Source organism: Polypterus senegalus, chromosome 1 (assembly GCF_016835505.1).
Source record: "Polypterus senegalus isolate Bchr_013 chromosome 1, ASM1683550v1, whole genome shotgun sequence".
NCBI classification, from domain to species: domain Eukaryota; kingdom Metazoa; phylum Chordata; class Cladistia; order Polypteriformes; family Polypteridae; genus Polypterus; species Polypterus senegalus.
The window spans coordinates 38,022,739-38,247,571 of NC_053154.1; the positions used below are offsets into that span (position 1 = coordinate 38,022,739).

At 37.8% G+C, this 224,833-nt stretch overlaps 2 protein-coding genes and 1 pseudogene across 20 annotated transcripts; 2 read left to right on the plus strand and 1 right to left on the minus strand.

Annotated features, from left to right (window-relative positions):
• Positions 1 to 227: 227 nt before the first annotated feature.
• On the plus strand, positions 228 to 111,522 carry LOC120524878 (erythroid membrane-associated protein-like). 19 transcript variants are annotated; one of them, XM_039746716.1, is made up of 22 exons: positions 2,338 to 4,403; positions 25,633 to 25,734; positions 30,102 to 30,197; positions 39,933 to 39,950; positions 40,047 to 40,082; positions 40,346 to 40,372; positions 48,633 to 48,674; positions 48,787 to 48,822; positions 49,796 to 49,822; positions 55,721 to 55,747; positions 55,830 to 55,856; positions 68,442 to 68,513; positions 75,450 to 75,497; positions 77,670 to 77,717; positions 80,591 to 80,632; positions 89,509 to 89,547; positions 90,988 to 91,038; positions 102,835 to 102,909; positions 104,976 to 105,008; positions 106,751 to 106,778; positions 110,410 to 110,445; positions 110,593 to 111,521. In XM_039746716.1, exons 2-22 carry the CDS (start codon positions 25,665 to 25,667, stop codon positions 110,609 to 110,611), a joined length of 897 nt encoding a protein of 298 aa, XP_039602650.1. In that variant the 5' UTR covers positions 2,338 to 4,403; positions 25,633 to 25,664; the 3' UTR covers positions 110,612 to 111,521. The 19 variants fall into 19 exon arrangements, with proteins under 19 accessions (XP_039602641.1, XP_039602650.1, XP_039602658.1 ...); XM_039746724.1 differs by having other exon boundaries at positions 89,512 to 89,547; XM_039746751.1 differs by lacking the exon at positions 55,721 to 55,747 and having other exon boundaries at positions 110,593 to 111,522.
• LOC120520143 lies at positions 33,759 to 34,266 on the minus strand (annotated as a pseudogene).
• Positions 111,523 to 112,274: 752 nt separating the features above from the next.
• Positions 112,275 to 127,203, plus strand: LOC120524955 (E3 ubiquitin-protein ligase TRIM39-like). The gene is made up of 8 exons (XM_039746863.1): positions 112,275 to 112,315; positions 112,801 to 112,836; positions 113,839 to 113,865; positions 119,490 to 119,525; positions 121,471 to 121,497; positions 126,004 to 126,030; positions 126,112 to 126,138; positions 126,244 to 127,203. Exons 7-8 carry the CDS (start codon positions 126,132 to 126,134, stop codon positions 126,759 to 126,761), a joined length of 525 nt encoding a protein of 174 aa, XP_039602797.1. The 5' UTR covers positions 112,275 to 112,315; positions 112,801 to 112,836; positions 113,839 to 113,865; positions 119,490 to 119,525; positions 121,471 to 121,497; positions 126,004 to 126,030; positions 126,112 to 126,131; the 3' UTR covers positions 126,762 to 127,203.
• Positions 127,204 to 224,833: the final 97,630 nt, after the last annotated feature.

Here is a 224,833-nt window from a genome sequence, read left to right on the forward strand (position 1 = left end):
GGGCGTGTTAGAGCCCACCCTCTCAACTTTGACGAGTGAAAGTGACAGTTTTATTTCATGCCGTATTTCATGACGGTTTGCAGGAATGTTACGGACAAAATGAAATAAATAAATAAGCAACGAAAAACATATTTCGTGACACATTTATTTATTTATGCTCTCATTTCATGACATATTTATTTATTAAGGCTCTCATTTCATGACACATTTATTTATTTATGCTCACATTTCACAGTACTTTTATTTATTTACGCATTTATTTATTTATTTCATTTTGTCCGAAATATTCCTCCATACGCATGTGCATTAGACGCAGCTGAAATCTGATTGTCACCGGGATCTGAATTTATCGCTGCAGCTGTTCTGCCTACTCCATTACACAAGTTACGTGTTTATATTGTAACGAGTTCAGGGTACAAACTTGACAAGGACACGCTCCAAATGGCGCGGAAATAACCGGAGAAGCCGGCTATACAGCAGCAGGTAAGGTGTGCCAGATGCAGCACTTAAAAACATAATAGCACTTCGTTGGGATGTGTCGCCTGGCTGCTGATGCTAAACCACCAGCGATCCTCGGATTGGACGATGGGCTTGGCTTAAATCGCAGACAGCTTGGGGAACAGAAAGGGACAAGGCTGAACATCCAGGAGATGTGCGGAAGCAGCACGCTGAAAAATCCAAACGGTCCTTTTTTAGGGCCATTCACCAGTAATCAGGGAAAAATGTTATTCCATTCTTCCACATACCAACCCCGGGGTTGTTACAATATCTATATACAGTATATTCGTTACTGTTTATTTCTGGTTGTCAATTCTCCAATTATGGTGTGCGCCTTTCCACCATGTCTTTTTTACAATATCCCCTCCGGAGGCTCCGGTTACAACAGCAGCAAATGCTTCCCTTCGAATCATATGGCATAGTTACGGAAGCGTATTAGGGCCACGGAGAAGACAAAAAAAATACGGACACCAGTGAAGAAAAAAAAAGTATATTTCGAAAATACAAAGTAAAGTCGACATGTTGACTTTGTTCTCGACATTTCCACGTTATTATCATAGTTTAATTTGTCATAGTAGAATGTCGTAAACTAAACTTCGTGTTAAAATGAATGTTTAATTTACTAGATTTTCTCAAACCCCGTCATAATTTAATGTCCATCCATCCATCCATCTTCTAACCCGCTGAATCCGAATACAGGGTCACGGGGGTCTGCCGGAGCCAATCCCAGCCAACACAGGGCACAAGGCAGGAACCAATCCTGGGCAGGGTGCCAACCCACCGCAGATAATTTAATGTTGCACATTAAATTCTTTGTGTTAAGCGTCCCCGACCCAGTTGTTAATCGCTAAGCGCTTCTTAAACTGACTGCCTCTTGCACTGAGGAGGCGCAGGCAGCTGTATAAAATACATTCCCTTTATGATATTCCTGCTCTCTGAACATTTAGAACGCTAAGATAAATACTGGATATCATTTAAATGAATTGCATTAATGCAGGTATTAAACATGGTTGGCGGGGACACGGTGGCGTGGCGGTAGTGCTTCTTATCTCTTAGTAACGGGTCCCCAAGTGTTCCTTTAGTGTAGAGAACTTTATGTCAGGTGTGACGAAGCTCCAAAAAACTGGATATATGAATGGGTATTGCACAGGTTTAACTTAAACATTGTGTAAATGTTGAGGTCGTGATCTGGTGGTCTTTATTGCATGCGTGCTGTCTCTATCTGACGTACCAAAACCCCAGTTCCTATCCTTCCTTTTTCTTTATGTACATAACCACTAACCACACGAAAAGCGTCTTTGTGAAATGAAAACTAGTTATAAACACAGACCACCGAGTGTACAGAACTTAAATAAATCTTTACACATTTTTAATTATGCCATCCATTAAGGATTGCGCCCATCCCAACAAGCATCGTGTGCGAGGCAGGAGTAAATCTTGAACGGGGCGCCATCACATAGCAGGGTGAATACGAGCACACACATACACTAGGGTCAATATAGCATAACAAAACCCCACAACCTACATGACTTTGAAAGGAAACTGAAGCAAATCCACCAGAAAAACATGCAAACTCAAGGTATTTATTTATTTTTTATTTACCTTTATTTAACCAGGCAAAACAGATTAAGAACATGTTTCTTATTTACAACTGTGGCCTGGAAAGGGCAAAACCTTAAGAGGGAAATGGGGGGGGGGGGCAGAAAAAAAATAAAAAATAAAACATATTAAGAAAGATACACATATACAATATAAACGAAATTACGAAAAAAAAAGTAATGATAAATAAAGAAAGAAATGAAGCAAGAAACAGTAAATAGATTACATATTTACCAAAAAAAAAAAAAAATGTCATAAAAATATTATATAAAGAATAAGAACATTGGAGCAACAATGAGTAGAGCAGCAGTGAATTGGAGCAGCTAGCCTAAGTAACAGCGACACACATCTTTATAATAAGCTGAAATCCGTGATTGGAAAACTGATTTAGGAATGAAATTATTCAGTTTTAACATTTTCTTCAGGTCATTCCAGTCTCTAGCAGCAGCGTTCTGAAAAGACGACAGACCAAGTACAGAAGTAGCCTTAGGAACTGTCAGCAGAATCAGATTAGCAGAACGAGTATTATACACAGAAAAAGAAAAGTGTAACAATTCCTGTAGGGGAAAAACCAAGGAGAGTTTTGTAAATAATCATAAGCCAATGGACTTTACGGCGGGTGTACAATGAAGACCAGTTGAGAGAATAATACAGGGTACAATGATGGGTTTTGAAAGGAGCATTTGTTATAAACCGGATGGCAGAGTGATAAAGAACGTCGAGCTTCTGAAGCAAGCCTTTGGATGCTGATCTGTAAATAACAGCACCCGGGACCCCCTTGCTGCGAGGCAGCAGTGCATCCTCCACGCCACCGTGCCCCCAAGTGTTTAATACATGCTTCAGTGCATTTAATCACGATATCAGGTATTCATCTTAGCATTCTAAATATTCAGAGAGCAGGAATCTCATGAAATGAATATATTCTTTGGCGATCGCTGCCTGCGCCGCCTCTCAATGCAGGAGGAAATCAGATAAAGAAGCACGTACAGATTGTCATGGGTCGGGGAACACTTAACACAAAGCATTTAATGTGCTACATTAATTTATGACGGGATTTGATAAAATCTAGTAAAGTAAACACTCGTTTTAAGATTAAGTTTAGTTTACGACGTTCTACTTTAATGATAAACTGCGAGAATAAAATCAACATTTCAACTTTGATCTTAACATAAACGGCGAGAACAAAGTAGAAATTCCGAGAATAAAGTCAGCATGTCGACTTTATTGCACTCGTCATAAGCGTCGAAATTAAAGTTGAATTATTTTTTTCTTCACTAAGTCCGTAGGCTATTTTTTTTCCGTGGCCCTAATAGGCTTCCGTACATATACTTATATAACACTGAATTGAAATGTAGAATTAGAAAACAAAATCAAAAACACATGCTTATTTTTCATAGAACCTATGCATATTTATTTACTTATTTTTCAAAATAACGAAATATATTAACGATAACTCCACTCTTTTGAAGCTACAGATTAGTAGGGAAAAAGAGTGTTGCGTGATATTAGAAATGTTTTAGGCTTACATGTAGAAAATGGATGGGTGGATGGATGTTCTCTCTAATAAGGGTGTGTACAACAGCTATTTAATGTCAGCTTACTATAAATGCATTCACTTAGTCTGCTTCTGTTACGCAAGTTAGGTATCACACAGCAAAAATTAAAACTGTTCGATTATTGAAGAATGTGTTCAGTATATATAGAGAAACATATTTTAACACTGTAAATTAATTTACCACTGTTTAGTTTGCTTTCCATATACTTTGAACAGATTGAAGCTTAATTCATTTTTCTGTCTATCTTCACTGCCAGTAGCCTGCTGCTTTGTGTAACTCGCTTTGTGCGCATATCTGATCCTTGTGATTTGTGAGGTAGAATAAGGTGGAGTTTATTCATACGTCTTTTTCATTTAACTCTATATTTGTTTTGCCTTTGTGCGTCTCTCTAAAGTTATATACATTTTTCAGCAATAAGCCAACAAGCATTTTAGGGTTAACGCATACTAATGAAATTGGCGTTATTTTGAGTTTCACGTACCCGCCCGCTTACTGATTGACTTTCATGCTGTGCTGACGCTAACTGAGCTTTCAGCCGGCTGTCTGCCACACGGCGCTAGCTGCACTGTTTATCTGACATGGCTGAAGGTTAAATTACCTATGGCCATTTTTATTTTCATGTATATTACGAGTGTACACCAAACAAACTGACTAACAGACTCAGCAGAAAGCATGAAAGGGATTACAATATTTAACGGAAACTCGGCAGAATCAAACTGAGGTCGCTTCTTTTATTGTTTACAGATGCAGGTGAGTTTTGCTTAAACCATAGCAAGTAAACAAGTGACAGACACAGCACGCTCCTATTTCTGCTGCACTTCATTTACAGACATTTTTCTAAGTCAGAAAGTTCATTGGTTAAATTGAAAGCACCGGGTTCGAATCTGTGTAGTGCATGTATGGCGTTTACATGTTTTTTGTGTGTGTGTGTTTCCTTTTGTCTCTGGTTACTGATAGGATATTGGTGACCGTAAACTGAACGGTGCGCACGAGTGTTTCCGATGAGAAGACTTGCATGTGTCCAGTGCTGCCATAAACTGGGGGAAAAAAGCAGGTATTTAGAATGAATTGTAATTAAACATGTTTGAACTGTACTGTTTTCCCCCTAAATGTTTCTGAATCCCAAACTGGAATTATTGCATCAAATTATTAAAGTGTATGTTGGATTTCACAAACTACATTTCAGTTTATGAAGGAGTTTATCTAAAATTAAATGCACAAGCAGACACTGTGGGTTAGTACCTTACGGTATTGAACTTTAAAAGATAAAATTGCTCATCAATCCGTGCCAGTTACTGGCTGTGTTTCTTGCTCATCATTTAATCCTCCTTCATTCTAATTATAATAAAATGAATAATCTCACAAATATACACTTAAAATGCATATTAAAATGTTCTTTACTAAGGAAAGTTACTTGTTTACTTTGTGGTTAATGTTAAAAGTAGTAAGTTTATCAGTTCATGATTTGAAAGTTATTTTAAGACTTTAAAGTTTTAGACTGTTACTTATAGAGAGAAATAATATAATGGGTCATCTGTTTTATTTTCACATTTTTTCCAGTGGTTGCTTCTTTATCACTGTGCATTGTTAATGCTCCATTCAGCTTTTTGTCCACTTTATATTTGAAAAGTTTTCTTTTACTTTTTCTTATTGCAAAGTCTTTGATCAGATCCTCAAAACTGATCTTGCATAATACATCTGCTTCTATACTTAGTACAGATAAGGCATCCAGACTTCCTTTATTATTACTATTGTATTACCTTGATATTCGCCTCTTCTTCCCCTTACTTTCTCCAGGGATAAGTGAACTTACAAGGTTCATTACTGGTTTACCTAATCGCAGATATTAAGATTAACACACATATACAGTACATGGATATACACATACACACCAACCTTAACCACAAAAATGCCATATGAATGACATACGGTATTCACAGCCTGTTATTCCCTAGAGTTTTAACCACAAGTGACATAAGAATAACACACACACAGTCCTTCATTCCCTAGTACTTCAAGAGACTTACTTATCATAGGCACAAACAACATACAATGTCTTAGATAAACCTCAGGAAGAGGAGATGCTTTGATGTTAATTACCTGCTTAAGAGTTAAATTCAGTCTGTCCATCTTGAGCAAAATACTTGTTTTAAGGTGATACAATTCAGAAAGAGAAGGCACTTTGATATTAACTGTCCTTGTAAGATTAAGTTAATTTTTGTTTGTGGGGGCAAAAAATAAAATTTTAAAATTCATGACACAACTATTTTGTTATTGTTCTATATATATATACAGTATATATGTTTGTAATTTTTTTTTCAATAAATGTGGGAGCCCCTTTTTGTGCGACCAGGGTCAGCTGCAGATTTTGCAGTTTTGCACCATATGGTCCATAATAAATCCAGCAATGGAGCATTTCTGTGATACATTCCCTCCAACCCCCCCTTTCCCTTGATGTCCTAAGCACATGCTTAGTTTGCTTAATGGTTAATCCGGTCCTGTCCATACATATTTGGACAACGCCACAATTTTCATAATTTTGGCTCTATATGCAACCATAATGAATTTGAGAGACACAATCAAGATGTGACTGAAGTGGAAACCTTTGGCTTTAATTTAAGGGTTTTAACAAAAATTGTATGAGCCCTTTAGTAAAGATAGCCATTTTCATACATTGTCCCCCCTTTGTCAGGGGCTCTGAAGTGTTTGGACTGACTAGTATAATTACAAATGTAATGATTATATTGTCAATACTTGGTTGAAAATCCTTTACAGTCAAGGACTGTCTGAAGTTTGGAGGCTATGGCCATCACCAAATTTTGGGTCCTCAACCTAGTGATGCTTTGCCTGGTTTTTATTGCAGCTGTTTTCAGTTGCTACTTGTTCGCTGGTCTTTCTGCCTTCAGTTTTGTCTTGTGCAAGTGAAATGCATGTTTAATTGGGTTGAGGTCAGTAGATTGATGTTGCCTTTGATGAATATTTAACTTCTTTGCCTTAAAAAGCACTTGGTTTGCTTTCACACTATGTTTTGGCTTATTGTCCATCTCTACTTTGAAGTGTTATCCTACCATTTCTGTAGCATTTGGCTGAAACTGGGCAGATATGATTGCTCTGTATACTTTAGAATTCATCCTGCTATTTTAGTCAGCAGTCATAACGCTTGTGGTTATATATATCTATACTAATAAAAGGCAAAGCCCTCACTGACTGACTGACTCACTCACTCACTGATTCATCACTTATTCTCCAACTTCCCGTGTAGGTGGAAGGCTGAAATTTGGCAGGCTCATTCCTTATAGCTTACTTACAAAAGTTAGTCAGGTTTAATTTTGAAATTCTATGCGTAACGGTTATAACTTGAACCTACTTTCGTCCATATATATGGCCATAGCCTGCAACTCAGTCGCCGTGTGAGGCGGAGTTGCATCCCGCATCATCATGCCTCCCACATAATTGAGTGCCTGCCCATATAAGGTAAATATTCGCGGGTGAAGGACTGTGCTTATGCAAACGAATAGGAGAGCAGTGTGTAAAGCTTAACTTTAAATTAGGTTCATAGACACGCTGCTGCGGGCGTTTGTCATGCCTAAGACGAATAAACGAAGATGAGATGGTCAGGGAGACACGTGCCGCTAAATATTCACGGGTGAAGAACTGTGCTTAGCATATTCATAAGTGCAGCTACTGCGGAAACCCTCTGACACTGAACAAGCCTTTGTACACATATCAATAGGAAAGCAAGGTGTAAAGCTTAAGTTTAAATTACGTTCATAGACACGCTGCCACTAAATATTCGCGCAAATCCACAACTTAATACCGGGAATGCATGTTAAAAATCTTAGATTCATGAGTACCGATTTGGGTAGTGATCACTTCGATGAATGAAACCTGTTCAAAAATGCATTACACAATTGAGAAGGCAGCAAAAGAATATGAAGCGAGTGACGCATACTAGCATATTCATAAGTGCAGCTACTGCGAGAACAAAGCACAGTGTAAACCTAAAGTTTAAATTAAGTTCATAGACAGGCTGCAGCTTGGGTTTTGTCGTGCCTACGACGAATACGATATTCGTGAGATACAAGTTTAATGAGAAGACGCAGGGTATAAATGAGACTTTTGATCACTTTGTAACAGAGTTAAAATTTCTGTAACAGAGTTAAAATTGCTGGTGAAGGACTGTGCTTATGCAAACGAATAGGAGAGCAGGGTGTAAAGCTTAACTTTAAATTAGGTTCATAGACACGCTGCCGCTGGCATTTGTCATGCCTAAGATGAATACGATATTCACGAGATACAAGTTTAATGAGGGAATGCAGGGTATAAACGAGACTTTTCATCACTTTGTAACAGAGTTAAAATTGCTGGTGAAGGACTATGCTTATGCAAATGAAGAAGAGATGGTCAGGGATAGAATAGTGTTTGGCACAAACTCAGCAAAAGTGCGAGAGAAACTTTTAAATGTCGGGTCTAGGCTAACATTAAATAAAGCCGTGGGCATCGCGAGATCGCACGAGATAGCACAAACACAACTGAGAAGCTTCGATGCTTGTACTCTGAGGGGCTCACGTGAACTGACTTTGCAGGACTGGGAAAGTTATCTTTACAATGGTTGACAAACACGTAATATAACTTGAACACAACACATTCTTCAAATATGAATCTGATTGAAAGAAATAATGATAATCAAATCCTTGATGACAGCAACACTCATAACAGTGACAAAACAATTACATTGACAATCATGTTATGTTATTTTTAAAATGTTTCCTTTTCTTTTTCATAACTTCTTTAATACACTACTTCTGCGCTGCGAAGCGCGGGTATTTTGTTAGTGTATATACTGTATATATATATACACTAGCTGTGTAAGCCCGTGCTGTAAAAAGTCTGGGCATCGAAACTATTGAAATCATCAGAAAAAAATTGAAATGCAGAGTCGACGGTTTCCTTTTACAGACATGTCTATCAGCGTGTGAGTAAGTTTGTCTCCGACTCATTAACTTGATGCCGGCTTATCAGCTCTTTAAGCTTCATGCTGTAGCTTCACACTTATTTCTTCTTCCAACTCATTAACTTGGGACTGAAATTCTGGCTCTTTGAGCTACACTGCTGTAGACTCCCACTTCTGAGGCCGCTTTACACTTCCGAGCCGGACAGACACACACACTTCCACATGTAGACATTTATATATAAGATACATGGGGCATAACCAATCAAGTGAAAAGTAAATTTTTTTATTAGTACGTCACATTCTGATATTGCTAGAAAGCATATCTATTTTTTTATGAAAATGTCAAGAACTCTTAAAGGAATACTTCACCCAAACTTTTTTTTTATTGTTGACTTTAATTAGAAGAAGATTTCATACCATAAATGCAAGTCAAACTTAACAAAGCAAACCATCCTTTTCTTTGAAATGGAAGATTATTCTAAAAAGTTATTGATTGGATCCGGTGAACATTTATTTATTTCCAATTTCAAGTAGTATAGAAAATCATTTACCAACTGACTTACAAGTTGAGTAGGACTCTTCAAATGGAGCAAGATAAGTCTATGTGCTAGTAGTGTAATGAAAACAATTACAGTTTGTTCTTCTTCATTTTAACCCTGTCTAGAAGTATACCAAACACAGCTGTTAATGGGTTTGGAGTGATTTTGTGACACCAAGGCTTTAAGCATACAGATTTTTGTCCAAAATGTTGTTAATTTGGTACACACCCAAATTAGCCCAAGTGAGGCTGGAGATTGGTTGCAACATTCACAGGCTGAATCTTGCCCTGGAATCATTTTGGACACTTTTAAATGAGATAAATTTGCTTGATAATAGATTTTAATTTGAATGATTGAATGCATTACACATATGAAGCTAGGGTGTATTCTGTGTATAGCTGCCTTTCACTTCTTTTCTGAAATATTAAGTGACAGATCCTTTCCCCAATGTATCTCTGGGGTCTTTGAAAGGAAGGGACTTTAAAATATTTTTTATAAATTGTAGAGATGCTACCTGAGTCTTCAAGACTGATCAATATTCCTTCTGGAATAGAACAAGGTGAAAGGTGAGAAAAACTGGGCCTGTTTAGTAAAGTTCATTTTCCAGATATTAAATACTGTATATGTTTGAAAAGGTGGGAAACGGTAGTTGTCATGTACAGGTGCAACAAGATAAAAGCTTCTCTGTCTTAAAGTGCTTCCTGAATTGGTTCCATATTCTGAGAGAATGAATGGTAATTGGATTATTAGTGCTGAAACCTCTGAGGAAAAATTTGTCTCAAGAAAATAATCAATTTGCTTGGATATGGATTCTGTACAGTTCTCAAAAGCTAATGACATGGGGTTAAGATGCCAGCTACGAGATATGTGTGTAGGATGCAGGAATTTAAGCTCCATGATCAGAGGGGCGTGGACAGAGATAACAAAAGCATCATACTTGCAAGATTTAATAATGGGCAAAAAATGATTGTCTGTAAGGAAATAATCAATATGGGTAAGAAAAAGCAGTATGCGCTTAGGTTAGGATTTAAAAACCTCTATGGGTCTGATAAATTATGATCCATTACAGAGATAATCACACAGTTTGCAGTGTCAGATGTTATTATTATTGTAGCTGAGGATATATCCAGGTCTAAAATTAAAACACAATTAAAATATCTGTCCATTGTAATTTTTGAGTGTTCACATTAGAGATAGATGCAAATACATTTTGGAAGAAAGCTATATCATCCACTTTATGTGCATAGATATTAATCAGAATCATTTTAGTATTATATAAATTGCCTGTCACCATTACAGATAGCCCATCAGAATCAGATATTGTATGTGAAACTATATTTGGAATAGTTCTTTGTATAAGGATTCAGAATCCCCTAGTTGTTTTTTTTTGTTTGTTTGTTTTTTTGTATAGCTGGAGTGGAAAAGTTTGCCAGACTACTCTCTTTGCAACCGAAATAGGTCCTTTCTTAATAAACTAGCAAAATACCCGCGCTTCGCAGCGCAGAAGTAGTGTGTTAAAGAAGTTATGAAAAAGAAAAGGAAACATTTTGAAAATAACATAACATGATTGTCAATGTAATTGTTTTGTCACTGTTGTGAGTGATGAGTGTTGCTGTCATATATATACAGGTATATATATATATATATATATGTATGTATATATACACACACACATATAAACATATATATATATATACATATCCATACATATATACATATAAACATATACACATATATATACACACACACACACACATATATACATACATATATATATATATATATATATATATATATATATATATATATATATATATATATACATACATATATACACATACAAAGTACATCCACATATATATACACACAAATACATATATATATACACACACACATATACACATATATACAGTCTTTGGGGTGCGAGCAACTGTTGCTGGGGGTGACAGAATCCATGAAGGAAGAAAAATGAAAAACATTATTTGAACAAAATCTTAATTTATTTATCCATTCGTAAATAATTAAATGGGCAGGCTATTACGTATCAGTGCAATACGCTGCTTGTTAAAACGGATGACTCCCGTTCTTACGTGCAAGTCTGCTTGGATATTATGAACTATCGTTTCTGTTCAAGTTCTATTTAAATTTTAAATAGAAGGAATTTTTATTTAGTCGACAGAATATTATTCCGGAATAAATCAACTCAAACCTTAAATAACTTATAATATTTTGCTCTCCATAAAAATATATCCTGTCTAAATTATACAAGTTAGAAATAAAGTAAACGTTAAAAGAACAAACATTCAAATTTCTTTACTCTTATGTAATTTTATATAAAAAATAAACTTAAATTTTAAATATCCCAAAAGATTTTGCTCTCCATAAAAATATATCCTGTCAAAATTATAGAAATTCAAATATGAACATGGTGCATAACAAAACCTGGAAATATAAATAAAATGTGTTCTTTTCAGCAATAACAAATCAAATCATTCAGTTGTCTTTGCTCTTATGTCATTTTATCAGAGCTGGACGCCTGGCATCTTTTTTTGGCAACAAGTTCGTTTATGTTTGGTGTGAGGTTCTGTGTTGTGGAGATTCTCAGGATGGACTGCAGGTGCTCATCAGTGAGGCGACTCCTGTGTGCTGTTTTGTTAGTCTTCATCACTGAGAAGAGCTTCTCACACAGATATGTGGTACCAAACATGCACAAGGTTCGAGCCGCATGTAGACGGAGCTGGAGCATTTTTGCAGGAATAGAGTCAATAAACTGTGCAGGCCGTGCAGTATCGTACTTTGCCTTCAGTGTGCCATTACACTGCTGCTCAATCACCTCCATCTGAATCTGCACAGGTGCAGTTTCCACATCGACGGCAAATGGGTTGCAAAATAACTCAAAATTCTTTTTTTGCTCTTCAAAGTCACCAAAACGCCATGCGAACTCAGTGCGCAGTGCGCTCAGTTTATCAGCAAAGTGCGTATTTGGGAACACCGTTGTGCCGACTTGGTTCAACATTACTTGGCAACAGGGAAAGTGGGGCAAGTTGCACTGGTGCATTTGTGTCTCCCATAAAAGTAGCTTCACTTGAAATCACTTTGTGATTTTGCACGGGTAAAAACGTCTGCTGAAGTGTCAGATTCTTCTTTAACTCTTCTGCTTTCTGTATCTTGTGCATTGCATTCAGGTCATTCAGGTTATTTTGATGGTTTGTCTCATAGTGCCATCTTAGATTAAATTCTGTAATTACAGCCACATTAGCTCCACAAATGAGACTCATAGGTTTGAGTTGATTTATTCCGGAATAATATTCTGTCGACTAAATAAAAATTCCTTCTATTTAAAATTTAAATAGAACTTGAACAGAAACGATAGTTCATAATATCCAAGCAGACTTGCACGTAAGAACGGGAGTCATCCGTTTTAACAAGCAGCGTATTGCACTGATACGTAATAGCCTGCCCATTTAATTATTTACGAATGGATAAATAAATTAAGATTTTACCTCCCCCTTCTGAACCCATGCTGACTGTTCAGAATAACTCCTGTCCTTGTCATGTGTTGCTCAATCTTATCCTTAATAATTCCTTCCATTAATTTTCCTGTGATGCTTGTTAAGCTTACTGGCCTATAGTTGCTTGGATCTGCCCTGTCACCCTTTTTATATAATGGGATGATATTTGCCATTTTCCAGTCCTTTGGAATCTCTCCAGTGCACAGTGACTTCCTAAAAATATGTGTCAAGGGTTTATATATGTACTCACTAGCCTCCTTAAGAACACGAGGATAAATATTATCTGGGCCTGGTGATTTGTTTGATTTCATCTTATTTAATCTGAGCAGCACTTCTCCCTCTACAATTTCCAAATCCCTCAGTACCTCCTTAGTAGTTGTGTTTACCTCTGGCAGGTTATCCACTTGCTCACTTGTAAACACCTCAGAAAAATGTAAGTTTAGGGCATCTGCTATTTCATTGTCTGTATCTTTTAATTCCCTTTACTATTCCTGATGAACTTGACCTCCTCCTTAACTGTTCTTTTACTACTAAAATACTGAAAGAATCTCTTGGGGTCTTCTTTCGCCTTATCTGCTATATTCCTCTCCAACTGTCTTTTAGCCTCTCTGATATCCTTCTTAATGGTTGCCCTCATGTTCTCATACGCGCTACGGTTCTCTTTGCAGTCATAGTGGACTCCAAGCTATCAACTTCCAAACAGTGTTCAGAAGCCATTAAGAAGGCTAACAGAATGTTAGGTTATATAGCACGATCTGTGGAGTACAAGTCCAAGGAGGTTATGCTCAACCTTTATAATGCACTGGTGAGGCCTCATCTTGAGTACTGTGTGCAGTTTTGGTCTCCAGGCTACAAAAGGACATAGCAGCACTAGAAAAGGTCCAGAGAAGAGCGACTAGGCTGATTCCAGGTCTACAGGGGTTGAATTATGAGGAAAGATTAAAAGAGCTGGGCCTTTACAGTTTAAGCAAAAGAAGATTAAGAGGTGACATGATTGAAGTGTTTAAAATTATGAAGGGAATTAGTACAGTGGATCGAGACTTGTATTTTAAAATGAGCTCATCAAGAACACGGGGACACAGTTGGAAACTTGTTAAGGGTAAATTTCGCACAAACATTAGGAAGTTTTTCTTTACACAAAGAACGATAGACACTTGGAATAAGTTACCAAGTAGTGTGGTAGACAGTAAGACGTTAGGGACTTTCAAAACTCGACTTGATGTTTTCTTGGAGGAAGCAAGTGGATAGGACTGGCGAGCTTTGTTGGGCTGAATGGCCTGTTCTCGTCTAGATTGTTCTAATTGTTCTAATTGTTCTAATAACAATCACACATAATTTTTTAATGAGACACACGGGTTTACCGGCAATTTCAGTAAACATATACTCAGCCTCCCATCGGTTTTTAAAGGCTGTATGTTGAGAATCACCTTTTCTCTTTGGCATCGTGTGAGCTAGCTTCGCAATAACTTGCAGCATCATAAGCTAGACTTGATTAACGCGGTAAGTGTTCGGCAAGGCAGCTGAAGCGATGCATTATGGGATCTGTAGTTTATTGTGTTACCAGCGCTTCATATCCCCGGGCCATTAATAACAAAATAAAATGATCTCGCGGGCTGGATATAATTACACGCAGGGCCGGATGTGACCTGTGGCCCTTGAGTTTGACACATATGGACTAAATAGAACTTGAAAAGAAATATTTTTTCGAATGTGATCGCACAATTCAGATCGAGTTGACGCGCACTACAGTACATCGAGCCCGCATGCTATTGTGGTTTTGCCTGTGTGCCTCAATAAGTTACCCTCCCCTCGCTCTTACTTTTTTACCATTCATCTAATGAATACACTGATTATGGCTTTACCAAAACAATCATTGATCACGAATAAAGTATCCATTATTCATGAAGCTTCAATTGGTGATCTGTCTTTCTGCGTTAACCGCATATTTTTTCATACGTCTCAAACCAAGGGGATGCGAGGCTAAAATGAATCGAGAAGCGCACGTATATACTTAGTCCATCCCCTCTCAGGGATCGAACCTCAGACACTAGAGGCGAAGGCTCTACCATTGTGCCACGGCATGTGGTTAATCTATTTTAGCGTAGCAGTGTAATTCAGTTTTTGGTCAGCACTCTTTGGAACTGTTGCTTTTTGTCTGCACATTGGGTCAGTTCACGTGAGCCGCTGAATATGGTTTTATATGTCACTCGCTCGCTTGTAATTGTTTCTCTGCCTTCTTAATTATATAATGCATGTTTTCTTCAGCGCTTTATGTAGCTCTTCCTGGTTTTCTACGTAATGCGTGATTACGTGGGAGGCGTGATGATGTCACACGAAACTCCGCCCCCCATGGCTTTCGAGCTCAACTCCATTACAGTAAATGGATAAAAATAGCTTCTAGTTATGACGATTATGCGTAGAATTTCGAAATGAAACCTGCCCAACTTTTGTAAGGAAGCTGTAAGGAATGAGCCTGCCAAATTTCAGCCTTCTACCTACACGGGAAGTTGGAGAATTAGTGATGAGTCAGTGAGTCAGTCAGTCAGTGAGTCAGTGAGTCAGTCAGTCAGTGAGGGCTTTGCCTTTTATTAGTATAGATAAGTCTCCTGTAAAAGTACTGTCTTGGAATTTAGACTTGTTAAGTATGAGAGTACTTTCTTTCTGTTTAATTCATGATTAAGACCCTTGACATTCCAGCTTAATTAGTTCACTATTTGGACATAGAAATGTTGATTCTGACATTTTGTTCACATTTTTTTTAGTCTTTGGTTAAGATAGTACATTGTTAAATATGATAGCTTGGACACAGATTTCATATTATTGCCAAGTGATATACAGTGGCTATGGAGCATATTGTTATGTTGCTCCTAACGGTTATTGGGGTATAAGGCATAAAACAGAAATAGCACTAAAATATCTTGTGAAGTGTGATGGATGGCCGGCAGCTCATCACAGCCGACACATCCAGGACACTAGTTGGCGTCTTCTCTGCAGCATAGAGGTGCCCCATATTCCTGCAGGGCATTATGGGAAATGGAGTTTGGCTTCACAACCCTGCTGGGTACCGTGGTGGGCACCGTGTGACGTTGCAGGGAGACGCAGGGATTTTTATTTTCCCAGTAGCCCCAAGCCCCAAGTCACGGGGAAGGAAGAACAGAAGTACTTCCAGGCTGAAAAAAAATACAAGTCTTCATTCCGGGTCAAGGACTATTTAAAGGACTGGTTGAGACCCAGCAAGGAGAGGTGCAGTTGGGAGGGAGTGTGACAGAGCTGCTGGGAGAAGAGGAGGATATTTATTGTGATTATTGATTATGAATTTGTTTATTGTGGTGCTTTGTGGCACAATATTTAGGAAAAGAAGAAATTAAAATATTTCCTGGTGCTTTTACCTGGTATGATATTAAAAAAACACTGCTGAACAATTGTAAAAATATGGTTACTTAGTTAAAGTTAAACAAGAAAAAGTCAATAGCTGGTTACTTTGTGGTAGTCACATTGTGCATATAATTAATGGAAGAAATTTCAGCGTAATAACTAAAACTTAAACATAACTGTCAATAGCTGCTCACGTTTTGGTAACTAATAACCTAAGATGTACCCATAAGCCACCAAAATGTGCATATAATTAATGAAAGAAATATCAATCTATACTAATAAAAGGCAAAGCCCTCACTCACTCACTCATCACTAATTCTCCAACTTCCTGTGTAGGTAGAAGGCTGAAATTTGGCAGGCTTATTCCTTACAGCTTACTTACAAAAGTTAAGCAGGTTTCATTTCGAAATTCTACACGTAACGGTCATAATGGTCGATAATGGTCGGCAACGTCTGCCATGTTTAACTTTCTTATTTATGGCCCCATCTTCACGAAATTTGGTAAGCGGCTTCCCTGCGCTAACTGAAACCGATGTACATACTTATTTCGATGGTATGAGGCCACTGTCGGCTGCCATATTGAACTTTCCAACGTCACTAATTCTCCAACTTCCCGTGTAGGTAGAAGGCTGACCCCATCTTCACGAAATTTGGTAGGCGACATCCCTACGCTAACCGAAACCGATGTACATACTTATTTCGGTGGTATCACTGTCAGCCGCCATATTGAACTTTCCAACGTCACTAATTCTCCAACGTCCCGTGTAGGTAGAAGGCTGAAATTTGGCAGGCTCATTCCTTATTGCTTACTTACAAAAGTTAAGCAGGTTTCATTTTGAAATTCTACGCGTAACGGTCATAACGGTCAACAACGTCCGCCATGTTGAACTTTCTTATTTATGGCCCCATCTTCACGAAATTTGGTAGGCGGCTTCCCTGCGCTAACCGAAATCAATGTACGTACTTATTTCGGTGGTATGATGCCACTATTGAACTTTTCAGCGGTCTTTGTTACTTATGGGCCCATCTTCAAGAAATTTGGTACGCGGGTTCCCAACGCTAACTGAATCCTACTTACATACTATATAATGCCGTCGGTCGCTCCAGTCTCTGCATTCCCTTCCTAGCTTCGCCACAGGATTCACATCTCCCTGCTGATAACTACAGCCTTTTTATTTAATCCACGGCTTCTCTGCTGTTTTACTGTTCATTTATTACGATTATAGTTATTGTGTAGGTATTTTAGACTTACTTTACATTGTTCAGATAAACATTTCCTTTATCATTCCAACCGTACCCCCATTAACATGTCTGTCGAGGTGATCACCATCGATCAAAGAACTGTCACTTACCGAGTGGTTTCCATGCCCGGAGATGGCACCTGCCTTTTCCATTCTCTTTGTTACATATTGCATGGCCATATCAGGTTCACTCTTGATATCCGGAGGAACATTGTGTCTTATTTATTGAAGGACTGAGACAGGTTCAAGGTGTGGACTGATGACGGTACAGGAGATAATTATACTACACAGGAGCACTATAAGAATGAAATGCTTAAGCCCTTCACCTATGGATCTGCATGTGAGTTGGCTGCCGCTGAATTGTTCGGTTGTCGCTTTCAAGTGTACCGAAATGGCCAAATATCTTACACCTTCCAACAACCGCCAGTGCCTCTTAAATATCTTAGATTCACAGGTGACGATTTCAGTAGTGGACACTTTGATGTTTATGAATGTTTAAACTCTCAAGTGCTGGATGTGAAGTTATCGATGAAACCGGTTGTATACTTAAAATGCTTGACAGATGCCGTCTCTTCAACACAAGTCCTACAAATACTGTCGTAATTGAAACAAACCATGAAACTCAAATCGATTATGACAGCAGCAATCCAAGCTGTGAGATTTGAAACAAGATTACTGTTCACATGGCCAACTGTACGTTGCATGCTCAAGAGTAAGCTCAGCGCACAACTTGGTCATATTACAATTGGAGGGCCGAACTCACAATGTGGTATACAAATAGATCCTTAACAAATAATTATTGGTACAGTATATTTTTCCTCAGTTTAAAAAGGTTTAATTTTCTTCTTAATAAAAATATGAAGGCAGTACTTCGCCGCTGCGAAGCGCGGGTATTTTGCTAGTATTATAATAATTGCAGCTTAAAAAAAAGGAAAGGGATTGCCGAAAGAAAATAAAATATAAAATAAAGTAAAAAAATATATAGTAGCTGCAAATGTTGCATTCCAAACGATTCAGAATGTAAGCTTTAGGAGTAGAATCTTATTTGCCTTGCCAGAACATGGTGTGACTCATAATCATGTATTTAAAAAAAATGTTGTGATCAGTCTTCTTAGCTCTTTATCTTAGCTTGGTGGCATTCGATCCCTGTATACTGTAGGCTACAGAGATCTCGATGTATGATTTAAAGTCCTTTCCAGTTATTTTAGAGAATAGTTCAGCTTTGAATTTCACTGGGTTTGGACTTGAAGACCTCCAGGTTTTACGATATTCCTTCTACAGTATATCTATCTAGCCAGTTTGTCAGAGAGCACTTTGCATTCTGATTTTGCAGCCATTGCTTTTTTATCGGCGTCAGAAGCCAATTGTTCAACTATTTCAATATGGGTCATAAACGTTTGTTTAATATCTTTAAGCTAAGCAGCAAGTACTCCTTTTTTTACTCTTTAACTTACTCGTATTTTCTTGTATTTTTTCATCAATTTTTCGTGACATTTCTATAAAGGTTATTGTAAACTTAGTACTTATACGTATCTCCAGACCTTTTATATCCTGAAGCTGTTTCCTATTTTTCTCATTTAGGGCCCTTATTTCTTTCTTTATTTCCCTATTGTCCTTATTTATATCTATCTGTATACCATTTATATCTCCCCCACGAGCAAGGCGATCATTACCTTCAGCTCGTAGAGTGCATTTTGAACCCCCCGATGTTTTTTTCAAAAATGTTTAATATTAAATAGTTACTTCCAGAATATTTAGTGTACATCATAAACAGTAAAATAAAACCTTGTGGGAGTCACTTTTTAGAATTGAAGACCGGCCTCTCCCCCTTATTTGTTGGTCAAGAATCCTATCCTCAATTAAATAAATAATAAGGCTTTAGTTTACTGTTTATGATGTATTTTTTACAAACAAACAGTGTTTTAGTAAAAGGCTGGCATTTTGCACATATTTGGTCATAAAACTGAATGTGGATTATGCAACCCAAGTAAAGTGAGATTATTTTTTCTATCATTTTCTATTACACATCATTTACCATTGTACAGCATTGGTCACAATTGGCTTCTATCATATCATAAAACGTTTTCTTTCCATTCTGCATGAGAACATGATGTATGAAAGGTCCAGCATTAAGTTAGAAATGCTCAGGTCTTTAAATGAGCCACACAATTAGTTTTGTTAAAAATCAACATATGTATAATATTAACCACAACTCTGCAAGGTATAAATTTAGAAAGGAATACAAATGACTTTGTTATCTAACAGAAAACAGTGTGTTCAAAAATAACTAAATAAATGTTTTCTATGCAATTTTATCAATAACATTTGTGCAACAGAATTAATATACCTCTAACATAACAGTGAGTTCAGAACATCCTTGGCAAATCAATAATAAGGGATATTAGTGAAACCACCAAAGGAAAAATGTGGTAAACACCAGGTAATTTAAAAAACAAATACTCCAATTAATAACAGAAGACCTCAAATGTTGGCATTGAGGTTTTATTAAAATCATCCCAAAGACATGCACATTAAGGTGATTGTTACTCTGAACTGACCCAGTGTGAATGAGCGTGTGAAAGCATGTGTAACTGCATGCTATATTGGCCTGGCACTCCATTCAGGATTGATTCCAGCAAACTTGATAAAATGTCTGGGATGAGCCCAAATTCTTGAAAAATGTATATAAGATTGTTGGTTAAAAAGGTGTCAATTTGCAAAGAGTGGCCAGTTATTACCAGAAATTCCTGCATCTCTTTTACGTTTGCCATTAACCCATATAATGAGAAATGGATAAGGGTGTTCAGTTGATTAATGGAGGAATAGGTAGGAGGTTTTAATGTGTCATTAAATGCTGTCTGTCTTGGAAATGCTGGAGTGCTAAGTAAATAGTAATTATTGTTACTCTTTAAAACTGCATCAAACACTGTTTTTACTGAAAGAGCCATTAATCCAAATTGAGCAAATTTCAAGTCGAACAGAAAAAATAAGTTCCACAAACACTGTACCTTTTTAGCATCTTACACTCATTTAGACTCATCAGACCATAACACATTTTCCATCATGGTTTTATTTGGTGGTTAAAGAGGTATTAATATGCAGGGAGAGAGAAGTTATTCCCAGAAATTCCTGCATCTCCATTAAATTTTCCATTAGCCCATTAAACATCCAGATAAATTTTATGTTTGCCTGATTATCAACAGGAAGAGCAGATTTTATTTGCTGCAGAGCTAATCAGAATCATTTCAGCTAATGTTAGTTGAAGGCATATTAATTTGGTACTTGTACATGGCTTAGGCTTAGAATGTGATTAGTTAAATTATTACTAAATAAGTTAGAGCATGCACAGTTATGTGGTGTTCCAAAGAAAACACCACATCTGAAACTGGCAAACAAAAATAAAAGGATAAAATAGGGAAAAGTTTGGAATTACCCAGTACTTCACCATCCAGTACCTGTGCTCTTTTGCAAATTTCAACATTTTTTTACACAGTTGAAGACGACATGGAAGCCACTAACTGAGGACCTGTAAGGCATCTGATTCTCAAATTAGACTAAAAACTGTACTTATTAACCCTCTTGTGCAGTTGTGAATCTGGACCTTCTATTTCTTTTTAAGTCCTGGGTAAATCCAATTTTGCAGTCTTCTCTAAAGATTATAGTGGACACCCATCTTAAGAATCTTCAGATTCTTGGCAGTCATTCACATGGAATAACCTTCATTTTGCAAGACAACAATAGACTGACATGTTTCTTAAGAAAACTGTTTTATTTTGTCCTTTTTAGAACCCAGAACTGAACACTATGCCAGTAGTTTGCAGCCAACGGAAAGACTATTTAATTGTGTTATTAAACAGAATAACAGATTTCATCTGTGCTTACGAAATTACAGATACAGTGGAACCTCAGGCCACGAACGTCTCTGAACACGTACAAATCTGGTTACGACCAAAAAGTTCACCAAACTTTTGCATCTGTTCACGACCACACACTCGGGTGACAAACAAGCCAGTTTCCCTTCCGGTTCGTATGCACTGATGGTTTCCGCGCGTGTTCAGTCTCTCCCGGTGCATTTGCTGTGAACTCTTTGTGCTCTATTTTGTTTCCCTTCTGATTCGTACGTGCCGGTGATTTACACACGTGTTCAGTCTCTCCTTATACAGTACATTATTCTTGGTCAGACTTGCATCGCGCAGAGGGACTTTACCTCAAAACTGTAATCTCCTCTCCACCCAGTTACTCCTCACTTCCTTCATGCCACAACTCGACTCCTGCAATGTTACTTTTCTTGGTTGTTTATGGTTAGTTTTTTTATAAATTATGGATTTTTCAAATATTCATTTTTTTCCCTGTGCTTAAAATTCATTAAAATAAGTGTTTACAGCGATCGGTTTGTAAGGCTATGCTTCAACTCCTGCAAGGTTAGTTTTCTTGGTTGTTTATGGTTAGTTTTTGTATAAATTATGGATTTTTCAAATGTCCATTTTTTTCTCTGTGCTTAAAACTCATTAAAAAAAAGTGTTTACAGCAATCGGTTTGTAAGGCTATAGTGTGAATTCTTGCAATGTTAGTTTTCTCTGTTCAGGGTTTTCTCAGTGTTATTCAATGTTTTTACATTTAGTTTACTATTACACTTTGCATTCTATGGTATAATTCAGGGGTTCTCAGCGTCGGTCCTGGGGGCCCACTGTGACTGCAGGTTTTTGCTCCAACCAGCTTCAGTTTTTAACTGGACTCCTGGGCTAATTAAGTGAACTGTTATTTGCCAGATTCCGTGTTGTGGGAAGAATGTACAAATTAGAAAACTAAGTTTGGTAAAAAAAAATATATTAAAATGTACCAAGCAGTTGTATTGGAGTAATGTATTTTTTTTTCTTATTAACAATATTTTCATCTTGATTTCCATTCTATTTTTTGCTGGGTGTTCTAATTGTTTGATTAATTAATTATTTTCTAATTAGTGGGTCTAATGCTGAAGTAGTTGCAGCCGTTCATGATTCAGTGTTGTTTGTCTGGCTGTCTGCTCTGCTGGTTGTCATTATTAACATACAATAAAGGGATCAAACTGCACAGAGAAAGGGCAAAATATAATGAAATCAACAAAATGAAATTAAGCATTTAAATCTATAGCAAAAATGGAAAAATATTGTTAAATGTCTTATAAATTTAAAACATGCTGCAGTGATTTCTTAATGTAGAGAAGAGAAAAATAATTCCAGCTAATTGAGACCAGTGTTGTCAGGTGTTGTCACTTATTATGAATCTGGTTGGAACAAAAACCTGAAACTGCAGTGGGCCCCCAGAACCAACGTTGAGAACCCCTGGTATAATTAACTATTTTTGTGCTTAAAATCTTAAAAAAAATATATCTACATACAGCTTGTACGGTCCAGAATGGATTGATTGTATTTACATACAATACTATGGGGGAAATTACTTCAGGTCACGAGCAATTCTGGCTGCAACCAGAGTTTTGGAACGAATTATGGTCATGACCCAATGTTCCACTGTATTTGTCTAATAATCAATTAGCATTTTAACATGATTACCAGTAACTGAGAATGAGCTAAGAGAGTTTACCATAAGTACACTGCAGTAATGGCTGATGAAGAGAGGGCTTTGCAGTCATAAGTGAATAATTAAAAAATATCAGTGACTATCAAAAACATGAACATTTCTGGGTGATGACAAATGTATTATCATTAATATATGTAGCAATTAAATTAAATAATTAATATTTTCTTTTAGTCTTTCTTATTTTGTTAAATTTTTTCTAAAGTATGTAATAAAGACATTCTGTGATTCAGGGAGATTTATTTCACTTTAATATATTCTGTCTCCCCATTAATGAATCTGTTTAAACCATTTCAAGGTTGCAGGGAACAAGGCAGGAGACATTGTTGGACGCAATCAGGCACACAGCAACACAAACCCCTACACTTGATCTCAAGCCAAGTTCAGAGCTGCCAGTTTTCATGCACATACAAACAGTGCCATCATTCAAAACCAGGACTCTGGAGCTGTGTGATGGCAGTGTTAACCACATTAATGAACTGTTTATTTTCAGGGACAAATTATTTTCTACTAGGTCAGGTCAGGTCAGCTTGGGGAGCATGCATTGGTACAGTACATTGTCACATCCACCACATGCTGAAACAGCTTGGGATCCCTACCCTCCAGAAATGACCCTCTATCTGCTGCAGCCAGGTGTTATGTGGGTGTCCCCTTGGCCTGGGCCAGCGACTTAGGGCCTCAAAAATGAGGATCCTGCGATTACCCTCAGGGAATATTGCCCCATGGCGGTAGTGCTGAACTGACGCTCCCTCACATTGCATGTAATGTGCCTCATTCAGGACTCCCTGAGCAACCACTCATTCGACACAAAGTCAAATCAGCCGTACCCAAGGATTCTCCAAAAGAGACACAGTACCAAAGGAGTCCAGTCTTTGTCTCAGATCACTGGATAGCGTCCATGTCTCGCAACCATATAGCAAGACAGGAAGCACCGGGACTCTGAAGACTTGGATCTTCATCATTTTGCATAGATATCGGGAGTGCCACAGACCCCTTTCCAGTGACTTCATGACACCCCCATTCTCTCCTAATCCGTTTAAAGACATCATAGGAATAGTCACCAGAGACATGAATGTTGCTGCTGATGTAAGTAAACCTCTCGACGTGGTGGACACTCTCTCCGCAGACAGAAACACTGATGATGGCTGTGCCTAAGAGGTCATTAAAGGCCTGGATCTTGGTTTTTATTAGGACATTTGCAAGCCCAAACACTCAGACTCCTTGCTCGGTGTCTCGAGCACCCCGCTTACAGCCTCCATTGAGTCAATGGACGATTTTCACCTAGTTAATCATTAAAACAAAAAAAGTAATAGACACGTCCCGAAATAATACTAATAATTAGACAGAACTAAAACTGTAATTTAGAAAATTATTCTGCAAACAGTTAAGCAGAACATTAGAATATTGCATGCAACTTTTCACTTCACAACAATTCACTTTGATCCTTGGACTTGTGGAGCTTATTCTGACACCTAAAATTTTGAATCGGATAATATCATTCAATATATTTGTAATTGCCAGATACCTTTAGCGTTTCTAAGATTTACATTTTACCTTTTTTAAGGCCAACTCTATTCATCACTACATAAAGTGAATAACAGACCACATTCATTTTTCCTCCTGTAGTCAATTTAATGAAAAAGATACATTTACAATACTGAGTCTGTAAAATCAGCTTCTTGAAAACTTCTGCAATGGTTAGTCTTTGGTTGAAGACAAAAACAAAATTATTTTTATGGTATTTATAATAGAATATTCAAATGCTGCTTAATCCAACTGAGTGTCACAGTAGGCTGGAGTCCTGAAACCTACAGAGAAAGATAGGAAATAGCCCTGAACAAGGTAATCCGATATTACCATTTCCACTTAAAGTTTTCAGATAGACTGTCAAATGATGCCAGCCTGTTTATCACATTTTCAGCAGAAGGGCCTATGAAAGACTTGGACTTGTCTAAGGGGTAAATAAAGTCTAGTAGCTAGTGGATGTAAATGGAATTCAACTTCATACTGCTTGGAACAAGGAGCTAGATCTATCAGTTTGTTGTATTCATAAAGGAAAATTTAACCTCTTGAAATATAATCTTAAAATTGGCAGTATATGCTATATGTTATAAATTCATCATATGCAATGCTGTTTGAGATGTATTTTGTTAGCACCAGTTGAGCAATGTGAGAGACATTACAGTGTAGAATCATTGTCCTGCTTTGGAGCCATATTTTGGTGTGCTACAATTAACGCCAGTTTCTGGCTGTTTGAATAACCACCTACAATGACCGAAACCTGCAGTATGTGATGGATTGAAAGTGTCCTAAACCAGTGCTAAATGATAAGGTAAAAGATGCACAATTCAGGTATACAGGCAACTGAACAAACACCAAAGTTTTATTCTGTTGAAATAATGACCCAAGAGAAACAGTAGATATTGCATTTGTTTTTCTTTTTATTTTCTGTGATGTGTATTAATACTACTATCAGTGATGCCTACAAAATTAAGTGTTAATTATATCATTGATATAGGGAACCACAAGTGCCAAGGCACAAACAAACAAACAAATAAATAAATAGAGCAAACAAATGTAGTCAATTAGCCAAAGGCCGTAAAACCCTTACAAGCTTTCAATCACACATTTCTTCTGTAGTACAGGGGAAGAGTACACCATACCTCATAAATAAACCAATGTGTGTTATAGTTACAACAAATGTGTATGAGGGTCTGAAAACCATCTATGTTCAAGAAAGATAATGTTTTTCAAATAAAAATAAGAGGTAATATTATCTTGCAGATTATAAAGCTCATCTTCCCCTGACGGTGAGAATGGCAGCGTGGTTAGATGTTGTTTGCATTATTTCAGTGGGAGCCCTGGTGATCTTCAGTAACAAGAAAGGTATGCACTTTAAAGAACTGCTTGACTGCTAATCTTTTTTTTACTGCTTTACGTAGACATTTCTTCATCAGGAGGATAATGCTGGTCGTTTTTCCACACTAAGATCTGAAAAAGACTTTTGGTATTTACGTATTTAATGTTAAAACCTTTGCTTCAGTTTTGTACTCTATTTCAGTTTTAATAAACCTTTTCCAAATGAAACCAGTTCATTTGTTTTTGTAAACTGTAGGCAATATACAGCCTCCTAATATTTACAGGTCACAGTCATAAATACAATAAGTTTTTTGCAGAAATTAATTGTGATACATTTGCAGTCATATTTAGACACCTTTTGTTCACTTGGGGTTTGGGCTACTACCTATCCTTTGATAATTATTGAATTTGTGACAAGGAAGAAAGTGAAAACTGTGCTAGGTGCTCATATTTTTAATAGTCTTGATCTAAAGCACAGGAGCATCAGACTCTAAAATGAGGGTGGCTCCGCAACTCATGAAGAGAAAACATTTGATTTTCTTTTTATCACGCTTTTATTAACTTCCAAGCAGAGTCAATGTCCCTTTAAAAAGTATGCCTTCTTGCTAATTTGAAAATCCTGTTTCTCGAAAGAACCAAACTTGTCTCTACAACCCCAACATATGCAAGATGCAGACATGGTGACAAGAATGGGTTTTATTCAAGGTATACATTTATTAGCTCTACATTAATCATGTGCAAGGCTTTTAGTCTTTGCATAAAAATCTTAGGTTTCCCAACATAGTATTAATTATATTAATTGTTCACTTTGTCTTTGAACTGCTAATATGGAGATTTTCTTTTTAGGGAATTCCAATACATACAGTATGGCAGAAAATTGTTTTATGCTATTTCTAAATATAGTGCATCAGGGTAGTGGAGTGTTTAGCACCCTTCCTCATGGATTCAGCATCTTTGGTTTGAATTTAATACCCATTTATTGTCTGAGTGGAGTTTAGACATTTTCCCTTTGACTGCATGGGTGTTTCTCTGGGTACTCTGGTTTTACTCACACAACCTGAAAATATACACATATTAGTCTATTCTAATTTACTACTACGCAAGTGGGCCTTGAAGTGGGCTGGTGCCTCATCTAGGGTTTTATCCTGTTCCCAACAAAGACATGTGATGTCATCGTACAGTCCCTAAGTAAGATGGTGGTGCAGCTATGCTCAAATCCAAATAGTAGATCTCTTTCCTGAATACTTCAAACTTTTCTTTTAGCAGAATATTTTCTGCGTGGCTCCAGCTACATTTTTGGTTACCACCTCTGTTTTTTTTTAATTTGGCTCATGCTTGATTTCCTGGTTTCTGATTCCTTCCTGTTGCCTCTCTCAGACTCCTTAAGGCAATTTCCAGGGCAAGTGTGTTCTTGCTTCTGCAATGCCTAGATAGAACTTTAGAACTTTATTTGTCTCTGGAAAATGCTGGCTTTTTATAGCAGCTCTTTAAGTAAATTAATACATAATTAGATAGATAAACACATAATTATACATGCACACTATGGTCTGAACACACACTAGAATGACTTAAAACCAAGAAAATTCAAAGGAAAGAAACTTTCTGACTTGTCAGTCCCAGTCACAGTGAGGCATTATGCAGGTGTATTGCTGTTGGTATAAAGCAGCACCCATAGCATTTCTGCTGAATAATTCAGTGGCTGAAAGTCCTCAGTGTTAGTGTGTTAGAGAGAAGGATGTACAGCATTGTTCATAATGGCACTCAGTTTTGTTTTGTCTCCTTTCTGTGACCTCAAGGGGGTCCACAATACAGCCCCTAACTAGTGCAATCCATCTCCCTCCAAACTACATAAAGGGCACTGTGATGTTATGGGTGTGATATATGAATATGTGTGCCCCTAACATGTAGTTATGGACAAGCAAGTAGCAGAAATAAAAGTAAACCAAAACAAAGATTAGAGAGCAAAACAAAATGCTAAAAGTGACATTAAAACATGTCCTATTTCCCTAACATACTGAGGCATAAATCTTTCCTTTTAGAAGTCTACAGACTATTTTTGATTAAGCAATCATTTATTACTGAGAAAATAATGTGTAAAGAACTACAAAATTGTCAACAGCATTAACCAGAGAAGTATGCTACAATAAGAAAAGAGAACAGCACAAATAGACAACGTGAGGCACTATTTTTTATTTTGCACCTTCAAATTTTTGTACCGTAGTAGAAATGGATGTTTATTGACCTCTTTGGTCCCAGTTCAAAGCTTTCCATAATTTCCAGCAGTCATTGTTAGCTTTGTGTCATCTCATTTAATAATAATGTCAGCTTGTAAAAAAATAAATAAAAAAACTGCACACCGTAGGTTCATTATCATTTTCAAAGCCACTTAATCCAATTTATGTTTATGGGGCTAAAGTGTATCTTCACAACATTAGGCATAAGACAGTAAAGTGCCAAAGACAAGGCACCAGTCGATCTCAAGGCCCATTTACACATCTGTGACTCATGGTGGGGTCAGCCCAACCTGCGTATTTTTGGGGATATGAAAAGAAAACTGGAGTATGATGAGGAGAACCAACCTGGATAGAAAAAGAATATGGAAACTCATCAGGGACAACATCTAGGCATGGTATTCAAATCCAGCAAGCAGCAGTGCTAATTTTATGTTCACACAAATAAGAAAATATAAAGCAACATTTTTACATTTTAAAGAAAATAACTAATATAACATTAAACTGTAAAACAAAAGTAAAAAAAACAAAAAAAAACTTTTACGCTACTGTAGGTCTCAGTGTTCTTATTATCCTTTAAACATAAACATATTACAGGTGGAGACGTTTATTTTATACAGCACAGGGTGCTATTAGATGGAAACAAGACCTTACATTGTCCTGAGAGTAGAAGAGCAGGTTCTAATGGTAGGAAGGATCACAATTATGCCAGATTGAATATTAGACTCCTTACAGGATAAGGTGGTAGAATCCCAGAAGCACTTGGCATGGCATATACTTGCATGGAGGTGAATAGAGAACCACCTTAGAAGTACCCTATTTCATTTGAAGGCAGCACAGCAGGCAGAGATCGTATGTATGGCTTCCTACTGCCTAGTGAAGGAGGAAGACTACCTTGCAGTTGTCAACCCATTTAAATTTTAGGAATTGGAAATGTAGAAGCACCCAGGGACATCACTTGGAGCTCCATATTTATAGCCACAAGGCCTCTGCACTGCACACATAACCCCAGAAAAGGTTCAAGGGTTTGCAGCACAAGAGGTTCCATGATGGTTGAATAAAGCTTCCCCACTGGTAGTGTCAGTCTGAGCTTGAACTTGAGAATGTAGTATTTAACAAGGGCTCATGGGAGATTAGGGAGAGAAAGAGAGAGATAGTGTATTTTGGGGAATAATTCTTTTGTCATTTGGTAGAGTAGATGAACAGTAACTCCAAAGACAAAAATAATAGTCAATACCTGTTTAGGCAGGCCTACAGTTTTCAAGTTATTATTTTTTCTTTTTACAAAACAGATTTCGTTCTGCTCCTTTTGTTCATTCCTCCCTCACTTTTATGTCAATATACTTGTTAAATATTATATACTGTATATATTATTTTTCAGGTGTTCTGGATTGTTTGGATGTTTTTGGGGTTTGGGGATGGTTTGAGAGTTGCTCACCCGCACCATCCACTCAAACCCCCAACCTCAGTCCTCACCTTTGATACTTCATTAAACCTTATCTGTGAAAATAAGACAGAAATTCTCAGCTTGTAACCCACTGACATTATGTGTAACAGTACATTTAGCCCCAGCGTGGCACAGTGACAAACTGGTCAGCACCTCTGCCTCTTTGCTTGAAAGTATTAAGGTTAAGACCTAGCAAAGTGCTTTCTCTGTGATATTTGCATGTTCTCCCTGTGTTTATGTGGATTATCTCTGCATTAGTTATGGTGTGTGAGCGAATGTGCCTAATTATAGACTGATGCTACATGCTATGCGTGTTCTTCTGCACTTGATCCCCTTCCCCCAAAAACTGTGCTGAAATAGGTGGGTTCACAAAATGGATCGATACATTTGTGTTACTCTTTCCAAGAGCCATCCCAGCAGCATCTCATAGATGATTGAAGTCAACCCTGTTTATCAAGAGTTAGCCTACAATAGGAAATCCTAAATCCAACAGTGAACCTAACATGTCTCTGAGATGCTGGTTATATCAATTGTTAAACACTACTACCTTAAAGTAAATACTTATTTTTTGAACAATTTTCACATTGACTTTTTATAAGGCACTTACTTAATGTACAAATATAGTACAATGCATTTGTGTTCAGTTTCTGCAATGTCTAATTCTGGAAAGTTTAAAGTAGATTTATAACTGGTGTGTTCTCTTTTTTTTCTTCTAGGCATATTTAACATTAAAGGACTGAGCAACAATGGTTTAGTAATTACTCGGATTTTATCTACACTTCCTTTGACTGTCCTCCTGTATTGCCTAAGAGGTACACATTTTTTATAAATCCTAACTGTAAATTCTCACTGCTCAGATTTCCACACTTGTACATGGCACAAAATAATACATTTCAATGATAGCCATTAGTGTTGTGATGAATTTTGCAAAGAAAAATATTTCAGTACTCAGTTCTAACAATATTTTTTTCTCTCTATATTTATCACAAACTACTCAGCCAGGGCTGTCTAATATAATCACAGGTGTCATTACACCCTAAAGATTTTAGTCTGCAATTTAAGCAAACTAGACAATTGACATCTAACCTGTAATGTCAAATGGACCTAGGTGTACAGTTTCCTACTTTGAGTAGGTCACTTTCAACAACCTTTGAAATATATTCTTTTGTCAGTGCCATATATTCTACTGAATTTTTCATTTTCATTTTTCATTCCATTTTTCCTGAGGAGGAATGCAGTAATAACCAACTAAGCTAGACTGACTAGGCCTCCCCAACTAATTTCTGTAGCTCTTCTCGGGAAATACCCAGATGCATCCAGGACAGTCAAAAGATATAATCCCTCCAGTGTGTCCTCGGTCTGCTCCTAGGTCTTTTCATGGTGAGTGTGCCTTGGGTGTGTAATAACTCCTGAGGGAATAATTGAGAAGTCATCCAACCTACAAGCCCAAATTGCCTAGCTCCTATAACTTTGTCGAAGCAGTGGTTTAACTCCAAAGTCATGCTCTATTGTTAAGCTCTCCATTTTGTCCTATGGAGCACTGTTCATTCCTGGGAGGTCCCCCAGTGGTTTAATGTTTTAATTCAAACCAGTTTAATAAGCAGGGGGTCATTTGTACCTTTTACTGGATCTCATAGTTTCATTTCTTTTTATTTCATCTCTTATAAACCTAACATTTTGCTAAATATTTATGAGAAATTAAGAATTACCTGTTTTTTTTTCACTATAAATTCATTTTCTTTTTAATTAACTTTTCTGTGGTGTTTACTGTCCTAATTGTATCCAGATGCTAATAATCAATGACAAACATATCAGACACTAACGTAAGCTACACTGAAGGATAATGGGCAGATGTTTTAGTATTACTCACTTTGTGTGCTTATTGTTAAATGTCATAAATAACCAAAAAATAAAAAGTTCAAAACACTAAAAAGCAAAAAGTAAGTTTTATGCACCCTAATTTCTGCTTATTAAAAAAAACAAAATAGGCTTTGCTTTATGAAATTTCCTATTTCAAATTCAAAGAAAAAAATGGTGGATGAAAGCCTGCTGTCACGATTCCGGGGGTATCTGTAGCTGCGAAACACTGATGCAGAGTTGTAGAGTGAGCTCAGTAATCTAGCACAGCTGCTTCTAATAATTATCTTATATATAAATCACTGCACAGAGCCTGTGACCATATTGGAAGATAGGAATGTAGTCTCTCCTGCAGAAATTTCTGCTTTGTCCATTAACTTAGTTCCTGCTAAATCAACATGCACAGATGTAACAATAATTTAACACTACTGCTGCTACACTGATTGTAGGTCAGTCTCACAGTCAGCTACCTCTACATTCACTTTTAAATAAGACTTGAACTTCCCAACTTGGGGGATCTGTTAACTCATTATCAGCTGAGAACAAGCCTCTCAGGAGACAACCATGACCGCAAATTTGGAAATGCTAATTCTTTTCCAAGCTGCATTTCATCAGCTCCAATCTGTCCCAGTAGGCCCCGGAGACCAGTCTAATAAAGCCAAGAGGAAAACAAGAGAGATATAACCCTTAGGTTCTCAATCTGGAACCCCTCCACACCTCAGCTGCACTCTTTCTTATCCAATACATAAAATTCATGAACAGGTAAGGCAGAGCTCAACACTTATACTAAACAGTCTCAACATAATACCACATTTATAAGCACAACTTTCACAACCCTCAGGTATCTATATAAGAACAAAGAGTTAGTGCACTATTTCATGGCCAGGACATAATTTCAACATTGCTTCCTTTTCAGCTATTGGATGGAGTCTTCTATCTATTAGCCCATCATAGGCTTCCCCAGGAATTGTGAGGAGTGTTATTTCTGAGGCTATTGGAAGACACTAGTGTTCACTAGTATTTTAGAAAATTGTAAAAAGTACAACATAAAAATAACTACTGATGCTACTGAGAGAGTGAAATATAAGAGCTTTAGGCCTCACTCAGGATGGTGAAGAAATCGGGAAAGGAATATTGTATTCACCTCAGACAAACAGTTTTAGGGCAAAAATCAATCTGAGTATTTGTTCCACCATAAAAGGGTACTTTTCAATGTAATCCCCTGAAGCACAAATAATTTTATTGGCATATAGCTCAAGGAAAATTAGACTATAAAACCAGGATTTCCAGAAAGATTGAGAGAGGGAGCTGGGAGCCCACCAGTGAAAATCCAAAGTATGTTTAGCCACAATAGTACCTAAAGGTAAAATTCTCTTCTAGAGAGATATACAAAAAATACAGGAGAAATTTACTAGAGCAAAAATGTTTGGCAAAAGAAGGATGTTAGTGGCCAGAAATTAAGAAATATTTGTCAATACGAGTCCAATATCAAAAGACCAGGGGCAGTCATAGAACACATAGAGAAAGGTGCCATAAGCATTGTAAGATCAACACTGACGGAGAGATCTTGGAGAAAGATCCATTACAAAACGTCCACATAGAGTAGTTTATACATGTAAAATCTGCAATTAAGTATGCTGAGGGTGGGAATTTTTTCATCAGGATGTCATGTTTCTAAAATTGGTGTTCCATGCGAGTGTAGACATTTTTTTTCTGCTTATGAGTTTGAACAGATATTAAGTTTCAACTCACCCAGTTTAACTATAGCCTCACGTCAACAATGGAATTGAAGCATGGACCATTCATCTGCATCCAAATTATTGCTTTTGGTCTAAAATATTAATTTTATCTTTGATATAAATCAGTTATAATTTACTTAAATAACTGAGTTAGCTTGACTTCGTATCATTTGTAAAGCCCAGGTTTATATACACCTTGAAACTACTGTAATATGAAATAGTCACTTTTACCAGTAAACCTAGAGTTTAATGCTTTTAAACTAGCATATGCTCTATAATAAAATTTCAGGGGCCTAGTAGCTATCTTAGCGTGTGTTACATAAATAAGTTTTCATATGTAACCTGAGTTAGTTTGTGTTTCAGAATATAATCTCAGAGGCTAGTTAAAGTAATGTGTGTTAAAAGTAATTCAAAGTCTTTGACTATTAAAGCATACTTATCAAATGTGAATATTAAGAATTCTAGCATCGGTCCACAGTAAAAAGGGCCATACCTTTTCAGAATTAATTAACAGGCAGATAATCAATAATTGACAATTTAATAATAACAAATTAAAATTTATATAAAGACAAAATAAGGGATACTAGAAATGCTTTTTTCAATCATACGTATCTATTATAATAATAATCAAAACAAATGCAGAGCTGAAAACACAATAATTCAAATTTCAACACTAATGAATAGTTAGAAGGGGGCACACGGTGATCCCACGTCCTCAGATGCAGTACATGTGAACTCTCCATCCATATAAAGATCACCTACCAAACACGAAGTGGTCTACTGGTTGGCGGCTTAACAAGGATCTGTACAATCACTGTACACCTCTACAAGCTTCAAGAGATAAGTTATGGAATTCTCCTAAGCACATGCTACAGGAGATAATCCCCATTTTTCTTGAGCATTCCGTTTTGACATCACAGAACTTCTTGTTGTTACAGAAGAGGTATGTAAACTGGGTGTCCAGATTGCCGGTCATCTTGTTTTTCGGTGATGGTTTCTGTCTCGATTTCCTGCAGGCTATTGTAGGGAATCAAAACTTCAGACACATACAGTATAGACAGCGCTCTGGAATTTAAAAATAATTAACTTCTCTTTGGCATTTGAAAGCTTCTCCTTATATATCATGAAAAGCTCATGTTAGTCAGTGATCAAGGTCATCCAATGGGTCAATGTGTGGCCATAAAATCTTCAAAGTTCCATTTGCTGCCAAATGATACAAACAAAATGATGAAGAGGCAGACCCTTTAGATGCCATGAAACCCACAGTTTCACCTTGGGAGACCATACCTAGGACATCCTTCATTAATTTGCATAATTATGTAAAGATTTTGCAGAAACATAATAACAGAAATATACCCTTCCAGAAATATACCCTTCTGGAAATAGCCCTGAAAATTTCACCATAACATTAGCATTAACTGAAGGCTAAACATGGCTATAAAGATATTACACATCATATACAGTACATTCTTAAATTAACTCCAATGAACTGTTAATGTCTATTTAATGAAGTGATGGAAGACATTTAACAGCTGTGCTTTTGGGAAAAGCCCATCCTTTCCTGAAGTTGAACATTTTTCACAGGAACCCTTTCTCTACTGTAGACATACAGCAGTTTGTTGACGCAGATGTCATTTTTTTGCCTAATTACAACCATTACCTGCACAATATGTGGAAGGTCATGGAGCCATCTAGAACGTACAAGAATTTATTTGTATGAGCCTTTGCATGAAAAATTGTAAAGGGTTGATACAACATTTCTCTCTATTATAAAAAAAATCTTGGGAGGGAGGCTAGGGAGATAAGACGTGATCTTCTTGGAAGACAATTTGACGTCCCGCGAGAGACACTTTAACGTCATGCGAGACAAGGCAGTGAGACAACATTTAAAACAAGATCACAGGCATCTAACCAAGCATTTATTGGAATGCATTTGGCAGACACACTTCATGTGCTCCCAGCTCTTAAAACAATGACAAGCAACAAGCAGAACATGCAGCTTGCCATCAGCAGTAAACCAGCAGATGATCTGATCGCTATTCCTTGCCGTGCATTTAGCAGTGCCCGCCCCCCATTACAATGCAAGTGGCAGAGACATGAAGTGGCAAAAGGACAGCTGCTGTACAGGATTTTAAATGATCGACGTGCAGCGCGACAAACAGAAGACACAGCAAGCCAGCAGCAGCGGCAACAAGCCAGAAGATGATCTCTTTAATGTGCGTTCAGCTGCCCGCCTCTTCACAATGCGAGCAGCGTTATACGTTCTGCAAGAAAAAGATTTAACCACGCCCGGGGCTGGAAATAAAGGATAAGTATTATTTTTACTTTTTAGGGAGTGGAACATCATAAAATCTTGAAACAAGTCCCCAGGGAGGCAATACCCACGTTTACCCACTTTGAAAAAGAGACGGATTGAATGCAAAAAAAGAAGAGAATGGCTGAAAAAACAAATTGGCATGTAGGACAGCTATTATGGACATATATTATACTTAAGGCTGCTGTTTGTTTTATTGTATTTCCTTCAAGCATATTAATATTTTTCTCTAAAGCAGAAGTAACTTGGTGATTAATTTCTACTTCAAAAACAATTTTAATAATCACCTGCCTATGCATATTATATAACAGAAACACCCTCCCCCTTACCCTGCACTGGTAGCTGTATTATCTGGGAAAAATAATATGTATGGTCTGAACTTCTATATTGCATGATAACATACCAAAAGCATTAACAATTATAAACTCATATAAATATTAAAAAACAGAAATATAAAAATGATGGTTCAGCTTTTGTGCACAATCAGCACTATTATAGCTCATGTTATGCTTAACTGCATGGTACACACTAGTCAACTTTGCAGGTGTTACCTGGAGAGAAGGAGTCATTCGATTAAAAATGTGTGTAGATTAAGCTTTTAAATAGCAAAGGACAGACTGAAAAATAAAATCTAAATATGTACAGTATTTATAATGTTATTTATTTAGGTGTGTTAAATTTCACATTGTCAGGGAATTATCATTTATGATTTATGATGTATAACTTCCTGAAAATCAGACCTTATCTAACTGAGTATGTAGCACAACTTCTGGTCCAGGCTTTTCATGGATTACTGCAATTCACTACTTGCAGGAGATCCCACATGTGCCATCAAGCCACTCCACATGGTTCAAAATCCAGCAGCCCATCTTTTATTCATCCAGCCAGGATGGGCACATGTCACCTCTCTCTTCAGGTTGCTACATTAGCTCCCAGTAGCAGCATGCATTATGTCCATATCTTTGATGCTTGCCTACTGTGTAGTCAAAAGGTCAGCATCTGTGTACTCATATATGTAGACACTCGTGAGAGGCTGTTTCTTCTTGTCCACTCAAATCTGCCAGGGAACAGCGATGCCACCTCTGTGTGGTATCAAATCTCTATCCAGACTTTTCTCATATACAGCTCCTAGTTGGTGAAACGAGTTGTCCATCTCAATCTAATAGTGCTGGCCCTCTCTGTGTGTTTAAGAAGTGACTGAAAACTCTGCACTTCTGAGAATATCTGTGAGACTGTTGATGAATGTTTTTTTCTCTGTGGATATGTTTCATATTATTAATTGATAATTTTCTGTTATGCTAGCTTTATAGCTCTTCACTTGTGGTGATCAACTTTTATAACCTGTCTTACTATTCTTATTCAAAATAGTCCCCTTATTGATGTTACTCAATTACGTTTACCTTCTTTGTAAGTTGATTTGGATAAATGAATCTGTTAAGCAAATAAATATAAATATAAAATAATTCTATCTATCCTAATCCTTAGCTCAACTAGGTTGAAATATATAACATGATCAATTTGCACTGATTATTGTCTTATTTTATTGCTTACAGTGTAATATATGTTAATATGGGCTAGAATGTAGGCTGTAGTAGGTAACAGACAATTAATTGAAGAATAAAATACCATGTCTGACTCAGAGGAAGTGTTAGTGAGGTATAAGGAACCATGCAGTTCCAGTTTGTGTCATTTGCTGTTTAGCTGCATTGACAAGGGTAGCACCTGCACCGTGCCGTTTCAGGTCCGATATTCCTCCATGGGTGACCAAAAAAGCTCCACAGCAAGCGTATTTATCTCCAGGGACAGGACCGAGCCACTGACATTGTCTACCACTGAGACCTTTATCTCAATAACCTCCTACATTTCACATGCAGACTTGCATTAACAGACATCACTGCGTGTTGTGTCTTATTCTGAATGTTCCACTATTTTTTAAATATTGGCCTACATAATCACAAGGATGCAATGCACTGGTATAACTGGTTTGATTTTAAATTTTCTCATGTTATTCTGTACACTGAAAAAAAGTGTATGAAAATACTGGACAAATCATGTGCCTTATTAATTCAATATGGTACACAGCATTTTATATTCCTATATGGGGAAATCCCATATTATAAGTGATGAATGGTGTGAATGATGTTCATTAACAAGAAACAATACAGGTAATGATCAAGAGACAATGCCCTTCTACGTCTACTGTATTAACAGACTTGGATTCATTTTCCACTGCTGGTTATGTGTGAGGCAATGTGAAATTGACTGGTTTAAATTAACACATTTATAGGTTGCATTAAAAATTTTAGTAGCAGAATTTTTTTAACATATTATAATTAAGAGCTCTAATCATAGTCAGTTTCTTTGTAACATTTTTTGGCATGTTTGTGGGCAATTTTTTTTTTATCAGATTGGAGTTGTAAATATTGGACAACCCAGTGATAATGTTAAATTTCAGTTGTTCTTATTTTTTCACATCTAACAGTTTTGCAGTTTTGTGGTGTTTTTTTTCATGGTTGTAGTGTAGTGTTGTTATGTTGCTATGCACTTTTGACTGCACACATATTGTAATAAGGGCATCATCACAGAATGAATTTGCTTTTGCAAACAGAAACCACTTTCATTTAGTTATTATGCAACTAATGCATGCTGGTCAAATGTGTTCATTGCTCCAAGGTGGCTTGGCTCAACCCACAATTCCTTTTTTTATTTAATCAAATAGTGTGGGAAGTAGACCTCAGACCTTCTGTGTGTGATGATTGGCCACTTAGTATGTAAGCCTAACTGATAGGATTGCAGTTAAGTTTAGTACATTAAAAGCAACTTGGAGAATCTTTGTTTCAGGTGATAGTGTGTACATTGCAAAATATGAGATAAAATGAAAGGCACTCCTGCACACAATCGGTGATAGAATTGATATATATTGTAACTTGCTTTGTAGGTTGCCCTAGATAAAGGTGTCTGCTAAATAAATAAATAAATAATAGCAATAACAATGATGATAAAAGAGATTTTCAGGCTTGTATCCACCTTAATAAAAGGATAAATGTCTGTGTCTGTCTCTGTGTCCTTCTGTTTGCTATGTCTCAGTCATTCTAAAACATTATGTTTCACAAATGTTTTTAGTAATAAAATGCATTGCATCTTCACTCCAATAGATGGCACATCACAAACATTAACACCGCTTTTACAAATCCCATAGCAAATGGTGTATAACAGAAACATATGTATTGCATGCTGCATTATGCGGTCTATGTTGATTACTTAGATTTCAAGCCATCTTAGAAGGTAGCATAGCTAGTATACCAAGATATGAAAGACAGTTAACAAGTAGTAAATCATCCTATATAGACTGCAGAAAATTACTAGGAAAGATAGAAGCTTAACGTACACAATTTATCATATGAAGCTACACCATCTTTTAAGTGAAGCTAAAGTAAACCCTTTTGTTCTGTAATAGCAATATACATGAGTATAGATATGCATAAAAATGGTCATATAAGGTATAGAAAAAATAAATTTAAAAAAATTACTTCATCACAAACTCAAACCCGATGCCATGATATACCAAGTCACAGTCGAAGGAGGTGCTACTGAATTTCTATCTCCTGGATTTTGTTTTCTCAGATAGCTATTGCTTGCCCATGGAAAGTTTTTTCCAAGTTGTGTTAGGTTACATGGATATATATAATGGAGAACCAATGAACTTTTCCCTTTTTCAGTTTATTAGCAGGTTCCTTGAATTCCAAGTATCAGCTATAGCAGATACTTAGCTGAGCCATATACACCTTTGAGCAGCAAGCCCATATAAATGCACAGAACTCGCAAATATATTCAGGAATTCCTCATCCCTAGTCATTTTTAATATCGTTTGTCCAAGTGTGCCATTGTTCTTGGTTCTTCTAGGTATATCTAGGTTACAGTGTAAAGGGGAAATGAACTTGTTTGAAACTCCACTTGTCAAATATGACCTTCTTTCCATGGAATGAGATAATCCACTGAAGTTTCAATTGTGAGGTAGTAATCTTACCCTTATGATGACTTGCTCCATTGTACTCATGCAAGGTATTCATAATAAATTTTGGCTACAATACAGTTTATTTTAAAGATATTATCTCAAAATCTGATTTTCAAAATGTTGTGTAGTATATATACAAAATATTAATTATTATATTGCATATATAGGACTGTGCTTTTAGGCTACTGTTATCATCTTATAATTATCAACATTTGTTACTGAGAGATTTATTTGAATTTGGTATGTCTCCTAAATGCTTTGGTAACACTTTATAATAACTCTAACTTTCAATGTTAAACCATTACAATGACTAAATAGTTTAGTTTTATAGTAGATACTGCAATAAGATCTACAACTAATGAATAAATGTTCAGCAAAGAGGCATTATATGTTTTTAGTCACTTATTAATAAAATATTTCTAAAGTGTTACCAATAAAATTATTTACAATAAATGTACATTAACTAATAATCTGTTAGGTCTTTAACAAACATTATATAATTTCTACTAATGAAAGTTACTCTTAAGGAGAAACATTTACTTAATGTTAATAAATGTGAAATATAAAATTTGTGAACTGAGGATAACCATTTGTTTTTATGCTGCATTTTTACCACTTGAAGAACACAAGAAAGAACATGGTAAGCATTTCGGTTTCATTTTCTATTCACTCGTTAAGTGTATAGAAGATAATTCTCACTATAATGGCCACAAAAAATAAATATTCTTTATTGTAGAGAAATCAAAGGAAAAAAATACTAACCTGAAAAGAGGTAAGCATGTATATCTCAGTTTCGCATGTCTTGCTTTATAGCTCATTCATGTCATGTTGCTGGCAGTGATACAATAAAATTTTACCTTAAATTATTAGGCACAGTGTTACCTGGTTTTTGTGGCAAAAATCAAAGGCCGTGTATACAACAAATTGTAAAATAAAAGCGTTCTTCTAGAGATTAACCTTCCCTTGTAAGATACTTGACATCAAAGCACTTTGACATCTGTAAGACTAACTGATATGTGTGTGCTACATTTGCAGAATGTGATGAACAAAGAAGTCAGAATGGTAAGCATTCAGCTTAAATTTTTATTTTGTGTTTGACTTCTGTTATTATTGTAGAGTACTGCACATTTTGACAATGAAAACTGTTTATTGTCACGTCTCAGATGAGAATCCTGCTTGCTTATACAGTACTTACATGGGTCATAATTTCCTTAGGAAAGCAGAAAAATAGCAGCTAATAAAGGTCACAGATATGCCCATTAGGGTATACTATTCATTAATAGCAGCATCTGTCAAAGAAAAAGGAAGGCAGAAGTAAACGAATGGAAAAGTTAAGCAGGAGTCAAAGAAGTGGGATTATGATGTGGAAAGCTTTTCTCTAATAAATACATTCAACTTAGGATCCAAACAATTTTTATTAGCAAAGGTGGAGAGATCTTATAAAACAGAGAGTACTAGTATGCCTGTTACTTTTCAAAGGTGTGCACTTTCTTCACATCTCTCTCCCTGGCTCCACACTTAATGTCTGAATATATATCATGTGTTTTTATATCACATAACTAGTTTAGTAGTTTTTTGAATAGTTTGTTTTTTTTTCTAATATGTCTGTTATCAGTTTGTTGTTTTGTTTAGAAACATTTAAAAAACCTTTTGATCATGGTCATAAAGATCTTCCTTCTTGCATTCCTCCATTTTCCTCTATTGTAGAGTTCAAATAACCTGTTTCTTTCTTACTCTATATGTTTATATTTGAGCTATCCCAAACTCTTATTAAAGCATAATAAGATATATATGTTTTATTAAGTTTATCAAGAATAGTAGTGGTGAAAGCACTTAACCATAAACCAGATCCCAGAAGAAAGGCTTGAAAGGCTTGATTTCAGACTCATCTGCATGTCTAGTTCAGGACTGTAGTGGTCATCAGTGAGCAGGCACGCTCTGAGCTATTGGTGTGTTTGAAAAATGTCCATGAAAACATCAATACATATAAAACAAACACCCATCACACCAAGGTTATTATAGTTTTGCCTTTTTGTATTAGTTTTTATTTCTATATTTTTCTGACCTTACTTGGAAATTCAGTTTAGTTTTAGTTTTCCTTCATTGTGTATTTTTAGTTTTAATTTAGTTTTTATTTCACAAAGACATTTACATTTTATTTTTATATCTATTAGTTTCAGTTTTCGTTTTAGTAATTATGGTATGGTTAAAGAGCTACTATGGAGTTTAGTTTTGTGTCACAATCAGACAGAACTATGGACTTGATGGATCTGGATATGTTAGTGGAAGCTTACTGCATTACAGTATATGGTTTACTATCTGGTTTTGTTTTTGCCTGATTAAAAAAAAGCAGAATCAAAACCAGGTACAGAATATCAACAATTTTATACAATTTTATAATTTTTAAAATATTTTCTATGTCATTTATGATGAACAAATGTGCTCTGATTGTTGGCAATTTTTATATTTTCCTTTTATTGCCCAGAACAGGCCAATTTGTAATGATATTTAGGTGAATTTTAAGATTTGAGGGTTTTATTGACTGTAAATGTCTATACCACACAACATATCTCGCTCAAAGACAATGTGCTTATATATAGACTGCCTTCAATATTGCTTTCAAAAAACTCCCATACTGCACTTTTTATTTTCTACCAGCCATATGATCTCTGATTCCATCTCAGGCACATACAATTTATAGACAGAATTTTGCCACCTGCCACAGGGCCGTCTTAACAGCATTATAGGACCCCGGGCAAAGCAGTGCACTGGGGGCCCTACTTACACAACCACTCACAGGAATAAAAATGTAGATGGTCGATAAATTTAATTATATATTTATTTTATTGATACTTCCACCAAAATCAGTGTTTAAATATTAAAAATTCTGTACAGCAAATATTAATCAACACAAATGTTTAAACAATATAACACAGTATGAAATTACTATTAATTATTTATTATTAATCATGTATTCAACACAAACATTTGCGAAATTCCTTTGCAGAGAATTGAGCTGAAGTGACATTAACATATACACTTATACGTTATGCAGTGTGTGAGATCCGTACACATATATTCATGTGAGGTTGCAGAGGTGACCATGATACTAAATCTGAGGTGAATGCCAATATCCACTTGTAATACAATAACAAATATTTATAATAAATATTTATAGCTTAGTATAGTATAGTATTCATTTATTAACAGAAAGTCACAACATACAAAGATTAGCATGGGGCCGCTAAGCTTGTGGGGACCCCAGACAACTGCCTAGCATGCCCATGTGTTAAGACAGCCCTAACCTGCAGACCTGAAAAGATATCAAAGATCAGAAAATAGATTCTACTGTGTTCTGCTAGGTGTGATCATGAAAATCATGGGGGCTTAGGAACAACAGGACTCTTAGGCTTGGAATCAGTTTGCAGATTCCACCTGGCTCTACTGAGGGAAACCAAGAAAAACAAGCATTTAGTGTCAAGGTTAGGGGCAGTAAGACTTGAACAGCCCATGCATAAGAACAGTAAACCCTTAAAAAGCAGAGCAAGAGTAGGTAATAGTTGTATGGACAGGCACAAAACAACAGAAACAGCATCTGAGGTTAGGAACAATATATACATTATCTAAACCTATCTATCTAGAGCAAGATGGTGGGACACCTGGAGCCTACCCCAGCAGGTTTGGATTCAAGGCAGGAAAAAATCCCTGGTATGCAATATGTATGATATGGCTAATGTTAAAAACAAAAAGAATATTATATTTCAACTATCTATTTTGAGAGAGAGAGAGAAATTGAAAAAAGGGGAACAAATATGTTAAAACATAATTCTGCTACTGGATTATTTTCACAAAATCATGTATTTTGAGCTATGAATATAAACTAAAAAAGATAAATTAATAAATATAGAATAATTACAAAAAGGTTTGCATTGCTACATTGTTAAACAACTTTTTTAAAGCAAAAGTGATTGGTTCGCAGCAATATGCTGATCTTGTATGATGGCCGTCAGTCTCTTGATCAGTGCTGTTTTATTTTCATAAAGGATTTCTCCTTTGTGAAGTGGCAGGTGAATTATTGTCAGCAAAAAGCAGGCACCTGAAAAATACGTTTTTCTGTCCATATGTTAAAAGTTTTGCTGATCAGCACATTCTGATTTCAGACATTTGAATTACATCAAGTGCAAAGAAAGGCAGCACAGCAAATCGCTTTCTATTTCACATGATTTACGGGCCCGTATTCAGCTTGCTCTGTCACCGCAAATGCTTAGTGAACACCCGCAAGAATCTTAACCAAAAAAAAAAAATTTAGACACATTTCTTCAATGCTTGCATCATTCCCTTAGATGCTTGTGTATTTTAATAGGAACCTTTAAATACACTTAGATATTTGTAAGGCTCTGTACAAACATGAACATTCTTAAGATTCTGAAATGTCTGTGCTGACACATCACCAGCTGGAGTTCCTGTTTTCCCTTTCCTGTATAGCCATGTGACCACAGCATCTGAAATTAAGCCAAATATTTTCTTTTTTCTATAACTTTTTCTATAGCTATTAGAAGCTTAAAAATTGCCTGCAATCAAAAGTAACTTACTTAATGCTTAATTCCATTAGGGACTCTTGTATTTTTTATTTTTATGATTTTTCTTTTTATTCTTTGCAACACTTTAAGATACACTTTTTGTATGAAAATGTGCTATATAAATACATTTTGTTGATGAACAGCATTGTCGCAAAGCTGAGACTCAGAGAAAGATCACCAGTCAAGCTGCTCTTCAGCATCCAGAAAGGATATCTCTTGCAAATCAGCAGTGCTAGAAGATATGCTGTGAGTCTTCCGACAAATGAGATAAAGCAAGACTTGCAACGCAAAAGATATTCCCACAGACTTATTACAGGCTGGCAGTGAGGGACCTGCTAGAATACTGAATACAGGCCAACACAAAAAACAAATTATTTTTGGGAGGTTATCCATTTCCTCATATTTGAAGACTTCAGAAAAATTCAAGTTTAGAGTATTTGCGATTTCACTGCCAATTCCCCTTTACTATTCCTGATACACTTCACCTCAACTTTGACTGTTCTTTTAATACTAAAATACTTAAAGTCATCTTTTGCCTTATCTGCTATATTCCTCTCTAATGGCCTTTTATCTTCCCTAAGACCCTTCTTAATGGTTGCCCTCATGCTCTCATATGCCCTACAGTTAGCATTAGAGTTATTAATCTTATACAGCTATTTTTTTATTTTGCATTTTTTCAACTCATCATTAGCCCACTGTGGAGTTTTCTTTAGTTTCTTACTATTTTCAAATTTAGGTTTGTACCGGATGTGCATTATTTGTAAAACATTTTAATCCTGTTCCACTGTTCCTTGACTGTCTCCACACTTTAAAGCTTATTCCAGTTTATTTCTTGTAGACATTGCTGCATCTGTTCAAAATTAGTTTTACCAAAGTTAAACTTAACACTTTTGGTCTTTGCATCCACACTCTGCCAAACACTGAGAACTGTATTATATTATGGTCACTTGATCCTAATGGTACAATCTCCTCTACACCCTCAATTCTGCCCTGGTTATTGCAAAATGCTAAATCTAGACAGGCTCCTGCTCTTGTACTCCACTGTCTGCAAGGTTAGCCCACTTAATACTTGGATAGTTAAAGTTCCATATGACAATAATATCACCCTGTAAACTTGCCATTTTAATATTACCAAAAAAGTGTACATTGAAATTACTGTCTGCAATGAGGAGTCTATAGCACACTCCTAAAATATGGCATCTATCTTTTCAGGTGAATCCAGGTAACCTCACAAAGTTGTTACTCTTCATCCAGCTGTAGAAGACATGCATTTAAATTCTGAAAAAATGCATACCCCTCTATGTTATATTCATTTCCATCTTTTTTTTAGCCAGGTTTCTTTTATTAAGCGCTTTGAATAGTAAGAAAAGTGCTATATAAATGTAAAGAATAATTATTATTATTATTGCTATAACATCATAATTATGCTCAGATACATACAAGTCCAACTGACTTGTTTTATTCTTGATACTTCTAGCATTAATGCAATTTATTTTTAACGTGTTGCTTCTTTTACTTTTGCTGTTAAATTCTGGGATAGAATTTGTTACTATGCATATCTGTTTTTACACACTTACTATCCTTTCATGGCCTGTCCTAAACTCCATTTATAACATTTATTTAAAACATTCATATGATTAAAAACCATCAGGCAAAACCTCCATTTACTTCTCTTTTTTGCGTAACTGTGTTGTCCCAAAAACAGCAATCATCCCTGGAGTCTTTAACCTGATCCTCCAGTCATCAGAGATTCCTGAAGACCCACTCTAATATTCCACTAAAAAATTGTACTCCTCTCCAGGATAAAACTGCAACATAAAATTAAGGAAACGTCTAAACGACTAAATCAAAGCTGACAGTTCTCGATCAAATGAGGTGCCATTTTTGCCACTGTCCATGAATTTAATTTCCATGAATTTGACACTGTCCAGAATTTAATAATACTTTACTTTTAGACTGGTGGCTTCATGCTCCCACAAAGGAAACCACAAAAGTTTCAGTTCACAAACCACTTGGTATCAACCCTCTGTTATAGCCACTTCCACATCCTCTACAAAGTCCTGCAACCATTTCTCTCTCTCTTTTTTTTACATCTAATCTTTTCCTTTCATTTCCTCTCATTGAACCAAGTCTGGCAAACTTCCATCTTCTGCCCCAAAGAATCCCTCCTTTTTTGCATCCACTTCAGTCCTGTCCCCACCCAATTAAATATAATTAAAAGTCATGTAAAAAACACCCAATCAATTGAACAGTGCATAATGAGTGAAATCAATTAAATAAGTGCTTAATCAAAGAAAACAATAAAGCACACCACAAAGTGCAATTCTACCTAATCAAACAATTAAATATACTTTAAAATTAAAAAAGAATCATATGTGCATTATAATACTTTGACACTTGTACTTAATGACCCTAAATTAGGTTAAGTGGTTTGAAGAAAATATATAGAACCCTGTTGAAGATGCTTTCAAGTCATCCGTAAATCCAAAGATGGTCAAAGAAACCCAGAAGATGAAAAATGATTACAACAACAACATTTATTTATATAGCACATTTTCATACAAACAGTAGCTCAAAGTGCTTTACATATTAAAGAATAGAAAAATGAAAGACACAATTATAAAACAAAATAAATCAACATTAATTAACATCGAATAAGAGTAAGGTTCAATGGCCAGGGGGGACAGAAAAAACAAAAAAACTCCAGACGGCTGGAGAAAAAATAAAATCTGTAGGGATTAGTTTCATTGTACTGTGCAAAAATAAAGCAAATAAGTAAAAGGAAAACAAATAACCTACACCTCAACTGGCCTTTATAAACTGTATGGCCAGATATAGATCCAATAAGCTATAAAGATGAGTTCGCCAATCGAAAAGAGATTAGACTCCTTTCAGAGTGGAACCAGGACAATAAACTCTTTCTGAATGTCAGGAACACTAAGGGGATGATAACTGGTTTCAGGAAACTGCAGGTAAATCACACCCCCATTTACTTTGGGAGCAAGGCTGTGGAAAGAGTCAATAGTTTTAAACTCCTGGGGGTTACCATCATCAATGATCTTAGGTGGACAGAACACTGCACAGCAGTCATCAAAAAGGCTCATCAGTGACTTTACTTTCTCACATGTTTGAGGAAGACCTGAATGTCTCCAGCAGCCTTCATCAAATTTTATAAAGATACTCTAGAGCCCATTCTGACAAGTTGCATCAATCAATCAATCAATCAACATTTATTTATATAGCACATTTTCATACAAAAAAATGTAGCTCAAAGTGCTTTACAAAATGAATAGAAAAATAAAAGACACAATAAAAAATAAACATAAGTCAACATTAATTAACATAGAATAAGAGTAAGGTCCGATGGCCAGGGTGGACAGAAAAACAAAAAAACTCCAAAGGCTGGAGAAAAAAATAAAATCTGTAGGGGTTCCAGACCAAGAGACCGCCCAGTCCCCTCTGGGCAATCTACCTAACATAAGTCAAACAGTCCTCTTTGTATTTAGGGTTTTCATGGAAGGACCTGATGATGATGGTCACATAGACTTCTGGCTTTCAGTCCATCAATGTTGGTGCATCATGATGCTTTGAGTAGGTGGTGGTGGCACAGGCCGCCACCACAACGAAACCAGAAAAAGAAACAGAAGAGAGAGTAGGGGTCAGTATGGATTTTGGAGGCACTGTGAATAATTATTATGAAGAATTGAACATACAGAGTATCAGTATTAAGTTAAAGTGAAGTTATAAAAAGGCCATGTTAAAGTAATGTGCTGGTATGGCAGCATTTCAGCTAAGGATCACAAGGCATTGCAGAGGGTGGTATAAACGGGGCAGATTATCACTGGTACACAGATACCATTTCTGCAGGACTTATTTGGTAAGTGCTGTCTGGGAAACGCGAAACAAACAATAATGGATCCCTGTCACCCTGCACCATACTAGAACATTTTCTCCTCCTTCAATCAGGCAAGTATTTTAAAACTATTAACACCAACCAGAACATTGAGTTTTAAGAACAGTTTCTACCCACAGATAATAAGGCTGCTCAATTGTGACACACAATAAAACTTTAATCAACTGATCACATCAAGTGCCACATCTTCTGTGATTCTAGAGTACATAATGTTGTGTTTAGTGTTACTCACTGTGATTATTATTACAATTAAATTTAAGTTTAAGCTTTTCTATTCTGATGCTTTATGTTGATTATTGTGTCTGCAAGGGATATTATGCTTGTATGTGGCAAGAATGTTGCTGTGCATTGTACATGGGGCAATAAAAAGACCTTGAATTTGACCTGAAGGATAACCTATCAGCTCTGCTCTGTTCTTTGCATATCTAAAGCTTATTCGGACCCTGTCAACCCTTAATTAACGGTCATTTTATTATATTTCCAGTTCATCATTCAGTCCATATGGTGCACTCTCTGTTACTTGTTAACTTTGCACTTTCATGTCAGCTACTGGAATGTATTGTTTTCACATCAAGTAAATGAGCGTAGTAAAGAAAGAATAACAATATTAGTCATACAGGACTAGCTACAAAGTATAGGTGGTCTTCCACTTTTTGTTTAAGAAATGTGTATACTTCTGTATATACCTTTGGTATATGTCATGTTTTTCTAAAAATTATGGAACAGAATTATCATAATGCAAAGCATTTCATTTTTTATTCAATTCATTGTGTACATTCTCAGTAGGTATTATAGAAATAATCACTTTTAATGTAATATCTATTTTTAGAGAATTTAATTAAAGAAATTGTCAAGATAAATGCACAAAATGGTAAGTTTACACATTTCAGTTTTATATTCTATTCATTGTTTACATTTGCAGTATGTAATTATCACACATATACATACTATACATATTGTTTTGTATCTTTATGTATTTTTAGATAAATTACATGAAGAAAAGACTACCTTAAAAAGAGGTAACTATACCTAGATAAAATTATGTGCCAAAGTATAGTAAATTCAGTTTTAAAATTAAATTTTTCGAAAGCTAGTACCACAAAACATACTAATCAAAATACACATAATGATTTTGCAGCTACTAATAACATGCAACTGGTCTTCCAAAAAATTATATATAATATCACACACTTGGAAAGAAATAATGCTGCTGATTTGCTTATGTGCTGTTTGTGTATAGTCTACTAAAATAGTAGAACAGTAAGGAAAAAGTTGTATCTTCCAAAGTGTTTTTTACCATTTACCAAACAATAGATTGGCATGCTGCTCAGGGGTGAATTAAAGAACTGGGTAGCACAGGCTGTCCCTAAGGCGCAGTGGTTGACTAGAGTATTGTTTTAAGCTAAGCAGAGAATTGTTTTGCTCCCATTGGTCCATAAAAAGAGGAAATAACTTGTGGATTGATGCACACCTGACTCACTTTCTTAGCTACAATAGTCCTTGTACAGCAGGAATCAGTATGTTTTCATTTTCCTCATGAATTATTTTAATTTTTAAAAATTAAGTCATTGTGTGTTGTGTAATTTTTTTTTAATGTACATTGGGTATTTTCCAATATGGGTGAGTAATTAGTTAAGCAGACTTATTTTTCCATCAGGTTATTTTGTCTGTCTGGTATTTTAACACAACAATGTGCTTTGTTTTCCTGTCGTCTACAAGCATGAAACAAGGAGGCCAAAGAAGATGCTCGGTGAAACAGACCGGATGTTCCATAGTTTTTTTTTGTTTTTTTTACTTTAACATTTCTGAACTTTTTAAACCTGTAATATCAAAGATTAGGTGTACATATCTTTACAGATCTGACCAACAGTTATAAAACATTTTGTGTGTAGTCAGAAGCAACAAAGAGAAGAATGAATTATTGTGTCAAAAGAGTGAATATACCCTTTGAAGTGAATAATAACTGTAGCTAAACTTCTGTTTCATTTTCAGAACTAAATGAACTGGAACAGGAATTTGGTAAGGATTGAAGATTTTTAATACATCAACTGTTCTTGTACTTTAATAGCTCTTTAGTTACATGCTGTAAGGGTAGATAGGCTGACCTAGCCATCACTATACCCCAAAAGTCAAAGTCCAGACTACTCATTCAGTAATTTAAAATATTTTCAAATGACATAATATGAATTTATTAAAAAATAAACATAACATAAAATTCTCAGATCAGGTCCAGAACCAGTCTTGGCAGCATTAGGCACAAGGCAGAAACAAGCCCTGGGTAGGGTGCCAGCATATTGCAGTTACAGTATTCTTAATATTGCTAGAGATTTACAATGTGAAAAAGAAATGATGAGGTATAGTAAGATGTGAGAATATAAATTTACATGTTGTTATTGCACAATTTGAATCAGGCAATCGTAAATGAGACTTGTACATTTAAGTAACTGAAATTTTGTACAATAAAATGTGCTCACTTGTGTTTGATCTCATATCATGCAAATCCTGATTCAAGCTGCTGTGCCATGTTAATGCCACATTAATACCAGATATACTATTATCACTTTTAACACAACTCAGATATACAAGCCTCAGCATAGTAAAGAAATGTAGGCAAACCAGCTAAATGATGCCTCACACACACAATAATTCATATCACTAAGATGTTATTATAATGTGCATTGATGGGACAAACATATTAAACCTCAAAAGTAATGAATGTGATGTATAAAGTCTATTTTAGTTGCCTTTGTAGAGGACAACACTGTGAATGTACACTGAAGATCTGCCTACAAAACCTGGGGATCTTCCTGTGTCCCTAAACTGTAATTTAACAACACATATAGGAATCAACATATTTTCACAATTGAGAGTGCTTAATGACTCATTTCTAACGTCTACCTATTATGTTATGCACACTCAGTCTATTTACAAATGGAGAGAACATGCAAACTCCATACAGACACTGACCAAGTTAGCAATTAAACCTGAACTAATGGGACTTAGCAATAATAATAATAATGATAATATTTTTTTGTGGCATGTTTCAAATGCTCAAAGCGCTTCACAAATAGTCAAAGGAATGCAAAAGAAATAAAAGCAAACATGACATTAATAATGCAGGATAGAATCTAATATCAAATATTAAGAAATATTTGAAAATCAGAGTTTTGAATTAGATTAAAAAACAAGCAGTAAAAAAAAGAAGAAACCTTTGAACAAATAACACAATTTTTGTATGCTTGCATGTGGGAATATAAATATAGTTGTTATAATCACTCATGGCAATGTTAGATAAAGAAAATTTGTTGCAAGCATGTCCGTCTCCAACGTTTATTCTAACATAGAGTAGATCTGGCACATTACTCTTGTTAAAATAAACCAAGCATAATGACATACTTCAAAATTAAGAGTACTGATGAGCTCCCAAGTACAGCGTGTCACAATCCCTTGTTAAAAAATGTTATAATACTGAAACATTCTAGATATATTTTGATTATTGCAGTCCATTCTTTTGCTATCGATGAAATATTTAACATAGAGAAGTTCATCATGATAGTGTGACAGGAATGCACCTTACAACACTACACTATGCATGTTAGAACATCAGTACTAAAAACTAATGATTAAAACTAAATGCATACGTATGTGTAGCGTTAACTAGTGTTGAGATTGCATGCCGTGCATTAATCTGTCACTGCAAAGATACCATCAATAAACAAGCAATACTTGTGGGAAGTAAAATTAAATGGCTAAACTTTCTACCTTCTTTGGTGGAAAAATGTAGCCTGAAGGGGGCCATGCTTAAATTGAGAAGCCAGGCTTCTGTGTATGAGTTTCACCAAAGAAAATAAGGGCAAATCAAACTTGGTGACCAAGACAATTAAGTGTCACGTCTTGAGCCTGTCATTGTGCACTAGAGCTTTTAAACAAATAGCGTAAATAAGCATTAGAAAGGAAGCCTCTTGTCATTTTTGATGTCATGACAGTATTTGTATGTATATTGTAAAATAATAAAGAGTAATATATTAATAGATTTAATTGCATACCTTGATAATTAAATGCATTCTACCCTTTTATTTTATAATAGTCTATATTGTATTTTTTCCTACTAATAAAATATTAAAAATATGAAATGTTCTTTAATTGAGGTTATGCCACTAAGACAGAAACACACATTGTGAAATTTGTCAAGTCTTGTGTGGTAATCATCCTGATGATTTTCCTACAGATGTTTTGTGGTTAGATTCAATGCCTAAAAAGTCAGTTTATTTTCAGCAGCCCTTTGTGATTATCCATGGCATGTCTATTCCTTGAAAATCAGATGAATGAGGAACTCAGATTGTCTGTAACAAATAGTAAAGTACAGCACAGACCCTTTGCATTTCCTGATGACTAAAGAACAGAAAAAAACTGCTCTACAGTATATACCATTAGTTTATTAGCCAAAGTCAGCTTGATGCAACAAATGCCTGACCTGTAGGCAAGCTGTTTGCATCAATTTTACCATTTGTTGGTGAGCCTATGGAAAATGCTTTTATCCAAAGTCATATCTGTGACACGAGATAATGTTATTTAAGCTTCCCAAATGTCACCAGCATAATAGATTTCATTTGTGTGCGAATAACAACACTGCCAAGCTAATTATAGGCTGAATATGTAAGTGATAATTATAGTAACAATGCACAGATCAGGCATTTGTTATGACACTGACTTGAATGTCCAATCGTATTGACAATACTGACATTCTGATGAGGGCAAACTAATCAGTAGGAGTGACTTTGGGGCATCACACAAGTCAGCTGCAGTTTTCTTTGATTGCCAAATGAGCAACATATGTTTGTGTTACAGGCCTCAGGCCTAGGGGAACCTGGGCCAGGTACAAGCCACTGTTGCTACAGTGTGTAGCCACATTGATATGGTGAAAAAGCATAAAAGAAGCAGGCACCAGTCTCAAGTCTCAGACCATACTTCTCTGTTCTACTTTGTTCTCATTTACCCAAACATATATGTGCTTCAATCTCTGCATAGATCAACATGATGATCAGTTAAACAATGATGCATACCAATTTCCACTGCAGAACAATAATATAAACACATTTACATTGGTTCAACAGTAGTATTGTCAACTATCAAGAATTACCTGATTAGAAACCAATGTCCAGAGAACTCATTAATTTTCAAAGGAAGCAGGCAGTTCTGTATCACCACATTATGTGTGGATGGGATACTAATCAAAGCAGTCTGATTATTCAAAGCAGGTGACTCTTTTGCACGACAGGTAAATATGTACAGTATGTCCTGTACTGCAGCAGAATTTTCCAGGAATTTTGCCTTTTCTTAAAAACACTGGTTTATAGCCCATTACACTAAGCAACGCACAGAAATGTCATTTTCTTTAAAACACTGAATTCTAGTCCATTACATTTGCATATACATATATATTCTGGGATTCTAAAGTACAGTATGTCATTGTATATAATTTTCAACTACTACCAAATGTACTTCATACTGCTACAAAATACTTGTTTTAAGTGTTTCAAGTATGACGTTCACAAGCTAATACATTTACATTTTTAGTGTGAATAATGCTATTATTGTTTAATTATGCAATGCATAAATTCAGAACAGTAATATATTTGGGCATTGGTTTTGAGATTGATACTAAATTAGGTTAGGTTAAGTGGGATGTGAAAAATATATAGAATCTTGTTGGAGATGTGGCGGCACGGTGGCGCAGTGGTAGTGCTGCCTTGCAGTTAGGAGAGCCAGGTTTGCTTCCTGCGTGGAGTTTGCATGTTCTCCCCGTGTCTGGGTGCTCCGGTTTCCTCCCACAGTCCAAAGACATGCAGGTTAGGTGGATTGGCGATCCTAAATTGTCCCTAGTGTGTGCTTGGTGTGTGGGTGTGTGCCCTGCAGTGGGCTGGCACCCTGCCCGGGGTTTGTTTCCTGCCTTTCACCCTGTGTTGGCTGGGATTGGCTCCAGCAGACCTCCGTGACCCTGTAGTTAGGATATGGCGGGTTGGTTAATGGATGGAGGTTGGAGATGCTCTCAAGTCATCCCTAAACCCAAAAATAGACAATGCAAACCTAAAGGTGAAAAATGACTGATTTCATTGTCCTGTACAAAATAAACCAAACAAGTTAAGTTAAAGCAAATACCCAAACCCTAACTGGCCTTTCTAAACAGGTTAATAACCACTTGACTAGTGAGTGTATACCACATACACATATGTTTCTCCAAACTGTGAGGAGGATGTTAACATTTGGAAATTTGTATTTTATCAAATACTTGTACCGCAGCACAGTGGTGCAAAGGTAGTGCTGCTGCCTTGTAGTAAGGAGACCAGAGTTTGTGTCACAGGTCCTCCTTGCATGGAGTTTGTATGTTATCCCCATGTCTGTGTGGGGTTCCTCCGGGTGCTCCAGTTTCTTCATACAGTCTAAGGACATGCAGGTTAGATGGATTGGCGACACTAAAGTGGCCCTAGTGAGTGCTGTGTGAGTGAGTTCCATTGTGATTTACTGGCTCCCCGTCTAGGATGTTGTTCCTTCCTTTTGTCTTATCTTAGCTGAGATTGGCTTCAACCCCTCCTCAACCCTGTTCATGATTAAGCAGTTTAGAAAATGATATGAGATTTGTTTGTAAGTTTAACTTCAATATTTTTTTTTTCTAAGGGATGACTTTTCGTGGTTTTATTTGCATTGGCAACAACATTTTGTGTTTCTGGTTTTTATGACACTGTCAATTAGTTTGTGTGGTCACTCTCATGCTATATCAAGCATGTGCCAAGTGACTCATTGTCCACCTTGTTACATAAGATTGCTGCTCATAATCTAGTGTCTGAAGGTAGACTCAAAAAAATAAAGAACAATTTTGTTTTTTGTGCATGTTTTGATTTGTATTTTCCGGTTTTGAAATTAGTTTTGTTTATAATTTCAAATTTAGCAATCACCTTTTACTATACACATTTTTTTAAATTTAATTATTACTGGCTTTGCCTTTACACTAGTTTCCTACTGTAATATCCCTAAAGTCTATAAAAGTCAGTTAACATAATTTTGTTCATCTGGACTTTCATGTTAGCTCCTAATATCCATGACACTAACACCTCCTGTACTTCTCTCATAACCATTAATCTTTCTTCATCACACAAATGAGCTCTTGCCAATCTTTGTTATTTCAACTCCAAGCTCAACAACCATATGAATGGAAGGTACATTTAAGACACAGGAATTAACTACTTCTAGGGTCTAAACGCTTAGAGCTCCATCCAGCTCTAAGGTGCTCCAGTATTTCTGTTCCATTACCACAAAGATAAAATAGCCTCTGGCTTGCTATCCTTTCTGTATGCTTGAGAAACCTATCAACTCTGAATATGGATCCTACAGTACCCTCAAGTGACCAGGGAGACTGTCACAATACTTCGGAGTGTTCTTGGTTGTTTTAACTTAGTTAGGGTGTTTTCTTTCCCCAGTGCTTGTCTGGTAGAACCCTTTATTACTCCCAAATAGTGTCAATACCCAAATCTACTTACAATATAAAAAAAAAAAAAAACAAAGGAGTTGCTGTGGTGATTTGAGCTTCTAATAAGGATGCCACTTACAGTGGATACCTCTGCTGTGGGACAGAGACTCAATACAAAATTTATTTAGATAAACTGACTTTAGTTTGGCAACATAATTGTTAGTCTTGAAATGTTACATGAAAACTTTATTTAAACGCCTCAACTATGGTATGTAATTAATTAGCTCTGTTTTTTTCCATCTTCCCAATCTATATACATTTTAAAAAATACAAAATATACAATTTTTCACACCAACAATTACCACTTACCTTACTGCCAGGGAAATTTTAATTCATGCATGAAAATAAATGCCTTTGTTATGCTGCTTTTTTTTTTTTCATTCGTTCCATAGATTTGCTCGGAGTTGTTCCTGAAAAAGGTATGTAACAGCAATTTCATTATAGTCACACACAAACTTTACCAAGCATTTTAAAATCATATTCTCTCTTTCTGTTTGCCAGTATGGAAAACAATACGTCAAATAGAAGGTAAATCTGAATAAATTAATAAGTTTAATCTTTGATAAAATGTGTAGTGTTTGCCTGTAAGCTTTGATTTTCATTTCATGTATGTTGCTGTATAAACCCCTTATAATAACTAATACATTCATTTCATTGATCTTCACAACTGTATTTGCAGTTGGCTTTGTTCTCAACATTAATTCAAGACACCCTGAAGTTCTTGTGGATTCTGCTGCATCTCAAGTGAGATTTGTGGGAAACACACAGGGGCCAGACAGATGGTACTGTGTTACAGGAAGTCAGGAGCTAAGCAGGAATCACTACTGGGAGGTGGAGGTTGGTGAAAAGAGCAGCTGGGCAATTGGAGTGGTAACCAAAGAAATCAAAGAGAAGAACATCATTTCTGAAAGCACAGATGATGAATTCTGGATCATCCGTCTATGTAGAGGGAAGAAGTTAGAAGCGGTTCAATCCAGTACTGTCACTGAGTTACAAAAAAGTCCAAAGAAGGTTGGGGTGTACCTGAAAGGAAATCTGTTGTCCTTTTATGATGTGGAGACCAGACAACGCATCCACAACTTTCACATAGAATGCTCTGGACCACTGTTTGCTGTCTTCAGTCCAGGTTCTCGTGACAAAGGACCCCTGATATTAAAAGCAAAAGGCTTTTGACTGAAGGAATGATTAAAGTATTTTTGCCCCTTAAAAGATGCTAATCTTTATTCAGCAACCAATGGATTTCTGAAGTACAATCTGGCAGCAAATTAAATGATAACTAGCCAACCCGCAGCGTACCATACGCCGCATAATCAGTCCGGATGCACCTGTGACTCACGTAGACTTTCCGTGTTCCTGCAGGAGCATCCAAGAAGACGCACGTTTGACGCGGATGAGAATTGCTGTATGTAGCGTGTAAAACAGTTTGCTATGGTGCACGCGGTCTTGCGTCGTAACCGAAAACTCGGTTTTTAAAGACTGCTTACTTCATTGTGTTTCAACCTCAGTTGTAAAGGATTGTTTTAAGGATCCCATGAGATACCCCTCGCAAACCGTTTTACACGCTGCATATGGCGATTCACCTCCGCGAGAAACATGCCTCTATGAACAGTCAACGTGGCTCCTTCCTGCGTGCGCCATAGGTGTCTTACTTGTCCAATTGTATCTGGCTGCTCAGTGAATCCACGCCCCTTCCGGCGTGCTTTCCATGGTTGTCTTGCCTTAGTGAATTATATATATAGATGTGATAATCCTCTGTTTCCAGTAAGATGACAGATTTTCAGTTATTTATTCTGTTTAAAATACAATTAACTGTAGTTTATTATAGCTGCTAATTTATTGATAAAATTTCTACAACAATAATTTGAACTTTCATCTCTACCACAGACATTATTGCTAAACGTTCTAACATATACAAAAGAACTTTTCAAGCTGTATCAGACCTTATGAAATAGCTTTTGCTAGGCTTTCATGAAGAACAAATATAAAAATACAGTAACATTCAACATGGACAGTAGGTATGCTGTGAAGACTAAACCTTTCTTCAACCTGTATAAGACATGAATCAATAAAGTTTAAAGTTGTGTATTCTGTTCATCTCTTCAAGTTTTAATATCTATGCAAGCTACCTTGGCCACAGGTTTTGGCTTTGGAGACATCTCAAAATATATTGGACTTCTGTTTAAAATTTATTTTCATGTGAGGTGTTAAATGCACTGGAAAATAAAAAAGAAAATTATCCTGACTGTGGTGCTGACTTTGTTTACACTAAGTGTGTGTAGGCTCTGTGGAGCATGTAGAACATAGCATACTCCACACCAGTGTGTCTTATAGGCAACTGCAGAGGATCAAGATGTTCTGAAAACAGTCAGTCCGTAAATACATGGGGAGAACATGCCAACTGCATGTAGAATCTGGGACTGTGTGACAGGACCTACAACTCTGCGTTACCACTCTACTTCTGCTAAAACATCCGTACAGAGTTTATTAGACTTCAACCTCATTAAATTTAGGTGGACAGGCACTGCTAAAGTGGCCCCAGTGTGTGTGTTCAAATTGTGAACAACCTGCCCTAGTGTTGTTCCAACCTTGCATCTGAAACTTTCTGGGATAGACTCTAGCTACCCCGGATAACCAGGCTAGCAAGATAGATGGATGGATACTTCTAACATCTATTCAGTTTTTGTCACTTGACTGCATGTTACAAGTGTGCTCAATATTCTGTCTAACTGAACAAATGTATATGCTTTATCAATTTACCAGCAGCAGGATTTTTTTTTGCAGAATAAAGAAATAACCTTCCATATAGTTAAAGAGTATAAGTGATCATAAGTGTGCCTTTTTCAGTTATTATTGTCTAGCTGTCTACAGAACACAATCAGCAATTCACTTCTAAGAATCAACATTCAATCTCAATAACAACACTTGGCGATGACTTTCCAAAATGAACCTATGCCCCTGGAGCTAAAAGGGAGACAAATGGGGTAGTTGGTAGCGTACAGCTAATCTCCTTTTAAAATGGATAGATCAGACAATAATGGTTTGCATTTGGTTATTATCTTCTTAAAACATCTTGTGTACGCTGTTTTGAAATACAGTTATGTGTGTAACCTCAAGATGCGGTTTAATACTCAATAATGTTTCTGGATTAAAAAATGGACATATTAATAAGTTTTATACCACACTTATTATTTACGATACCGTTACCCTGAGTCATAGCATTTTATATTGCTAGTTTATTGTACATTCCATTATACCAGGGTAATATTTCACTGTTTAGTCAAACTATCTCTTTGATTATCACTTAGATTTTGCACATTTGAGTTTAGTCCACTTAAAAGAAGCAACAGATTGGGATGAAAATCAGCAGCCATAGGAGACCTCAGAACTAAACTTGGAAATTAATGGATTAGAACACTGTAAAGTTGGCTGTTTTACAATATCTGATAAACACAGAATACAAAAGTCCCTTATATGTAAAATATGAAATCTAGTCCAATATTAATTAACATTAAGGTACAAATACCTCCCATGCAGGACTCCAACTGAAGAATATTATCGACATATATTTAGTGTAGTGCTGCAATATGCATTTAACGTTTCAAACATAAAGTACATGTGAACTTGGTGAATAGCTTGAGATGCAGGACAAAATAAATCTAGATTTTCTTTTAAAATTGCAGTTATAAGCAGAAAGAAAGAAGAGTTTGAGCTACGCTGAACTTGTTGGATGAACAGAATAAAAAAGAATTTACTGTACAGCTATATAAACTTTAATTGTTTAAGAAGACCTTAAATATAAACATATATACAGAGTTAGGAATACAGTATATATAAACTTTCTCGACAGCTTATAATAAAAGGTAGTAAAACGAAATGAAATCATACGTAGATGTGAAAATACATAAGGAATTAAGCACTATATGCTGCATCGATGGTATGGGGTGTCCTTTCATTTAAAGAATACATATTAAAACCGGAGTTGCGAATGACTGATGAAAAGGTATATTAATTCAACGCCGCGTGAAACGAACATGAGAGACGAAACGTTGGCACTGAATCAGTTAGACGTGTTTGTGTTTATTATCAGATGGTAGTAAGGAATAAGAAGCTTCACGTCATTGAAATAAAAGTCAATGATGTGAGCGTTTTATTTGTTTGTTTTTTTTCTTTTTCCCTATTGCTCACTGGTAACATTTTGCTTGAGGTCTGCGGTTTAAATATAATTCGGTTCAAAAACTACAGAACCAGAGGAACTAAAAAAAGCGCCACGTTTCAGATCAAAAGTGAAAGTACTAACAGGCTTTCAGATTTAATTGGCCGATGTTGACCACAGACGCTAAGGTAATGTTGTTATTTATATATATATAATGTGTTTGTTAAGTACGAGTATACCTATTTCAATGCCATGGTATTTTCGTCAGGTCATCTTCAAAGTTCGGTTGTCATAAGTAATGGACAGACGCTGACAGTGGGTGGTTTGTGGGCTTTCTGGAGCGCCGCACGTCAGCTCGGGCTGTGAAGCTGGGGATCGTCAAGTCACGTCATGTGTCTTAAACATGCAGGGAGCAGTGTGCTTTAGATAACACTTACTGTTTTTAGCGTTTACTGGGATTTATTCTGTAGTTTTAAACCTATTTAGCACATGAGAAGAAAGTTAAATTATTTTGTATACGTGTTTTATTTTAGGATTGAATACTACCAGAAAACTTCAAGCAGAAAAAAGTGCACACGTGAATGCTTTTAGCTCTATAGATAAACTAAAAACTAAGCCAATAATGTATCACGAGTGTTTTAAAAGTCCCAAAATTACAAGGAATAAAGGTCTAGAATTTCAAACAAGTTGGAAAACTTACATTTGGTGTAACATTCAGGTGCAGACTGTTTTGAAAGTTTATTTAGTCACTTCTAAGAGATGTTATCACATTTTTATTTATTATTTTTTTTCTGCAACAATGAGTTAGATTACTGATAGTAGAACAAGTACAAAACAGTAGTGTGAATTCTGTCGTCACAACAATCTTAGATTGAGATTAATGGATGCTGGCGGGGTTAGGGTTACCTCTGACCCCAGGTGAGGCGGATCCAGGCGGCTTATTCAGCGCAGAGACAAATCAAATTAGAGTGCTTGTTGCAGCTGAACATCCGATCGGTAGACGGAGACAGCACTGCAGAAGCCAAAGGTCTTTTTAACGACTACGCATCCTCAATCGATGTTAAGAGACTAATTCCATTCTTCCGTCTTCGGCACCCGGGAATGTTATAATATAAATAGCAGAAAAGCAAACATCAATTGTTTCGAAGTAAAGTGGAAAAGAAATGAGTCACACAGCATGAGACAAAAAAACACTTTTCTAAGGAAGAACTTCTTTTAGATGACAACACACAGTTGACACGCAGAACCCTACGGAAGCGTATTAGGGCCACGGGTGAAAAAAAATACGGACACAGTGAAGAAAAAAAAAATCTAAATGTCGAGATTAAAGTCGACATGTTGACTTTACTCTCGACATTTCCACTTTATTCTCGCCATTTATGTCGAGATTAAAGTCGACATTTCCACTTTATTCTATTTATGTCGAGTTTATTTTGTCAGTAGAATGTCGCAAACTAAACTTCTATCTTGTCGCAAATGAATGTTCAATTTACTAGATTTTCTCAAACCCCTTCATTAATTAATGTAGCACATTAAATGCTTTATATTAAGTGTTCCCCGACCCAGTTTTTAATCTCTATGCGCTTCTTCAACTGACTTCCTCTTGCACTGAGAGGCGCAGACAGCGATCGCCGCACATTGACTTCATGATGTTCCTGCTCTAAGAACATTCAGAATACTAAGAGAAATACTTGATATCTTCTTCACGATGAAATGCATTAAAGCGTGTATTAAACATGGGTGGCGGGGGGCACGGTGGCGTGGCTATAGAGCTGCTCCCTTGCATTAAGGGGTCCCCAGTTGTATGTTCAATGTAGTACAAAGTCCCACAAACTGAATATATGAATGGGTGTCGCACAGGTTTAACTTAAATATTGTGTAAATATTGGGCTTGGTGGGTCGGAGACACGAACACAGGATTAAATGGATGTTCTTCTGAGCGGGCTTTCTTTATTGCATGCGTGCTGTCTCTATCTGACGTACTAAACCTCCAGTTTCTATCCTTGCTTTTTCTTTCTGCACATAACTAATCACCACAAGATAAACGCCTTTGTAAAATTGAAACAAGTTATAAACTTAGACCTCGGAGTTTTCAGAACTTTAAATTATTAAAGCATGTGGGGGCACGGTGCTTGCTGGGATGGAGTTTTCAGAAATTAAAAAAATCTTCATTATACATGTTTAATTATGCCATCCATTCAGGGTTGCGCCCATCCCAGCAAGCATCTTGTGCGAGGCAGGAGTAAATCCTGAATGAGACGCCAACACATCGCAGGGTGAATACGTGCAACATATAAAGTAGCAGGGTCAATAATACATAACAAAACCCCACATCCTACATGTCTTTGAAAGAAAACTGAAACACGCCGAGTAGACCCACCAGAAAAACATGCAAACTCAAGGCAGGGAACACCCGGGACCCCCTTGCTGCGAAGCAGCAGTGCAACCACCACGCCACCGTGCCCCCATATGCTTTAATACATTTTAAGTTTTGAAAACTCTGGGGTCTAGGTTTATAACTTGTTTTAATTTCACAAAGACGTTTATCGTGTGGTGATTGGTTATGTGCAGAAAGAAAAAACAAGGATTGGAACTGGAAGTTTAGTACGTTAGATAGAGACAGCGCGCATGTAATAAAGAAAGCCTGCTCAGAAGAACATCCATTGAATTCTGCGTTCGTGTCTCCGACCACCACATCACGAACCCAACATTTACACGATATTCCAGTTAAACCTGTGCGATACCCATTTATATATCCAGTTTTGGAGCCTCGTCACACTTGCCATAAAGTTCACTACACAGAACATACAACTGGGAACCCCTTAATGCAAGGGAGCAGCTCTATAGCCACGCCACCGTGCCCCCCGCCACTCATGTTTAATACATGCTTTATTGCATTTCATCGTGAAGAAGATATCAAGTATTTCTCTTAGTATTCTGAATGTTCTTAGAGCAGGAACATCATGAAGTCAATGTGCGGCGATCGCTGTCTGCGCCTCTCAGTGCAAGAGGAAGTCAGTTGAAGAAGCGCATAGAGATTAAAAACTGGGTCGGGGAACACTTAATATAAAGCATTTAATGCGCTACATTAATTAATGAAGGGGTTTGAGAAAATCTAGTAAATTGAACAGTCATTTAAAGATGAAGTTTAGTTTGCGACATTCTACTGACAAAATAAACTATTAGAATAAAGTGTAAATGTCGACTTTAATCTCGACATAAATGTCGAGAATAAAGTGGAAATGTCGAGAATAAAGTCAACATGTCGTCTTTAATCTCGACATTTAGATTTTTTTTTTTCTTCACTGTGTCCGTATTTTTTTTTCACCCGTGGCCCTAATACGTTTCCGTACAGAACGCATTTCAAGACGTTGGAAAAAATAAAAGTGGAACGAGACAGCCTGTGCATCAAGATCTAACTCTACGCTCTGTCAGACACATAGACAACACCTGAACAGCATAGCGGCAATCTGCAATTTCTTTGTGTATATGTTTGATTTGTAGTATCTGGAATTTTATTCCCAACTCTTAAACAAACTAAAAAAGGTGCATTTTGTATTCAAAATTCCAACATTTTGTTCCAGCAAAGGGGATACCCACTATCACCCAGTAGTCACCCACCAAAAACTGTTGCAATGCCAAATTGACCCACTGATGCAGACATTGTGGATTTACCCAGGCTGCCTTCCCACAATACCTGCTTCGCGATTGCAAATCACCTGCTCATGGAACCTTTACAGTATAGGCTTCAAGAAGTTCAAAGTGTGTCTGACTATCAGCTATACCCCCAAGTATTTAACTTACATAATGTGTGAATGTTGGGTTATTAAGGTGGTTGTTAGAGACAAAGTCACAGTATTTAATTGATATTGTAACAGTCCTGGGGTGCAAGGGATAGGGAATAGACTTAGTATTCTAACAACATTGTAGGTAGCTGGCCCTTAAAAGCCCCATTGCTGCCTTTGCGATTGAACCTCCTGTCCTCATCTTTGGCCACTCTGCAGTGTCGGATGTTCTGTATCTCCGCCGGTAGGCTTACACTGGGTCCTTTAACTTTGTCTCACATCTTGAAACCTTCTCCAGCTGTCTCTGCTGATTCAAAGCCAGCATTCTGCAGTGACTCAATGGTGGCTACACACCCAGGCCAAAGCTCTTTAGCAGCTGATGTACATCTTCTGTAATTCTTTAAGTGCTCAATCTGCAGATCCAATTGTTTCTTTAGAATCCTGTCATGTTTACTTGACAAGAAAATTGACTCCACTAAAGTACCACCGTCTGCTGCATTAGCCTCATAGGTACACACAGCCACCTATGTTCACACTGCTGCTAAAAGTGAATCAATTCTTATTTTTATTTTATATCCAATTTTTTTGTTTGATTATTCAAATTAATTCAGTGAGCGATCTAAACTTGACATTATTATAGAGAAATATCCTTAATGTGCCTCACATGCACAAAATGAACTGAAATGCATTTGTAAGTCAGGTATGATGAAGATTACATAAACAATGAAGTAACATGAATCAGAGTGTGTACAGTACATTTCCAAACAATTCCAATTCTAGCATTCAAACATAGATCACATTGAAGACACACGACTCTGTGACTGTCTGATTTAGTATCACACATGACAGTGGTCTAAAACCTATTTGAAAAGCTGGTATTCTATGTGTTTTTTTTTTTTGCTGTTCACACCTTTTTAAAAGATCATATCTCTGCCACGCATGCCTGTAACTACGACCTCACAATAACTTTAGTAACAGCAACAAAGAACTGCAGCGTTGGATCGGTGTGATCACACAAACTTTGTGTGTGTTGCTTCCTTCATGCTGTTCTATCCTAAGATGCTTCTGCCTAATTCTGTCGACAAATACTTGGTCAGACATTGAAAATGTTAAACACACAGAACAAAGGACATGTGTTTAATCAAAGCAAGGCAACAATTTTCATTTCAGAATCCTGACGGCTCATACTTGCAACATTCTTGGCTGGCTAGTGCTGTCCTTCTCATACATTTAGGCTTCCACTCAATCTCATCAGCACTAGCCAATTATAAACAGACAAAGATGTTAGAGAGTACATTTTGAGGCATCTAACTACTTGGTCTATTATTTTCTTGCACAAACATTTCTTTTTTCTAACCCATAGATCTCTGTCCTACAAAGTTGTGTGGTTGTTACCTTTAAAAGCACATGTATTTAAATTTTAATACATACTGTATATTTATATATTTTTATTAAATTAAAGATACACTGAGGACCAAAAGAATTAGTCCTTTCCTGATGGCCAGTCAGTATCACAATACCTGAACACCTTACACTCATTTGAGTGATACAGCCTGCATTTGGCTTGTTACAGTGTGATCCTGCTGTGTGGCATTGTGATGGATGAAGTTCTGTTTGTTGTTTCTGGTCTTTTCTCTCCTGGGAACAAGGCACGGCTCATGGAGTAGAGTTAAAATATTTACTATGGGCTGCATTTTCGAATGTGTTGTTGACAATGTAGAAAGGCATAAACATGGGACAATAGTAAGAAGATTCAGTCTCCTACTCTCAGAAGCAATCCAGCCACTTTGTAGTCTAGCTTCCTTTTTTCTTTCTGTCATTTGGTGCAGTTAAAATGCAAACCATGAACATGTTTCAGAAATGGGCATTATTCTTTTTGCTGCTAAGAACAGAACAGTCTCCCATTGCAACCACCATATCGATGGCACTGGTAAAGGTTGGCTGATGTTGCAGAGAATTATTATGGAGAGATGCCTGTGGTCTCATAGATACATTTTCCCCTACAGAGTCCCTGACCTCTTTGTCTAGTGCAGGGGTGCCCACACTTTTTCAGCTTGCGAACTACTTTTAAAATGACCAGGTCGAAATGATCTACCTACATTAAAAATATATATATGTATATATATATATATATATATATATATATATATATATATATATATATATATATATATATATATATATATATGGAGTATACTTTATACATAAAATATATGTTGTTGTACCTTGCAGAACTGAATAACCTTTATGGCACAATAACAATTCAATACATTTATGGTCACTACAGTACAGTACAGTACAGTTTGGATTTAATAATCTTCATGTGGGAAAAGGCTGACTCGCATAAATAAGTAGAGCCGAATAATGCAGTCAAGGAGCTTTTGAATTCAGCCGAGTGAAAAATGACGGCTGTCCGATTAACTGCGATTTTAGTTCCGTCACTTTTCTCTTTGTCAGATCGCTTTTCAGAAGGAAGTCAGGTTCGTAGTTTTTATAAACAGTTCAAAAGTGCCTTTCCACATCGTCCTTCTTTGGAATTGCAATGATAGATTGACAGATCAGACAAACGCACTTCAATTGTGACATTGTGAGAAAAAAATCCTCTTCCAATTCCACATCCAGCCCATACCCTCCCCAAACATTTTTTTTTAAATCCCTTCTTTAGTCAGTATAAATTGGAAGGCTAACTAGATCACAGCCGGAGTTTTGCAGTAGCTCGCGCGTTTGATCGTGAGGGCCGGATGACCAGTGTGTTAGAAGAAAGGAGATTTCAGACTGGCCGCCCTGTATGTCAATCAAGTGGCAAATTCCATAGGGAGGATATATGATAGACTAACATTTAAAAAAAAGTTTTTTAAATGCAACGCAATCTACCGGTCGATCGCGATCGACGTATTGGGCACCCCTGGTCTAGTGTCTCTACTGTTGTTTCCTGAGCTTGTGAGGAAAGCCCCATCCTTCTCTCCATTACTCACTCTGCAAATTTCTGACAGACCATGTGTGGACTCCCAATTACTTTTTAATGCAATTACACAATCACAAAATTAGTGCTAATATTCATTGTTTTAACAGGGGCTGGGAAAACGCAAGACCTCATTCAAACAAGAATCTATTATAAAATTGTATTCTCTGCCATGGGACTGGCAGACTGGGGTGCTGATCAACAGTTTTAAAAAGGGTAAAGTATGGCATGCTGGAATTACTGAAGGATTGTGTTACTCAGAGTCTGGAGAAAAACAATGCTGGAAAACAGACACAATCTGACTGGTGAAACTCAGATACAGGAGGATCAATGTGGTTTCTGTTGTGGATCTCGAACAGCAGACCAACTCTTTTTCCTTACACAGAAGGTATTATTGGTTTTATAAATGACTGGTTGTTCCCTGCGGCTCCTCCCACATAGAAGTGAAACAGGACAGCGAGGAGGGTCCTGCCTGGCTCCCTACTCTTGATAACACGCTTCCCCCTCTCCTCGGCCAGCAGCCTCTGTCTTGAATTAGAGCGAATGTATCTCTCCTGCAAGAGAAGTCTGATTCTCAGCGAGATGAGAGAAGTCACAAAATCAACTGGAATGTTGAAGCAAATTCTAGAAAATAGCCGATCCAAATCTGTTCTCACATTTGCTACCTAAGCGGATATAAGATACGTCCCGAGGCTGGCGCGTGTGTGAAGGGGGCCCGGCCCCCTCCCTCCTGGCCCGCTGTGTCTCTCTTAGATTCGCGCAAATAAATTGGTACCGCAACCAAACTATTATACTTAGCACGATGAGAGAGGTCACAAAATCAACCGGAATCCATCCATCCATCCATCCATTATCCAACCCGTTATATCCTAACTACAGGGTCACGGGGCTCTGCTGGAGCCAATCCCAGCCAACACAGGGTGCAAGGCAGGAAACAAACCCCGGGCAGCCCACCACAGTCAACCGGAATGTTAAAACAAAATTATAGAAAACAACCCAATCTAAATCCATTAAGTAGATCTCTTGTGAAAAGCAGACAGACAGACAGACATTGAATTTTATATATATAATAGAGATATTGAATCAGTGAATTACAAGTCATTCATACATGGTATACAAATCATATCTTGATAACATTACCCTACCCTTCTAGTAGAATAAATTAAAAAAAAATAAACTGCCATAATCACTAAACAATATTTTTAGCAGGGGTTTAACATTTTTAATTAATTAAGGACAATGATAAATATCTGTCAAATGCCATTCTGCACTGATAGCTCAGAGGTCAAAGGGGATCTTTATCGACTTGGAAAGGTTTTGTGAACTTTGTAATAGTTGCTGCTGTGTGTCGTTTGATCACTGAAATGAAATGTAATTTCTGAGTTTGCACACTTGCTATTGTATTAAGTTCATTAAATGTGAATATGGGACTCCAATAAAGAGAGATTTTTTCTTTTTTTTCCTGTTCCAGATTTATATGGCCAATACCTTATTGCTGTGATCACCAGCACACAATATGAAAATTCCCACTTGTGATGAATCCTTGGACCTAAGCTTTCAGCTGATCAATCTATGGCTTCATTCTGATCTCCTATAAAATTAAAAATAGATTAGATTAAAATAGCAAGTATAAACTGCTCAAATGAGGCGGTTGCCCAAAACTACTGAGTTTACTCTCTTTGATAGGATGAGGAGCTCAAAGTACAAACACTGCTTCTCTGTATGGAGAATGACCAGTTAAGGTGGTCTGGGTGTGTATTTCAAGTGCTCCCTGGTGTTATCCCTCAAAACGTATACGAGTTGTGGCCCACTGTGTGAAGTCCAAGAAACACCCTGGAGATGTTGTGTGTCTCCACTTAGCTGGGGGGAACAGAAAGTTCCACAGGAGCTGCTAGAGACTGTTGCTTAAAATAGGAAGGATTGTAGAATCCAGCTTGGCATGTTGCTTCTGTGATTGAGTGTGAATACATTTTAGCTGGATTTTTCTCCTGTAAAGTAATCCTGAAATTCTGTTTAAAATACTGTTTTCATGTAAATAGTCTTCTATTTGTTTAATAATTTGTTTGTTTAATAATTTATTTCTGAATATCTCAAAGCAAGGCATGATCTGTAAAATGACTAGTTAAATCTAATTGTATTTTATTGGATTTTCTGTGATTGATTGATCATGATGGTTGTCTAATAGTGAATTTTTAATATTTTTTATCATACAGCAACCATGTTGACATCTATAGAAAAGAAGTTCATCTTCATATTTCTTGTGCAGTTCATGGCTGACGGCACAGGTGAGAGTTCTTTATTCAGTCTACTTGTGTTCCTTCTTTTGTCTTTTGTATATCTAAGGACCTTTCACTAGTTTTTACTCTATGCTCACCATTCTGCTCAGACTCAGTCCTGGGGACTCCATGTGGCTGCAGGTTTTTTGCTCCCATTAACGTCTCTTTATAAGTGGACTCTCAGCCTACTTAGGCAAGCTGTTATTTCCCAGTCTTTGTGTTTTGGGGTCAATGTAGAAATTGCTAAATTAAGTAAATTTTCATTCTAATAATTTAGCGCCTTTCTTAACTTACTTTTTAATATCTATGGCATATTACAATTTTTACTCTCCTTTTCCAAGTGTTTGGTTGTTTTATTCCATCATTTACTAGTTAGTGGATGCTAAAGTAGATGTTGGCTTTCAGCTTTATTTCTCTTCTGTAAAGTATTTAAATTAGACAAAGACTTCATGTTGTCCTTTTATCACAGTATGATCCAGTCTGTTATCACTTTCAGTTTTATTGATGGTTTAGTGTTCTGAGAAACCAAAATTTTAAAAAAGCTCTAGCAGATTACTAAGCATGCAGGTAAAGTTATTGGGGCTGATGTAGATGATATGGCATGTGTGTGTCAGAGGACAGTACTAAAGAAACTGGAAATCATCTCAACTGATGACAGACATCCATTACATGTAGAACTTAACTTCGGTAAATCAGGAAAGATTATTGCTTTGAAAACCCACTCAAATCACACCATAAATTCCTTTCTTCCTAGTGCCATATGACTTTTTAATAAGGAACATTGGAGGAAATGATTAAAGTTTGATATGTATCCTGTAACCATTTTTCTGTAAATATACACTATGAAACTGCATTACCTAAACCTGTCTTGTCTCTGTTTATTTTCTTTTATTTCTTCCGATTTAATGGTTTCTTGTGTAAACATGACTAAATAAAGAAACTTTGAACCTTGAACCTTCAGTGTCCTTTGCCTTTTGTCTGCTCAACTCCTTGTTAACTATCATTATTAGGCTACAAATAAGGGAGAAAAGTATAAAGAAAAAAAGTCAAAGTAATAGGAAAACAACAAAAGAGAGTTAAGCATTTACAGCGATAATAAAAATACAAATAGTTCTAAATGTCTAATAAATGTAACAATCATACTGCTTTGAGCTAATTTAAATGAGATCAATTAGTCTTAAAATGGCACACTAATTATGAACCTGGTTGAGAACTAAACGTGCAGCCACTGGGAGTTCCCCAGGACTGAGTCTGAGCACCATGGTATGGGTGGTCCAAACATATGCAACCTAAAGCATAAAGCTTATTTTACTTTAACAGAATGATAAACAAACAAATTCTTTTTTATGTATTATTCTTTAAATTGTGTCTTCTTATCTGTGGTCTTTAATACAATGCATTTTAGAGTCTGAATTTCAGATGAGTTTGTTCCCCTTGTCCATTTTTTAATTACTGTCACAACTAAAACTCTGAAGATACAGGTCATTGTTCATCAAATAGATTTTAGCTGAGGCAAGATTAACAGAAGAAATAATGTTTGGGTCATTTCCTGTCATTAAGCACACACATACACCCACATCCTGACACTGACCACTCCAAGACATTCCCATGGACCTAGGAGAAGGAAGCTGGGCTCTCTGGGACCACACGCATGCCAAAGGATGGCGGCAGGGATACGAGCCAGTGTTCTCTCATAATGCTTTTAATGGACAGATGCTGACTGCATTTTGGCCTCTGGATTTTAACCTATTGATTCATTATTTATTGTTGATTTTAACCTCCACAAATGACACTGTTTTAACAAGAATTTATTTATTTGTTTACTTATTAAAAGTTTGCACTGCACTTTGTTTGAACACTGAGTGAATAATAAAAACACTTTGCGCTGATTTGCACCTTAAACTTGCTGTTATGTGTCCTCATTGCCCAGTCCATGTTCGTTTCATGACTATCAATGAGCTGGGTTCAGGAGGAGTATGCCAGCTGTGGGCAAAATGGCCATCATACACACTCCTTCATTAACTATCAGAGTCTTCCATCTAATACAAGTTTAATCCTGTCAAATTTATAACTGCTGCTGGATTATGTGAATTTCCCCTTGGGATTAATAAAGTATCTATCTATCTATCTATCTAATTATTTATATTTCAACTTTTTTGGATACTGTACTTCCCTATACTGTAGGTATAAATCCCTGGATATTTTTGTATTTGTGCGTTTGTTATCGACTTTATTGTGTGTTGCTTGTATCCAATTGTATTGTTTTATATTGCATATTCTATTTCAATTAAAAATATGATTTACAAAAACATTGTGCAACAGACACACTGGGAGAGACAAAACAAGTATATATATGCAGTGAAATTTGCTAGAATGGTAATGAAAAATGATTTGCTAAAAATAGCAATACGAATGATTTTAATGTTAGACAATATCTGCAAGGGTAGTAAGGAATTTATATTCTGGCGCAAAATCATTAATACACAAAAATTGCTTGACTTAATACTACAATTACTAGTAATAAAAAATGAATTTGAGCTATATATATCTGCACATACTGTAAATCTGAAGTGAAATCAGAAACCTAGCTGAATCCTGGAGGCAGTGATGAGTAAAATGTAAATGGATATGACAGGCAAAATCAAAAGGGTAGGATGGGTGGCTATTTAATGTATGTAATAGCTCATTTAAATATGAGGGTGTCTTAAATAAGAGTTGGGCTTTATCTCAGTGAGATCATTTGGGTTCAAATGTAGACAAAATATGTGCTTATCAAAGTAGTGCTCACTGGGTGGTGTAAACATTGTAATTTGCCATGTGGTGTTGTCCAATAAATAAATACAGCAAGCTTTCACCATACAAACAGGAACAGTCGTATGGCATTTCCACTTAGATAAGTAACTTTGTATGTTTTAGTCGTTTGCTTGTCTTTTTCCAGTTTGTGCTTTTTAAAGAAAATGAGTTTGCACATGACTGATTTTATCAGTGATGGATCTGGTTGTCAGCAGCATCCCTGAAGGCTGAACATGTAATGTGACTCTGGGCCTGTGCATAATAAATCAATATAAAGAGCAGTGTATACAAATGTGAAAGAAGGAGATTCGAAGTATAAAGGTCTTCTGGTAGCTGTTTGACAAACACTGATGACAACTGTACTTCAAGACGTGTGTTTGGTGAATCAAGGAGTAGTGCACACTTGCCAAAATGTTGACCATGCCTTCAAACAATTAGTGTTTTCTTCAAATACTTTGTTGCTAACCTTAGAGAAGAATTAAAGCTACTGCTCTCTAGGTGAGCTCATTCCAATTTTGGAACAGAACTGTAAAAATATTTATAATTTTATTCAGTCTCCAAACTTTACAATAATTTGAGTCAGTTGCCTCAGGCAAAACCTGCTCATTTTCCTAATTTTAAAAACCACCAAGAAAATTTTCTCACCCCGGTCTGTTTGATATACCTTTTCATTTTTTACTAGTCCAAATAATATAACAGTAATGTTTCATGTTGCCCTTGACAATCCCATACCTTCTACTGAAGAAAATATTACAGTTAATGTTGTTAGACTTAAATGTAGTTTTTGACATTATTGACAGATAGATAGATAGATAGATAGATAGATAGATAGATAGATATTAGATATTTTATTAATCCCCAATGGGAAATTCGTATACTCCAGCAGCAGCATACTGATAAAAACAATATTAATTAAAGAGCAATAAAAAAAGCAGTGCAAGTTAAAAAATGCCAGATGGAGAGTGCAAGGCAGGGGTAACAGTCTATAATCTTGTATAGTGTTAACGTTTACCCCCCCAGGTGGAACTGAAGAGTCGCATAGTGTGGGGGAGGAACAATCTCCTCAGTCTGCCAGTGGAGCAGGACAGTGACAGCAGTCTGTCGCTGAAGCTGCTCCTCTGTCTGGAGATGATATAGTTCAGTGGATGCAATGGATTCTCCATGATTGACAGGAGCCTGCTCAGTGCTCGTCGCTCTGCCATGGATGTTAAACTGTCCAGCTCCGTGCCTACAATAAAGCCTGCCTTCCTCACCAGTTTGTCCAGGTGTCTCTTCTTTATGCTGCCTCCCCAGTACACCACTACATAGAAGAGGGCGCTCACCACAACCGTCTGATAAAACATCTGCAGCATCTTATTGCAGATGTTGAAGGATGCCAGCCTTCTAAGGAAGTATAGTCAGCTCTGTCCTCTCTTATACAGAGCATCAGTGTTGGCAGTCCAGTCCAATTTATCATCCAGCTGCACTTCCAGGTATTTATAGGTCTAAACTCTCAGCACACAGTCACCTCTGATGATCACGGGGTTCATGAGGGGCTTGGACCTCCTAAAATCCACCACCAGCTCCTTTGTTTTGCTGGTATTCAGTTGTAGGTGGTTTGAGTCGCACCATTTAACAAAGTCCTTGATTAGGTTCCTATACTCCTCCTCCTTCCCACTCCTGATGCAGCCCATGATAGCAGTGTCGTTAGCGAACTTTTGCACTTGGCAGGACTCCGAGTTGTATTGAAAGTCCAATGTATATAGGCTGAACACGACCGGAGAAAGTACAGCCCCTTGCAGTGCTCCTGTGTTGTTGACCACAATGTCAGACCTGCAATTCCCGAGATGCACATACTGAGGTCTGTCTGTAAGATAGTCCACGATCCATGCCACCAAGTATGAATCTACTCCCATCTCTGTCAGCTTGTCCCTAAGGAGCAAAGGTTGGATGGTGTTGAAGGCGCAGAAACATAATTCTTACAACACCACTGCCTCTGCCCAAGTGGGAGAGGAATCGGTGTAGCATGTAGATGATGGCATCCTCTGCTCCCACCTTCTCCTGGTATGTGAACTGCATAGGGTCGAGGGCATGGCAGACCTGTGACCTCAGGTGGTGAACCAGCAGCTGCACCATGGTCTTCATCACATGTGATGTCAGTGCGACATGCCTGAAGTCATTCAGCTTACCAGGACGTGATACCTTTGGGACTGGGGTGAGGCAAGATGTTTTCCAAAGCCTCGGGACTCTCCCCTGTTCCAGGCTCAGGCTGAAGATGCACTGTAGAGGACTCCCCAGCTCCAATGCACAGGCCTTCAGCAGTCATGGCGATACTCCATCTGGACCCGCTGCTTTGCTGGCACGAAGTCTCTTCAGCTCTCTGCTTACCTGGGCTGCTGTAATTGTGGGTGGGGGGAAACTCTGTCCTATGCTGGTATCAGCAGAAGGATGGGTGGAGGATGCAGTACTCAGAGGTGAGAGTGGGTTAGGGTGGTCAAACCTGTTAAAGAAGTTGTTCATCAGGTTTGCTCTTTCCACGTCTCTCTCGATGGTGGTACCCTGCTTCGAGCTGCAGCCAGTGATGATCTTTATCCCATCCCACACTTCCTTCATGCTGTTATTCTGCAACTTCTGCTCCTGTACTGCTCCTTTGCCTCCCTGAGCTGGACTCAGAGTTCCTTCTGCATGTGCTTGAGCTCCTGCTGATCACTGCTTTTAAAAGCCCTTTTCTTCTGGTTCAAAAAGCCCTTAATGTCACTTGTAATCCATGGCTCGTTGTTAGCATAGCAGCATACTGTTCTTACTGGAACTACAATGTCCATATACAAGTTGATGTAGACAGTAGTGCAGTAGTGCAAACAACTCTGAGCTTGAAAATGATCACTGGCTATCTGTTGCTGTCTTTACCTAGTTTACTTCATGAAATCAACTTCAGGGTGTACAGAAATCTGATGATGGTAGTCCATTATTCCTTTTATGAAGTTTTAAATGACATCCCTTAGGGTTCAAAACAAAGACCATTTTAATTTTCAATTTACATGCTACTGATGGCAAATATACTTGGAAAATCTAATATTCTCTTTAACTTGTATACAGATGATACTCAGCTATATTTTTATATCAAATAAAATCATATTTTCCTTTTTTGTGCTTAATTAACTGCCATCAAGTTTAAAGATGGGATGAGCAATAACTATCCATCCATCCTGCATGTCTTTGGAATGTGGGAGGAAACCAGAGTACCCGGAGGAAACCCACGCAGACACAGGGAGAACATGCAAACTCCACGCAGGAAGGACCTGGGAAGAGAACCCGGGTCTCCTAATTGCGAGGCAGCAGTGCTACCCACTGCGCCACGGTGCCGCCCGAGCAATAACTACTTGTATTTAAATCCTAAAAAAACAGAGATTTAATTAATTGGTGGAGATGATGCAGACAGGAAGACTGAGATTACTGTATTTATTGATAAATGTTATCTGCTTTGAACTGCCCAGCACAGACTCCGATATAGTGTAGAATGTCCAGGATAGACTAGGCAGCCAGCTATCCAAGATCTCCTGGACTCTGACTGTGTCTGAGTTCACTTTCTGTTTTACAATTTTAATCTCCTTCATTGTCTAGTAGCCATAGTTCATCAATTAATTAAAGGACAGATATTGTTGGTTTTCATTTGTGTTAATCAGTTTCTACATTGTTTTCTGAGTGTTTTAACAAATCTATACATATACTAATTCTGTATTTAGTAATTGATATAATCTATACTTGAATTTTACCTGAGAATTTGTTTACAGGGCTTTATACCTGCACTCAGTGAAGAGCACTATACAAAAATAAGTTGAACTATATTGTTTTGTACTTTGTAAAAAAACATACTTTTCACAGGTCTTTGTAGTTTATGTGAAAAAAATAAAGATGCATTGTGAAGACTAAAAATCACTTTTTTTAAATTACAGGTTCACAGTGCATCTTTCTTGAGTTTGATTTCAGGTGCCCCATTATAAAAATTTACCTAAAATAATAAACCCCTGTCTTGTAGTCTTTATTACTGTTTTATGTTCAGACTTTTCCACCTGAGTTAATAACTAAATCAAACTGCCAGTGCATCAGTCACAGTGAGATATAGGTAAAACATTTTGTTGCCAATTTTTATTTGTTAATTATTTTTCCTTACAGTTGCAGCACCAATTCGCTTAACCATTTCCACTAAGCAGAATGATACAGGTAAGTCAACTGTAAATAGCACAAAAACACTTGATTTGCTTTAGGTTTCTTTATTTGCAGCTTTATAAGTCTAGTTTCCATTTAGTGCAATATTAAATGCTCTCTAACTGTGTGTGACATCTAGTGAAGAGTGAGCCCCATGCAGTTCACTTCACCATGAGCTCAGGAACTTTGCTGAACTCTGCAAAATGTACTGGCATTAATGGGGAAGAAGGAATTGAATGCGTTTGAATGGATTATAATGGTGCAATGGTCTTTAAAGTGTCCCTGATTGCAAGGGAAGTGTCTGCTGACTATGCTTGACTGATTATTGTGACTAAAAATGTGACCTGAGCTATGAGGCAGTGTGGTATAGCGGGTCTGCAGCTCTGATTGAATGGCCAGTTTTTAAATAAATAATAGCCACACTCACGGGTTACGGAGGGGGCGTAGTAGAGTGGCCGGAGTGGTTCCCGGATGAGATGTGGGCATGGGTGTTTCCACACTGAAGTGCACAGGTGTGGGATCGCCCATGTCTGTAATTGATGCCGGGAGCTGCTAATCACCACACTAGTGCCATGTCCACATAATAAATAGGAGGACCGTGAATGCTGGGGAGAGAAAAAGAAAAAATGAAAGCAAAGAGAGAGGTTAAGGCAAGCAGCTGGGAGGAGAGCCCCTGGAATGAGTGTTTGGCCGACACTTGGGGGCTGAAAGAAGCGGTCACTCCAGCTGAGCGCTTCAGAGGAGCAGGAGTAAAGACAGTTTGTTGTGGAAGGCAGTGGGAGTCAGGGAGGCTTGGGAGAATGAGCCCCTGGTTGCTGGGGAATCCGAGTCTCAGTCCAGTGAGACCTGTATGTAGCCAGGGGACGGAAGGCTACCGGAGCAGTAGAAGGGAGCTGCACCTGCTGATAGGGCGACTCCCCTGTTTCAGGGCCCAGATGGGAGAAGCAGGGGAGCTGCCAGTTACAATGGAGAAGGCACAGTTTTTTTTTTTAAAAAAGGACAACTTCCTTTAATGGGTTTATTTATTATGGATTTTAACCTCCACTTGTGGTTTTTATGGATTATTTATTTATGGAACTTTGAAGCACTGCACTATTTATCTGGACACTGTTTTGGATGTTTTTAATAAAAGCACTTGCACACTTTTACACCATCCCCTTGCTACAAATGTGCTTTGTACCCATCTGCCGGTTTATCCGGTTACATTATCAATGGTGGTGGGTTCGAGAGACTCCCAAATAGGAAGAGGGAGCATGGAGCAGGACCTGCACCTTCAAAGGCAGCAATACTAACAACTCCATCACCATGCTTTAAAAACCAAAAGATGCAGACAGAATGATAACCAAAAAACAAAATACAATTAATGGCCTCAAACTAGAAAAAAGAAATAGCATTGTGCTTATAGAGTTTCAATCTTGGGGGCACAGCATGAGAATGCATTGTTTGAAGTTGCGGGTCCATGCAGCTGGAACATCTTTTTTGTTTCCTATCTGTGTAGACAAGTCTCACTTTTCTCTTGCACCGAGAAGGTAGCAACACCATGTAAATAGTAATAAACCTTTCAGTATCACTATCTTTTCTGACATGAGGCCCCGTGAACTCTGTTTCTGAGTTAATTCGTGAAAGTTAGTATGCAAATACCTTTGGTGGGTATTAGATTTAGGATTATTGTTCTGGGCTTTACAACAGATCATTTTGATTTCCCAGTTACAGACTTTTCTTTTAATATAACATCTCCTTTTTTAATCCCCTTATTATTATTTATGATAAAAAATCAGTTGAACTATATAGTGTTGTACTTTGATATAGAATGACTCGATGGCCCTAGCTCTTGATTGTATGCAGAAATGCCACAGAATGTTTGTAAAAAAACATACTTTCCACAGGTCTTGATAGTTTATGTGAAAAAAATAAAAATGTATTGTGAAGACTAATTTAAAAATTACTTTTTTAAATTACAGGTTCACAGTGCAATTTTCTTGAGTATGATTTCAGGTGTTGCCCCATTATGAAAATGTACCTAATATACTAAACCTCTGTCTTGTAATGTCTATTACTCTTTTATGTTCAGACTTTTCTGCCTGAGTTAATAACTAAATCAAATTGCCAGTGCATCAGTCACAGTGAGATATATAAGTGAAACATTTTGTTGCCCATTTTTAATTGTTAGTTATTTTTTCCTTACAGTTGTAGCACTAATGCCTTTAACAATTTCCTCTAAGCAGAACAATACAGGTAAGTCAGTTGCAAATAGCACAAAAATACACGATTTGCTTTAGGTTTCTTTATTTGCAGCTTAGTATTTACATCAGATCATTTTGATTTCCCACTTAACAGACTTTTCTTTTAATATAACATCTCCTTTTTTGTCCCCTTTTTATTATCTATGTTAATAAAATCTCATTGGCAGAAAATAATCTCAGATTTCAAAAAAGGAGTAAGCCCAAGAGTAGACATTTGTACTATGATATTTGTGATCTGCTGGACAAGTTAAAGATTGACATAGGCAAGTGGCAGACATCATGATTTTTCTCCAGTAGACAGTGGGTGAAATTAAATACTATGAATCAAACGTTAGATGACTGCACCTAACCATAAGTTGGTTACTGGGTAAGTTATGTTAATGAACACTTTTATACACCATCTCTGGAGACCTGATGATTTTTGACATGCAACCTGGTACATATTCCACTGATCAAGTCTGTACAGTGTTCATAAATATTAAGTCATTGGAATGGGCCATCACTATCTATGACATAAACAAAGAGACTGCTTTTTTTCCATAGATTTATTTGTGAAGGGATTTTGGAAAATATTTGCTCTGCTTAAAAGTATTGGTTAATCACGCATATTCTGGAATATAAATGAGGCCCAACTCGATAAATTAATATATAGTAATCTTTCAAATGTTGCCTACTTTAATTTCAATGTTCAAACTTTTCCCCGGAGTTTAAAGATGAAATTGCAAGTCGTGAAGTGGGAGATGCTCTCAATGATGTTAACGAGCTGCCACCAAAAAAATGGCAGCAGAATCACAGAAGAAAAACACAAACACAAATGGGAGCAGGATTCTTTTATCATTTTTTTGATAGTAAAACAACATCTGAACTCACAGAATTGGGTAAAACCATGGCTAGCTTAAAAGAAAGACAATACCAAATCAAGGAGAAATTGTGTTCTTGTGAGTAGCCAGGACATATTGTATCAAGTTGCCTGAAACTTCAGTGAAACTTAAGTGCCCTTTTTATGTAAGGGTTTGTGGGGTTGGTCAAATACGCTGTAAAGATTTATTGTTTATACCAACAATAATTAATGGTCAAAATGTCTCTGTCTTGATATAGACTGGTGCTGCGAAAGACTTTATTAGCACTTCCTTACTAGAAAAATTGTGCATTCCTCATGTGACACTGAAATACAAACTAAGGATTCTCTCAAAAGGTGAAAATGCTACTGGTACAGGTCTTTTAGAATTCACAACTCACTCTATTAGGCTGTTTCATCAAGAATCTGTTACTTTTTCATCATTGATTCACCCATATCTCAGCTAATCCTTGCTCTATCACAGTTGCAAAAGCACAATCCAGTTATTAATTGGAAAATTATGGGTATTGTGCACTGGAATTAATTTTGCAAAAATCATTGTTTAGTATATATTACACACACTACTGTATAATATTCAATACCAGGAAACATCTGCAGTAAAAATTAGTATTATAATTACTTCCATGGTGGAAATATGACTACTATTGTGAGTTACTGCCAGATGCACCACAACCTAAGGAAAAGATACATGCTCTATGTAAACCTGAAAATTGCCAAGGAACAATATATCCAGGAAAATCTGTAATGATTTCATAAAACCTCATAGCAGGTTAGGTGTGGGCTTTTTCTTTATAGATGAAATAGATGGAGGATTACATGCATGTGCCAATCACTGAGAATTAAAACTAATCAGAATTAAAATATCTTCTGCTTATCTCCTAATCTACTGTTTTTACAAAATGATATTTATAATTGAGTTTTAATTAGTGAAGGAGATGAATGGGAGACAACCTTTAACAAATCAGATGGACATTATAAACACTGGATAATGCCCTATGGATTCGCAAATGCACCCACTGATTTTCATTCTTTTGCAAATTATATTTAAAGGAATTTGTTTTCTTGTATAATTTGATGATATCCTCATTTTTTGAAAGACCTCAAAACCCATATTTCACATTTTAAGAAATTCTTTCAATATCTGTGGGATAACAATTTATTTGTAAGGCTTGAAAAATGTAAATTCCACAGGGATGACGTTTTGTTTTGTGGGGTATGAAATAACTAGAGCAAGTATGTCTATGGATCATCAAAAAATGCAGCCATATAGAACTGGATTCTTCAAGAGAGCATGCAACAAGTGCAAAGGTTCATCCATTTTGCAAACTATTAGCAACACTTTATTAAGAAATTAATTCCAGCAGCTTCTCCTAGGTCTTCCTCTTCCAGAAAAAAATAACCTGAGGTTTGTCTGGACTTCTGACACATAAAAAGTATTTGGTTTGTATAGGAAGCATGTTGGGCCTGTATCCTATGGCTTGGTGTTGCCAGGAGATTTCAACATTATTTTTCATGTAATGTTTTTCGGCTATAACCCATAAAAGTACATATTATGTTAGTTTATGGATTTTGTGCTGTGGAGTTGGAAGTTCATTCTGTATTAGATTCTCATTGCTGTGGTTTGGTAGTTGAATATTTTATAAAAATTTATTGAGCTAATGCTCTCTATTATACACACAAGTGGATAACTAAGTAAAACTGACACATCTTGAAAAATCAACGTAAAATATTGTAGTAGTTTGCTAAATTGATTTTTGTTGATGTCAGTTGCATCACATTCCTGCTACTACTGGATTTACTCCCAAAGCTTATTTATCTCACAGAATAGACGTAGCAACATCATTTGCACAATATATGAAAGTTATGACCATGAAATCTGAAGTTGAACACTGCATGGAATGCAGTCAATCAGTGAAGTCTTTTTACAGGAGGTCATTTATTAATTCATCACAATAATTAAGGTATGTTGTTGCCGATTTATAATTGCTGATTACTTTTTCTTACAGTTGGCATGTTCAATGGGATGGACCATTTCTGTTATATAGTTGGTAAGTCATCAGCAAATTTCAAAAAACTCTGCTTTCTCTTCCTTTATTTGCTGTTCCTTATATTTACTTCAACCATAAATGTATGTTTGTGTCTACCTAATGTAAAGACTGTTAAAATACAAGGGATCAGTTGTGTGTACAATTTGATAGTTATATTTTATGTTTAATTTCCTCTTTAAGAAAATATTCTTACAGTGCAACATTAGGTTGTTCTTAGATGTGTGACAGATACTCTTAACTTTAAGTAAGCATAAGGCTGTAAATCTTCCTTTTTTACGAAGTATCGTTATCAGTGCAGCATCTGTTGTTCTCCATTACCTGATGTTATATGGGAGAATATACAGAATCTGATCATAACTGAGCTGCTGTATTCTCAGTTAACTTCGGTACTTGTAAACCTCCAAATTATAAGCTCAGAATTCGCTACATATAATACATTTAAAAAAATTTTAAAATCCCAAACAACATACAAATATATTTCAATTGTATATGAACATATGAATAATATTTTTAAACCCTCCAATATATAAATAAATGAAATAGTATTGCAACAGTATAGTAAGCAACAGCCAGAACATAAATGCAGAGAGGATATTAAAACCTAAGGTGTGATTTTTTTTTTTCTGTGCAAATTATTTGTTTTGGTTTAAAATTATCAAAATAAAAGCTGGCTAAAATTAAAAGAATGATTTAAGATGACAAAGTTATTTAATTAAATACCGCTTATTAGTATTTTAAATGTAGTGACTGAGAAGTTCTAAAGATTTTATTAATTGCATCATATATGGCGTTAACTAAATGTATAATGTTGTAGGTAGACAGGTTTCATGGCACTCTAATAACCCCATGATCTTTGAGCTTCTATTTAGGAGGTCTGAATTTACTACTCGTATTCTTCAGTGCACAATTTGTAACACAAGATATCTCAAATCAACTGTCAATTTTTAAATAAAAAAAAAATCTTGCTATGAGGAACTGGCATCTAAATAAAACATTTTCATCTAACATATATTAAAATTGTAAACATGAATTTATCAATTCATGTTCCTGTGTAATGGAAGAAAAATTATTAATAAAGTTTATATACCCATCTGAATTCATCTGCAGTAGGCAAAGCTATTTTAGTTTCAGGGGATGTTGCAAAGGACGACTGTATCTGTAATGAGTTCAGGACTTGTAGTGTTCATTCTAGAGTGTCGGCCAGGACACTGGAAATGAGGCAGAGTTCCACACAGCAGCTCAGAATGAAATTTAAACTGATTTATTTAAGAAAAATTAGAAACAAGGAAAAACAAACACGCATGAATCTTACGTGTACACTAACATCCCATAATGCATGCTCTCATTCACGCTGGGAGGTGCACCTTGAAATGAGAGCAGTGTCTCTTAATTATTGCTGTCTCTCTAACAGGGGAATTTAAATCTGAAGATACTAATAAGTAATTAAACTAGCACAGATAACATATGAACTCATTAGAACTTTTGTGGTTGAAGCAACAAATTTAATTTATCTTGTATCTGTATGTCTCTAAAAATTAAATCTCCCATTACTTTCTAAAAACAAACGATTATTGAATAAAAATCATCATTCTTTTTTTAGAGATGACTGTAATAACTTTTTATGCAAAAGAGAGTTATACCAAACCTACAGATTTCCCCATTCTGGTTTACAAGGCTCAAATTCCCAATTAAATTAAGCCTTTTTAATGGATAGATGTTAAAACCAGGCTGAATTTTAAAAGAGATGAAAAGATAGATACAGGTAACACATTTGGGTAATGCATTCTTTTCTTATAGACAATTACTTCACTTTTTTCTAACTAATATTTTCAGTTCAGTGTTCAGTGTTCAGTTCAGGGAGCCATGGCCTATTCCAGCATTATTTTTAGTTAAATGTACAGTACTGTAATTTCTGATTGAAAATAATATAAATTGAGACTCCAACTCAAACAGTTTAAAGAAAAAAACACTCAAGTTAATTGCCAAGTTGATGACCAATAACCAGCCATTTGTTGGAATAAAATTAATTAAAAGCAGTACAAAAGCAAAAGAGACAAGTAGTTTATGCAAAGCCCATAAGTAAATAATTAACATACTTTTTGCTGCTCTTTATTCATATAGAAAATGCGGGTTGTATCAAAAAGTGTTTTTGATTACCTTCTTCAATGCATATTCTGCTTCTCCTGATGGTGGCCCTGTAACTCAGACTAGACTGCCACCCAACTGCTCCTGCAAATTTCCCACACTGTAGTTGATGGCAGGATAAAAGGTGTCATTTTGTTTGACTTCTTGTTGCATCCATAATGGCTAACATGGTACAACACCCTTCTACTACTGGATGACAGAGAATTAGATAAATAAATTGGGACCTTTTCCAAGCTCTTAGATTCCACATCTCTGCCATCTTTACATATATAAAACTGCTTCAGTAATACACTGGTCAGTCTCACTGTTATATCAAAAATAATTGACTAATAACACACAGAGAATATCATCTGGTCACGGACCATACCTTCTGATTTCTAGGTCTTCCAGAGTATACAGTATGTCACTTACACCAAGAGAGGTGAAGTCACTATCATTGCAGATATGCCCACTTTAAGCAGATTCAAGTTACTCTCAAGTATGCAAAAACACCTGTTCCTCCAGAAGTACAAAGCCTGAAAGGAACACAGAAACATGGTCCTGAAATCCCATATTTTTATAGCACCTACAAAAAACAGCATGGTGTACATGGTGAGCTTAATATTGATAAGTTTGAAATGCCTCTTGTGGCATCCTTTCTTCTTCTACTTCTTCTTCTTCTTTCGGCTGCTCCCATTAGGGCTTACCACTGCAGATCATCTTTTTCCATATCTTTCTGTCCTCTGCATCTTGTTCTGTTACACCCATCACCTGCATGTCCTCTCTCACCACATCCATAAACCTTCTTTTAGGCCTTCCTCTTTTCCTTTTTCCTGGCAGCTCTATCCTTAACATCCTTCTCCCCATATACTCACCATCTCTCCTCTGCACATGTCCAAACCAACGCAATCTCGCCTCTCTGACTTTGTCTACAACCTGTCCAACCTGAGCTCTCCCTCTAATGTATTCATTTCTAATCCTATCCATCCTCGTCACACCCAGGGCATATCTTACCATCTGTATCTCTGTTACCTCCAGCTCTGTCTCCTGCTTTCTGGTCATTGCCACCATCTCCAACCCATATAACATAGCTGGTCTCACTACTGTTCTGTAGACCTTCCCTTTCACTCTTGCTGATACCCGTCTGTCACAAATTACTCTTGACACTCTTCGCCAACTCTACTCCTTGCATCCTCACCATTCCAGTGACCTCCCTCTCATTTACACACATGTTCTATCTTGCTCCTACTGACCTTCATTCCTCTCCTCTCCAGAGCATATCTCCACCTTTCCAGGGTCTCCTTAACCTTCTCCCTATTATCGCTACAGATCACAGTGTAATCAGCGAACATCATAGTCCATGTGGACTCCTGTCTAATCTCGTCTGTCAACCTGTCCATTACCATTGCAAATAAAAAAGGGCTCAGAGCCGATCCCGGATGTAATCCCATCTCCATCTTGAATGAATTCGTCACTCCTACCACAGATCTTACCACTATCACACTTCTCTCATACATATCCTGTACAACTCTTACGTACTTCTCTGCCACTCCTGACTTCCTCATACAATACCACAGCTCCTCTTGAGGCACCCTGTCATATGCTTTCTCCAAGTCCACAAAGATGCAGTGTAACTCTTTTTGGTCTTCTCTATACTTCTTCATCAGCATTCTCGGAGCAAACATCGCATCTGTGGTGCTCTTTCTTGGCATGAAACCATACAACTGCTCACTGATCATCACCTCACTTCTTAACCTAGCTTCAACTACTCTCTCCATAACTTCATGCTGTGGCTCATCAATTTTATCCCCCTGTAGTTACTACCATCCTGCACATCCCCCTTTTTCTTAAAAATCGGCACCAGTACACTTCTTCTCCACTCCTCAGGAATCATCTCACTTTTCAAGATTCCACTAAACAATCTGGTTAAAAACTCCACTGCAATGTCTCCTAAACACCTCCATGCTTCCATAGTTATGTCATCTGGACCAACGGCCTTTCCATTTTTCATCCTCTTCATAGCTGTCCTTACTTCCCCCTTGCTAATCTGTTGCACTTCCTGATTCACTATCTCCACATCATCCAACCTTATCTCTCTCTCTCATTCTCTTCACTCATTAGCCTCTCAAAGTACTGTTTCCATCTGCTCAACACAATCTCCTCGCTTGTGAGTACATTAACATCTTTATCCTTTATCACACTAACCTGCTGCACATCTTTCCCAGCTTGGTCCCTCTGTCTAGTCAATCGATACAGGTCCTTTTCTCCCTTCTTAGTGTCCAACCTCTCATACAACTCATTATACTCCTTTTCTTTAGCCTTCGCCACCTCTCGTTTCACCTTGCGCCTTATCTCCTTGTACTCTTGTCTACTTTCTGCATCTCTCCGACTATCACGCTTCTTCTTTGCTATCCTCTTCCTCTGTATACTCTCCTGTACTTCCCCATTCCACCACCAGGTTTCATTTTCCTCCTTCCTCTGTCCAGATGTCATGCCAAGCACCCTTCTTGTTGTCACCCTTGCTACATCTGCTGTAGTTGCCCACCTGTCTATTAACTCTTCTCTGCCACTCAGTGCCTGTCTCACCTCCTCCCTAAACTCAACCTTGCAGTCTTCCTTTTTCAACTTCCAGCATTTGATCCTTGGTTCTGCCCTCACTCTCTTCCTATGCTGCTTAACTACACTTTCCCCTGCCACCACTTTGCAGTCTTCAATCTCCTTCAGATTGACTCTTCTGCATAGGATGTAATCTACCTGTGTGCATCTTCCTCCACTCTTGAATGTAACCCTATGTTCCTCCCTCTTCTTACGTATTCACCTCCACCATGTCCATCCTTTTGTCAAAATCCACTTTCTTCTGACCTTCTTCATTCCTCTCCTTGACACCATACCTACCCATCACTTCCTCGTCTCTTCTGTTCCTTTCACCAACATGTCCAATAAAATCCGCTCAAATCAGTGTCCCTTGGGTACACTGTTCATCACTTCATCCAACTCACTCCAAAAATCTTCTTTCACATCCATTGCACACCCAACTTGCGGGGCATATGCACTAACAACATTCATAATCACACATACTGTTCCTTCAGAATAACCCCTACTCCATTTCTGCTCCTATCCACACCATGATAGAACAATTTGAATCCACCTCTGATCCACCTGGCCTTACTCCCCTTCCATTTAGTCTCTTGCACACACAATATATCAGCCTTCCTTCTCTCCATCATATCGGCTAACTCTCTCCCCTTACCAGTCATACTGCCCCCATTCAAAGTTCCTATCCTCAGTTCCACTCTCTTTACCTTCCTCCTCTCCTCCTTCCTCTGGACACGTCTCCCCTCTCTTCTTCTCCTTCTTCTTCTTCTTTCCAACAGTAGCCCAATTTCCGTCAGCACCCTGTTGGCTAACAGTACTGATGGTGGTTGTTGTTAACCCGGGGATCGACTGATCCAGAATGAAAATTTATATTGTTGTCTGCATATTGATTTGGCAAAATTTTACACCAGATGCCCTTCCAGACGTAACCCTTCCCATTTATCCAGGCTTGGGACCGGCATGAAAAAACACTGGTTTATTCATCCCCTGTGGCTGGGTTTACTCTAAAGATATCCTTTCAAAATCTGTAAATGTTAACATCTGTGTCTGTGACATCTCTATTCCTTAGCCTCAAGGCAAGAACCTTGGTGTTGTTTTTGACAGCTGTCTGTCTATTCAATCTCACATTAATGCTATATCACATACTGTGTTTTATCACCTTCATAACATTTCAACAGTTTGTCCCTCACTGCCCTACTATAGCAGTGCTGCTTAAGATTTACTGAAATTACCAACAAACCCATGAGTATTTTGCCATTGGGCAGCTTTGGCTTTTGCCTCAGGGTTTCTGGGAAAAACAAGAAGAAGCACTAGATTTAAAAGTGAGCCATAAGAAACTGGCAGGATTGCAATCGTCTTGTGTCTTTTGTGCTGTTACCACTGTCACCACTGTATCAATTCATTTGGATTAAGATACCGTATGAGGGGCCAAACAACCCATAAATCATCTATTTTTGTGCGTAAGCTATTGCTTTACATATGAACACTATTGGTTTATAAATATCTGATTGCATGCAAGTAAATACAGTTCATAGACAAATGAACATGCAAGCATAAACCAATGCAGTTCATTCACAAACCAATAACAAACATATTTGGACCAATGATATACACGTGCAAATCAACATAGTTCACATGCAAACCAATGGTATGCATATACAAACCGATAATATACGGACATTAACCACTACTTCATATGAATGAAACCAGTATTGTATACGCACACAAACCAGTAATATATATTCACTAGCTGATAGCTTACACACAAAAATATATGATTCACAATTCAATACATTCTTTTTTATTTTGATTGAACTGCCATTATGTATCTCTGTGTGTGAGTGTGCAGGCCAATTCAAGACTGAGTGCGTTCATGGGATCCCCAAAATAAAACACCATTATTAATCTCAGTGAGTCTGAGCGCCTCGCAGTTGCTTTACAACTCTGTAGCTTAGGTACTAATTCAGTGGTTCTCAAACTGTCGGGCGGGGCGGGGGGGATGCGAAGTAACAAAAAGGGGGGCGTGAAGATATGAAGAAAAGAAAACAAGAATCAAAAATTTGAAAAATACGTCTATTGAAACCAAAACAAATTAACTTAAAATACATTCTGATACTAGAAAAATAAATACAGAGTTAGATAAATGTCGATAAAAGTTAAGTAGGTATAATAAAATATGCATCTATGATATATCATTACTTAAAAAAGAACAAATTGGTATTAGTGGGCTCCTTTCAAAAAAACTTTAGGGGGGGTGCGATTAAAACTGTTATGAAAACTCGGGTCGCAAATACTTAAAGGTTGAGAAACGCTGGGCTAATTTATATATTGATCACATAAAGGACAAATTATTGTCTTGTATCCTGAATAAACTTGTAAACAGGCTGCAGTACAAAATTCTGTCGCACACTTGTTGAGTCAGACTAAGGCTCACAGTCACACCAAACCTCTTCTATTAAAAAATAAAAGGCTTCCATTCAAGTACTGTGTAGACTTTAAGTCTACAGCAAAGCACTCAATAATCTGCTCCCACTTCTTTAAAATACCTTTTTATAGATAATACACCAGTCTGCTTACTGTACTCTTCTACTTTTGGCGTTCTTGTTCTCCCTTCAGTTCTCCTGTCTTCAGTGGAAAGTCAGACAATTGTACTGCTCCTTGGCTCTGGAACTGCTCCCCTGGTGATATCCAGGCACCATTTCAGAACTGCCTCCTCAGTGCCATAGATTTTATCATTCTAAATTGTTCTGATTACTTATTGTTTTCATGTATTCTTTCATAGATGCTTTTATTTATTTATTTGAATGTATAGTTTTATGGCTTTATATTGTAATCTGTTTTTTTTTGTAATCTGAAGTTTGTTTTTTGTTTTTTTTTTCTGTCTTCCTGGCCGTCCAACTTTATATTTTTCTTTGTTACATAGTGTATAATATTATTGTCTAATCTTATTTGTTTGTTTTATATTAACTTCCTTTTTATTTAATCTTGTAAAGCACTTTGAGCTGCATTGTTTGTATGAAAATGTGCTATATAAATAAATGTTGTAGTTGTTGTTGAGACTCTAGAAAGTCACCATTATATAAAATTATTATTATTATTATTATTATTATTATTATGCTTTCTCCAAATCCACAAACACTTTCAGACAATAAACCCTCATAACCTCCTGAATATTTATTTAAAAACTAAAGTTGTTTCTTTGATTAAATGGCCAGGGCAGAATTCAAATTACTCCTCTTGATCTAAGTTTTAACTTTTGAATAGTGCATTCAATCCAGTACCCTGGTAGTGTTTCCCAGTTGCAGTGACCTCGGTCAGAGACATAATTTAAGTCCTATAAGATACTTCTAGCAGTACCTTCTCTGGAGATGGCATATGCCTCAGGATAGCAGTTTTATTTCCTTTCAGAAATGCAGGCTTTGAAAATGTCCAAGAAAAATGAGGTAGGACTGCCTTCAGCCTGTATATCCTGGATGAGGGTCAAAGCTCTTCAAAGTGGCATTGTGTTAGAATTTTGGAATTCACATCATTGTTAGAATATAAAATTTAGATTTTTTGATTTTGTGGATTGCCTTTTGTATTATGGACTGTCTTTAATTGATTTCAGTTACATTTTAGGCAAACCTTTTTTTTTCCTTGTTTTTGTTCATTTTTCATGCCATGGATGTTTTGCACTTCACCTCCTTTTTCTTTAGATTTATTAATATATATACACTTTCTGAAGCTCATTGAACTATTAAAGATGTAGCCAATTTTTGTCATTGCATACCAGAAGGCCTGCCTTTTAAGATTGAGTGCGGCCTGCCTGGGCATGAGTCCTATGAGAAAGACCAGAGAGAACCCAGAGGGTTTCTTGAAGCCTGTGCCACTTCCATTATTTTTCTTTCCCAACAGAGGTAAAGATTTAGGATATTCCAGAATTAATTATTTAATAATATTTTAGAAAAAATGCATGTGTTTTGCACATGAGATTAAAAAATTTTCTCACCCTCTCCCTCATCCATACAAAGAACATGAGGTAAGTTATATATTAAAAATATCTGTTTTGGGCGGAGCATTTCTTCAAAATTCTTTAGATCATTAAAATGCTGATCCCTAATATTCTGTGTATTTTCATTCATTTTTCTAATATCTGTTTATTTTTGTCTCCTTTCTAGTAGTAGTCTTACTGCTTATGTACTGCATCTGTGCTAAAAGTAAGTTCTTCAAAAAATTCAATATTTTTGTTTATTGAAAAAAGGGGCAATTTGAACGAAGTAAGTTGCACCAAGTGAATGCAGTACTATCTGGGAAAGACATAGTCATCAGATGTATGAGTATGATATTATTTAAGAAATACATATCAAAAGTGCTACAGTGTCTTTTAATAAAAAAGAAAAAAAAATGAAAACCAGACCAAATTTTAAACTAGACAAATTGAGAAAATACAGTATAGGATACTTTTATTTTGCTAATTTCCCACTCTTGGAATAATAGTTAATTAATCCTTGATATAGTGCTTTTCTCTCTACTCAAAGCACTCGCCACACTGGGAGGACCTGGATGGCAAACCCACAATCTCCTTACTGCACTACCTGCATGGTAATGATAAAATAAAGTCACTCTGAACTTCCCATTTGAGGAAAATTGAATTTCTTTTTCTTCACAAAAATAATCTCAGATCTTTGCCATTAATCAAGCAGTTAATATCTGCACCATTGAGCAAGGAAGAATTCTGTTTAGTATATATAAAATGTTTTTTCCTCCTTACATTTTTATCTCATCTGTAACCTAATAGCTGTGCAAACGAAGGGACTACACTTCCCATCAGGCAGCATAACTGTGCTGTGGCTGAAGGGAAGCCGCCAGATCAGCTAGCTTGTTGGATAAGCACACTACAATTGAGAGTCGGGTATCTATGCAACCCGGAGGCTCCACTTTCGAGCTCCAAGCTGGTTGAGCTGACTTAATGGACAGTTTCAAATATGCTGATGCCATGATATTTTTTTATGAAAGCAATGACATTTTTCAAAATCCAGGCTATTGTACATCTACATTGGAAATCTGCAATACCAATCAACACTCAGTGTTATGCTTTTTGCATGTTTACATACATTATAAGAAAATTGCTGAGGAAGCGGGAGGAGGGGCACAAAATATGTCATATAGCCAAGCCACTACAAAACAGAATGAAGTACAGTTTTTCCTCTAAGGTGTGGTAAGTCAGTTTTGTTTAGAAGATGACATAGGTAGAATGATTGTATATGCCAAATTTGAGTAAGTAAAAACAATCGATAACGTTCATTGTTTCTTGTTGGTAGACATTTATTCCAATCCACTTTATGATGAGGCAATCTTAATTTGTACTAATTTTATATCAATTTTAAATGAACTGCCTTTGAATCATCTTAATAAAATTGCCAAATACTGCTGTGTGTGATGATCTGCTATAATCTCTGTGACACTCCATCCCCAAGGTTGCCTCCTCTGTTAACACTTTCCACTGTCCATGAAGTGCACTAAGTACTGATTGATTTAATATCATTGTGTGCTAACAGATACATATTCAAATCATTTTCATTTCAATATTATTCTGAGTACTTTCTTGTAACACCTTACACCTTAATCTCAGTTTACATATGATTTCTTTCCAACAGAAATATTTAGATTATCGAAATTGTTTGCTCCCTGCAGAAATGCTAAAAGAGGTACGTATTTCATAAACAAATCTTATAAATGTGATTGAACAGATTTTATAATTTACTTTTTACTTTCACCTACTTCAGAATTGTAGAGATACTTTTAGTTTCTGGTAGATATGTTATGTTGTCCTTCCTGCCTGTGGCACAAACATAAATTTATAAGATTTTTCTATGGCTATTCACTTATGCTGGCTTGGATTATATTAATTCAGTTTCTAAATAATTTTGTTGTATGTGGGTGTGGTGTTCGAGAGAAATTATGGAGTTTGTGTGTCAGTGTTAAATAAGATAGCTGTTATGATTTCACACACATGGGTGGCCCTGACCCTAGCAAAAAACACCCTGGAGCCTATCCCAGCTATCATATGGCATAAGGCAGGAACAAACCCTGGACAGGGTGCCAGTCTATTGCAGGACGAACACACACACACCATCCACACACTAGGGACAATTTAGGATCTTTAGTTCACCTAATCTGCATGTCTTTGGACTGTGGAGGGAAAGCGGAGCATCTGGTGGAAACCCACACAGACATGGGGAGAATATGCAAACTCCATGCAGGGAGAATCCAGGACGTGAACCCTGTGATTTCAGTGATTTTAAAATGTCTCTAAACCCCCATTCCCACTCCCCATCACCATAAAGGAAACTAAACTAAAATGAAAATATGCATTTTTCCATGTTTAAATGCAAATATTAAATAGGTCAGTCTGAAAGAAGCAAATAATAAAACAATAGAAGTCAGCATTCTCTTCAGTACAGAAAAAAGTAAACTACCAAATTCTTGCAGTTCATACCTACTCATTGATAGTATTTTATACTTCTTTATCCTATAATTTGTCATGATTGAATGTTTTTGCTTTTTTATTTGTTTTATCTGACCCTTTTGATTGATGTTTCTATGAATTTGGGAATTTCTACAACTAAGAATTCATTTTTACATTATTTTATTTATACACCTCTCCATTTAAATATTGAATATTTTTCCCATTATTATTGTGTCGTTTTGGTGTGTTATTTGCTGCAATATTGAATTTAAAGAACCTTACATGCTTTTCATTTTATTTAGGTGTTTTTCTGGTTATTTAGACACTTTAATTTGTGGTTAGCAGCAAGGGTCCACAATTGACCTGTATTGTCTTTCTGTTTACAGCTTTGGCATGAACTTTTGACCAAGTCTCTTTTTCTCGGGCCTTACATAAAAGTTATGTTTTGTCTTAATTGAGATAGAACAGAATCAACCAATCAGTTAAAAACACATATGGTTTTTATTACTAACTAGCAAAACACCCGCGCTTCGCAGCGGAGAAGTCGTGCGTTAAAGAAGTTATGAAAAAGAAAAGGTAACATTTTAAAAATAACGTAACATGATTGTCAAAGTAATTGTTTTGTCACTGTTATGAGCGTTGCTGTCATCAAGGATTTGATTATCATTATTTCTTTCAATCAGGTTCGTATTTGGAGGACGTGTTGTGTTCAAGTTACATTCCGTGTTTGTCAACCGTTGTAAAGATAACAGGTTTCATTCATCGAAGTGTTCACTACCCAAATCGCTATGCGAGTATTTAGTGGCAGCGTCTCTATTAACTTGTGGATTTTTCTGCGATTATTTGGCGGCAGCGTCACAAAGTTGCTTTCATCTAGCTGCATCAGAAAATGTACCACGACGTCTGACACACCTCCTTTTTAGTGTTTTATCACAGCTTGGATTGCTGCAGTCATAATCGGTTTGAATCTACATATATATCTACATATATCTATACACATATCTACATATATCTATATACATACATATATACACATATACATATATATATATCTATCTACATATATATATATATATATATATATATATATATATATATATACACACACACACACATTATATTTATATATATATGTGGTGTGTATGTATGTATGTGTGTATATATAATGTAGATTGGTGTGTGTGTGTGTGTATATGTATATATAGCTGATTACCCATTGGCTTTGGTCACTGAGTGCAAGGGAAAAAAAATAAAATGTAGTCTATAAGTTATTAAACAGTAAAACATTAACGTTTTAAGAAGTAAAGATACATTGAGCACTACTGGAGTGGTTTCGGGTAAACTACATTTTAAAGACGGTATAACACAACAGGTAAGTAGTACTAACAGCAGCTAAAATGTATATGGATCATCTCTCGGTAGTAGATCCCTTTTGAAAGGCGCTACACGACGGCTGTGGTATAAAAATTACATTTTCTATGTGAACGTCCAAATTTCTGCCTCTGGCAATGTGCCTTACCAGCATTAGGAGCAATTAAAGAAAACTAGTTTTGTGTCCTCTGCCGTGTTAAGAGAAAAAGGCTTTGGTTTGGGATAAAAGGAAAAAAAGGTGTAAAGAAAGGAAACTTGCCTTTTTGTTCTATATAGTGTAGAGAGACGTCTTTGCTGACGATATGAGCCCCTTTTGGGAAGCATCACGGCGGGTCTCGTGTAGACTGGAGAGACGGCCCTGCCATTAACTGGCCGGGATGGCACTGTCGGTCCTCCACTCCTGTGCGTGTCTTCATAATCCGACCTGACGACCTCATAATCGTATACGTGCAAAAGAAAGTGCAAAGCGCCTTAATATTAGTTTGTCGCGGTCTAGAAAAGGGATCCCGTGTTTGCAGTTGTCTGGGCTATAGCTCAGGGGAAGGAGGAAAAAAATTAAAAGTGCTCACTTTGACTTAAGGCAGAAGCGCAGTCAGCGTCTCAAAAGCCGGCACAGCAATGTGGCCGGCTGCTCGACTTTTGCGGAGCAGGAGATGCAACTTTTTGCAGACACGTTCACATGATCAAAAGTCTCCGCCCTCTTTAGAGGTCTTGCTTGTTCTCTGCGTATTGCGTTCATAGTCAGTTCACGTGAGCCGCTCGGAGTACATGCATCAAAGCTTCTGAGCTGTGCCTGTGCTATATCGTGCGATCTCGCAATGTCCACGGCTTTATTTAATGTTAGCTAAGACCTGGCACTTAAAAGTTTCTCTCGCAGTTTCGCTGAGTTTGTGTCAAACACCACCCTGACCATCTCATCTTCGTCTGAATATTTAGTGGCAGAGTGTTTCTGTTTGATTGCCGCTGAGGGACGGCCTTATAGGGGCAGGCACTCAATTACGTGGGAGGCGTGATGATGCAAGACGCAACACGCAACTCCGCCTTACACGGCGACCGAGCTGCCCGCTATGGCCGTATACAGTATACGAAAGTAGGTTCCAGTTATGACCGTTACGCATAGAATTTCGAAATGAAACCTTCCTAACTTTTGGAAGTAAGCTGTAAGGAGTGAGCCTGCCAAATTTCAGCCTTCCACCTACACGGGAAGTTGGAGAATTAGTGATGAGTGAGTGAGTGAGTGAGTCAGTCAGTGAGGGCTTTGCCTTTTATTAGTATAGATATAAGTGTCTAATTTGTCTTTTTCAGTCTGCTAGAATGTTACAGATGTTGTTAGAAACACCTTATATGCCCTTTTCTATTAAAATTCTGTCTTTTTCTGCATTCATTTTTTAAATAATATGGTTCATTTTATAACAAGCTACAATATGCGTATTGTACATAAATAACAAAAAGTTATTTTTGCAGACAGCAAAGCACTAATTACTAGCAACAATGGAATATGCTCAATACATTATAATGTTCAAAACTTTTTGTTTATTGGAAACTTCATTTTACAAAAGCAACAGTTTCAATTAAATAAACCAAAGCATTCCAAATGTACATTTTGAAAGTGCTACAATTACTTTAAAAAAAAAATTACAAAATGAAAAGCAGACAAAACTGCATACTATAAAAACTGAGCAAATACTGTATAGAATGTCTTAATTTGTTAATTTTCTCATTCCTGTGCAGACACAGAGAAGAAAATACAGGGCTCTTTACTAGAAGTGCAGATGAAGGTTTAATTAACTAATTGAGGGCTGGCAGCCTCTTAAATTGCTCTTTAAAGGAACAATAAAAATAATAATAATGAATAGTCACGTTTAACACATTCTTCTTTAAAGGATATTATTTCTAATATACCCAGCCATAAATTCTATAATGACTGTGATGGGGAAAAAAATGTTAATTATAATACTGTAGTTGCAAAATTTGACTAATTTCTTTCTTTTTGCATAAGTGCTAAAACAGAGGCTTCATGTAAAACTCTTTTAGATTTGATTATGCAAAAATAACAGTTTAATTGAAATGGTTTTATGATTTACTTTATACTTCACCTAGCTCAGAACTGTAAAGACATCTTTGTGATGTTGCAGTGTAGTTTCTTCCTGTGGCATACAAATAAATGTATAAAAATTTTCTACGCCCATTTACTTACACTGTATTGAATTTATTTAATACAATTTCTAAAACACATTTAATTTTTTTGTGTTTGTGGTGTTAATGCCTCGGCAGCAAATGTTTAGAAATCTAGTAGAAGGTAATTTTAAAATAATATTTACATATAAAACTGCAAATTTTGTTTAGTTTCTAACAATAAAGAACAGGATATAATTTAATGTAGCAATGTGGAATAAACTTGGAATGCTATTTAATTTCTACTGGCAAATTCATATTGCAATAGTAGCACTGCTAGTTAAAGAAATTATCACTTGAAACAGAGGAGAAGTATTTAATACCCGCAGACTGTCCAGTATTATGTTAGGTAATTTGAGGCTGATGATGGCAGACATTCAGTGATATACACTTAGGCCAGAAGTCTGTGATCACTTGTCCAAAGATATCTCTTAACCCCACTGCGGCGTCCCCTGCTGCCTGGGAATGCTACCAATCATTATTACATTTATTTTAATACATAACATCCACTGGTTCACGTCTGGGTTCCTAGGCCCAGGTTGTTAGGAAATGGTAAACTGTCTTAGTTTTCCCATTAGAATTCCTGAATGTCCAGGTTTACATTGAAAGCTGACCTATTCAAAAATCAGATCTGGGGTTTACACAGTGAGATTATAGTTGCATGTGCTTTACATTGTATTTTTTTTAAAGTTTGCTTTCTAATGAACAGTCAGAAATGCTGTGAGGCTGTAGCTGAGTTAACATAATATGTGCATCGTTTCTCTTTTTTTACTTTATGCTTTCCTCAGAGGGACAGTATGTAGCATCTTAAATATGCTATACTAGAGCATGATATAGAGTCTGTTCTGCTCTCTACTGTGCATATGTAGAAGGTAGTGAGAGACCAGGGTGGTAGAATGACTTTTGCCAGTCTTTATAGATTGTTAAGACACTGTTGTGTAGTTTCAACATGTTGATGGGGGACCACTGAGAACTTAAAGCTACTAACTCTTTCCACAGCAACATGGATATCAATAGGTGCATGCTCCCCTGCAAGTATCCTGATGCCAACAATGCTAAACCTGAGGGACAGATCATTGCTATTGTACAATTCAGTGAAAAGTTAAACTTATAGGCTCTCTCATTTATACTGGTAATAAGAAAGTTCATATTTGTGCATTCAGAAAATGTCATGACAGAGTTTACATCATTACTGGCAAAACAATTGTGCATAAAATGGAAAAATAGTAATGGTCTGAGTACATAGCTGTTGGAGTTTTCTAGTGCTCAAAGTGAGACTATTGGATGTGTTCATTCTTAAGGTTCTAAGGCTCACTATTAATATAGGGTGATGACTTTGAATGATGAGCTAAAACCAAGAAACAACAAGATCACATGCTGTAAATGTCCCTGTTGTCAAGGTGGTTTGGTGCTGTATACTGTACATTGCTGTAGAAACTGTGTATTTCAATTTCCTGTTTCCACAGTACTTAATGATGATAAGTACAGACAAGTGGTCATTTTGTAAAGTACAGCCTTAAATACTTTAGACGTGCCAAAACTATATTAGACATGGGAATGCTTATGGAAATGCATGACGAGAGACACAGAAATTCCCAGAATCAGTTAATAGTACAAGAGGAAGGTGTAGTTACTAAATATGCCACCATGCGACTTCAGAGTTTTTTTTTTCCTCCAAGTTACATGGGCAGATTTTTAAGAGATAATGATGATCACATTTTTTGACATTAATGGACTTGTTCATAAAGAATTTCTTCTCTGTGAACAGACTGTTAATGAGTGACATTACATTGAACTGCTGAGGTGTCTACAGGAAAGCATGAGGGAAAAAACTGTCCAGAGCAGGGGTACACATAAAACTGCATTTCCCAGGAAAGTACGGGAAAAACTGCCAGAGATGTGGTAACAAAAGATGAACACAGGAAATGTTTTCAGGAATGGGAGAAGCACTGGGACAATTGTATTGCAGCTGAAGGCGAGTATTATGAAGGTGACTAAAACCAAATTACTGCATTACAGAATCATTCTTAAACAATTAATTTATTTGGCAATTCCCTGTACTTCTCAACTATTAGAAGCCCACTCTTTAGAAGGCCAACTTGTACTTGACAGCATTAAATTCAATTCAGTTTATTTTTTAATAGTACTCTTCACTGAGTGAAGATCCATAGTGTTTTGAAATGTTCTTAGTAAAAATGCAAATTCAACCTTTACAAATTACTAAATACCTAATGAAAACATAAAAACACTGATTTGGTAACCAGAGGGGAAAATAAAGTAGTCTGAAACTGATTAACATATATGAAGCCAAGCAATATCTATATATTAATTAATTATTGAACTGTGGGCAGCTGACAAAAGAAGAGTGGGAAATAACAACTCAGTCAGGAGGATCAGCCAACTGGATGCTCGCCGTTTCCATAGTCTGTGCTTGGCCCTTTAATTACAAAACAGAATCTTTCAATTCATTGATTCCAAGGCTCCCAGTACTTCTGAGGTGGAATATGAAAACACCTTTTAATTTTTCCACTCGAGTACAGTCATAATAATAACATAGTATAGGAGGACTCAATCAATTAATGATGAATTTTGCCTTAAGCAATGTTTTTAATTAAATACTTCGGTGAGGCTCCTACTTTATTACTTAACTTCCTCTGTTGTAGGAGGCAGGTCACCAGTTGTTAGACCTTGCATATCAAGGTAACTAAAGCATACTTGTTTTAAGTAACAGAATTATACAATTTATTAGTAAGCACAAAGATTATAGAAATATGATAACTGCATATATAGTAGAAAATCAGCCCCAACACAGACAGGCACAGTGACACAGGTCCTAAGCACACAGATATTTTTATTTTCTTTCCTGCACACACAGCACACAACACACAGCCCTTCCCAATATAAGGCTTTGTCCTTTCTTTTGTTTCTCTCTTTATTTCTCTGTCTTTCTTTTCATGTGCTGCCTCCACCCCTCTCCAGCAAGCTCTTTCCTCTACCTCCCAACTCTGGCTCCCTGAATGGAGTGAGGCAGCCTCATTTATATTGCACCCGGAAGTGCTCCAGGTGCTAATCTGTCCTGTTCTGGAAGCACTCTCGGGTGTGGCAGAAGTGCTGCAGCCCAGGGCTCTGGAATCATCCAAGCGCCCCCTGGAGCTGACCACGGGTCCCAATAGGGTTGAGCTTCCAAGCCCACGGTCCTGATGCAATCTAGGGGGGTTACAGTCTTGTGTTCCCGGGGAGAAATTGTTCCAAATAGGTCCTCTCACGCGGTCCTTTATTCACAGGGGTGTCCTGGTGATGACTGATGTTATGTGGAATTGCTGCTTTTCTGCTGCTTTGGGTTCAAGTGGAGGATTCTTCTTGCATTGCATTTTTCTCTTTGTTATATGATCCTTTGTTTGTGGTATTCTGTGATGCTGCTCTGTCAGTTTGCTTTCTGTTGTTTGGCCCTTTGCTGTGTTATCTACAATGTCTTGGGGAAAAGCATTACTCTTTCTAGCACAACGGTTTAGATGCTGTAATTGCCTTCTTGAATTAATGGTTACTTCTTAGGTTTTTCAGACTAATGAAATACAGCTTTGGCTTGGCAGACTAGATCTCAGTTTTCCAGGTCCGCAAAGCGAAAAAGATTATTGATTTCAGCTCACCAAAGAGAGAGAGTTGTTCATCTACTTTTCAGTTTCAGAGAGCAGTTTCAGAGATTTTAGTCATTTTGGAGAATGTACTCAGGAGTAACCGCGGTGCAGAGGAAATCCAGAGAATCGCCTGAGTTCCCTCAGATTTCCCCAGAGAATCTGATAGTGTGTATCCCAAGAATGGGTCAGCTAGTTTTTAAGAACGAATCGTAACCTTTTATGATTGGATTAAAGTCACTTCCAGTTACAAAATAAGAGTCTTCTCATACAGTAGAATTGTTATTCTGTCCATCCCTGTTGCCATTCCTTGAGTTATTGGTCTTTGTTCTTGGTTGAGCCCATTTTATACCTTCTGGCCCGAAAGAGTTTGCTGAGGGGCCTCTTGAAAAAATTCAGCTCAACTCTGATTTACACCTTTGTTATCAGATGAAATACAGGCAGATTCTGGTACAAGCTGTAGCTCAGACACTTAGTTTGGAATGCAAGTGAAGAAAGGTGCAACTGGATGTCTTCTAAATCTGCTGCCTTAACAGGCCTGGTGTGTCACTAAAGCCTAGCAGGATGGGCAATGGCCACTTTGTCCTACAGTAGACCAGTGGCAACAAGTGCCACAGCAGGATACCAAGAAGAGAAACAGAATAGAGAGGGGTTAGTAATAGTGCATAAAAATGTAATGCTTGTATTTTTATACGGATGATTAGCAAACAGATATGCATATGCACAGCTAATCAGCAGCTTGAATCAGGGTATGCAGTACCCAGTTTGGATTTAAAACTTGGGACCAAAAGGGCATCTCTTATACTGTATATGAAGGCAGATCACTCCTGTAAACTAAAACCTCAATATCCTACTCTTATTTTGCTAATCCTTGGAATTCTTAATAGATTCTCATCTTGAGATGTTAATACCTGCTGTGGTGTGTAGATAGTGACAAGTTCAGATAAGTAAACAGGGTGTTGGCCATTTAAGGCTTTGCAGTACAGTGGATCCTCGGTTCACGAATGTCTCGGTACACGTACAAATTGGTTTACGACCAAAAAGTTCGCCAAACTTTTGCCTCGGTTCACGACCACACACTCGGTATACAAACAAGCCAGTTTCCCTTTCGGTTTGTACATGTTCATTCTCTCCCTGTGCATTTCCTGTGCAGCGAGCGAGAGAGAGTGACACACACACACAGGCACGCGAGAGAGACACACACACAGGCGCGCACGAGAGAGAGGCGCACACACACACACAGGCGCGAGAGAGTGGCACACACAGCCGCGCACTAGAGAAAGGCACACCCCCACACAGGAGCGCGCTAGAGAGAGGCACACACACAGGAGTGCGCTAGAGAGAGGCACACACAGGTGCTCCAGGCTTGCGAAACTGTGATGCACACACAAAAGAGAGAGCGAGCGAGCGAAAAAGGGAGGGTTGGACGCATAAGGTAGAAAAGGCTTGTTTTTGTTTTCAGTTCTGTTTACAACGATTGCTTCATAGCGTGCATTGTGGCAATGTTACTTTTTTTGGTGGTTTATTAAATTACGGATTTTTCAAATGTTCGTTTTTTTCCCAGTGCTTAAAACTCATTAAAAAAAAGTGTTTTTAGCGAGCGGTTCCTAGCACTATAGCGCAAACTATTGCAGTGTTAGCTTTCTCTGTTGTTCAAGGTTTTCTCAGTGTTATTCAATGTTTTTAGTTTACTATTACGCTGTGCATTCTATGGTGTAATTAACTATATTTGTGCTTAAAAACTAAAAAAAAAATATTTACATACAGTTTATATGGTCCGGAGCGGTTTGGTTCACGAGTTTTGGAACGAATTATGGTCGTGAACCGAGGTTCCACTGTATATGTAAGGAGAATTTTTAAATCATCCCTTAACATAACTGGAAAGCAGTGTAAAGATTTCAGAACAGAAGTAATGTGATCGTACTGTCTGGTTTTTGTAAAACTGCACAAAAGGATGATTTGAACAGCCTGTGAATAACACATTGCTGTAGTGAATCCTACTACAAATAAATGCACAAATAAACTCTCAGTATGATCCATATACATGCACATATTTAAAAAGACAAGCTAGTGTCAAAGATAATGGCTATGTTAAATGCTGAGTTAAAAAGTGACAGAAAAGTGTTGTGGTCGGCATCACTCCTTCTCATCCATCCACTCTTTAAATTCATTGACATAATAAATTAAGGACACCATCGGAAAAATGTCATTTGGACTAAAAGGAAGGCATGGCTTGGAATCATCTACATGCAAGTAGAAATGAATTTTATGTTTCCTAATAATGTATATTTCTTAAAGGTAAAGGTTCAATTTCTTAGCCCTACAGGTCACCACATTTACCTTATGAGTATAATAAGGGAGTACTGTCAGTACATTTCTGTACATACTGAAATCGATTTGATAAATAAAAAGTAATCCAAGGAAGCACAATGCCTTTGAGATCAATTTAATTTATTAGCTTATGTTACAGAAAGGAGCAGTCAGTGGTGTCAAATTATACAGTTAAATCTGACAACATAATTACTGTGGAATTTCCTTCATCAGAGAATATTAGAATGTTGTTTACACCTTGGGTTAGTGTTGTTCTTGTACTATGTCAGATTTGGGAGCCAGACTGAAATTTTCCAATTAAATTTTGATGTGTAAGGTGAGAGAGAATTTGAGAGGCAACCGTTTCTTTTGAAGTTTTTTTTAAAAAAAGGGTACATTTGAAAAAGTCATGTAATTAAGTATATGCAGGTTTTTTCAAAGGGCGGCACGGTGGCGCAGTGGTAGCACTGCTGCCTCGCAGTTAGGAGACCCTGGTTCGCTTCCCGGGTCCTCCCTGTGTGGAGTTTGCATGTTCTCCCTGTGTCTGCGTGGGTTTCCTCCGGGCGCTCCGGTTTCCTCCCACAATCCAAAGACATGCAGGTTAGGTGGATTGGCGATTCTAAATTGGCCCTAGTGTGTGCTTGGTGTGTGGGTGTGTTTGTGTGTGTCCTGCGGTGGGTTGGCACCCTGCCCAGGATTGGTTCCTGCCTTGTGCCCTGTGTTGGCTGGGATTGGCTCCAGCAGACCCCCGTGACCCTGTATTCGGATTCAGCGGGTTAGAAGATGGATGGATGGAGGTTTTTTCAGTAACAGTCAGATAGCTGACAATGTTAGTGCATCAGGAACTGCACTCTTCAGCAATGAGCTATTGATAATGCTAAGAGTGGGTGCTGCCCACTGGATTTAAGGCAAAGGTATCAGGTTCCATCCATCCATTATCCAACCCGCTATATCCTAACTACAGGGTCATGGGGGTCTGCTGGAGCCAATTCCGGCCAACACAGGGCGCGCACACACACACCAAGCACACACTAGGGGCAATTTAGGATTGCCAATGCACCTCATCTGCATATCATTGGACTGTGGGAGGAACCCCACGCAGACACAAGGAGAACATGCAAACTCCACGTAGGTTGGTCTCCTGACTGTGAGGCAGCAGCGCTACCCACTACACCACCGTGCCGCCCGGTATCAGGTTCATTTTAGAAATTAAAGTTATGACTTCCTTTTCTGTTATCAAGATAAAACTACTAAAGAGGTGTTCCCAAGGAGAGACAGGGATTGCCAATGTAATATTTAGTTTGCAAGGTGACTCTGAAATCTGAGATCTTATATTGTCAATTTTATCATTAAATACATCTGTAAAGTGTGCTCTGCTAATGCTTGTAGGTATTTTGCAGTTCAGAATTCCTGTTTGTTAGATTAGCAGCTACAGTTAAAAGTGCACAATGATTGTTTCTGTTTTCGTCTAATAAGCTGGAATAGTAGCCAGAGTGCTACATAAAGAGAGCTTTTTTTATACTTTTTCACACTGTCTGTTCATGCAGTTCGGAAGATGCGCTGTCTGTGCTCCAGTTTTTGGAACTCAATTTTAAGAATGCAAGTATTCTCGTTAAACCAGGGTGAGTTTCTATCTGCTTTAGTCACTTTATTTTAAGGGGAGCTACTGTGTTCAAAGCCCCTTTCAGAGTCACATTATAATTAAATGTCTTCTGATCAAGATTGTTTTCCATAATTAAGTCTGTGTTTCTCAAAATATCTACAGATTGTTATGCCATTATAATTTAGACTGTTCTTGATGTAATCTTTGATTGTATTTGTAAGGGCAAGAAAAGTCAAACATAATGTAGAGCTTGGGGATAACTTAAATTAGTGGACCAATACTGTAAGTAATAATTAGATCTAATGTTCAGATCATATTTTGTATTTAATAAAATATCATTCACGAATGCAGCTTTATTTCCAAAACAGACAATATTTACCTAATGTCAACTTGAACTGCAAATATGTTTTTGAGCTGATGTTATACTTTTAATCTTACTCTGAGTTAGGTTTGTGTGTTTGTGTGTGTGTTTGTGTGTCTTGGGGGCGTGTTGGGTTACCTTGTGATTGCTATGATTGGCTCCAGCTGCCGTGTGGTCCAGCCCTGGATAAGGTAGTTAAGAAGATGGATGGATTGATGGATACATGCACCCTAATTCTAACCAAGTATCTGATTTTAACTCTTGGTCTAATTGTGCTCTTTATACACTGATTATTAATTAATTTAGATTTTGTTTCATAACTACATTTATAAAATGCCCTAAAACTGGGATTCTGGATGCAGCCACAGAACAATAACAGATGGAATACAGTAAATGTAAGGTATCACACAAAATATTAGGAGTAGTTACACCAAGGGGCATGGTGGCCTCAGGAAAGTACATTATATGAGAAAGTGAATCATGGTGAATTTGTTACCATCCATAAACAGTAAGTATATGTAAGTAATTGAGAAGGCTAATAGGATGTGGGGTTGTATAACAAGTCATTATGTACCGTTAGCTTAAACTGTATAATAATCTTGTGAAAATTCTGAATATATGGACTGTCAGGTGCAGTTTTGGTCTTCATAATACAAGGAAAAATATATGGACGCTAGAAAATAACCAGAAAAGGGGTTTGAGCTAATTGTAAATAGTCAAATGAAAGCTTTTCAGTTAAAGTAAAAGGAGATTAACAGGAGACATGACAAAACTATTTAAAATTGTGAAGTTGATTGTTAGAAGGACTACTTTTGTAAAACTATAATTGGGTTACTGATTTACATTTCTAAGAATTAATTACCAATTTAAAAAAAGTTGAACATTCAATAGTTTGTACAGCTTCTAAAAAATATTCTGCCATTTACTTCAGGTCAATTTTTACCCACCTTACGCATTTATTCTTCCTTTAGGGTATTATGTTTGTTCAGAACACCTAAATGTATTTTGTTCATCAGTAAAACCTAGGAGCATCAGATCTACGGTATAGTTTAGGATGGTCAACCAATTAAAACAGGTTTGTAATGAAAGGTCTGACATCCAGGACACCTTAAAGGGATGACAGAATCGGGTCACAAAAGACCCATAAGGCATATCGCTAGTTCAGCCCTTGAAGATTTTGAAAAGGTTAAAATGAGTTCTTCAGCGGGAACAAAGGGACATCACCGGTGTTTAAGGATAGATTATAGTAAAACAATGCAAAACTGTATTTTGAAAGAATTAGAAAGCTGAAATATCGGGATGTGTAAAATATAAGATGATTGCATTGATAAGCTGAATGAATGGCAAGGGCTAAATTGGTGGATTGATGGCTACTGTTTATATGGGCAGGTTTGATAGTGTATGAAAGCTACTACAAAATTAGTGCCAACTTAGAGAAGCATAACTAAGGTAAAATGCAAAAAATTAAGTAAGCAGATAGTTAAGAATTAATAGTATGTTTAATATTATGTTTAATCTTTCTCTCATCGTTTGGCGTAGGATGCACTGCAATTAGCAGTCAATAAAAAAGTTTTTTTTGTAAATATGCTAATATTGACATTTTCAGTTTTTACTGTCTGTTTTTAATATAATAGTTTTAATAGATGAAAATTAACTAATTCCTACATACTTTTTTTGTCTCCAACATTTTAAATTTAAAACTCCAACTGTTATCCTTCTATTAGAAAAGTTACCTGAAGAACAAGGCCTAATTGAACGTGAGTAATTCTAAAGATTAGTTTCAATGAAATGTTATGAACCTGAATTTCAAACTAAACTTTGTGGCATGGAAAGTTCTTTCACTTTGCTTGACAGGGCCATACATAGAGAATTAATCAAAACTATTTAATGATGTTAGATCTTTTACAAAACAGAAAACATACAAATAAAAGGCAAGCTCCAGCTCATGGCTGATTGTTCCTTTTTATTGTGTTGATGTGTATTTATCTTGTTAAAGAAAGATCACATGATATGACATAGTCACTATTTTGCATGTTTGACCACATTTAAAGTGTTGTTATTTTTCTCTATAACATCTTAACTAGAATGTGACTTGTTAAGGAAAGACAGAGGCAAGATCATGCAATAATTAGCACTACTGTGCCACAGGGACTTGGGCTCAAAATCAAACTCAATTACTGTGTAAAGTTTGCACAATTTCCTAATGTAAGTTTTTCTAGGTACTTCAGTTTACTCACACATCTTGATGATGAACATTATTGGTTGACTCGCAAATCTGTGATTGTGCTATTCTATAAACTGATGTCTCATGTGGGCTGGTTCATGTCTTGTGTCTTTTATTACTAGCTAATGCTCTAGTTCCTTACAACCCTGTTAAAAAACAAGTCAGATATATATTATATATTATATATATATATATATATATATATATATATACATATATTTATATTCCCAAGTAAATTGTTCCAGCTGTGTCAGGTTTGAAGGGTTCTTTCTCCAGACTGCATGTTTCAGTTCCTTACATAGTGTTCAATAAGATTCAGATCAGGGCTCATAGAAGGCTACTTAAGAACAGTCCAATGTTTTGTTCTTAGCCATTCTTGGGAGATTTTAGTTGTGTGCTTTGGGTTATTTTCCTGATTGAGGATTCATAACCTGTAGCTGAGACAGAGCTTTCTGACACCGGGCAGTACATTTCACTGCAGAAAGGCACCCCATGGCACATGCAGCAAAGCAGCCCCAAAACATAACTGAACTTCCTTCATGTTTCACAGTAGGTACAGTGTTCTTTTGTTTGAGTGCTTATTTTTCATCTGTGAATAACAGAGCTGATGTGACTTGCCAAAAAGCTCCAGTTTTCAGTCATCTGTCCAAAGGATATTCTCCTAGCAGCATTGTGTCTTGTCAATGTTTATTTTAACAATTTACATCCTGGCTTTTTTAAGCTTTTCATTCAACAGTGGAGTCCTCTTATGTCTTCTTCCATTGAGCCCACTGTCAGTCAAAAAACGATGATGGTGCAATCAGACACTGATGGTCCTTGGATTTGGATTTCAGCTTGTATCTCTTTGGAAATACAGGATACATGTCACTGGGTTAAAATGAGCAGATGAACTGAATATTATTTTTTTCATTTTTCAGTATTTTTTATCTAATATTACATCTTTAGTGAGATTTACTAATATTTATTATAAAAAATTGTGCAATAATACTGAAAAGTAAAGAATGAAAAAATACATTTTTTCACTGAACTCTGATATTGTTTACAGAATCTAAAACCAACACAGAAACCTTAAAACTTTGAAGTAAAACAAATAAAGTTTGAATGTCTTTAACATAATTTTGTTTTTGTAATTTCTGTGACAATGAAATGGGTAAAGTGGACTACACGTAAATGAATAGGCAGGACTGTTTGTATGTATATATTTAGCAAAAGATGAGTCAGATAATTGTAATAATTCAGATATATTACTAATTATTTTCTATCCTCTATTTCTAGAAAATGAAGAATTTAGAACAACATCTAAGTAAGGATTTCAGTTGCTTGTTTTGTTTAGTTCTCTACCAGAAGTGTGACCTTAGCATGTTTAAAGTGGGTTTATGTGCCTGAAGGATCATAGTTGGAGAAATGTGCTCCTGAAAGAGGTTGCCCTTGGAAAGTTGATGTATTTGGATTAGACAGACAAATAGTCATCTATTAAAGACCCTCATTAAAGGTCTAATAAAATCCAGGAGAACTTGATCCAGAACAACTACACCAAGATCAAGTCCTGAATCCAAGTTAGTGATTGGTGTTCAGCTGCAAAAACCTGTGACCTATGTAGCAGAGATGGGCTCAGCCTAAAAAGCTGTGTGCATCCACCATTTTGCTGAACACCTGTAAGGTGCATAGACAGACCTGAGGGCAGTGCCAGAAAAGAATGGGACAGAAGTAGGTATCCTAAAATATGGAAATGGAAATTGGGTCTTGGAACATTGTACAATTTACCACAATTGTTTCTTTCTTTCAGAAAGTAAGTGTAATTTCAGTGTAATTATACTAAAAGAAAATCAAGAAATAGGTGAATAATAAATGCTTATGTTTCATGTAAAAAAAAATCAATAAGCTTGGATTGCAAACTAAATTGGTTCAGTGGAAAGCTCCAGCATTTGGCATGTTAGTCTTAAAATTAGGAGAAGATTAATTTAAAAATTTTCTTTCTTTACAGGAATACTAAATTTAATGAAAAATACAAAGCCCAGTCTGAGAAGATCATAAAATTCCTTAAGCCATTGTGACAGATTAGGGGTGCTGTCGTCCCTTTGAACCCTCAGATCAGACACCAGACACCAGATAAAAGTCCAAATTATGAATTTATTTGAACTAAACAGTGCGCAAAGCAACCTCCTCTCCACAATACTCATATAACAATACAATACTAAATCAATAATCAATTCTCCACTCCCAAACGCCCTGCCACCCAGCTCAGCTCAACGACTGGGATCTCCCACAGTCCTTTTATATTCCCTGACCCTCAGTCCATGTGACTTCCTATCACTTCCGGGTCAGATCAAAAGTCCTCTTCTTCATCCTGGAAGTACGTCATTCCTCCTGTCGCTGTGACTAAGACGTACTTCCGGGTTATAGGGCACGTAAGAGTCTCTGGGCCTCCCTGCAGCATCCTCTGTTGGCCCCCAAGGTATCCAGCAGGGCTGTAAAGAAAAATTCCACTGTCCATGATTCCCTGCTGGCATTCGGGGCACCTCCATGCTACAGGGAGAGCTCCACCTGGTGGCCTGGGGGTATTGGCCTGGATGACTAGCTGGCCATATTCCACAGTACTCCCCCCCAGCGAAAAACCGTGGTTTGGAGCGTCCAGCCCCCCGAGGGCCGCCTTCCTCCAGGAGGGTCCATTGGTTGGGCCTTGGCAAGGTTGTTGACACTCGTGAGAACCTAGGAGGAACATTATAAAAATGAGTTCTTTGTCCCTCTGTTCTCCTAGGACAACGTTGCCATACATGGCCCGGCCTGCGGCATTCATAGCACAGCCACGGCCCCCATGTTTGTATCCCTTGACGAGACTGAAAGCACTGGGGAAAATTGATGCCTTTGGATGAGACAACAAATCATCCATAAAAGACCCTCATTAAAGGTCTAATAAAAAACTGGAGAACTTCGTTCAGAACAAATACACAATGACCAAATGCAGCCAAATCAGGGATTGGTATTCACAAGCAAAAACTTGTCACCCATGTAGCAGAGATCAGCACAGTCTTAAAAAGCTGTGTGTACCTCCATTTTGCTTACAACCTGTAGGTTGCAGACTGAGAGTTGAGGGCAATGCCAGCAAGTGCCCCAGAAGAATGGGATGGATTAAGTTATCCTAAACTTTGGGAATGGAAACTGGTTCTTGGGACATAAATCAGTTTAATAACAAAGACGTGGAGAAATTTGTTGGTATCCCTGCATGAAAAAGGATCTCTGAATTGTCTCTGAAATAACTTGAAACTGACAAAAGTAGCTGTCAGCCATAATTTTTTATTCTGAATTTAACAATAAGACTTTGCTTTAGAGGTTTGCATTTATGAAATATTTCAAATAATACAACAAATGGAAATGGTGTGTACAAAAATGATGAGACCCTTAACCTAATATTTTGTTGCACAACCTATAAAGGAGAATCAATGCAAATAAGCAATTCCTGTAGCTGTCAATGAGAAATCTGTACCTGTCTGTAGATTGTTTTGCCCACTCTTCCTCAGCAAACTGCTCCACCTGTGTCAGGTTTGAAGGGTCTCTTCTTCAGACTGCATGATTCAGTCTTTTCCGTAAATGTTTGATATGATTCAAATCATTCAAGGCCACTTCACAATAGTCCAATGTTTTGTTCTTAGCCATTCTCTGGTAAGTTTAGCTGTGTGTTTTGGGTCATTATCATGTAGGAGGATCCATGACTTGCTAGTATGACAGAGCTTTCTGACACTGGGCAGTATGTTTCACTCCAGAATGTATTGATAATCTTCAGATTGCATTTTTGCCAGCACAGACGGAAAATGTCCTGTGGCAAATGCAGCAAAGCACCCACAAAACATCACTGAGCCTCTTTCATGTTTCACAGTTGGAATGGTGCTCTTTTTTTAGAAAATTTCTTATTGATATGACTTGGCAAAAAGCTCCAGTTTTATGTCATTTGTCTAAAGGACGGTCTCCCAGAAGTATTATGGTTTGGCAATTTGCATTTTGGCATATTCCAGTCTGGCTTTTTATATTTTTGTTTCAACAGTAAGGTCCTCCTGGGTCTTCTTCCATTGAGCCCATGGTCAGGCAAAAAACAACGGATGGTGCAATCAGACACTGATGGACCTTGACCTTGGAGTTCGGCTAATATCTCTTTGGAAGTTATCCTTGTTTTTTTGTCTACCATTCTCCTCCAGCGACTCTCTCCTTTGCTTTCTCTGGTCCATGTTCAGTGTTAGTCACATGATGATTACAAACAGCAGAGTGACTAATTGTCTCCATTTAAATTGGAGATATGTGTGATACTAATAAATAAAAACATTTAGTTTGAAAAACAAAACACTCAGATCCAATTATTTGTTATCTTTTCTAGGAGTACCAACAATTGTGTTCTGGCCATTTTAAAATATATTTATAGAATGAGCAATACTTGCTTTCTTTAATTACTTTTCTGGAATAATATGTCATTTTTTCAATGAGCTGTACGGGCACTAACAAATTTGTCCACGTCTGTATTTCTATTAGCATATTTTTCTTGTCACTTTGTACTCAATTTTCAGTTTAAATAGCAGTGAACCCCACTTTAGCCTCTCCAGCTCAAACACTCAACATTGTTTCATTGAAGAAAAAAGCACAGCAAAATAGAAGAAAAAAGAATTAAAGAGGAAAAAAACAATAAAATGTAATTCCTGGCTGCTTCATGACTGCACAAAACAAAACATCTTGTAGCTTCTGCTAACAATTAAATTAAATTTGAAATGAATCAACTACAATCTTGAATATCAAAAAGGAGGACAGTAGACAGCACAAGCTTTGTATGCCAGAAAAATCAAGACCTAGAAATATGAAAACAATACATCTCTTTTTGTAATTATACCTTTAAAACAAATTATCTACAATACATGTTTCTGAAATACAAAAACTGTTTTTTTTCCTTTCAGACAGTCTAATTATAGAAAATCAAAATCTAAAAAAAGGTGAGTAATAAATGCTTATGTTTCATGTAAAAAACATTCAGTGGGTTTCGGTTGCAACTTAAAATTGTTAAGTGGATTTCTCCACCATTTGGCTTGATGGTCTTTAAATTAGAAGAAAAGTAATCCAAACAATGTCTTTCTTTACAGGATGACTAAATTTAATTAAACTTTTAAAGCCCAATGTAAGAAGACTATAACATTCTTAAACACATTGTGGCCACCAGAGGGCGCTCCAGATACCCAAACACCAACAAAGACAGACATCAGCACAAGTTTGCCACAAAGCACTCGTTAAGCGCTTTTTGCTTGCTCCCCACAACACAGCACAGTTCCCAAGAAGCAAAGTACAATAGAACACTGTCCTTTCTTTCCTTCCTCCTTCCCTGCCTTCCTTCCTTCCCTTTCTCTCTCCCTCTCCTTCATTCCACCTCCACTCCTCCTTTGGCAAGCTTCTTCCTCTTTCTCCAGACTCAGGCTCTCAGAGTAGCAGCAGCTGGCTTACTTTGTAATGCACCTGGTAGTGCTGCAGGCGTTTGATGACCTTCTTCCGGCAGCACTTCCAGGTGTGGCCAAAGGACCGAGCCTCCGCCGGGTTGAGCTTCCATACTTCAAACCCGTGGCACTGCTGCAAACCAGGGGAGCTGCCCTCTAGTGTTCCTGCGGAGGTAATGCTCTGGATAAGCTCCCTTCCCTAATCCTTCCAGAATAGAGGTATCCTGGCTGGGCAAGGGTCAAAGTGGTCTGCCTCACCATATAATTCACTTCAGGCTTCAGAGCCTATCCCAGCAGTACTGGCTACTAAACATGAACCAACCCTTGACAGGGTGACAATCTGTTACAGAACCCACATACTGGGGCCAAATTAGACTCAGCAATTAACTCAACATGCACGTTTGTTGAAATGGGAGGAAAACACGTGCAGACATGGGAGGAACGTGCAAACTCCATAAAATTAGTGCACAGGCTGGGATTTGAATGATGACATTAGAATTAACCATTAGAGGAGCTAAGCACTACACCACTGTGCTAACCATCCTGTCACCATCTTCTGGATGTTCTCCAGACTTCCAGCTATTTCTGACAGGGTATTCTCCAGCACTTGTGTTGTTGGATTAAATGGTTTGAATGGATGGATTGAATATGAAAATATATTTTTTTCTATTTCTCAGGTTTTCAAATACACATTACATTCAATTTAAAGTGATATTTAATAATATTTATTGTAAAAAATGGAAATATACATTTTTTCACTAAACATAGAAACCTTAAAACTCTTAAAACTTTGAAGTAAAACAAATGAAGTTTGAATATGTCACACAAAGCAGAGTTTTACATAATTTTGTTTTAGTAATGGGGTGGCACGGTGGTGCAGTAAGGAGACCCTGGTTTGCTTCCCGGGTCCTCCCTGTGTGGAGTTTGTATGTTCTCCCCATGTCTGCTTGGGTTTCCCCCGGGTACTCCGGTTTCCTCCACAGTCCAAAGACATGAGATTAGGTGCATTGGCGATTCTAAATTGTCCCTAGTGTGTGCTTGATGTGTGCATGTGTGTGTGCCCTGCGGTGGGCTCGTGCCCTGCCCAGGGTTTGTTTCCTGCCTTGCTCCTTGTGTTTGCCGGGATTGGCTCCAGCAGAGCCCCGTGACCCTGCAGTTAGGATATAGTGGGTTGGATGAATAGATGGATGTTTTAGTAATTTCTGTGACAATGAAATGGGTAAAGTGGACTACACCTAAATGAATAGGTAGGACTGTTTGTATGTATATATTTAGCAAAAGATGTGTCAGTTAGGTTATAATTATAATAATTCAGATAAATAACTAATTATTTTCTATCCTCTTTTTCTAGAATATGAAGATTTAAGACAACATTTAAGTAAGGATTTCAGTTGCTTGTTTTGTTTAGTTCTCTGTCAGAATTGTGACCTTAGCATGTTTAAAGTGGGTTTATGTGCCTGAAGGATTCTTATAGTTAGGGAAATGTGCTCCTGAAAGAGGTTGCCCTTGGAAAGTTGATGTATTTGGATTAGACAGACAAATAGTCATCCATTAAAGACCCTCATTAAAGGTCTAATAAAATCCAGGAGAACTTGATCCAGAACAGGTACACCAAGACCAAGTCCTGAATCCAAGTCAGTGATTGCTGTTCACCAGCAAAAACCTTTGACCCATGTAGCAGAGATGGGCTCAGCCTAAAAAGCTGTGTGCATCCACCATTTTGCTGAACACCTGTAAGGTGCATAGACAGACCCGACGGCAGTGCCAGAGAAGAATGGGACAGAAGCAGGTATCCTAAATGTGGAAATGGAAAATGGGTCTTGGAAAATTGTACAATTTACCACAATTGTTTCTTTCTTTCAGACAATGTAATTATAGAAAAACAAAATCAAGAAATAGGTGAGTAGTAAATGCTTATGTTTCATGTAAAAAACATTCAATAAGCTTGGATTGCAAACTAAATTTGTTGAGTGGAAAGCTCCAGCATTTGGCATGTTAGTCTTAAAATTAGGAGAAGAATAATTTTAACATTGCCTTTATTTACAGGGATACTAATTTAATGACAAATACAAAGCCCTGTCTAAGAAGATTATAAAATTCCTTAACCCGTATAATCAGATTCAGGCTTCAGAGTTTATTCCAACAGCACTGGCCACTAAGCTGGAACCAGTCCTCAAAAGGGTGCCAGTCTGTCACAGAACCCACACACACTGTGATCAAATTAGACTCTGCAATTAACGTAACCTGCATATTTGTTGAATATGGGATGAAAACAATGCACACCTGGGAAGAATGTGCATAATCCACACAGTCACTGCCCTGGCTGGGATATGAATGAGAATCGGTAGGTAGCACAGATAACCACTACACCACCATGCCAACCATTCTGGCACCATCTTCTGGATGGTTTCCAGCCTTCCAGCTTTTTTGCTAGGGTATTCTCAAGCATTCAAGTTTCTGGATTAAACAGTCTGAATGGATGGGCTGAATATGAAATATCTTTTTTTCTATTGCTCAGATTTTCTAATACACATTACATTCAATTTATAGTGATATTTAATAATATTTATTGCAAAAATTGTACTATAATATTGAAAAGCACAGAATAGGAAATACATATTTTCACTGAGCTCTGATATTGTTTACAGAATCTAAAACCAACACAGAAACATTAAAACTCTAAACTAAAACAAATTAAGTTTGAACATCTAACACAAAGCAAAATTTTATGTAAGTTTTATTTTAATTATTTCTGTGACAATTAGGTGGTTAAAATGTACTACACGTAAATGAATAGGAAGGACTGTTTTCATGTATATATTTAGTAAACAATGTTTCAGTTAGGTTGTAACTATAATAATTAAGATGTATGACTAATTATTTTCTCTCCTGTATTTCTAGAAAATAAAGATATACGACAAGAGCTTGGTAAGGATTTTAGTTATTTGCTTTGTTTAGCCCTCTGCTAGAATTGTGGCCTTGGCATGTTTGAAGTGGGTTTGTGTGTCTGAAGGATCCTCATATTTGGAGATATGTGTTCCTGAAAGGGGTTCTGTGACGATGCAGGTTCGGCTCCACGCTCCCATCTGCTATTTGGAAGCCCTTGAACTCAACACCGTCGATAGATATAACCAAGAGAGCTGATGCATTTGGAAGAGACAGACAAAGAACCATCCATTAAAGGTCTAATAAAATCCAGGAGAACTTGATCTAGAACAGGTGCACAAATGCTGAATCCAAGCATGGTATTGGTGTGCATCAGCAAAAGTCTGTGATCCATGTTTCAGAGATGAGCTCAGCCTAAAAATTCTGTGTGCATCCACCATTTTGCTAAACACCTGTAAAGTGAAGAGTAAGAGTTGAGGGCAATGCCAGCAGGCTCCATAGAAGAATGACACTGATCAAGGCAAATTAAACATTCGGAATGAAAATTGGGCCTTGGGACATTACAGTACAATTTACTAATGTAGACGTGGACAAATGTGTTGGTTCCTTTCCATGAAAAAAGGAGAACCCATAATTGTCTCTGAAATAACTTGAAATTGACAAAAGTAATTGTCACTCATCATTTTTTGCTCCATAATGAGCAAAAATCTACTTTTCTATACAGTTTTGACTCAACAGAATATTTCAAATGATAACAAAAATGAGAATGACGTGGACCCATAGCCTAATATTTTGTTGTACAACATTTATTAGCCCTCACTGCAAACAAGCGATACCCGTAGTTCTCAGTGAAACTTCTGCACCTGTCAACAGTTTCTTTGGCTCACTATTCCTGAGTAAACTGCTCCAGTTGTGTCAGGTTTGATGGGTTCATTCTCCAGACTGTATATTTCAGTTCGTTATGTAGATGTTCAATAAGATTCAGATCAGGGCTCACAGAAGGCTACTTAAGAATAGTCCGATGTTTTGTTCTTAGCCATTCTTGGGTGCTTTTAGCTGTGTGCTTTGGGTTATTATCCTGTTGTGGAATTCATAACCTGTGACTGAGAAAGAGATTTCTGACTCAGGGGCAATATGTTTAATTGCAGAAAGATACCCTGTGGCAGATGCAGCAAAACATAACTGAGCCTCCTTCTTTTTTCACATTAGGTATAGTGTTCTTTTCTTTGAATGCTTATATTTTTCATTTGTGGATAATATGGCTAATGTAACTTGCCAAAAAGCTCCAGTTTTCAGTCATCTGTCCAAAGGACATTTTCCCAGAAGCATTGTGGCTTTTCAATGTTCATTTTAGCAAATTCCATCCTGGCTTTTTAAAGTTTTTCTTTGAACAGTGGAGTACTTTTGGGTCTTCTTCGATTGAGTCCACTGTCAGTCAAAAATGACAGTTGGTGCAATCAGACACTGATGGACCTTGGCCTTGGAGTTCAGCTCATATCTCCTTAGGAGTTATCCTTGGTTTTTTGTCTACCATTTTCACTAGTCTTTTGCCCAATTTGGGGTTGATTTTCCTCTTGTAGCCATGTACAGAGATGCTAGATACAGTCCCATGGACCTTAAACTTCTTAGTAATATTTGAAACCTGTTGTCACTGGAACCTCAAGCTGCTTAAAGATGGTCTTCAAGCCTTTACCTTTAACAAGCTTGTCCATAGTTTTCTTTCTCATTTCCTCTGGCAAATCTCTCCTTTGTTTTCTCTGGTCCATGTTCTATGTGGGTTACATGATGATACCAAAGAGCAGAGTGACTACTTTTCTCCAATTAAATTGTGTGATACTAATTAAAGAAAACAGTTTAAACAAACACTCCAATTCAATTACTTATTATCTTTTCTAGGGATGCTAATAAATATGTCCAGGCCATTTGAAAATATCTTTGTAGAATAAGCCATACTTTCTTTTCCCACTTGCTTTGCTTTAATTGATGACATATGAAAGGCATGCAGGTACACACAGGACAATTGCTTTTCATTGAATTACTTTTCAGGAGGAATACTGCATTGTTTCAGTGCTGTAAGGGCACCAATAAATTTGTCCACATCTGTATCTCTGTTATATTTTTTTCTTATCAAGAGGTACTCACATTTTCAGTTTAAGTAGCTATGAAACCCACTTTAGCCTCTCAAACACAAACACTCAACATTGTTTTAGTGAAGAAAAAGCACAGCAAATACAAAAAAAAACTATTAAAGAGGGAAAAACAATAAATTGTAATTCCTGGCTGCTTCATGACTGCAAAAAACAAAACTTCTTGGAACATCTGATGATGATTAAATGAAATTTGAAATGAATCATGTACAATCTTGAGCATCAAACAGGAGGACAGGAGACAGCACAAGCTTTGTATGCCAGCAAAATCAAGACCTAGAAATATGAAAAGATACATGTCTTTAATTGGAGAATACTGAAACAGTACGGTATTCCAAAAAGTTTATAAACATGTTCCAAGCAATGTATGCAGACCCAAGTTTGCTGCATCAAAACCACAAAGGCTACACAGAATGTTTCAAAATATTGACTGGAGTCAAACTAGGTTGCACTCTTTCACCCATGTTGTTTAATACTGTTATGAATACTTCAGAATTGTGTATGCAGTGGGGTGAGCAAGATCGGGTGACGGACCTCGACTCAGACGATGACATAGCCCTTCTTGCTGAGGATGACCTGGTGTTGCAAACAATGACTAACAACCTTGTCAGCTAGGCTGCATCACTAGGTTTGGTTGTGAGTGGTGACAAAAACAAAGATAATGAGCCAACACAAGCACCAATCCAGTTACCGTGAAACAAACTCCTCTGGTGGATGTCGACAAAATTCACCTACCTGGAAAGCTGCATAGCACAAGGTGAGACTGTCAAAGATGGTGTGCGGTCATGACATAGTAAAGCAGCAGGCATTTTCTAGAAAATGCACTGCATTTGGAAATCACCCACACTAAACTTGAAGACTAACTTGAAGACAAGTCAACCGTTTTACTCACCACAATTTATGACAGTGAGACATAGTCCATGACAATGAAAATAGCTCATAAACTAGATGTATTCCAACAAAGATGCCTCTGGGGAATCCTTAAGGTCACATTGTTGGATCACATAACAAATAAGAAAATATTGAACTGAACAGAGCCAAAGTGTCTACAGGACCTCGTGGAAGAACGTAGACTGATGTTTGCAGGGCGCATCTTTTGGCTGACCAAAAACCATCCAGAAGTAACTCAGCTGGCCACTGACAGAGCCCGATGGTGATCTCTTACTGTTCATTGTCCCACAGGGGGCTGGAGAAACTAAGGCCTAATGACTCCAAATCCTAAGAGCAGGAACACAATTACACCATTGTGAGGTTTTTGAGCCATTTGGGACCATTTTCTTACTTGGAAACACTTGCCAAATATGGGTACAGATGTTGTGTAGCCTTATATCTGTCATTAAAATAAAATAGAAACATGGAAATCTATAATGGTGAAAATATATAATTTATATATACAGTGAACCCTCGTTTATCACGGTTAATCCGTTCCAGACTCTACCGTGATAAATGAATTTTCGCGAAGTAGGATTCTTTATTTATAAATCGAATATTTTCGCAGTTAGAGTATAGAAAACCTGTTTGCGACCTTCTAAATACGCTTTTTAACATTATTAGAGCCCTCTAGACATGAAATAACACCCTTTAGTCACCATTACACTCGTATTACCCAATATATTAGACAAAATAAGAGAAAATAAGACATATTAGACGTTATAAATATCATATTACTAGGCGACTCGCCTTTTAAGGCGACCGACTTTTATCCTCAATTTTTGTGCGCTCCATGTGTACATCAGGCATGTAAGTGTAGGGAATGAGAACATCAAAGTGCCCATTCATAACATGTCCCGAAAACCTAAGTTTTTTTTTATCCCCTGAAGTGCCTGTCCAAAGTCGTACAATGTCAGCCCGAATCTGTACCGCTAAAGACTGAGTTTCATGCACTAAATAAACTATAGATGAGAATAAGCAAGCACCATCTCCCCTGATATTTACTACGCGGTGAGGCATTTGTACTCCATCAACATTAATAGACATAAGAGACACAATTTTTGTCTATTTTTCCAGCGCATCGCGTACAATAGCAAGGGAACGATGCGAGCACCAGAACTCTGCTCACATCGCGTCGCTTTGTACCTCAAGCCGCAAGTAGTAAGTCTGTAATAAGCGGAATACAGCTACGCTTTGCACTCACAGGACGGAAGGACAATCCCGAACGCTTTTATATAGTAGATTGTTGTACTGTACATTTAATTGCACACAACCACTAACCTATGAAGGCACGACCTCAGTAGGAGAGTCTTCAGAGGTGGTGCAGTATTTTCAGCAGGTGCGTTGTTGTCTTCAGTGAAGAAGTACTAGGAGTAGGCAGTGGGTGTCTGGGTGCGCGGCTGAAGAACATCTTGATAGGCAGTTGCTGGAGCTGTCATTTCATATGCGTGAGGAGGCTTTTGTAGGGTATTGCCATCGTTAATCATATCCAAGAGTTTCACCTTCTCCAGGATAGTAAGCATCTTCCTCCGGCGCTTAGTTTTATTGTCAGAAGGCTTAGAAAAAGCAGCACGTTTAGGAGCCATCGTAGGGCTTAGATAAAAGTTCTCAGAAAGCACATGCGTAGTGACGTAAGCGTGTATGAGAAAAAAATCGCGATAGAGTGAAGCCGCGAAAGTCGAAGCGTGATATAGCGAGGTTTCACTGTAATATATAACATGTTGTTAATCATTATACTATACCATATGAACAAATGTTCCATAAAATAAGAGGAAAGTGACCTCAACTCCTGCTGTGAACAATATAGTGTCATGAAGATAATGGCTTTATCATGAAATAGTGAAGATACCAGATATCAATGAGTCGTGTAAAGCATTTAGGTTAGCAGAAGTGAGTCAGGAGACTGTAATAGAATAACTAAAATGTTCCTTGATTTATATAATGGATCATGTAAAAAAGCAATAAAAGCAAGTTTGTGGACAGATTATTTGAAATTAGTTTGTAGGTGCAGTAAATCCTGTAACAAGCATATATGAACAATTTAGATCCCCAATGGCAAATAAATAGCCTGATCTGTGCAGAATATTGATAATTGCCTGTTCTAATATATGTTTTTTTTTTTTATCAATGCAAGAAAGCATTATTATTAGGTTATGGTTTGTTTTTCCCATCTTTTTACATTGTTTATTCTCTGGCGACGGCCATGATAGGAATAGGCAGAGAAGAGCAGAGAAGTGTTCCCCCTCAGCACTCTCTAATAGTTCACAGTTGTCAGCCATGAAATATGACCATCCCTTATTGTCATAAAATATACAGTATATAGCAAGAAAAATATAAGATTATGAAAGCAAGTCGACATAAACTGCAGGGTTGGGGGTGGAGTTTGAAATTTATGGAGGACTTTGGGCTACTGTAGATACTGTTGACACAAATGGACAGGAGATTTTTATGCAGACTGGCTCTTGGGTACTTATATTTGTGGTAGGTATATACATTTCTACATTTATTTTTGAAAATTACCTTGAGATTATACAATTAAACAATAAAGAATGTTTCTGAAATACCAAAGCTATTTTTTTTTCCTTTTAGACAGTCTAAATATAGAATATCAAAATCTAAAAAAAGGTGAGTAATAAATGCTTATGTTTCATGTAAAAAAATTCAGTAGGTTTTGGTTGCAACTTAAAATTGTTAAGTGGATTTCTCCACCATTTAGCCTGATGGTCTTTAAATTAGAAGAAAAGTAATACAAAAACTGTCTTTCTTTACAGGAAGACTAAATTTAATTAAACTTTCAAAGCCCAATGTAAGAAGACCATAACATTCTTAAACCCATTGTGGCCACCATAGGGCGCTCCAGATACCCAAACACCAACAAAGACAGACGTCAACACAAGTTTGCCACAAAGCACACTTTGTTTATTCACGTGGGAAGCGCTTTTTGCTTGCTCCCCACAACACAGCACAGTTCCCAAGAAGCAAAGTACAATAGAACACTGTCCTTTCTTTCCTTCCTCCTTTCCTTCCTTCCTTCCTTCCCTTTCTCTCTCTCTCTCCTTCATTCCACCTCCACTCCTCCTTTGGCAAGCTTCTTCCTCTTCCTCCTGACTCAGGCTTTTAGAGTAGCGTTAGCTGGCTTCCTTTATAAGGCACCCGGTAGTGCTGCAGGCGTTTGATGACCTTCTTCCGGCAGCACTTCCAGGTGTGGCCAAAGGACCGAGCCTCCGCCGGGTTGAGCTTCCATGCTTCAAACCCGTGGCACTGCTGCAAGCCAGGGGAGCTGCCCTCTAGTGTTCCTGAGGAGGTAATGCTCTGGATAAGTTCCCTTCCCCAATACTTCCAGAATAGAGGTATCCTGGCTGGGCAAGGGCCCCAGTCGTCTGCCTCACCATATAATCCACTTCAGGCTTCAGAGCCTATCCCAGCAGTACTGGCTACTAAACATGAACCAACACTTGACAGGGTGACAATCTGTTACAGAACCCACATACTGGGGCCAAATTAGACTCAGCAATTAACTCAACATGCACGTTTGTTGAAATGGGAGGAAAACCCGTGCAGACATGGGAGGAACGTGCAAACTCCATAAAATTAGTGCACAGGCTGGGATTTGAATGATGACATTAGAATTAACACTTAGAGGAGCTAAGCACTACACCACTGTGCTAACCATCCTGTCACCATCTTCTGGATGTTCTCCAGACTTCCAGCTATTTCTGACAGGGTATTCTCCAGCACTTGTGTTGTTGGATTAAATGGTTTGAATGGATGGATTGAATATGAAAATATATTTTTTTCTATTTCTCAGGTTTTCAAATACACATTACATTCAATTTAAAGTGATATTTAATAATATTTATTGTAAAAAATGGAAATATACATTTTTTCACTAAACATAGAAACCTTAAAACTCTTAAAACTTTGAAGTAAAACAAATGAAGTTTGAATATGTCACACAAAGCAGAGTTTTACATAATTTTGTTTTAGTAATGGGGCGGCACGGTCGTGCAATATGGAGACCCTGGTTCGCTTCCCGGGTCCTCCCTGTGTGGAGTTTGTATGTTCTCCCCATGTCTGCTTGGGTTTCCCCCGGGTATTGCTAGGGTATCCTCAAGCATTCAAGTTTCTGGATTAAACAGTCTGAATGGATGGGCTGAATATGAAATATCTTTTTTTCTATTGCTCAGATTTTCTAATACACATTACATTCAATTTATAGTGATATTTAATAATATTTATTGCAAAAATTGTACTATAATATTGAAAAGCACAGAATAGGAAATGCATATTTTCACTGAGCTCTGATATTGTTTACAGAATCTAAAACCAACACAGAAACATTAAAACTCTAAACTAAAACAAATTAAGTTTGAACATCTAACACAAAGCAAAATTTTATGTAAGTTTTATTTTAATTATTTCTGTGACAATTAGGTGGTTAAAATGTACTACACGTAAATGAATAGGAAGGACTGTTTTCATGTATATATTTAGTAAACAATGTTTCAGTTAGGTTGTAACTATAATAATTAAGATGTATGACTAATTATTTTCTCTCCTGTATTTCTAGAAAATAAAGATTTACGACAAGAGCTTGGTAAGGATTTTAGTTATTTGCTTTGTTTAGCCCTCTGCTAGAATTGTGGCCTTGGCATGTTTGAAGTGGGTTTGTGTGTCTGAAGGATCCTCATATTTGGAGATATGTGTTCCTGAAAGGGGTTCTGTGACGATGCAGGTTCGGCTCCACGCTCCCATCTGCTATTTGGAAGCCCTTGAACTCAACACCGTCGACAGATATAACCGAGAGAGCTGATGCATTTGGAAGAGACAGACAAAGAACCATCCATTAAAGGTCTAATAAAATCCAGGAGAACTTGATCTAGAACAGGTGCACAAAAGACCAAATCCTGAATCCAAGCATGGTATTGGTGTGCATCAGCAAAAGTCTGTGATCCATGTTTCAGAGATGAGCTCAGCCTAAAAATTCTGTGTGCATCCACCATTTTGCTAAACACCTGTAAAGTGAAGAGTAAGAGTTGAGGGCAATGCCAGCAGGCTCCATAGAAGAATGACACTGATCAAGGCAAATTAAACATTCGGAATGAAAATTGGGCCTTGGGACATTACAGTACAATTTACTAATGTAGACGTGGACAAATGTGTTGGTTCCTTTCCATGAAAAAAGGAGAACCCATAATTGTCTCTGAAATAACTTGAAATTGACAAAAGTAATTGTCACTCATCATTTTTTGCTCCATAATGAGCAAAAATCTACTTTTCTATACAGTTTTGACTCAACAGAATATTTCAAATGATAACAAAAATGAGAATGACGTGGACCCATAGCCTAATATTTTGTTGTACAACATTTATTAGCCCTCACTGCAAACAAGCGATACCCGTAGTTCTCAGTGAAACTTCTGCACCTGTCAACAGTTTCTTTGGCTCACTATTCCTGAGTAAACTGCTCCAGTTGTGTCAGGTTTGATGGGTTCATTCTCCAGACTGTATATTTCAGTTCGTTATGTAGATGTTCAATAAGATTCAGATCAGGGCTCACAGAAGGCTACTTAAGAATAGTCCGATGTTTTGTTCTTAGCCATTCTTGGGTGCTTTTAGCTGTGTGCTTTGGGTTATTATCCTGTTGTGGAATTCATAACCTGTGACTGAGAAAGAGATTTCTGACTCAGGGGCAATATGTTTAATTGCAGAAAGATACCCTGTGGCAGATGCAGCAAAACATAACTGAGCCTCCTTCTTTTTTCACATTAGGTATAGTGTTCTTTTCTTTGAATGCTTATATTTTTCATTTGTGGATAATATGGCTAATGTAACTTGCCAAAAAGCTCCAGTTTTCAGTCATCTGTCCAAAGGACATTTTCCCAGAAGCATTGTGGCTTTTCAATGTTCATTTTAGCAAATTCCATCCTGGCTTTTTAAGTTTTTCTTTGAACAGTGGAGTACTTTTGGGTCTTCTTCGATTGAGTCCACTGTCAGTCAAAAATGACAGTTGGTGCAATCAGACACTGATGGACCTTGGCCTTGGAGTTCAGCTCATATCTCCTTAGGAGTTATCCTTGGTTTTTTGTCTACCATTTTCACTAGTCTTTTGCCCAATTTGGGGTTGATTTTCCTCTTGTAGCCATGTACAGAGATGCTAGATACAGTCCCATGGACCTTAAACTTCTTAGTAATATTTGAAACCTGTTGTCACTGGAACCTCAAGCTGCTTAGAGATGGTCTTCAAGCCTTTACCTTTAACAAGCTTGTCCATAGTTTTCTTTCTCATTTCCTCTGGCAAATCTCTCCTTTGTTTTCTCTGGTCCATGTTCTATGTGGGTTACATGATGATACCAAAGAGCAGAGTGACTACTTTTCTCCAATTAAATTGTGTGATACTAATTAAAGAAAACAGTTTAAACAAACACTCCAATTCAATTACTTATTATCTTTTCTAGGGATGCTAATAAATATGTCCAGGCCATTTGAAAATATCTTTGTAGAATAAGCCATACTTTCTTTTTCCACTTGCTTTGCTTTAATTGATGACATATGAAAGGCATGCAGGTACACACAGGACAATTGCTTTTCATTTAATTACTTTTCAGGAGGAATACTGCATTGTTTCAGTGCTGTAAGGGCACCAATAAATTTGTCCACATCTGTATCTCTGTTATATTTTTTCTTATCAAGATGTACTCACGTTTTAAGTTTAAGTAGCTATGAAACCCACTTTAGCCTCTCAAACACAAACACTCAACATTGTTTTAGTGAAGAAAAAGCACAGCAAATAGAAAAAAAAAACTATTAAAGAGAGAAAAACAATAAATTGTAATTCCTGGCTGCTTCATGACTGCAAAAAACAAAACTTCTTGGAACATCTGATGATGATTAAATGAAATTTGAAATGAATCATGTACAATCTTGAGCATCAAACAGGAGGACAGGAGACAGCACAAGCTTTGTATGCCAGCAAAATCAAGACCTAGAAATATGAAAAGATACATGTCTTTAATTGGAGAATACTGAAACAGTACGGTATTCCAAAAAGTTTATAAACATGTTCCAAGCAATGTATGCAGACCCAAGTTTGCTGCATCAAAACCACAAAGGCTACACAGAATGTTTCAAAATATTGACTGGAGTCAAACTAGGTTGCACCCTTTCACCCGTTTGTTTGATACTGTAATGAATACTTCAGAATTGTGTATGCAGTGGGGTGAGCAAGATCAGGTGACGGACCTCAACTCAGACGATGACATAGCCCTTCTTGCTGAGGATGACCTGGCGTTGCAAACAATGACTAACAACCTTGTCAACTAGGCTGCATCACTAGGTTTGGTTGTGAGTGGTGACAAAAACAAAGATAATGAGCCAACACAAGCACCCATCCAGTGACCATGAAACAAACTCCTCTGGGGGATGTCGACAAAATTCACCTACCTGGAAAGCTGCATAGCACAAGGTGAGACTGTCAAAGATTATGTGCAGTCATGACATATAAAGCAGCAGGCATTTTCTAGAAAATCCACAGCATTTGGAAATCACCCACACTAAACTTGAAGACTAACTTGAAGATAAGTCAACCGTTTTACTCACCACAATTTATGACAGTGAGACATAGTCCATGACAATGAAAATAGCTTATAAACTAGATGTATTCCAACAAAGATGCCTGTGGGGAATCCTTAAGGTCACATTGTTGGATCACATAACAAATAAGAAAATACTGAACCGAACAGAGCCAAAGTGTCTACAGGACCTCGTGGAAGAACGTAGACTGATGTTTGCAGGGCGCATCTTTTGGCTGACCAAAAACCATCCAGCCTGCGTTGTGATGTAGTGGAAGAGGAGATGTCCCAAGAAGACTTGGAAAGCAACATTACAAGGCTTCCGAGCTCAAGAAGCAACTCAGCTGGCCACTGACAGAGCCCGATGGTGATCTCTTACTGCTCATTGTCCCACAGGGGGCTGGAGAAACTAAGGCCTAAGGACTCCAACTCCTCAGAGCAGGAATACAATCGCACCATTGTGAGGTTTTTGAGCCATTTGGGACCATTTTCTTACTTGGAAACACTTGTCAAATATGGGTACAGATGTTGCGTAGCCTTATATCTGTCATTAAAATAAAACAGAAACATGGAAATCTATAATGGTGAAAATATATAATTTATATATAATATATAATATATAACATGTTGTTAATCATTATACTATACCATATGAACAAATGTTCCATAAAATAAGAGGAAAGTGACCTCAGCTCCTGCTGTGAACAATATAGTATCATGAAGATAATGGCTTTATCATGAAATAGTGAAGATACCAGATATCAATGAGTCATGTAAAGCATTTAGGTTAGCAGAAGTGAGTCAGGAGACTGTAATAGAATAACTAAAATGTTCCTTGATTTATATAATGGATCATGTAAAAAAGCAATAAAAGCAAGTTTGTGGACAGATTATTTGAAATTAGTTTGTAGGTGCAGTAAATCCTGTAGCAAGCATATATGAACAATTTAGACCCCCAATGGCAAAGAAATAGCCTGAACTGTGCAGAATATTGATAATTGCCTGTTCTAATATATGTTTTTTTTTTATCAATGCAAGAAAGCATTATTATTAGGTTATGGTTTGTTTTTCCCTTCTTTTACATTGTTTATTCTCTGGCTACGGCCATGATAGGAATAAGCAGAAAACAGCAGGGAAGTGTTCCCCCTCAGCACTCTCTAATAGTTCACAGTTGTCAGTCATGAAATATGACCATCCCTTATTGTCATAAAATGTATATAGCAAGAAAAATATAAGATTATGAAAGCAAGTCGACATAAACTGCAGGGTTGGGAGTGGAGTTTCAAATTTAAGGAGGACTTTGGGCTACTGTAGATACTGTTGACACAAATGGACAGCAGATTTTTATGCAGACTGGCTCTTGGGTACTTATATTTGTGGTAGGTATATACATTTCTACATTTATTTTTGAAAATTACCTTGAGATTATAAAATGAAAGAATAAAGAAAGTCAAAAAGAATCAACGAAGAAAACTAAAAACATATTCACCTAATCTAATGTTATATACATATATTTTTTCCTTCATCCATAGGAAAACGGGGGATCGTCCTTGAGGAAGGTAAGATATGTGATTTGCTGATGATTGTTTGTTGATTTTGAAAACTCTTCTCAAGTTTTACTTTCTCTTTATTTTTGCAAGCATGGAGGAAAATACAAGAAATGGAAAGTAAGTGTTAAAAATAGGATAATATATGTAAATATTAATCTTTGATATAATATAAAAGAATGATTCTAACATTTATCTTTTATGTTTGCCTGAATTTCCCTGAAGTCAATATTGTTCTGGACAGTGTCTCCGCACACCCTGATGTTTCGGTAGATGCTGATGCTTTACAAGTAAGATTTGTAGGAAATACACGAGGACCTGACAGGTGGTATTATGTTGCCATTGCTGAGGGGCTACCAACAAGAAATCACTACTGGGAGGTGGAGGTTGGTGAGAAAAGCAGCTGGGCAATTGGAGTAGTAACCACAGAAATTAAAAAGATGAAGACTATTCCTGAAACCCCTGGTGATGGATTCTGGCTCGTCCGTTTATGTAGGGGGAAGAAGTTTGAAGCTCTTTCCAACACTGTCACTGATCTTCAAGAAAAACCCAAAAAAGTGGGGGTATTCCTTGGAGAAAATTACTTGTCCTTTTATAATGCAGAGAATGCAAAACATATCTACACATTTCAGATGCAATACTTTGAGCATCTTTTTCCTGTTTTCAGTCCTGGTTCAAGTGACAGAGGACCTCTAATAATCAAGAAAAGCAAACTGTTAACTGATCTTTCTAATACTGCTTAAGATATTGCTTTGCCACTTCACATCGTCTTCTTTACCATTGCTTGTCCACTGAAGTTCTGAACTTACATTTGGACATGGAATGTGGCTGTACATAAACAGGTCATTGAATTTTATGTTCTGTTTCTTGTTGGAGACTCATCTCTTAAATACCTTTTTAATGACTATGTACACAAAAATCATATTGAAATAAAATGCCTTGTTAGAAATAGAAATAACACATTTATCCTCAGCACAATCCCATCCATATCTCAGTCCTTGTATTTTGTTGAAATTATAATAATCTTTCTGGTTTCAGTACCTGATTAATATGGCATCTTTTGTAACAGTTTCTTTTATTTAACCAGTGTACTTTTCTAAGGAATTGTTCTGTTGGAAAATCAATTGTATTTTTTTCAGTTTTTTTCTATTTTAAATTAAAGTTTACCTTGCTATTTGTAGCTGACATTTGCCTGTCTTCACTTTGATTTGCTAACATCTGGATGGTCTGTTTCAATGTGTGGAAGTCAGTAAGAAGGGTGTTTTTTAATTTTTTTAATGCTTATTCTTACATTGTGTCAAGCTTAATTCCTTTTTTTTTTTTTTCTAATTTTTGCATAAAGTTCTTTTATTAAGAGCAAGTTTCCACTGCTGCAGCTGGGCATCTACAAACGTTTTCATTCCAATTTCAGAATGTAGCAAATGAGAAAGACAATCATTGTAGAGGTATGGCAGAAGATATAGTGTTTGTTTGATAAAGGCATTAGATATATGGAACTACATGATCTAGAACTGTAATCTTGGTCTTAATTGAAAGTTTATGATGTGATACATGCTGGTGAAGCAAATAATGTGGCTGACAGTAACCCCGTACAGTTATCAGGATTTTGTGTCTTTCTGACAGCAAACTGATGAGGAAGATGACATGGCATAGAGAAAAAAGAGGAGCAGTGACATCTGCTGAGCGCGAAGCAAATTACAACTGCTTATGTGTTAGGAAGATGAAGAATGCCAGCTTTGTCACCCTGTAAGCATCAAGTGCATGCAGTGCTGCAACCTGCTGGTGCTCGCAAACTACCTGGATCCTGGCAGTGTATTTCTAGTATAGAATAACTGAGCTCCTTAGTTAAAAACAGTAAAATTGTTTGCCAAGTCCCCCTGGAGAGCACTTATGAAATCCCCGAGGGAGCAGATCAACTATCAAAACTGTATTATTAATTATCTTTGTGAGATCTTCTAGTGCTATTCTGCTCAAATGCAAAGACCGACTTTTACAGACATCACTTTCATCTTGCAGTTTGTCACTGCGGACTAAAGAAGGCCTGGTCTACAGATATTACCTGTCTATATTATCAAACAGGAGAATGCCAAGAGTAAAGTTTGCTGATGAATTAAATTTTTTAAGGTTTCCACCTAGTCAGTTTCTTGTAATGCTACCAAATACTTGTAAATTTGCATATGAGAAGAGTTCAGATTTGACATTTGCTAAAAGAGTAAAGTAATTTTCAGAACTGGACAATAGATGATTTTGATATGAGGGCAGAGGAGCTCAGCTGCTACCAGTATGCCTTCACGGTAATAATTCTCTTAATTAAAAGCTGCTTTGTCTTATTTATTGAATTCCAAGTTTAATTAGCATTTTATTTACTAGCTTCTGCACACCCCAGATCATCTGCACTCAGTCTCAGTTGTGGAAGGCCATAGTGGCTTTTAGTTAGAGACTAAATTCTATTTCAAGTTAAACTCTTTCCTTAATTTGATTCCTGGGTTTGTACTGTGTGTGGATGCAGAATCCTTTTAGGTACTGTAAAGGTAACATAATACAACTGGACATTAAATGGTGAGGAAAATGAATGACCTGCATGTAACTTGCTATTAAAAAATGTAATTTATTACAGCATGTGCATTCATAATGATTTTACCTTCTTGGAAGGACACATCTATTCAAGTATTATTCAAACCAATGAGCAATGTTTAATTCATGTGTGATTTAACAGTTCATAGCTCTGCAGCACTGTATCTAGCAGGTGCTCATAATAAATTAATGAAAATAGGTTACAACTACAGGACAATGATAACAGGTATGTTGTTTTATTGTTATTATTTTAGAGCAACAGAGGTTTCTAAATGCTGGATAAAATCATAGTCACCAATCAAAGGAAGACTTCATAACTGGAAAGCCATACAAATATGGAGAGACAGAACTTGGGGTAAGAGAAAGCATGGGTAGTAAACAGCTCTTCATGCAGCTCGCTGAATGAGTGTGCAGTCTACACAAACTAAATCCCATTGCCATTGAAGGAGTAACAGACATATTAAAATTATGCAAGGCATCGGACCCCTACCAGGGGTGCGGAAATCCAACGCCCGACTTGTCCGACACGGGTAAATTGACCGTCGGACAAGCGTGTTTTCTGGTTTCAGTTGTCCGGGGACAAGTGCAATTTTTATGGAGAAAAAAAGGATTACATGTGCAGTGCAGGGCACATTTTTACCACTACTTTCAAATAATAAACATTTGGGTACGTACTTCGTGCGGAAACAGTTTACTTAGGCATGTTCTTCATGTCTCAAATTGGTATTCAATATTGTTAACAAAATGATGGCTGATTTTTCAAAGGGGAAGCACTCTTGTAGTCTTACATAAGTATTTTACCCTACTATTTACACGCTTGAAGATGCGGTCATTTTTTTCATGCCGACATTACGATGTAATTTGATGATTTTTCATTATAATCGATAACTTTTATATTGTAACAACCCGGCAGCAAGCGCTGGCGGAGTGACGCCTCATGGGTAATTTATGTAAATAGTTTGTGGGGAATTTATGGGTAATTTATAAAAAGCTTATTGTATGTCGAAATTCACGTATTGTCAATTGTGTTGTAAATAATGGTGTGTCTGTATTTAATTGGTTGGGTGGGTTTGGGTCATCGCCGTCCGGGGTTATTTATTTGCAAAAGTACCAATTTATTGAAATGTGTCTTCGTGACCTTGGCAATGGCGAGCAATAATGTTGATCTTTTGTTTCTGACTATCTTCTGTAATAAAAAGATACAACAGGACAGAGCTGTTTTATTGCTAAGATTTAATCTAAGCAAACTACCGAGACACTCGAGTCGCGGTGTATGGGGCACGAGTGTTCTCTTTCTTAAAGAGCTGGGTGCAGTTGCGTGCATAACGCTGGCAATCCGCTAGCCGACAGCTTCGGAGAGGTGCACGGCAGAGTTCGCTCGAAATCTTTAAAGACTCCTCCACGGGTCGCTACATTGGTGTCAGAAGTGGGAGACCAGGCTGTTTAGAAGACGCCGTCATGGAACAGAGTCTTGAAGAAATAGAGCGTGCCATCTCGGAAAATAGCGTTATGTTGGAGCGCCTGATCAGCAGAACTGCACGGAGAAAAAGGACAAACTGGCCTGAGGGTGCCAGTATTCCCCGGACAGTGTTGCGATCTTCTAGGCACGGCGGAATGAACCTGTAGCTGCCGCGACACCCCAAATCACCAGTCGGCGGTCCTCCCCACACGGTCACCCGCTAAGCTGCCACGATACAGCGGGTTGACGCCCCTGGAGCCATACCTTGCACAAGTGGATCTGGCTGCTCTTCACAATGGTTGGAGCTGCGAGGAAGCTGCAACACACTTGGCCCTTGCCTTGGAGGGTCCCGCACTTCAGGTACTCATCGACCTGCCGCCTGAGGAGTGTCGTGATCTTCAGGCCCTCACCGATGCTCTCACCCGTCGCTTTGGACAGAGAACCTCAGCGGAACACAGCAGGGAGGAGCTGACAAACCGACGTCGCGCGAAGGTGAGAGTGTGGGAGCATTTGCAGCTGACATCAGGGTCTATGCGGAAAGGTTACCCTACTTTCTCGACAGCAGCAAGGGAAGAACTCAGTCTTCATGCTTTCCTGCGGGCCTTACACCAGAGTCTCCTCCAGCATGTCTGTCTGTTGTCGCCAGACATTTGAGTGAGGCACTACGGGAGGCTGAACGGGCTGAAGAGGTACTACAGTTTGGGTCTCCGCACGTCAATCATCACGCCCAAGCCGCTACGAGCAGTTGAGCGAGTGGTAGAAAGGGACCAGCCTGAGGGTGTGGAGGTCAGTCGCCCAGCCATCATCAATCCCCGACAGAGACAAAGATCGGACCGCTGTTTCCGATCGGGAGAACCAGGGCATTTTGCCAGGGACTGCCCTGCTCCAAGTCCCCTGCCTCGTACAACATCACCTTCGGAAACGACTCGGAGTGAGGCCGTGAGGGACCCTCGCTCCATTTTCAGCATCCCTCCGCAATGACTGCCCTAAAGTGGGGCTGTGGGTTTTCAGGTGGACTGTACCTAGACTGCATTATAGACGGACGGCCATGCAGTGCCTTAGTGGACACGGGGTCCACTATTTGTCTATTACAGAGAGGAGTGTTGCCGAAACAGCTGGTCCTCTTCCAAAAGACTGGACTCCTTCTAACATCGAACTGCGCGACGTTACGGGTGAGCGGACAAAAATGCCGGAAAGAAACTATTGACTGTAGTAGTAGGGACGAGCCAGACCAGCCACGAATTCTGGCTCATGGACATTAAAGACAAATGCATAATTGGGTTAGACTTGTTGGCCCACTGGGGAGCATGTGTTGATGTGTCCAGGGCCATCCTCTGCGTAGGTAATGAGACTGTGTCGCTCCAATCGGGCTGGAATCGTCCTGGAAGGGCTGTTAGCTTGGATTTGCCTGGACACCACGGCTCACCGGCTCCCGACCGTTGTTCGGAAGATGCAGGGACTGAAGAGGACCCCAGGAGAGTATTGCAGCTCAGACCAGTGCTCCCCAACGGTTTTCCTCACACGACCACCCATCCACTGAGACGGTTGCTGCTGTGGAGGAATTGGGCCATCGAAGTGGTGAACAGCTGAGCACGCCACAGCAGGAGCAACTCCAGAAAGTACTGAGCGACTTTGTGGACATTTTGCGGCTCGAGAAGAGGACTGCACCAGCACCTCGTTAGTCAAACACCACATTGACACTGGCCACGCCGCCCCCATTCGGTTGCGCCCCACAATTGCGCCTTGCAAAACGCCAAGCCGAAGAATTGATTCGCGAGATGGTAACCAACGACATCATTGAGCCTTCGGACAGTCCTGGGCCGCACCCATGGTCATGGTGCGAAGAAAACGGGGTTGGCGCCTTGTGTGGACTTTCGTAAATTAAATGCAGTCACTCGAAAAGACTCTTACCCATTGCCTCGCATCGATGATGCATTGGACTATGTGGCTGGATCCCGTTGGTTCAGCACTTTGGACTTGCGCAGTGGATATTGGCAGGTAGAACTGGCAGCAGAGGACCGACCCAAAACTGCATTCACCATCGGACAAGGGCTGTGGCAGTTTAAGGTAATGCCGTTTGGACTTTGTAATGCGCCGGCCACTTTTGAAAGACTAATGGAGCGGGTCCTAAAAGACATTCCCCGAACCCGTTGTGTGGTCTATTTAGATGACCTGCTGATTCATGCCAGAGACTTTGACCAGGCGGTGCACAATTTAAGGGAGGTCCTGACCGCCATTCGTAGCGCCGGGTTGCGGTTAAACCCTGAGAAATGCAATCTTCTCGCCCGACAGACCAGTTTCTAGGGCACGTAATCAGCGAGAGTGGGGTGGCTACAGACCCCGCGAAGGTGACTGCCGTGAGTAACTGGCCCCCACCAGCCAATATCACTGAGCTGCGGAGCTTTTGGGTTTAGCCTCCTACTACGAAGGTTCGTAAAAACTTTGCACCATTGCCAGCCCTTTGCACCGACTAACGTAAGGGCCAACAGTTTGGGTGGACGGAGGACTGCACAGCCGCCTTCCAACAGTTAAAGGCTGCCCTCGTCAGCGCGCCTGTCCTGGCGTACCCTGACCCCAACCAACCTTTTGTGGTGGACACTGACGCTAGCAATGTGGGGATTGGGGCCGTGCTCTCACAGAAGGGGGAGGCTGGAGAAAGAGTGATAGCTTATTACAGCTGCAGCCTCAGTCGACCGGAGAGGAATTACTGTGTTACTCGGCGGGAACTGTTGGCAGTGATCCTAGCGGTATGGCACTTTCGGCCCTACCTATTGGGCACTAGGTTCACGCTGCGGACTGACCATGCTAGCCTCACCTGGATGTTGAATTTCCGGCAACCAGAGGGCCAGGTGGCAAGGTGGATGGAGATTCTACAGAATATGACTTTGAGATACAGCACCGACCGGACGGCAGCATGCCAACGCTGATGCCCTCTCCAGGCGTCCATGCCTCAGCAATGAATGTCGATATTGCCGCCGACAGGAAGAAAGGGGGCTGGGGCCATCGTCAGCATCCGCAGGATAGATGACACTGTTGGAGTAGGGGAGCCGTACACTATTGACCAATTGAGGCAGTTACAGGCGAACGATCAAGCACTAGAAAAGGTAAAGGGCTGGTTGGAGACACAAGAACGTCCCGACTGGCAAACCGTGTCGTCACAGGGGCCTGAACTCAAAATACTCCACTCTCAGTTGGGCAACTTGGAGTTGCACGATGGCGTAATCTACAGGCGGTGGCACGCACCCGGGGGAGGAATTGACCGGCTACAACTACTGGTTCCCCAGGCTTTGCGCGCCGAGGTCCTCCGATGGGTCCACGGAGCGGCTGGATCCGGACACTACGGGAACGCTAAGACAGTGCGTCGACTACGGCAGCGGTTTTATTGGCCGGGTGTCGGCAAGGCGCAGAGCTACACGTCCACTGCTGTGACGTCTGCACTGCACAAAAAGGACCTGGTCAACGTTCTCACGCAACATTGCAACAATACCTGGTCGGGGCACCCATGGAGAGAATTGGTGGACATACTGGGTCCTTTTCCTGTAACGGAAGCGGAAATCGCTACGTTTTGGTAGCAATGGACTACTTTACCAAATGGCCAGAGGCGTATGCAGTTCGGATCAGAGTGCCCCACAGCTGCTCAAAACTCGTGGATGAAATGTTCACTCGATTTGGAGTTCGGACGAGCTCCACAGCGATCAGGGCGGAACTTTGAGAGCCGTTTGTTCAGGGAGGTGTGTCAGCGACTGGGGTGAAAAGACCGGACCACCCCTTCACCCACAAAGTGATGGATTGGTCGGCGATTTAATCGCACCCTGGCCACTCAACTGGCAATCTGACCAGTCAACACCAGCGGGACTGGGACCAACATTTGCCTTTGGTCCTATGGGCATATCGGACAGCAGTGCAGGAGTCGAGCCAATGCACGCCAGCGGGCTGATGTTTGGAAGGGAACTTCGCACGCTGGTGGAATTAGTGTTTGGCTCACCCCCTGAGCCTGAGATTATTGGTGGGCCCGAAATGGATTATTTTAGACGGCTAAAAGAGCGGCTGGACACCGTTCATCGACTGGCCAGGGAGGCCCTGGAGGGAGCTGGAGCGCCAAAAACGGGCTTACGACTCACGGGCTCATGGCCCGACGCTGAAGCCAGGGGACAAAGTGTGGGTATTTTGCCCGCAACGGAAACGGGGATTGTCCCCAAAACTAGCCCACCATTGGCAAGGACCGGGAGAAATATTGGACAAAATATCGGAGGTAGTTTTCCGAGTCGAATGCCTGGGCGAGGCAGGCGGGTGGTGCTGCACAAGGACCGTTTAGCACCATACCACCCACTGGTCCCAGAACAACAACAACTCGAAAATACAAGCGGTTCTCCAACCTCCACCCCCGGCACCGAGTCAGACATTGACAGGACTGAGCCCGACACAAGTGATGGCACCCCGGCAGGACAAAGCGTATCCGTCGGCGGCCAGGACATTTACGTGATTTTATCTGTGATGAGTAGGGTTGTGGGGACACTAACCCTCTTAGGAGGGCTGTGTAACAACCCGGCAGCAAGCGCTGGCGGAGGCGCTCATGGGTAATTTATGTAAATAGTTTGTGGGGAATTTATGGGTAATTTATAAAAAGCTTATTGAATGTCGAAATTCACGTATTGTCAATTGTGTTGTAAATAATGGTGTGTCTGTATTTAATTGGTTGGGTGGGTTTGGGTCATCGCCGTCCGGGGTTATTTATTTTGTAAAAAGTACCAATTTATTGAAATGTGTCTTCGTGTGTGACCTTGGCAATGGCCGAGCAATAATGTTGAGCTTTTGTTTCTGACTATCTTCTGTAATAAAAAGATACAACAGGACAGAGCTGTTTTATTGCTAAGATTTAATCTAAGCAAACTACCGAGACACTCGGAGTCGTGCGGTGTATGGGGCACGAGTGTTCTCTTTCTTAAAGAGCTGGGTGCAATTGCGTGCATAACGCTGGCAATCCGCTAGCCGACAGCTTCGGAGAGGTGCACGGCAGAGTTCGGCTCGAAATCTTTAAAGACTCCTCCACGGGTCGCTACAATATATTAAAATTTAATTTTTTCTATATAAAAATGCGGTCATTTCACCTACAATGCAATTGTTTTCGCCACATAAAGCTTGTTAGGCATTTGATCTTTTCTGAAATTTGCTATTTCGCGTAGGTTGTGATATATTGAGGAGGTAAGAAATTTATTGCGTGACATCAATTTTGATGAGCTGGCTATAGATTGCTTTTGATTAGATAATTTTTCATATAAAACAAGTTGGTTTCGCGCTGTCAGTTTTTTAAAAATAAAGAAAACATTCTAACGGTTTCCAAAAGTTATGAAATATCAATAAAAATCTTCACTTAGACGCGATTATTTTTTTTCCGGACAACATCGGTAATATATTTACTTCTTTGGAAATGTAACCTCTTGCTGAATTTCGAATACGTCATTAGGAATTACCTGGGTAACCCATAACGCACTGCGGTAAGCAAGTTGTTCTCACTGTATGCGTGTTGTTGAAACTGAAGTAAGTAGCATCGCGGATGAGAAATGGATCATTTCTTGATTAAAACTGGCACAACAGGCCTTGAAGAACCTAGGAAAGCGTAGTAAGGCCACTGTGAAAAAAATACGGACACAGTGAAGACAAAAAAATGTAAATGCCGAGATTAAAGTCGACATGTTGACTTTATTCTCGTAGTTTATTTTGTCAGTTGAATGTCGCAAACTAAATTTCATTTTAAAATGAATGTTTCATTTACTAGATTTTCTCAAACCCCGTCATAAATTAATGTAGCACATTAAATGCTTTATATTAAGTGTTCCACGACCCAGTTGTTAATCTCTGCGCGCTTCTTAAACTGACTGTCTCTTGCAGTGAGAGCGCCGGCAGCAATCGCCGCACATTGACTTCATGATATTCCTGCTCAATGAACATTGAATACTAAGATAAATACTTGATATCTTTTCACGATGAAATGCATTAAAGCATGTATTAGACGTGGGTGGCGGGGGGCACGGTGGCGTGGCTATAGTGCTGCTCCCTTGCATTATGGGGTTCTCAGGTCTACGTTCAGTGTAGAGAGGTTTATGGCAGGTGTGACAAGCCCCCCAAAAACTGAATACTGTATCTGAATGGGTATCGCACAGGTTTAACTGAAATATTGTGTAAATGTTGGGTTCGTCATCTGGAGGTCGGAGATACGAACGAAGAATTCCATGGATGTTTTTCTGAGCAGGCTTTCTTTATTGCCTGTTTGCTGTGTCTATCGTACGTACTAAACCCCCAGTTCGTAACCTTTGTCTTTCTCCATATAACCAATCACCACCACGATAAACGTCTTTGTGAAATTAAAACAAGTTATAAACCTAGACCCCAGTTTTCAGAACTTTAAAAACAATTTTCGTTATACATGTTTAATTATGCCATCCATTCAGAGGTCTAAGCTTATAACTAGTTTTAATTTCACAAATACGTTTATCGTGTGGTGATTGGTTATGTGCAGAAAGAAAAAGGATAGGAACTGGGGGTTTAGTACGTCAGATAGAGACATGAGTCTAAAAGTAAGAAAAAAGTTGGTTCAATTGAAAAAGCGTTTTCTAAAGCTGAACGCTCGGAGGTTGAGCGTTATGCTAGGCTGTTCAATACTGCTTCTTTAGAAGAGTTTGACCCATGACCAGCTGTGGAATTCTGGCTGTCACCTGGCAACAGGCACATCACTCATAAAAATCCTGAAAAGTCATAAGCATTCACTTCTGCAGGACCATCAGTCCAGGAACCATGCAGTTCAGCTCAAGCAGAAATGAACAGCTTTCAGCCCATGCTGTCTGAGATGGTAAAGATTCTTGGGGGAGAAGATGTTGCGAGACAAAAGCTGAAGAACATGGCAGAAAATGAATCAGGACAGTGTTCTGTTATGTAACTGTAATATATGAAAAAATAACTAGTGTAGCTATAATGAAGGCATTGTTTATTAGTCAGTTAAAATAAGGGAATCTTTTATATAATGTTCTAGAGCAAGGTGGCAAAATACTACTCCCTGAAAGAACTTTTTTCAGTTTTAAAATGAAAGGCAGTTTTGGTATCAATAAAAGTGATCAGAAAAAATAAACTTTTTCACTTATGTTATTTGTTAATGGGCAAGTGAATTTAACTGGCGGACAAGTGGATTTTCTAAGTTTACTTGTCCGTGGACAAGTAGAAACAAATTTGATTTCCACACCCCTGCCTACATGGGAAGGCCAGCAGAGTAGACAAAATGGACTGGAAATACTGCTGATTAGTGGGGGTCGACCAGATGTTCTGACAAGACAGAGAGGAGCAGCTGCTGGTGAGTTGTGTTCAGCAGCTGCTCAGAACTGAGAGGAGTAAGCAGTTTTGGCGCCTAGGCTGGAGACTGCAAACAAAACAGAAAATTAACAACCCAGGATAATTTTGGAGTAGACCAACTGTTAATTCATATGGGAAGGAATCATTGGCTGTTGTATGCGGATCTACTGGATATGTCTGTTTAGTAAAGACCATCTGGAACTACCCAGTGCGAGGAGGCTAAGGGCAGCCCCAGGGTTATGCGGAAAGGTTATATTTTTCAGTTATTCTAGGAATTCCTTGAAGACTCCTGTCACCAGGAACTTTGCTTACTTCTGCCTTTTCACAATAAAGAAATATCCTCTCAAATTCCAATACATTTTAAATGGTAACTCTTTTTTAGTTGTATTATCATTAGTTGGGTACTATTAAATGGTCCCAAATCCAACTATTAAAGTAGAAAAAATACAAAAAAGACAAAAGTATAATAAAAATAAATAATTTATTCAAAAAACTAATAGCACAAGGAAGGAAAATACACAAGTAACACAAAGTAATAAACAACAGTCACAGTTAATCAGCTCACTCCCCACTAGGAAAATGTAAACAGTAATTCATCTTCTGCCAGTCGGACTGAATGCCTAATGCTTTTACCTATCAAATGAAATTTTAATCTTCATTAATGTTCCCTCTAAGGACAGGCTGAGGGTGAGCAAAAAAGGTTCTTATTGAGCAAATTCTTTATGAGGGCTACTTACTATTATGCAAAACCATCATCTATTACATACAACATATTCATTCTTTCATTACACTGGAGAGATAGGTTGTATGCTGCCCAAGACTAGGGAGCCTTTTTTAAATAGTGCATCACATAAATTAAATAATTTTAAAAAATCATTGAAAGCAAAAGCTACAAATCACACAATGCTGTTAATATAATAGAATGTGAAAGAGTAAAGAAAAGGACAGTCTACTCCAAAAATGTCTCTAGGATGGCTTCACGGCTGTACCTGTAGTTACAGTGGAAAAAAATGTATAAAAACAGGAATTACATACAATAGAGGGGTTTATATTAAGTATTTTAAAGATACAGAAAAGTATGCTACAGTCTAGAACAGGGGTCCCCAACTCCAGTCCTGGTGGACCGCAGTGGCTATAGGTTTTCATTCTAAACCTTTTCTTAATTAGCGACCTGTTTCAGCTGCTAATTAACTTCTTGTGAATGAATTTTAATTAACTTGCTCTTGAACACTAAGACCCCTTAATAGTTTCTTTTTCCATAATTAGCTGCCAACAAATAATGAGATACAAAATAAGCCAAAACATGACCAGCAAACTGTGTCCATCATACAGTATCTGAAAATAAAGAAAGATGAAGGACTCGGGAATGTTGATCTGCTCAGGCCCCCAAAGCATTTGAGCAGTGCTCTTAGAAAATAGAAAAGCAACAATTCTGGAAATATCTGCTAATGCACAATGAAAGCAGCAACAAGCCATGGAATTAAAGAATGGGTTTAATTAACAACAAGAATCGGCACCTAATTAAGCAACTGGTTGGCGATTGAAGCCCTGTCTTAGTTGGTCTTCTGTTGGTTCATTCATTTCACGTTTCTTTTCTGTTTGGGTGCCATAAAAGGAAAGAAATTAAGCAATTCAGAGGAACGAAAGAAAGAAATTCAAGGGAACAAATCTTAAAAAAACAAGTCATTTTAAATTAATTCAAATTAAGTTAATTAGCAGCAAAAACAGGTCACTAATTATGAAAAGAGTTAGAATGAAAACTTGCATCTATTGTGGTCCACTGGAGTTGGAGACCCCTGTTCTAGAAGATAAAGTAAATTTTTAAGGAATAGTAATGAAGTTGGAATCATCATCCAGTAGGTGGCAGTAATGAATCATTTTCTTTGATCCCAGCCTGCAGAGTTTTTTTTTTTTCTTTTTTAATTCAACAAAGTAAGACTGACAGAGTTGAAAACTTGAAGGTCAAAGCCAAGAATATACTGTACTATATTTTCACAGTATCTGACTTTTTCTATGGAGGACTACTCTCATTTCGAGGAAGACAAGGAACTATCACTGTAGTGGACACAACTAGGAGTATATACCCCAGGGTAGGATCATGCTGTAGAGCATAATGTATGTTCTTTGGGATCCATATTTGAGTTAAGCTCAAGATTCTCTAAAAGTTACTAAATCCAGCAGGTATTCAGACAGTAATATATAGAAGGGAAATTAGGTTTTATTTATTTAATTACTTTTGTAAATATTTGCATTTTTTATTTTGTTGTTGTTTTTTGTATATAATTAATTAGATCAGCTGACTCCATGGATTCTTTTAAAAAACAACTCAAAACTCATCTGTTCAGGAAAGCTTTTAGCTCTACTTGACTTTATTACCCTTCTCTCAGTTTACCTCTCTGTCAAGATGGCCATGTAACCTGTGTGTGTGTGTGCTAGACCACCAGTTATGTTGTCTGTTAGGCTTTTCTCTGAACTTACTATCTTACTCTTCTTTATTTTTTTATTTAGTTTAGTACAATGCTACGTACTGTATACCCTACCATTCTTTCTTAATAAATATATAATCACACAATATACAGTACAGGCCAAACGTTTGGACACACCTTCTCATTCAATGTTTTTTCTTATTTTCATGACCATTTACATTGGTAGATTCTCACTGAAGGCATCAAAACTATGAATGAACACATGTGGAGTTATGAACTTAACAAAAAAAAAGGTGAAATAACTGAAAACATGTTTTATATTCTAGTTTCTTCAAAATAGCCACTTTTTGCTCTAATGACTTTTTTACTCTCTCTTGGCATTCTCTCAATGAGCTTCAACAGGTAGTCACCTGAATTGGTTTTCACTTCACAGGTGTTCGAGAGAATGCCAAGAGAGAGTAAAAAAGTCATCAGAGCAAAAAGTGGCTATTTTGAAGAAACTAGAATATAAAACATGTTTTCAGTTATTTCACCTTTTTTTTGTTAAGTACATAACATGTCGTGGGGCCCTTACAACACAGCACATCTGAATTTCATAGATCACCTTTTTGAGAATGTTGAGTGACAACAGCAAAATAAGTCTGGAAGGGCTGAGTTGTCACAATACATTGTGATTTGGGACAGTGTCAGTTTTCACTGCACTGCAGCCATAAATAACTGGTTCATTGATCATCTTTGGTTTTCCTGTTTTGTTCCTGTCAGCATATTCTCTATTTCTCAAACCCACAGAAGAATTAATCTCAGCATGGCAGTGGAAGGTTTGACTGGAATATTCTGAGGATCATGGAGGAAGCCTGTGTAGATATCACTTTAGAGTTTTCTTTTTGGACTGGAAGTCTGGGATTTGCACACTTGAGTGAGATGTTATGATATTGTGTTTATACTGTTGAGTGAATGAGGACACTGTCGGTGAAATGTGTTTAAGGACCTGATAAAAACTGTAATAATCTTGAACTTTTACAAAAGCAAAGTGGAACAGAAACTGATTTGAGTTTACTGCTGTATGTTATTTATTTACTGTCTGCTTGTCCCTATGTAATCCATGTTCATGCTGCACATTGGTGGTAGCTGAAATGATTCCCTTCTCTCTATATGAAGCAGAGTGTCTTAGAAGGGGAAAAAAACTATATAAATGGAATATCTTCTTTTTTTGCTGTGTCTACTTATCATCCTGTGCTGTAAATTTCTGACACCGGCACCTGCACGACAAATTTATTGTCTGCATGTAATTTTCCCAGAGATCTGGGAAAGGAGACCTGAGAGACAGACTCTGGCAACAGTTAATGTCCCATGGAGGGGACGCTTATTTGAGTTTTTGTGACAGGAACCTTAATTAACTCCAACAGTTGACCTTGGGAAACACTGTTCTCTTCATAAGCTACTGTAAAATCTTGCATATAGTGTAATTTGCAACTCATTTTAGTTCATTAAAAACGGGGGTGTGTATTATACACTAGACATAATTTTAAAGCAATAATTTCTCACAAAAATCAAGATAAAATGTCAATTGCTGCGTGCAGTGCGCTGTCATGTGTGTTAGCCGCCTCTGACCTACCTTTATCATAACAGTGAGCTTTTTCAACATTTACAGCTAATTATGGCCTTCACCCCTCCTGTCAACAAAAGTCGACATCCACCCTAAAATCTTGAAAAGTTAAAAGTGCATATTAAATGTGAATTTATTTTTTTACCTGAAATTTTTAGACCAAATCAGCATGCGTGTTATACTTGAGTGTGCATTATATGCTAGAGTTTACAGTAAATCTCAATGCGGGTCTTGGGAGACTCTGGATAAAACTTAAAGCTTCCTCAGGGTAATTGCTAGCTTCTTCTCTTTTTCCAATCCAAAATGCCTCCTTGCAGTTATGCTACTTCAGCATATATGGCTCCATCCCCCTGGAGACTGTCATCTACCTGTTTCCTCACACTGTGCACAAATAACATTCACAAAGAGTTTACATCATTCCCAAAAACAGCAATACACATGAATTCCTGATTCTCATTAACTCACCCATATTTCCCGACTGAGAAACACTTGTTAACTAACTGACTGAAAGCAAACTAGGCTTAATTTATTAGATCATGTTGTGAGGCAAACTAAGAGAAAACAAAATCCACATTGCCTAATTCAAATAATGAATGGGCTCTGCCCTCATAGCATTTACAAAATCTGCTTTCTTCTATTGTCACACCTGCAGAAAACACAAAGGCAACCTGACCACTTTGCACTGAGCTATAAATCCATCTCCATCCAGGCAAGTGTACAACTTTTAGACAGTAGAGCAAAACAATGCATTTTAATATTCTAACATCTTTGCCAGACATACAGTTTATTGTGACATTATTTTCCCAAAAGTGGCGCAATGGTAACACTGCTGCCTCGTAGTAAGGCGACTGGGGTTCACATCCTGGGTCCTCCCTATGTAAAGTTTGCATGTTCTCATGGGTTTCCAAAGGTGTCCTGGTTTCCTCCCACAGCCCAAAGACATGCACGTTAGTTGGACTGGCAATGCTAAATTGGCCCTATAGTGTGAGAGTGTGTCCCCCAGCAATAGACGGATGCCATGTCCAGGGTTATGTTTCTGCCTTGCACCCTATACTTCCTGGGACCAGCTCTGGTACCCCCACAAATCCTGCAACAGTGTTAATTCTCCTCAGTATTAAGCAGGTTTTGTGGAAGACGAATGTTCTCTTCGTTCCCTTGTACTAATTCATGTCTGAGAAGTAAGCTTTACGAAACCATACATTATGTAAAAGCATGCTTTGTTTTAGCAAACAGAAAAATATTTGTGCAAAGGACTCAAGGTCTAACCATTCCACACATGAGTCTGCCTTATCACGTTTTACCTTAGCTTACATCTGAACGCCATAACAAAAGAGGCCAAGAAATCGAGTTGCATAAGGCTCGTTGAAGGGGCTCAAGGATTGTGTATAATAAACGTATTGACTGTTACATTTTATAATGATATTAAATCACGCATTCTAGGGGTATAAAAGCTTGCCCCACCCAACAGACGGGGTTCAGAAGAGCCCTGACGCTGTCATGTATTTGATTGTCTGCTTTTCTGAAACTCTTCTCACTGTGACTCTGCAAAATAAAGCTGCTTTATAACCACACCTGCTGTCTAGTCTGAAGTCTTGATCCCACAGTTTTTGGCTAGCGTGGGGCAGGAGACGGGCAGACGGCTCCTCGAGCAGGATCGTCCAGAGGATCGTAGTGGAGCCAATTCCGGCCGGATCAGTTCCAGCTTCGGTAAAAGTTAGGATTGGCCTGCCATGGGCGTTTCCTGCGTGGGGAGTCCCTGACCTCCTCCTAGCCGATATGAGGCACGACTTGACGGGCATTTCCAGGCAGGTGAACGGAGTCACTGTGAGTAGATCGGGGGATTCCCGTTAGTTTGACTAGTGTGCCAGATGTAATACAAATATAGAAAGAAAAAGAATAGAAAGCATATGCAAAAATAAAGAATAAGAGAGCATACTGTATCAGACCCATAGGAGGGTTCTAGGGACTCACGGAAAGTGGCTTTGGGACCCTACGGAATACGGCACAGTGTGAATGTTAGCTAGTCACCCTTGTGAAGTGGAATAGAAAGGGGCGAGTGGCACGCTCCTATAATAATTAGAGGAATGGGGGTGAAAGGGCGTATTTAGAGAATGTGTGTCTAAATAAACGGGAGGTCGAGTTTTTCATCCGCTGTCTAGTTATACTCTTGTCTCAACTGGTTGCTAAGGTGACGGAGACTATACCCTGGCAGATTGACGCATACAAACCGTCTGATGAAGGGATCGGGGTAAAAACCTCCATATCCCGGACTCCACGGGGCGTATTGATGTAGGATTCTGCTGATGCGAATAAACGGACACAAAGTCACCTGAAGCTGTAATCCAGGGATAGGAGCGGACGGCGGGTGGAACGGGGTTTATCGAGGGCTGAGTCACTTTCTCTGATATCCTGCCGCTCACTATGGAAAAAACAATCAGCAAGCCAGTCAAACAGTCCCACAGAGTCCAAAAACCTTATGTTAGAAGGATTATTTTTGGGGGATCGCCAGGCTCCTAGTGCGCTGTCGGGATCAAAAGGCGGGTCCCCTAGAAAGCTCATTGAAAAGAAGACAGGATTAGATTTTAAAAAGGCATGTAGAAAGTGGAATAAGGACAGTGCCGATAGATGGCCAGTGGAAGGAACTGGAGATATTAGTGAGATACAGGAAATTAGAAAAATACTGTGCAGAAATACAGGGTTGTTGTAATGGAGGCCCTTATCGGATGGATATGTATGACAGATGAGAATTGGTTATTAAAGACCGTACGTTGGAAGCAGCACAGAAACGGAATGAGCTTTTAGCTGCTGAAGTTAAGACTAGAAAGGAAAAGGAAAAGCTGCTTATAGCTTTACAGAAAGTGCAGGCTGATTCGGGACCCCCGTCTGAAAGAAGGAGGAAAAGGAGTGATAAAAAAGACCCTTTATATCACGTGCTCTCTTCCCCAACACTTTACCCACAACCCCTTCCAACGCCACATTCACTCATTGCCTCAATGTCTCCTGTGGTTACCGATGCCCCAGCTACTGATGATATCTTTGATGAACAATATCAGTGCGACCCCTCCTCACTTACGGATCCGGATGATGAGACAGACGGCCACTTGTTAGAGGCTATGGGAGGCTCTTCTAACTCACACAAAAAGCCCTCCATTTCACAACGTACTAGAAGCAAGACCCTCCGAGATAAGTCCCCTGAAAACCTTACCCCATTTAAGTCCCCAAAACCTTTAGCATCCACATTTTCATGCCCTTTAATTGAGGTCCCTAACCCCCGACACGATCCCACACAACCCCCAGGAAATGATAACCCCACTACTGTAATGATACATCATAACTGGGATATTCAAGAGCTGAAAGACGTAGTGTCTGAATTGCCTGATCCTAAGGTAATCGGTGGGTTGAAGTTTGTGGAACAGGTGCAGCAACTAGACGACACGTGAAAACTGCAATAGCCGCAAAATATAAAAAGGGCACTAACTGGTCCCTTATTTCAGCTGCCAAACAAAAGAAAGATGAGACGGTAGATGAATGGGCATCAGGACTTGATGACAAACCATTCTGGCATTCTGACAGCCCAGATGACCGTGCCAAGGCAGCAGTTCCTCCTTTTGTGTCAGGACTCAGAAGTGATATCCAAAATAAGGTACGCACGTCCTGTATTAGATGGGAAAGTGCCACTTTTGATGAAGTTAAAAGACACGTGGAGCATGCTGAACGACAGACTAAGCAAAAAGAGTCAGATACTCAGACCAAGTTAATCGCGGCATAAATTAATTATTATGCAGGTGGAGCCGCCTCAGGCAGGGGTCGAGGACGTGGAGGACGTGGATTTTTCCGAGGACAGGGGCGAGGCCGGGGAGAGGTCGTGGATTTTTGCTTCCAAATTCTTCGTCTGCTCAGCCGCCTCTCCCCTCAGATCAAGCAACTACATCTTATGCCTGTTACGGGTGCGATGAGACAGGACACTTCCGCCGCAATTGCCCACATCAGCTTCCTCCCCCGCCTCCCTTACCTGAACCTGAGGATATTTCTTGGTCCTAGGAATTCCCAGGGACCCCCAGCCTCTCTCTTCAGTTGCCTTTGCTCACTCGCCATGTGGACACAGATCCTTTATTGACTTTGCTGGTGAATGGCACTGAAACTGCTTTTCTCGTTGACACTGGAGCTACTCGTTCCACTTTTTCACTTAAGGAGGTCCCTGCCTCGAAAGATACAGTGACTGCGCTTACTGCTTCTGGACAACCACATGTTTTGCTGGTGTCTAAACCTCTTTGGGTTCAGCTTCATTCCAGTGGTTCCACTTTGATGCACCGGTTTTTGTTAAATCAGCTCTGCCCTGTTAATCTGTTAGGAAGGGATCTGATGACAAAGCTGTCCCTCTCTATTTCTCTAACCGAACAAGGGTTTTACTGTTCTATTCCTAAACTCCTGTGCCAAACCTCCCCACACTAAGCCCTCTTTGCAGCCTGGACCCTGAACATCTCCTCACACACCATTCTCCTTAAAGCCCTACACTCTTTTCCTTCATGTCTTTTTCCCCACTTGCAAGTCCCCAACACCCTCCACTGCACTGCCCAGTACTTCCCTGCTGAAGTGGACACACCTTGGTTAGAATCTTTTCTCTCTTCAGGTACTAGCCCAGAGACCCTCCATATCCCTTGCATTTTTTCCTCATCCAACAAAGCTGCTGCTGTCAGTTCACCTCACATATTCACAAAGCGTTTTCTATTTAGGAGGTTCAGTTCCCCATGTTTCTTAGCCAAATCTAGCACCATTCACTGGGTCGAAATTGGGGAATGGGTGGAACAATGTCTCAATAGGACAGACTGGCTACACATTGCTCCGGGTATTTTCGATACTTCAGATCATTTGATAACTAAGGTTTTACTTCAAGATGACCTTCCAGTAATCCGTTCATTGTGCCATCCCACCCTTTCCACGTTTTCATTACGGACTTCATATCCCTCTTGGCTTTCCTCACTTCCCGATGCACTTTGGTCCCAGGGGAAAAATGATTACGGAAGGATAGCGCACTGTGAGCCACTGGTGATTCACCCAAAATCCTCCTTCTGCCCGCATCGCACCCAGTATCCTTTGTCTCCAGAAGCAGAGGCTGGCATCTCCGCCGTGCATTCCGATTTCGTGAAACGTGGAGCAATCATTTCAATTAAATACTCTCTAGTCAACTCCCCCATTTTACCTGTTTAAAAGGCTGACGGTTCGTGGCGTTTTCTTCAAGATCTTCGACAAGTTAATTCTGCAGTTTTCCCTAGGGCACCTATTGTTCCTAATCCTTCCACTATTCTTTCTACGATACCCCCATCCGCCCGTTATTTTTCTGTTATTGACCTTGCTAACGCTTACTTTTCTATTCCTGTGCACCCGACTCTCAATTCGGGTTTGCCTTTACTTTCCAAAACCGCCATTGGACATGGACCATTATGCCTCAGGGATATACTGAAGCCCCTTGTGTATATGGACAAGCTCTTGCTCAACATTTAGAAGGCTTTTGGCCAGATAAAGACAGTGTATTGATACAGTATGTAGATGATATAATGTTATGTAGTACTACAGAAGAAGATTGCGCACATGATACTCAGAAATTGTTATTATTTCCAGCAGAAAATTGCCATAAAGTTTCTAAAACAAAACTGCAGTTCATTCAAACAGCTGTGAAATATTTAGGTCATGACATTTCTTGCGAAACAAGAGCTCTCTCTAGCGACCGCATAAACACCATTTAAAATCTTCCTAGACCTGTTATAAAACAACAGGTTATGTCTGTATTAGGCATTCTAGGATACTTCCGGCAATGGATTTTAAACTTCACTGAAAGAGCACAGCCTTTGCAACCTTTAGCGATCACCCCTGATCTCCCACTTTCTGGTCAGGTGGCATGGAATGATCAAGCTGAGAAGGCTCTATGTGACTTAAAAAAAAAAAATGTGCACTACTGTTTGCGCCTGCGTTGGGACTGTTGTCTATTTTCTGTCCATTCACTCTGTTCATGGATGAAAAGAGGGGATATATGAATGCAGTTCTTATACAACTCCATGGAGAAAAAACAAAGGCCAATAGTCTATTTTTCAAAAAAATTGGATCCAGTGGCTGCGGGACTTCCAACCTGTCTCAGAGATGTAGCAGCCACAACAGAGGCCATGCTAGCCAGTACAGATATAGTGCTCATGAGCCCCCTAGTGGTAAAAGTGCCTCACTGCACACTCCATTTTAGTACAGGCTAAAACCTCACATCTCACTACTGCTAGGGCAATACACTATCAAAATGTACTCTGTACGTTGTCAAACGTTACCATAGAAAGATGCTCCACCTTAAATCCAGCTACTCTTCTTTCAAATGAAGAGGAAGGGGAGCCCCACAACTGTCATGATGAAATAACTAAGGTTATAAAACCTAGACCAGACCTACAGGAAACACCCTTAGGAACAGGAGAGATAATTTTTGTGGATGGATGTTCTTTACGATTGGAAAATGGAACACCTTCAACCAGCTATGCAGTGGTCAAAGGTGACCACCTGCTGGAAACAAACCGAATTTCTTCAAGTTTAAGCGTTCAGGCAGCTGAGTTGATAGCTCTCACCCAAGCTTGTCAGTTGTCAGAGGGAAAAATTGTAACTATCTATACTGATTCTAGATATGCTTTTGGAGTCTGCCATGATCATGGGGCAATATGGAAACTCGGGGGATTCAAGACCAGTACTGGCAAGCCCATTCAGCATCAAAAACTAATATAATACCCCTTAGAGGCCATTACTAAACCATTAAAGCTAGCGATCGTTAAATGTCAAGCTCACACAGGAAAACAGGATCCTGTCAGCGTATAATAATACACCAATCTCTTTATTCCAACAGAGAAATGACCAGGGGCCTCATGTATAAATGGTGCGTACGCACAGAAATGTTGCGTAAGAACTTTTCCATGTTCAAATTGCGATGTATAAAACCTACACTTGGCGTAAAGCCACGCACTTTTCCACGGTACCTCATACCTTGTCGTACGCAAGTTCTCCACTTTGTTTTGCAGACTGGCGGCACCCAGCGTCAAAGCAATGCTACTGTTCCTGTGTGGTTACACCTTATTTTCATGACACGGCTTTATAAATACACTGAAACTAACCGCATATTGTTTATTAGTGTAACGCATCTGATTGTAATTAACTTGTAACAATATAATAGTCCAGGGAATAGCCATAGTATTCCAAATACCATAACTGCTTTAGCGTTGTTACTCTAAATGCACCTTCTTCTTCTTCTTCTTCTTCTTCTTTCAGCTCCTCCCGTTAGGAGTTGCCACAGCGGATCATCTTTTTCCATATTACTCTCACTGCACCACTCGGAGTGTTTATATCACTGTGTCTGAGTGTGAATCACAGCAGCAGCTGATCGGAAAGAGAATTATCGGTATACAGCTTCAAGGACACGCTACCTCAGCCACGGCAAAACGTTTCAAAGCCTTACCTGACCTCGCTATTCAGAAACAGTTTCATCCCAAGAACTACAGTATAAACGCACTCAATCAATTGCACCTTGCAGAACTGTTTGTACTTATAAGTACAATCACCTCACTGTAAACTTGCACTACAGTTATAATATTACACAACCTGAGCCACTTTATAAAGCGCGTATTTACATATGATGACGATATCATTTTAAGGTGAAATGCAGCAAAATATGTTTATTATATTATACAGACTAGTAAAATACCAAGGCCAAGAGCGAGAAGTAGTGTGTTGAAGAAGCAATGAAAAAGAAAAGGAAACATTTTGAAAATAACGTAACATGATTGTCAATGTAATTGTTTTGTCACTGTTGTGAGTGATGAGTGTTGCTGTCATATATATATATATATATATATATATATTTACACACACACATAAACATATATATATACATATCTATACATATACACATATATACATACATATATATATATCTACATATATACACATACATATACATACACACATACATACATACACACACATATATATATATATACATACACACACACATATATAAACATATATATACATATACATACATATCTACATATATACACACACAGCTATTTCGTATCAGTGCAATACGCTGCTTGTTAAAACGGATAACTCCCGCTCTTACGTGCAAGTCTGCGTGGATATTATGAACTATCGTATTTGTTCAAGTTCTATTTAAATTTTAAATAGAAGGAATTTTTATTTAGTCGACAGAAATATCTTTGGTAGGAATGGTAAAACAGACAGGAATATTATTCGTGAATAAATCAACTCAAACCTTAAATAACTTAAAAGAACAAACATTCAAATTTCTTTACTCTTATGTAAATTTATATAAAAAATAAACTTAGATTTTAAATATCCCAAAAGATTTTGCTCTCCATAAAAATATATCCTTTCAAAATTATACAAATTCAAATATGAACATGCTGCATAACAAAACCTGGAAATATAAATAAAATGTGTTCCTTTCAGCAATAACAAATCAAATCATTCAGTTGTCTTTGCTCATATGTCATTTTAGAGCTGGACGCCTGGCATCTATTTTTGGCAACAGGTTCGTTTATGTTTGGTGTGAGGTTCTGTGTTGTGGAGATTCTCAGGATGGATTGCAGGTGCTCATCAGTGAGGCGACTCCTGTGTGCTGTTTTGTTATTCTTTATCACTGAGAAGAGCTTCTCACACAGATATGTGCTACCAAACATGCACAAGGTTCGAGCCGCATGTAGACGGACTTTTTGTTCTTCAAAGTCACCAAAGCCGTGCAAACTCAGTGCGCGCCGGTTTATCAGCAAAGTGCGATTTGGGAACACCGTAGTGACGACTTGGTTTAACATTACTTGGCAACAGGGAAAGTTGCACTGGTGCATTTGTGTCTCCCATAAAAGCAACTTCACTTGAAATCACTTTGTGATTGTGCACGGTAAAACGTCCGCTGAAGTGTCAGATTCTTATTTAATTCTTCTGCTTTCTGTATCTTCTGCATTGCATTCAGGTCTTTCAGCCTCACTGATGAGCACCTGCAATCCATCCTGAGAATCTCCACAACACAGAACTCCCTGATGTTTTGTCTCATAGTGCCGTCTTAGATTAAATTCTGTAATTACAGCCACATTAGCTCCACAAATGAGACACACGGGTTCAGTAAACATATACTCAGCCTCCCATCGGTTTTAAAGGCTCTATTTTCAGAATCAACTTTTCTCTTCAGCATCGTGTGAGCTAGCTTCGCAATAACTTGCAGCATCATAAGCTAGACTTGATTAACGCGTAAGTGTTGGCAAGGCAGCTGAAGCGCTGCATTATGGGATCTGTAGTTTATTGTGTTACCAGCGCTTCATATATCCAGGCCATTAATAACAATAATACAGTATATAAAATGATCTCGCGGGCTGGATATAATTACACGCCGGGCCGGATGTAAGTGAGTTTGACACATATGGACTAAATAGAACTTGAAAAGATATATTTTTCAAATGTGATCGCAATTCAGATAGAGTTGACGCGCACTACAGCCTGCATGCCTCAATAAGTCATCCTCCCTCGCTCTTACTTTTTACCGTTCATCTAATGAATACACTGAGTATGGCTTTACCAAAACAATCATTGATGGCGAATAAAGTATCCATTATTCGAGTATGTAGATCGGGATATATATATACATATATATATACCCGCGTATCGCAGGGAGTAGTGTGTTAAAAAAGCTAGAAAAAGAAAAGGGAACATTTTAAAAATAACGTAACATGACTGTCAATATACAGTATTTGTTTTGTGAGTGTTACTGAGTGTTGCTGTCATCAATGATTTGATTATCATTATTTCTTTCAATCAGGTTCGTATTTGTAGGATGTGTTGTGTTCAAGTTACATTCCGTGTTTGTCAATCGCTGTAAAGCTGACAGGTTTCATTCATCGATTCGTTTCTTACTGCATCAATAAACAGCTCGTCTTCTTCTTTATCCGAGACCTGACACACTGCATGCACGGGTTTTTTACACTGTCTTCCTTTAGCGGGACATTGACTTTTTCCACCGTGTGCTTTGTTTCCACAGTAGCTGCATTTATGAATATGCTTGTATGTATCAGACGCTTCATATTTTTGCTGCCTTTTCAATTGTGTAATTCGGTTTTGTTCAGCCTTTTGGAACTGTTGCTTTTATCTGTGCACTGCGCCAGTTCACGTGAGCCGCTCGGTGTACATGCATCGGTTCCCAGTTGTGCTGGTGCCATCTCGTGCTATGTCCATGGCTGTATTTAATGTTACCTTAGTCCTGGCACTTAAAACTTTCTCTCGCAGTTTCGCTGAGTTTGTGCCAAACACCACGCTGACCATCTCATCTTCCTCTGCATAAGCACAGTCCTTAACCCGTGAATATTTAGTGGGAGTTTGCTATTGGATTGCCGCTGACGGACGGCCTTATATGGGCAGGCACTAAATTACAAACGCCAGCGCAGCCTGTCTATGAACTTAATTTAAAGTGTAGGTTTACATCGTGCTTTGTTTCCGAAGTAGCAGAACTCATCAATATAGTTGTATATGTCACTCGCTCGCTTCTTATTGTTTCGCTGCCTTCTCAATTATATAATGCATGTTTTCTTCAGCGCTTTTTGGAGGTCTTCCTGATTTTCTATGTACTGCGTGATTACGTGGAGGCGTGATGATGTCACACGAAACTCCGCCCCCACGGCGTTCAAGCTCATCTCCATTACAGTAAATGGAGAAAAACAGCTTCCAGTTATGACCATTACGCGTAGAATTTCGAAATGAAACCTGCCCAACTTTTGTAAGGAAGCTGTAAGGAATGAACCTGCCAAATTTCAGCCTTCCACCCACACGGGAAGTTGGAGAATTAGTGATGAGTCAGTGAGTGAGTGAGTGAGTGAGTGAGTGAGTGAGTGAGTGAATGAGTGAGTGAGTGAGTTAGTGAGTGAGTGAGGGCTTTGCCTTTTATTAGTATAGATAAAACTTTAACTTCATTTAAATAATCTATATTCTTCACTGGGAGTGTCGTGAAGGATAGAATAATTAAACATGTACTACGAAGATATTTCAATGTTCCGAGGCGGCTATGCAGTGTCTGCAACGGACGTGGCCATCCACCGTGCATAAGCTACCTTACTGACATTGGCGGCTAAGGGGCCACCGATTCTTCCTCTGCCCAGTGCCACCACAAGCCTAGAGCCGCCCCTGAGTACTGCTGCAATAAATTATTTCATCGAAGGTCGCACACAATCACTGCGCCGTGAAACTCATGTTTAATAACGTGCTTTAACTCCTATCATCATAAAAATGATATCATGTATACATCTTAGTATTTTAGTTACTCAGAGAGCTGTAATATCACAAATGTAATGGATTCTGTGTCCAGTTGGAGGAAGAGAACCCGTTTAAGAAGCAAGTATTGATTCACACACATAGAGCACATAGAAGATCAAATACAAAACAAAGAATTTAACGTGCTACTTTAATTACGATGTGATTTGAGACTGGTTAATTAAACGATTTTCAGATGAAGTTTATGATGTTCTACTTTAATGACAAAATAAACTACGTGATTAAAGTGGAAATGTCAAGATTGAAGTTGACATTTCGTGCTTTTTCCCCACTGTGTGCCTTTTTTCTCTGTACCCTAATAAGCTTTCATATGACACTCAGACAGTGGGCTACAACTCGCCTTTTCACGCCGACTTTGATATGTGATTTCTTTTTTATTTCCAGCATTGTGCGATTTTGTGAATGTGAGCTTTCAAGTTTCTCCAACACGCTATGTCACTCGATCAACTTCCTTTTGTTGATTATACCACAGTTTATTTGAACAAATAGTATGTTTTTCCTTTACCTCCACTTGGTGTTCGCTGAAATTCTTATATTTTCCCCCGTGCTTTTCCCATTGTCTTTTCACAGAAGGCTGAGCTTAAGAGCGATTTATATTCATTTGCATATTAAAGTAAGCATAATTCTGGGAGGAGTTGGGGCGTTACATAAAGCGTGTGCACAAGCGTTGCTTTTCACGCTGATCGGGATTTATGTAGCGGAAGAACGTGGAAGTTGGAGTACGCACAGATTCCTGCATCTGATTTTTCTGTGCGTAAGCACATTTCGGCTTTTGTGCTTACGCCATGTTATAGTGCGAGTTCTACGCACGGCGTTATACATGAGGCCCCAGGACACTGATAATCAAATTATTTATTTACAGAGTGCAGCCATGGAAACAGAGAAGAGAAAATGGTCCAAAGAAGGGTCCCTCTCTCATGGAGTCTGGACCCATAAGCAAACTAACAAACCTTTCCTTCCTAAAGCTTCTTTTCCAGGTATGGCAAAAATTGCCCATGGCTTAGACCATGCTGGAAAAGACGCCATGGTTTAAGATGAAAAACATTGGGAAGCTGTAGGTTTCTCTACATATGCAGAGCAGTTCTGCAGGCGCTGTGCATTATGTCAAAAGTTTAATGTAGGAAAGGGCACCCAGGTAAGTCCAGCCATTACACCTAACCCAATGGGTTCATTCGAACACCTTCAAATGGACTTCATTGAATTAACACCATCAAAGGGGTACCAATACTGTTTAGTAATTGTTGATGTGTTCTCCCGATGGGTGGAAGCTTTCCCTTCCAAACATGCAGATGCCAAAACTGTGGCAAAAGCTTTGATAAAGGAAATCATTCCTAGATGGGGCATACCGCAGAAATTACAAACTGATAATGGCACACACTTTGTAAATTCCGTTATAAATGAATTAACCCCCTGGCTCCAGATAAATGTGCATCATTATTGCAAATACCACCCCCAGAGTGGAGGTATTGTGGAACGATGCAATGGTACCTTGCAATCTAAATTGGCTAAAATCTGTGAGCAAACAAATTTAACTTGGCCTGATGCTCTACCCCTGGCCTTGATGGGATTAAGGGGAAGAACACATCGGCAGTTAGGGCTGTTGCCATTCGAAATTCTGACTGGATGGCCCATGCCAGTCGGCATGGTCATAGGTAATGTTACACTGCATACTGTGGACAATGATCTTCTTTCCAGTCTTAGAGGTCTCCGAGCTTCTCTGAAGGAAGTCCACGAGCAGGTGAATTAGGCCTGGAGAACTAATCCTCCATCAAAGGACTCCCTGATTCCGTCAGGAACCTGGATTCTGGTTAGAGATACTCGAAGGAAACATTGGCATCACCCTCGGTGGAGAGGACCGTTCCGAGTTCTGCTGTCAACACCACACGCTGTTAAAGTTGAGGGACTGCCTGCTTGGATTCACGTCTCACATTGCAAAAGATGGCACCCTTGATTGTGGTATCCTTGTTTGCTGCCATATCCTGAAGATGTAAAACCTGGGTTAACTGGATAATTTACTTTTGCCTGGTATTTCTTATGGACATGTGAACGAGTGTGCCCTGTAATAGGATGGCATCCAGTTCTAGGGTTCCAGTGCCCACAACTTTGATAGGTGCCAGATGACCATGACCCTGAACTGAAGCGGGTTAGAAAATGGATGGACTGATAAATGTATGAAAGACGCTATATAAAGCACGGCTTGAAAGAAAGCTGGATTTTGTTCTTCCTACAGATTATTTTCTAGAACATAATAGTAAAAATTGTATGCACTTTCAGCTACAAGAACAGCAATATTTGGATATTTTAGGGTGATTTATTTTCAAGTCGCCGGGGACTTCTTGTGCTTTGTTCCTGTTTGCAGGTTTCTGGTGGCTCATTTAGCTGAGCTGTAGCCACTGTTGTGGGTCCTGAATCAGAACACACCTCCACTCAACCTGGTTAAATGGCTTAAGTCAGTTTTCATCTCTTACAGTTGCTTTTATCGTTCTCCTGCTTGTAGCTTGCTGTGTTGTTCCCTTGATAAGATACATTGTATCCAAGTATTTTACTGCCTCAATGGCAAAGGCTTACTTTTTACATGAAGAAAAAATGCTTCAGATCAGCACATCCACCCCACACTCCTCCGCCCACTCCACTCCATCCCCCTCTCCTACCCTTTCCTACTCAACTCTCCCCGATCAAATATTTTCTGTTTGCTAAAAAGGGGGGAATGTGGAAGATGAAAGTTCTCTTCGTTCCCTTGTACTAATTAATGGCTGAGAAGTAAGCTTTACGAAACCATACATTATGTAAAAGCATGCTTTGTTTTAGCAAACAGAAAAATATTTGTGCAAAGGACTCAAGGTCTAGGCATTCCACACATGAGTCTGCTTATCACGTTTTTCCCTTAGCTTACATCTGAACGTCATAACAAAAGGGGCCAAGAAATCGAGTTGCATAAGGGGCGTTGAAAGGGCTCAAGGATTGTGTATAATAAATGTGTTGGCTGTTACATTTTATAATGATATTAAATCACGCATTCTAGGGGTATAAAAACTTGCCCCACCCAAAAGACGAGGTTCAGAAGAGCCCTGACGCTGTCATGTATATTTGATTGTCTGCTTTTCTGAAACTCTTCTCACTGTGACTCTGCAAAATAAAGCTGCTTTATAACCACACCTGCTGTCTAGTCTGAAGTCTTCATCCACAGTTTAGAGCAGGCATGTCAAACTCACTACCATTGGTGGGCCGCTTCGACAGCCATACGTGCGTCAGTGGGCCACACTGTAACAAATACTATTATACTGTACAAAGTTACTGTAGCTTTCTTTCCAATACTGAAAACTTTAAAAAATTTAACACTTAAAGTTTAAAGAAAAGCAATTTATTTCCATACAATCTCCGTACAACAGCGTACAATTAGAGTCTTAGCCTCTTAGCTAAGTCCTTATATTATTATATTCATTATATTATATTCATTGCTTATATAGGAGCCTTACAGTGTGAGATTTATTTCTTTTGTCCCGACACTTGGCATCTCTTGTTAGTAACCAGTTCGTCAATATCAGGCTTGAAATCTTGTGCAGCTGCAACTTTTATAAGGGATGAAAGGCGCTCGACAGTAAGTCTTGAGCGATGTGGGGTTTTGGTAGCTTTCATTAATGAAAACAATTGCTCACAGAGATAAGTGCTTCCAAACATAGACAGTACTCTCGATGCCAACTTATGGATCTGCACATACGAGGGTGGCAGGTAAGCATACAAGCCTGGCACACCAACTTCGTTGTATTTTGCCATCAGAATAGAATCTGACTGCAGTTCAATCAATTCCATTTGGATATTCTCAGGCACATTCTCAACGTTGTAAGAGTATGGTAACAGCACAAAGTCCTGTTCGTGTAAACTGAAATCGCGGAAACACTCACTGAATTCATTGCTCAGTAATACATGTTGGAAAACAAATCCTCCAAACATCTAATTTTACTTTACTAAGTTTACTTCAAAGTTAATATTGTAAAATAAGCCGATATACAAAAAGCCCCCTGACCTATACTAATTTTACAAACTCAAAATCACAAAAATCTGTTAATAAACAACTCCCTAACTTCTCGCGTCACTTCAGATCTTTAGCTGTAGTCTGCACTAACTGTTCGTTACAATACTAGCACAAAATTACATAAAACTAAAAATGAAAATATGCGAGCTATTACTACTCGTGATGGTCAGTTCTGCCCAGTGGCCAGTCTCAGCAGCCCAGCCAGTAGTGTAGCCCAGTGGTCCGCAACCTTTTTGACACCAAGGACCGCTTTACTAGAAGCAAATTTTCCAGGGACGGTGGGTTGTTGGAGGTTGGAGTTTGTGGGGTGATTATGGGAGGGTTCGTAGGGCAGTTTTATACACAATTTACATTACATTTCTATTATTATTAAGTTATAATATAGTAATAGAAATTATACAGCTTACCATAATGCAGAATCAGTGAGAGCCCTGAGCTTGTTTTCCTGCAACCAGACGATCCCATCTGGGGAGGATGGAAAACAGTGACACGTGAAGTGTATTGCTTATGTTCAGTCTACTCCGTAATCTCGTTTTGGTTGCTGTCACTGCAGAAAACGTGCATCACAAATGTTGGAAATTGAAGCAGCTTCAATAGCTTTTTTCGCGTTAGTTTAATCTTCTCCTATCTACAAGTTATACTGACGAGAATTTTTCTCAGCATTTCCTTGCGATAATACACTTTCAGGGTGCGAATGATGCCCAAATCCAATGGCTGAAGCACTGCCGTGCAATTGGGTGGGAGGAATTCAATGTGAACATTATCTAAATGCGGAAGCATGTTGTGGTCAGCACAGTTATCCTTTTCTTCTCCTTCATATTGTGAGGTTTCTGAACTCTTTTGGGATCTGGGATCCCCCCCACCCAACGGGAACGACACGCTGAAGTGCGTCCCGAAGCGCTATTGCCACGTGTGAGATTGTTTGTCCGGGTCCCAAGAGAGTTTAAAAACCTCATATTTTCTTGAAAGAGTGCCGCATTAATTGGAATGTTTCTTGAACAAGCATCACTGCAACCACATAAAAACGGCTTTTTTGACGTCTTCAAATGCAGCAGTTCGCGTACGTTTGCAACCTGAGATTTTTCTTCTTTTTTGCATATAGCAAGTATGCCGTTTCTATAGAAGGGTGACAATGAGTTAAATTCCAATGGATGTTTTTCAAATGTTGACGAGCAATAAGGAAAAGGTATCACTTAAAACCACCCAAAACAAAAACAGCAAAAAAACAGTACGAGGAATGTTCGAAGGAAGAACATTTTTTTTCAATGTTTCTGTTTGGGGATTGTTGTGCAAATGTCCACAACTCAGCTGTGACCACAGAACTAACTGCTCTGTGGAAGATCCATTCAAGCATTTCACGGTCACTTCGTTGTAATGAAAGTATCTGCTGCTGAATGTACTTCGTAGTAACGAGATTTCTGTGGACTCGTGTCATATGGGGAAACTGTCAGAAACATAAAAATACTTTGTTGTAATACTCTCTCACCGCGGTTTCTCTCCTCTTTCTGCGCTGCTGCAAAGCCCCGCCCGCCTAGCGTTCTGAAAAGTGTCCTCAGTGAAGGGGGCAGCCTTTTTGCTGTAGCCCTTCACTGAGCGAGTCTCCGTTGCTGGCAGTTACCGGGCCGCGGACTTCAGCCTAGCACTTCAGTTGCGACTTCGCGGTTGCAACTATACTAGCAGATGACGTTTCTGGTACCGTAATGCCATGGGAAAACGTGCTTTTGTCAGAAGACAAAAAGTTAGAAAAGTCAATAAGTATATCCGAAGATGCAGAATGATTCAATCACAAATGATAGTAATCATTTTGTACAAGTTTAGTGCTAACTAGGATCTGTCATGCGGGCGCACAGATTTCTGTTATGGGCGTGTCGAGCAGCGTGTTTGACATGCCTGGTTTAGAGAATGGTATGGTATGGTATTATGTTCCCATTTTCAGTTTAAGCAAAAAATCAAGCAAATCTTAGGAAGCTGGTAAAACCATCCTGTATTGATTTGGGTTAGAGTTTATTTCCTGCTCTTTGTAAAATTGTTAAATACTCTTATTAACTGCATATTAAACATTCTTTCTAAAATATAGGTTTAGGTACATCAATTTCAGACCCTACAGGTCAAAGAAGAGAATTTAAGTCAGCTAATTAAATATGTTTTGCCTTTGACAATGCCAGCAATTAATCAAATGATTTGGCAAGGCTCCCACTTTATTTTCCTTATGTTCCTCAACAGGAGGGGTCTCTAGCTGATAGATGTATATTAAGGTAGGTGAAGCACATTCATTTTAATAAACAGAATCATATACCTTATTGATAAACACATGGATGACAGAACTACGATTACTGCATACATTGACATAGATGGCAGGACACAAGACAGATGAGACAGACAAATATATAAACACAGACGTGGCTGGCTGTTTACTGGTTATTTAGAGTTCTCATTTATCTTGGAACAGAAAAAAAGTTTTACAACAGCAAGTCTTTGAAGATGATGTTCAATGCTCAGGTCTTGAAAAGGAAGAGGACTGTCAGCTTTTAGCTCCACAAATAGTGGCTTATCAACTTTTTGGTTTTAGGAAGAGTAGATGGCTTCTCACCACCAAAGAGAGATGCTACAAAGAGATTTCAAAAGAGAGAAGAGATGAATGTAGCCTGGTTTAAAGGAAGATATAAGGGCAGAGTGGTGGCTTTCTGGCTAAAGGATCGTGGCTGGTAAATCAAAGGTTGCGGTTCAAATCCTGGCATTGACAGAAGGAGCATTGTACAAATAGCTTACACTGCTCTCTAACCAAAAACTCTCCGGAAAGTAAGTTGGGCTATGCGAAGAATAACAAATTCCTAATAGAAGAAATTGTAAATACTGAATAAAGGATTAAAAGTCACTAAAATGAAAATCTGGGGCCTCATGTATAATGACTGAAAAGAAAAAGGCAAATCACCTAAAGCAAACAAGGAAAAGCAAAAGGTGCTAAAAAATAATAAAGATAATGTGCACAACCGTAGAAGCAGAAATTAAAAAGGTGCTGAAAATTGTTAAGAAGTCAAACTATCTTGGAAATATACAGTTGACAATATTTTAACAAAAAAGTGTGTGTTTTGCACATTGATTATACAACTGGATAACTGACATGTGGATTATGCATCACGAATAACATGAGATTTTCTTTCATAGATGTTTTTCACATCATTTGCTGTTGTACAGCATCAGTCACTATTGGCTTCTGTTACATCATAAATAGTTTCTTCTCCATTCCACATGAAAACATGAGATTAAAAAAATTTCTCAGCCACCACTAAAAAGTACATAGAGTAAGTAACATATAAAAATTATATTGTTTTTTGGTTGGAGCATTCCTTTAATGAGATTAGAGAAGCCAGTAGTTTTACTGCTTTTATACTGTGAAAGATTGTCCTCCAAAATCACAGGTCACACACAATGTGTCATATGACAACGTGTTCACAATGTCATAATATGGTGGAAGTAAACCAGCAAAGACACTGGGAAAATGTGCACTCAACACAGAGAGCAACGAGGTCTGGGATTAGATGTAGTCTATGAAACAACAGAACTAACTACTGTAGAATACATAGAAGTTAAACCAGACATGGCTTCATTTGAGAATTAAAACATAGTTCTCCAATGTGGACAAGATTCATACCTTGTCCCTAATGCTGCTGGCATTGATGCTGGTTCCCAAAGGCCGTGATCTAATTAAGTTAATAAATGGATTCAGTGCATGTCGTGCAACTATTACATACTTTAGGTGCCTTTTGGTCATATTTTAAAACTCTAGTACATTGTTATATATCCTTTGCTTAATGAGCTTAAACTATCCCACTGCACACACACCTGACTCGCTCTCTACAAAACTACAATAGTCCTTGTACAGCAGGAATCAGTATGATTTTTTTCCTTATAAATTATTTTGATTGTTAAAAATTAAGTCATTGTGTGTTGTGTATTTTTTTTAAATGTACAATACATTGGGTATTTTCCAATATGGGTGAGTTATCTGTTAAGCAGACTTATTTTTAGGTCAGGTTATCAGCTTATCTCAATTGTCTATTTGGTATTTTAACTCCACAATGTGCTTTGTTTTCCTGTCATCCGCAAGCATGAAACAAGGAGGCCAAAGAAGATGAGCAGTGACACAGACAGGATGTTCTATAAGTCTCCTTTTACTTTTAAAATTGCTGAACGTTTTCATCCCGTAATATTAATGATAAGGAGTACAAATTTCTAAATATCTGACTAGCAGTTATAAAACATTCTGTGTGTAGTCAGAAGCAATAAAAAGAAGAATAAGTTATTGTATCAAAAAGTAAATATACCATTTAAATTGAATAATGACTAAACAAATTTCTGTTTCTTTATCAGAGCTAAATGAACTGGAACAGGAATTTGGTAAGGATTGAAGATTTTGAATACATCAACTGTTCTTGTACTTTAATAGCTCTTTAGTTACATGCTGTAAGAGTAGATAGGCTGACCTAGCCATCACTATGCCCCAAAGTCAAAGTTCAGACTACTCATTCAGTTATTTAAAACATTTCCAAATTACATAATATGAGTTTATTAAAATAAACATAACATAAAATTCTCAGATCAGCTAAATGCAGTTCAGACTCACTAAGGTCCAGAACCAGTCTTGGCAGCATTAGGCACAAGGGAGAAACCAGCCCTGGGTAGAGTGCCAGCATATTGCATTTATTCTTAATATTGCTACAGATTTACAATGTTATATCTTTTAAAGAAATGAAGAGGTATAGTAAGATGTGAGAATATAACTTTACATGTTGTTATCGCAAATTTGAATAAGGCAATCACAAATTAGATTTGTACATTTAAGTAAGTGATATTTTCTACAATAAAATTTGTTCACTTGTGTTTAATCTCATATCATGCAAATCCTGATTCAAGCTGCTGTTCCATATTAAATCTTTAATACCAGATATACCATATCACTTTTAACACAACTCAGATTAATTTGATCTTTTAAACAAAACATTTTGGTCTGAGTTGAGTTGTGTAAACAAAGTTTCAAGGTGAAGCACTTCTTCAGATGCTGATGTGGTTTTCATGGTGCCATAAGGAATGTTATATCTTCATTCTATACAAGCGAAGTCTGTGGGTTAGTTATAAAATTTGCATATGAACAAAATGAGGTCTGACATTTGCATATGCAACTTTCCATGAAAAGTTGGGATTTATAAAAGAAAACTTGACAGGAGACGTTGTGTATATGTACAGCAAATTTGACCCATCCATATGCAACAATTCAGAGAAAGAGGGAAATGATGACATCTTCAACATAGCAGGGAAATGCAGGCAAACCAACTAAATGATGACTCACGCACATAATAATTCATATCACCAAACTGTTATTATAATGTGCTTTGATGTGACAAACATATTAAACATCAAAAGTAATGAATATTATATATAAAGTCTATTTTAGTTGCCTTTGTAGAGGATAACACTCTGAATGTGCACTGAAGAACTTCCTTTGGTTTTTCTCAGCTTACATCGGCTCCCTGTTCTCACTTCTCTGGATAAGAAACCAATCATTCTTGTCAATTATTGCATTAAATAAAAACATGGATGTGGTTCACTCTCCGTCTACACAAAGCCATACAGTAAATATCATCTTCTAAAGCCTATTCAAAGCCCAATGGTTTGACACAACATGGTCTGTTTGGAGCTGCTTGAAGACTCTGCAAATTGTCAAATACAAAGGGAACAAGATTTTAGAGACTAACATGATTTTTTACCCATGATGAAGATTGACTTATGAGTCGATTTAGGCTTTCAAGAGCCATTCACTTGGAACTACAGTATGCACTGAGTGAGGCCTGGCATTAGAAAGACAGATAGTGCAAAGATAGGCTTTACCTGTTTATATACAGTTTTAACAATGGTTGTCTTTCTGGAAAAAGGCATCTACTAGACAGGAATTTCCCAGCCAAGCTTCAGCTTCATCATGCTTGCTGTGCCAGAAAATATTAATTAACAAGGAGCTACATTCAGTATCCATATGGTGTTGGTGCACATGTCAATATAAAAAGCAATTTACAGTCTAGTTTTCCTATTGTACCTGTGGCAGTAGAATGTACACATATTGCATTAAGAGCACCTAGAGAAAATGAAGCTACTTTTGTTAATCAAAGCAGTAACATTTATTAATTTAATTTTAAATAGTTGTACCTGATTTCTCTGGAGCTACTGCCAATGTTTCTCTAGTTTTAAGATATTTTTAGTTTTAGTTTTTATTTAGTTTATGTGTCTAATCTTCATTTCTTTCTTTTTAGTTAATTTAGTTTTAGTTTATTGCATTTATCTGATTTTAGTCACTATTTAGTTTTTCATGCTTTTTTTTTAAAGTTATTTTTAGTTTATCTCCATTGTCTAATTTTAGTTTTCATTCTTTTTGTTTTTATTTAGTATTGGTTTATTAGTTTTACATTGCTCATTAAAATGCTTACACAGACAGTTCTGCAAGTTTAAAACATAGTTTTCTTTATTGCTGTCAAATCATATATTATTCATGTTGTACTTATCAAGTTAATATATATATATATATATATATATATATATATATATATATATATATATATATATATATATAATTTAATGTCTGTTACAGAATTCAATTGCCAAAAAATGCAGACTCAGATAACAAGTGTGTCCTGGTGTCATTTGTTACTTTACTCTGCAACAAGTTTAACGGTTAATTTTGAAAAAACTTTTTTTATTTTTGAGATTCCAATTGCATGTGGTAAGATCACAGTACACATACACTCTCAGTTTATATTTATTTATCGATATTTCTTGACAGTGGATTATATGTCATCCACCCATTCTGAAACTTTGAAAATGTATTTTTTTACAGAATTCCTACTTCGCTTATTTTTTGAAATACTGCTGAAGTTACTACTTGAACTGTGTTGTTAACAATAATAGCAGAAAAAGAGATAAAATGTTTTTCCACAACTAAAGTGCATTTCTTTAAGCATACAATTTGCATTATATACTGAATGTCTGTTATAGTAACATCTCATTTCATTAATTTAATAAGCAACATACAAAACCTGAGGATCTCCCTGTGTGCCTAAACTGGGAGGATGTAACTTGACAACACATATATGAATCAACATATTTTCACAATTGAGAGTGCTTAATGACTCACTTCTAACATCTACCTATTAAACAGTATTTGATGTTAAGCACACTCAGTCCATTTACAAATGGAAAGAACATGCAAACTCCATACAGTCACTGACCAAGTTAGCAATCAAACCTGAACTAATGGCACTTAGTAATAATAATAATCTATATATATAATTCACTAAGGGCACACAAGACAGTGAGCGCAAGCAATACAGAGAGCCACGCCAGCCAACTCACAGAGCCCCGCCCACCAACTCTAAGACCATGGGATACACACCACCGAGCCCCGCCCGCCATCTCTAATCCTACATCCGCGTCCACTGTTGCTCTCGATCAAACAGCAATAATTAGCAAACAAACAAAGATAACTGGCAGTAACAGTGCAAAATTCACCTTTGGTATGCCAGTTTGAAAAGATAAGTTTTGAGGGTAGTTTTAAAATGTGTTATTGAATCGAGCTGATGTATATGAGAGAGAAGAGAATTCCCGAGTTGAGGAGCACCATGAGAGACGCTTGAGCTCCCATAGCGCAGAGTTTGATGTGTGGTACAGAAAGTACAGCTGCAGATGAGAATCAGACTGAGTGAGACGAGTGTCAATCTGTAGGAGATCAGTGAGGTTGTGGAGAGCTTTAAATGTTAAGAACAGTGTTTAGTATTGTATTCAATAGTGAACAGGGAGCCAGTGAAGTTGAGAGAGAATAGATGTAATATGTTCAGTGGATTTAGAACAGCAGGTTATTATCCTGGCAGCAGAATTTTGAATAAATTGTGATAGATACGTTTTTGTGGGATGACAGATAGAATAGCTTTACAGTAATCTACTGTATACGTGAGGTGACTCGGGCATTAACCGACACTTCAGTACTGTGTTGTGTTAGAAAAGGACAAAGTCTATAAATGTTTCGGAGATGGAAGAAAGCAGTCCTAGAAATGTAACTTATACGGAAGGAATTATTTAATTATTTATAATTATTATTATTTATAATTTAATAATTTCGTATTATTTATAATTATTTAATAATTGCCATTATTAGTGTATAAATGGATATAAATAATTGCATGTAAATGATTCGCCAAAATCTGTTGTATGTAAACGATACTGTTTAAAGCGTTATTGTTTTTTCATCAGAAAACCCGGTTTCCACGTCTACCTGTATTAGTTTAAATGGCACTTTTACCACTTGCAATAGGGCGGACGCGCTGACTTATCGTGTCGACTGGGCAACACAGTGAATGCGGCGTCTATCTATATATGTCTATCTTTTCCTGTACAGGAAGGTACTCTCTCGACCATTGGCATTGGTTTCGCTCCTTGCTATTTTCGTTATACTGCGACGGTGGTTTCCTAAGCCTTTGTTATACTGAATTCATTTCTCACCGTTTTCCGTTCCTATTCTTACACCGACATATGCTACGGCAGGCTTCGGATAGTAATAATAATAAAAACAACAATAATAACAATAATAATAATAATAATAGTATTTTATGTGGCATGTATTCTCAATGCACTTCACAAATATTCAAAGGAATGCAAAAGAAATAAAAGCAAACATGACATTAATAATGCAGGATAGAATCTATATCAAACATTAAGAATTATTTGAAAGTCAAAGTTTTAAAATGGATTAAGAAACAAGCAGTACAAAAAGAAGAAAGCCTTGAACAAATAACACAATATTTGTATGCTTACATTTGAGAATATAAATATAGTGGTTACAATCACCCATATCAAACATATCCGTCTCCAAAGTTTATTTTAATATAGCGTAGATCTGGTACATTACAGTACATTACTTATCTTGTTACGATAAACCAAACATGATGGCATACTTCAAAATTAAGAGTACTGATGAGCTCCCAAACACAGCACATCATGATCCCTTGTTAAAAAAGTTTACAATACTGAAACATTCTAAATATATTATGATTATCGAGGTCCATTCTTTTGCTATCAATTCAATATTTAACATAAAGAAGTTCATCATGACAGTGAGACAGGAATGCACTTTGCAGCACTACACTACGCACATTGAAACATCAGTACTAATAACTAATGATTAAAACTAAATGCATATGTGTAACATCAGCTAGTGTTGAGATTGCATGCAATGCATCTGCTTAATCTCTCACTGCAAAGCTACCATCAATAAACAAGCAATACTTGTGGGAAGTAAAATTAAATGGCTAAACTTTCTATCTTGTTTGGTGGAAAAATGTAGCCTGTAGGGGGCTTTGCTTAAATTGAGATGCTAGGCTTATCTGTGCCAGTATCACCAAAGAGAATGAGGGCAAATCAAACTTGGTGACCAAGGCAATTAAGAGCCTGTCATCGTGCACTAGAGCTTTTAAACCAATAGCGTAAATAAGTATTAGAAAGGAAGCCCTTTGTCATTTTTGACATAAGTGATGCCAGTATTTGTATGTACATTATAAAATAATAAAGAGTAACATATATTAATATATTTAATTGCATACCTTGATAATTAAAAGCATTCTACCTTTTTATTTTATAATAGTCTATATTGTATTTTTTCCTACTAGTAAAATATTAAAAATATGAAATGTTCTTTAATTGAGGATGTGCCAGTAAAACAGAAACACGCATTATGAAATTTGTACTCATCCTGATGATTTTCCTAGAGATGTTCTGTGGTTAGAGTCAATGCTTAAAAAGTCTGTTTATTTTCAACAACCCTCTTGGATCATCCATGGCGTGTCAATAACTTGAAAATCAGATGACTGAGGGAACTCAGATTGTCTGTAACAAATAGAATATTAAAGTCAGCCTATACCCTTAGCATTTCCTGATGACTAAAGACTTGCAAAAAACTGCTTCATATGCCATTAGTTGAAGCCAAAGTCAGCTTGACGCCAGCCTGACCAGTGTGCAAACTGTTTGCATCAATTTTACTTTTTTTTGGCGAGTTTATGGAAAATGAGTTCGTCCAAAGTCATAACTGTGACACAACATAATGTTATTTAAGCTTCCCAAATGTCACCAGCACAATAGATTACACTTCTATGTGAATAACGACACTGCCAAGCTAATTAGAGACTATATATAAGCTACAATCATAGAAACAATGCACAGGTCAGTCATTTGTTATGACATTGACTTGAATGTCCAATCGTATTGTCCATTCTGACATTCTGATGAGGGCAAACAAATCAGCAGGAGTGTCATTGGGGCATCACACCAGTCACAGAAGCTGCAGTTTTCTTGGATTGCCAAATGTGCAATATATTGTATGTTTGCATATAAGTGAATATTCTGAGATTCTAAAGTATATTATTGTATATAATTTTTAAACTGCTTCCAAATGCACTTCATAATGCTACTAAATACTTGTTTTAAGTATTTCAAGTATGACGTTCACAAGCTAATACATTAATATTTTTTTAGTGTGAATAATGCCATTATTATTTAATTATGCAATGCACAAATTCAGAACTATAATATATCTAGGCATTGGTCTGCTATTGCCTCGCAGTCTCTGTAGCTTTCTTTAGTAGATGTATTTTCTTTTTTGTGTTATTATTTATCAACTATTATTTCTTGATCAACTGCTGAAAAGACTGTTGCTGTCTATGTTGTTGTTTCTTCTGTTTTATGACAATTAAATAAAACTGTATATTTTCCAAGCTGTCCCATAATACAACATACATCACAACAATACCCAAGAATTCTCCAAAGAGACACAATACAGAAGGAGTCCAGTCCTCGTCTCAGGTCACTGGATAGTGTCCATGTTTTCCAACCATACAGTGTGGTCACTCTGTGGTTACCAAGTGACCCATGATGTCCACTTTGTTACATAAGATTGCTGCTCAAAATCTATTGTTTAAAGTTAGACCTAAACAAATGAAGGATAATTTTGGTTTTGTGCATGTTTTGATTTGTATTTTCAGATTCTCAGATTAGTTTTCTTTATAATTTCAAATTATCAATCTCCTTTTACTATATACATTTTTTTAAATTTAATTATTACTGACTTTGCCTTTACATGAGTTTCCTTCTGTAATATCACTAATGTCTATAAAACTCGATTGACAGAATCTTGTTCTTCTGGACTTTCCTGTTAGCTCCCAGTATCCATGACACCTCTTGTATATCATAACCATTAATCCTTCCTCATCACAAACATTAGCTCTTGCCAATCTTTGTCATTTCAACTCCAAGCTGAACAACCATATGAATGCACAGGAATGAACTACTTCTAGGGTCTACACACTTAGAGTTCCATCCAGCTCTAAGGTGCTCCAGCATTTCTGATCCATCATAACAAAGATAAAATAGTCTCTGGCTTGTTATCCTTTCTGTATGCTTGAGAAACCTATCAACTCTGAATATGGATACTACAGTACTCTCAAGTGACCTGGGAGACTGTCACAATACTTCGGAGTGGTCTTGGTTGTTTTAATTTAGTTAATCCAGGGTGTTTTCTTTTCTCTTTCCCCAGTGCTTGTCTGGTAGAACCCTTCATTAGTCCCAAGTAGTGTCACAACCCAAATCCACTTAAAATATAAAAAAATTCCTTCTTCGCCTATGATTTTATGATTAGGATAGTGACCAAAAGTTGTTCCTGAAAAAGGTATGAAATGGCAATTTAATTATAGTCACACAAAAACTTTACCAAGCATTTTAAATTTATTTTCTCTTTCTATTTGCCAGTATGGAATAAAACACGTCAAATGAAAGGTAAATAATCAGAATCAATTAATCAGTTTAATATTTGATAAAATGTGTAGTGTTTGTCTGTAAGCTTTGATTTTAATTTCATGTATGTGGCTGTATAAACCCCTTACAATAACTAATACATTCATTTTCATTGATCTTCACAACTGTCTTGCAGTTGGCTTTGTTCTCAAACTTAATTCAAGACACCCTGAAGTTCTTGTGGATTCTAAAGCATCTCAAGTGAGATTTGTGGGAAACACACAGGGGCCAGACAGATGGTACTGTGTTACAGGAAGTCAGGAGCTAAGCAGGAATCACTACTGGGAGGTGGAGGTTGGTGAAAAGAGCAGCTGGGCAATTGGAGTGGTAACCAAAGAAATCAAAGAGAAGAACATCATTTCTGAAAGCACAGATGATGAATTCTGGATCATCCATCTATGTAGAGGGAAGAAGTTAGAAGCGGTTCAATCCAGCACTGTCACTGAGATACAAAAAAGTCCAAAGAAAGTTGGGGTGTACCTTAAAGGAAATGTGTTGTCCTTTTATGATGTGGAGACCAGACAACGCATCCACAACTTTCACATAGAATGCTCTGGACCACTGTTTTCTGTCTTCAGTCCAGGTTCTCGTGACCCCTGATATTAAAAGCAAAATGCTTCTGACTGAAGGAATGATTACAGTAAAGCATTTTTCCCCTTTAAAACATGCTAGTCATTATTCAGCAACCAATGGATTTCTAAAGTGAAATCTGGCAGCAAATGAAATGATAATGTGATAATCCTCTGTTTCCAGTAAGATGACAGATTTTCAGTTATTTATTCTGTTTAAAATATAATTAATTTTAGTTTAGCTGCTAATTTATTGATCAAAATTATACAATATGTTGAACTTACATCTCATCAGAGACATTACTGCTGAACTATCTAACATATAAAGAGTAATTTTCAAGCTAAATCAGTCCTTATATAATAGCTTTTGCTAGGCTTTCATGAAGAAGAAATATAAAAAGGATCTTCCACACAGTAACATTCACAGATAGTGGGTATGCTGTGAAGACTAAACCTTTCTTCAACCTGTGTAAGACATGAATCAATAAAGTTTGAAATTGTGTATTCTGTTCATCTCTTCAAGTTTTAATATCTATGCAAGCTACCTTGGCCACAGGTTTTGGCTTTTGTGACATCTCAACATCTATTGGACTTCTGTTTAAAAATTATTTCCATGTGAGGTGTTAAATGCACTGGACAAATAAAAGAAAATTATCCTGACTGTGCTGCTGACTTTGTCCATGTGTGTGTAGGCTCTGTGGAGCTTGTAGAACATAGCATACTCCACACCAGTCTGTCTTATAGGCAAATGCAGAGGATCAAGATGTTCTGAAAACAGTCAGCCCATAAATAAATGGGGAGAACATGCCAACTACATGTAGAATCTGGCACTGTGTGACAGGACCTACAACTCTGCGTTACCACTCTACTTCTACTAAAACATCTGTATAGAGTTTATTAGACTTCAACCTAATTAAAGTTAGGTGGATGGGCACTGCTAAAGTGGCCCCAGTGTGTGTGTTCAAATTGTGAACAACCTGCCCTAGTGTTGTTCCTACCTTGCATCTGAAACTTTCTGGGATAGACTCCAGCTACCCTGGATAACTTATAACGTCTATTCAGTTTTTGTCACTTGACTGCATTTTGCACGTGCGCTCAATATTCTGTCTAACTGAACAAACATATATGCTTTATCTATTTACCAGCAGCAGTAAATTTTTTTGCAAAATAAAGAAATAACCTTCCATATAGTTAAAGAGTATAAGTGATCGTAAGTGTGCCATTTTTCAGTTATTATAGTTGTCTACAGAACAGAATCAGCAATTCTCTTCTAAGAATCAACATTCAATTTCAGTAACGGAAATTGGCGGTGAGTTTCAAAAAATAAACCTATGACCCTGGAGCTAAAAGGGAGCTGCCAAGGAAGACAAATGGGGTAGTTGGTAGTGCACAGCTGATCTCCTTTTAAAATGGATGGATCGGACAATAATGGTTTGCATTTGTTTTTTTATCTTCTTAAAACATCTTGGAAATACAGTATGTGTGTAACCTCAAGATGTGTTTTAATACTCAATAATGTTTCTGGATTACAAAATGGATGTATTTGGCAAGTTTTATGACTATTCTTCATAATTGGACTGTGGTATCCATGAGTTTTGTTATAAAATCAAGAGCAGGATAGTTATTTTTTAATATTTATAAACTCTGATTCACTTTAGAACACAATGTCATGGAGCAAACTAATATATACCATAATCATGAAGAAATCATTTTAACTTATTCTTTACAATATCTTTACCCTAAGTCATAGCATTCTTTATTGCTAGTTTATTGTATATTCCATTACACCAGGGTAATAAGATTTCACTGTTCATCCAATCTGAATCTCTGATTCTCACATACATTTTGCACATTGTTAGTCCAATTAAAAGAAGTAACTGGTTGGAATGAAAATCAGCAGCCATAGGGGGCTGCAGAACTAAACTTGGAAATGAATGCACTAGAACATTGTAAAGCTAGCTGTTTTACAATATCTGATAAACACAGAATACAAAAGTCTATTATGCATAAAATATGAAATCTAGTCCAATATTAATTAACATTAAGGTACAAATACCTCCCATGTAGGACTCCTACTGAAGAATTTTATCAACATGTATTTAGTGTATCATGTAATATGCATTTAATGTAACAAACATACATGCTAAATTGATGAATAGCTTGCGGACAAAATAAATCTATATTTGCTTTGACAATTGCAGTTATAAGCAGAAAGAAAGAAGAGTTTGAGCTATGCTGACCTTGTTGGATGAATAGAATAAAAATTAATTTTTCTGTACAGCTATATACACTTTAAGAAGACCTTAAATATAAACATATACAGTATACAGAGTTAGAAATATATATGAACTTTCTCGGCAGCTTATAATAAAAGGAAGTAAAACGAAATGAAAGCTTACGTACGTAGATGTGAAAATACTTAAGAATTTAAGCACTGTATGCTGCATCGAAGGTATGGAGTGTCGCTTCATTAAAAGAATGCATATTAAAGCCGCAGTTGCGAATGACTGATGAAATGATATATTAAGTCAACGCCGCGTGAAGGAAAAAGAAGCTTCACGTCATTTCTCGATGGCTCACTGATAATTAATGCTTTGCATGAGGCCTGAGGTTTAAATATAATTCGGTTCAAAAACCACAGAACCAGATAAACTAGAAAAGCGCCACGTCTCAGATCAAAAGTGAAACTACTAACAAGCTTTCAGAATTCATTGGCTGATTCTAACCACAGACGTTAAGGTAATGTTTTATATATATATATATATATATATATATATATATACACACATATATAAATAAATAATCTTTTAATTAAGCATCATATCATAGACATCATGGTTTTTTCGTTGGTCATCTTCAAAGTTCGGTCGTGATAAGTAATGGACAGGCGCTGACTGTGGTCGCTTTGTGGGCTTTCTGGAGCGCCGCACGTCTGCTCGGACCGTGAAGATGGGGAGGCAGAGGGGATCGTCAAGTCACGTCATGTGTCTTAAACCTGCAGCATTGAGCAGTGTGCTTTAGATAACAATTACTGTTTTGAGCGTTCACTTGTATTTTAAAACCTATTTAGCACATGAGGAGAAAGTTGCATTATTTGTGTTTTATTTTAGGATGGAATACTACTAGAAAACTTCAAGAAGAAAAAAGTGCACACGTGAATGCTTTTAGCTCTATAGATAAACTAAAAACCAAGCCAATAATGTATCACGAGTGTTTTAAAAGTCCCCATAATTACAAGGAATAAAGGCGTTGAATTTCAAACAAGTTGGAAAACTTACATTTGGTGTAACATTCAGGTGCAGACTGTTTTGAAAGTTAATTTCTTTATTTAGTCACTTCTTCTAATAGATGTTAGCACATTTTTTTATATTTTTTTTAACGATGAAATTATATTACTGATAATAGAATGTGTTAGTAGAACAAGTACAAAATAGTAGTGTGAATTCTGTCGTCACAACAATCTCTTCAGCAGGGTTGGACTGGACTCTACGGTAATTAAACCAGAGATTGATGGATGCTGGCGGCCCACTGGACATTGGCTACATACACTAAGTTGTTGACGAGTACAGAGACCTGGGGTGATTTTCTAAATGGGGCACCCTTAGTGCTTACCGAGATACCTTACATGAGACAGCCTTAAATACCAGCTACTTTTTGGTAAGTTTCCCGAAACCACTCTTAAACTCAACCCATCGACACATTTCTTAAGGAGTATAAGAACTACTTTGTTAGTTTGACATCAGTAGTCGCGTATAAAAAAATCATTGTCAGAAAACAATCGATAGCATTTTGTAACTCTTCTGGGGCCTGACCTCAGAGGAACGCGCTCCTCAGTTGACGGTAGACTGTCTGAAAGGCTGGAAACACCCGGCAATAAAGCGGGCTCGTGAACTGCAGGTTGGAATAGCATCCACTTGCAGTGCCACATCGGGGGCTGTAGGGAGCGCATATACAGCGCTTAAAAGGCACTTGAATTCAACCCGTTTCCCGGCTCCTGAAGACCATCGGGTTGGATGGTTGCTAGCCGGCGAGCTATGAATTCAACCTTTGGCTTCCGTTGGCTCACATAGTTGTCGCTTATTAAGACACGCAGAACGCATTTCAAAACTTTGGAAAAAATAAAAGTGGAATGAGACAGCCTGCACATCACGATCTAATTCTACGCCCTACCAGACACTTAAGACAACACCTGAACAACATAGCGGCAATTTGCAAATTGTTTGTGTGTATATTTGATTTGTAGTATCTGGAATTTTATTCACAACCCTTAAACAAACTAAAAAAGGTGCATTTTGCATTACAAATTCCAACATTTTGTATAAAAAAATTCCAGCAAAGGGGATACCCACTATCACCCAGTAGTCACTCACCAAAAAACTGTTACAATGCCAAATTGACTCACTGATGAAGACATCGTGGGTTTACCCAGGCTGCTTTGCCACAATACCTGCTTTGCAAATGCAAATCACTTGTTTAAGGAACAAGGTGTAACTAGGCTTCAAGAGGCTCAAAGTGTGTTTGGCTATCAGCTACACAATCCCAAGGATTTAACTTAAATGATGTGTGAATGTTGGGTCATTAAGGTGGTTGTTAGAAACAAAGTCACAGTATTCAGTAGATATTGTAACAGTCCTTGAGTGCAAGGGATAGAGAATACAGACTTAGCATTCTAACAACGTTGTTGGTAGCTGGCCCTTAAAAGCCCCCTTGCTGCCTTTGTGGTTGAACCTTCTGTTCTCATCTTTGGCCACTCTGCAGTGTTGGATGTTCTGTATCTCCACTTACTCCTCGCAGGCTTACACTGTGTCGTCTACCTTTGTCTCACACTTTGAGGCATTGACTAAACCATCTTGAAACTTTCTGCAGCTGTCTGTGCTGATTCAAAGCCAGGATTCTTCCAGAGATTCAATGGTGGCTACACACCCAGACTAAAGCCCTTTAGCAGCTGATGTACATCTTCTGTAATTCTTTAAGTGCTCAGTCTGCAGATCCAATTGCTTCTTTAGAATCCTGTCATGTTTACTTTACAAGAAAATTGACTCCACTAAAGTACCACAGTCTTCTGCATTATCCTCATAGGCACACACAGCCGCCTATGTTCACATTGCTGCTAAAAGTGAATCAATTCTTATTTTTATTTCATATCCAGTTTTTTTTGTTTGATTGTTCAGATTAATTCAGTGAGCGATTTAATCTGACATTACTGTTTAGAAATATCCTTAATGTGCCTCACATGCACAAAATGAACTGAAATGCATTTGTAAGTCAGGTATGATGAAGATTACATAAACAATGAAGTAACATGAATCAGAGCGTGTACAGTACATTTCCAAAAAATTCCAATTCTAGCATTCAAACATAGATCACATTGAAGACACACGACTCTGTGACTGTCTGATTTAGTATCACGCATGACAGTGGTCTAAAACCTATTTGAAAAACTGGTATTTTATGTGCTTCTTTGCTGTTCACACATTTTTAAAAGATTATATCTGTGTCATGCATGCCTGTAACTAAGACCTCACAATAACTTTAGTAACAGCAACAAAGAACTGCAGCATTGGATTGGTGTGATCCACACGAACTTTATGTGTGTTGCTTCCTTCATGCTGCTCTATCCTAAGATGCTCCTTCCTAATTCTGTCGACAAATACTTGGTCAGACATTGAAAATGTTAAACACACAGAACAAAGAGGACATGCGTTTCATCAAAGCAACGTAACAATTTTCATTTCAGAATCCTGACGGCTCATACTTGCAACAGTCTTGGCTGGCTGGTGCTGTCCCTATCATACATTTTGGCTTCCACTCAATCTCATCAGCACTAGCCAATTATAAACAGATGAAGGTGTTAGAGAGTACATTTTGAGGCATCTAACTACACATTTCACATGTCTTTTTCTATTATTTTTCTGCACAAACATATCATTTTTTTCCAGTCCATGGTTCTCTGTCCTACAAAGTTGTGTGGTTGTTACCTTTAAAAGCACATGTATTTAAATTTTAATACATACTATATATTTATATATTTTTATTAAATTAAAGATACACTGGGGACCAAAAGAATTAATCCTTTGCTGATGACCAGTTAGAATCACAATACCTGAACAACTTATACTCGTTTGAGTGATACAGCCTGCATTTGGCTTGTTACAGTGTGATCCTGCTGTGTGACATTGTGATGGGTGAAGTTCTGTTTCTCATATATGATCTTTTCTCTCCTGGGAACAATGCAGGACTCATGGAGTAGAGTTAAGATATTTACTATAGGATGCATTTTCGAATGGTGTTGTTGACAATGTAGAAAGACATAGACGTGGGGCAATAGTAAGAAGATTCAGTCTCATACTCTCAGAAGCAATCCAGCCACTTTGTAACATTACCCTTTTTTCTTTCTGTCATCTGGTGCAGTTAAAATGCAGACCATGAACATCAAAATCCTTTAGTCCAGAAAGTTTTGGGAATGGGCATTATTCCTTTTGCTGCTAAGAGCAGAAAAGTCTCCCATTGCAACCACCATATCTGTGGCACTGGTAAAGGTTGGCTGACTCTGCAGAGAATTATCATGGAGAGATGTCTGTGGTCCCATAGGCACATTTTCCCCTACAGAGTCCCTGACGTCTTTGTCTAGTGTCTCTACTGTTGTTTTCTGAGCTTGTGAGGAAAGCCCCATCCTTCTCTCCATTACTCACTCTGCAAATTTGTGACAGACCAGTTCCGCCACATGTGTGGACTCTCAGTTACTTTTTAATTCAATGGTACATTCACAAAACAACATTGGTGCTAATGTTAATTGTTATAACAGGGGCTGAAAAAACCAAACAACTTATTCAAACAAGAATTTATTTTAAAATTTTATTCTCTGCCATGGGACTGGCAGACTGGGGTGCTGATCAACAGTTTTAAAAAGGGTGCAGTATGGTGTGCTGGAATTACTGAAGGATCGTGTTACTCAGAGTCTGGAGAAAAACAATGCTGGAAAACAGACACAATCTGACTGGTGAAACTCAGATACGGGAAGATCAATGTGGTTTCTGTTGTGGATCTCGAGCAGCAAACCAACTCTTTTTCCATGTACAGAATGTTTTGTTGGTTTTATAAATGACTAGCCGTTTCCCGTGGCTCTGCCCAAGTAGAAGTGAAACAGGACAGAGAGGATGGCCCTGCCTGGCTCCCTACTTCTGCCATCACGCTTCCCTCTCTCCTCGGCCAGCAACCTCTGTTTTGGATTAGCAAGAATATATCTCTCCTGCAAGCGAAGTTTGATTCTCAGTGTGATGAGAGAAGTCACAAAATCAACTGGAATGTTCAAGTAAATTCTAGAAAATAGCCCAATCTTAATCTGTTAAGTAGTTCTCTCATTTGCTAGCTAAGCAGATGTAAGATACTCCCCGAGGCTGGCGCGTGAGTGAGGAGGGGAGTCAAAGGAGATCTTAGACGACTTGGAATGGTGTATGGCTGTGAACTTTGTAATAGTTGCTGCTGTTGCTGTTGTGTGCGGTTTGATCACAGAAAATAAATGTTATTTCTGAGTTTGCACACTTGCTATTGTATTAAGTACATAAAATATGAATATGGGACTCCAATAAAGAGAGATTTTTGTCTTTTTTTTTCTGGTTCCAGATTTTTATGGTCAATACCTTATTGCTGTGATCGCCAGTAAACAATATGAAAGTTTCCAATTTTGATGAATACTTGGAGCTAAGCTTTCAGTCTACTGATCAATCTACAGCTCCATTCTGATCTACTATAAAATTAAAAATAGATTAGATTAAAATAGCAAGTATAAACTGCTCAAATGAAGCTGTTGTCCAAAACTACTGTGTTCACTCTCTTTGATATGGTGATGAGCTCAAAGTACAAACACTGCTTCTCTGAATTTGAGAATGACTAGTTAAGGTGGTCTGTGTGTGTATTTCAAGTGCTCCCTGGTGTTATCCCTCAAATCATGTACCAGTTGTGGCCCACTGTGTGAAGTCCAAGAAACACACTGGAAATGTGTGTCTCCACTTAACTGGGAGGAACAGAAAGCTCCCCAGGAGCTGGTACAGACTGTAGCTTAAAATAGGAAGGATTCTAGAATCCAGCTTGGCATGTTGCTTCTGTGATTGAGTGTGAATACATTTTAGCTGGATTTTTCTCCTGTAAAGTTATCCTGGTATTCTGTTTAAAATACTGTTTTCATGTAAATAGTCTTCTATTTTTTTGAACAATAATTTATTTATTTTTGAATATCTCAAAGCAAGACATGATCTGTAAAATTACTAGTTAAATTATTTTATTGCATTTTCTGTGATTGATTGTTCATGATGGATTTTCTAATAGTGAATTTTTATTTTTTTTTATCATACAGCAGCCATGATGACATGTATAAAAAAGATGTTCACTTTCATATTTCTTGTGCAATTCATGGCTGACGGCACAGGTGAGAGTTCTTTATTAAGTCTACCTGTGTTCCTTCTTTTGTCTTTTGCATATCTAAGGACCTTTCACTAGTTTTTACTCTATGCTCACCATTCTGCTCAGACTCGGTCCTGGGGACTCCATGTGGCTGCAGGTTTTTTGCTCCCATTAACGTCTCTTTATAAGTGGACTCCCGGTCTACTTAGGCAAGCTGTTATTCCCCAGTCTTTGTGTTTTGGGGTCAATGTAGAAATTGCTAAATTAAGTACATTTTAATTCTAATGTATTAAGCATTTATGCATGTTACACAGGGATCATTTTTTGCTTTTCTTAACCTACTTTTTAAGGTCTTCCGCATCATTACAATTTTTACTCTGCTTTTCCAGGTGTGTTTATTGTTTTATTCCATTAATTGCTAGTTAGTGGATGCTAAAGTAGATGTAGGCTTTCAGGTTTATTTCTCTTGTATAAACTCAAACTATTTAAATTAGACAAGGACCTCATGTTGTCCTTTCATCACAGTATGATCCAGTCTGTTATCACTTTCAGTTTCATTGCCTGGTTTAGTGGTCTGACAAACTAAAATTTACAAAACTGCCAGCAGGTTACTAAGCATGCAGCTAAAGTTATTGGGGTTGATGTAGATGATCTGGCAAGTGTGTGTCAGAGGACAATGCTAAAGAAACTGGAAATCATCTCAAATGATGACAGAAAACTATTACATTTATGACTTTATTTCCATAAATCAGGAAGGATAGTCACTTTCAAAACCCACTCAAATCGCTCCAGAAATTCCTTTCTTCCTAGTGCTATATGACATTTTAATAAGGAATATCAGAGGAATTGATTAGGGTTTGCTATGTATCTTGTAACCATCTTTGTGTAAATATACACTATCAAACTACCTTACCTTAACCTGTGTTGTCTCTGTTTGTTTTGTTTTATTTCTTTCTGTCTCGTTATTAGATGCAACTGAGAAGGTGAATTTCATATTTTCTTGTGTAAACATGTCTAAATAAAGAAACTGAACATTCAGTGTCCTTTGCCTTTTGTCTGCTCAACTCGTTGTTGACTATCACTATTAGGCTACAAAGAAGGGAGAAAACTACACAGGAAAAAAGGCAAATTAATAGGAAAACAACAAAAAAAAGTTAAGCATTTACACCTATAATAAAAATACAAATAGTTCTAATTGTCTAATAAATGTAAAAATCACACAGTTTTTAGCTTATTAAATTAGATCAATTAGTCTTAAAATGGCACACTGATTATGAACCTGGTTGAGAACAACACGTGCAGCCACTGGGAGTTCCCCAGGACTGAGTCTGAGCACCACAGTAGTAGTGATCCAAACAAATACAACCTAAAGCATAAAGCATATTTTACTTTAACAGAATGAAAAATAAACAATTTCTTTTAATGTATTATTCTTTAAATTGTATCTTCTTATCTGTGGTCTTTAACACAATGCATTCTAGAGTTTGAATTTTAGATGAGTTTGTTCCCCTCGTCCATTTTTTAATTACTGCCACAATTAAAACTCAGAAGATGCAGGTCATTGTTCATCAAATAGATTTGAGCTGAGGCAAGGTTCTTGCTGAAGACATACTGTTTGGGTCATTTGCTGCCATTAAACACACACATACACACACAGCCTTGCGTACATTCACAGACATACTGTAATAAAGCATGTTTGAGAGCCTGATAGTAGACATATTTTTTGTAAAAAAAAAAATGCGATTAGGGTTGAGGTGGTGAGCATAGGTGTATGCAGTAGCGTGGATGAGCAACCCGAGGATGTTTATGAAGGAATTGGCATTGCCTGCATTCATATGGAGAAGCATATGGGTTGGGAGATTTCATCATTTTCACTCTAGGGATCATAATTAAGGCACCTGCACCTCTTATATTGTAAAAGGAGTCTGAGCAAGATGTAAAAGAAATTAGAGAGAAAGGGCAAGAAACATTAAAAAAAAAAAAACAAGGTTAAATCGAGGGAACAAGTAAGACAAGGAGAGATGGGATCATGACTAAGCTGATGCTGCTATGGAGAAGAGGCAGTCGGTGGGGAGTGCTGCCATGGGTGGAGCAAGAGGATGGAGCTCATGGGGCAGGGCATTTGCACGGACGTAGGAGAAGAGAGCCGGGCTCACAGGATCCACACAGATGCTGAAGGATAGCAGCAAGGATACGAGTCGGTGTAAGTGTTGACTGTGCATATCAGAGGACATCTCCTCTTGTTAACGAGACCAAAAAGGATAAGCAGAGGAGAGGTCAGTTTTAGCTGGGAACAGAGAGGCTCATAATGCTTTTAATGGACAGATGCTGATCATGTTTTAACCTATGGATTTTAACCTATTGATGGATTATTTATTGTTGATTTTAACTTCCACATGTGTCACTGTATTAACACAAATTTATCCATCCATCCATTATCCAACCTGCTATTTCCTAACTACAGGGTCACGGGGGTCTGCTGGAGCCAATCCCAGCCAGACCCCCGCAAGGCAAGAAACAAACCCCAGGCAGGGTGCCAGCCCACCGCAGACGAATTGATTTATTTACTTATTAAAAGATTAAGTTAGTTGCCACAGGCAAAACCTGTTCATTTTCCTAATTTTGAAAACAGCATAAATGAATTTTAAGATATCTAGAAATGCATTTTAGATATCTCAAATTGAATTACAGATATCTAAAAATGCATCTATTTGAAGATATCTAAAAATCATTTTATAATATCTCAAATAGATTTCAAGATATCTTGAAATGATATGCTGTACATTTTGAAATATCTGAAATGCATTTTAAGATATCTTAAATGCAATTCAAGATATCTCAAAATAGGTTCCTTTGCATTTTGAGATATATCGAATACATTTCGAGATATCTTAAAATAACTTCCTGTGCATTTCAAGATATCTCAAATACATTTTGAGATATCTCAAAATAACTTCCTGTAAAATTTCCTGTTCTTTCAATGGGACTTCCTGTCTATTTTAAGATATCTCAAAATGTATTTGAGATATCTTGAAATGCACAGGAAGTTATTTTTAGATATCTCAAAATGAATCTGAGATATCTTAAAATGAGTGGGAAGTTATTTAGGATATCTCGAAATATAATTAAGATATCTCAAAAAGCATTTAAGATAACTTAAAATTCACTGTTGTTTGAGATATCTAAAATATATTTTTTAGCTATGTAAAATTAATTTCATGATATCTTAAAATGGGTCTCTGCTCCATTTCAGATATACTGTAATGTATTTCAAGATATCTCAAATTGTATTTCAAGATATCTAAAATGCATTTTAAGATATCTTTTTAAGGACACTCAATTATTTCAAGATATCTCTATAGCATTTTCAAATATCTACAATACAATTTAAGACATCTGAAATACATTTCCAGATATCTCCAAACAGCTTCCTGTCCATTTTCAGATATCTCAAATACATTTTCAGATATCTCAAAATAACTTCCTGCTCATTTTAAGATATCTCAAATACATGTTAAGATATCTTATAATAAACAAGAAGTCCCTTTGAAATAATAGGCAGTTTTACAGGAAATGATTTTGAGATATCTTGAAATACATTTAAGAAATCTTAAAATGCATGAAGGAAATTATTTTATGATATCTCAAAGCAAGTTTCAGATATCTTAAAAAGTAAATTACATTTTAAGATATCTGAAATTCATTTTGAGATATTTCTAAATGTCAATTTGGCTTGCCATACATGTACATAATGTGGCCCACCACCAAGTAAGATTTCCCACCCCTGGTCTGACTGATATACCTTTTCATTTTTTCACTAGTCCAAATAATATAACAGAAATGTTTCACGTTGTTACTGACAATCCCATACCTTTTACTGAAGGAAATATTACAGTTAATGTTGTTAGATTTAAATGCAGCTTTTGTATTATTTGCAATTCTGTTCTGTTACAATATTGAAAATGATCTCTGTTTGTCTGCTCTTGTTTTTACCTGGTTTACTTCATACTTATGAAATCAACTTCAGGGTGTACAGAAATTTGATGATCATAGTCCATTATTCCGTTCATGAAGTTGCACAAGACATCCTTTACGGTTCAGAACTAAGACTATTATAATTTCCAATTTACATGCTACTGATGGTAAATATACTTGGAAAATCTAATATTCTCTTTCACTTGTACACAGATGATACTCAGCTATATTTTTCTCAACAAATTTTCCTTTTGTGTTCTTAATTTTGTCATGAAATTTATAGATTGGATGAACGATAACTACTTGTATTTAAATACTTAAAAAAACAGAAATTTAATTTATTGGTGGGGTTGATACAGACAGGAGGTCTGAGATTATTGTGTTTATTGAAATGTAATCTGATTTGAACTGCCCAGCACAGACTCTACTATAGAATGTCCAGAATGGAGAAGACGGCCAGCTGGCCAAGGTCTCCAGGACTCTGACTATATTTGACTTTGTTTTAACTTTCTCTTTTACAATTTTAATCTTCTTAGCTGTCTACTGGCAATACTTTTATCAATTCATTTAATGGACAGTGTGACCTGCAGAGGGCACTCCTGCCACCCAAACCCGACACAGACCGACACAGGACACAAGTTAAGCACACACAATTTTTTTTTTTTTCCTCATGGGAAATGCCTTTCCCTGTTCCCCACAAGCACAGTCCAGATCACAGCACAGAAAAACACAAGACACAGTCCAGCACCAAATCCTGGGTTCTGAGGCCACAAGACTGGTCAGCCCCCGCTGGATATTCTACCCAACATAAATTATCTAATCAGTCCTCATGTTTTTCAGACTTCACGTGGAAGAATTAAACGATGATGGTCATGCGGACATCTGGCCTTCAATCCATCAGTGTAGGGACTGCAAGGTGCTTTGCTCAGGTGGTGGTGGAAAACAGCAGAGAAAGTAGGAGTTAGTACAGATTGTGGAACAATGATAAAAATGATAATTCAATGTATATACAGTATATCAGGGTTACACTAAAATGTAGCTATGAGAAAGCTGTGTTAAAATAATGGATTTGTAGCAGTTTTTTAAAGCGCTCCACCGTATTAGCCTGGTGGATTTCTATCAGTAAGCTATTCAAGATTTTAGGTGCATAACAGCAGAAGGCTGCCTCACCACTCCTTTTAAGTTTAGCTCTTGGAATTCTAAGCAGACACTCATTTGAAGATCTAAGGTTACAATTTGGAGTGTAAGGTGAAAGACATTCTGAAATATAAGATGGAGCGAGATTGTTTAAGGATTTGTAAACCATAAGCAGTGTTTTAAAGTCAGTTCTAAATGGCACGGAAAACCAATGTAATCACATCAAAACTGGAGAGATGTGCTTGGATTTTCTTTTCCTAGTTAAGATTCTGGCACCTGCAATCTGCAGTCGTTGCAACCGTTTGATGCCTTTTTTGGGTAGTCCTGAAAGTACTGTGTTACTTTTCAGCATCTTGTAAAGTTATATGAGATTTAACTTTTGCTGTATTTCATAAGTGAAAAAATGCAGTCCTGGTAATCTGATTAATATGTGATTTAAAATTCAGGTAAGAGTCAATAATTACCCCGAAATTCTTTACCTCTGTCTTGACTTTTAAGCCTAATGGATCAAATTTATTTGTAATACCCTCACTTATATCCATTTTTGCCAATCAAGATTTCTGTTTTCTCCTTATTTAGTTTGAGAAAAGTAATACTCATCCACTTAGAAACACAAGTAAGACATTGGGTCAGTGAACCAAGAGAGTCAGGGTCATCAGGCACTATTGATAAATATAGTTGTGTGTCATCAGCATAGTTGTGGTAACTCACGTTATGCCTTGAGATAATCTGATCTAATTGGAAGGATGTAAATTGAAAAGAGCATCGAACCCAGGATAGATCCTTGTGGAACACCATATAGAATATCATGTGTCTTCGAAGTATAATTACCACAACTAACAAATAATTTTCTACCTTTTAATTAAGACCCAAACCAATTTAAGACACTGCCAGAGAGACACACCCAAAAACTAAGTCAATTTATAAGAATATTGTTATCAGTGGTATCAAATGCGGCACTCAGATTTAAGAGGATGAGAACAGGTAAATGGCGTCTGTCCGCATTAACCCACAAGGCATTTACTACTTTAACCAGTGCAGTTTCTATACTGTGATTTGTTGTAAAACCCAACTGAAACTTGTCAAGTATAGCATGTTTATTCAAATGACCATTTAGCTGCTTAATGACTGCCTTTTCTAGAATTTTACTTAAGAAAGGCAGGTTAGAAATAGGTCTAAAATTGTCAAAAACAGAGGAGTCAAGATTATTTTTCTTAAGCAGGTATTTAACAACAGCAGTCTTAAGACAGTCTGTGAAGACCCCCATATCTGATGATGAATTTACTTTGTCAAGCACATTTTCAATTAGCACATGGGATACTTCTTTGAAAAAGCTTGTTGGTATTGGTTAAAGGATGCAGGTGGAGGGGGGGTTTCAGTTAAGAAATTATTCTATATAGATTGGGTAAATCTATCCTGGAGAAAGAATTAAATTTGCTTAAAATGGAATACTGGGATTTAATAGGATCAGTATTGGAGGATGTACTATATTATTTCTAATTTAATTAATTTTGTGATTAAAAAATATGTCAAAAGCCTCACAAGTTTCACTGGACGTTTTTTGGAGGCATTCCATTCAGTGACCTGAGTTTAGCAGACGATCAATAGTAGAGAATAAAACTCTTGGGTTATCAACTTTATTATTTATAATTTTAGAGAAGTAGCACCGCCTTTCCAGACAGACTATGATGTTGTATTCTGTTATTTTAGCCTTCAATATTTCATATTGACCTACTTCCGGTAGCACTTCCAGGAGTGGCGGAAGAGCTGCTCCAAAGGGCTCAACAGCAACTACAGCACCCCTTGGCAGTGCCCACGGAACCCAACAGGGCTGCATCACACTACAGCTCCCATGGGCTGCCACCTAACGCTCTGGGGGAGGTAATGCTCTGTACACACTCCCTCCCCCAGTCCTTCCAACGTGGAGGCATCCCAGCCGGGAAAGGGCCCCGGCCATATGCCACATATGTACTGTATTGTTTGTACTTTGATATAGAATGATTCTGTTGTCTGCAGTTGTTGATTGTATGCCTTAAATGCCACAAAATGTTTATAAATAAACATACTTTTCATTGGTCTTATTGGTAGTTGATATGAAAAAAAGTAAAGATGCATTGTGAAAACTATTTAAAAATTACTTTTTAAAATTACAGGTTCATGGTGCAGCTTTCCTGAGTATGATTTCTGGTGTTGCCCCATTAGGAAAATTTACCTAAAATACTAATTCCCTGTCTTGCAGTCTTTATTACTGTTTTGTGTTGAAACCTCTTCCAGCTGAATTAATAACTAAATCAAACTGCCAGTGCATCTGTCACAGTAAGATACATGTGAAACCTGTTGCTGCCAGTTTATAATTGTTAATTATTTTTTCCTTACCATTGCAGAACCAATTTCCTTAACCATTTCCTCTAAGCAGAATGATATAGGTAAGTCAACTGTAAAAAGCACAAAAAGATGTGATTTGCTTTATGTTTCTTTATTTAATGCTCCATAACTAGCTTCAGACTTAGTGCTATATTAAATGTTCTCTAACTGTGTACGACAGCTAGTGAAGAGTGAACCCTATGGAATTCACTTTGCCATGAGTTCAGAACTTCGCTAAATTCAGCAAAATGCACTGACATCAATGGGAAAGAAGGAACTGAACAGTTCTGAGTGGATTATAATGGTGCAATGGTCTTAAAGTCTGTGATGAATAGGGAAGTGTCTGCCAACTATGCTCGACTGATTATTGTGGCTAATAATGTGACCTGAGCTGTGAGGCAGCAGTCCTAACAACTGCATCACTCTGCCTCAAAAAACAAGATGCAGACAGAATGATAACCAAAAACAAAATACCTAGCAACCTAACCTAGCAACAACCTAGCAAAAAGTTAAAAAAAAAAAAAAGATATAGCATTGCACTTACAGCGTTCAGTTTTGGGGGCACACATTGGTTATGTCATGACACGGCAGCATGGGAATGCATTGTTTGAAGTCATGAGTCCATGCAGCTGGAACATCATTATTTCCTATCTATCTGTGTAGATACTTCTCACTTTTCTCTTGCATCGAGAAGTAGGAAGTACCATTCATTTTTTCAATGCAATTATCATTTCTGACACAGTAGACCCTATGAAACTCTGTTTGTGACTTAATCCCTGAACGTTAGTATGTAAATATCTTTGGTTTGTGTTTCCAGGCAAAAGAACTTTAGGCTAACCTATTTTCTACTTAGATGTTTAGGTTATTTAGGTTATTGCATTAGGTTTTACAACAGATCATTTTGATTTCCCCGTTACAGACTCTTCTTTGAATATAACATCTCCTTTTTTGTCTCCTTATTATTACCTATGCTAATTAAATATCATTGGCAGAAAAGAATCTCAGATCTCAAAAAAGGAGCAAGCCCAAGATCAGACATTTGTGCTACAATATTCATGGTCTGCTGGACAGGTTAAATATCTACATAACCAAATGGCAGACATCTTGACTTCTTTCAGGTAGATAGTAGGAGGAATTAAATAATATAAATTAAATATTAGATGACTGTGCCCAACCATAAGTTGGTTGCTGGGTAAGTCATATTAAAAAAAACCTTCTATATACCATCTTAACAAATATTGAAGAGACCTGACAATTTTTGAAATACAACCTAGTACATATCCCACTGATCAAGCCTGTACAGTTTTCATAATATCTTTGCTGAATGATAAATCATTGGAATGGGCCATCATTATTTATGACTTAAACAATCCTTCCTTTTTTCCATAAATTTATTTGTAAAGGTGTTAATCACATCCTGATTTATAAATTAAGTCCAACTCAATAAATGAATATATAGTATTTTTTCAAATATTGCCTACCTTAATTTTAGATGGCCTACCTTAATTTCAGTATTCAATAACTTATCACAACAACAAAGCAAAACAACATCTGAACCCATGAAATATGGTAAAACCATGGCTATTTTAAATTAAAGACAGTGTCAAATCAAGGAGAAATGATTTTCTTATTGTGGTTAGCCAGGACATACTATATCAGGTTTCCTGTAGCTTCAGAAAAACTAAAGTGCAAGGCATGGTGGGGTTGGTCAAATATTCTGTAAAGGTTTATTGCTCATACCAACAATAATTAATAGTAACAATATATCTGCCTTAAAATAATCTGGTGCTGTGGAAAACTTTATTAGTCCTCATGTGAAATTGAAATAGAAACTTTGGTCTCTCTCAATAGGTAAGAACACTACTGACACAGGTCTTTCAAAGTTCACAACACACTCTATTAGGATGTTTCATCAAGAATCTGTTATTTTTTGATCATTCATTCACCCATACCTCAGCTGTTTCTTGCTATACCACAGTTGAAAAGCACAATCCCGTTATTAATTGGAAAATTATTGGTATTGTGCATTGGTGCTACTTTTGCAAAAATCAATCTTTAATAAAAAATGACACACGCTATATAATATTCAGTACCAGTGTGACAGGTGTCTGGTCACACTTACAGGTAATCTAACCTAGACACTGTTAAAATATCCGAACACGCCACCCAGTTTTATTAAGATACTGGGAACTCATGAAATTTACCGATAATAGCACACGTTTGTTTAAATTGGGCGGTGAGTAAACACACAATGAAAGACACAACAGTAATTTCAGGAAAAGCAACACTAACTTCTATTACACAAGACAATATAAAGTACATTTAAATAATAAACGAACATAAGAAAATCTAAAAATATCAGGAACGAATTTCCTTTTTTTAAAAGGAAAACACACAGTCCACACTCTAAAAGTCCTTCAAAAACAAGAATTGGAGGATACAAACTTTAGTGGTGCAGAGTCCAGTTTGAGCACTGTTACCCCAACAATTAATCGTCCAACTGTTCACCGATGCACTCTGTTCACCGGACACTCGTTTCCCAACAGAAGTTTTGTCAAATCGTGGAATCAGTGTGTCCTAGTCATTCTTTTCCTCCACTCTGGGCTCCTTGTGTTGCTGAGACCTAGGCACACCTCACTTCTCGTCCGCCAGCTTTGCTCAGTCCTTTCATGCAGCTTCCCTCTCTCGCTGGACCCACAACTGTCTTCTTGTGGAGCTGTCTCTTCCTCCCTCGGGGTAAGTGTTGCTGTCCATGTCCTTCACGTTGCACCAGCCACGTACCCCAGTCTGGCAGCAAGCCCCTGTGCTCTCTGCAAGCATCTTGGCAGCATTCTCAGTGGACCGTCCCTACGCTGCCTTCTCCTGCCCAGAAGTTTAAATCTCCTTCAGTCCCTGCTGTTGTCAGTCCTGGACAATCAGTTTAAACAAGTATCTATCTATCTATCTATCTATCTATCTATCTATCTATCTATCTATCTATCTATCTATCTATCTATCTATCTATCTATCTATCTATCTATCTATCTATCTATCTAAACAATGGCACATCTAAATTTCCTGGGTTTAACAATTAATGAAAACACAAGTTAACAAAATGTATTGTTACCAACCATGAATGAGTACAGATATGCTCATTAGAAACCAATATTGTCAGACATGTAATCTCCAAGTCAGATAGATACAAACATCCTCTGAGGAAGGAGCAGGTCTGTTATCACAACTTTGTATTGTTTGTATACTCAACCAGTCAGAACTTCAAAGCGGTGACTTCTTTCCAAGACAGCAAATACCTACATCCTGCAGACAGCCATGACAACAATTAGTAATGGGATTACCCAGGAAATCAAAAAAATGTCCCCCTCTGACACCAGTTTTGCTCTTAACCTTGGAAATTATAAACATCAGAACATCTTCAGTAAAATGAGTATTTAGAATTACTCCCACAGTGGCAATATGACTGCTGTATTGACTTATTGCTAGACACACCTCTATCTAAGGAAAAGATACATGCTCTATGTAAACATGAAAATAAAGCCATGGAACAATATATCCAGGGACATTTGGAATAATTTCATAGCAGTCCAATAGGTGCAGGCATTTTCTTTATAGAGAAAAAAGATGGAGCATTACATGCCCATACAGATCCCTGAAAATTAAACTTAATCAAATTAATTCAATTCTGCTTATCTCCTCTTTACTGAATCAAATCACATAATCCACTGTTTTTACAAAATTTGATTTATAATTGAGTTTTAGTTAGTGAAGGAGATAAGTGGAAGACAACTTTAAACAACCCAGATGGACATTATAAATAGAGGATAATGTCCTACGGATTAGCAAATGTACTCACCTTTTTCAATCTTGTGTAAATTATATTTAAAGGTTTTTGTTTTCTTGTATATTTTAATGATATCCTAATTTTTTAAAAGACCTCAAAACCCATATTCCACATTTTAAAAATGTCTTTCCGTAACTTCAGGATAACAATTTATTTGTGAAGCTTGAAAAATGTAAATTCCAAGGTTTTGTTTGTGGGCTATGAAATAACTAGAACAAGTTTGGCTTGTTCTGTTGAAAAAGATCTGTCGAAAATCGCAGTCATATAGAATTGAATTCTTTCAGGGAGCATTAAACAAGTGCAAAGATTCATTCATTTTGCACACTATTAGCAAAAATTTATTAAGAACTTCACTTCAATAATTTCTCCTATGACTTCATTTGCCAGAAAAATTAACATAAGTTTGACTGGACTTCTGACGCATAAAAACAATTGATTCGTATATAATTAGGAAGCTTATTGGTCCTGTATCCAATGGTTTGCTGTGGCCAGGACATTTCAACATTATTCTACATTTAATGTTTTTTTGCATCTGAAAACCATTTGTAAAAGTACATTTTCTGTTAGTTTGATTACTCCTATTTTTGTGGGTGGTGCTGAGGAGTTTGAAGTTCATTCTGTATTAGATTCTCATTGCCATGGTTCTATATTGCATCATGTTTCTACTACTTCTTACTGCTGGCTTTTAACCCACAGCTATTGACCTCTCGATTGATCACTCAGCACAGAGGTAGCAACAACATTTGCACAACATAAAGTTATGACCATAGCTCCGTATCATTGACATTGATCAAATCAGTAAGTTAACACTGAGTGGAATGCAGTTAACTAGTGAAGTCTTTTTACAGGAGGTCATTTATTAATGCATCAAAATAATTAAAGTATGTTTTTGCCAATTTATAATTGTTAGTTAATTTTTCCTTACAGTTGGCATTTTTGATCTGAAGGACAGTTACTTTTATCTAGCAGGTAAGTCATCAGCAAATAATTCAAAAGGAAACACTCCTTTTCTGTTCCTTTGTTTGCTGTTCCTTAAATTTACTTAAAATATGAAAATGTATTCTTTTGATAAAAGATATATGTTACTGTCTACATAATGCCAACATTGTTAAAATACAAATAGTTATTTTATGTTTAAATTCCTCTTTAAGAAAATATTCTGACAGTGCAACATTAGGATGTGCTTAGGTGTGAGATGAATACTCTTGATTTTAAGTAAAGAGAAGGCTGACATTCTGCCGTTTTACATTATCTGTGCAACATTTGTTGTTCTCCAATACGTGATAATTAGGGAAATATGCACAATCTGATTATAGCTGAGCTGCTGTGTTCTCCAAACGCTATCTAAATAATCAGCAATTCCAAATTCTGTTCATATCGGAACTGTAAACCTCCTAATTATTAGCTCAGAATTCACTACATCTAAAGAAAAATCATAATTAAAATTTTACATACAATTAAAAAAATCCCAAACAACATACACATATATATTTATTGTATATGAGCATCTTAAATGTATTTTTAAACTCCCAAGTATACAAATAAATTAATTTGCACTGTATCAGCATAGTGAGCTACAGCCAGCACATACATTCAGAGAGGATATTAAAACCTAAGGTGTGATCTTTTAATCTGTACTAATACTTTGTTTGGGTTCAACTATATCAAAATAAATGCAGGCTAAAACTAAAACAAAGCTGACAAAGTTATTTATAATAAATACAATTTATTAGTATTTTATATGTAGTGACTGAGCAGTTCACAAGTTCTCATTAACTGAATCATATCACTTTGGCATCCTTCTATCTTGAAAGATAATGGTAGCACCTTGGATAGTCCGTTCATAATCCATTTAGACTACCAGATTACAAACAAAATCTACTCTTTATATATATAAAATCCTAAACCTAAAAGTGCAATGATTTTATGTGAAGTTTTTATGTAACGTTTTTGTCACACTTTAAATCGGGCTTATTTTGAAACCTACATATATATGTTTGATATAATTCTTTTCAGAATTTATCAAACTTTAATGTGATGTTATATTTTCAGATTCTTATTCCATTTTTAAATTATAAACTAAAATATCAAGAACTCACGTCCCGTGAGACAAGACTTTGTACCAAGAGATTTAACCACGCCTGGGGCCGGAAATAAAAGATAAAGAGTAAATGACAAAGACAGCTGCTGCACAGGCTTTTAAATGTTCCAAGTGCCGTGCAAGACGCATATCACACGGCATGGCAGCAGCAAGCCAGCTGCTGATCGAGCAAAGAGGAGGTAAAAAAATGTATTTGTTTCCCATTGTATCACTGTTTAAGACGGGGTTTCAGAGGAGCGACCATGTCTCCTTGGGGTGCGTTCAGCCCCCCTCCTCATAATGTGAGCTGCAGAGATGCGAAGTGGCTAGTGCTTAGCTCAGGCCATGGGGGTTGGCGAGCAAAGCGAGCAGGGACTAAGCCCCCTAGTGTCACATATATAATCATATATCAAAGGGTGGTAACACAACAATAATCAATACATTTATGAAACTTTTATGACAAAATTATATAAATATATATTTTTTACTTAAGGTTATTTATCTCCTTAAACCAAGACTCGTGAATAACATTTTCAGAAAGTTCAAAAATAAACGCAAATCACAAAGCGTGTGTGAGCTGATTCGAACAAGCTTTTGCAGAATACATTAACTGACAAGAGGCTGGCCACCCTTTCTGAATTTTGGTAGCCGGCACAAGCTGTGATAGGCCAGTTCTTGGTAGCTGACCGAGCTGTCATTGACCAGTTCTTGGGAGCCAAAATGGGTTGTAAGTGGTCAATTCTTGGTAGTCAATACGGGCAGGGATTGGCCCAAGCTTTCAATTCTTGGTAGAATCTTGGTAGCGAAAAGCGATATGATTAGTACTCACTACCAAGAATTACCTCGACTCACAACTGCTCTGTGGCACCAGGAAGCTGTCGTATTGCACTTGCACCTTTTGTGAAAGTGTTTATTTGATATTTAGACTTCAGCCTTCACACATTATACAGTTCATGCCGACATTTTGTCATTTATTACTAAAACGTGAAAAACATTTCTGTTTTAACAATGTGTTTACATAGATTGTTGTAGACATGGATCACACATAAAATGCATGTGTTCCAAGTAACGATCTATTATTTCCCCTCTAACACTCATTCCAAGATAATCAAGGCTTTAGCTGGAAGAATTTCTTGCCATTTCTGCAACGGTGGGAGGGGGGGTTTGGGGGGATGGTATAGTAGAGTGCTTGCTGCTTGTGCTTATCGACACTTTTAAGATGGGGTGGATTTACAAGTTTTTTTGTATTCTTTGGTAATTCTAGTGTTAATAGTTCAGACAGATCAAATAAGAAAGACCCATTGTATTTTGAGGTATGAAGGCGGACAATAAGCAAGACAGGACCTGATTTCATTATTAGGTTAAGAGCCAGACACTCGAAAGACAAAGGACAAAGGAAGTTCAAGTTTTATCTGTATAATATAATAAACATATTTTGCTGTATTTCATCTTAAAAATGATATCGTCATCATATGTAAATACACTCTTTATAAAGTGGCTCAGGTTGTGCAATATTATAACTGTAGTGCAAGTTTACAGTGAGGTGATTGTACTTATAAGTAAAAACAGTACTACAAGGAGCAGTTGATGGACTGATTGAGTGCATTTAGAGCTCTTGGGATGAAACTCTTTCTGAACCACGAGGTCAGTACAGGAAAGGTTTGAATCATTTGCCGTGTGAGAAGCAGTTCAAATAGGAAGCATGGCTGAGGCAGCGTGTGCTTGATGCTGTATACCGATAATTCTCTTTCAGATCAGCTGCTTTGAGTGGTGCAGTGAGAGTAATATGGAAAAAGATGATTCACTGTGGCAACCCCTAACGGGAGCAGCTGAAAGAAGAAAAAGATGGTGCAGTGAGAGTAACAACGCTAAAGCAGTTATGGTGTTTGGAATAGTTTGGCCATTCCGTGGACCATTATATTGTTACAGGTTAATTACAATCAGATGCATTCAACTAATAAACAATATGCGGTTAATTTCAGTGTATTTATAAAGCCGCATCAGGAATGTGGATCTGAAAAAGAAAGATAAACCACACAGGAACAGTAGCATTGCTTTGACGCTGGGTGCCGCCAGTCTGCAAAACCGAGCAGAGAACTTGCGTATGACAGGGTATGAGGTACCGTGGAAATGTGCGTGGCTTTACGGCAAGTTTAGGTTTTATACATCACGATTTGAATGTGGAAACATTCTTATGCAACATTTCTGTGCGTACACACCATTTATACATGAGGCCCCTGATCTGCGATGTAAATATTTCAGGCGCCACACAATACCAGTGACAGGACAGGACATTCTAGTCTGACAATTTGCTGTGAACAAACTGTTTAATATATAGGAGTTTATCATGAGGGTATTTCAGCATAGTATAGAGCCAATACTTGTCTAATAGTAGCTGAGAAGCAGCACAGCATAGCGGAGAAGGTGAGATGGGGGGAGGGGGGGCACAGATGAGCGATGATAGCAAAGCAGCAAAAAATCAAGAAGAAGCATAGTAGGAGATATTACAAGATGCACTTAAAGATATTCACCAGAATTAGGAGGTTCCAATATGCAACCACATACATATAACACTGGGTATTATAGGTTTGATTACCCGTGGTTGTAAACATTAGCGGCCTCATGTATAAACGGTGCATACGCACAAACATTTTGTGTATGACCATTACGACGCTCACTTTGAGATGTATAACTAAACTTGGTGTAAAGCCACGCACCTTTTCTCTGCAGCCTCACACCATGCATACACACTTTCTGCTCGGTATTGTGAAGTGGCGGCATCCAGTGTCAAAACAGTGCTACTGTTTCTGTGGTCTTTCTTTTCAATTTCACGTATACAAAGTATAGGGAGAGTATTGGAATCCTCCAAAAATTTGATTTCAAGATTTGGATGAATCTCAACATTTTAGATTTCCCTGAGTCCAAAAATACAATTTTTGTAATTATATCTGTGTGTCTGTGTGTATGTAAACACAATAACCTGAGTACGCTTTAGAGTATTAGATACAAAACATACATTTCTAATAATTTCTGGGCTATTTCCATTAACTGGGAGTGGTACTTTATCTGAACACATACTCAATTTTTTTTTATTCATGCAGCTACAGTGTCCGATTTATTTAACTTTACTTTTATAATAATTGTTCAATATATTACTAATTTCTGCGGTGGGCTGGCACCCCACCCGGGGTTTGTTTCCTGCCTTGTGTTGGCTAGGATTGGCTCCAGCAGACCCCTGTGACCCTGTAGTTAGGATATAGGGGGTTGGATAATGGATGGATGGATATATTATTAATTTGATTTGATTTGATATTGATGGTTCTTTAATGTACAGTACATAATATAAAAATGTAATCATTGTCCTGAGGTTTACTTCTCAAATATTTTAGATTCACATCCATGACATGGGCTGTATTAAATACACCAAAACTAGTTGCATATCATTAACAAATTTTAAGTACTTGATTGTAATCATTCCGTAACAATACAATATAATGTGCATGGAATGGCCAAACTATTCCAAATACTATATCTGCTTTAGCATTGTTACTCTTAGTGCAAAACTGAAAGTATTTTAACCTGTTTATTGTATTTGTGTGTGGTATCACAGCTGCACAGGCTGTGCCTAGAGCACAGAGGATTATAGTTTACAGCAGAGGATACAGCTTCCAGCCCTGGAGGACATTTATAGCACACGCTGCCTCAGGAAAACTACCAGCATCTACATGGATTCCACTCACCCATGCCACTGTCTATTTGAACTTCTCCCATCTGGCAAACACTTCAAAGCCTTTCCTGCACAGACCTTGAGGCTCAAAAGCAGTTATAAATATAACTGCACTCAACCAGTCCATCAAGTGCTCCCGGTAGAACTGTTTGTACTTATAATTACAATTACCTCACAGTAAACTTGCATTACAACTGTAATTTTGTGCAACCTCAGCCACTTTATGAACCATTTGCACTATCTGCACTATATGTACATGCATATTGTACTTATGCTTTCATACTGTATATTTTTAATTGTTTTATATTGTATCTTTTTTTTGTCCTTTTATAGGAAAATAAGTTTTTGGAGGAGCTGCATATAGAATCTTATTGTACCATACAATGAAAATAAAGGAATTCAATTAAATTTAATAGAAGAAAGCGCAAATTTGCAGATGATGATGACTGGCTTCTAAGTCAATTTAGATTTCCAAGAGCTATACTCTTGAAGCTGTGTACTGTTAGAATACTAGGATGTATACTTGATATCATGTTTATGTTATGTATTAAAGTATGTATATTACATTTTACAGATAAATTGTTATCTTCATTTAAATAATGTACAGTATACTGTTAATAATTAAACATTTGGGGGCATGGTGGTACAGCAGTGGTGCAGGGTTGTCCGCATCCTAGCAGGCATTTTGCGTAAGGCTGCGACAATCCTCTGTACGGGGTGCTAGCTCATCGCTGCCACTGCACCACCATACACCACATGTTTAATGCATGATATGAAGTATACGTCTTAGTATTCTAAAGCATTCAGAGAGCTATAAGATCATGAATGTAATGTACTCTGTGTGGCGATCTCTGCCTGAACGCTTGTGGTGGCATAAGAAAAGCACACAGCAATTAATGACTGGGTCGGAGAACACATAGAATATAAAGCATTTAATATGCTACTTTAGTTGATGTAGATGAAATTTGAGAAACTCTAGTAAATTACACATTGATATTGAGATGAAGTTTACGAGTTTCTACTTTAATAACAAAATACAGTAAACTACGAGATTAACTTTTTGACCATAATATCAGCATAGACTTTTTTTTCTGTACTGTGTCGCTATTTTTTTTTCTTCTTTGTGGCCCTAAAACGCTTCCGTATAACTGTCAGACTCTCTCCTTTTCACGTCAACTTTGACATCTGACCACCTCTTTTTTGAAATTCTCCTTTTTTATACGTGCGTTTACCATTGTCTTTTAACAAAACACTTAATAAAAGGGGGCTATTTATATTGATTTGCATATTCAAATATGCAAATTTCTGGGATGAGTCAAGATAGGGCTATAGGCGCGTGCATGTGCCTTATAAAGGGGAAGTGCATAGAACTTATGTTATGCACAGTTTCATGTATGTAAATTATTTTGTGCATACGGCACATTTCTGTTTTAGTCCTTATGCTGTGTTTTAGTGTGAATTCTATGCACAGTGATATACATGAGGCCCTAGATCATTTCTCAGTCATTCCCTGATATATAGAAGGACTCTGTAGCAATCCAGTATAACCATTATAATCAAGGAGACAGAACAATTCCAGTTCCTTGATATCCATGGTGCAAAGAAAATGTTCTTAAATCAGGCAGGAGTGGGCATTCAAAAAAAAGCCTCGTCCAGTGAACAGTCATAATCATAAAAAGATTAATTTGTCCCTGAGGCTGCAAACCTAGTCAAGGCAAAGGCAAAGTCCACAAAACCAAATCCATATTCAATACAATTCAAGTCAATTGCATCCATGAACTATACATACAGTAAGAGAAAGTGAAAGAAGTGCAAAATATGCAATGTTAACGCGAATTTCAATGAAAAGTGTTGTGAATAGGGAGGAGCAGCAGCAATATACTGTATGTGCTTCAGCGTCAAGGTTATTATAGTTTTGCCTTTTTATATTAGTTTTTATTTCTTTATGTTTTTGTCAACCTTACTTGGAAAATCAGTTTAGTTTTAGTTTTCCTTCATCGTGTATTTTTAGTTTTAGTTTAGTTTTTATTTCACAAAGACATTTCTATTTTATTTTTATATATTTTAGTTTCAGTTTTAGTTTTAGTAATTATAACATGGAGTGTTACAAAGTTAGCTTTGTGTCACAATCAGACAGAACTATACACTTAACAGATTTGGATATGAGTTTAATGTTAGTGGAAGCTTACTACACTGCCTGGTTTACTATCTGGTTTTGGTTTTCTCTGGTAAAAACAAGCATAATTAAAACTAGATACTAAATATTAACAATTTTACACAATTTTATAATTTTTAAAATATTTTCTCATGAAAATCACAGGGGCTTAGGAAGAACAGGGCTCTTAGGCTTGAATCTGTGTGCAAACCCCACCTAGCTGTATTGAGGAAAACAAAGAACAACAAGCATGTGTCAAGGTTAGGGGCAGTGAGACTTGAATAGCCCACCATAAGAACAGTAAACCCATAATAAGCAGGGCAAGAGCAGGTAATAAGAGTATGGGCAGGCATAAACAACAGAGACAGCATCTGAGATTAAGAACAATATATACATTATCTAAACTTGTTTATCCAGAGTAGGATTGCAGAAAGTCTGGAGCCTACCGCAGCAGGTTTGGATGTAAGGCAGGAAAAATACCTGGTATGCAATATATATGATAAGGCTGATGTTAAGAACAAAAAGAATATGATATTTCAACTATATTTTGAGAGAGAGAGAGAAAAACATTGAAAAAAGGGAGACAAATATTTTAAAATATAATTCTGCTAATGGATTACTTTCACAATATCAGGTATTTTGAGGTGTGAAAATAAACTAAAAAAGATAAATTAATAAATATGGAATAAATACAAAAACCCATTAGTATGTTTAGTTTTTCATCACTTGGCAGACTCTCTACCTTTGTTTGTATCGCTTCGTTGTTGAAAGATGTTTTTAAAGAAAAAGTGATTGGTCAGCAACAATATGCTGATCTTGTATGATGACCTAGTCAGTCTCTCGATCAGTGCCGTTTTATTTTCTAAAACTGGGAGTGGTCTCCCCTCAACTTTGTTGTATACTCAGATATGGGGATGGATATTTGAGGAGTAAACCGCAAGACTATGATTATATTTTTATATTATGTACATTAAGGAACCATCAACAACAAATCAAATTAATAATATATTGAACAATTATTATAAAAGCAAAGTTGAATAAATCGGACTCTGCAGCTGCATAAATAAAAAAAAAATTGAGTATGTGTTTAGGTAAAGTACCACTTCCAGGTGATGAATTTGGCCCAAAAGTTAATACAGAACTACAATTGTTCTATTTGGTTGCGTTTTGGAGTTATCATGTTTATACACACAAACACACACACACACACACACACACACACAACTCACATGCACGCGCGTACACACACAATTCCAAAAAACAGTATTGTTGGACTCTGGGAGGTCTATAACGTCAAGATTCATCAAAATATCAAGGTCGAATTTTTTTGTGATTACTATACTTTCTCTATAATTCGTATATGAGAAAGTAAAAACGATTTCTTCTGTGCGAAGTGGCAGGTGAATTGCTATCAACAAAAAGCAGACACCTGAGAAATAAACTGAAACATTACTCACTCGTGATTTTTCTGTTGACCAGCACATTCTGATTTCAGCCGTTTAAATTACATCTTGATATACAACAAGCACGCAAATCGCTTTCTATTTCTCACGCTTTACGCACCCGCACTCAGTTTGCTCTGTCACTGCAAATGCTGTGTGAACAGCCACCCTCCGTCACGAGCCGCTGTTCACTGGATAAATATGTGCGGATGGCTCGTGGTGGATGACTTTCTGTTTTAAAAACGTACAAGGGTTTAAGACTAACGGCAAGAATATTCCTTCAAAAACGAAAACTAAAAATATTTTAGTAAATTATTATTTTATTTCAGTTAGTCTTTCCAGCTACTTGAATAGTTTCGTTTAGTTTTAGTTTTTCATTTCGGTTTTGTTAATTATTTTATTTCAGTTTACGAAAATGCTTTTTTAATAATAGTTTTAGTTTTGATTTTAGTTTTCGTTAACGATAATAACCTTGTTCAGCGTCCCTTCCACCATTAAAGATTATGCATCCATTCCAGTACCCAAATATAATGTTTTACTGGGTGAAAGCAATGAGTTTGCTTGTTGTGGTGACCTCAGTCACAGAAATAATCTAAGTCCTAAGAGATACTTCTAGCAGTTCCTCCTCTGGGGAAGGCATAAGTCTGTGGTTTAAGTGTTTTATTGTCTTTCAAAAATGCAAGCTTTGAAACTGTCCAAGAAAAATGCAGAAGGACCACCTTCAACCTGTGTATTCTGGCTGAGGGTCAAGGTTCTTCAAAATGGCATTAGAATTGTGGTAATCACATCTCTGCGAGAATTATTTTGGTTTGTTATTTTTTTGGTTTTGTGGATTGCCTTCTGTATTGTGGAGTAGCTTTGTTTGATTTAGGTTACCTTTCAGGAAAACCTCTTTTTTCCCTTTTTTGTTTATTTTTCATGCCATGGATGTTTTGAACTTATCTTTCATTTTCTTTACACTTAATACATTTTTATAAATTTTACTGAAACTGCATTATTAATGATATACTTGGAGGTGTATAGTTATCCTCTTTTTTTAAAGGAACTTTCTGAAGTTCATTGAACTGTAAAAGGCATAGCTCATTTTTGGGTCTCTGCCAGAAAGCCCGCCTTTTAAATTTGGGTGTGGGCTACCTGGGGATGAGGCCTATCCAGTAGGCCCAGACCAGAGATAACACGAGGTGTGTGTGGCCTTTTGGTGTGGGTTTCTTGAAGCCTGCGCCACTTCCATTATTTTTTGTGGTTGGTCTTTCACAACAGCAGTGCAGATTTAGGTAGACAGGTTTTGCCAGTATTAAAGAGCTGTGTTTGGCTTTTCTGTATATACATTGTGCTTTAAAAAATAATAAAAATAATGAAAAGTTACTTTCAGGGTATCTTTGCCTTAAGGACAAGTAGGGCATTGCCACTCCATCTCCCAGCAGATAACCCTGTCTAAAAAAATTAAATTAGTAGTTAATTAATCTCAAAAATTTAAAGGAATAATCTACCCAAACACAAAAAATTAGTTAATGTTATGTTTTTATGAAAAAAAGATGACAAAATTCTTGACAGAATGGGACTTACACCAAACAACAGTACACAACGGCAATGTGCAATGTATTACTCCTATCATATAATCCACCTGTCATTGTTCCAATATTGTTAAAATGTTTACTGCAAACTCAGTTTAATCATCATAATCAACATTTTCCAGATTATCATGATACTTTATATGCAATATAATTTCTTGTCTAAAAAACTATTCTTTTTTGGAGTATATGAAATTTTCTTTCTGCCATTCATTGGTCAAAAGTCTGGTCTTCAGTTCAAAAAGGCAATCCCATGAGGCTTTAGGTTACTTTTTATAATGAGCACTGAATAGTCAGTGATTATTTAACAATATTTTACAAAAAAAAGCACGTGACATTAAACGTTTTTCTCACCCTCTCCCCCAACCCTACGAAGTATATAAGGAAAGTAAAATATTAAAAATATCTGTTTTGGGTGGAGCATTTCATCCAAATTCTTTAGATCATTCGTGTACAGATCTCTATTATTTTACATGTTTTCATTCATTTTACTAATAACAGTTTATTTTTGTCTCCTTTACAACAGTGATAACAGTAGCTTCATTGGTCATTTACTGCATCTATGCTAAAAGTAAGTACTTCAAAAAATTCAAAACTTTTTATATCGGAAAAGAAATGTTTATTGAAAAAAATAAACAAAAAATAAATTTGAATTAAATAATTAAAGTCACACTAAATGAAGGCATATATTATTTAAGAAGGGCGGCAAGGTGGTGCAGTGGGTAGCGCTGCCGCCTCGCAGTTAGGAGACCCGGGTTCACTTCCCAGGTTCTCCCAGCGTGGAGTTTGCATGTTCTCCCCGTGTCTGCATGGGTTTCCTCCCACAATCCAAAGACATGCAGGTAAGGTGCATTGGCGATCCTAAATTGTCTCTAGTGTGTGCATGGTGTGTGTGTGTGTGTGTGCCCTGCGGTGGGCTGGTGCCCTGCCTGGGGTTTATTTCCTGCCTTGCGCCCTGTGTTAGCTGGGATTGACTCCAGCAGACCCCTGTGACCCTGTAGTTTGGATATAGCGGGTTGGATAATGGATGGATGGATATTATTTAAGAAATGAACACTTAAATAGTTCTACAGTGTCTTTTAAAAGAAAAAAAGACAAAAAGACAAAATTGAAAAGTAGAAAAACTGAGAAAATACAGTATAGGATGCTTTTATTTGGTAAATTCCTCATTCGTAATGGTAAAATGTGACCAGTAAAGTTTCCCAGAACCTCCCATATGAGGGAAACTAAATTTGTTTTCCTCCACAAAAAAATCTCAGATTTATGCCATTTATGCCACGATTGAGCCAGGATGAATGCTGTTTAATTTAAATAAAATACTATTTCCTCCCTACATTTTTGTCCCATCTTCAGCCTTGTAGCTTTCCAAATGAGGGGACCACATTTCCTATCAGGCAGCAGAGCTGCACTGTGGCTGAAGGCAAGCCACCCGATCAGCTAGGCTGAAGTTATACATTTGTTGGATAAGCACACTGTAGTGGCTGGTCTGGTATCTACAGTTAGGTCCATAAATATTTGGACAGAGACAACTTTTTTCTAATTTCGGTTCTGTACATTACCACAATGAATTTTAAATGAAACAACTCAGATGCAGTTGAAGTGCAGACTTTCAACTTTAATTTTGTGGGGTGAACAAAAAGATTGCATAAAAATGTGAGGCAACTAAAGCATTTTTTTAACACAATCCCTTTATTTCAGGGGCTCAAAAGTAATTGGACAATTGACTGAAAGGCTATTTCATGGGCAGGTGTGGGCAAGTCCGTCGTTATGTCATTATCAATTAAGCAGATAAAAGGCCTGGAGTTGTTTTAAGGTTTGGTGCTTGCATGTGGATGATTTTGCTGTGAACAGACAACATGCGGTCAAAGGAGCTCTCCATGCAGGTGAAAGAAGCCATCCTTAAGCTGCAAAAACAGAAAAAACCCATCCGAGAAATTGCTACAATATTACGAGTGGCAAAAACTACAGTTTGGTACATCCTGAGAAAGAAAGCAAGCACTGGTGAACGCAGCAACACAAAAAGACCTGGACGTTCACAGAAGACAACAGAGGTGGATGATCGCAGAATCATTTCCATGGTGAAGAGAAACCCCTTCACAACAGCCAACCAAGTGAACAACACTCTCCAGGGGGTCGGCGTATTGATATCCAAGTCTGCCATAAAGAGAAGACTGCATGAAAGTAAATACAGAGGGTGCACTGCAAGGTGCAAGCCACTCATAAGCCTCAAGAATAGAAAGGCTAGATTGGACTTTGCTAAAGAACATCTAAAAAAGCCAGCACAGTTCTGGAAAACATTCTTTGGAGAGATGAAACCAAGATCAACCTCTACCAGAATGATGGCAAGAAAAAAGTATGGAAAAGGCGTGGAACAGCTCATTATCCAAAGCATACCACATCATCTGTAAAACACGGTGGAGGCAGTGTGATGGCTTGGGCGTGCATGGCTGTCAGTGGCACTGGGACACTAGTGTTTATTGATGATGTGACACAGGACAGAAGCAGCCGAATGAATTCTGAGGTGTTCAGAGACATACTGTCTGCTCAAATCCAGCTAAATGCAGTCAAATTGATTGGGCGGCGTTTCATGATACAGATGAACAATGACCCAAAACATACAGCCAAAGCAACCCAGGAGTTTATTAAAGCAAAGAAGTGGAAAATTCTTGAATGGCCAAGTCAGTCACCTGATCTTAACCCAACTGAGCATGCATTTTACTTGTTGAAGACTAAATTTCGGGCAGAAAGGCCCACAAACAAACATCAATTGAAAGCCGCTGCAGTAAAGTCCTGGCAGAGCATTAAAAAGGAGGAAACCCAGCATCTGGTGATGTCCATGAGTTCAAGACATCAGGCTGTCATTGCCAGCAAAGGGTTTTCAACCAAGTATTAGAAATGAACATTTTATTTCCAGTTATTTAATTTGTCCAATTACTTTTGAGCCCCTGAAATAAAAGGATTGTGTTAAAAAATACTTTAGTTGCCTCACATTTTTATGCAATCTTTTTGTTCAACCCACTGAATTAAAGCTGAAAGTCTGCACTTCAACTGCATCTGAGTTGTTCCATTTAAAATTCATTGTGGTAATGTACAGAACCAAAATTAGAAAAAAGTTGTCTCTGTCCAAATATTTATGGACCTAAATGTATGTAGCTTGGAGCTGCCACTTTGCAGCTCCATGTAGGTGAAGCTGACTTAATGGACATTCGTAATTATTTGAGTCAGATGATCTTCTCATAAATTTGAAATAAACCGATGACATGTTTTTTTGTCAAAGCAATGACATTTTTAAAAAGCCAGGGCTATTATATGTCTACATTGCAAGTTTGCAATACCAATCAACACTCAGCATTATGTGTGTTTTGCAGCATGCCATTTACATGCATTATAAGAAAATTACTGAGGAAAAGGGGGGAAAAATTCCCATAAAATATGGCATATAGCCAAGTCACTGCAAAACAGAATGAAGTACAATTTATTCTATAAGGTATGCAAAGTCGCTTCTCTATAGAAGATAGTAGAAGGAGAATGATTGAAGATGCCATGTTTGAATGAGTAAAAACAATCAGTAACTTTTATTGTTTCTTGTTGGTAGACATTTATTTAAATCCACTTTATGATGAGGCAAAACTAACTTTAGAGTTTGATACAAATTTTAAATAAACCACCTTTGAATCATCTTAATAAAATTGCAGAATGCCGCTATATCTAATGAAATGCTTTTCACTGTCCATGAAGTACAGTATAATAAGTATTGTTTGATTTATTATCATTGTGTACTAACAGATGCATATTCAAATTCTTTTCATTTCAATAATATTATGTGTACTTTCTTGTAACAACTTACACCTTAATCTTAGTTTATATGTGATTTCTTTATATTAGATAGATTTAATGCTTTCTGCAGAAATGCTAAAAAAGGTACGTATTTCATAAACAAATCTTGTAAATTTGAATGAACAGGTGTTATGATTTACTTTTTACTTTCACCTACTTTGCAATTGTAGAGATACTTTTAGTTACCGATAGATATGTTATGGTGTCTTTCCTGCCTGCAGCACAAGCATAAATTCATGATATTTCTATGGCCATTCACTTATGCTGGCTTAAATAATTTTAATGCACTTTCTAAACAATTTTATTGTATGTGTGTGTTAATTTCTGAACTCAATGATGGAATTTGTGTGTCAGTGTTAAATAAGATAGCTGCTATGATTTCATAGGCTATGTCACATTTAGCAGTCGCATGCCGACTGTCCAGAACATTTGTGCTTTCCCCTTTTCCTGACAGCTAATTGTATACTGACTGATAGAGCAGGTGCCATACAAAGTGTTACCAGGTATGAGAAGTACAGCAGCAGTCTCAGCCCTTTATTTCTATTCCATTCTTTTTCCATTCTGTTATGGTACGTAAAATACAAGACCACTATTTGTGAGGTCTGACAGAGTCAGTGCTCTACTATAGGTTAATAGGTACAGTGATTTCACCCACAGCCTTGGCGCTATTTTTCTCTTTTTCATATTAGTGCGTAAAACATGATACACCAGAAAGACAAGACTCACCTCTGTTTGCAAGGTTCAAAACACATGTGTTCCTATTTGCTTGTCACTACATTCTATGCACTGTACTTCATGTGTCTCCAGGGGGAAATCTGACTTTTTACAGAAGTTCTTTAAAATAATAAATAAACATATAAGTAAGTAGATAAGTAAATAACTGCAGTGGGTTGGCACCCTGCCCAGGATTGGTTCCTGCCTTGTGCCCTGTGTTGGCTGGGATTGGCTCCAGCAGACCCCCGTGACCCTGTATTTGGATTCAGCGGGTTAGAAAATGGATGGATGGATGGATAAGTAAATAAGTAAATAAATAAATTATACACACACACCATAATGACTATAAAGCAAGAAAATTAAAAAGAAAGAAAACTTCTGACTTGGCTGTCATAGTTACAGGGCAGCATTTATGCAAGAGTATTGCTGTTGGTATAAAGGAGTTCTAGTAACGTTCCTTGACACACTTCTTCTGAATAATTTATTGGCTGAAAGTACTCAGAGTTAGTGTCTCTGAGAGAGGATGTACAGCATTGTTCATAATGGCACTCAGTTTTGTTTTAATATCTATCCTTTGCTACAACCTCCAGGGGGTCCAGAATGTGTCCTCTAACTGAACTTGCCCCTTTTAATTAGCTTGTTGATTAAGTGGGCCTTTCTTGAAAGCCCAGCACACCACAGCGCAGAAAATCATACTGGCCATCACAGAGTTATGTTACCTGAAAACAAATGATGTTTGAATATCAGGCCCAGTGTAGACTATTAGGTTAGTTTCTTTTAATAATTTCTGTGACAATGAAATGTTTAAAATGAATGGGATCAAAATGAACAGTTATTTCTATATGGATATTTATCAAAACATGTGTTAGGTTAACTATTATCCTCAGTACTTTAATCAACTTTTATATGATGTTCCATTTTCTTTCCATAGTTAAGTTGGTTAGAATTTTTACTTTAATGAATCTATGCTTTTTAATTGAATTCAATTAATTGTTTTATGGGCACCCCAAGATTTTATTTTTAGTTACATATTACCAACAAAATCTAAGTACTACGAAAAATGTATTTTTTAATTTTTAGTACAGTTTTGAATAAAATAATGTCACTTTCAAATCTTTTTTTATATCTTTTTCTTTCCAAGATGTACTAACGTTTCCAGTTTAACTAACAATAAAGCCCCATTTAGCATCTCCTAATCAAAAATTCAACATTTATTTTAGTGAAGAAAGAAAACACTGCCAAAAAATATCCATCAAACAGTAAAAATAAAGATAGTCTCCTTTGTGACTGAAAAGAAACTGTAAAAAAAAAAAGAAAAAGTTACTTGGAGCACATGTTGAAAATAAAATTACACTTGGAGTGAATCAAGTATATCGTCAATCATCAAAAAAGAATACAGCAGGCAGCACACGCTCAATATGCAGAAAAATCAATAGCTACAAAAAGAATAATTATACAAATATAATAATTATTATTAAATAATTCCTTTGAATCAAAAATGTTCTTTCACAAATACCCAAAGTGTTTCTTTCTTTCAGTGAGTAAGTTATGTTGTGATTTTAATAATTACAGCATATAACTAATTATCTCTTGTCTTCTATGTCTAGAATGTGAAGATTTAAGACAACTTCTAAGTAAGTATTTCAGTTTTTGTTTTGTTTAGTCCTTTACTAGGATTGTGGCCTTGGCATGTTTGAAGTGCGTTTATGTGTCTGAAGAATCCTCATATTTGGGGATATGTGCCCCTGAAAGGGGTTCCTATGGAAAATTGATGCATTTGGAAGAGACAGACAAACAACTATCCATTAAAGATTCTCATTAAAGGTCTAAAAAATCCAGGAGAACTTGTTCCAGAACAGGTACACCAAGACCAAATCCTGAATCCGAGCATGGTATTGGTGTGCATCAGCAAAAGTCTGTGATCCATGTTGCAGAGATTAGCTCAGCCTACAAATTCTGTGTGCATCCACCATTTTCCTAAGCACTTGTAAATGTGTTGGTTCCCCTCCATGAAAAAAGAAGATCCCATAATTGTCTCTGAAATAACTTGAAGCTGACAAAATAAATTGTCACCCATCATTTTTTGCTCCATAATGAGCAAAAATCTACTTTTCTATAAAGTTTTGACTCAACAGGATATTTCAAATAATAACACAAATGAGAATGGCATGGACCCATAGCCTAATATTTTGTTGTATAACATTTATTTGCCCTCACTGCAAACAAGCGATACCTGTAGCTCTCAGTGAGACTTCTGCACCTGATGACAGATTGTTCGGCCCACTGTTCCTGAGTAAACTGCTCCAGTTGTGTCAGGTTTGAAGGGTTCATTCTCCAGGCTGCATATTCCAGTTCTTTATATAGATGTTCGATAAGATTCAGATCAGTGCTCACAGAAGGCTACTTAAGAATACTCCGATGTTTTGTTCTTAGCCATTCTTGGGTGCTTTTAGCTGTGTGCTTTGGGTCATTATCCTGTTGTAGGATTCATAACCTGTGACTGAGGCAGGAGCAGTATGTTTCACTGCAGAAAGATACCCTGTGGCAGATGCAGCAAAACAAAATTTAGCCTCCTTCATGTTTCACAGTAGGTACAGTGTTCTTTTCTTTGAATGCTTATTTTTTCATTTGTGGATAATTGAGCTGATGTGACTTGACAAAAAGCTCCAGTTTTCAGTCATCTGTCCAAAGGACATTCTCCCAGAAACATTGTGGCTTGTCAATGTTCATTTTAGCGAATTCAATCCTGTTTTTTTTGAGTTTTTCTTTCAACAGCGGAGTACTTTTGGGTCTTCTTCCAATGAGCCCACTGTCAATCAAAAAACGACAGTTGGTGCAATCAGACACTGATGGTCCTTGGCCTTGGAGTTCAGTTTGTATGTCTTTAGAAATTATCTTTGGCTTTTTGTCTACTATACTGCCTATCTTTCTGCCTATTATGGGTTGATTGTCCTCTTGTGGCCATGTCTAGGGAGGTTGGCAACAGTCCCATAGACTTTAAACATCTTAATAATATTTGCAACTTTTGTCATAGCAGCATCAGGCTACTTGGAGATGGTCTTATTGCATTTGCCTTTAAGATGCTTGTCTGTATTTTTCTTTCTAATCACCTCAGAAAAATGTCTCATTTGCTTTCTCAGGTCAATGTTCAGTGTGGGACACATGATGATACCAAATAGTGGAAGGACCACTTTTTTCCATTTAAATAGGCTTAATGACTGGTTGCATGATTGAGGATGTATGAAACGAATTACAGAAAACAGCTAGTTTGAAAAATCACTCTAATCCAATTATTTATGATCTTTTCTAGGGATACCAACAAATGTGTCCCAGCCATTGCAGAATATCTTTGCAGAATAAGCAGTACTTGATCTCTTTTCACACTTGCTTTGCTTTACTCAATGACATATCAAAGGCATGCAGGTATACACGGGACAATTAATTTTCATTTAATCACATTTCAGGAGGCATACAGCACATTTAAGTGAGCTGTAAAGGCACTAACAAATTTGCCCACATCTGTATTTCTATTATCTTTTTTCTTGTCAAGCGAAAAGCAAAACTTGGAGCATCTGCTGATGATTAACTTAAATAGGAATTAATGAAGTACAATCTCAGTCATCTAAAAGGAGGACAGGAGGCAGCACAAGCTTTGTACGCCAGTAAAATCAAAACCTATAAAAATTATAATGATAAAGCTGTTATTTTTAAACAATCCTTTTGAATCAAATGATTTATGTGTTTCTGAAGTACCAAAACTGTTTATTTTCTTTCAGACACTGTAACAATTGAGAAACAAAAGCTAAATGAAGGTGAGTGATAAATGTTTATAATTTATGTAAAAAATTTCAATAAGCTTGGATTGCAAGCTACAATTTTTATGTGGAATGGTGCATCATGTGGCTTGATAGTCTTTAAATTAGAAGAAGAAGAAACACAACAATGCCTTTCTTTAAAGGAAGACTACATTTATTCCAAACTATGAAGCTCAATTGAAGAAAACTGTAAAAATTTCTTTACTTACGTAATCCAATTCAGGATTCAGAGCCAATCCCGGCAGCACTGATCACTAAGCAGGAGCTGGACCTCAACAGGCTGACATTCTGTCACAGAACTCACACACACTGGGGCCAAATTAGACTCAGCAATTACCTACCATGCATGAGTAGATGAGCTGAATATTATGTTTCAGTATTTTTTCTAATATTTCATCTTTATTGAGATTTATTACTATTTCTTATAAAACATTGTGCAATAATACTGAAAAGTAAAGAATGGACAAATACATTTTTTCACTAAACTCTAATATTGTTTAAAAAATCTACTGTAAATCCAACACAGAAACCTTAAAACTTTGAAGTTAAACAAATAAAGTTTGAATGTCTCACACAAAGCAGAGTTTTACATAATTTTGTTTTAGTAATTTCTGTGACAATGAAATGGGTAAAGTGGACTACATCTAAATGAATAGGTAAGACTGTTTGTATGTGTATATATTTAGCAAAAGATGCATCAGATAGGTTATAATTATAATAATTCAGATACATTACTAATTATTTTCTATCCTCTATTTCTAGAATATGAAGATTTAGGACAACGTCTAAGTAAGGATTTCAGTTGCTTGTTTTGTTTAGTTCTCTATCAGAATTGTGACCTTAGCATGTTTAATGTGGGTTTATGTGCCTGAAGGATCCTTATAGTTGGAGAAATGTGCTCCTGAATGAGGTTGCCTTTGGAAAGATGATGTATTTGGATTAGACAGACAAATAGTCATCCATTAAAGACCCTCATTAAAGGTCTAACAAAATCCAAGAGAACTTGATCCAGAACAGGTACACCAAGACCAAGTCCTGAATCCAAGTCAGTGATTGGTGTTCACTGGCAAAAACCTGTGACCTATGTAGCAGAGATGGGCTCAGCCTGTTGGGCAGCCACCATTTTGCTGAACACCTGTAAGGTGCATAGACAGACCTGAGGGCAGTGCCAGCAGGTGCCGGAGAAGAATGGGACAGAAGCAAAATGTGGAAATGGAAATCGGGTCTTGGAACATTGTACAATTTACCACAATTGTTTCTTTCTTTCAGACAATGTAATTATACAAAAACAAAATAAAGAAATAGGTGAGTAATAAATGCTTATGTTTCATGTAAAAAAATTCAATATGCTTGGATTACAAACTAAATTTGTTGAGTGGAAAGCTCCAGCATTTGCTATGTTAGTCTTAAAATTAGGAGAAGAATAATTTAAACATTGTCTTTCTTTACAGGAATACTAAATTTAAAGAAAAATACAAAGCCCAGTCTAAGAGGATAGATAGATAGATAGATAGATAGATAGATAGATAGATAGATAGATAGATAGATAGATAGATAGATACTTTATTAATCTCCAAGGGGAAATTCACATAATCCAGCAGCATAATGATACAAAAAAACAATATTAAATTAAAGAGTAATAAAAATGCAGGTTAAAACAGACAAGAACTTTGAATAATGTTAACGTTTAACCCCCCGGGTGGAATTGAAGAGTCATACGTATAGAGTGGGGGAGGAAAACTTAACCTTAAACTTCCTTAACCCATATAATCAGATTCAGGCTTCAGAGTTTATTTCAGCACCACTGGGCACTAGGTTGGAACCAGTCCTCAAAAGGGTGCCAGTCTGTCACAGAACCCACAAACACTGGGGCCAAATTAGACTCGGCAATTAACGTAACATGCATGTTTGTTAAATATGAGATGAAAACAATGCAGACCTGGGAAGAATGTAGATAATCCACACAGTCAGTGCCCAGGCTGGGATATGAATGAGAGTCACTAGGTAGCACAGATAACCACTACACCACCATGCCAACCATTCTGGCACCATCTTCTGGATGGTTTCCAGCCTTTCAGCTTTTTCTGCTAGCGTATTCTCAAACATTCAAGTTTCTTGATTAAACAGTCTGAATGGATGGACTGAATATGAAATAATCATTTTTTTCTATTGTCCAGGGTTTCTTTCTATCTAATAAACATTACATTAAATGTTTTGTGAAAATTAATTTGTATTTATTGTAAAAAATAATGTGCAATAGTGCTGAAAAGCACAGAATGGAAAAATACTTTTTTCACTAAACTGTGAAATTGTTTACCAAATCTAAACTCTGAACAAAACAAATACATTTTTATTTAAGTTTTATTTTAATTATTTTTGTGAAAATGAAATGGGTAAAATGGACTGAGCCAAAATGAATATTTAAGGACTGCTTGCATGTGTATATTTAGCAAAAGATGTGTCGGTTAGGTTAGGAAAAGATTTATAATTAATTATTTTCTGTGCTCTCTTTCTAGAATGTGAAGATTTAAGACAAAGACAAAGTGAGGATTTAATTTATTTGTTTTGTTTAGTCCTCGGCTAGGATTGTGACCTTAGTGTGCTTCAAATGGGTTATGTACCTGAAGGGTCCTTATAGATGAAGATAGAGTATGTGCTTTAAAAAGAGTTTACTGTGGAAAATTGATGTCTTTGGATGAGACAACGAATCATCCATAAAAGATCCTCATTAAAGGTCTAATAAAAAACTGGAGAACTTCATTCAGAACAAGTGCACCATGACCAAATGCAGCCAACTTAGGGATTTAAGCAAAGCAGAAACTTGTCACTTATGTAGCAGAGATCGGCACATTCTTAAAAAGCTGTGTGCACCTCCGTTTTACTTACAACCTGTAAGTTGCAGAGTAAGAGTTGAGGGCAATGCCAGCAAGTGTTATAGAAGAATGGGATGGATTACGCCATCCTAAACTTTGGGAATGGAAACTGGTTCTTGGGACTTAGTTCAGTTTAATAACAAAGACGTGGACAAATTTGTTGGTATACCTGCATGAAAAAAGAAGATCCCACAATTGTCTCTGAGATAACTTGAAACTGACAAAAGTAACCGCCAGCCATCAATGTTTATTCTGTATTTAACAATAAACAGACTTTGTTTTAGAGGTCTGAATTCATGAAATATTTCAAATAATAATACAAATGGAAATGGCGTGGACAAAAATGGTGAGAACCTTGACCTAATATTTTGTTGCACAACCTATAAAGGAGAATCAGTGCAAACAAGCAATTCCTGTAGCTCTCAATGAGACATCTGCACCTCTCTGTACCCACTCTTCCTCAGCAAACTGCTCCAACTGTGTCAGGTTTGAAGGGTCTCTTCTCCAAACTTTATGATTTAGTCTTTTCCATAAATGTTTGATATGATTCAAATCATTAAAGGCCACTTCACAATAGTCCAATGTTTTGTTCTTAGCATTCTCTGGTACGTTTAGCTGTGTGTTTTGGGTCATTATCGTGTTGGAGGATCCATGACCTGCAAGTATGGCAGAGCTTTCTGACACTGGGCAGTATGTTTCACTCCAGAATGTATTGATAATCTTCAGATTGCATTTTCCCTACACAGACAGAAGACGTCCTGTGGTAAATGCAGCAAAGCACCCAAAAAACATGACTGAGCCTCTTTCATGTTTCACAGTTAGTATGACGTTCTTTTCTTTGAAAACTTCTTATTGATATGACTTGGCAAAAAGCTCCAGTTTTATGTCATTTGTCTAAAGGACAGTCTCCCTGAAGCATTATGGCTTGGCAATTTGCATTTTGGCATATTCCAGTCTGGCTTTTTGTATTTTTGTTTCAACAGTGGAATCCTCCTGAGTCTTCTTCCATTGAGCCCATGGTCAGGCAAAAAACAACGGATGGTGCAATCACACACTGATGGACCTTGACCTTGGAGTTCGGCTAATATCTCTTTGGAAGTTATCCTTGGTTTTTTGTCTACCATTCTCCTCCAGCGACTCTCTCCTTTGCTTTCTCTGTTCCATGTTCAGTGTGAGTCACATGATGATTACAAACAGTAGAGTGACTAATTGTCTCCATTTAAATTGGAGATATGTGTGATACTAATAAATAAAAACATTTAGTCTGAAAAACAAAACACTCAGATCCAATTATTTGTTATCTTTTCTAGGAGTACCAACAATTGTGTCCTGGGCATTTTAAAATATTTATAGAATAAGCAATACTTGTTTTCTTTTCACACTTGCTTTGCTTTACTCGATGACATATCAAAGGCATGCAGGTACACATAGGACAATTGTTTTTCATTTAATTACTTTTCTGGAAGAATATGGCACTTTTTCAATGAGCTGTAAGGGCACCAACAAATTTGTCCACGTCTGTATTTCTATTATCATTTTTTCTTGTCAAGTTGTACTCACATTTTCAGTTTAAATAGCAGTGAACCCCACTTTAACCTCTCCAACTCAAACACTCAATATTGTTTTAGTGAAGAAAAAAGCACAGCAAAATAGGTCTCTATTCAATAAGGGCGCACACAAGAAGGCGAGCTTCAAAAGGGCAACCTCAATTGAGCGTGGCGAATAAAGGCGTTCGTAGATAATTTAGTTCAAATGGCACATAATCTACAGCTTCAAGTGTAACACAACAATGAGTAAGAGCAGAAAACAACGAAATATAGAGAGCTTTAGAAATAGTTCGTTAGAAGTTCATGCATTAATTAATTGGATGTTTTAATATTCTTGCTTTCGCCTTTTTATACGTTCAATTATTGCCTTTATCTAATAGTTTTTCTGTAATAATTTTGTTGCGTTTGCCTTTATTCGCTGCGCCCAATTGAGGTTGCCCTTTTGAAGCTCGCCTTTATTTACGCGCCCTTATTGAAGGATACCGCAAAATAGAAGAAAAAAAGAATTAAAGAGGAAAAAGGCAATAAAATGTAATTCCTGGCTGCTTCATGACTTCAAAAAACAAAATATCTTGGATCCTCTGCTAACAATTAAATTAAATTTGAAATGAATCAAGCACAATCTCAAACATCAAAAAGGAGGACAGGAGACAGCTCAAGCTTTGTATGCCAGCAAAATCAAGACCTAGAAATATGAAAACAATACAGCTCTTTTTTTAATTATACCTTTGAAACAAATGATTTACAATACATGTTTCTGTAATACCAAAACTGTTTTTTTTCCTTTTCAGACAGTGTAATTATAGAAAATCAAAATCTAAAAAAAGGTGAGTATTAAATGCTTATGTTTCATGTAAAAAAATTCAGTAGGTTTCGGTTGCAACTTAAAATTATTAAGTGGATTTCTCCACCATTTGGCCTGATGGTCTTTAAATTAGAGGAAAAGTTAAACAAACAATGTCTTTCTTTACAGGAAGACTAAATTTCATTAAACTTTCAAAGCCCAATGTAAGCAGACCACAACATTCTTAAACCCATTGTGGCCACCAGTGGGCGCTCCAGATGACCAAACACCAACAAAGACAGACGTCGACACAAGTTTGCCACACAGCACTCATTTATGCACATGGTTAGCACTTTTTCTTTGCTCCCCACAACACAGCACAGTTCCCCAAAACCAAAGTACAATAGAACACTGTCCTTTCTTTCCTTCCTTCCTTCTCTTTCTCTCTGTCCTTCATTCCACCTCCACTCCTCCTCTTCCAAGCTTCTTCCTTTCTCCTGACTCAGGCTCCCAGAATAGCGGCAGCTGGCTTCCTTTATAAAGCACCCGGTAGTGCTGCAGGTGTTTGATGACTTTCTTCCGGCAGCACTTCCAGGTGTGGCCAAAGGACCGAGCCTCCGCCGGGTTGAGCTTCCATGCTTCAAACCCGTGGCACTGCTGCAAACCAGGGGAGTTGCTCTCTAGTGTTCCTGGGGCGGTAATGCTCTGGTTAAGCTCCCTTCCCCAGTCCTTCCAGAATAGAGGTATCCTGGCTGGACAAGGGCCCCAGTCGTCTTTCACATAGTATAATCCACTTCAGGCTTCAGAGCTTATCCCAGCAGTACTGGCTACTAAACAGAAACCAGCCCTTGACAGAGTGACTATCTGTCACAGAACCCACATACTGGGGACAAATTAAACTCAGCAATTAACTCAACATCCATGTTTGTTGAAATGGGACGAGAACCCGTGCAGACATGGGAGGAATGTGCAAACTCCATAAAGTTAGTGCACAGGCTGGGATTTGAATGATGATTCTAGAATTGACAGTTAGAGGAGCTAAGCACTACACCACTATGCTAACCATCCTGTCACCATCTTCTGGATGTTCTCTAGCATTGTAGCTATTTCTGACAGGGTATTCTCCAGCATTTGTGTTGTTGGATTAAATGGTTTGAATGGGTGGATTGAATATGAAAATACCTTTTTTTCTATTTCTCAGGTTTTCTAATACACATTACATTCAATTTATAGTTATATTAAATAATATTTATTGTAAAAAATTGTGCAATAATACTGAAAATTAAAGAATTGAAAATACATTTTTTCACTGAACTCATATTGTTTACAGAATCTAAAACCAACACAGAAACCTTAAAACTCTAAACTAAAACAAATTAAGTTTGAACATCTCACACACGCAAAATTTATGTAAGTTTTATTTTAGTCATTTCTGTGACAATTAGGTGGTTAAAATATACTACACCTAAATGAATAGGAAGGTCTGTTTTCATGTATATATTTAGCAAACAATGTTTCAGTTAGGTTGTAAATATAATAATTAAGATGTATAACTAATTATTTTCTCTCCTGTATTTCTAGAAAATAAAAATTTACGACAACAGCTTGGTAAGGATTTTAATTATTTGCTCTGTTTAGTTCTCTGCATAATTGTGGCCTTGGCATGCTTGAAGTGGGGTTATGTGTCTGAAGGACCCTCATAGTTGGAGATATGTGCTCCTGAAAGGGGTTCCTGTGGAAAGTTGATGCATTTGGAAGAGACAGACAGAGAAAATTATCCATTAAAGATTCTCATAAAAGGTCTACACCTCTTTGAACTGCCATCTTATCGTGGTGGAGGGGTTTGCGTGTCCCAATGATCCTAGGAGCTCTGTTGTCCAGGGCTTTATGCCCCTGGTAGGGTCACCAAGGCAAACTGGTGAGGGATGAGACAAAGAGTGGTTCAGAAAACCTACCATGAAGAATAAAAACTTTGGATGGCATTTTCCCTCGCCCGGACATGGGTCACCGGGGCCCTCCTCTGGAGCCAGGCCTGGAGGTTGGGCTCGATGGCGAGCACCTGGTGGCCGGGCCTGCACCCATGGGGCTCGGCTGGGCACAGCCCGAAGAGGCAATGTGGGTCCCCCTTCCCATGGGCTCACCACCTGAAGGAGGGTTGGGTGCAGTGTGAGTTGGGTGGTGGCCGAAGGCGGGGACCTTGGCAGTCCTATCCTCGGCTACAGAAGCTGGATCTTTGGACGTGGAATGTCACCTCTCTGAATGTGAAGGAGCCTGAGCTAGTATGTGAGGTCGAGATGTTCCGGCTAGATATAGTCAGGCTCACCTAGACTCTGCTCTGGAACCAATCTTCTTGAGAGGGGCTGGACTCTCTACCACTCTGGAGTTGCCCCCGGTGAGAGGCGCCAAGCAGGCATGGGCATACTTATTGTCCCCCAACTTTGTGCCTGTTCATTGGGGTTTACCCCAGTAGATGAGAGGGTAGCCTCCCTCCACCTTCAGGTTGGGGGACGGGTCCTAACTGTTGCTTGTGTGTATGCGCCAAAGAGCAGTCTGGAGTACCCACTCTTTTTGGAGTCCCTGGAGGGGGTTCTAGAGGCCAGAACTTCAGGGGACTCCCTCGTTCTGCTGGGAAACTTCAATGCTCACATGGGCAATGACAGTGAGACCTGGAAGGGCGTGATTGGGAGGAATGGCCCCCCAATCTGAACCTGAGTGGTGTTTTGTTATTGGACTTCTGTGCTCCATAATGAACACCATGTTCAAGCATAGGGGTGTTCATATGTGCACCTGGCACCAGGACATCCTAGGCCTCAGTTCGATGATTGACTTTGTGCTCGTGTCGTCGGACCGGACTTGCGGCCACATGTCTTGAACACTCTGGTGAAGAGAGGGGCGGAGGTGTCAACTGATCACCACCTGGTGGTGAGTTGGCTTCGATGGTGGGGGAGGATGCTGGTCAGGCCAGGTAGGCCCAAACGTATTGTGAGGGTCTGCTGGGAATGTCTGGCAGAGTTCCCTGTCAGAAGTAGCTTCAACTCCCACCTCTGGCAGAACTTCGACCACGTTCCGAGAGAGGTGGGGGACATTGAGTCCAAATGGGCCATGTTCCATGCCTCTATTGTTGAGGCGGCAGACAGCTATAGCAGTAAGGTGGTCGGTGCCTGTCGTGGCGTCAATCCTCGAACCCATTGGTGGACACCAGCGGTGAGGGATGCCGTCAAGCTGAAGAAGGAGTCCTACAGTACCCTTTTGTCCTGTGAGACTCTGGAGGCAGCTAATAGGTACTGGCAGGCCAAACGGAATGCAGCTTCGGTGGTTGCTGAGGCAAAAACACGGTTGTGGGAGGAGTTTGGGGAGGCCATGGAGAATGACTTCTGGATGGCTTCGAGGAGATTCTGGTCCACCATCCAGCGTCTCAGGAGGGGGGAAGCAGTGCAGTGTCAACACTGTATATGGTGAGGATGGTGCACTACTGACCTTGACTCGGGACGTTGTGGGTCGGTGGGGGGTGATGATCTCCTCAATCCCACTAACATGCCTTCCAACAAGGAAGCAGAGCCTGGGCACTCAGAGGTGGGCTGTCCCATCTCTGGTATTGAGGTCACCGAGGTGGACAAAAAATTCCTTGGTGGCAGGACCTCAGGGGTGGATGAGATACGCCCGGAGTTCCTCAAGGCTCTGAATGTTGTAGGACTGTCTTGGTTGACACGCCTCTGCAATATCGCATGGACCTCAGGGACAGTGCCTCTGGATTGGCAGACCGGGGTGATGGTCCCCCTCTTTAAGAAAGGGGACCGGAGGGTGTGTTCCAACTACAGAGGGATCACATTCCTCAGCCTCCCTGGAAAAGTCTATTCGGGGGTCCTGGAGAGGAGGGTCCATCAGATAGTCGAACCTTGGATTCAGGAGGAACAGTGTGGTTTTCGTCCTAGTCGCGGAACAGTGGACCAGCTCTACACCCTTGGCAGGGTCCTGGAGGGTGCATGGGAGTTTTCCCAACCAGTCTACATGTGTTTTTTGGACTTGGAAAAGGTGTTTGACTATGTCCTTTGGGGAATCCTGTGGGGGGTGCTCTGAGAGTATGGGGTACCGGACCCCCTGATAAGGGCTGTTCGGTCTCTGTACAACCGGTGTCAGAGCTTGGTCTGCATTGCCGGCAGTAAGTCAAACCTGTTTCCGGTGAGAGTTGGAGTACGCCAGGGCTGCCCTTTGTCACAGATTCTGTTCATAACTTTTATGGACAGAATTTCTAGGCGCAGCCAGGGCGTTGAGGGGGTCCGGTTTGGTGGGCTCAGGATTAGGTCACTGCTTTTTGCAGATGATGTTGTCCTGTTTGCTTCATCAGGCCGTTATCTTCAGCTCTCTCTGGATCGGTTCACAGCTGAGTGTGAAGCGGCTGGGATGGGAATCAGCACCTTAAAATCCGAGACCATGGTCCTCAGCCAGAAAAGGGAGGAGTGCCCTCTCAGGGTTGGGAGTGAGATCCTGCCCCAAGTGGAGGAGTTCAAGTATCTCAGGGTCTTGTTCACGAGTGAGGGAAGAATGGAGCAGGAGATTGTCAGGCGGATCGGTGCGGCGTCCACAGTGATGCGGGCTCTGCATCGATCTGTCGTGGTGAAAAAGGAGCTGAGCCGTAAGGCAAAGCTCTCAATTTACCAGTCGATCTAATTGATGAGCTGTGGGTAGTGACCGAAAGAACTAGATTGCGAATGCAAGCAGCTGAAATGAGTTTCCTCTGCAGGGTGTCTGGACTTTCCCTTATAGATAGGTTGAAAAGCTCAGTCATCCAGGAGGAGCTCAGAGTAGAGCCACTGTTCCTCCACATCAAAAGGAGGCAGATTAGGTGGCTCAGGCATCTGATCAGGATGCCTCCTGGACACCTCCCTGGTGAGGTGTTCTGGGCACATCTAACCGGGAGGAGGCCCCGGGGAAGACCCAGGACACGCTGGAGGGACTATGTCTCTTGGCTGGCCTGGGAACGCCTCGGGATTCCCCCTGAAGAGCTAGAAGAAGTGGCCAGGGAGAGGGAAGTCTGGGCATCTCTGCTCAAGCTGCTGCCACCGGAGACCCGATCTGGGATAAGCAGAAGAAGATGGATGGATGCATGGATGGATTAAAGGTCTAATAAAATCCAGGGGATCTAGAACAGGTACACCAAGACCAAATCCTGAATCCAAGCAAACGTTTGTGATCCATGTTGCAGAGATGAGGTCAGCCTAAAAATTCTGTGTGCATCCAGCATTTTGTTAAACACCTGTAAATTGAAGAGTAAGAGCTGAGGGCAATGGCAGCAGGCTCCATAAAAGAATGACACTGATCAAGGCATATTATACATTCGGAATGGAATTTGGGCCATTATGACATAGTAGAATTTACTAATGTAGAAGTTTTCCCTTCTATGAAAAAAGAAGAACCCATAATTATCTCTAAAATAACTTGAAACTGACAAAATAAATTGTCACCCATCATTTTTTTGCTCCATAATGAGCAAAAATCTACTTTTCTATACAGTTTTGACTCAATGGAATATTTCAAATGATAACACAAATGAGAATGGTGTGGACCCTTAACCTAATTATTTGTTGTATAACATTTATTGGCCCTCACTGCAAACAAGTTATACCCGGAGCTCTCCGTGAGCCTTCTGCACCTGATGACAGATTGTTCGGCCCACTGTTCCTGAGTAAACTGCTCCAGTTGTGTCAGGTTTGAAGGGTTCATTCTCCAGACTGCATATTCCAGTTCTTTATATAGATGCTCGATAAGATTCAGATCAGTGCTCACAGAAGGCTACTTAAGAATAGTCCAAAGTTTTGTTTTTAGCCATTCTTGGGTGCTTTTATCTGTGTGCTTTGGGTCATTATCCTGTTGTAGGATTCATAACCTGTGACTGAGACAGAGCTTTCTGACACAGGGGCAGTATGTTTCACTGCAGAAAGATACACTATGACAGATACAGTAAAACATAAATGAGCCTCCTTCATGTTTCACAGTAGGTACAGTGTTCTTTTCTTTGAAAGGACATTCTCCCAGAAGCATTATGGCTTGTCAATGTTCATTTTAGCAAATTCCATCCTGGCTTTTTTAAGTTTTTCTTAGAACAACAGCGGAGTACTTTTGGTTCTTCTTCCATTGAGCCCACTGTCAATCAAAAAACGACAGTTGGTGCAATCAGACACTGATGGACCTTGGCCTTGGAGTTCAGCTTATATGTCTTTAGAAATTATCTTTGGCTTTTTGTTTACTATTCTTCTTATCTTTCTGCCCATTCTGGGCTGAATGTCCTCTTGTGATCATGTCCAGGGAGGTCGGCAACAGTCCCATAGACCTTAAACATCTTAATAATATTTGCAACTTTTGTCACAGCAACATCAGGCTACTTGGAGATGGTCTTATTGCATTTGTCTTTAAGATGCTTGTCTGTATTTTTCTTTCTAATCACCTCAGAAAAATGTCTCATTTGCTTTCTCCGGTCAATGTTCAGTGTGGGACACATGATGATACCAAATAGTGGAGGGACCACTTTTTTCCATTTAAATAGGCTTAATGACTGGTTGCATGATTGAGGATGTATGAAACGAATTACAGAAAACGCCTAGTTTGTAAAATCACTCTAATTCAATTATTTATGATCTTTTCTAGGGGTACCAACAAATGTGTCCCAGCCATGATAACACATCTTTGCAGAATAAGCAGTACTTGATCTTTTCTCACATTTGCTTTGCTTTACTCAATAACATATTAAAGGCATGCAGGTATACACGGGACAATTGATTTTCATTTAATCACATTTCAGGAGGCATACAGCACATTTTAAGTGAGCTGAAAGGACAACAACAAATTTGTCCACATCTGTATTTCTATTATCTTTTTCTTGTCAAGCGGTATTCACATTTTCAATTTTAGTTGTTTTAGTGAAGAAAAAAGCACAACAAAAAAAAAACTTTACAAATTGGATCTGCTTCGTGACTGCAAAAAGTAAAACTTGGAGCATCTGCTGATAATTAACTTAAATTGGAATGAATCAAGTACAATCTCAGTCATCTAAAAGAAGGACATGAGGCAGCAAAAGCTTTGTACGCCAGTAAAATCAAAACCTATAAATATGATAATGATAAAGCTCTTATTTTTAAATAATCCCTTTGAATCAAATAATTTATATGTTTCTGAAGTACCAAAACCTCTTATTTTCTTTCAGACACTGCAACTATTGAAAAACAAAAGCTAAATAAAGGTGAGTAATAAATGCTTATAATTTATGTAAAAAATGTCAATTAATTTGGATTGCAAGCTACAGTTGTTAAGTGGAATGCTGCATCATGTGGCTTGATGGTCTTTAAATTAGAAGAAGAAGAAATGCAACAATGCCTTTCCTTAAAGGAAGACTACATTTATTCCAAACTACAAAGCCCAATTGAAGAAAACTGTTAAAAATCTTTTACCCACGTAATCCAATTCAGGATTTAGAGCCAATCCCAGCAGCACTGGTCACTAAGCAGGAGCTGGACCTCGACAGGCTGACATTCTGTCACAGAACCCACACACACTGGGGCCAATTTCAGCAATTACCTACTATGCATGTTTTTTGAAATGGGAGGAACGCCCATGCAGGCATGGGGAGAATACGTGTACTCCACACAGCCAGCGTCCAGGTATGGAATATGAATAAGGACTCTAGAACTTGCAGACAGCAGAACTAATCACTACACTACCTTACAAACAATTCCGGTACCATTTCATAAATGGTGTCCTGCCATCTAAAAATTTCTGCCAGGGAATTCTCCAGGATACATGTCACTGGATTAAATTGAGTAGATGAGTTGAATATTTTTTTTTTTTCATTTTTCAGTATTTTTTAACTTTGAAGTTAAACAAATAAAGTTTGAATGTCTTGCACAAAGCAGAGTTTTACATAATTGTGTTTTTGTAATTTCTGTGACAATGAAATGGGTAAAGTGGATTACACCTAAATGAATAGGTAGGACTGTTTGTATGTATATATTTAGCAAAAGATGCGTCAGATTGGTTATAATTGTAATAATTTAGATACATTACTAATTATTTTCTATTCTCTATTTCTAGCATATGAAGAGTTAAGACAACGTCTAAGTAAGGATTTCAGTTGCTTGTTTTGTTTAGTTCTCTATCAGAATTGTGACCTTAGCATGTTTAATGTGGGTTTATGTGCCTGATGGATCCTTATAGTTGGAGAAATGTGCCCCTGAAAGAGGTTGCCTTTAGAAAGATGATTTATTTGGATTAGACAGACAAATAGTCATCCATTAAAGACCCTCATTAAAGGTCTAATAAAATCCAAGAGAACTTGATCCAGAACAGGTACACCAAGACCAGGTCCTGAATCCAAGTCAGTGATTGGTGTTCACCTGCAAAAACCTGTCACCCATGTAGCAGAGATTGACACAGTCTTAAAAAGCTGTGTGCACCTCCATTTTGCTTACATCCTGTAAGTTGCAGAGTGAGAGTTGAGTGCAATGCCAGCAAGAGCCCCAGAAGAATGGGATGGATTAAGGCATCCTAAAATTTGGTGATGATAACTGGTTCCTAGAGCCTAGTTCAATTAAATAACGAAGACGTGGACAAATTTGCCAGTGTCCCTGCATGAAAAAAGAAGATCCCGCAATTGTCTCTGAAATAACTTGAAACTGGCAAAAGTATCTGTCAGCCATCTGTCAGTAATCCCTGTAGCTCTCAGTGAGACATCTGCACCTGTCTGTAGATTGTTTTTCCCACTCTTCCTCAGCAAACTGCTCCAACTGTGTCAGGTTTGAAGGGTCTCTTCTCCTTACTGCATGATTCAGTTTTTTCCATAGATGTTTGATATGATTCAAATCATTAAAGGCCACTTCACAATAGTCCAATGTTTTGTTCTTGGCCATTCTCTGGTACAATTGAATGTGTGTTTTGGGTCATTATCGTGTTGGAGGATCCATGACCTGCAAGTATGACAGAGCTTTCTGACACTGGGCAGTATGTTTCACTCCAGAATCTATTGATAATCTTCAGATTGCATTTTCCCTACACAGACAGAAGACGTCCTGTGGTAAATGTAGCAAAGCACACACAAAACATGACTGAGCCTCTTTCATGTATCACAGTTAGTATGGTGTTCTTTTCTTTGAAAACTTCATTATTGAAGCTCCAGTTTTATCTAATTTTTCCAAAGGACATTCTCCCAGAAGTATTATGGATTGGCAATAGGCATTTTGGCATATTCCAGTCTGGCTTTTTATATTTTTGTTTCAACAGTGGAATCCTCCTGGGTCTTCTTCCATTGAGCCATGGTCAGGCAAAAAACAACAGAAAGTGCAATCAGAGAATGATGGACCTTGACTTTGGAGTTCAGCTCGTATCTTATTGAAATATCCTTGTTTTTTTGTCTACCATTCAGTGAGGGTCATATGATGATTCCAAACAGCAGAGTGACTAATTGTCTAAATTTAAATTGGAGATATGTGTGATACTAATTAAATAAAAACATTTAGTTTGAAAAACAAAACACTCAGATCCAATTATTTATTATATTTTCTAGGGGTACCAACAATTGTGTCCAGGCCATTTTAAAATAGTTATAGAATAAGCAATACTTGCTTTCTTTTCACACTTGCTTTGCTTTACTCAATGACATATCAAAGGCATGCAGGTACACACAGGACAGTTGTTTTTCATTTAATTACTTTTCAGGAGTATTACACCACTTTTTCAGTGAGCTGTAATGGCACCAACAAATTTGTCCACATCTGTATTTCTATTATATTTTTTCGAAAATATAATATTCAACATTCATTCGAAATGAATCAACTACAATCTCGAACATCAAAAAGGAGGACAGGAAACAGCACAAGTTTTGTATGCCAGAAAAATCAAGACCAAGAAATATGAAAACAATACGTCTCTTTTTTTAATTATACCTATTGTGGACGCTAGAGGTGCTGTTGCCCCGTTGAACCCACCAAACAGACGGCCCAGACACACGTGTAAAAGCACTAGAAGATTTTAATAATAATTTTCTTCAAATATAGTGCACAAAACACCACACAATCCACAATTCTCAATCAATAATCAATAATAAACACAGTAATCACAATCCTCCACTCCCAGCAGCTCCGTCACACTCCAACCCATCTCCAGCTCGGTCTGCTGGGGTTTCCCAAAGTCCTCTTAAAGTCCATGACCAGGAAGTATTTCTTCTCCGGGTCAACACCACATTTTTCTTCATCAAGTGTCCCGGATTTACTGCCAGCTTCCGTCCTCGTGACCCCAAAGTACTTCCGGGGTGGTGTAATTATAAAAGTCAACAGGTTCTTGGTGAACTCCCCCTGGTGGCACCCAACAGGGCTGAAGAGATGGACTCCATGTCCCGTGCTGCCCTGCGGGAATCCAAGGAACCATTTCCATCCAGGCGAGCTGCCATCTAGCGTCCCGGGGAATGTAGTGCCCTAAAAAGGCTGTCTTCTTTTGTTGAGGGACTTCCTGGCCAGACTGAAACACAGACCGTCCATCACACTATGAAATAAATGATTTACTATATATGTTTCTGAAATACCAAAACTGTTTTTTTTTCTTTCAGACAGTCTAATTATAGAAAATCAAAATCTAAAAAAAGGTGAGTAATAAATACTTATGTTTCATGTAAAAAAATTCAGTAGGATTCAGCTGCAACCTAAAAATTGTTAAGTGGATAGCTCCACCATTTGGCCTGATCATCTTTAAATTAGAAGAAAAGTAATCCAAACAATGTCTTTCTTTACAGGATGACTAAATTTAATCAAACTTTCAAAGCCCAATGTAAGAAGACCGTAACATTCTTAATCCCATTCTGTCCATGAGGATGCTCCAGCCGACAAAACCCCGACACAGAGAAATGCAAGCACATGCTTGCCACACAGCACACGTTTATTCACATTTATTTATTTATTTCCTTCCTTCCTTCCTTCGCTCTGCCTCCAATCCCCCATTGGCAAACTTTGTCCTCTTCCTCCTGACTCTGGCTCCCAGAGTAGTGGCATCTGGCTTCCTTTATAGTCTACCCGGAAGTGCTGCAGGTGCTTGATGACCTTCTTCCGGCAGCACTTCTGGGTGTGGCAAAAATGCTGCAACCAAGGGCTCAGTAATTCTCAAGGTGCCCCCTGGCAGTGGCCACAGGCCCCAGCAGAGTTGAGCTTCCATACTCCAAACCTGTGGCACTGCTGGAAGCCAGGGGGGCTACCCTCTAGCATTCTGGGAGAGGTCCTTCCAGAATAGAGGCATCCCAGCTGGGGCCTTGACACACCAAATAATACAACTCAGGTTTCAGTG

Coding starts and splice junctions, on each gene's coding strand:
- LOC120524878 (XM_039746707.1), top strand. CDS start 25,665: ATGGCAGCGTGGTTAGATGTTGTTTGCATTATTTCAGTGGGAGCCCTG. Junction 40,083..40,345: donor AAATACTAACCTGAAAAGAG/GTAAGCATGTAT, acceptor CTACATTTGCAG/AATGTGATGAACAAAGAAGT. Junction 55,748..55,829: donor CGGAGTTGTTCCTGAAAAAG/GTATGTAACAGC, acceptor TCTGTTTGCCAG/TATGGAAAACAATACGTCAA.